The sequence below is a fragment of the Eschrichtius robustus genome, chromosome 13 (assembly GCF_028021215.1).
Source record: "Eschrichtius robustus isolate mEscRob2 chromosome 13, mEscRob2.pri, whole genome shotgun sequence".
NCBI classification, from domain to species: domain Eukaryota; kingdom Metazoa; phylum Chordata; class Mammalia; order Artiodactyla; family Eschrichtiidae; genus Eschrichtius; species Eschrichtius robustus.
This window is the reverse complement of record NC_090836.1, coordinates 89,825,482-90,113,839: the sequence shown is the minus strand read 5'-3', so window position 1 is coordinate 90,113,839 and position 288,358 is coordinate 89,825,482. Positions and strand designations below refer to the sequence as shown.

The 288,358-nt window shown below is 42.8% G+C and overlaps 2 long non-coding RNA genes across 2 annotated transcripts; both read right to left on the bottom strand.

Moving 5' to 3' along the window:
• Positions 1–14,644: 14,644 nt before the first annotated feature.
• LOC137775529 (uncharacterized) lies at positions 14,645–44,478 on the bottom strand. Its single transcript, XR_011076039.1, has 3 exons — positions 44,329–44,478; positions 18,511–18,558; positions 14,645–15,239 (listed from the first exon to the last, which is right to left on the bottom strand). It is a non-coding gene; the product is annotated as an uncharacterized lncRNA (long non-coding RNA).
• Positions 44,479–68,702: 24,224 nt separating this feature from the next.
• LOC137775530 (uncharacterized) lies at positions 68,703–202,705 on the bottom strand. The gene is made up of 3 exons (XR_011076040.1): positions 202,643–202,705; positions 162,385–162,589; positions 68,703–68,720 (listed from the first exon to the last, which is right to left on the bottom strand). It is a non-coding gene; the product is annotated as an uncharacterized lncRNA (long non-coding RNA).
• Between the last annotated feature and the right edge of the window lie 85,653 nt (positions 202,706–288,358).

Sequence of the window (288,358 nt, the reverse complement as noted above, 5' to 3'; positions counted from 1 at the left end):
TGCCAGTTTTTTGGAATCTAAAGATAAATAAGACCATTCTCGTAACTTCCAGTCTGACTGGGGACATATTTCCCTAATGAGCTCAACTAATACAATATAAAATGAGCTACATAGTTGGAGAATAGAGAAAGGGGCATCAGCTATTGACGGGCGAAGGCATACGTTTAAAATGTTTTGATTTTAAAGATTTGATAAACACATTCCCAGGAACACATTTATACTGCATTTATAATGCTTTGTCTCGCATGGTCTTGTCCACGGAAGCATCAAGTTTCCAGCTAATTGCAGGATAAATCCAAGCTTAAGGAGATTCCATCAACAATACTCCCTGTTGACTGAACGCGCTGCTCTCCCAGGCAGCTCCACCTCTCACCGCCTGCAGACACTCTGTGTACATCTGTGATTTCACCTTTACTCGTGACTGATTGACCTAGAAAACTCTGCTCTCCCCTATCCTTTTGGTCCTCGGGAAATATTTACAGATCATTCGATGGTGGCTCCTGGAAAAGAAAACAGATGGCTGGAAAACTCACCAGCAGGATTAGCAGATCTGAGTCACCAGTTTTTTTTCTACTCCTTGCATGTTTTCGAAAAAAACATTTCCCGATTCTTTCTGTTTAGCCAATGTGGTCACCATCACGTACGTCCCTGGTTAGATGGTCCTAGCCTTTAGAAGGCCCATGCCCTGAGCTCAGGTCTAAGTAAGGACACACAGGCTGGACTGAGGACCCTGGCTCATCCTGCCACAGGTTTGGGTGCTGTGGCACCCAAAGAGACCGTGCTGCACTGCCCTCCTGAATTACACAGTCCACCAGTTTTTTCCAAGCCTGGCTTCTTGTAAGATGTCCTTATTATCATACTTTGGGTCAGAGAGACTTGGCAGAGATGACTGGAAGCCAAGAGACAAAGGAATTTCAGCCCTCAATGTGGTCCAGATCCCAAAAGGCCGAGGTCAACAATGAGTGGGCAACAGGAGAGATGGGAGAGAGGTGCTGTCGGATTGAGGCTGGTGTCCATCCCAGGGCCCCCGCATCCACTCCTCTGCTGCTGACATGCCTCAGCTGCCTCCTTCTCCAGGGAGAGGGCCTCGCTAAACAGGTGACATCCACTCTGAAGATGAGGGTGGGGAGGGGAGGAGAGCCAGAACGTCGTGACTGCTGGGCACAGAGATGCGCGGGCTGTAAGTCCTGTTCCAGAGCTCCCGGCACCAGGCTGAAGCCAATCCCTTGCTCCAGCTTCCTTCCCCTGCCCTAACCTACTTACTCCTTCCTCCCAAGAACATTCCCTCAATACATTGCTTTCACAAGAATCCTTATCTTAGGATCCACTTCTAGAGAATTCTCACTACGACAGGCACCGAACAGCTAAGGACCAAATCTGGGGTCAAAGTGGAAGATACATTTTTAGGAAAATAATTTAATTGCAGGTGTCACGTGTGTCATGGAGCAAGAATTGCTAGAATTGCTAGTGTTTTTCTGGACTTTTCCTGACCACGGCATCAAGAGCCACTCTTCTGGGGCACAGGCTCAAAGGGCCAATGTGAGGTCTGCCCTGGGTTGATAAAATGTTTAAGTTGGACTGAACAAAGATGGAAACAAATTACAAGTGGCTCATTGTTCCATCATCCAAAACAAAACAAAACAAACTGCTATGAGCATTTTGGTGTATTTCTTTCGAGATTTTTACTGCACGCAATTTTAATTACATTCCACGTATAATTTACTGGTGATTTTTCACTTGATGTTAAATGTAAGCATTTTTACTAAGTTATTAAACTGTCTCATGCTCCCTATTTTAGTAGCTGCATACTATACTATCATTGTGGGTATCACAATTTACTTAAAGATTGCCTTATAATTGGCCAGTTATGCAGAAAGCTTTAACTGTATTTAGTATTACACCTTTAGAATAGATTCCCATAAGTGAAATTACTGGGTCAAAAACATGCATATTTTTAGGCTTATAAGACATATTTGGGCTTCCCTGGTGGCGCAGTGGTTGACAGTCTGCCTGCCGATGCAGGGGACGCAGGTTCGCGCCCTGGTCTGGGAGGATCCCACATGCCGCGGAGCAACTGGGCCCGTGAGCCACAACTACTGAGCCTGCGCGTCTGGAGCCTGTGCTCCGCAACAAGAGAGGCCGTGACGGTGAAAGGCCCGCGCACCGTGATGAAGAGTGGCCCCGCTTGCTGCAACCAGAGAAAGCCCTCGCACAGAAACAAAGACCCAACACAGCCAAAAAAAAAAAAAAAAAAAAGACATATTTATTTCCCCAAGGATTGTATATATTTACCATTCCACCAATAATACGTGTATTTATTACACCCTACTACCTCCCACTGTAAGTATAATTTAAATTTTGTTTTCTAATGTCATAGGAAAGTAACATTTCAGTGTCATTTAAATTTCTATTTCATTGTTTGCATATAAAGTTGGATATTTTCCCATGTTATGTTTACTTATAGGCATCTTTCTGTCAGTGTTTTAGTTGGGCCCTTCGGCTATCTAGCTTTTAGGATCAGACATTCTTCTTTTCAATGTAGATGAACTCTTTACGCTCCAAAGATAGTAACACTTTTGTCATATGTTTTACAAATATTTTCTCCCATTTCTCTTGTTCTTCATTTTCTAGTATTCCCTTTAAACATGTGGACATATTATACTTTTGTTCACTCAAATCTATTGATATTTTCCTTTGTGATTTATTGCTATTGTTTTTAAACTTAGTAACAAAACCATCTTGGGTTTTAAAAGATGATAGACACCAAAATGTGAACAGCTGTTGATTTTCTCAGGATTAAGGAATGGTTGACTGTTCTTTTTTCTCTCTCTCTTCTTATATTTTCTAAGTATTCTGTAATGAATTGATTTTTCTGTAATGAGGGAAACTTTCATGTATTTCCTAACATTTCTTTTTTTTAACATTAAGTTTATTTTAGGAAGAGCTTAATTTTTTGAATTCTCCGGAGATTTTGTCATTGGCAATGTTGAAATTAGCAATTGCTATGTGACAAATCAGACTAAAACCCAGTAGCTTAAAACCACAGTCACGTATTATTATACTTTGTGTGTCTGTGGGTCGTCTGGGGGTGGGACGATCTTGGCTGGGCTCTCTCATGTGTCTGCAGGTGGCCTGGCGGGCTCCGTGGAGCAGAGTTTGCTGCTAAGTTGGGGCAGCTCTGCTCCACATGTCTCTCATACCCCTCCTGGGACCCAGTCAGCTCAGGCATGTTCTTCACCTGGCAGTGGTAGAAGCTCAAGGGCTAATTTAAACACACAAGGCCTCTGAAGATGTAGGTCCACCTTCCCTTCTCCCTCATTCGTTTAACTGGGTCACCGGTGATAGAGAAATATACTCTGTCTTTATTGGAGCGGCTCCAAAGTCACACGAAGGAAGAATAAAGAATTGGACTCAATAATGCAATCAGTCTATTATAGGTAAGAATAGATTTTTATCTCTTTACTTATATTTACAAAGAGATGTCTGTTTACATCTGGCTTGGCTTATCAACAAAAAATTGTCTTTTTTCTTTCAAATGGTATATTACAAATTGATAGAGGATCTTCCCTAAATACTGCACAAAGGGAAACATCCAGTTCCAGACCAAGTAATTAAGGGAAAAAAAGCAGCTTCTTGTTCAGACATGAGACTCCAAGGACCTTGGTGAAGGCGCGAGATGGAAAAGCAAGCTGGGGGTCTCCAAATGCCCCATTTATGAATAAGCACCCACTGGGGCATCTCAGCACAGAAACAAATGGGCCCCAGGGAGAGGCTTTCTTTTGTGCCTTCAGACTCTGAACAGCCGTCAAGAGCCGTGGGCTCTGATCACAGCAAGTAAATTGGAATCGGCAGGTGCAGTGACAAAGGCAATTCCTATGAGAGGCCTATTTACACTGATGTCAGATGCCTGAGATGGCAGGTGTGCACAAAAGCGAGACACGCAGGAAGCTCCGCCCATGTCACCAGTGTCCTAGTTTGGACCAGGTTTAACGGAGACATTCTCTTTCTCATCCCCGTGGGGACCTGCTGGCTAGGGGACCATCATAAGAGTGGCTAAGATGGCAATGTTAATATTCCTGGACATTCACAAAGCACCTCATAGTTTCTAAAGGCCTTTCATAAGCTTCATTTCATGTAAGTCTTGCAATAACCATTCAAAAATATATAGTAATGTTTATTCTCTTTTATATTGAAGGAAGTGTAGTTTAACTACCATAAGCCAGATGAAAAAATAGTTTGAGTCACAATAGCTTAAATACTTTGTAAGTCCCTTTTGTGGTAAATAAAGAAGCAACGTGTCTGTGGTCCAAGAATTATCATCAAGCAAATGTAACTTCCTTGAGATACTGCCCGCAATGGACTTCAGGATGTGAAGTCAGATGAGGCCAGAGGCAGGAGGAGGGGGTCCCAAGAGAGCCCTAGGATCCCTACTTTTTCTGAGGGAGCATCTGGGGCCCACGCCTGGGGCCGAGGAGTGAGAGAACCAGACTGACCTGACTTCATGGCCTGGCCACTCTCTTCTCTTCAAAGCTCTCACTCAGACCTGAGGTCAAAGGTCTAATTGTATTTCTTGCTGATCCTTTCAGAATACTAATGGGCTACTTAAAGAGCTTGCTGGCTAAAAGCCCTACTGCTTTTAGAAAAGGGGAGCTTTTAAAGAAGAGGGTTTTGTTAAGTGGGCGCTCTGGAATTTTCCATTTATACGAAAAGGGTGTTTGATACTCAAGAGGGTATTTGTCATTTGGGGGAAAGGTTAAGTCAATTATTTTGTCTGGAGATGAAAAAGATGGCGCGTCAGCTTAATAACAGACTCCAGGTCTATGAGAAGCAGTTTTGGGGAAGATGGCGGCCACCTGTCTATCCTCTCCAAAGCGGAAGAAGAATCGGGCTTTCGTCGAGGGAAGAAGATCTAAGTGAGGCCAGTGGAAAAGCTGTTGGGCTGCAGCACTGAGCGCCCCTGCTTCTGTAGATTATCAGTAGAATCCCTCCAGTGGAAGCTCACGAAGAAGGGAGATTGGCTGGTGAGCCTTAGATGCTTTTCTTTGGTTTCCTGACTCTGAGATTTGCTGCTGGGAGATAAAATTGGGACAGTAAAAGCCAGGGAGTGCTGAGACCTAGATATAGGTCCTGATTCCTGTTTACTTCTTGAGTATAAGATACTTAATTTTCCTGGACCTCCACTTCCATCTGTATAATTGGATTCCCCTTATCCACACGACTCTCCGCTGGTAGCTTTATGAAGATGGACTCGGATAATGTATGTCAAAGTGCACTTCAAGCCACACGTCACTGAGCAAGTGAAAGATACTATTTTTCCTGGAATAAATGCTGATTATTTTTCAAGTCTAGTGAACACTTAAAATTTTCCTTCCTGCTTTGGAGAAAGTTGCCAGATGGTTTTGGACCCAACCTTGAATTAACGCGTCAATTATTTTCCTTTAGCTCTCAGGCCTCTTCCTGCATGCTCAGCCTTGAACGAGTCCTGTTTGCCACCAGCTGCTCACAGAGTTGTGCCTTTTAAGGGTGAGGAGGCCTCAAACAGCATCTTCTAAACCAGCTTCCAACCATGCTGGTTTCCCTTTTATGGGTGGTCCTTGCATGCCCCTGGGAATGGGGAAACTCACTATCTCATTCTTTTTTTTTTTTCCTTAAAGACACCAATTGTACTTGAACATTTGTTTGTTTGTTTGTTTTTAATTAATTAATTTATTTTTGGCTGTGCTGGGTCTTCATTTCTGTGCGAGGGCTTTCCCTAGTTGTGGCAAGCGGGGACCACTCTTCATCGCGGTGCGCGGGCCTCTCACCATCGCGGCCTCTCTTGTTGCGGAGCACAAGCTCCAGACGCGCAGGCTCAGTAGTTGTGGCTCACGGGCCTAGTTGCTCCGCGGCATGTGGGATCTTCCCAGACCAGGGCTCGAACCCGTGTCCCCTGCACTAGCAGGCAGAGTCTCAACCACTGCGCCACCAGGGAAGCCCACTATCTCATTCTTAAAGTTGTTCCACTTTAAAAATTTTCAGATAGTTAACAATCCATTTTTCTTTATATGAAGCCCAAATCTATTTCCCTGTAGCAGAGCTCAAAAACTGAGACACTTACAGAGGCAGGTAAGATAAATGAATGAGACGGGGCTGGTAAAGACAAGGGGTCATGGACGATGACAATTAACTGGAAAAGAGGTGCCCTTCAAAAGCAGATGGCTGCTCCTCCACACCAGTAGGTGATTTCTACTGGACCCTGCAGGAATGTGGGTCCAGACTTGCCAGACCTGGAGCTTCGTTTGGGGCTGGGGTAGCTTAACTCGTGTGGAGTGTCCAAAGCGTCCCACTGGAAGGGAGGCTGTACTTGTTAAATATCAAAACTACAAACTGAATTTGCATCTTAATGACTTTAATACATTTTCACTTCTCAGCAAAGAGGAGTAAGGTGTAGACATCTCCCCACATGGGGTGCCTCTCCTCCACCCCAAGTGCAGAACCTAGGGCGGCAGCCCCAAGTACTCACCCAAAGGATGGTATTTCCAGATCCCTTGAATTTTTAAGAGACGATGGAAATTTTATTTTTACGTTCATTTTCAAGGTTTTGAAGTTAGCTTTATGTTAAACATTTCATAAAGGCTGTATGAACCAGACAAGATATTCTTGGGCAGGTGAATGTGGCCCACGGACCACCAGCCTGCAACCTCTGCTGTCACAGAGCTGCCACCCTCCGTCTTAGTTCTACCCTTGGTGACCAGATGGAAACAGTCCATTCCCAGCTCTGTAAGACAGGCCTTCAGAGATTCAAAGTCATCTCTATAGCCTCTCTAGGTATTTTCATCACCAGAGTAAAAATCATCAGCAAATTTTTATTTCCCTTTTTGTCAAAATTTCCATCCACATCACCATCTCCTTGGACCCAGGATCCTTCAACCTAGACTATTAGAAGAAATTAGTAGTCATCCGCTTATGTCCATATTTGTAAGGTACCACTTGCTCAAGACCAGATTCAAATCACATGATCCAGTTGTTTGTTTGGCCTTAAATTACCCCTTCTGATTTGGGGGATGGGATCTCTGGACACATACCTTCAGGGCTTAATTTGCTTAACAATGTCATTGATGACAGAGCAGGAACATCAGTGGAGCAACTGATCTTTTAAAAAATGAGAATTAGAAAATGTTAGACCTGAAAGAGAATTTAAGCATCACAGAGTTAGCCCAAAGGTGGCAAATCAGTTTCACGTGAAGCCAACTCCAATGGCTAGCTAGGGACTCCCCGGAGTGATGCATTGAGAAAGCTTCTGAAGAATCCTAGAGAAAGACCAGGAAAAGGCAAGAGAAAAATGGTCACATGGGTGTCACTTATTTGCCATTCCTGTTATTTTGCAGGTTAGGAGACTGAGGCCAAGAGCAATAATTTGACGATGAAATTGAAGCCAAACTCCAGCTGGGACCCTCATCCCCTGATTCCTCGGTTCTCTGTCTCCTAGTGCAGTCATTTCTAGACTATGTTTCATGAAGCCCTATGGATGCTCTACAGTGAGGTGCCTCAGGGGTCTCTAGAGGGTGGAGGCTGGTCCACTTGGGCTCCTAGACTCCCATGTCCACTTCAGCCAACAAACAACTCCTCTTCCTCTCCTCCTTTCGAGCTTTTGCTTAAGAATTTGTTTGAAAAAAAGTTCATCGGTTAAAGAAACATTAAATGCATCAGTGCATTTTATTATGTGATTCCCCATCTTTTGTAATGGACTTATTAGTTAATTAATCAATTCAGTTGTCTTTTATTCAGCAATTACTACTTGGAAATCACTCTGCTAGGCAGTACTGGGAATTAAAGAAAGGAGTCCCCTCTTCAAGTGTTTACAATCTGATTGGAAGCCAGACATATGAATAATCATCTATTGTAAAATGATGGGAGAGTAAATTGTATAATTAGTTGCATTGAGAGAGCATAGAAAGAGCAGTTATAACCTGGTTGCTGGGAGTCAAGGAATGCTTCATGGAGGAGGCAGCCTTTGAACTTGGCCTTGAAGGATGAGTATCTTTGAAGGAATCTAAGGACCATAGGCTTGAGATGGAAGAAACCTTAAGGATCTTGACAATGCAACCTCTTATTTAATGGAGGAGTCCGCTGACATCCAGAGAGGAGAAATGATTTGTCTACATTGATTGTGGGCCTCCGGAGCCCAGTAAAATGGCACTTGCAGGATGGAGGAACTGCGTGAATAAAAGAGCGGAATGAAGGTAGCGAGGTGCACAGTGAGACTGGGTGATAGCACTATTGCACTGGAGTTTATGGAACCCGAGGACTTCCTGGAGCTCAGCTTTGATTCACAAGGTGGTATTTTCTCATGCCTGGCACACACTCTGCTTGAATTTGCCCTTACGACATGTTAATGCTATGGACCTATCTGTATTCTGAATTTACTTAGTAACTTAAAACCACCTCCACTAACAGGTTGGCCAATAAATCTTATCTTGTTAATAGGAATTCTTATAAGATACAGCCAAGTTTTATAAATAATAAAAACTGTGGCAGATGTTGTTAGTTGGCCCAAAGAGCCCTTCCTTACCACAATCGCTCCTGCTGTCTTCATCTAGAGAAATGGGCAAAGGTACATAGTCCCTTGACCAGCCTCTATGGTAGTTAGGGTTGACAACATGACCTAGTTCTGGCAAGTGGCACAGGAAGAGAAGTTGGCTAGGAGTTTCCACTTGAATTAAAATCATAAAGTCTAGCCCTTTGACTCTTTCTCTGCTGGTGCGATGATGTAAAGCCTGGAGCAGCAGTTACTATCTTGTGACCATGAGGCGAGAGCCACAAGATGAAAAGCAAAGAACTAAGGAACTATCTATCTTTAGATATTCTATTATTGAGAAAATGATATACTATTTGTTTAGGCCCCTGTATTTATCAGGACCGTGTATGCTATAAGTATAAATACAAATATAAACATAAATGCTGTAAAAACAACTCCGTAAATCTCAGTGTCTTAATACAATCATGGTTGATATCTTGCTCAAATGAAATCGAATGAGGCTCTTCCTAGTTGGGTTGTTCTTCAGTTGGTACCTCAGGAATTCAGGATCCTTCCAGCTTGGTATGCTACCACCTTCAGCTTGTGGCCTCCAAAGTCATTGCTGAAGGAGATGAGAATGTGGGTAAACCCTCCCTAACCTTCTTGGCTGGAAAGTGATACCCATCTTTCAGGTCATATTCCAATGGCTTATAGGTAGAAATATGGCTCCGCCTCAATGCAAGGCAACTGAGAAATGAAGTCCCTGTCTAGAAAGCTGCTTAACAACTCTTTACTATGGAAGGGAAATCCAAATCTTTAATGGTCAGCTAGCTCTCTCTGCCACAATTACTCTCAGTAGATTTTTCTATTACTTGCAGCCAAATCATTCCTAATGTAATAACAGAATATAGCATTTATTGCATTTACTCAGTCAACATTTATAGGGTCCAAACTTCTTCATTTAGAGCAGTTGGCTCAGAATTAGGTGGCCTTCATAGTAGATGGAAGCCACTTCCCTTACTCTTTTATTAGGGAGATAAAGAGTTATACAGGAACCAGTCATCTATGATTGTCAGCAATATTTTGAAAATGTACATAGTGGCATCTCATGTGGACTCGGTAACAATGTGGTTGTTAAGGGAATTCAAAGGAAGAGGAATCTCGATATGAATAAGCATTCTCCAGGGAAGGTTTCTTGGGAAGAGCCCATTAGAAAACAAGGGCAATACTTTGCACTTTCCATAAGACTTTGCTTTTTCAAAACAAATGTATCATTCCATACAATTATTCATCCCATACACATTATCATTCATTCCGTAGACAAGCATGATAGGGGTGGCAGATACTGGGTTAAGGATTATAGATATAAAACGAATTAAGTTATAATACCTGCCCTTGAAACACTCAAAGTATAAGATGAAAGACACATAAACCAAGAGTTTCTCTGCTTGCTAAAACCATGAGAGCACAGAAGACGGAGTGGGAGAGGGGAAGGTGTTTAAAAAAAAAAATAAAAGGAACTTGGTAAAATGGGCCTTGGAGGAAGTTTAGGAAATTTTCAGAGATGGAAGGAAGAGAAGGAATTTCAGAAAAAGGAAATGACATTAACAAAGGCACAGAGGTGTGCAGATTCATGGTAAGCTCAGGGAATTGTGAGTAGTCCACACTGGGAGTGTATTGGGGAAGGGTAGGAATGGTAGGAAGTCACATTTGAAAGGCAGCCTGGGCCATATGATGAGGACCTTAAATGTTGTGTTCAAGCTGCAAGTTTCAGCTGCAAGTTACAAGACACACGATGAAGGCATTTAAGTAACTTAAGGACTTAATTAAGGACTTAAGGACTTAATTAAGGACTTAAGGACTTAATTAAGGACTTGAGAAAGGTAACCTCAGAATTGGTTCAGCAGCTCAATGATGGTCATTAAGGTGTTCACATTATTTTGTTTTTTCTTTCTCAGAATGCCAGTGATGTGTCCTAGGGTGAGCAACTGTCCCAGTTATCCTGGGACTGAGGGGTTTCCCAGGAGATGGGACTTTTAGTGCTAAAAGTGGGAAAATCCCAGGCAACCTGGGATAAGTTAGTTATCTTAACATCTCTCCTCTCAGTCACAAGATGGCTGCCATAGCCCCAAGTGTCACACAGAAAATGGGCCATCTTTTCACACGATTCTCTCTGATCAAGAAGAAAATAGTCTTTCACTAAAGCCCCAGTCAACTTTCCTTTATATCTCCCTGACTAGAACTGGGTCACTTGCCTACTTTAGTCCAAAGAGAAATGAGATCACCATAGTTGTCTTAGAACAATCGTAGTTTATCCCCTTGGTTTAAATACATTGTAACCGGACCTCAAATTGGATTTTGCTGGTATGGAGGAGGAGAAGAATGGCTTGTGGGTGGGCAACTCACAGTGTATGCCATAAATGCCATGCTGAAGATTTTGGACTTCATCCTGAAAGCGGCAGGATATCATCAAACATTTTTAAGCAGAAAGCGATAGGCTATCACTTATATTTTAAACTTAGAAGCAATCTCATAACTGGATTAGAAGGCATTTGGGAACAAGACTGAGAGTAGAGAGACTTGTGAGCAGGTTACCTCAATAATCCAGAAGTGAGATGGTAAGATTTGAACGATTATAGATGTGCAAGCGAAGTGACGGATTTGAAAGAAGAGAGCAGACATTCATCTCACATGATGTGACTGAAAACTCTGCGTGATGCACAGGCCAGCTGTGATTGTTCTTGGTTGTGAATGAGAAAACAGTGGCACAGAGGTTAGAGGTGACATGTCCAAGTTGCTCTCAGATGCCAAACACTCCCCACCTAACGAAGCTAAACTCCTGTGCTACCGGAGTGGGGTTTCTCCCATTCCTTAGCTCTCAGACAGGATCAACACCAGCTGGCTGGCTCTCTTGGGGCCCCCGCATCTACCTGGTGCCAGGTGGGTGTCAGACTGGGCAGAAAGCCCTCATTCTTTGTAGTTAGACAGCTTCGTCGATGGTGACTGTAGCAGGATGTGTTGACTAATCAAATCTACCTCCGCTGAGATGAGCAGTCATGCAGCCTTGAGAGAACGAACACGAGGTTGGCAATGTCAGTTCCAAGATTGGCCTCCCACTCCCACGAATAGTCTTGCATTATCTTATGCATGGTTTGCATGTGAAATTAGCTCATTTCCCAAAGAAAACTAACCTATGGGAAATCTAGTTTTTTGGGGTGATGCATTCTCCCTGATAAGCCATTAAAAGGGCTGTGAGGGAGACCTTTGGTGAATGATGGCTTTCGTGGCATTGCTAAATAAAAAAAAGAGTTGTCTGTGTCATTAGCCCCCTAATACTCTCCTTAGGTCTTATCTAGTATGGCAATTATACATTCATAAATGTGATTTCTAAGTTTTTGTCTGACTGCCTATGAGGGTAAGGGCAATGCCTAATTTGTTCACCATGCTAAGTAGCACATGCTACTTGGCACATAGCATATGCTCAATAAATATTTGCTGAATTAATTTTTTTATTAAATGACTACTCCATGTCAGTTGCTTTGCGTACATCACCTCTTCGAAGCTTCCCCCAAATCCCCATAACATAGATAATGAAAATGAGATTATTTCTGTTTTCTAGATAATGAAACTGAGATTCAGTGAGTAAACTGAGGTCGTGTATTTAGAGAGTGGGAGAGCTGGGTCTCGAATCCTAGGCTGTCCCCAGATGCCATGCTCTTTTTTCTCTAAATGCTACTTGGATTTTCATTTCAGGTAATGTTTTCCTCAATACAGAGAAACTCAGTGTTGGTTTAGGTCCACCCCTCACTTTATACATGAGAGGCTGTAGGCCCAGAGAGGCCAAGCATCTTGGCCAAGTTAAATTAGTGCTCAAGTGAAATCTAGCTCACTGTTGTTTTCAATTGGACCTTGAAGTTCCTTTAAGATAAGGCAGCCACTAATTCAGAAAGAGCCAGAGCCTGTGGGTTGGATTTGACCTATCTCTATAGCCTTGCTGAATGTCTGCATAGCAGAAAGGCATGAAAATCTCATCAAGTACAAGTTTCAAAATCTACACGGTTGTTTTCTGGTTCTCAGCTTTAACTGGCACAGGCTGCTTTTTGACTGAAGGAAAGGCCAGCCTCAAGCTTTTGGAAAGCCACTGCAAGTTTGCTGTTGAAAACTTCCAGGTTTGGATGTAATCTACACTCTGGTAAAGTACTTAAGCTAATAAAGGTCTAACGCGTCTTGCAGACTCCTTCCAAGCGCCTCGCTGGCTCAGCGTGCACATGCCCACAGGAGAACACCGTGTCCTTAGCGGGGACAGCCTCAGACATGTGATTCTGTCTGGGGCACTGCACAGAAGCCAGGACCCTTTGCACTCACCCACCCCCGTCCCTTCCTGCCATCTTCCTCCCCAACACCCAAGTCTCTTCATCAAAATTTGATTGGCATGTCCCTGAATTTCAGCTGGGGATGTGTATTACCTGCACGAGATTAAGCTTGCAATTCAGCTGATGGCACCGGGAAAACCCTAGGTTCAGCCATCTATCTGCTCATTCTCTACCTCCTGAGCTGAGTCACGCCTCCATGCCAGGTGCTGGGCCAGGCCGACCGTGCCAGACAATGTGAGTGACACCCACCCAGCTCCCGCCCGCGGGGCCCTCACCACTGAGCCGGGGGAAGGAGTCACATCATTAGACCCAGCGTGGCCTTGGGTCATGTGTGACTCACTGGACTTTGTCCTTCTCTGTGGCCTGGTGCTGTCCTCCAGCTAGAAAGATGACTGCCCCAATCCACACGTGACAACTCCCAGGGGACAAGGGAGCGGCTCTCTCAGTAGCTCTCCCTTACAAGCAAAAGTTTTCCATTCCCAGAAGCCTCAACAAAATATGTCCTCAGATCTCATTGGCCCAACTTGGGACACGGTTTCATTTCTGAGCCAATCCCAGAGGCTGAGAGATAGTATAAGATGATTGACACAGACTTAATTTCCTAAAAAAAAGAAAAAAAATCTTTTCCTTGCAACCAAAAAAACCAGAACTTGCTAGTAAAAGCCATTTTCATTTTCAGATTTCTGCCAGGGCATTTATTCAATTGATCTTCCACCACCCCCACCTTCTTCTCCTCCTCCCCCCTCCCCTCCCTCTCCCTCTCCCCCTCCCCTTCCCCTTCCTCTCCCCCTCCTCCTCCTCCTTCTCCTTCTTCTTCCCCTTCTTCTTCTTCTCTTTCTCCTTCTCCTTCTCCTCCTTCTCCTTCTCCTTCTTCATCTGGAAGGTGGATGTTTTAAACAAATCAGTCATGAAGGAAAGAGAATCCATGACAACTGAGTGATAGATTTCTTGCTGCTAGAATTTCGAAATTTCTCATTTCCATTCCATTGTGGACTTCACCCTGAAGGCAGTGGGATGTCATCAAACATTTATAAACAGAAGGTGATATATAGGGTCTCACTTATATTCCAATGACTCATGTGGGTCAAATCTAACCCACATGAAGCCAGAGTAATGGAGACACCCTCAGGGGAGAGCAGTTTGAATCCACGTAAGAAGGATTGTCTTGAATAGGCCTGCCTGCCAGACCTGGATGTGTGGGCTGACCCAGGCTTGCCAAAAGGTGCCACCCTCTTGGCCAACCGCCCTCTCCCTGGGCCCAGCAGCCTCCTCTGATGGCACCATTAGAGACTCGCACAGTGCGATGGAAGGGATGGCCACAGGTAATGCTTCTGTGCCAAAAGGAAAGGGGATACTTCTCTTACACTTTTCAGGGGATTTTTAAGGAGCCAAGTAGGGTTTGACGATCTCTGGCCAGGGCAGGTCAGAGGCTGTGCAGGGGATTCAGACCCTTGGGAAAAACTTCTCCCTCATGTCCCTACCCCACCTCTCAGCCTGTTCTCTCCACACCCACATCTATCTCAGTGAGCTTCTGAGTGCTGTACTCATTATAGCAAACGTTCCTAATGAGAGGACTCGCCCAACTATGTTTTCTTAGCTAGGCCACCTGTCGGGATAAACAGAATTTGAAGAAATTATTTTGAAATATTCAGTTTTCTAGAGATCAATATGAGGTTCATATAAGCTCCTGGACCGACCACTTTAGGGCACTCAGCTCTGACCCAGAGGAGAGGGCTGGGTGTCAGAAGCCTTGAGTTTGTGTCGTGTTCCCCTACTTCCTAACTTTGGGACTTTAGGTAAGTTACTGTTACTTTCTAAGCCTTCAATTTCCTCAGCTGCAAAATGAAAACAAGACTCCTTCTCACTTCATGAATTCAATGAGGTACAATATCTAAAACCATGGTTCACGAGTTTTAGTCATCTGAGAGGCCTACTTTCTTCCTCTGTAAGTCTCTGTTTTCTTACTTGAGAAATGAAAATCGTATGCTCTCCCTGACTTTCTGTAGAGTAAACAAGATGAGGCATGTGGAAGTCTTTTGGAAATGGTAAAGCTTGGGGCCCTCCTGAGTACTTGGTCACCAGGATGACTCTTGGAGCGACCAATCCAAGGAGCCCCCATACCCCGGATGAGGCAGGGGATGAGGAATGTTCTCAAGGATCAGTCTCACCAAGAAGCCAGATGCTCTGCTTCCTCCCAATTTAAGCTGCAAAGATTCTCTTTCTAAAGTGAAATCTTGAGGGCCGTTGCCTTCCAGGCTGATTCAACTGCAGCTCAGGGGACTCAGCAAATGGCCCCCAAGGGCTCCCCTTCTCAGTCAGCTGAGGTTTGTTAATGGTGTTTTCTTTTCTGGGAATGCTTTTTTTCTTTTCTAAAAGAAAAAAAGAAACACAACTTAAAAAAATTCAAGACAAAGTTTCCCCTCCTCTCAAGACTTCCTATCCATAACTGAAGCCATCTTCCTAAAATTAGCAAAGCATTCCTTTTGCCGCAAAACAACAGTACCGTTAAAAAAAAAAAGGGCTATTTCCTTTCTGGCTGAGGATTTACGTACGAGAATCAGATGGGGAAAAGAGAGCTTCCATCCAGCTTCAGCAGTAGCTTCTGCGTTCGTCCAAACTCGGCCTGTTAATGGGATTATACTGCACTCATTCAGGCAAGGACAGCTCACAGGAGAAAACTTACAGCAGTTGAAACCAGATGCTTTAATTCAGTGACTCTCGAGCTTGAGCATCTGTCAAAATCTCCTGGAAGGCTTGTTAAAACACAGAGAGCTGGGTTCCAATCCCAGAGTTTCTGGTCAGTAGGTCTGAGGTGTTGCCTGCGAATTTTCATTTCTAACCTTTGCTGATGCAGCTGGTCCGGGGACCGTATGTGGAGACCACAGCTCTAAATCAACAGTCTTTGGTCCCCAATCATGTTTTGAGAGAAGAAGCCATCTTGGCCAGGATCGCTGTGACTGGTGGTTGACTTCCAGTGCCCCGGTCTTGGAGGGCCTAGCTGCACAAGTTGGGTGTTTGCAGGTGATTCTGGTGTGGCCTTTTCAGCCCACAAAGGGGATGCTTGTGTCATTTCTCTGGCTGCTCTCTCTGGCTGTCACTGTTTCTATTATGCTCCAGGGAATGCTCTGATCTTTTCCTTCAAGAGGTTGTGTGAGAATTGTAAGGGAAACAACACAATTTGGGGTATCAATCAGATGAACTTGGATGTGAAACCAGACTCCTTTGCTTACTAGTTATGTGATCTTGAGCGAGTGAAATAACTTTCCTGAGTCTGTTTACTTGTCATCAACTAGGAATAATAATAATACTCTATTGTAGTGGTTTACAAACCTGACTAACGTCCTTTTCCTCTCTCAAAGTTGTTTCCCCATGACAGTCCCCCTTCTTGGTAAATGACCTCTCTCCCAACTAGCTATCCAAAGACCCCTAGGAACAATTTTTGTCACCCCTCTCTTACTTCCTACGATCAAGCAATCACCAAGTCTTGTCCATCCTACTTCCAAAATGGACCTTGGTCCTAAATACTTCTCTCCATTTCCATCGCCCCTCCCAAGCCCACCGAGCCATCACTAACCCTCAACGCAACTACAAAAAAAAAACTAATGTTTGATGGATCTTAACAGTTTCTATTTCATGTAGAATAAAATATAAAATCCATAGCATGGGCTACACAGGGCCTACATAGTCTTCTGGCCCTGCCTATAATTCACTCACTATTCCTTTGCCTCTCTGAACTGCACCAAGAGGAGCTGTGGGGATCCTTGACTATGCCAAGTATTTTCCTGCCTCAGGGCCTTCACACAGGCTGCTCACCCTGCCTTGCATGCTCCCCCTCCCCCCACCCCCTTGTTTTTGCAGGCAATGCTCCTGTGTCAGGGTATTTCTCCAGGCATGCTGTTGATTCAGGGCACTTATACCTTTTGTTTCCCTGTATTTTTCTATCCCAGATCATTCAGTGGATCCCTCCCTCACTTTGTTTAGGCCTGCTCACATATTACTTTCTCAGTGAGGCCTTCCCTGACTATCCTATCTAAGAGATCACCCCCAATTCCATTGCTCTTAGCCCCCTGACCCTGCATAGTTTTTCATGGAGTCATTATCAGAAACTGACATATCATTTGCACGTTTGCTGATTGACTGTCTCTTAAATTAAAGGTAAGCTCCCTGAGAAAAGGGAACCTTCTGGCACTGTTTGTGGGAATATAAATTGATACAGCCACCATGGAGAACAGTATGGAGGTTCCTTAAAAAACTAAAAATAGAACTACCATACGACCCAGCAATCCCACTACTGGGCATATACCCTGAGAAAACCATAATTCAAAAAGAGTCATGTACCACAATGTTCATTGCAGCACTATTTACAATAACCAGGACATGGAAGCAACCTAAGCGTCCATTGACAGATGAATGGATAAAGATGTGGCACATATATGCAATGGAATATTACTCAGCCATAAAAAGAAACGAAACTGAGTTATTTGTACTGAGGTGGATGGACCTAGAGTCTGTCATACAGAGTGAAGTAAGTCAGAAAGAGAAAAACAAATACCGTATGCTAACACTTATATATGGAATCTAAAAAAAAAAAGGTTATGAAGAACCTAGGGGCAGGACAGGAATAAAGATGCAGATGTAGAGGATGGACTTGAGGACATGGGGAGGGGGAAGGGTAAGCTGGGACAAAGTGAGAGAGTGGCATGGACATATATACACTACCAAATGTAAAACAGATAGCTAGTGGGAAGCAGCCGCATAGCACAGGGAGATCAGCTCGGTGCTTTGTGACCACCTAGAGGGGTGGGATAGGGAGGGTGGGAGGGAGACGCAAGACGGAGGAGATATGGGGATATATGTATACATATAGCTGATTCACTTTGTTATAAAGCAGAAACTAACACACCATTGTAAAGCAATTATACTCCAATAAAGATGTTAAAAAAAAAAAAAGGTAAGCTCCACGACAGTAGAGATTTTGTCTGCCTTGTTAATTGCTATATCCTCAGGAACTAAAATAGCACCAAGCACATGGTTGACGCTCACCAATATTTGTTTAATCAATGATTGAATGGATGGATGGGTGCAGGCAGGTACATGACCATAATTGTTAGTGATATTGCCGGTAAAAGGCACATGGACAATGTCCCTAACCTTGGAATGCTTTCTTAGGTGCCCACTTCCTAGAAGAGATGCTCTAAGCATCATTTGGACACTTGGGCATTATTCCAAAACCCTTATCTGGGCTCATTTTATCATGTGAGCTGTAAGGACTACTTCTGCTTGCACAGGACATGTGGTATGCTTATGGATCCCAGTATGCCTGGTTCCCAGTTGGCTTTTGGTGGGAGGAGGTAACTCCCTCAGGTAGGAGAGGAGTCTCTAGCCCCTTCTGCCTCTACCTGCCAATTTGAGGATGACTCCCGTGACAAAGAAGCAATCCAAAGAGGAAAGTGCTTCAACGTAAGATCAAAAGCTATTGATCTTCCTGTTGGAACCACAGCCCAGTTTCACATCATAGACCCATGTCAGAATGTCTCCATTTCTGGGAAATCTGAGGTAACACTAAACAACCATGCCATGTATCTCAGGGCCTAGGCCCTGGCTGACCCCACGCAAAAGGTAACCAGGACAGAGACTTACCAGAAGCCCAGGAATGAGGTTGGCCAATCAGACTCTCACTCTTGGGAACTAGAATTGGAAAACACAGAGAAAATCAGGTTGGAAATGGAGCTGAAGCCAATGCAATAGCTAGCGTCTATGAGGTAGACTAGGAAGCATGAGAATTAATAACAAGCCGCATCTAAGGGGCATCTGACATGAAGATTGAGAAAGAGGAGGCAGAGAGTAGAGAAGAGGAAGAGGTAGTCAGTTTGCAGTGAGTGAAGCGAGACACACAACAGGAAGCAGAGATGGAGACTGTAGCTGAGTCACATCAGCTGATGAGCTCCAGGAGGAAGATCAAGAAACTTCTGCTACTAAGGTCCATCTCAAATGCTCTATTAATCAGGAGAGACATAATTCCCCAGATCTTGGCATGTTAACCGCACAAGGCTTGCTCTTCACTTACACCCGTCCACTGAGGGTCCAGGCCACTCTCCAGGGTGCTGTCCTTCACCTGACGTTGCAACGCTGCACAACCTGTCACCTGGGAAATGTGTCTTAGGGTGGGTGCCTAGAACCTGAGCCTGAGTTGTGGATTCTTGTGAAAGTGATTTATTGAGAGAGTTCTCTCTGGACAAGGGGAGCGAGGGAACAGGATAAGGCAGGGAAAGCAAATTAAACAAAGATATGGACTAGCTTCCACCTGGTCCCATGAGGAGCTCGTGAGTATGAACTGGTCATTCACAGCTGCCTGTCCCTCAGGGAGGAGAGACTGTGTAATCCCTCTGGGATTTAGGGCAATTCTCTGGAGAGGAAGGGAGCTGTAACTCAGTGATCAACACTTACAGCACCAGTCTCGTAAGAGAGAATGGGGCAGGGTATCGACCACATTCACTCTAGCATGGGAAGAGCACGTGGAGAATCACACACTGCCCATGAATACTTCCACATGGATGTGGCACATTTCATTCCTCTCACATTTCATTGGCCAAAGCAAGTCACGTGGTCATTGTCTAAACTCAAGAGGTAGAAAAGTACAGAAGTACAATCTACACAGAGTTCCTGCAAGGAGAAGAGCCATAGATATTGATAACCAGCTTTAATCTCGACCACAAGAGCTATCCTGAATCCAACTCTGGTCTCTAATTCCAACCATACTGTGGTCCCTGCTTTTCTGGATTCCCACCTGATTTTCAATTCTCTTTATCAATGCTCGCACCAAAACCCCATTACTTTAGTGCCTTGCAATTAGAGGAACTCAAAGAAAATATAGAATATTCATCTCTTGGAAGCTATCTAAAGATTCAATAACAAGATAAAATAAAGATAGTCCCATAAATCTAATATAATGCATACATTCAAAAAATCAAAATTTGAAGGAAATCTCTTGACATAGGGACATATTAAGTTAAAATATTAAAAGGATACAGGACTGAGTGTTCATTCAGCTACACATGTCCACCTCATGTATATGAAAATAGATAAGACTAGAAGGAAATAATTGAAAACAAAATGGTTATTCCTTGGTGATAGATAAAAAGCCATTTTTGTATTATTTTAATATAATTTTGTCTCCTTATTGGTTACAATGGATTTGTTTACTTTTATTCTCAAAAAAAATTAATATAATAAGAATGTAAAAAGAAATGGTGAAGATATAAGTTTCCTTCTTAGAACACTCGGCTAAATTTTTTAACTCAAGGAGAAATAGAAAAGCTTTGGCTTGTATTTCTCAGGGCAGGAAATAGTGGGGGGGTGAGACAGTCGATTCTGAGCTTAAGGTCTGAGTTGGTGGTTCTAAAATTTGGTTGTGACTTCTCCCCTTAGTTCAGTATTAAAATGGAATAGAGTAGGTCATTATCTTCTTTAGCAGAAGGCTGGAAGTGCAGATAATGATGTAACTTCTGATGTTCCTCTTGCTTCTGGCCACCAGCCTCTTGAAGACAACTGAGATCCAAGCATCAACCTTAGCTGATAATGTAAACTCCACTGTTAGTTCATCTTTTGATGAACTAGGACCATCTGCAGGTCCCCCCCCCCCTTCTCTCTCCATTTCCCTCTTTCCTTTCTCCCTTTTATCCCTTCATCTCTTCCTGCATATTCTTTGCCTCCCTTTCTTTTCCTCCTCTTGGTGACTCCCTTTCATGAGCTAAGATCATCCTCCCAGGAATTCAGCCTCCCAATGCACAGGGAACGATACCAGCAGACTTGTTAAAGTATTCTCTTTTGTTTAATATTTTATTCCTTTATTCTCTTTTTCCAGAGAAGATTTTAGTCCTGGATACATGAAATACATCAGGGGGAGGTAAAACTCATTGTATCCAAATAACAATATATTTGCTGAATACATTTTCTTTGTCGATAGTTATACAATAAAGTAAGCTGTTTTAAATTTAGTTTCATTTACGATCGCTGGATGGTTTACCATCATTCATTAAGAAATGAGAATGCATAAAATTAGTAGAAGTAAAAGCAAAAGGAAGGAAGGAAGGAAGGAAGGAAGGAAGGAAGGAAGGAAGGAAGGAAGGAAGGAAGGAAGGAAGGGGTTTGTAGTAAGGAAATAAAAGAGAATCAAGACTGACATTGAAGAAGTGTGTTATGAAAAGATCCTTCCGTTGCTATGAGTAGCTACAAGTTTACCTCCAATTTTTTATTGGCCAAAAAAAGGGGGAAATAAAGACAATTACACATTTTACCAAGTATATAATATAAAAACTGACCAGTTTCTCAGCAGTAGAACAATTCTCAGCATTGAACCAGACAGGACCCCAACTCTGGATGTAATGAACGAGGTCATCCACAGCAGCCTGACAGGGGACGTGATGGAAAATGTCATAAGCCTGTGGCTTCTTCATTATAGGCTGATGCCAGCACAGCACAGCTCAGGCCCTCATGGGCTGTAGCCCACGTTACCAGCATCCTGCTGATCTGGTTTCATTTGTCACAGATTTCAGAAGTGGAAGAACAAGTAGTGTTTAAATAGATCTCCCAGGTGATTTACGTTGCCTTAAGGCCTGAATTATGTGTTTATTTTTTCATTCACTAAAACTTATTGGGCGCCAACCATACATGTGACATCGTGCTAAGTGCTGTAGCAACTGAATCACTTCTTGGTGATCAACAACATAGGGGTTAGTAGTGACGTCTCAGTGAAAGAGAGGAAGGTCATTTGAGGCATCCCTTCATGTATGCATCTAACCATCCCACCAATTGTTTATGCTTTCTGCAAATACTTACTGAAATCCTGCAATATGCCAGGTCCTGTGCTAAGAGCTAGGGTCAGAAAGATGAATAAGACAAGGTTCTTGCCTTCAAAGAGTCACTGCCTAGCGATGGAGAAAGGACATGTTCAGCATGCTGCTGAATTGAAGCTATGTATCAAGTACTAGGGGTGCTCAGAGGAGAAAAATGGAGATATCAGCTATTTTTCCAGTAATTAATGCCCAGCGAAGGCACTTTTTTGGTAACTTTCATTAAGTAGTATGTGGATGGTGGTGAAAGAGAGATAAAGTGAACAAGAGTTTAGAAAGGAATGAGGGCAGCTTAGAGTGCAGGGTTTAATGGCATGAGCCCTGGAGGTGGATGAACTTGGGCTTGAGGACACCTCTGCCATTCAGTAAATATGGATATGGGACCGGAAGATGATCTAATGCTACCATATGGAGCCATGAGAGCCAAAGAGAGAATGCTTGTGTTTAACACAGCACCCAGTTCAAAGTATCTGCTCAGTACCCTCTACCTGTGCTTGTATTACCATTTCCTCATATCTACTTTGCACAGGAATGTATTATTTAAACATCAAATAGGATTTGGATACTAGATGCTCGTGCAGCGTCCATGAGGATAGAAATAGACTTGACCTTAGAAGGACCAGAATCTAGGTGATGAAAGATTGGTAAGGTGGGGATTGTGACCAGAGGGTCACCTGGCCTTTATGCATCTTGGGACTAACAGCACCAGCTATGGCAATGAGACTTAAATGCTAACTGTCCTCTGTCTAGACTGTTGGCAGCCTGTCTCGCTCAGAACAATGCTTTTTGTGCAGTGTGGGTGGTCTATAATCCTAAGACTTATTTTCAGCTGTACCCTCATCAATCTACTTTGCTGGTTTGTATCTCAAAAATTGATCTCCTTGAGAAAAATGAGTCAGCTCAGCATAATTTTTTTTGGTAATCATTGACCCTGATAAGTTTTGAAGAATGTTATTCCTCTTTACCGAGCTTTCTGGATTGTTTGAGAAAACGGTCCATCTATGTATATGTAATAGTAATAATAAATACCATTATTACACAATAGTATTCATATTGTTAATTATATGAAGTATAATTAATATAATAATAAAACTGTATGATATCATATATCATATATATATAGAAATAATAATAATATCTAACTTTTTGGGTACCTATTCTGTGCTGGGAAATATATTTATGTGCTTTGCATAAATTGTTCATTTAATTCTTGCAGTATCCTATGAGGGGGACTGAGGCCCAGGGATACTAAACCATTTGCTCAAGGTCACACAGTTGGTGAACTGTGGAGCTGGGATTAAATTTAGGCAATCTGGTTGAAGGCTCGCTCTTAATTTTTAGGTCTTCATGTACCTATGTCCTTTATATCTGTATCTATATCTATCTATATCTATCTATATATAATTAAATTAAGTGTTTGTGAAGCTTGGTATAGTGCCTGATACATGGAGGGAGCTAGCATCAGCAGTACTCTATATAGCTAGCTATGTCTATGATGGTGTTTATTCTCTAGCCATAGGTACCATAGCATGGTGGTTTAAGGAATGGACTTGGGAGCCAGAGCTACCTGAGTTCCAATGCCAGCTCTCCGGCTAATTATATATGTGTTCTTGGGTGAATTCCCTCAGTGCCCTCATCTTAAATTGCCTGTGTGGTTATTGCAGTGATCAAGAAGGACAGTGTCCACACTCATGTAAGTGTGGGCCAGCATTACTGTCATAATCAGCACTAATCCCAAAGTGTGGGAAGCAAGCTTCTAAAAGCAGGTCAAACAGATGCTCCTTCAGTGACCAGTGCAACTAGGGGGCAACTGGCTGGTTGTTTGATCTCGGGGAGGTGGGGGGGGGGATTTCACACATGCTCTGGCTCAAATTTGAAATAAAGGTGAATAAGTCATTTCAATCCCCTTGACCCCCACCACTCCATGGGAAAGAGATGTGTCAGGCCAGCCATGCAGGTCACTGGGTACAGATGCCCCCAGCCTTTGAAGACCTGAGCCAATGGAGGTTGAAAGGACGGGTGCCCCACTGGGCAGCAGTTCAGCTAAAAGTTCACGTTGCTGCACATTTGAGAACTTCCTGACCAGGCGCCCCGGTGTCAAAGGGATCTGAACCTCTCCTTGTCTCCAGCCCTGATATGGAATTGTGAGCAATTGCTTGCATGTACAAGACAGCACAAGGCATCAATGGGCTGATTATGTCAAGGCATCTGAAGACAAAGCAAAATGGAACTTCAAAAGACTTAGGAAGACCCAAATCCCCTAGCAAGTTCAGTTGTTGCTCAAATTCCCACACTGGGCTCACATTTTGGCTTTGAAATTGCAGCTCAGATGGCAAATAAAATTCTTTAATGTATTTAAACTTTTGAGGAAACTGTTTCATCCTCTAACTCTTCCTGAAAAAGGTATTTAACTTTCTCGTGGAGAAGGTCTCTCTTTTGAATGCCACTTCTACATTTACATTACAGCATTTAGTTGCTTTCATACGTACATGTGTGCATATTTATACACATATATTTTTCCCCTCTAAAATGGAAGGAAGGGGTGGGGGATTAGAAACCTTAATACATCTATTTTTTATTATATAGAGGATTGCATGTTTATTGGACTTTGAAAAGGAAGTACTTTCTAGCTATTTAGCTTGGCAAGTCTAGAAAAAAGGGTGCACAGACTCTTCTGAAAGGATTTTTTAAGGAAGGAAAGGATTTTGTGAAGTAGGTTCTAATAAAGGCACTTAGGGAAATCTAACTTGATCTAAAATATATTCTTAAACATATCCTCCCTGCCTGTTTATTCTTTTAAAAAATTTATAATGTATTTCATTTGTACACATAGAGATATGCAATTCACTGTTTGGGGGATGAGATCAAGAGGCTGTTCTGAAGTGAAACAGGTTTTTTAAAAAAACTTTTATTGTAAAATAAAACACAGATACAGAAACCCATACAAAACAAACATAGGGCTTAGTGAATTATAGGGCTAACACTCACTCAGATCAAGAAATAGAAATTTTCCAGATATTCCAGAAGCCCTTCACATGTGTCCCCTTCCTCTTTCCAAAAATAACCACTATCTTGACTTTTAGAGTAATCACTTCCCTATGTTTCTTTATGATTTTGTTACCCAAGTGTACATTCTTAGCACTATAGTTTATTCTCACTCACTCTCAAAAATTTAACAAGTTTTAACCTTTCTTTGAAACTGTTGGTTTTCCCTTCATCCCTTCCTTTTGTTTATAATTTATTTGTTAAAGATCCCTGGTGGTTAAGACCTATGGAATTTCCCTCTTCTCTGGATTTTGCTGATTGTGTATTCATGGTCCCATCCAACATGTTTCTCTGTCCTCTGCATTATCTACAAATCAGAAGCTGGATTCAGAGACGGATAAAACTTGAACTCAGTCATTTTGGCAAGACCATAGGAAGTGGCATGTTATTTCTTTAGATAGCATATGTTTGGTTGTCTCTCTTTTTGTAATGTCAACAGCCATGGAGGCTCATGGCCTAGACCCATAAATTAATTGGAGATTGAAAAATGGTGACATTCTAATTCTACATCTCATTTTACTTTTTAGTTGGAATAATTTATAAAGAGATGCTTCTCTCATCTATTATTTGGTTACCCAGTTGCATAGTTTGTATATAAAAGGACAAGTGCGTGATTCTTTCCTTTATTTACCTGTTTTAAAGATCATGAATTGGTTCTCTATGATCCTCTAAAAGTGACTGATTTGATTTAAAATATGTATATATATATATATATATATGTATATATATATATATGTATATATATATATAATTATGAAATCATTAATTTAAATGCAATGTATTTAAATGGATTTAAGTACATTGCATTTCTTATCTTTAAACTCAAGTTGTCCCATTTTTGGCCAGTGGAAATCTCCTAAGATTGGCAGCTGAGTCCTTTTGACATGACCCTATTAGTCTTTGACAGCATCCTTTCTATTTGGTGGGATAAGAGGGTCTAGGTTCATCTCGCATAGTTCCTACACCAAATTTCAATCAGCTATTTCTCTAAGAAACTATGGTTTCTTATGGTAGGAAATGATACTTGAAGATCACAATCTGGGCACTACAGATGCTTTCTGCAACTAGACAGTCACATTGCTAGACATTTTTGGTGAATGGAATTAGGAAATAAACATGTATTTAAATATAAAATATCTTATAAATTCATAATAGTGTTTCAAATTCAAATTCAGAGTTGCACGATTTTTACTTGATTCCTTCCATACCATGTATGTATGTCCTTTCTTCCATACCAAAAACCTTGGTTCTCAAGGACACAGTGAATGAGAGAATTAAAATATCCCATCATTATTCATTTGCTTTATCCCACAATATAAAATAACACACACAATGCTCAAAATAACAATACTAATACTGCCACTAATTAACTAAAAATCGTTTTTAAAAAATCGGAGCTTCCCTTTTACTTAGGATGTAGAAAGCCACAAGAGAATATCAAAACCATATAACTTATGAAATCTTATTCTCTTTAGTCCATCAGAGATCTGAGGTCTCAACACAACAGAAAAAAAAAAAAGAATTCCAAAGATTGACAAATCCCTCTGAGAAGATGTGGGACACACAACATGTTTTACCTTTGGCAGAATGTGGGAGGAAGAAGTGGTAGCCATAAAAGTGGGTAAGAACAACAAAAATTTTAACAACTTCTTACATATTAAGTGTGGGCTATTGTGACAGCGTAGGAGTCCCAGACACAAGGGAGCCCACACATACTCAACAGCTCTTTCCCATGGGCCTTCACTGAGTGCTTATGAAAAAGATCGAGGGCAGGAAAGGAGACCTGAGAGTGTTCTCCTCTACAGTGAGGGTAAACAGGCTTTGTCAAAGTTTGAAGGTAGAGCGGGACTTCTTGGAGTAGCCCATCCAACATTCTGAGCCCTCATTAGTGCCTGGCGGTGATTGGCTGCCACTGAGAGACAAACAGAAAGCTCTCCTGTGAGTCCTTCTCCCCTACTTCAAGGCAAAGGTTGCCTGCAACAGGAGAAGAGGTAGAAAACAAGCCCTCATTGGCTGTACTGAAATTAGGAAAACCTCTCTGCTGCTGGAGAAGGAGCAAGAGGCTCACTCTCATCCCAGACCCTCTGCCATCACAAGGCAGGGTTTGAATGCAACATGGCAGGGTGGGGGTGGGTGTGCTGCAGGAATACTGAAAAAGTTTAAACTTAAAAAGAAAGTTTTTTAGACCATTTACATTTAATGTAATTATAAAAATCATTGAATCTAAACTTACTATTTTAAATGTTATTCTATGTATTCTGCTATAAAATATGGCCCCAAATTCTGAAGGTAACAGAATTCTCTTTTCTTGTTAAGTTGTTAGTTGTTTTTGCCTGGATGCCTAAGGGATTTCATTCTTTTTCTTTTAAATCTAGTAATATTTCTTGTTATTGCTCGGTCTGTGTTCATATTTGCAGGTACACAATATGCTCTTTCAATATGAAGTTTCAAATGTTTAATTTCAGAAAAGTTTCTTGAATTAGTTTTTAGAATTTGTTCTGTTCTCTTGTTTTAGTTTTCTTCTCAGGGGACTCTAATTACTTATATATTGGATCTTCTTTACTATCTTCAAAATTACATACATATATAAAAAATATATATATTATATATGTAATATATAATATATGTAATAATATATATAAAGTATTCTCTTGAATGCTTTTCAGCTCATTTATTTTTGATTTAAAAAAATGTTTCTCCTTTCACCTCTATTACTCTTAAAGCATCATTTGTTGTGTTTATTTGTTCTGTGCTCCTTATAGTTTAGACCTCATTTCTAAAATGATTTATTCTTTCATTTTAAATTATTTCTTCAGTTTGGTTTCTGAGTTTTTTTCTAGTTATGATTTATTTTGTTCTTTCATATCTTATATCACTTTCTTAATGTCTTTTAGTCATTTTGAAATAATAAATTGAAATTTTGATCAGTTTTATGGCCATGTCTTTCTGGCATGGTTTCATTTTCCATAGGGATATTGCATATGTCTTTGTCTCCTTTTTCTTAACTTTTTATGGAACTTGACCTCCATAGTTTCCTACTGCTCATTTTTTTTTTTAAACATCTTTATTGGAGTATAATTGCTTTACAGTGTTGTGTTAGTTTCGGCTTTATATCAAAGTGAATCAGTTATACATATACATATGTTCCCATTCTACTGCTCATTTTTATGTGAAATTGGTTTCTGCTAATTTTTAGAAGAAGATGACTTTCTTCAGATAACATATTTAACTTCATAGAGCTCACTCTTCTGTGGTTTTTATGTAGTGTTAAAAACATAAAGGTTTTCTTCCTAAAATTTCCTGGTTTTTTTCCCTTTCTCCTCTCCTTTTATCTGAACCTTCTCTTTCCTCATCCCTATTGTCTCTGACCTGCTAAATTTGATTCCACTCCTACCATTTTTTTTCTTAGTGTGGGGTCTTATTCTGAAAAGGAGAAAAGGCTGTCAGTTTCAAGATTTCATAGGGGATAGACTGCCCCAGGATTTTCCATTCTTACTGTGACCTCAACCCTTTTCCAGTGAGCAAAATCCTACTGGAATCTCTGTTTTAGCTGCTGTTCTCAAATTACCTCTCTGTGCTTCTCGGTGAATACCTGTCGGCTATTTGGGGTTCTGCTCTCAGGTCCTTCAGTCATTCTCTTGCTTCCTTTGCTCTTCCAGCACAGATGTTGAGACAATGCAAATCTTATGGTTACTGGCATTTTTCCATCACCCACTATAGTTGCAGGTTTGAGGATACACTTTGTCACCCAGTTATGTTTGCAAATGTAGCCCATGGGTTTTGGTTCTTGTGTCTAGCTGCTTTGTGGAAATTTGAGATCTGAAAACTATACTTCCACTGCCACCACCTTTTTGTTAGAATTTCTTGCCTATTTATTCTTAAATAGCTGCTGAATAATTCCCTGAGAAACTTGTCTTTATTGAACATGTTTGATTGGATTACAAGGTCCTCTTTTTCCAACTAGTTCATGCTTCTGCGGGGATTCATTCATTCATTAAACTTTTCCGTGAGCATCTATCACTGTGCACTAGGCACTGGGGATGCAAAACTGAACATGACAAATTGAGATCTCAGTCTAGGGCTATAAAATAATGATCTGCTTGAAGGAAGGACCAAAGAAAGGAAGCCTTGGGTTATCACAGACCTATAGGCCTGGCTTTTCTGTGTAGTACAGAACAGGCTCTTACATTCTTCTTTTACTTATTTGTTTACCACCACCATTATCTTTACCATAATAATGTACATGTGCAGAGGAGTAATCAGCACAAAATGTGCTTTCATAGTCTTTCATTTGATCTCCACACTAGCCCTAGGACACAGTATTATTATAAGTGAGGAAAGAGAGGTTCAAAGAGAAGAACTGACTTCTCCAGGGCCATCCCTTTCAATAAGTGACAGAGCCAGGACATAAACTTTGGTGAGTCTGATTCCAAAGTTCTTCTTCTTTGCTCCATAGCCTGATATCTCTGTTGTTTTTCAGGGTTAGTTTGGGGAGATATGCAGTAGGCCTCAGCTCACAAACGCTTTTATGAAGTTCATGATGACAGACACTGGGGATTGGCTAATCTAACACCCATCTCTATCTCCTTCTCTCTTGTCTACCTCCACTACAGAGGTTGGAATAGGAAAACCTCACTTTCCCAGTCTCCCGTGCAGATAGAGGTGGCCCTATGACACCACAAGGTGTAAGTCTTTTCAGTGCTTCTGGGAAGTGTCTTGCTTTTCTGGACACATGTACATGTGGCTGGTTCTACTTCCTCACTCCTACCTCTTCAAGTGGATGTGGACTTGATGTCTGGTGTCAGGCCAGCCATCTTACAACCATGAGGAAAATAAAAGAATCATAGAGATACTGTCCCTGAACCAAGGTTGCTGTTTGAGAAAATATGAAACTAATGACAAAATACCCCTCTACGTGTTCAATCCTCCATTGGTTAAGTATTTGGATATCAACAACCAGAAGTGTTCTTGATACACTTATCTTTGATATAAATAAGGACATCACAGACTTTTAAAATTTTCCTCATTCTAAGCAGTAGGAAGTAGTTAAAAGCATTATCTTAACTATAAAAAGTGATGCAGATACAACTGGGGCTAGAGTTCTACTTTTGATGGAGACACTTTTTTAAAATCCTGCCATGTTTAACTTTATATTGAGCCTCGCTCAAGGCAGACTAGCGGCTACTGTATTCGAGGAGGCAACATGCATGCGGTTTCTGTTTACTAAAGCATTAGCAGAAACATATACTGAAATATATACCACCATATAATAGGTCCCAGATGTGTTATTATGATTTTCTAAAGAGAAAAAAAAGATAGTTGGAGAATAAGTAACCAAAAAGCATTTTATGTCAATTTGATTGGGCTTGGTGGTAACTCAGCAGAGTGGAAACAAACCAAACCTGGAGTGAAAATGCACTGGGATTAAGATCTGGGTTACTCTGTTTAAATTCAACAATCGGTCACTGAGTCTTCCTGAGAGCCAGATTACCTGTGTTATCACCTCTCAAGAAATCTTATGGCTTTCTGGTTCATCTCAATTTTAATGACAATTAAAAGAAGGTTAATGGACTGAGGGGTCTCTGGCCACAGAGAAGCGAAACTGGGATTCAATTCTGGCCTATTTTCCTCTGAAGTCCACATGATTGCTGCTTTCAAATATTTCAAAAGCAATTATGCTGTCTGTAAACTGAAGGGGAAAAAAGCATTATTTTTAAAAAGCAAAGACTCTTCTGTGGAAGGGAGAAAGCTTTCTCTGGATGGCTCCAGTAAGTGGACCAATGACATTTGGCAAGTGGACATCACCAAAAGGCAGGTTTTGACTCTACCATCATCATCCAGAAAGTCTTTATTTCCTGCCAGCTGTGCACTGGACAACATGGCAGGTGTGTCTCTAGATGACGTAAATAAAAATAAGATTCTTACCTATCCTGTAAGGAAACAAAACTCTCACGGGGGAACTAGAATACATATGGGTCAAGTGATTACACATCTATCTTTGTTTGGGGCCATGTTCTGAATGACTGAGGTTGCCAGGTAGTCTTTTTCTACATAATGGAGTGAGCAGAAGGAAAGGCAGCGTCCAGCCAGAGTTATCCCATTAACCATCCCTCAAACTCTGCCACAGTAGATGGTGTGGATTATGAGCCATAAGAACATGCCTGTGGGGCGGCCACAACAGGTTACCAGATAACCTCCAGGCCTGCTGCGGTCTTCCACATACCAGACAGAGGCAGATATATACGTGCTTTATTCCTTGGACAACTTTCTCTTTACAGAGATTCTTGCAGGACTCTTTGGATTTGGGATGTGAGTGTTACCCATCCTATGGACTTTGCTCCTGGGTCCTGTAAAAGGACGTGTTGAATAGGTAGCATAATAGATATTCCACGACGGCTCTGTATTTTAAGGCAAGAGAGTAGCTGCTGGCAGACTCTCCAGGTGTTGGACTGTGGTTAGTGCTTAAAATGTAATGCAAGTTGATACCCTCCCTGTACTCCACACCTGGAATAGCTAGATCCCACTAAGAAACCCCAGGAGCTAGAACGTTACTCCTTTACTCTCCATGAAATATTTAAAACACCCCATATAGCTCTCGGAAGGCTTGAAGAGCCTTGAAGAAGGAGTAGATGGAAGGAGGCTATAAATCACTTTCACCTGGATGGGCTTGGGCCCAAGACATCCTAAATTTTCAGCAACACCGGGATGGAGGAGACTAGAGGAAAATCCACCCCATAAATCCAGTGTGGAGTGGGGCTACTAACCCTACTACGAAAGGCCGACCTCTGGGGGATACTCAGGACTTGCGGATTACTACATAATGATCTCATCCAAGTTCTGGGGCTGTCATTGTGGATATCGCCCAACAGAAGGGTGAGGAAGTTGAAGTAAATCCCTGTTCTTTACTCAAGAGCCAGAGAGATGGGGCCTGAGACTCTCCACCTGAAATTATACTGAAAGACACTTACCAGAAGTGGGATCATCAAAGCAGAATCCAGCCCCCAGGGAAGGGGAGAGTAAGACAGCTGAGCAGAGCCCCTATGGAGGCCGCTGGGTAGCTGGAAACTAAGTAGCACAGAGGCTCAGTTTTAGTGAGGGTGTTTTGTGTTTTTTTAATTATTGGAGTAAAATTGCTTTACCATGCTGTGTTAGTTTCTGCTGCACAGTGAAGTGAATCAGCTATATGTATACCTATAACCCCTCCTTCTTGGACCTCCCTCTCACCCCCCCATCCCTCCCATCTAGGTCGTCACAGAGCACCGAGCTGAGCTCCCTGTGCTATACAGCAGGTTTTGATAGAAGAGAATCCTGTGGCCTGGGTCCACCTGGGGACCGGGACACACCCTGGAAACAACCAAGGTATTTCTGTAAGGTAAGTGATGAACATGCATGTGTAGCACCTCCCCGGTTACAGGCGCTATAAATATATGTCTACTAAGTTGTTCTCCCTCTGTGTCCTAAGCAGTAATTCTGAGCTGCCGTGATTGGTGGGCCAGGCATTGCAACACCTGTGCATCTCTTCAGGTGGATAGTGATTGTCTATCCTCAGTGGAGGTCCTGGAAAATAGGGCAGACACACCACTGTTTCATCCTGTACTGAAGGTGTTACAAAAATGTGAAGCCAGATATGGCCTGAGCCTGGTGAGATGGGGGATCAAACTCCTCATGAGGTTTTCTTGAGTTGGCTCTTGACAGAAGCCTTGGACATCTGTGACAAGATGACAAGAACCTTGGCTCTTTCCAGGGCCCGGTTTTCTGAACGATTTTGCCATATTCCTGTGGATGGGCATGGGAAGGATCATGAACCATAGAGCCTGTGCCACTGCCCCGACCGACCCATGTCCTCCATAATGGCCTCCTCACTGGAATCTGGTCTGCAGACACTCTATAAAAAGCCTTTCTGCTGCATTTCTGGGCTGCAGGAACTACTCTACAGGATTTATTTCCTACCAACTACTGGGAATCCATCTGTTCAGACTTAATTTTCCTAACTCACTGCCTCATAACCATGTCCTACCTCCCTCTTGGTCCTTTGGGTTGATCTTTCCCTTGGACCAGGGTCCTGGATGTGTGCTTCAGCCGCGCCTTATATGCTGCTCCTTAGCCAGTCCCACCGAAGCCCTGCAACCCACCCTGCCTGGGCCGGGGCTCAGGTCTCACCTGAGCAGGAGAATCCGATTAATGGCACAGCCCCTCCTGGGAGCAAGGCCACTTACGGAACCCAGAGCAAAGTGCTGCATAAGCACCACTTCATGTTATCCCACAGCAACACTATCAAATAAGCTGGGGTCCTTTTTCTCATTTTCAGATGAGGAAAAAAGGGTAAAGTAACCTGCCCAAGGCTATGTGACTATGAAGTAGCACAGCCAGGATTCAAGTTAATGTCTGTGTCAGAAGCTGGCAGGACCCACAGGTAAGGCTTTGGGAACCAGCTGCTCTAAAAGAAGACAATCTGCTTCCATCTCATAAAGACTGATGTTTCTTTTTCTGCTAATTATCGCAGCATGGAGATAAGAGAGAAGGATGGTCTCTCTCGCTTCTGGCTGTCAGAAAGTTTATAATAGATTTTGGGTATTTGTTCTCTATCCTCTGCTTCCTAGACCAAAGGAAATGAAAGGCTCTCCACTGGCTGGTATTTCGGGGTCCTAGACAATCCTTTTTGGCACAAGAACAAAGGTAGGCCGGAGTTAGAACAGAATGTTCTCAGCTCTCTCTCCTATTACACACACACACACACACACACACACACACACACACACACACACACCTCTTGACGTACTTGCTGATTACAGCTGCACGCGGGACATGAAAACTTGTCACCCGAGGAACATGGGAACATCCACTGGACTTCCTTCCTCCGCTGCACGTGTGAGCCTGCTTGCAGAGAGTGCGGGGAGGGGTAGGGAACAGCAGCCTTCCCCCTCTTTGCTGTCCACTCAGCCACAGGCTGGTCTCTGCAGAGGTGAACCAAGGAGCATTCTTATACCCGATGGCACTAACTTATGAGTTGACTTCCTGCTTCCTGGTGCCATTGGCAACCAGCCCACAAGCCCTTCCCGTAACCTACAAACATCCACATAAGATCCTGCAGGGAGATGAAGCAAACTGCTCCTAATGAAGCTCTGTGGTTCCCTTGGATCCTCGCAGTCATTTCTGAAAATTCTGGGGCAGCCCCAAAGTAGAAGCAATCCTAACCATGAACACAGCTTAGGCCTGCAGCACATGTCTTATGGCCTAGGCATTGTACCAGGGGGTTATTTTTATAACCTCCAGTTTTGCTTCGGGGACCAAGGCTTGAAACTAGCTACGGACTTAGATGAAACGAATTTGCAAGTCTCAGCTGAAATCTGGAAGCAGGTGATCTAACATCTGGAATACCTAACCGCTACAACAAACCAAGTGCTTTCTCATCCTCTTTAAAACCATGTTGTCAGCCTGAAAGAGGAAGAGGAAGCCAACTGAGTTTTGATGATGCTTACAAGTCAATTTCCTGCCTTCGTTCTCAAATAGTTCTGCTGACCTCTTAGGCTGCTGGTTTCAGAAGCTACACTGTAACTATGAACAGTGATAATAATACTTGGTATTATTATTATACTTGGTATAATTATTATTATAATGCTTGGTATTTACATCAGAGCCCCTCCTCAACGGCGATCACCATGTGCTTTCGGAATTGCCTGATCCGTTCTCCTGATGCTTGGGTTGGCCTACATATCCGCCATGCTGCAGGTCTTCTCTGCAGTGGCTTGAATTCCCCTTCGCCACATGGCAAGGGAAAACCACCTGGTCTGCTCTTTCAGCTTCTCCTTTTCTTATCCTCTCTTATCCTCTGCTCCCTCCACACGCCCAAGTTCAAAGTCGAGGACAGACAGGCGTAGTATAGGAGTTGTGGGGCAGTGATGGAAGGAGGACAGTGTGATCAGGGCAGTAAAGAAGAGAGGGTGCCTTTTCTCCCCCACTTAAGTCCTGATCAAAAGAGTCTTCAGAGTAATCAGGTCCCGATTGTCTGTCTTTAAAATAAGGAACTTGAACTTGAGGGTCTCTGAGGTTCCCACCAGCTCTGAGGAGATCATTCCATCAACATTCCACGACCCACTTTTGGATCATCAAGATGGAAATCTATTGCTTTTCCTCTGTCCCAAACGCTTCCCCCACCAAACCTGCTGTAAAATAAATGCTTTCCCTTCCCAAAATACCATGTTTTTTTCTATCATGAGAAATGGACACAAAAGCCACCTCTGCCATAATTCTACCCTGCTTTTTAGTCTGGAAATCTCTGGAGATGCTTTTGTTTTCACAATGATTGGGGGAGCCTACTGGCATTAAGGGAGTGGGAGGTCAGGGCCCCCCCCCCCCAAATCCTGCGAGGTTCAGGGTAGTGCCTGTGCCCGGCATATTCACAGATACTTAACAAGTCTGTGTATGGACTGAGCAGAAGCATGCCTGTAATTTCCCTTTCTAAGGCCTCCCTTCTTAGGGAGTAACTTTCAGGTGAGTCATGCGCACACACAAGTAGGGCGATATCCTCACATAGGAAGGACAATCTGGGTGCAAACCCTCATTCTCCGTCTCTAAATTGTAACCTCCTTGGGGGCAGGGACAATGGTCCATATGGGGTCATTAGGTCTGTTCACAAATATTTCCAGGTCTTTTTATTCTGGACATAGGCTAGGATTACATTTTCCCGCCCCTTTGACATTAGCCAGAATCAAGTGACTTGCTTTGGCCAATGAAATATGATTGGAGGTGATGTGTGTCATTTCTGGGGGATGCTTAAGAGCCAGTGTGCAAACCACCATGCTTGTTTCCTCGCACTGTGGTGACCATGGATCCTCATAATGAGAGGGGACCTCTGGGTGACTGAGTGGCTGGGTGGGTAGTCTCCCTGCAGAGCCGTGTTGAGCACGGAGACTCTAGTTTCACTGAGGCAGACGGGTAACAGAATGTGAGCAAGGAATAATCGATCGTTTTGTTCAGCTGCTGTGATTTGGAGGTTATTTGTTACCACAATATAAATTGGCTTATGCTGACTGCTATTGTCTAATCTGGATTTTTTGAGGAAGACCAATAAAAAGTATCCTTACTTCTTTACCTGATATCTGAACAAATTGAGAAATAAGATGAAAAGAAAGGCAGATGGAGGCCAAACTCTTAGCTTTGTTCCTCATTTAATCCAGAGAACACTGGAATGAAGCCATCCTCCCATGAAGGGTGTGATGGTGGGTTGGGTATGCCTGATCAGCCAAGGCTCACAGTTTTATCGGGACATGTGTTCTAGCCCAGTTCGAGGAGGTGGATTAGTTTGCTAGGACTTCTGTAACAAGTACCACAGACTGTGTGGCTTAAAAAAACCAAAAATTCTTTTCTCGCAGATCTGGAGCCCAGAAGTCCAAGATCAAAGGTGTCAGGAGGGTTAGTTTCCTCCGAAGCTTCTCTCCTTGGCTTGTAGATGGCGATCTACCTGTATGTTTATCTGGTCTTCCCTCTATGCATGGCTGTATCCTGATCTCCTCTTTTTATAAAGACACCAGTCATAATGAATTAGGGCTCACCCCAATGACCTCATTTAAACTTAGTTACTGCTCTAAAAGCCTCATCTCCAAATACAGTCACATTCCAAGATACTGGGAGTTAGGATTTCAACATATGATGCTGGGGGTGGGAGGCAGATGTGATTCAGCCCATTACAGCAGGCTTCTGAGTTGGCAATGCAACTCCAAACAGCCAAAAAGGAGGAGCTGAGACAAGCACGACCCATGAGAGTCTCGACAAGTGTACTAGTCACGTGGCACTCTTTCCAAATTGACTGATCACCGGCCCCTGCAACCTTTCCAAGGGTCACATGGATTGGGTTCACGGGGACATTCAGTAAGACAAATGGTCTCTTTCGTGACTTTTCTTACATTGTACTGGTTTTATTTTTGTATTTTTTTGGTTTGGTTACTACTATTGCGTCATGTTACTCTTTAGCCCATCTGTTTCTTTTCTGCCTACTCCATCCCAACTGTCTGCTCAGCTAGGAAAAAGGCTTTCCCAGTCTCCTGACTACACCCTGCATTGTCCCAGGCCCACAGCAACTGCCTGATGTGGGTGGCAAGTTGGGCTCTGGGTTTATTTTTGACTTTTGAGTTTCTCACACTGCAAACTGGCCTGAGAAATAAGAACATGGTATAGCAGATCCTGGCAAGGCAAATGGCAGGAGAACCCTTCAGGCACAGGGCTGCCAACTATCTCCCCAGGTTAAACCGAGCCATTGTGAAACCAGCCATTGGTCCCTGTGGTCCTAATGGGTATTGGGTGTGTCTGCCAAGTCCCACTGCCTTTGGGAAGGAAGACTCACATGGGGGGACCAAGCCAAATGTGCATGGCTCTGCCACAAGAAGCCAAAGTGGCCTCTGAAAGATTAATGGGGCATTTGGCTCTCTGTGTCTTAACAAGGGAGATGGGAAAAAGCTTTCTGAAAAATAGCAGCGGCTTCTGGCAGAGATTCCAGGGGACGGGGTTGAAGGCTGCAAGATGGCCCCTCCATACATTTTCTTTCTCAATCTTTGCTTTCCTTTTTCCCACAGTCTCTCACCATCCTGCTTCTCTTGCTTCCTCTTCTCATTTCTTCTTTGGTGTTTTGCCCTCCCCAAATGATTTCTGCCTTTCCTTTCATTTGCCCTGTCATCTTATCTTCTTACTGTCCTCATTTATCAGGGATGGGGGGAGAAGGGGGCATTTTGTATGGTGGAAAGACAGATTTGGAATGCAGCCTGGGCTTTCAGCTCAACCCTGCAGCTTTCTAAAATGAGTGCAATGGACATGGATTGTGTATTGTCCCCTCCCTTTGGGGATGGCACGCATAAATGCCACTCCCTGCTGAAGGTGATTCTGTCAATCAAGGGGCACCGCCAGCCCACCGCAGCTGTGGGCACATGATCAGAGCATGCAATTTCACTTGACTCAGTGGTTGGTCCAAGGCAACCAAGAAGGGCCAATCAGAATGCTTCCTAGGGGTCAATATGTGCTACAAGCTCGAAGGACCACGGAAACCTGTGACTTCTGGGAGTCACCTTCCCTCCCCATAGAAGAGAGGCTTTCTGACGGTAAAGCAACACAGAACAAAGCAGGGTCAAAGACAGGGCACAGATGGGGCACCTGAATCCAGGAAAAAAAAACCCTGCATCAACCCTTCCACCTTCCCTGTACTTTTCCATCACATGAGCCACTATGTTTTGTTTTTTTTTTTTTTTTGCCTTGAGCCAGTCTGAATTTGGTTTCTGTCTCTTATAACCAATGGAGCCCTAATGATCACACTGTGACTTTAGGCAACTTATTTAACTTCTTGGAATCTCACCTACAAACGGACTTTTTGACCGTTGTGCCCCCAGTTTAAGTGGGGTGCATCCAAAACAAAATATGCTCACCTATGAAACTCAGCACAGCTTCTTGTAATCATTTCTATAGTAGACTTTTCTCCCACTAGACTGAGAGCGCAGGGATTGTGTCCTATTCATCCAAGTATTTTTAGCACTCACCCTGGGAGCTCAATAGATGTTCATTCACTCCCATTTTCCCTCTTCCTTCTTTTCTTCTTTATAACCTCCTGCTTGTAGCTCTTACTTCTTTTCTTCTATTTTCTTTCTTTCCTGGGCCAAATTTCCAGCCAATTTCCCCTAGTCCTCCTGCAGTTAAGTTTCCATACCTGATACTTGTTGTACGTGCAAAAATTACTGTCACTAGTAATTGTGTGCCCAAGTGGTGCTGTAAAGAAGGTCTGTTTCATCTGTCCTTGCCAGGGAAGGGGCAACTGGCCAACTGTGCCCACAAGTGGCTAGTTGCTGCCAAGTATTGCAAAGCTTTAATAGCTAGAAATAATTGCTAGTGCAAGAATTAGGTCCAGCCAGAGGTAATTTTAGCTTGGTGTTAAAGTGACAGTTCATGAAATTAGTCACACGCAGATTCCCTTTCTTCCCTCGCCCACCCAAGTCTGGCCCTCTTCTTAACAAGGGACATTTCTGATATTGCATTCCTGCAACATTCCCACACAAACAGGCGGTTATCCCAAGGTGAGCATGGCGTCAAGCAAACTCCTCTCTCCTCTTTTTCTCCATTCCAGTCCCTTCTTCTGGTTTTCCCGTGTGGGTAAATGGCACCAACATTTTCCCAGGCACCAGGATCCCAAGCTGGTGATCATGTTATACTCCTTTCACTTTGTTCCCCAGTCATGAATATTCCATCTCAAATCCATCACCTCTTTGACTGCCATCACCCTAATGCAGGACCACTTACCTCTCACCTGTGTTAGTTTAGGAGCCCTCTCTTTGCTTCCTTCCTCTCTAGTACCTAATCAGCCCAGCTCTTTACTCACTCTAACACTTTCAGGGGCTCCCCACTGCCAAGTGAATCAAGCAAAACTTTTTCACTGCAGAATTCAAGATGCTCTGCAAAATCACTCAAGCCAAGTCTCTGGCCCCATTTCCACTTTGTTCCAGCCAAACTATTTCACATCCTTTTCCCTGCCTGATCTGTTCCTGAATTTGCTCTGCTGCTACTACTGCCTTGAATACCTTTTTCCTTCCTGTTAGAAACCCAACTATTTTCCCAGGACTAATTCAGACTCTGTAGAGATGGACTTCCTTCCAGCCACCTTGACACCATGGAAGGGACAGACCAAGGAGGAGAACATTCTTGCTGGTTTAAGTTGCCCCGTGTCTGGTGAGTTTGATGGCTGGTCCTGTTTCACCAGCTTTAACTCCAGGTGGCATCTTATTGTCTCCAAACGTTAATGTCATCCTCAAAAGGTAAGAATTTCCATCCCTGAGAGTCTTCCAGAATAATAGCTACTGATTAGTGAGCACTTCCTCTGTGCCAGGCTTAGCGCTTTCCACAAATTATCTCCCTAACTCCTCGCCGTTAGTTTATGAGATAGATGATTGTTACCTTCACTTGACAGCTGAGAAATGAGGCTTAGCGGGGTTAGCTTACTTACTCTGGGGACTGTCGCTAACAACAGGTAGTTCTTCAGATTCTAAGGCCCATACTTCCCACTCAAAACGTGCTACAATTATCATACAGAGCAAGGAATGAGAGCAGTTATCATAGCTGCTAACTGCCTGGAGGAATATCTTTGGTCAAAGCTCTTAGCCTCTGAGGATGATCACTTCCCTGAGGAAAACTCATGCCCTTTATATGTTTTGGGTATAAGTCAGTCTCATTACTTATGTGATGATCACATGTCATACAATCTTGTTTCCAAAAATTATTGTTTGTATTGCTGTTTAAATGTGAGATTTATGATCATGCCTAGGGAATCTCAGTTTTTCCTATACCATCCCTGGCTAAAGAAAATAAACTGAAACATTTTCCCTTTTACAATTTACCTGGAAACAAGTACCCAGGCTCGTAAGACAGACAATCATCTGCTTATCATTTTAGTGTTTAAACACAATTTCCCCAAATTAACGTGTTTTAGAAAGACCTAGAAATTATTGAAGCCTCTGACTCACGGATGCTTTCAAGTCCTTCAGCCTTTTGGGTCATGTTAGTTTTTAACGTAAAATCAAACAGCTTGAGGCCTCAACCTTTGAAAATAACAGAAACTGGCCAGCTGTCTGAAGCTTCCAGGAAAACAAAACGAAGCTTGAGGAGAAAATCTGAAAGCCTTTGTATATGTTAATTACAGACACTAAGGGTCAAAAACGGGAAAGGGGAACCCAAGACAGAATGAGAGGAACACTGAACATTAGTCAGGGTGATGCTAGGTTATGCTGCAGTTAACAAACCCCCAGATCTCAGTGACTTTCACATGGAAATGTATTTTGCTCACATAGAGTCCACTGCAAGACCCATGGTTCTCCAGAGAAACTCCCTTCCAAGTGGTGATCCAGGGAGCCAATATGCTTCTATCTTGAGATTCTACCATCTCAACACATGGCTTCTGGGGTCACTGAGTTGGAGAAAGAGAAAGCCAAAGAGTCATGAAGGAGTTGTTGATACTTCAGCCTCGAAATGATACATGAGACTTTAGTTTGTGGTCCATTGGCCAGATATAGTCATATGGCTTTGCCCCCAACTTGCAAGGCTGCTTCAATGTATGGAAGAGCTCATGCATATTAAGTAAGCAATCAGTGCTCTGAAATGAGGCCAGGGCTCAGGTCATTTCACGTACTTCTTCTTTTTAAAAAAATGTTATTGAAGTACAGTTGATTTACAATGTTGTATTAATTTCTGCTGTACAGCAAAGTGATTCAGTTATACATATATATATTCTTTTTCATATTCTTTTCCATTATGGTTTATCACAGGATATTGATTATAGTTCCCTGTGCTATACAGTAGAACCTTGTTGTTTATCCATCCTATATATAACAGTCGTTTAATGTACTTCTAATCATTTACTAGGCAAGCTCCTAAAGCGTATGAATCTTTCACCTTTAGACTCCCGTACTTTCTACAGTAGAAACTGAAGCAGAAGAAAGCGAGAGAAAAGAGGTAGCAAAGGAGAATAGCAATTTACTCTGATTTGAATTTAGTCTCTTCAGCAGACAATTTGAAATTTACATTCGTATCTCATTTTAGAGACTTTAATACCACAGAACAGTTTGGCAACCAATGTTCTAGTCCCAATGATGTCATTAACTAATCTGTGACCTTGAACGTCTAACTTTACGTCTCTGATTCTCAGTGCTCATCAGTACGTTGGGAATGATGAGTCACGCTTCACTGAGTTACTGTGAAGTTCACGTCACTTGTCTGAAATGCTTAGCAAAGTGCTCGGCTCATAGCAGGTGCTGAAGTGTTTGTTGACTGAATATCCATGAGCAAATTAACTGCTTCCTGTTTGATCTAAAAGAAGCTGCTAACATCATGAAATGAAACATAAATGGTGCAAAGGGCATAGGATCATTTTAGTCACTCAGAATGTCATGGTTGGTAAATTCATTCCTGGGGTGGGGGGGAATGTTTTAAAATAAAGGTAACTCAATCTACTCCACTGAGCTATTACGAAACTCAAAGTAGCTACCAGTGAAAAGGCTGTGTAAACTGTAAAGTGCCATGTAAATGTAAAGTATTGGTAATAATATCATGACCGGGATTGGCTTCATAGGTGTGTGACCTGTGCTGTAGCCATACACATCCCCACATGTAGAAGAGTCTCACACTTTGTTTAACAACCTTCGGACACCACTTTGAAATTTTTAATAATTTTTGAACAAGGGCCCCCCATTTTCACTTTATCCTGGGTCCCACAAATTATGAAGCTGATCCTGGTTGTGACTCAAAATGTTGCTTCTTTTTGTCAAAAGAAGGGAGTTAGGGTTAGAGATGCTTCTTCTGGTCCCTTGCAGCCCTAAAATTATGTGATTCTAAAAAATATTCCAAATGTACCATTTTTATTTTCGTGTTTTTTTTAAACTCTTTACCATTCTTCTATTTCGAATCCAACATTTTTTAACGTATCAGTTATTTCTCACAAGCTCTCAGTCTTTTAGTCCCCACTCCTGTGAAGCCCTGGGAAAAGGTTTCATTTTCCCCCCTAGATTCAGTCTACTTAGCGAAAATCCTTAGAGACAATTCCGACTTTGTGTTTTTATGAGGCCTCTTTCAAAGTATGTCGTGTGCACACTTCATGGTCTGGATTCTAGACTGAAGACTGGTATTGGTATTGAGTAATATGTTTCATGCTTTTGCCAAAGAACATATTTTTAAAACATCTACACTGGAAAGAGAACTTTGGAGTCATGTTGCTCTGCTTCTGAACCAGGGAAGCTGTGATGTAGCAGAACATGTAGGAGACGTGGCGTTTGTAGATTTCTGTTCACGTTCTTGTTCATCAATTACTGTGTATGTGAGCCAAACCAAGTGGCTTAAATCTCTCTGGGCCTTAGTTTCCTCATCTGTAAAGTGGGATGACAGAGGACAGGGACAGGTAGTATCTATTTCATAGGATTCTGAGGCGAAGATATGAAAATAATGTTCTTGAAATGAGTTTTAAGTTGTGATGTATCCACCGAAGGGACTAACATGTTATAGAGTTGTTTCCATTATAAAGAACTTCATCCCATGAATGACTTCATCAACCATGATAACCTAAAGAACTAAAATGACCCCCTGCACTATTTCTCTTTAATAGCATGGTGCTTAGCTCCACAGATTTCCCTGGGTTAAGTAGAAAACAGGTTATTTTGTTGATGGAGATTCATTTAACAAGTATCTTTTGAGCATCCACTGGGAGCTCAGCACTTTGCTAAGCACACACCAAGAATTCTGATATTAGCTCACAATCTAATATATCCTCAAAACCAAAACTACATAGCATTATACACTTGATCATAAATATTCCATTGGCAAATACTTAATGCATATCCACTATATGCCAGGTCTATACTATGTAACTTTTTAAAGAAGAGCTAGGAGGTGCTATGGGGATTATAGCAAAGAGATCAACCAAGTCTTTTTTTTTTTTAATGTGAAAAGGGGGGGAAAGAAAGTTGATGTAAAAACTGAAAGCAGAAATCCTCAGGGAATTAATAGCAAAATACCATGATGGGCCGTCCCTAATAGCAAAATACCATGATGGGCTGTCCCAGTTAAGAAGAGTTACCCTTGGGCCAGGGGTGGGATGAGTAGGCAAGAGAAGTAAAATATTAAATATTAATATAAAGTAAGAATTTATGTGCTGCTAGTGTACAATCAAGTAAGATTTATAACTGTTTCCAAAGACTCTCAAAAAGAAGAGAGTAAAGGGACCTAGAATAGAAGAAACCTGAGGGAGATTAAAGGAGGAAACAGGGTTGGGGGCAGGGGGTAGAGAGAGAGTGAGGCAGCAAGATGCAGAAAGACTTGGCACCAAGAAGAGTCCACTGGGATGCTCCCAATGGCAGGAATGGCTGTTGTTTCCAGCTGTGACAACTGTGCATTGCACGACTCTAGGAAGAGGTTATCAACCTCCCGTTCATATAGTTATAAAACAATTTCTCAGCAGATGGTAATAAAAGTCTGAAGGAAAAGGAGCTTGTTTTTCTAATTTACACATCATCTGGACCAGCAGGAGCATGCTGGCTGGGGGTATTTTGAAAAGAGCTGTTCGATTCTTATTGCTTCTGGGAATACAGTCCTTACTCTTGGGCATCGCCTCCAAATATTCATTTAAATTATACTATACGGAATCTCCTTGTATGGACGGGATTTTGAAAAACTCAAGGGAAAAGGTCAGTTGGTGGTGGTGGTTACAGAGGAACAGCTAGGCAGGGAGATATTGGCGAGAGGTCAGGAACTCAGCAGAAGCCCCAAGTCACCAGGTTTGTTTTGCCCCAAGGCACGCACAGCGAGCCAAAACACTGAGACGCCAGGTTTGCAGCAAAGAGAGGGCTTATTTGAAAGGCAGCCGAGCAAGGAAACGGAGAGAACAAATCTCATATCCGCCTCTGAGAAGGCAAGGGACTCAGGTATTTATGGGATAATGAATAAAGAAGCAGGGTGGCCTGAGGCGTGGGGAGCATGGGGACAGGTGTTTGGAAAAAGGTGCACTGATTGTAGTTCTGGGCAGGTGTAACTCAGCTACAGGCCTCCTCACCTTCTGAGGGTGGAGTTTTTGGTCCTCTCATTCCCAGAGGTCACCCAGCGGACACTCGTGCATGCCCAGTTGAAACACTGGTGGTCCTATCCAGTCTTAACTATCCACTCTTAACCCGCTCGGCTCGAACTAGGCTCAGCTGACTCCAAGTTCCTAGAAAACAACTTGGGCAAATATGTTACTGTTAAGGGTATGTGACGCGTGGAAGATGTGCAAGTCTTAGAACGACCTTGATTAGTGAAGGTAGGTGAAATGGATTTAACCCACTGTTGCACTAACCATGTTAAATGTGTCTTTCAGATGAAATCCCCTCCTGCCCAACAGATAATCAAGCCATTCTGTTGGTCCTTCATCTTTAAAAGCACACACAAAAATGGGGCTACTGGCTTTTAAACTCTGCCTGCCGGGTGTGGTCTGATGGGCAGATTTCTGGATAATGTTGCCAAGAAACTTGGAACCATCTCTCTTCCTCCTGAACCTATGTGACTTTAGGAAAAATCCCTTCACCTTCCTGAACTTCAGGTAAACACACCTGTCTTGCCTCTCCCATCAGTTGTGATTAAAACAAAACAAAGCAACACAAGGACAGCACCAGAAGTCTCCTTGGATGTAAGCAAGGGCTGTAGAAATGGAGGAAGTTATTCATGCAATGGTCCATGTTCTTGTCCCTGAACTCTGGGGGACCACATGCAGAACTGTAAGTGACCCTGGGCTAGGCCATTGTTTTCTGCAGGGGGAAGACGCAGGCTGATCTAAATGGTTTCAGCTGCTGGGAAGTGGTGCTCACTGGGCCCGGGAGATGTCCTAGCGTTCCACAGCAAAGGCTCTCATTTTACTTGAAAGCACAGATTTCTCCGCCCCTCACCACCCCCAGAATTGGTAATCTAGATGTGAAACGGCATCACTTTTTCCTGAGACTGTCAAACTTTTGCAGCTAATTATCAATTGGAGTCAGTGTAACAAAACCTGCGTTTCTATGCTGGGTTTCATTAAAATACCTCTGCTATCAGCAGGCGCTGTGGCAAACTTGCTGCTAGTACATGCAGTGGGGTTTTTCTTCTCCCTGTGAGGAAAGCTCCAGCAGGTTTTATGCATCAGTGCTATTAACTGGTTCTCCCTGTGAGGAAAGCTCCAGCAGGTTTTATACATCAGTGCTATTAACTGGAATGGCAGAGACTTATTGTAAGCACGATCACTTCCGCTTTTAAGAAACGATGAACTATTTCCTGGCTTTTCAATTAGGAAAGCTTTGGGAGGCTATGAAGGAAAAATGTAATGTATAATAAATATACTAAGGAACAAGCATGATTAATGGCAGTTTAGAAGGTTCTTTTAAGCTGATGCTTTATAGCCCAGGAATCTGCATTTACTGGCATCCTCTGAAAACCTAGCTTCCATGAATACAATGAATATTCAGAATCCAGAAAGCCCCTAAAAAACTCACTTTGAACTCTATGTACTTGGCTCAAGACTGAAATCTTCCTTGAAGGAAAGGCTGAAAGACTGAATGCCCTCAGTATCCTTTTATCATTTGCATTGGAAACTGCTGTGAGGACAAGGGGACAGGCCTGCCTAGGGTTCAGCTTCTCCCTGCAGGTGATTTGCTAGGGATGGAGGTGTGGGGGGAGGAGAGGGAGGGAGGGAACGCAGCCTAAGTCCTAGTACTTTCTTAGGTCTTCTGAGCCTCTTGACATAGAAAATTCTAGACAAGGTCATCAGACCTGAACATATCCCCCAAATCACTCTCATTTGTACTCACCCCTCTCTCCTCCCATCCCTGGCCACAGAGAACTAGGTTTCCCTTCTCTCTGACCCTGTGCTTTCCTCAGTTTTTCCAATATAGTGCTTCACTGCAGTCTCAGCTGTATCTGCATCTCAATCACTCTGGCTTCTTGTCTCCACAGACACGTTCACGTCCCCTTCACTGTAAGGGTGATTCCTTCTCTTTTCATCACAGTCGAATGCCAAAAACATGCTGCCCGCACACTCTTAACCTATCACCATTGCAATCTGGTTTCTTCCACCACCTCTCTCCCTGAGATTTCTAAGAATCACCACATATCTTTCTAAAAACCTCTCTTCAATAATTATTGTAATTTACCTTTCTGCTGCCTGTGATTATTTTCACACTGACCTTCTTTCTTTCTACCAGTTGTATGATGATGGTTTTTCCTTCTCCTGCTACTTCCAGTTGATCTTTTTCCAATGTCAGCAATTCAAATTGTCCTTTGAATGCAGGATCATCACAGAATACCAACCTCACTTTTCTGTAATGTGAGTTTCTTCATCTGTAAAGAGAGGGTGATGTTCGGAATGTGAAATGATGCAGCCACTTTGGAGTTACCATTTAACCCAAAATTTCCACTCCTAGTATTTACTCATATACCCAAGGGAAATAAAAAACAGATGTGAACACAAAATCTTGTATACAATTGTTCACAGCAACATGGTTCGTAATAGCTAAAAGGTGGAAACAACACAAATGCTATCAACTGAAGAATGAATAAACAAAGTGTGATATATCCATACAATGGAATATTACTCAGTGATAAAAAGAAATGCAGTACTAGTACATGCTATAGCTAAATGAACTTAAAAACGTACTACAGCATGAATGAACTTTGAAAACGTGCTATAGCATGAATGAAGTCACAAAAGACTACATATCATATAATTCCAATTACATGAAATGTCTGGCATTGAAAAATTTAGTGTCTTAAAAACAACAACAATTTACTACTTCTTACAATTCTATAGATCAACCATGTGGTTCTTCTGCCTCATGTAGCAATGCCTGGGGTACTGGGAGGGCTAGAAGGTCTAGATGTCTAACTCACATGGCTAGCAGTGGGTGACGGTCACTAGCTGGGAGCTCAGCTGAGACTATCATCCAGTGGCTTCGGTCTTCTCTACATGGGCCTCTCCACATGGCTGCTTGAGCTTCCTCATAATATGGTACCTGGTACCAAGAAAGAGCATTCCAAGTTGGCCAACCCAATGTGCAAGCACTTACCAAGCAACCACTTTTGCATCATGCTTGCCAATTTTCTATAGGCCAAAGCTAGTCATATGGCCAAGCCCAGAGTCATTGTTGAAAAGGCTGCCACAGAGACTTAAGTGCTGGGAGTCACGGTTTATTGAGGATCACCATAGTAACAGACTTTATGAAGACAAAATGACACATATTGTGCAAGTTTTTAGAGAACCAATGAAAATTTTTCTTCCTCTCTGACCAGCTAGTTATTATGGTAACTTCTCTATAGGACACTTATAAGCCGTAGAAGGTAAACATTCATCACACATAAGACTAAATGCCTGGCCTTTTGCTAGGTGCTAGAAATACTTTACAGAGATACGACTAAGTCTGAATTTAAGGAGCTTATGGTCGTGTCAGGGAGACAGGTGTGTAAATACACAACTATAAAACAGTGTGATGATATAATAAAAGTGTGTATCTTCAAGACAAAATGGGAGCCCAGAGGAGGGGGATCGTAAGCATGCTTGGGGATGAGAAGGAGGCATTTTCCAGCTAAACAAGGGCAGGGGAAGAACACAGTAGACAGGGTGAAATTGCATATACCATCATGACAGTCTTTGCTAGAATTACAGCGCAGCGTTCTGGGTGTTAAGGTGTGTGTGTGTGTGTGTGTGTGTGTGTGCGTGTGTGTGTGTGTGCGCGCGTGTGTGTGTATGTGTGTGTGTGTGTGTGTGTGTATTGTTACTTAGAAGGCATAGTTGAACAGGTATGTGGAGACCAGAGCAGGAAGGATCTTGTATGAAGCAGGGAGATTGGATTTGTCCATTATGCAAATTGGCTGATCTGCATCCTGCCTTGGTTTTTTGTTTGTTTGCTCCATGCCATTCTTGTAGCATAACTCAGTGCTTCCACACATTGCCCCCAAAGAACAATGCCCTCCACAAAACATTAGGGAGAAATATGGATTTTGTACGATGTAGAGATTTCTACATCTCTAAAACAGCTGAAGGTCTTATGTGTAAGACTGCAGAGGGAGTCACATTCAAGGGTGCACAAAACCTCACAATGTCCCCATCCCCCAGTCCCTCACTGGCTGCCAGCAGGGTCCCCATCTCTCTCGGGACCATTTTCCTGCAAAGCCTTTTGTTTCCTCTGACCCCAGGTCTTTACTGAAGAATCACACTCCCCTCCTCCTCTGTCTCACTCTCTCTTCCTCTTTCTCATGCACTGCCATCACCTCACTCAGCAAAAAAAGACTTGCCGACATCGATATCGTCATACACCTTGAGAGGCACCAGGGAATATTAATTATATAAGTAAAATGTCAGTGTCTATTTCTATTGTATCTTTAAAATCTGACTTTGGAAGAAGTATGAAGAATGGATTGAGTTGGGAACAGAGTGAGACTAAACACAGAGACCAATAAAGAAAGGATTGCATTAGTATAGAAAAAATAGTGGAGAGTATAGAAAAAATAGTAGAGAGTCTGAGACGGGTCTGTTGAGATGGAGGTAGAAGGGGCAGATAGGATAGCAATTAGGATGCAGAATCCAGTGGACCCACCATTAATCCGGTCCATAACATTCACTAAAAATAGTAGTGTTACTCCTTCAAAAAGAATAGGATTCATTAGGATTTAGGACCCTTTGTTGAACCAGACCTAGGAAGAGACGTAACAGTGTGATAGGAAATTAACTGGGCTGTGGCCATGGTGATCCTGTCAACTCCCCACATCCACCACACTGAAAGTACCAGAGATGACAATACAGAATGTGACTGATTTTTGAAAATACCAGATCTCACACATCCAAATAGGTGTTGGCCTCTAAGTCACCATGGGCCACTGTCACTTATTCCAACAATTGCTGCCATTGTTGAAATCCTCTCTGGGCTCCCCTTTTACATCTGCATTTGGAGCCAGGATATGAGACACCCAATAGTCTGGCCTCATTACCTCATGGTGACTTTTTAGTTTTCCTCTGGATAGCTTTAGCCACTGAGAATATCCAAATTGCTTTCCAGACACAAAGACTAAGCCTTTAACTTAGGAAAATAAATTGGGATCAGAGGACAGAAGAGCTTCAGCTGAGGCTCATGGCTGGGAAAACGGCCACAGCCAACAGACTTGTCATGAAGAGATGCTGGAGCCGGTCCTGCTCGCCTCCTCACCCCCAACTTCCTGAGCCCCACACGTCATCAGAATGTAATCCAGGCAACTTCCCCGGTGTGACACTTCATGGCTGCTATTGGAGAAGCAAAAGGGATTCAAACAGAACAGGAAAGGACACAGGAACCTGGAATCTGGAAGTAAGCTTTCCTCTGAAAGGGCTACTGCTGGTTGGCAACAGGATGAGGCTGAAAATGTACTTTTCTTTACTGGATTCATTGGTCATCACCAGGATCTGCCTGTACCAGGGAAAGGTGGGCATATTAGAGCCGCCCAGGCTCAGGGGGAAGTCCAGGTATGTTCAGTATGGGCTGAACAGACACTCTGCATTGTCAAAAAAGGAAGAGAAAAGAAAATATCAGCAACTGTAAGCTATTAATAAGTAAATGCACTTAATACATGAGAAGTGACAAACACAATGCCAAACAATAACATTTGCTCAGTGTTAAATAAATGATCAGGAAAATCACGGGGACTGGTTGTTTTTCTTGTTGTTTGTTTTTTAATGGAAAAACAGATAGTACACAAACTACCATATGCTGGCCACAGATCCTGCTGCTTCCACATAGCTGCCTTTTATTTACAACATAGATGTATGCGGCACTTACCATATTCCTGACACCGTTGTAAGCATCTTACAAATACTAATTCTTTTAATTCTGATACCAATCTTATGAGCGAGGCACTATTATTTTTACCTCTATTTTACAGATGAAAAAACTAGGGCCTAGAGAGGTTAAATAACTCTCCCAAGGTCACTCAGCTAGTAAATAGTAAGCATTGCAAGCAGCCTTTTTGTCCCTGGTACCACTGCCTGCATCCTGCAATCTTTTTTCACCCAGGGGTTTTCTGTAGTGGACCAAGGATAAACTGGCCCTCTGGGTCCCCTAGATAGGACAGGCAAAACAAAACTAAACTCAACTAATTGAAGACACCTCAGTGATCATTAGCCCAGGCATTGCCAAACATTTTTTTTTCTTTTAATAAACTTTATTATTACTATTATTATTTCTTGGCCACGCTGTGCGGCTTGCGGGATCTTGGTTCCCTGACCAGGGATCGAAACTGGGCCACGGCAGTGAAAGCGCTGAGTCCTAACCACTGGACAGCCAGGGAATTCCCTAAACCTTATTTTTAGAACAGTTTTAGGTTTACAGAAAAATTGTAAAAATGGTAGACAGTTCCCATATACCCCACAGCCAGTTCCCCCTATTTTTAACATATTAGTATGGTGCATTTGATACAATTAATGAAGCAATGCTCATAAATTATTAACGAAAGTACACTCTTTACTCAGATTTCCTTAGTTTTCATGTAAGTTCCTTTTTCTGTTCTAGGAGTGCATCCAGGATCCACATCACATTTCATAGGCAAGTCTCCTTAGATTCCTCCGGACTGTGAGAGTTTCTCAGACTTTTCCTCTTTTTGATGACCTTGAGAGTTTTGAAGAGGATTTTGTAGGGTATTTTGTAGAATGTCCCTCACTGTGGTTATATACAATGTTTCCCTCAGGTTAGACTGGAGCTACATGCTTTTGGGACGAGGACCACAGAGAAAAGCACCATTTTCATCACACTGTATCAAGGCGACATACTATCAACATGATTTACTATTGTTGATGTTGACCTTGATCATCTCTCTGATAATCCCCAAATCTGTGTTATATCTTAGTCTGGTTTTGATGTTTACTTTGACTATCCAGACTATGTTTTTCCTTGCCTTTTAGCATGCCTTGTAATTTTTTCTAGAAAGCTGGATATGATGTATCAGGCAATAGGAACTGAGGTAAACAGGGCTTTAGTCTGAGGATTCATGTTAATCTGGCTACAAATCGGGCAGTGTTTAGTGTTTGCTGGAGATGTCAGTGCCATAAGCTTCAAATTCCTCTGCTGGGGCTTCCCTGGTGGTGCAGTGGTTAAGAATCCACCTGCCAATGAAGGGGACACGGGTTCGAGCCCTGGTCCAGGAAGATCCCACATGCCGCGGGGCAACTAAGCCTGTGCGACACAACTACTGAGCCTGCGCTCGAAAGCCCGAGAGCCACAACTACTGAGCCTGCGCGCCTAGAGCCTGTGCTCCGCAACAAGAGAAGACACCGCAACGAAGAGTAGCCCCCATTCGCCACAACTAGAGAAAGCCCGCGCTCAGCAACGAAGACCCAATGCAGCCAAAAATAAATAAATAGAATAAATTTTTTTAAAAATGTAAAAATATTTAAAAAAAAAAATTCCTCTGCTGTCCTTGTTTTCTGTTCCCGTTGAAGCCTTGTTTGTGTTTCCCTCTGAACTCCCAGATTTTAGGGTGGTGGTTACCCCTGAAACCTCAACTCTCTGATGGGTCTAAGAAAAGTCGTCGATTTTCAGTTTATTCAGCTCTTTTCTTATTTGGAAAGATCAGAGTGCTGACTTCTAAGCCCCTTACTAGTTGAAGCTAAACCAGAAGTCTTCCAAACATTTTTGAGACTGGAAACCTTTCTCAAATGAACTCTTACGTAACTGGGTGGGTCTCATCACTGTGCAGCCCAATCCAAGTCCTAGCGCTGGAGTATTTTCCATCTGCACTTCCATGGTCTTGTTGGGTGTCTAGGGCACCCCTCCTCTCCCATGCTGTGTTTCAGGAGATTTACAAGTGTCCTAGGTCATTCAAAAGTGGGGTGTCCATATGGGGAAGTAAGTAAGTATGGGCCTCAGAAAGATTTTGGGTATGGGCAGGAATCTTTTCAGCTGGAAAGTCCAACAGAAATGGTCGGACAGGTGGTAGAAGGACCCCAGCAGACAGTAATGGGAAGAGGAGCTCCTGTGGCTTCTTCCATGTGATGGTGGGTCACGTTGCCCATGAGAGGGAGGCAGATGGTCCTCAGGCTCTGGTTGGCCCGCACAAAACTCCTTGGTGCTGGCCACTCTCTGGATATTGACCTCCAGTCCCATGTGCCCTCCACCCTCACTGTCAAGGTTTGGTCCCCTCGTCTGAAACTTCAAAGACATCCTTTAAGATCATGGTCTGTCCTCTTCCCTCAGCCCTACTCTAGCCCAGCTGACCCTCAGCCAGTCCCCCGAGGATGGTGGGATGAGAGCTCTGGGTCTTCCTCCGTCCTCTACAACTCACGTTCTTGCACAAAGTCTCCATCCTGCTCCCAACATCTTGATTATTAAGAATCCTTTTTTCTTTTGATAAAACTTGGAGTCACAAAGCAAAGGCTTTGACTTCCTAAATTAATATTTCTGACGTGGGCTTTGACATCCTAAAGTCAGACTGAACATTGACAGTTTCTCTAACTTTTAATTTCTGCTATAACATTCTCAGTATTCCACGAAGCAATTTGGATGCTTCTGACTAATTAGGGACAAAGTCATGGATTCATACAAAGAAGTATTGGATCAAAACACAAATATAATTAGTTTAAAATATTTTTTCTCTATATTCCTTTGGATGGTGAGTGTGCGTGTGTGCGTGTGTGTGTGTACAAGCTCTGGTTGGAGGGGATCTAGGAGTTCACAGCCTTGCACACCTAGCCTTCTCCACCACCCGTCCAGTCCTCTGAAACCACTCTTAAAAGGTCACCCGCACATCCCCACATCCAGTGGTCAGTTCTCAGTCCACCTCGTTCTCATCCTGTCAGCAGCCCTGGCCACAGCTCATTGCTCCCCGTTCCTTGAAAACTTTCCCCCTTAGCTTTCGGCATGCCACGTCCTTAGTCCTCCTTCCATCTGCTGGTTGCTCCTTCGGGCCTCCCTTACTGGCTTCTGCCTTTCTCGCCTGTCATTAAATGCTGACGTGCCCAGGGCCCCCATCCTTGTCCTCCACACACCTGCATTCCCTACCTGAGCTCATCCAGTGTCTCGTCTCTAAAGCCCATCTTTATACTCATCACTTGCTGATAAGTACCTCGAGCCCAGAAAGCTCCTCGTGGCTCTAGACTCTTAAACCCAGTGCCTTACACCTCGTCTCCGCTAGATACTGAACTTCACATGTTCAAACCAAACTCCTGCCCTTCCCCCCCAAACCTGCCCTTCTCCCCAGGATTCCACATCTCCATAAATGGCACTTCATTTTGCCAGCTTCTCAGGCCATCAGCCTTGGCCTGATTTTGGTCTCGCCCCACATTTACTCTATCAGCAAATCCTGTCAGTGTTATCCCACATCTGACTGCTTCTCTTTCACTGCTCCCATCCTGGTCCAGGTCACCACCAGCTATAACCTGGCTTTTGATCTCTCTACTGTCTCCTTGACATTCTATAGCCCATTCCCCTTACTTTAAGATGTAAGTCAGACTCCGTCCTTCCTTCTCTCCAACCCCCTGGTGACTTCTAGTATTCCCACCTAGGCCTGCAAGCCTCCCACGATTGTGTGCCCAGCTAAGTCTCCAACTCCACTTCCTGCCACGCTACAACTGATTCCTCCCCCCGGCCCTTTCTTGCAACTTGAATATGCCAAGCTCACTCCCACAGCGGGGTCTTCACGTTGGCTCTTCCGCCTTCCTGGAGAACTCTACCCCAAATATCCACCTGGCTCTCTTCCACACATCCTTCAGGCTCCTTTTTATTTATTACCCCATTGTGAGTCCTTCCCTGGCCACCCTGTGTAACACAGGGCCACTGTCTCCTTGTGTCCTTACTCCGTTTATTTTTCTTCTCAGCATTTACCATTAACTGAAATATCACATATTATTTGTTTACTGGCGCCTCAGCCAGAATAGGATCTTCATCTGGCTTTGCTTGCCACTCTCTCCCTGGTGCTTAGAACAATGCCTGGCACACAGCGGCAGCTCAATAAAGGATGAATGAATAAATCCTGTGAAGAGGCCCATGAAGTACTTCCCAGAAACCCTAAACCCCAGTTCTTCCATTTTACAGATCAGAACCCGAGGCCCAATGACAGAGAGGAGTCACTGGCCCAAGGTCACCCAGCGGTCAAAGACCGCTGGGTCCAGATTCTGGGTCTCCCATTTCATAGTCCTGGTCTCTCTCCATTCATGTCCCAATGACAGTGGAAGGAATGGATGTCACCTTCTGCCTATCAGGTGATATTGTGAAGGTCCTGCTTCAAAAGGTCACTAGGTCACCCCAATAAACTGAAAGCACAGAGGTCAGCCAGGAGGCCAAGTCTGTGGCACCATAGTAGCGACGTGAAGAGAACCCATCTCCCTAGTGACTGCGGAAGTCAAAAGGAAGGGCGAAGTCCGGGAGACTTTGTGAAAGATGCTTGTTGAATAGTTGAACGTGGTGCTTAAAGAGACAAGAGGAAAACAGTGAAGTGATTGCAGGTAGGACGGGCCATGTTTTATTTATCTTTGTACTTTCTGTAACAGTATTCAGCATATAAGATGATCCACATCAATATTATAAATTCATTAAGAAGCTAAATACTGTTAACCTTTTAAGTTAAAGACTGGGAGGTAAACCTCCCCTTAATGGTATGCCACAACTAGATACATCAACATGATTTATTATTATTATATCAATAATTCTAGTCCTATTATGTTCCAACCAAAAATTTCAAAATATATTTATTATTCAAACCCAGAGTTGATGTCTACCAAAACACAAAAACAACCAACCCCTTGAGAAACAAAATGAACGAAAATTTATTTGCCTCTTTCTTTACCCCAACGATAATAGGACCACAAATATTTATTGCCGGTCACAGTATCAGGAAGACCAGAAGGATGACAATTCATGGTTGCTCTAATGAGTCAGGCTCTCGGAGCATAAATGAACATGAACACTAATGTGGGGTCTGATAAACCTGGGCTAGGCCTCATCTTTCATATGTAGTAGCCCAGTGATACTGGGCAGAAAACTATTCTCTACAAACGTCAATTTCCCCATAAGTAAACTAAACAATATACAAGGGAGAGGAGGAGAGAGACAGAGAGAAAGGAGGAGGGACTGAATACAACTGTGTGTGTAATGTGCTTACTTAGCTCAACGCTTGGCCCATGTGACACCCTCAATAAATGCTCACCTTTAATTACTATCTCACAGGCTTCTGTCTGCTTTTGAAATCATGCGCTTTCACTTCTGGATCTGCACTGTTGAGTTCTCAGTAACTCTCTTCTCTTCTCAACGGGGTCTAGAGAAGAGAGAAAGGGCTCCTGTTATTGAACTTGGGATTGGTTCCCTACCTTTGAACATGGGGTTGATTTAGTGCTTTCTATCTGTTTAGCTGGCAGTGTTCTTATAAAGGCCTGGACACCCTTTTAAATGCACGAATCACACCAGCTCTACTGAACAGAGTCATAAGAACAGAGTAACTCAGAAGCCCAGATGTGAACTACAGACCAAGGCAGGTCGGCTACTAGTGCTTCCAATTGGTTACAACTTGCCCCCACTTCCATGTACACCTGTAACACTTTGTTAATATCTCACCTTTGACAATGGCATTGATTCCAGAGAAATAATAGTTTAATTCTCATTGCTGGGTTCAGGAGAGGTAGGAGGGCCTTGGGTATTCCAACTCAAGAACAAGAGGAAAGCTGTGTTTCTATCCTATACTTGCTCACAGAGGCAGCCCACATTTGCCTTTCACAGAATCTTGTGCTCTTCCCATCTGAGGCCTGCCAGCTTCAGAGGTTAAGTTTCCAAGACCAAAGAAAAGCAGGGACTGGGGGAATTTTGGAGAGAGTCCAGGGCTGCCTGGGCAAGCCAACCCAAATAATTCCAGCAAGCAAAAATTTGCTTGGACCTGAGCTGGATGTCTAGACGGTCACGATTGCACAGAGGTATGACCTTGTACTTCATTTGGCCTGTGTTGAACTTGTTTAAAGGAGTCTGTCAATGAGTGTCTCAGTTTGGATTCCCCCAGAAATGGCTTCAGAATGAAGGATTTCAGTGCAATTAATTCACTTAGGGAGTGATCCCAGGGTGTCCTGGCAGGGAAATGGAAGAGTGAGGCGGAGAAGGGAAAGAGGGTAACCAAGGGTGAGCTGTCCAGCTGTGACCACCGTAGGCAGCTGGAAATCAATCCTAGGAGCCTACTGAGTTCATTGTAAAAATGCCCCAGAATCACAGCCCAACAAGAGCATGTTCAGCCTGCTGGGAAGGCAGGACACTCTCCGTCCTCCTGGGCAGAGAGTCACAGGTGAGCTTGGCTTGCAGAGAGTATCTAGGCTGTGTGGGCAGCGCTTCGCCAATATTTGCAGCCAATGAGTCAAAACACAGAGCTCTCTAAATCTAAAGCATTGACCATCCAGACCTCATGCCACTCCTCTAGAGACTGTGGAATCACGGTCGTTGAGATACAGAAGTTAGGAAACTTGGCAGATGACTTCTCCCTCTGCCAGAAACCCCTTCTAAAGAACTACATCTATTAAGTGCTTACGATGTGCCAGGCACCTAAATCATCTCATTTCATTTTTACAACAACACTAGGAGGTGAGAACTATTAATATTTTCACTCACGTTGCATAGGTGAAGTCACTAAGGCTCACAGAGTCCAGGAACCTGCCCACACTGAGTATGGAGTGAAGCGAGGATTCGGCCCCGGGCCATCTGACTCAAGGGCTCACCCCTCCCTCTCAGTGCCCTCCGGCCGATGGCCCCTGTGTCAGGGCTCCCTCAGGACCAGGAAAGCTCGTTCTGCTCTTAGGACTGTTTGCTAACAAGCCTGTCGGTCCTTATGTTGAGGAGGGGTTTGCCTATTCACATCTTGCTCCTTTCAAGCTGGAGGAAAGATGGAAGGAAGCTAGCATTTGTAGATCTGCTGCCTCCCCAGCCAGCCCTCCTGCAATGCCCAGAGCAACCTGAGAGGTCGGGGTCAGGATCCTCCCACATTACAGATGAAGAACCCCAGGGAGGTGCAGAGGGAAAAAGTGACCTGTCCACACCCACCACTAGGGAGACAAAGGAGTGAGGTGGATGGAATGGGATGCAAGGTCAGCTGCCTGTCCAAATTCAAGTCAGGCCTCCCTCTTCCTGCCTAGCGTGGAAGGGGCCAGTCCCTCGATTCTGAACCACACACACGTTCTACCAAAGCACTTAGGATAGTTTCCTGCACACCATTGGTTTCCAAATACGTGTTCTCCCACTGCGAGTCCTCTGACAACCTCTGAAATGCCATTTTAAATCATTACATGTTGAACAAACCTATCAAAACAATAAATGAATAAATGCATGACCAGGACCTAGGTTCAGATCTTGGCACTGCCATTTCTCTCTTGAGGGCTTTTGGCTCAGAGGAGCCTGGATTCACCTGCCCTGGACTGTGCACTCCAGAGCCCCAGGCTGGTCCCTGCCTGGCTGAAGGGCCCGCCGGTCCCAGCCCGCCCGTCCCATGCCCACCCCCCTCTTGCTGCCCCATCAGTCAGCTCTCCCTTCCCCTCCATCACCACCTTTAAAGCACTTTGCCTTTTGTCTCATTCCCTCAAGGTCTAGAAAAGTGACTAAAGCTTCTCTGACCAATCTGTTCCTTCTGAAGTGTGGATGGCCAGCAAGAGCCCAGGGCACCACCTGTGCATGGGAATTTATATTTTAACAAGGAACTGCTAAACACTCAATGCCTTAGCTCAGCAGGATAACAAATATAGTAAATAACTAATAGTTACTTCACTGCTTCTCTCTGCCAGTCGCTGTTTTAAGTGTTTTGTAAGCTGAAACCTCACACTAATTTTATGAAGTTGTTAGAATAGATTCTCAACCTTCTATCAAACATCTTCCCACCAGCCTGTAACTGAAATCTTATAATCTGGTGGTTCTTCCATCAGTGAAGCCCCGCCACAGTGCCTGGCACTGAGCGGGTGTGTGGGTTCCCCAGAAGTGGACTCGGAGACAGGATTCTAGTGGAGGCGGTTCATCTGGGAGAAAAACATGGGGAGGAGCTGGGAAGGTGCACAGGGAAGGGAGGGCAGCCTACAAAGGGGTGTGTCACCAGAGAAGCTGAAGTTGAGGGCCGCTCAACCTCATGGGAACACTGGGAAATGGTGTAGGAAAGGTGCCTGAGTATTATCCACCCCAAGAGTGAGGGTGCAGAGGTATTTATAAGTAAACTCAGTCACGGGGGGGCACTGCTCCCAGGGAGCATTAACGCTTTATCCCTCCATCTTTCAGTGAGTACAGGCAGAGTGGCTTGGGAGAAATCCCTCAGGTAGAGGAGGGAGAGGTACCAGGAGGGGAAGCTGGCTGGAGGGCACCCAAGTGGTAAGGCTCAAAGGGCGTGGGCAGACACCAGCAGCATCTACGACAGTGTTTAGCAGACATATATTGAATGAACAGATGAATGAACGAATGGGACGATGGAGGTGAGGGGACGCAAAGATGCCCTGATTTCCGTTGGTTTGGTAGGACTCCTAGGCCTTCCACCATCTCAGTGAGATTCCACCATTCAGGAAAGTCTACCACAGGACAACCAGGGTGTCTGATCTTGTCCACAGTTAAGAGGAAGATGCTTTACAAGAGTCCCAGGAACATGGACAGAGTTCTGGTTTCAAATGGTTCACCCCCACGTGACATTTCCCATCATACATCTGAAGCTTTCATCACAGAATGCCAAGGCCTCTGCAGTAGCTACCAAGAAAGCAAAAAGACCTCAGAGGGCAGATGTCATCAATTTTTCACTTTCTCACTGTGAACCCAACCATAATTCTAACCTTAGTAACACAAGGCCAGTGGAAACTATGTGCAGCACATGTTTGGATTAAATTCTCTGTTGATTTCTCTTGATTTATAGGTTAAAATCCAGCCGGTGCAAGCCTTTCCCCCACCCTACCAATTTCCGTCTTGAACTAAGTGTTCAATATTTTGTCAAACCATACTTTTTGTTATTTTTAGCCTCATAAAAATGATTAAAACTTAAAAAGCCTTGCACAGGGCTGGAAAGTAGTTTTTCTGTTTTTGTTTCCAGAATTATTACACATTTCTGAATTTACATAGCTCCAGGTCCCAAGTATCACATGATCTCACTGCTCTTAAATACAGATTTTTCACATTAATTTTTTCATGATATGTCAAACCAGAAAATAGAGCTTCAGATCCACACGCAACACATATGGTGATGGCTTTAGGGTCAACGACAAGAAACAACTGTGATAAAATCCTCTCTGGGAAAACCTACCTTCCCTGAGAAAGATAACGTCTTTCTTTTTTCCTCTTTCTCCTTCTTCTCCTCTTCCTCCTCTTCCTTCTTTTTCTATCTTTACTTTCCAAGAGGAACTTTTCTGGGGAAAGATCTAATTTGCTTTGAATTCAAGGCTCATGTCTCAGAGAGAATTTAGAAGTTGCTCAAAAGGAGAGCCCAAGAAGATATCCGTTGCTTTGCTAAAACATGAGCAGGTTTTAGGTGCTCCTGACAGGGGATTGTCTATCAGGGACTAAAAATAGTTCTATTAACTACGAACTAAGACTGCTACAAGCCTACTTTGAAAACTTCATGCTAGGGAACCAACAAGCAAAGAAGGGGGTTACCATACTGGCCAGGGTGATTGACCTTCTCCAGGAGAAATGGAGTCGCTACTATGCTCTGAGGGCAGGGAAGAGGGTGTCTGGCATGCAGACAATCTTTGGGACATCACTTAGTAATACCATGCCCTGTGATTAAAATTAATGGCAAAAAATTAATGGAAAACTACAACTCAGTGAAGACAAGACTATTAGTAGAATTAGAGTTTGGATCATCCCACCAGACAAGGAACCTACCATCAGTTACAGGACTTTCTGAGGGCAAAGCAAATACAAAAAGGATAGTGGAAGGAAGAAATTATAAATACCAGCAATGATAACATGACCAGTTGCAGAAATGATGGTTCTAATAGTTAAGAGCATTTCTTCTTTTCTTTGATATATTTGTATCATATATATATATAAATATGTATATATTTGTGTATGTGGAGATATATATATATATATATATATATATATATATATATATATATATATATATATGTTTTACATATTCTTTTTCTTTCTTTTTCCGCTTATCCTATTCATTTTACTCTGTAATAAAAGATGTGGTAAAAGAGGTAAGCCTTATATCTTGACATTTAAGTTACAGAATATTAAAGGGGGCTATGATTCAGCTAGTAGTGAAAGTGAATGTAACCAAAAGATGAATAAATGTACACTGCCTTGGAGAAAGTTAGCCTGTTTTCATTTGTGTGAAGGACAGTTGTATTGTTAATAGAAAGCATGATTTTGCATTGTCTTTATTTGAAAGTTAAATATAGAAAAGAAAAGAGATGTATTAAGTTGATCAGGGTTGCACTGTTTTCAAGCACTCCACTGTCAACTTGGTTAAGCTGGAAACTTTCTCAAAATTCCCTTCTCTTCCTCTCCCTATTCTGCATGGTTCCAGGTTAGAGTTGGCCAAAAAAAGAACTTGCTCAATATCTGGAAGGTGGAAGTAAATCAGTGGCCATTGCTCTCAGTGGATGCAGAGTGTATCCTCAGACGCAGTGTTGGAGAGATGAAGGGTCCTCAGTGGGTCCCAGCTTGTTTTCGCTCTCCTGCCCTCCTGTGGCTAACACCTGTCGCCTTGCACTGCTAACCTGGGAGCCTCACTATTCTCCTTGTATTGGAAGATGACTCTTTTCGTGGCCATAACGTTCGTAACTCCATCTAGATTGCAGGTTGTATCAGTCAGGGTTCAATCAGGGATGCAGAGTAACAATTAATATTAGGGGAGTAAGGAGCTTATTATGGGAATTAGACCTTTCACAAGTGTGAGAGAGGCTGGGAAACAGAAGGTATGAAAAGAGGAATAAAAGGATCAAAGAAGGAGCTACTGACCAGGCCTCCTGAAGACCAGGTGCAGGTGAACAAGCTGGCATGTACGGGGAGCTGTGAGAAGCCAGGTAGGTCCAGCCTTTGCAGTGGCCAGCAAAGGGGCAGCTCTCGTAGGAGTCTATGGCAAGTTGATGCCCTTGTGCTACTGAATCTCTGTGCCCAGAACTGAGCAGTGGTCAGCAGGTCAGCAATCAAAAGCATGAGCTGAATGCAGAGCGAAGAAAAGTGAAGACAAGCTGATCAGAGTAGCTAGAAACAGACTGATCCCTCAAGTCTTGCATTAAAAAAGTATCAGTTCTCTCAAACATTATTATTTTCACTCAAGTTTTCTATTACTGTTCGTCTCCCACTGGCATTTGCCTTCTCACTGGCATTTTTCAGTATATTAAAACATGCCAATCATGGCCCGCATGTGCCAACAGAGACATGACTCAGTGGTGAAGCTGTGGACTTCAAAGCCAGGCATCCTGGAACGGGACCCAAAGGGAACACAGAAATGGAAGGTGAACGCAGGGCCACCTGAACCTGAAGACTTTCTCTGTCATTCCCATTGCAGCTGTGCCAGTATTTGACGATCGCATTCAGATTCCACCTTGTTCTAGATAACTCTGGAATTATAGTAGATTTTCATGCAGTTCCAAAGCTGTAAAATTCTCCTTCATTTCTGGCCACCTTTTAATTCTGTAGTAAAGGATTATCAACCTTTTTTTGTGGCATTTTCTACAAACCACTGCCAGAGAACTTGGGTTCCCCATGATAGAAATAAAAAGCTAACGTTCTTAGCAAAGACTTTGTAGGTATTAAAGTCTATATACCATTAAATATGGGTATTTCCAGGCATTCCATTACTATGTTGATCATTTATTATAAGTTTTCAGGGTGTAAATGTTTTAATAGTGACATTGGGAATACATTTTACATGGCTTTTAACACAAGGAAATAGAAATAGAAATTCTATGTATAGCTGGAAATAGTCTTGAAGACATAAATTTACTGCTGAGACTTAACCTTGTAATTAGTGTCATACTTGCAGAATGACATGGAGGTCAAGAGGCAATTAACTCTTAGTAATTTTTCTGAAATAGAAGCCTGCACCATACTGTATCCAACTGATTGTTTCAACACCCTGGTGTTCTTTTGAGAACCCTGGCCCACGTGAAGGGCTCGCACCCCCTAAGGGGTCTTTTGAGGCAGGTGGGCTGGAGGACAGACAGAAGCAGACACATCCTGAGCACCTAAAAGAAAGTGTATGATCTCACTTGGGGCTAATTCATCCCTTGGGGTTCTTTGATTGAAAGCATCTGAAACAAACTTCGTCCAAAGTAAAAGAGGAATTTGGGGGAAGACTAGGAAGCCCTTCAGAGAATAGAAGGTAAACCTGGAGAAGAGGCAGTGGGGCATCTGGCAGATGTGAATGGGCACCTCTGCAGAGAACCACTGTCTCCTTGACTGAACTGCAGTCACTCTAGTCTGGTGAGTCATGCTGCTCAGGACTCAGAGCCAGGGAGACGGGACTGGCCCTGTTGAAAGTTTCAGGCTCTCCATCCAGTCAAATGGTTGTCAGACCCTAAAGACCACACCTTGGGAGAGCAATTGTTTCCCCAAGAGAAATCAGGATGTTCTCACCAGATAATGAGGTCACTGTGTCATGAAAAGATGGGTCTTGTGGTATCTGCCCACAGACACTTTCTGTACAGGGAATTTGAGCACATCCAGGCTGAGAGATAGGGGTGACCCACGGATAAACCCCTCATCTCAGGGTTCCATCTCCTTCCATCTCCTCTTCCCCTACTCAGCATCCCTGAGCTCTGGGGGATGATCCAGACCCAGATGGTATTTGTATTTCCAAGAGCCCCAGACACTCAAAGCCTGACACATGCCACACTAAGAAAACTATGAAAGGGAAGCCAAATGACAACCGGGCAAATTTTTCCAGACGTTTCTCTCTATCTATCTAGATGCCAGTTACAAGGAGTCTGAAAAGTCCCATTATCTAGGCAGAGAAGTCACCCCAGGGAAGTTTTCTGAGACTGTTTAATATCTTCGCTGCCCAAGAACTGCTCAAATCTCAATCCCAAATCCCTTCCCTCCGGTCAACTGCATCTTTTGGCCCTAATTCCAAGCCCCCACTTACACAGCTCCTAATATCTGGAATAGCCTCAGAGCCAAGCCAATGAGTCAGTTTTCTGAGTCTCTTCAGATCCTCAGAGATTTACTTCCAGAAGCTTCCAACAACGCCCCTGGATGTATGACTACGTCTGAACGTCTAGTTAAATGTATGCTTGTGGGAGCATTCGTACATAGATTCATTTAGCCGCCTTTGTCCTGTCTCCCGCTTTAGATCAGGAGAGTCCCAAGGAGAAGGGTCACATCTGGTTTGCTCTTCGGTCTCTCCCTACGGCGTCTAGGAAAGTGCAGACATAGTGAGCATTGGTAACTAACTCACATAAATAACGTGGTGAAGAGGAGACGTGTTAGGAGGGAGAGAAGCATGCTCTGGCCCCAGTTTCACGATTCCCTTGCTGAGGGACCGTGGGCAAGCCATTCAAATCCCCAAACTTCTGTCCTCTCATCCTTGCAAAGGTAGCCATGATTCATTCCGTATTTATGCCTTAAGGCTGTTGTGCTCACACAAGCGGGCCAGTAGGAAAGTGGCTGATAGTCTCAGCTACAGACACTCCGCGTGGTTACTAGGTCACCCTGGCGTGCCAGAGACAATCCACACAAAAACTGGGAAAGTTCAGCCAGCCCTGGCGACGCTGGTGCCACAGGTCTCCCAGGATTGTGTCCCATGTCTACGGCTTTTAGGGGACACTTAAGCTACGAGGCCAAAGGGCAAAGACCCTGGCACTTTATTTCGAGCACAGCAGCAATGAAATGCTCTATCGGAGGACGTTAAGGAGCCAGGCCCTTCCTCTCCCAGCAGTGGCCCTCTCATGCCTCCTTTTCCATCTGTCCCTACCACGAAGACACTTGTTCACACATGGTCTGTTTCCTGCCTGGATCCCTGCCACCTCCTACTGCTTGACTTTCTATCTTTTGCCTCCTGACCCCACTTCAGGGCCAGACGGCTCAGGACGCCACTTCTCAATTCAATTTGGAACGACCTTTCGGTTCCTGCAGAACCTGCCTTTTCTGTCTAGAGGACTAGAGATCTTCTTTCATTGCCTTGCAGTCACTCTAGTGTTTCCTATCTTCCTTTCTTCCCCAACTTTGGATCTTGCTTGCTTTTCTTCCTAAAATTGCCTACTACACGCAAAAGCACAAAGTGACTGCTTTACCTCCTGTTTTGTTTTTCCTTTTTGTTGTGTTTCACATAAATCAATATCTCTTTCTCTAGAAACTAAAAGCAACATAGAACCAAACCCCCAGCACTGCAAGATGATTTTGAAGGGTTGGCAGAAAGTCCTAGGAGATTAACATGAAAAGGAACTCCTGTCTCAGAAACATTCGCTGGAGAACCCCGTCATTCAGTAACGCTCCCGCCACTGCTGCATATTCTGATCTCTTGGTCAAAAAGAGAGAGTTTTGCTCTCAGCTTTTCTCCTCCTCAACCTAGACCCAAATTCCTTTCTTTCTGACCATCTGGTCTCCTCATTTAACTTGGCCAAGCACAGCTTGACAGCTTTCCCCCACTGTGATGGCACAAAGGGAAGCAAAGGAGACCTGAAATCAGCCTGATACAGTCTCAGACTTCAATTCCATGCTACTTAAGGTGAAATAAACCATCAAAGTGATATATTAGGCAACTATGTGCAGCAAAGCCATGTTCATTCAAAACTAAAGGCAGGGAAGAAATGGATTTAGAATAAATAGTTCTGGTGCTTTGGGAAGAAATGACTGGAAATTCTATCCCACTGTGCCTTACTTCAAAATAATAATTGCCAACAGCATTTGCGTTAATCTTCGCAGTCAACAGAGTGCTTTTACAAGTGGAAGGACATCAAAGAGAAGCATAGTACCAATTTATATTTGCCTCTTTCTATTTTCAAAGCCCTTTTAGATTGGATACCTCACTTCATTCTCTCCTAAATTTTGGGAGATGGATAAAGCAGGATTTATTCAATCAATCACTCATCCATTCAACTCATGTTTATTGGATGTCTACAGTGGATGCCTGGCACTATTCCAGGTCTGTAAGATACAAAGCATTGACTAAAACAGATCAAGTTCCTGATCTTATTGAGCTTCTGAGAAAAGAGAAGAGAAAAAGACAATAAGCAAATGTGAACAAATATAGAATATATCAGGTGGGATAGGTGGAGATAAAAGAAGAAAACAAAAGTAAGGCAAGGTAAGAGAGACAGACAGTCATTGGGGAGGGGTATACTGTTTTCTATAGGGCGGTCTCTGATGAAGGGATATTTGAGCATGACCCGAGGAACTGAGATCCGAGATGAGCGCATGCCTGGCGAGAGAGGCTTCCAAGGGCTCAGAAGAAATATTTAGGCAGGAATGTGACTGGCTTGTTAGAAAACCAGCAAGGAGGCCAATGTGGCTATAGCAGAACAAGCAAGGCAGAGAGCAGAAGGAAATGAGGTCAGAGAGATAAGAGCGACAAGACATGTAAGGCTCTGTTGGGCACTGCAAAGGCTTGGGCGTCTTGCCTGAGTGAGTGGGAAGTCTTTCCACAATTTTCAGCAGAGTAACATGACCTGACTTACATTTCGAAAGGGTTACTCTGTCTGAGACTGCGCCCTGCTCCCAGTATCCATTCCCTCTTTCTTGCATAATGGCTTGCAAATTTCTAGCAGGCCACGTGGCATCCCAGAATAAAGACTATATTTTCTAGCTTCCCCTTCAGGTAGGTATAGCCACATGACTAAGTCTGTGGGTGGTATGCAGAAGTATGGTATGGTGCTTCAAAAAATCATGCCTAGGGCTTCCCTGGTGGCGCAGTGGTTAAGCATCTGCCTGCCAATGCAGGGGACACGGGTTCGAGCCCTGGTCTGGGAAGATCCCACATGCCGCGGAGCAACTAGGCCCGTGAGCCACAACTACTGAGCCTGCGCGTCTGGAGCCTGTGCTCCGCAACAAGAGAGGCCGCGATAGTGAGAGGCCCGCACACCGCGCTGTAGAGTGGCCCCCGCTTGCCGCAACTAGAGAAAGCCCTCGCACAGAAACGAAGACCCAACACAGCCAAAAATAAACAAATAAAATTTTTTAAAAACCCCAAAAAACAATGATTAAAAAAACAAAATCATGCCTAAAAGACAGGCAATTTGTACCTTTTGACCCTTTTTTCTCTGTCCTTCATCCTCTGCCTGGAATGCAGATGTAATGGCTGGAGCTCTAGCTGCGACATTGGACTGTGAAGACAAGGCCCACCCCTCTGGATGGGATAGCAGTGAGTTGGAAGAAGGTTAAGTCCCCAAGGACTCTATGGAGCAGACTCATACCTGCCCATACAGGCCACCTCCAGACATTTATTTTGTGTCTCTGTTTCTGGCAGTTGAGCCTAGTCCTCAATGGTATAATTTTACCCAGCCACGGTGTAGACAGTGAACTATAAGGGGGACAAGGGCAAAAACAAGGACACTCTCTTTTCCTGAGTGAGAACCCGGAGGCTTGAAGAAGTGAAGTGAAGCACATTAGGACTGTGGTTAAAAGCACGGGCTTTTAAAGTAAACAAACCCACCTGTATCTAAACCCTGCCTCCAGCACTTCGGAGCCCTGTTACCTTGGACAGGTTCCTTGGCCTCTCCAAGCCCTTGATTTCCTCACCTGTAGTATGGGGATGATAATGATACCTACCTCAGACTGTGATTGTGACGATTACATGAAATAAATGATGTGAAAAGACTTAACACGGCTGGGCACAGAGCTGGACTCCTCACCTGCTGGTTCCCTGTCCCTTCTCCTCTTCCATCTTCCCACACCTCCCGCGCATGCCCAGGAAATTGCGCTCCTTCCAAATGAGTGTACATCCCACACAAGTAAGAGGAAACGCTTTGTTAGTAAGGGAGGAGGAGGAGAGAGAGAGGAGAAAAAGACGCCTTAGCACACAGAGATGATGGACTTTCAGGCCCTCAGGAGCTCTTGGTTCCCAGGAGGAAATGTCAGTCGTGGCCCTGGCGGTGCTGAAAGATCTAAGGAAAGGAGGCCGCGGTTCAGCCTTCAGCCTGGGGTCTGGCGATGTTTTCAATGCTCCACGCTGTTCCTTTTCTGAGCCCCTTCTTTTCTGTCCCTTTCTCTCTCACCTCTTCTCCTTCCTCTTCCAAAATACAAATAGGAATAGTGGAAAGCTTGATAGATCATCTGGTTCTCCGGCTGTGTTTCCTCGGAGTGACTGGATTTTTCACTGGCCGGACAGGGGCAGGATGTTTTGAAACGGTGTGGAGAGCAATCTCTGGGTGTTTTCTTCATCTGAGTACTGGGGTTTGGAATGCAAAGCAGCAATTACATGTTTCCTTTTTGGTAGCAGATTCTCTTCCTAATTATGTTTTGCTCAGACTAATATTAAAATGAATTGGCTTCCTCTGACCACAATACGTGTAATAATAACAGGAAATGTCCCCAAATCACACAATAATAAAAACAGAGCTGGAGGGGAAGCAACAAGACTCTTGAGAATATTTTGCTGCTATGCTTTTGCAGCCTATCTCATCCCATCCCATCCCATCCCATCTTATCCATGTATCCATCTATTCATGAATTCAGAAAACTGTTATAACTAGTGAAACTAATGGAGAGCTTGAAAAATTCAACTTTTCTTCTTATATTAGAAATTTCTGAAATATCAAATACCAAAAATTGGAAAAAAGATAGGCATGTCAGGTTCTGTATAATGACTTACCAGTGTTGGCCTAATACAACTCTTTGGAAGAAAGGTTGAGTGGAAATAATACACTTCCATTAATTATAATTTACACTGAAGGCTCTGGTAAGTCCTGTAGAAAAAGCAACCTGTCTAGATTTGTCTAACCTAGTGAGGCCCAAATTTATTTGACCATGGAAATTTCTTTTCCTTTTTTAATGACTACTTGATGAATTTTGGAATTAGGATTACAGAATACAAATTTTTCAAGGTTTTGGTTCTCAAGGGAGTGCTCTACTTGTGTCCTGAATGCTGCCTCCCGGGCATCTGGCCTTAATTTAATATTCCTTAATTCTGTTAACTGGTTGTTTAGGCCTCCATAAAGAGGCTATTCTCTTAACAATAGTATATTTTATTCATCAATATATTTAATTCAACCAGAAATTTGACAGGTAAAATGTCTTTGCCTTTGCAAGCTGATAACCATCATCTTGACCATACCTGATCAGGTATACATTCAGAAGGAGGTAAAAGGGATATCTAAGCTCCAAGGCACTTGCTTCCCTTCCCTCCCAGCATAGAAAGTCCTTGGTCTCAATTCTACCACAGGATGGAAACTCAGGCCAGTTCACTTCACACTACACATAGCCCCTCTTTGTCAAAGAGAGAGATAAGAACCAGTAATGATCTCTTCACTTACCTACATCTGGGGAGTGGAGGATCCATTGTAAATCCACCGAGGACTCACAGAGTGAATGCACGGATGACGAGTCTAACCTGTATGTGTATTAAATGAGGTGACAGAAGACAAGGCGTAGGTCAGAGTTCAGGGAAAACCAGGCTGAGCATGCTCAGTGGGTCCAGGTTTATCCAAGATGCTTGGTACTCACCAAGCAACCATCACTGAGCATGTCTGATTAATGACAATTGCCAAGAGGAATCACTCACAGTACCAAAGCCCAGCTAAGCCCAAAAGGGGTCAGCCCTTGGACACAAAGGTTTTTTATTACATGATACATCTGTTCCAATCTCTGTTGCCAATTACGTTGTCATTAGACTCAGCCAACACTTATTGATAGCAGAGATGCCATTGAGAGGAGACATTAACACCTTTACCACTAACAGTAAATCAGGGGCCACTCCAGTTGTCTGTGAGCATCTGCAAAAACACCTCCGTCTGGCTTTCCCAGCTCGGGGTTCTCTCTACCCCTCTGCTCCTGGAGTAATGCACATCCGGAGTGGCTGTCTAAATACCCAGGTGCCGTGGGATCAGTGAGAGCCTCCAGGGCAAAGATAATGAGCTCCAGGGAAAGTTTGATACTGAAACATTTATTTTTTTTTCCTTTCTAAAACAATACATACATTGAGTAGAAAATCTAGAAAACTACAGATAATCAAAGGGAAGGGAATAAAGATCACCTAGAATGTCATAATCCTAATATATCTCTTGCTAACCTTTTTTATCTGCATTTGCTTTTCATTTCTATAGAGTTGAAATTATGCTGTTCCTGTAAAAAAAAAAAAAAAAAAGAGAAAAAAAGCCTTTGTTTTCTTCCACTCTGGCCACACTGCCCGGAGTGTATTTCCCCAGACAGGCTGAAATAATTGCTTCGCTCTGTCATTCTTCTATTCCCGTGTTCTGCTTTATTCTCCTTCAATGCACTACATTACCTGATGTCCTATTACAGAGTCATTTGTTTATTATGGGTGCTCCCCACTGCAATTTAAACTCCAAGAAGACAGCTTGTGTGACCAGGAAGTCTTCTTGGAGGAAGGGACATTTGAGCAGTAAACCAAAGAAGGCAAGGGAGGTAGTCATCAGAGTATCTGGAGGAAGAACATTTTTTCATTCACTACTGAATTTCCACAACCTGGAACAAAGCCTGGCCCATAATAGGTGCTCAATACATATTGGTTAAATGAGTGAATACATATTTTTTGGTAACCTGCATTTTTTCCCTTTAACAATATTGTACAGAGCCTTCAGGGTCACTAAATATTCTTCAGCATATCACTCTTTAAGACTACATCATATTCCACACTATGGCTCTATTATAATGGATTTATCCAACCCTCTATGATTGAACATTTAGGTTGAGTTCCCCCATGCCCTCTCCCCATTTTTAAACATATGTAGGGCACTGAAAGTATTGAAATGATTTATCTATGCTGGGCAAAATTTGACCTTGAAAACTCAGTTGGAGGCTTGAACTGGGGGAAACAGTCATTACTAAGCCCTCGACCAAACAAGGAATTTAAGTTCCTCTGATGGAAAAGGTGGAGAAGGTGAGGACACCTGCCTTACCAGCTGGATGGGCCACATCAGCCTTGGTCAGTGATGTGACAGTCACCTCACAAGTACTTAGGACTTACAGAAAAGAAGTACATAGAGTATGGATGTGTAACAGGCTGAACTGTGTCCCCCCGAAGTTCATATGTTGAAGCCCCAGCCCTCAGTAGCTCAGAATGTGACTATATTTGGAGATAGGGTCTCTAAAGAGGTGTCAATAATTAAGATAAAAAGAGGTCATGGGGGGGGTCCTAATCCAATCTGACTGCTGTCCTTATAGGAAGAGGAAATTTGGACACAAAAAGAAACACCAGGGATGTACACAGAGGGAAAACCATATGAGGACACAGGAGAAGGTGGCCATCTACAAGCCAAGGAGAGAGGCCGCAAAAGAAACCAAACCTGCTGAAAACTTGACCTTGAACTTCTAGCCTCTAGAACTGTGAGAAAAGAAGTTTTTGTTGGTTAAGCCACCCAGTCTATAGTATTTTGTTACAGCAGCCCTAGAAATTAATATAATAGATAAGTGCAATGATGTTACAGTGCCCCTGAAAACACATACTTAGACTTCCTAAGTATACATTTTGTTGCATATCAAAGGTCAAAATTTTCTATGTAAACTTCTCTGAAATTAAAATAGAACTCATTAGGGGCATATGAATCAATAGATGAACATCTACTTTACATGCAACTTTTTCTTGAGTGTTTCATCTTTAAAAAAGTAAACAACAAAAATTAATGTATAGGTCTCAAAGAAATGGATGTGAATTTCAAACAACTGGTCATTTTTGTGCCCCTCAAGGGTATACTTCATTTCCCATATTCTATATCCGCCTATTTAGTTCTTAATTAATTAATTTGACTAATATTTAGCAAGTACATAGTATGGGCCAGTTCCTGGGGGTCTGACAGTGAGTGAGACAGATACCTCCCTGCTATCATGGAACTTAATCTACTGAGGGAAAGAGTTATGATAACAAGCAATTAAAACAGGACACCTCCTACTGACAGAGGAAGGCTTCATCTCCTAAGTAAGAGGTAGGCAAACTTTTTCTGTGAAGGGCCAGGAAGTAGATAGTTTCAGTTTTGTGGGTCACATGGTCTCTATCTTAACTTCTCAACTTGTAGAGTGAAAGCATCCATAGACGATATATAAACAGTGAACAGAGCTGTGTTCCAATAAAACTTTATTTATAAAAAGAGGATGCAAGCCAGATTTGACCCAGGGACCATAGTTTTCCCACACCTACCCTTTGTTCTACACTGGACGATGGCTTGACCACTTTTTCAGGCCAACATAGAACATCTGTGCATAAATGTCCTGTCAAGTGAGGTGTGTCCAGGAAAGTGTGGATAGATCCTTGGGTGTTGTATACAGAGAACACACGATCCTGTAGGATCTGTCTGAGACCCCTAAATACACAGAACATGAAATCATATATCCCAGATGGCTCTGCCAAAAATACAAGGTCTTTTCATCCAAGCTTACGGTGCGGTCCCTCCTTCCCCCATCTCTTTAGAACACAGGGCACCACCCTTTCATATAATTCAAGCAGCAATGCCTGGCAGTCGTACCTAATGTTTGGGGCTAGGCTGGCAGCCTCTGAGTATAACTGTCCTCCATTAGAACTTATTCATGCTTCCTATCCAAGTTTCCAGAACCTTCACTCTCGAAACAGTCCTTCTTAGAAACCATGGTTTGTGGCCTAAACTGCAAGTACCACACCCTGAGGTAAAACTTCCAGGCCACATTAAAACATGGGTGTGCCCAACTTCCAGAAATTTCTGTGGAGAGTTGACCCACCTGTCTATAGATGTGGCACATGGCCTTCAATCTTATAATTACAGGCTCTCTGAAACACTCATGTTCTGGTATAAGAAAGAACACAGTTCAGAATCACAGGGAGCTGGGTTACAATCATGAGTGAACTTATGAACGTCATTCCACATAAAAAAATTGCCAAAGTAGAAAAAAGAACAAGGTGTAAAACACAGAGGACAAATGGCTCTTTATGACTGAGGAAGACATTCACATATTCAACAAATATTTATCCACTGCTTGCTATGAGGCAGGCACTGCTCTAGGTGCCGGATGAGAAAAAAATCACTGCCCTCGTGGAGATGACACTCTATATCCAGAAAAGCTTCCCAGTAGAGGAGACATCCGAGCTGGGAGGGGCCTCTGTATTGCACATTCACACCACAGTCTATGTCAACGGCACCCCCGGAGGTATGAAATGGAACAACCTGTGGGGTCTTACCTGGTGACCGTGTCTTGGGTCTCGAAGGACTAGGATTTGGGTAGGTACGGAAGAGGAAGGAGGGCAGTCCAGGTAGAGGGAAAGAGTACATGCAAAGGTATCAAGAATCATTTATTTAGTGCCCACTGTGCACATGACTCTAAGCCCTTGGGGCTACGAAGAGGTAAATTCCTGTGACCTGCATTATAAAACTGCATCACTCCTTCAGTCATAGAATTAAAAATAGTTACTGAGCACTTACCATGATCCAGCCTCTGCCTCTAAAACATGGGGATGTAGCCGTGAACAAATCAGAAACGGTGTCCTACCTCATAGAATTCACAATCCAAAGACATGTTGAATAATTACAAGAATGATGAGCATTGCAAAAGTAAGGTGCAGGATCTTAGGAGTGCTTATAACTGGGAGAACAGACTTAATTTGGGTAGTTAAGAGATTTTGTGATGGGAGAGACGTGACTGTTCTCTTGCTAATCGGTCTCCATGAGAATGGGTGGGGGGGGATGGGGAGGGGGTAGAGCTGACCTCAGTGTGTATTCTGTGGACAGAATACCTATTTCTCCAAATGACAGTGTGAACATCAGTGTAAGAACTACTGCACACTAAGGAAACAGATTTAGGAGGAGCAGTGGGCCACGACTTCACCCCCAAACAGATGAACATAAACCATTCCAGAGAGTCTTGCCTCTTCTCTTGGAAATATCCCACAAACAACCTCTGTAAGGAGGGGAAGGGTGGTCCATTGATAAACTTGGGAGCTGGAGAGAGGATGTGACGTGCTAATGCAGAAATTATGGACTGGGGCTGATTTTTGAGGTCAGACTTCTCTGAAGATGTCTGACATATGATCCAAAAACCCAGCAGAATGCACCACATTTTATTTATCTGGGCAAATTAACCTCAAAGTACAGCGTCCCTCAGGAGGTTTGGGGAAGATGTTCTACAGTCAACACAAACACAGCAACAGTGGCTTGGGTTCAAAGCAGAAGTCCAAACATCTTAGAGCAGTTCCCAAACCCTAGCACACACCAGAATGGCCAGGAGGGCTTGTGAAAACCCAGGTTGCTGGGCCCACCCCCAGAGCTCCTGAATCAGGAAGTCTGGGGTGGAGGCCGAGAATTTGCATTTCTTACAAGTTCCCAGTTGGTGCTGATACTGCTAGACCGCATTTTCATAACCACTCTTCCTGCATGTATTGTGAGACTTTTCAGGACCTGGCCCCAAGTCTCTCGCTCACACTTCTTTGCCACAGTTAGGTTCCCCATCATGCACCTGCCCAGCCCAAAAAATGGAGATTTTTTTTCTATGCGCCCAGAACATAAATGAGTCTCTTCTATATATTTGTTTATTCTGTTCCCTCCGCCCATGAAATCCGTCAAAGATTAGTGTAAATACTGCTTTCTCCATCAAGCTTTTTCTGATCTCTAAACAACAAAATTAAATTTTTAAATTGATCTAGTGTTCTGTGCACTAATCTGTATGGTTGATTATGATCTCCCTAATGGTATCTTGTCATTCAGGTGTTCATTCAATAAACATGTATGAGGTACCAATTGGGTGCATGTGCCTGGGCCCAGCTGGGGGCTAAGGTTGTAACAGGGAAAGATGTAAACTCTACACTTTCCAGGAGCTTATTTCATGAGTAGAAAGAGAAGTAAATTGATAACTACAATACAGAGTGATCAGTACTAAACTTAGTTATGGGAGCACTTGGGAAAGACACTCAACCCAGTGTTGGCTGGTTCAGAAAAGATTTTCCAGAAGAAATGATTCCTTTCTGACGCGGGAAGGATGAGTGGGATTTAATGACAAAAGGTGTAGGAAGAGAAAAGCAGGGAAAGAGTGACCCAAGCCAGAGATGAGAGAGGGTTTAAGACTGAAGAATCAACTCTGAGAAAAGGAGGGATAAGAGAGGAAAGCTGGGGGAAAGTCTGGGGCTAGTTTGTGAAATCCTTAAACACCTTGGGTAGCAGTTTTGATCCAATCAGGAGGTAGAAATCACACAGTCGGTTAAACAGGGGAAATCACAGGCCATAAACTGATAACTGACATACCATGTCAGAAAATTTTAAATGAACTCCATCACTTTCTCTTCTCAATACAAGCCCAAGAAGGAAAAGTAGCTCTTCACATAAATAATTACTTTTTGTTCTTAATTTTCTATGGAGTCTGCTGTACACAACAACAAACCACCACCTCACCTAGCACTGAGTTTAGAGCATATTTTCCACCTAAAACCACGTTCCAGATTCAGGACTGGGCAAAGAGCAACTGGATGTCCCTCAAGCCAAGCCTCAAGGAAATTCGTCCAACATTCCCAATTGCAACAAAACCTCAAATCTAAAAAAGGCAATTTGTGCAATGTCCATTATGGAAGTTTCTGTACAGCTGCGGTCAGCTCCTCCCAGTGCTTGTGAAGTGATGAGTCACAAAAAATGAGGGAGCTTCCATTATTCCAGAAGACTGACCATACGATATATTTATACCTCAGACCATTTGTAGTGAACATATATTAAATTTAGACATATATATATACATTTGTATATGGAAGGTTTTGTGGAATAGTGAATAACCTCTCACTGTGTATGTTCTAAACGCTTAAAAGAAAATAGAAATTATCTCTATTCTGCCCCTTTATAATACTTGTTTTGGTTATCATAGGAATCTAGTGATTTTTTAAAAATGAGATCAGAAAATTCAGCACATAGTTTGGGTCCCTTATTTAAAACCAAAGGATAAGGGAAAGTAATGGAGAAGGAAAGTAGGAGATTGAGAGTAGAGGGAATTAATCATAAAATGCCTATGGTTAGAACCATTAAAGTTTCTATAGGACCTTTTGCTGTTTGAAAGATGACTTCTGACAACACTTCCTCTCGCCCTTTGGATCCTCCTCCAGCCTCCTGAGGACTCTACTCATTCCCCTTATCCTGCACTCACTCCCTGTTTGTGGCATAGCCTAAAGTTCCAGCATTGTCTTATCATTCAATACCCTCTCTTCTGTATGCTGTCAAACACACAGGGGCTTCAGCTACCAAACATGAATTCCCAGCTTTTGAACACTCATCCCATATTTTCAGCTGCCCATTTACTGTAACTGAGTTATTCTTCCCCATCTTTTACCTCCTCTCAGTTAAAGAACAACACACCTGAATCCTTTGCCAGGTAACTATGCAGGACATCCCACTAGAGTGGGTAGAGTACAATTCCCCACCACTTTGATGTTAGGCTTTGTCATGTGACTTGCTTTGGCCAATGCAATGTTAGTAGTCATGAAACAAGGAAAAGTTTTCAATGTATCTGCATGATTTGGCTTGGCCTCTTGGGCTTCTGTCATCACAGGGGAAGGAGTACACCTTACGTGACTGCTGGTCCCAGAATGAGACATCTGGAGCAGACTTAAACCTTACCTGCAGCCTGAGGCCAGGTGTGGCTGGAGGGAGAGATTACACAGGTGCATGAGAGAACTTCCGGGGGTGAATGATATGTTCATTACCGTGATTATAGTGATGGTTTCACAGATATATTCATATGTCCAAACATCAAACTTTACAGTTTAACTATCTGCAGTTTATTGTAGGTCAAATGATACTGCAATAATTGTTCAAAATATGTCTCAGTTTTTAAGTGATCAGATGTTATATGAAATTTCAAAATTAATAATAAGGTTTTGTCCTATTAATGAGGGATTCATTTCCAATTTTTCTTCATCTGTGGTAAGTTTCACATTCAGTTGGTTTCTTTTTATTATTTTACTTACAAAATTAGAATAGTCTAAATTTTTGTCCCTATTGACTTGAAGAGTTACCCATGATAAATTCTTGAGTAATAAAAAGCAAGTTGCAGAGTAAAATGTATGGTAAAATGTCATCCTTTTGTTAATAAAAAGAATGAGAAGGAAGAGAACATATATGTGTCTATTCATATATTAATTTACATGTTTGTTTGAACATAGAGAAAGGTGGTCAGGGCTGGCAGCGAGCATTTAGTCGTTTTGGATATCACGTTAATAAGTTTATCTTATTCAAATGTTGGAAATTGCCTTTTTCAACTTGGGAGATCTTTACTGGTCAGTGAATTCCTAATGCACCCGCTTTGTTGTCTTCTGCTCTCAAAAGTATTTCTTCGTGGTATGTTGGAACGTTTGGATGGGTTTTAAAATATGACCAGTAATACATCATCAGTGATTATCTTCAGTAAGTGAAGAAAATCATCAAGCACTGGGAATGAATCAGATTCCCAGCAATGGAAGTGTCTGTACCAGTTTGATTTTTGTAAGTAATCCTAATACATTATCTAATCCTTGATATTAAACGTCGTGGCATTTTGGAACCGACATGGAGTTTATGTTGTTGAGATGGTCCACTTGAGCAAGCTACTTGAAACAATATTTTTAAAAGGGTATTTTAGTATCGTGGGTTTTTTCCTCATCCTTCATTTGAAAAAAGAATTGTGAGAACACATTCCCCCACAAGAGCCAGCACACGCTAGTGCCAAAATGCAGACTGTGTACAGCTCAGTTAATTAACAAAGACCCAGAAAAGACATACACTCATTAGACGTGGTTTGCTAGGACTTGGAATTTTCTCCATTTCTTTCAACCCTGACTTAGGAACGGGTGGTATGGCAACAGGGCTACCTCACTGCACAACTTCGGCTGATAACACTGCCATTGTCTTCCTCAAGCACAATGTCAGTACTGTTTCTTGGAGCTGTTTCAGCCAATTCCCTTTGAATCAAGCAGTGTGTGAACCAGCATTGGGTGAGAGCTCCTTTATTTGCGGAGCACTGCCATCATTACCGATTCTAGCCACCTTTTGCAGGCTGCAAGTGAATCACAAAATAACTGTTAGCTGCATGGAAAATGAAATGTCTTCTCCTGTGTCAGGGACTTGAGCAATTAAATAGAACAAGATGTTGTCTTGCACTTGCCCCTCATATGTGTCCTGCAAAAGGCTAAGAGCTCATTCATACTCTGAACATCAATAGAGTCAACCAACAAAAAAGCAACAGCAATCTCTCCGTTGTGCACTACCATGAATAAGAAATCAAAAGTGTCACTGGATGTGGGAATCTTGCCAAAGCCTCATTCTGATTTCTTCCAGGGCATATTTTTTAACTTGAGGCTGGTCTTATAATGGTCTTGGCCACAGTGTAACGAAGATGTTTTGCTTCAAGGAGTAGGAATTTGGATGATACTTCAAGAGCTTTGGTTGCTTCACTGCCTTAATTAAATCACCAATTTTGTATTGGAAAGCATTATTTTGTCCTTGTTCTGGACAAACTCAAGGGCTTAACAGTTATACCACTAGGCTTCGTTTAAAAATTAAATGAAAATGTTGTTGACTTTATGTTCCTACTCTACAAAATTCCAAAATTGATAATACACTGCATGTTAGAGAGTAATACAATCTAACTTTCATGTATTCACTCACTCACTCATTCATGCATTCATTCATTCATTTTGAAAGTCAGGATTCTTTAGGTGTAATTTGCTTATAGTAAAGTGTACCCTCAGATATTCATTTTGATTCTTCCTGTGCATACAATTTAGGGGAGAGGCTATCAAAAACATGTCACATTGGCACACATAGTCACTTTGTCCCAACATACACATATTTACAGATACACTTGAGTCCTATTCCTTTATAACATTATTTTGGGCTGTAGTAATGAAACACCTATTTTCATCGCTAACTTTATGCTCAGCAAATCACTTTTGAACAGCTAAAAAAAAATGGAGGCTGGTTTTCCTGACATGACGCAAAGTCCACAGGTAGGTTGTGACTGAGGTTGGTGCAGTGGGTCCACAATGCTGGGGTTGACTGCCCTGTAACTCTCTTGGCCTCAAGGTTACAACATGGTTGCTGCCCCTGGAAACAAACATCATGTTTAATAATGGATATGAGCAGATGGGGAATGGGGGAATGCCAGCTGCACCTGTCCATTTTTTAAAGAAATCAAGAGCTTCCCCAGGCCCCCACTTGCAGCCTCTCTGCTGACTTCCTCTTCTAACTCCCTGCCTCAGACTGGGTCACATGTCCAGCCTTGATGATGCAAAGGATACTGGGAAGTGAGGTGCTTAGGTTTCCAGTCTCTTAGGAGGGGAAGGGTTGGGGAGAAGGTGCCTGGCGATGGATGTCTGAAGAGTCAAACTACAATGTCTACCATGATGTTGACATACCACAATTATGCTGTTTGAAGAACAGAGGAAAGGAAAGGGGAGGGGAGGGGAGAAAACGTGGGCTACAGATGGTCTGAAGTTTAGTCCCAGCTCTGCCACTTCCTAGCTATGGGAAAGCTAGGACTTTAGGAAAGTTATTTAGTGTATCTATGCCTAGTTTTCTCACACAAGAAGATAGTGATAATAACTATCCCATAGAAAAGTTGACAAACTAAAATATGATTTATGCAGAGAGCTAAGCCCAACACCTGGCACATAGTAATCACTCAAGGTCACTACCACCACCCCACTGCTATCACTACTACAACTACTACTGGTAATCATTATTATTACTATATGTGAAAATATTTCCAGTTAGGTAAGGCACTCTATAAACAATCCAATTTACAGAATTTTATAAATTCCCTTCCTTCTATCTCTTCCCTTTTAATTATTTGGCAACAGGATATTATTGAAAATATTTAAAAAATTATCCTTGGGATTTGATTCACTCACTTGATCAACAAAGATTTACTGAACACCTGCCATATGCCAGGCACTCTGCAGAATACTGAGGATGTGATGGTGACTGTAACATGTGCAACTTAATTGGTGAGACAGACATTAAATGAAAAATCATAAACATGAAAGCCTAATTAAAACTGTGGTTAATTATAAAATACTGGGGTTTTCCCTTTTAAGAACATGAAAGCTTTTAAAAAGTCCAGAAGTTGAGTAATTTTTAGACATCTAGAAAAGTCACTCCAAAACTCTGAAACAAGTTGAAACTCTTTGCCTGCTTTTGCATTAAGGACATTTTGAAAATTAATTCCTGTACCTTGTTAGGAATGTATTTCTTTGTATGAGAACTATATTTCCTGCAACTGAAAATTAATGTAAGATGTTGGCTGTCCTGGAATGGAACAACCAACCGTATGAAATCATTGTGTGGTTTGATACTTCATTATTAGCCAGAGGAGTCTGCACACACCCACAGTCCCCAACTTTATGCCACTGCAAATAGCAATTAGTTCAAGTAGAAAAGATTACAGCCAGGTGCACTGTTTGAAGTCTGGGGGCTTTCCTTCTCCTTTAGTTGTGGTGGGGTGGGAGTGCAGGGGGTGTCAGGGAGGAGAAACCTCTTTTGTTAAGTATTTGCAGTCTGTGGGCATCCTGGTAATTCAACAGGCATCTGTGGAATCTTGGGGCATTGGGACCTTTTGTGTTTAACCATCAAGCTCTAACCTCAAGGGCGTTTGCTGTGGGTTGAAATGGGAGTTGTGAGGCTTATTCACTGATGTGCAAAATGACATGATCCTCTTAACAGAATGAGTTTCATTAGATGAAAGGCAAGAACACAGTTGAGCTTAGTGTCTTATAAAGGAATCCAAGAGATATTTATTAGAAATTGAGTTATCTTTTTATAGATACATAAGATGTGGCAGATAAAGTCCAGATAAAGTATGTTTGCATGATTGCTCTTTTACATCCCTAAAAAGCAAATGAACAAATACTTGGAATCTCTTTACTGGGTTTTGTTTTGTTTTGAGAGTTCTTTAGAATTCCTGGTAGAAAAATGTACATAAGTTTGAAAATTGGAATTGAATGGAAATAGATATATTGAGAGAGTGATATTAGACACGTTTCTCTGTTGTTCTAAAATTTCTCCAGGGTATTATTTACTACATTGTTTCCCCCAAACTCCCCAGGCAGGACAGAGCGGCCTCAAATACTGAATCCCCGGTACAAATAAAAAGCGGTCAGCAGCCTCCAACTGGCTCTGCTCAGAGCTAACCCTGGGAGCCTCAATCTTCTTACTCATTAAACAATGGAAACGTCGGCAGTCCTGCCCCGGTCTCAGAGTGTAACAAGGAAGAGCTAAATCGGACTTCATGTTTGATCTGTTTCTTTGAATTTAACCTTTGCTTTTCGTTGCTTTTGTTATTATAATCATACATAATGGCCTGCCTCAGGGAACCCTGCCCTCTGCCTGAACGGTTCAGCTCACAGGGAGACAATCTGACCCCGCCCACCTGTGGATGGTTGCGAGAAAGAAGAAATTAACACATCCCCTCCCCGAGGCCGGCCATTCCAGGGGACATTTGCAAAACTTATGGCCTTTTCACTTTACTTCCTCATCTCCTCCCCCTCTCTGTGCTATAAAAGAAACTGGCATCCTCACCCCCATAAGATGGTTCATCGGAGACACTAGTCCGCCACCTTCTCGGTCTGCCGCTTTCTGAATAGAGTCGTACTCCTTGCCGCAACACCTCGTCTCTGATTCACTGGCCTGTCGTGTGGCAAGCAGAGCGAGCTTCGACTCGGTAACAAGAATCACGAGGACGAAACAGGACAAGGAAGTGTCAGCATTTCTCTAAAGCAAAACACCTGCTATACAGACACCAGGAGAGCGATAGGACATCCCCTCTGGTTGAGGGGCTATCATTAGGCCTTCTTTTCTGGGCTAAAATTTCTAGGGACAAGGTCTTTCTGGTTTCTTGTCCAATTATAAATCTTGATCACATGAAACATGCTTAAAAGAAGGTACAAGGAAGAATGACCTAAAGAAATGTTTAGAAAAGTATAAAATCCACAATTCCCCAGTGGGTGGAAAAGCATAAACTCATTTAAAACAAAGGATCATCCTTATATTATAGCAGGGTCTGGAGCCAGGCAGTCCATGGGTTCAAACTCAACTCTGCCACCTCAACTTCCTCATCTATAAAGTGGGGACAACCACAGCTAACTCACAGGGATATTGTGAAGGTTAATTGAAATAGTCTCTGTAAAACACCTAAACTCATCAGGAACAGGTTTAGCTGCCTGCAACAGAAAATCCAAAATAAGAACATCTTCACTGCACAAGGATTCATTTCCACATGTAAAAGAGGTCGGGAGACAGCTGACTACAGCTAATATGTTGGTCCCATGAAGTCACAGGGAGCTAGGAGTTTGATATCTTTTGGCTCTGTCATCTTAGAGATAGACTGAATCTTCAGGGTAATCTCATGGCCCAAAATGGCTCCATTGCAAGTGTCAGGAATGCGGAAAAGGGCTTTCCTCAAACGTCTGTCCACCTTTTAAGAAGCCCTGCTGGCAGTCACTTCCAACATCTTTGTTCCAGATCATTGGCTAGAACTGGGTCACGTAGCCACACCCACACCAAGGGGGACTGGAAAATATAGACTTACACCTCATTACCTCAATAAAATAAGGGTTCTGTTAGTAAGGAAGAGAGTCTGGGTGTTAGTAGGCAACTAACAGTCTCTGCCACTGGTGCAAGAAGCAAGTGCCCAGTTAAGGTTAGTTGCTGTCGCTGTTGCCGTTGTTGTTAAGAGACATGTCAACAAAAATGGGTCTTTAAAACACACTCCCATTCTTCCCTATGAACAACAGGATAATACAGCTGATTTCAGACACCCACATGTCAGCACTCATATGTACCTGCCCAAGTTGTTGCCAGCAGAGAATACAGATCAACTGTTTTGATGCTGCTTTAAAAAAAAAAAAAAAAAAAGTTGTTTCAATCCTTAGAGCAGACTATTATTCAATTATTAAACAAATATGTATTTACACCTAAGCCCTATGCTAAGTGATGGGGATATAAAAACGCAGGTCCCAATTCTCTAAGAGCTCACAGACAAGTCGTAGAAGCAGCCAATAGAGCATCACGTCACAGTGCAGACAGAGGTAAACACCAGAGGTCCAGGAGCACACAGGAAGGATGGCAGGGACGACCTGTCCTTGGAGGGCAAAGGACACGTTCCAGGGGAAGAGAAAGCTGAGCTGGTTCCGAGAGGGAAGTTGTGTGAATCTAGGTGGGAGGGAGGAAGAGCCCCAGGGGTGGAAGATGCAGTCTCCCCAGAGGCACAGAGGCCAGAGAAGACCATGCTGTCTCAGGGGAGACGTCAGTACAGTGGTTCCACATGGCTTTCAAAACCTGCAGCACATCATCTTACATATTCTCAGTGGAAAAAATGTCCCTCCTTTGAGCACCGATTTGACTTTCTGAAGCAGCCATAATCATTGGGAGCTAAGTCATGTGAACAAATTGGGCCATTGAGATGGGTGTTTCTATCCTAAGGCCAACATGGGGGGCGGCAAAATAATGGGACTTACATTCTTGTGCAATTCATAGCCTGACTTAAAAAATTACTTTCTCCTAAAAGAACAGAAAGGTTTGCACCAACAGTGGGCAGCAACATGACAGTAAGTCTCTAAACAAACTCCCACGGTGACTGCTTGAGAGAGGACATGTTGGAATGGACTGTTTGTTAGAATGTCACATTATCTTATGCTGTGCTTATTTGTGGTACACAGAGTCGATAAAAAGGTCACTACAGTTCCAATCCCTGGTATATATTTCAATTCTGGATCCAATGTAAAAAGAAATTTCTTCACTCTCTCCTCTAAAACTCTATTTTTCTGTGGAAAAATTTTTTAATGGTTCATTAATCTACATATACTGGTCCTTTAAGGAAATATGGATTTGTTGAATTTTTTGTACTTCCCAGACTTCAGAATATTCAGAAAAGGGGAACTACTTTAATATTCTCCTTCGCCTCTTACATCTAATAAGTTGCTATTTTTAACTCCCTGCCCCTAAATATTTCTCAAAATAAGCTCTCCTCTTTATCCTCTCTGCCATTGTCGTGATCCAAGCCTTCATAATCCTTTACCTAACTCAGCAATTAACTTTCTAATTGTTTTCCCTGTTCTTCTCTCCCCTTTTCTGTAATGCACCCAAACACTGCCACAAGAGAGGTCTTTCCAAAAGGAAAGTGGAATGAGTTTTCTCCTTTGCTTAAGAACAAAATAATGCCATTTGCAGCAACATGGATGGAACTAGAGATTGTCACACTGAGTGAAGTAAGTCGGACACAGAAAGACAAATATCATATGATAGCGCTTATATGTGGAATCTAAAAAAAAAAAGGGTACAAAAGAACTTATTTACAAAACAGAAGAAGAGTCATGGATGTAGAAAACAAACCTATGGTTACCCAGGGATAAGGAGGGGAGGGATAAATTGGGAGGTTGGGACTGACATATACACACTACTATACATAAAATGGATAATTAATAAGAACCTGCTGTATAACACAGGGAACTCTACTCAATAATCTGTAATGGCCTATATGGGAAAGGAATCAAAAAAAAAAAAGAATGGATATATGTATAACTGACTCACTTTGCTGTACATCTGAACCTAAGACAACATTGTAAATCAACTATACTCCAATAAAAATTTTTTTTAAAAAACATACTTCCCAAGGTATCCCCTAGGAGATCCTTTAGGACCCGAAGTTCCACTAAACATCTCAAATCCTTCCATTGGAAGAAAAATGAAGTCCTACGCACTTTCCCCACCTCATCTCTCCTCACCACCAACCTTACATTCGTGGTTCCACTAACAGTTGCCTCTCTTGCTTCCAGCGCCAGCATGCGATTCATCAGCCAGCCTTGCCCCTTGGCCTTCAGACCATTTCCTCGTTCCATCCACTTTCGCCACTCAGCTGCTGCTGCCTTATCTAAACCGCCATCCGCTCTAGCCTGGAAGACTGTGGTAGCACCTTCTCTGGTCTTTCAGCTTCCTTTTTGCCCCCTATAGTCCAGGTTCCACACAGCTATAAATAAGATCACATCATTTCTCTGATTTCCCATCTTATTCAGAAGCCAAAGTCCTTACACGGGGGTGACAGGACCCCACACGCTCTGTCCCCTGGTTCTCTCTGCAAGCTTCTCTAACCCACTTCTCTATGGTCAGATCGATTTCCCTGGTGGTCCTTTAACACGGCCGAGAAAACTTCTCTTCACAACCTTTGCATATGCTGTTCCCTTTGCCAAGAATCCTCTTCCTGCCTTTCCCACTAGAATATAAGCATCAAAAAGGCACTGTCTGGGTTCATCTCTTTACCCCTCATACATAGAACACTGTCTACCACACAGTAGATGCTCAATAAAGATTTGAAGAACTAATGAGTGAGTTGTATGTTTTGCTGTTTTTGTTCGATGCCTTTATCCTAGGCGCTATGGGAAAAGTTGGACCTGATGAATTTGAATCCCTGACTGTCTTTAACACGGTGACCCTGGGTAAGTCACCTCTGAGCCCTGTTTCTTTATTTGTAAAATGGTGAATCTGTAAAATACTCAGAATTTTTGTGAGATTAAATAATATGGTGTTAGTTTTTTCCTCTACGAAATCTGAGCTGATGCAAAGACAGTCAGGTGATCCTCGTGGCAACATTCTGCAGTGTCCTAAACAGAGAAATGTGACTTCTCGGTTGGGCCAGACAGAAACTTCTGGTTGTTAAAGCTACAGAGCTGGCTTCAAAATGATACAGTTGAGGTTTCTCATTCTTTAAGATACACTCTTTTTGAGGAATATACAAATTTACTTTTAAATCAAATTTTTTTCTTCCAATTTATCCCAACTTTGAAACAAAAATACATGATGAACAACACATGGGTAGGAAAACTGTATATTTTTAATACCCTTCCTTGTGTCTTTACCTGACTTTTGCCCCCATGCCTGATGCCCCTCAATGGGAAGGAAGACAGCGCTCACAGACTTTGTTCCTCCGTCGAATGTACTTCACTCATGTACTCCCTTCTGACTGACACACACTCAGAAGTTTCTGCAAAGGGTTGGACTATGGCCGCAGTGACCATATGGGCCAGCTTACACCTGCTGTCCCACTGGAATCATTTATAGTGGGCCTTTCACTCTCAAGCACATCCTGGTTTGGACAATAAATTATGCTGTCACCCTACTAAGAGTCCATGTCTAAAGGCTCATTTTGACAAGAATAAACTTCTGAGGCCCATTACATTTTCCTTTTTTTTCCTCTTGTCATCTTACTTAGATGTGACTATAGTCTTGAAACCCTCTGTATAACTGCTGCTTTGCTTATATCACACCCTGTGTTCTCCCAAATCCTTTCCCCAATATAATTTTTCTGATTACCTTATTATGTACATATAGCAACATCAGATAGAAATAAGCCTCCTTCAGACAAATGTGTCTGAATTTTTCCTACTCTGGGTAATCAAATCTGGACTCTCCAAATCCAGTGTGGTCCAGTGGGCCATGAACAATGCACAGAGAAATTCTCGGACTCTGAGGAACTGACAAAGAAGGTGATGTATGTAGAAGGCATACGTCATGTGTCAGTTTTAATATTAATACCTTTATTTCAATAAGAATATATAAAGTCAGCTTTAGAATGATAGGCACACAGACTGCCCAAGCTCAGAGAAGTGTTGTCTATCAGTGTGTTCCATCTCACCATCTTAAAATCAAAGGGAAAAGATGTTTACTTAAACACAAACAAATATGCTCTAATGAAAGATTACAGAGTAGGATGGCAAATGGTGTTCTACTTGAGCACAACTCCATTCCGTTGACTGCTTAGGTGATGTGTTAAAAGAAGCCGTTGAGGCTGAGCCTAGGCTCAGTCAGAAAGAGGGGTATGATTGATTACTGATGTCTGCCTTGAGCACAGGAAGGGAAAGTGGCTGCATCAAGGTCCGTGAGTTAGCGAACCCTGTTCTAGGGCAAGGGGTTCAGCAGAGAGGTTAATGACATAATAATTGGTGCTAGAACAACAAGAACAACTCTCCGTTTTATCAGTGGCACAGATATGGCCCCAAAAGAAGAAGCAACTTTCCTAAAGTTATCCAGCCCAATCAGTTAGTTGCACCACCATTAGTAGCCGAGGATCTGGTCCACTGGATGTTGGTCCATTAAAAGAGCAAAAAAGGTACAAAGAGAAAGAGTGGTGAAGGCACACTTCCCCTCCTTCCCAATTTTGCTCCAGGTTACCCATATATATAAGAAAGTGAAAACAAAACAAGGCAAAGCAACAAACAAAAGATGAATGAGGCCGATCTGTAATGGGCCACATAGATTTCTAAGTTCAGAAGCCTTGGGCAACAAATAGTCCCTTAACGAGGGAAGTTTAACTAGAACAGCTTGGTGACAGCTTTGTCATTGAATACAATCAAGTTTTTTCTCCGCGGATGAACACCTAAACCATAAAAGTCAAGGCAGTACAGGGGAATATGTCTTGTGTTTGGAATTTTCCAGGAGGGGCTGGAATGAACGGTAACAGCTGTGAGCGGCTTTCAGAGAAGTCCCTGCGCTCATGCTGCTGAATTCAGTGTGTAACCTGAGTCACTGAATGTATGTTAAAAACAGCTTGGTGCTAGCTTTACCATTGAATGCAATTAGCTTCATTCATGAATTTATTTTTGCCCTGTCTCCTGCTTCCTGGAAATAAACCAGCTTGGGTTACATGCGAATGATGGAGGTGGGGGGCAGGCAGGAATGAATGCCTTCATTGTCACTTCTGCCACCCTCAAGTCTCATGTTTCCCAATGCTAACCATGGCAAGCACAAGATAGCTTAAGAAGAAAAGGGCTCCTGTGATAAAGCATCATGTACACTGCCTGACTCACAATAGAAAGCCCCAGATGCCCGAGAGCCCATTTGAGACCCACACTTAACTGGAATTCAAGAGTCATCTTCCACCAGGTTCAAACACCAATGCAATTTTTTAATCTGGGTCAGAAATCCACAGGCACTTAAATCTCTACACATCAAAGTGCTGCTTATATCTGAAGCTGGACTTACTAGCCTCTGCTTCTCTGAATATCCCCAACCCCATGGTACTTCATCCAAAGAAATTCTTCTTCAACGGTGGAATTTCAGAATCAATGAGATTTCCTTACCTTTTTCTAATCGTATCAGGTAACTGCTTATTCTGCCCTCATATAGGACAAATTACTCTTATTTATAGAGATAAGAAAAATTATCCTCCCTCTCATCATTAGGCCATGATCTGAAGTAGTTTCTTAGACTGGAATGTACTGGCGTGTACAGACTACAAAACATACAGGGGCCAGAAGGTTAACCAAAATGGGTAACTAGGATGAGTACTAAGGCTATGGGGATTAGTGGAGCCTGAGAAACTGGATAGTACCTGCTCCTCTAAAGTCATTTAAATTTGTTTTTTAAGATGCTGATTATCAAGAAAATACCCCAGTTTGCAATCCTTGAACTTCAAGATCCAGGAATAAACCTAACATTTATTAGGCATTTCCTAAATGCCAGGCATTCCCCTGGGGGGTCACTTAATCATCACAAAATCCCTAAAATAGTTACCATTATTCTCTGTTTTATAGAAAATGAAACTGAGACGCAGAAAATAAAATCAATCATGCAGTCGGTAAGTGGCAGAGCCAAGATTTGAACCCAAAGGTCTCTGGCTCCGGAGCCCATGTGTTTTAACTAAGAACAAGAACTAAAGTTGGCTTTGTCACCTCTTGCCAAGAGATTTTGAACCTAAATGCAAATGTAATGATCCTTTGTAGGTGTCTTCTGTGCCCTACCTGGTAATACTAAATCTTAAAAGAGTTCCAATCTACTCACTTGCCTAGCCAGCATCTATATGTTGATAGTTAATTCCAAACTAAAGCTCCACTTAAATACTAGAGGTGCCTTTTCAATTATTCAGACACTATATGATGACCTTCCCTCAATTATGCTATTGTTTGAGTGGTGCTTTGCTCTAGTGACGATATACCTCGCTCCAGGCATGGCAATTGATGCTGCTTAATGTCTTTTGAAAGACACACAGGACTGATGTATTTTTATAGGTCACCCCCAAAGTCAGAGAAACAGGTAGTAACAGGTAGTTATAGGAACACACTTGCATTGATCGTCCAACCTTCTCCCCACCATTTCCACCCAGATGCTCCACAGGCACCTAAAACTCAGCCTGGTTCAAACTGAGCTATTTATCTCTTCCCTTACACCCAAACCTGTTCTTCCTGAAATGTTTTCTCTGCAGATTAACAATTCTGCCATTTTACTAAGTCTACTGAACTTGAACTATTTTTTTTTAAAATTGGGGTATAGTTGTTTCACAATGTTGTGTTAGTTTCTGCTTTACAGCGAAGTGGAGTTCCCCATGCTATACAGTGGGTTCCCATTAGTTATCTCTTTTATACATATTAGTGTATATATGTCAATCCCAATCTCCCAGTTCATCCCACCCCCCTCCCCACCTTGGTATCCATATGTTTGTTCTCTACATCTGTGTCTCTATTTCTGCCTTGCAAACCAGTAAACTTGATCTTAAACTTCTCCCTCTCTCTCAAGCCCCACAGCTAATCGATCATCAAGTCTTGTTGATTCTTCCTCTGAAACAGCTCTCAAATTTAACTCCTCCCTTTTCTGCTATCACTGCCTTGTGTAGATCCTGTTTTTTCCTCATCTGAGCTACTGAAGTTGCTTCTTCATTGTTTTCCCTAGCTCCTCTCTCTGTCCTGCCCATGATTTCTCACTCTGGTCTGAATGACTTTCCCAAAATGCAAACACCCTTAAATTTATTTTATCTATACTTCCACTGATACTTACACTGATTTCTTATAGTCTAATGTTCTGAGCAAGACCTTTCACCTCAACCTGCCACCCATTCATCATCATGCCCATCCTCCCAACCCAACACAACTCCAGAACTCTACAGACCTGCACCCAGCTACTGCACGCCTTCAGGCATTTGCATATACTTTTCTTCTGTTTGGGATGTTTCTACACTTGGAAAACTCCCATTTGTCTTTCATGACACAGTTCAAATATTTCATTCTCTGTGAAGTCTCTATAAATTCCTCTAGGCAGATTTATTTGGTCTCTCCTTTGGATCCCAAGATCTATGGTAATCTCCATGTTACACTCTTGAAATTAAGAGCTTTCAAGTTCGTTTTCTCCACTAGATGGTGAGATCCTAACTATAAAGGGCAATATTTAATGTACATTCACATGCCCAGTGAATGACACATTCAGCGTTGTTGAATAAATCTATCCAATATTTATCATTCAACAAATATTTATCGAGTGCTTGCCAATTTGACAAGTGCTGGACTAAACACCTGAGACATGATGGTGAGCAAAACCAGATATGACCTCTGTCCTCACGAAGCTAGCAGTCAATTGCAGAAACCAATTATTCATCAAGCAAGTACAAAGATACCTGTGAACCTAAAACTGCACTAAGTGTCCTGAAGGAAGATGCAGGGGTGTTTTTAGAATGGGGTTTGACGTAGCTAGGGAAATCAGGCAAGCATCTGAGCTGAGTTATGCACTGTAAATAGCAGTTACTTGAATGAAGAAGTGAGGGAAGATCAAGCAGATGGAGAAGTCTGTGCAAAGACCCTGTGGCAGAAGGGAGTCTGGAAAATACCGGACACTGAAAGAAGGCTATGGTGGCTGGTGCAGAGAGAACCGGGTGAGCTTGCTGGAGGATGACGCTGGAGAAGTGGGCAGGGTCCATACCACACAGGCCCCTACGGTTCATGTTGAGAAGCTTTATCTATCTTAAAAGCAACAGGAAACTAGACAGCATTTAAGCTCAAGAGAGAGATGATCGTTTTGCATTTTGAGATCACTCTGATCATGGGATGGAGAACAGATGGGATGTGGGAACACCGAGCAGGAAATTAGGACAAACACCTAAGTGAGAAAAGACGGTAATCTGGCCGAGCTAGGTAAGTGGTAGTGGAGAGGGAGAAAGGTGGATGGCTTTGTGAGACTTTTAGGAGTTGAAAGTAGAAGGAGTTGTGATAGATTAGGTATATATGAAAAGACAAATAAGAATCTAAGGCAGGATATGTTTGAGTTGTTAACTGGGCAGTATGAACTCAATATTTTCAACACCATGCTGCGGACTTGCAAACCATTTACATTTTCTACTGCAGATCTCAGGAATGTGGGAAGAAAAGGCAGGGAGGGGATTAGGATTCTAGCTCCAAGCAGTACCTCTAAGGTGAGGGGTGGGGGGATGGGCAGAGCCAAAAGGCAATAAAGATTTGCCTGGCCAATGTGAGGACTGGTTTGGAAGAGCTGCTAGACACAAAGAAGACTAGACTTGGAAGACCAAAAGAGAAGGTGAGAATAATTAGGGTGGGCTTCCACTGAGGCCTGAGCTGAGCCTTGGAGGATGAGTAGGTTTCAGACAAGAACAGAGGTGGAGAAAGGATCCCTGGCAGGAGAACGCGTTACCTGGGTGATGACAAGTGAAGGAAAAAGCTGTAGAGGTGCCTCCTCTAATTCCCCTTCATTTCCTCTAAGCTAGGAAGCAAGATAAGCAAGCTTGTTACAGATACTACTTAAATGATCATCTAAAAATCTATGGCTGAGGACATGAATTAGTGCAAAGATGCAAGAACTGGCCTCTTTGGAGATCAGATAATGTTGACATTTGTCTTCAGAGTTCCAGGTTGTGCCCTGAAGATCCAAGATTTTAAATCACAGCTGAACCTTTGGTTCCATGAGATGCGTGAATACATTCTGAGAGTCTCCTGCATGGCAGGCAGTGCATTAAGTTCTGGAATTAGAAAGATGTTAAAGTGTGGCCTCTACCTAGTGTGTCTTAGAATCTATAAAATGTTATCAAATAAGTTCAGCTATAATATTAATAATACACCTATGCCTTTGAGTGTATAAAATAGTCAAAATAAAAATGGAAACCTTCTAATTGGACAAAAATGAATATATATGAGATCAGTGTCATAAAGTGCAATCTCCCTGGCCTAAAGGCATATGAATCATTGTGGAGTGCCTGCTAAAATACAGATTTTTGCACCCAACTCAGCTTACAGAATCAAACACTCTGAGGGTTGGAGTCTGAGAATCAACATTTAAAACAAGTTCCCAGTGATTTTAATGCCCAGTAAAAGCACCACTTTGTTAAACCAGGAGTGAATCTGGATATTAGAAAACTTAAACCTTTCTTTTATTCTTTGGCCCTTTTTTGGAAAAATACATAAATATTAAAGGCAACCCAAACAAAAAACCTCATGTATCCAGCTCTAAGATTAGGATCCTAAATAGTCAATAAACAGGGAATCCCAAGGTTAAAATTCTTTCCACCCTCCCTTGCCTATACATACATAGTCTGTGTTCTCGTTAGCCAATGCTAATTGTGCGCCTTCAGATGTGATTATTTACATTGCCAAGTATATCACATAAAATATAAGGCATAAGTTACTCTATGTGTGGCTTCTTATCAGTTTGGAGTATGTACATTTCAATGTGAAATCAGCCTTGAGGTTGCTTTCATATGGCATCTGTTACATGCACAAGTTGTAAAGAAACCTGTCACTTTTGGCTAAGAGAAGATATCAATGTTATTTTGCTTTGTTGTTCATGTATGTCCTTTTTGCTTTTCGCCTTAGCCACATTACATTTTTTTAAAAAGGCAAACCCATTTCATAAGGAAGAGTTCACTCAAATTTTAAATAAGAAGCCAAATTAAACCTGGTGGAGACAGCCTTGTCCTATGTAGCCCGTAATAGGTATGTGCAGGAAGAAAGCCAGAGTTGGGCTTTAATATGGACAAGGAAAGAGGCCCAAAGAAAAAGAAAGAGAAGTCAGAACTTTCGATGCTTACCTGCCTCATCTACTTCCTGCCTATAATACGCATTGTGGGTTAATTCCTGGGAGGTAGGAAAAAGACTCACTTTGCACTAAAGTTAAACCTTGTAGAGAATAAGTAAAATTCCAAACAAATCCCAAAGCAATGTGCATGGAAAGAGCAGAGGCCCCCTAAAGATGCTGCACACAGATGCTGGACTCCCAGAACCTTGGAGCTCAAAAGATCCAGCGAGAGAAATTGCCTAGTACAGAGGAAGAGCATGAACCCCAGAGCAGCCCCTGCCAAACACCCACAGCAAGTCAGCGGCAGAGCTGGTCCCCAAACTGCACCCCTGATTTTCAGCACCCCTCTCTCCAGCTGCCTCTGCGCTGCCAATCCAAGCTTTAGATGATTTTGCCCACTACGGGGTCCCAACCGAACACTTTATGGACAATGAATGACCCAAAAAGACTTTCTCATCACTGTTCCCCAAGTGACCTGGTGGCCTTATCCTCACGAAGCAACAAAGTCATTATACTCTGTATCTCCTACGTATAAAAACCCACCAGCCTCTAAGATGACAACACATCCCCTGGTCTATTTCTTTCAGCCAGCCTTTCAAAGCTCAAGGCCTGGCTCTGGGGCAAGAGGGTCCGTGTGCGTGCATATGGGTGTGTGCACGTGTGTGTCCGAGGGAGTGGGGGTGAGAGGAAAGCCATCTCGTGCACCTGGAACATGGCTTCGATCGGCATCTTCCACTGCCCAGTAAAACAGCTTGTAACACTTCCATCAGTGCATCTGGAGCCCTGCTCCCTGATCCAGCCTCCAAAGGCCCCTTTTTTCCGATGACCAAGTATCTTCACAATGAGACCACTGCACTGCCCTGAGCGGGGAGGTCCCTTCATTACTCACCTGCTGTCGTTCCTTTGGTAGGGAGGAGGCGGAGGCCCAGGACACTCCAAGGAGCTTTAACTGCAGGCTCTGACTGGACCCTTCAGCCTCTTGGCAAGGCTTTCCCAGGTGAATAGGGGGCAAATACGGTTTTCCATTTATGTTTCTTATCATGGGTCTACGGGGAGGGAATAACAAGGACCCAGGAGCCCATTAAAAGCTTGCACTGAAGGCGGGGAGGGGAGGGGAGAAAAAGCTGGGAAAGTGGGGAATAAAAATAATACCCAGTACTTTATTCAACTATTTTATAACAAGTTAAAATCAGACTTCTTCCAGATCTAAATGGATCTGCAAGTCCCATAATTAAATGGGGAAAATGAAGCTGTTTCATGCCTTTTGCTCCCTTTGATCTTTATTATTTTTGTGACTAACGTGTAATCGGAGCTGCTCTTTCTGGGGCGTGAGCCTCTGCGGCAGCTGCCGAGAGAGCCCTGTGAGGCTGACACAGGGTGGGAGCCTGACCCGCCCCCGCAAAAGCAGACCCCGAGAGATGCGCCTGCACCGACAAGCCTTCCTCCGTCTGCCTTTTCTTCTGGCGCTTTTTCCCCTGTGCTCCCTCCTCCTCAAGGACTCTGGGAACTGGTATTTTTTTCCCTCGAAGGGAAGGGATGGGAGCATTTTAATGGCAGTAAAGAAAACTGTCTCTCAAATCACAAGGAAGCTGACCTCTGAGGGCTCATTATTTTAATTTTCTTTCCCTATGGTTCCTCATCAATTTCATTCCTCTCTACTCCTCACCGCTCCATGTGTGCAGCGCACACACGTGCACACCCACGCGCTGAGCACAGGCATGCAAGCACGCACAGGTGGAAGCTCTGTGGATCTTTCTAGGCTGAGGAGGCTCAGTCACACTAAAAGGTGAAATCTCTTCCTCCTCCTCCTCCTTTCCTCTGGAATCCGCTCCTGGTGATTCGCTAGAGCGCCCTCAGGTGGCTCTCTGTTGTAATACCATGCAAGACTGTGGAAGGCTCTAAGAATACGTCTAAGCAGTGCCGCTGCAATTCAAACTATCACTTTTCTCTCTCCACCTTTACTTCTTGAGTGGGCCTATGAAGCTGAGAACTACTGCATGAGGTCTTGACATAGCACAGGTCATCCCCCCAAATGTGTGTCTGGACAAAACCTGGTCAGTCTCCAGGATGAGGGCTGAGTTCAAGTTCTGGCTTAGGGCCTTGAAGGTTCCCTCTCAGCCATGAGCTGAGAACACAGCTCTGAACGGCACAGAGACCAAGTCAGGGGGGAGCAGCTGGGTACCTCTCCTCTGCCTCGTAAGAGACACGGCCAGGATCGCCTGAGCTCACCTTCGGGCCGAGAGGCTGATGAACTAATGAAAGCCAGAGATTTCATGTTAACACAGTGCTTCTCCAAGTGAGGTGCAGGGAACTCCACCACAGAATCACCAGAAGAGTCTGCTAAAATCCCAGGTTTCCAGGCCCCACTCTGTACCTATTGAATCAGAACCTTTGCTACGGGGACCGAAGAATCTGCATGTTCAGCAAGTTTTCCAGTTGAGTTTTAGGGGCAGTGCGTTTCAGCAACCTCCCTTATCCTTTCACCCACCACCCCTCAGATGAGAGATTTATATTTGAACAAAAGCCTTTCGTTCCACAAACCAATAGGATGACTTTGGATACTGTGGCAGCGCAGCAGAGGAGGTCCTTTAAGTGAGTGGGGTAAGAGAGGTTTCCAGCGCTTCTCAGTTCTTCCCAGACAGGCAGCTGCACGTGCAGCTAAAACAAGGGTCAGCCTTCTCTATTCTGCCCCTATGAGTGCACCTCACAGGTAGAGCACTTAGAGACTGGCGGGGGCTGGATTCTGCAGTAAAGAACTCTACCTGGAAACTTGGGTATCCCGTTGGGAGGGAGAAGGGCCCACAGAGAGTCAGCTCACCTCCCGAGGGCACCAAGCCAGCTGAGCGGAGTGTGAGCTTCCTGCCTCTCCTGCCTCATCACTTTCTAGCTGGGACATCTTGTGCAAGTGGCCCCTCTGTGCCTCAGTTTTCTCTGTGGAGAATGGGAACTAATATTTGTGCCTGCCTCGATAAATATTATTATTAATAATAATAATTTCTAAGGATCCTGAGATTGGTGGGAAGAGCCTGTCCTCAGAGACGGGTGTTGCGAGTAGTGGATATGAAGTTACACAAAAGTATTCCATGAGATGGGTCTGAATAAGGGAAAAAGTATATCTGCTGTTATTAAATATATTAAATTAAATATGTTAAATGAGCTCTGAGTTTCCCTGTTCTCCACCTTAGCCCCCACTATTCTTTTCCTCTGTTCCATCATAGGAGGCTTCTTTCTGGGTGTTTCCAGGTCAGGAAGATGATATGTAGCCTCCTTCCTCTGCTGTGGGCACAGAGCATTGAAGTCATTCTCTCTCCCATCCTGGGCAAGACGGGATGGGGATGAAATGAGGGAGAGGGGAGAAGGAAGCTTCCCTTCCAGCAGATGCTCATGAAGGCCCAAGAGAGGCCATGAATGGAGCAAAGAGAGACTTGCTCAACTCTGGTCAGGCTGACTGGGTTTATAGCCAACTCGGCTACTTACTAGTTTTAAGACCTTAGTTAATATTCTTAAACTGTAAGCCTTAGTTTTTTTCATCTGTAAAATGACTCTAAGTAATAATATCTACTTCATAATTGTTATAAAGATGAACAGAGATCTTTGGAGGCCATACTCCTTAGCCCATGGCTTTAAGCCCTGTGCAAGGCCTCTCTCTTGTTTTATTTTATATTTCACCATTTATCCCACAACCTCACTCCCACTCCCCTCCTTTCTCCTCCTTCCTGGGATTTCATGTATGTCTTTATATTTGTGTGTTATCTTTGAAAAACATGTAGCTTCGATTAATGTGTATGTTAAATTTTAATATCCTTAAGTGGTATTGTGTTATAAATCATTTTCCACCTTTTGCACTCAACACTGAGAATTTTAGAGCTATCCATATTACAGTTTGCCAGTGGCTCTCAACTTTACTACATAACAAAATCACCTGGGGAGCTCTTGAAGAATACCAATATCTAGACCTTAATTCCAGTGATTCTGATTTAATTTGTCTAGAGTGTGAGCCAAGCCTCAGGTCATTCTAAAGTGCAGCCAGGAGTGAGAACCACTGCTGTCTGCAGCTCCCTGGACAGGACTTACCAGGTGGTATAGGTAAAGTCCCTCCTTTTTCTAGCCTAAGCAAGTCTCTGCAGCAAAATCAAGTTATAATAACCCTAAGGGCAGTGGTAAAAAGGAAAAGAGGGAGAGGGCAACTTGCAGCCTAAAAGGTATGTAAGGAAGGGCAGAAATCAGTCCTACCCTTCCGCCCCCTTTGTAAGAGTCATGGAGAATTATGCTGTTGATTCGCCTGTCTGACCATTGAATCATCAGCATTTACTAAACACGTCTGTGTGCCAGGCGCTCTGCCAGGTTCAGGGGACACAGCAGTGAACAGGATGGGCACTCAGTAGCTTTCAAACATGTTAAATGCAGCTTCCCAGCGTGCCCTCCCCCACCCCACCCCCATTCCCAGAGCTTCTGAGCAGTCGGTACAGGGCTTGGCTCAGGAATCTGCATCTTGAACAACTGCAAGAGGTGACACTGATACCCAAGGGCCTCGTCATCCTTTGAAGAAAATTGGTTCAACCAGTTTATAAGAATCAGATCATTTTAAACATATTTGGTAAATTTAACCTAGGTCCCCCTCTAGAATTTTCTGAGAAAGCAGAACCTCCATTTCCCATATGTCTCCACAAACAGTTACAGCCTTGGCTGATACACCAGAACCCTCTTCCTCCTGCCAGACCTCCCTACACATATAGCACCACCAGCAATAATTCATTTGTGGTAAATCTGCATTACACAGTTGCTGTAGCGACATCAGCACATTCAACCCCTACCAAAACTCTGTAAGGTAGGTCTCACCTTTCATGTGAAAGAACTGGACTCATATCGGTTAAATGACCTTCCCAAGGTCATGCATCTCCAGAATTTAATGCCATATCCCTCTGGTTGGAATAACCATCCATTAGTGCTTTCCAAAAAAAAATAGGTTGAGAAAAACTGTCCTGGTGCTCTGGGGTCGGGGGCACATGCTTCACGACAGTGAGGAGCCCAGCTGTTGAGGTACTGTGTTGCATGCAGCCCCCTAGAACACCAGGACACTCTTCACTTTTCCTATTTTCTCTTGGAAAGCCCAACGGCACTAACAGATGGTTATTCTGATCATAATCATTGAACCAACTCTTTGCGGGGTGCTACATTCTTCCCATACACAAAGTACACAGAGGATGCCCTCTTATCTGGCATTAATTGGCACTAGTCATTGGTTGGCTCATCGGAAAAACATGGCTAAAGCTGGGAATCATTAAAAGGTGATGTATACACACATTAAGCATTTTATTTTAACCTAAAACATATCAATGTACATTCGTGAACCAGACTTTTGATGTAGAGCCAAGGCATTTTCTTTGACTTTTAAGTTCCCTGATTAGAGTTTTAATATTATCTCTAAAATAAATTACACCCATAACATACATTTTAGGATTTGTAGTTTCTATTTTCTTAAAATAGAGCAGAACTTAACTGCCCTTCTAATGAAGTCTAGGTGCAAAATTCCATTTAAAAAACATATTCCAGAAATTTCTTATTGAAATTTAAAATAGACAAGTTGAAAGAGTGGTATAATAAGCACCAAAATATCCACTGCCTAAATTGAACAACTTGTACCTATTGACATATTTGCCTTATTTCTCATAATATATATAGACCAACGTCTACATTCATTCATCATCTATCTACACTTATGTTTGCTAAATATTTGAAAATAAGTTGCAGACACCATAATATGTTCCCCTAAATACACAGCATGTACCTCCTGAGGATAAAAGCATACTTCTATATTTTTTCACACAATGACAAATAATGATGACTTCATAATAACATCTGATATCTAGCCTTCACATTTCCCCAGCTGTCACAAGATTGCCATGTAGATTGTTTTTTCTTAACCAACATCCAGTCCAGGTTCATGCATTCCATTAGGTGTTTTATTTTTTGACTCACCTTTGCTTTGTTTTGTTTCCTCCTTGATAGTGACTTTTTACAGAGTTCAGGCCATTTTGTGCAGTATCTAACGTTCTGGATTTATCTGAGTGTTTTATTGTAGTTATCATGGTTCCTCTTTACCCTGAATTCACTGTAAACTGGACATTAGGTTTAAAAGCTTAAATAGATTTGGGTTAAATATTTTGGGCAAAATTCTTCACTGGCAATGCTGTGTATTTCATATGGCATCACATCTTCTACAGGCATTTTTATGAAGAGATGTAAGCATTTATCTTGGGTACATACCTGGAAGTAGAATTGCTGGGTAACAGGGGACACAAATGTTCACTTTTTCCAAATGGTTGTATCAATTTACACTCCTACCCACAGTATATGAATTCCAATGGGGCACCACAGCTTCATCGACATTAGAAATTGTCATTCTAGTAGGTCTGTAATGGTATCAGATTGTGATTTTAATTTGCCTTCTCCAGATGATCTTAAGCACATTCTTAAGTAATTATTGATCATTTAGACGTGAAATGCTTCATTATTTTGCCCATTTTTAAGTTGGTTTGTCCGTCTTTTCAAAAAATTGATTTGTGGGGGGAAAGGGGAGGGATAAATTGGGAGACTGGAATTGACATACACCCACTACTATATATAAAACAGATAACTAATAAGGACCTACTGTATAGCACAGGGAACTCTACTCAATAGTCTGTAATGACCTACATGGGAAAAGAATCTAAAAAAGACTGGATACATGTGTATGTATAACTGTTTCACTTTGCTGTACAGCAGAAACTCACACAACACTGTAAATCAACTATACTCTAATAAAAATTTAAAAATAAATAAATAAAAAAAATTGATTTCTAACAGTGAATATGAGTCCTTTGTTGATTATATATATTCAAAACATCTCCCACTGTGTGATCTGCATTTTCACTCACTGAAAGGTGCCCTCTGAGGAACATAAGTTCTTAATTTTAATATATTCCAGTTAATCAACCAATTCCATTATGCTTGGTAATTTTATATCCTATTTAAAAAATCTTTATCTACCCCAAGATCATGAAGATATTCTCTATATTATCTTCCAGAAACTCCACTGTTTTTTCTTTCACATTGAGATGCACAGTCCATCTGGAATTAATTTTTTTTAGTATGATGTGAGACAGAGGTCAATATCATTTTTCCACTTGACCAGAACATATTATTAAAAAGACCGTCCTCTCTCCAGTGCCTTACTATGCTCCATTTGTCATAAATTAAGTGTTCATGTATGTTTGGTTCTCTACCTGGACTTTATTTTGCTCCATTAGTTTATTTGTCTATTCTTGTGTCAATAATACCATGCTCTTTTAATTACTGTAGCTATTTAATTCTTAATAGCCAGTAGTATATGAGGTCCAAACTTGTTCTTCCTCATCAAGGTTGCCTTTTTCATTTCTGTATAAATTTTAAAATCAGCTTGATAATTTCCAATAAAACTACTGGATTTTGATTAAAACTGCAGTAAATCTATAGATCAATTTGGGGAGAAACCATGGTATCTTTCTCTCTTTCTTTAGATCTTGCTTAATTTCCCTTAATAATATTGTGTAGTTTTGCTTAAATGACTTACTAATTCTAATGTATTATTTGTAGATTATTTTGGATTTTCTAGGTACATGATCATATTATATGTGAGTAATGGTAATTTCTACATTTCAATTCTTATGCATTTCATTCCGTTTTCTTGCCTTATTGCAAATGCTAGGCCCTCCAATACAATGTTGAATAAAAGCAATAAAATGGTGCTATACAATGATGAGCTCCAGCATTTCTTCCTAAACCTCAATCTCAAGAAAGAACTTTTTAATAGTTCATCATTAAATATAAAGTTTCCTGTAACATTTTATAAATATTTATCAAATTAAGGAAGTTCTATTTCTAGTTTGCCATGATTATTTTAAGTCATGTACAGATGTTGAATTTTATCAAGTATTTTTCTACATCTATGAACATGATTACCTGATTTCTCTTCTCTTTTCTATTAATGTACTGAATAATAGTGGTGATTTTCTACTGTGAAATCAACTCTGCTTTGTCGGGGAAAAAACATGACTTGATCATGATGTGTACTTTTTCTGTATATCTTGTTTACATACATATTTTGTTTAAAATATCATCATGTGTATTCATGAGAAAGATTTAATTCTTTCTTGTAATAGCCTTGTCAGGTAACAAGGTTTGTAGACCTAATAAAAGCTGAGGAGTATCCTTTCTGTTACTATTCGCTGAGAAAGTTGATCTAAGGTTAGTGTTATTTCTTCCTTAAATGTTTGGAAGAATTCATCAGTGAAAACATCTGGACTGGATTTTTCTTCATAGGAAGATTTAAATTATGAATTTACTGTTTTTAATAGATATAGAATTATTTAAATGTTTATATCTTCTTGTGTTTTTCTAGGAATTTATCCATTTTATCTCAGTTGACAAGTTTATTCATAAAAAGTGTTTATAATAACCTATAATTATCTCTTTAATGTCTGTTCTTTTGTTTGTACTGGTTATTTGTGCTTTCTCTTTTTTTTCCTTTTAATTATTTTTTCCTGGGGTTATCAATTTTATTAGTCTTTTCAAGGAAACAAGTTTTGGTTTTGCTGATTATTTTCTTTCCAATGTTTATTTTTTATTTCACTAATTTCTGCCCTTATCTTTATTATTTCCTTCTTCTACTTTCTTTGGATTTAATTTGCTGTTCTTTTGCCAACCTTTTTGATAGATAGTTAACCATTGATTTCTGACCTTTCTTCTTTTATAATAAATGTATTTAAGGCTCTAACTTTTCTGTCTTCTCTGCTTTAGCAGCATCCACATTTTTTTTTCCTTAGAGAGAAGGGTGAGGAGTGTTTTTATGGTGGAAATGTTCTCAGAGCTCTGCTTCACCAGGCCTCATAGCCCCTAAGGCCCTACTGCAGAGTTCCACCAGTCCTCTCTATTCCTTCCCCGAAATTCTGAGGAGAGGGGGGTTCATGAAAATTTGTTTTCTGGATCTAGTTGGTGCAGTCCTTTCCTGGGTTTAAGATATTGCAAGTCAGTAAGGGAAACATTCAGTCAACAAATAAGGGGCAGGTGGACATCCCATACATTATTATTCAATTTAAAAAATTTGCAATTTCCAGCCTGATTTTTAAAAATTTGACCCATGGATTATTTTGAAGTACACATAGGACTGATTTTCTGGGTACCTTTAAGTTTCTGACTTAAATCTACTGTGGTCAGAAAATGCTCTCTGGATAATTGGAATTCTTTCAAATTTGTTAAGCCATGCTTTATAGCTCAGCAAATGGTAATTATTCCATGTGCATCTGAAAAGAAAGTATGTTCTCTGGTTCTGAAGTACAGTATCCTGTATCTGATGTTTGTTAATCAAGTTCAAATTTTCTATTTCTTGCTGATTTTTTGTTTTGGTCTTCTTTCACTTACTATGAGAGATGTTAAAATCTCTAACTAGAATTGTGAGTTCATCTATTTCTCCTTCTAGTTCTGAGAATTTTTGTTTTATTTTTTGATACTCTTATTAAATACACTCAAAATTAGAATTATTACATATTTCAGGGAAATGGACCTTTTGTTATTACAAAATGTTCCTTTTTACATCTAGTAATGCTTTTTGCCTTAAGGTCTATTTTAGGTTAGTGTTCAGATGCTATATATTTTTCTATCCTTTTACTTTCACAATTTCTGTATTCTTGCAGCAGTCTGACAATTTCTTTGTGTTTTAATTGGAGTAGTCTACTTACATTTTATATGATTACTGATGTCATTTCATTTTTATTTCTCACAACAATATTCCTTTTCATTGCCTTCTTTGACTTCTTTTGCATTAATCAATTATGCATTAATTATTGCAGTTTTCCTGTATTAACTTCCTCTTTTTAAGATTTTTCTATTTAAATTTACTGATTCCCTAATTACAATCTCAGCAAGAAAGAAACTATTGAGGACCAGCAGGGGTTGTTGAGAAGCAATTACCTGGCATTGTTTTGTTTGGTTTTTTTTTTAACGTATCTATCAGCTCACATAGTTACTGTGTGTGTGTGTGTGTGTGTGTGTGTGTGTGTGTGTGTGTGTTTGTATCTACTCTATTAGCAAATTTCAGGTATACAGTACACTATTATTAACTGTAGTTACTTTGCTGTACATTAGGTCTCCAGAACTTAATCATCTTGCAACTAAAAGTTTGTACCTTTTGATCAATAGCTCCCTTTCCCCCACAACTACCAGCCTCTGAATAACCACCATTCAATTCTGTTATTATGAATTTAACTTTTTTTTTTTTATAGAGTCCACATATAGGTGAGCTCATGCAGTATTTGTCTTTCTGTGTCTGGCTTATTTCACTTAGTGTAATGTCCTCCAGGTTCATCCATTTTGTTGCAAATGGCAGGATTTCCTTCGTTTTTAAGGCTGAATAATATTCCCTTGGATTGAATAATATACCATATTCTCTTTATTCATTCATCTGTCAACACTGAGGTTGTTTCCATGTCTTGGCTACTGTGAATAATACTGCAATGAACATGGGAGCGTAGATAGCTCTTCAAGATAGTGACTTTCTTTTGACTATATACCCAGAAGCAGAATTGCTAGATTATATGGTAATTCTATTTTCAACTTTTTGAAGATTCATACTGTTTTCCATAATGACTGTACCAATTGACATTTCCAACAACTGTGTCCAAGGGTTCTCTTTTCTCTACATTTTTACCATTACTTGTTACCTTTTAATAATAGTCATCTTGTTACCTTTTTGATAATAGTCATCCTAACAAGTGTGAGGTGATATTTCATTGTGGTTTTGATTTGCATTCCCCCAACAATTATGATGTTGAGCATCTTTTCATATGCCTGTTGGCCATTTGTAGATCTTTTCTGGAAAAATATCCATTCAGATCCTTTGCTCATTTTTTAGTTGGGTTATTCTTTTTTTTGTTTTTGTTTTTTTTGATACTGAGTGGTACCAGTTCCTTATACACTCTGGACATTAATCTCTTAACAATTATATGGTTTGCAAATACAGTCATCTCCCTGTATCCATGGGTTCTGCATGCACAGATCCAAGAGCCCATCAAAATTTGATCAGAGGTTGGTTGAATCCACAGATGAAAAACCCACAGTTCTAGAGGGGTGATTGTACTACATCATTTTATAAGAGACTTGAGCTTCCATGGGTTTTGGTATTTGGGGCACGTCCTGGAACAAATCCCCCACAAATACCAAGGGATGAGATACAACTGTATTTTCTCTCATTCTGAAGGTTGCCTTTTCATTGTGTTGTTTCCTTTGCTGTGCAGAAATGTTTTAGTTTGATGCTTTTGTTGCCTGTGCTTTTGATGCCAAATTCAAAAAATTACTGCCAGGAACAATGTCAAGGAGATTTTCCCTTATGTTTTCTCTTGGGAGTTTCAGGTAGTACGTTTAAGTCTTTAATCCATTTTGAGTTGCTTTTTGTGTATGGTGTTAAAAAAAAGGGTTCAATTTCATTCTTCTGCATGTGGCTGTCCAGTTTTCCCAAGACCATTTATTGAAGAGACAGCCCTTTCACCACTGTGTATTCCTGGCACCTCTGTCAAAAATTAGTTGACCATATATGCATAGGTTTATTTTTGGGCCCTCCATTCTGTTGCATTGGTCTATTTGTCTGTTTTTATGCCAGTTCCATACTCTTCTGATTACTATAGCTTTGTAATATAATTTGAAATGGGAAATATGATGCCTCCAGCTTTGTTCTTCTTGCTCAAGATTGCTTTAACTATTTGGGGTCTTTTGTGATTCTATATGAATTTTAATACTGTTTTCTCTATGTCTGTGAAAAATGCCATTGGAATGCTAAAGATGAGTTCAGTGGCAAGGAACTGGGGCATGCAGTGGTGGTGGTCAGTGCTGGCAGTGTGCATGCAACGAGCTTGCAAGGGCTGGAGCTGGCTGCAGGCACACATGTGGTGGCTGTGTTGCCAAGACCAGGGCTCCTGCAGTGGTGCTGGCTGAGGTGGTTCTGAAACCTGTGGGGGGTCTGAGGCAACTGCACTGGCTGTTGGTTTCTTCAGAAGTCAAAGTTCCTTGGGCCCTCTGCAGGGTATGCTGCTGGTGTCTGCAATGGTGAACATGGCAGGGTTCTCAGAGGTTAAAGCTGCAGTGAGGGTAGGTGTACATGGCTACCATGAGGTCCACTGAGGTCCTCAGCAATGAAGGCTGCTGAGGTCTTCTGCATATCAGACCACTGGGTACCATGGTTGCTCCTGCCGTTAGGCTGATACTGATAGCTCCTGCCCTTTTTCTTTGTTCCTAGCCATCTCCACATATCTCAGCTATGCTGGTCTCCCCAGCCATCTGGCTGGCATAGAACTGAAGCAGATCCTTTGGTCAGTGACCCAAAAGGCTGTGAAATCTGGTCACTCACCCTGCTTTCCTCTTTTTTGCTAGGGAAAGTCTCAGGCTGGAGAGTTCCCTCTTGGTGCTCAGCAGTGCCAGCCTGGGCAATGGGATGATGTAGGCAAAATGAAACTATTCTTCCTACTCTTTTTGTGCAGTTATTCTCAGGTTTTTTGCTCCTCTACGTTTCTGAAACTTCTTAAGTAGGCTCCTGAGCTCTCCCAGAGGTATTTTTGTTCAAGGATAGCTGTCTAATTGTTTTTTGTGGGGGGAATGAAGGGAACAGAGGCTGGGATATCTACTCTGCCATCTTGCTGACATTCCTCTATTAAATTCTTACTTATCTATTATTTCACTATTCTTTTAGTGATTACCCTAGCGATTATAATATGCATCTTTAACCTATCAAAGTCAAATATAAATTTGTGTTTTTACTACTTAGATTTTTCAAGACCTAAGAATACTCTAATTCCATTATACCACTTTATTTTATATTATTGTTGTTAGGCATTTTATCTCTAAATACATTTTAAATTCTACAAAACATTTGTTTTTTTTAAAAAATAATAAGTAATATTTAATTTTTCTTACATAGTTACCATTTCCACTGTTCTTCATCCAGACCTGAATCTACATGCTTCCATCTGGAATCATCTTCCTTCTACCTAAAGTATTCCCTAAAGTATTTCTTTAGTGCAGGACTGGTTGTAACAAATTCACTCTGCTTATTTTTATTTGTCTGAAAAAGTCTTTGTCCTTATTTCACCTGCATGTATAAAGATTTTTTTTCATTGTGTATCAAATTCGAGGTTGGCTTTCTTTTGCCTGATTGTTTGTTTGTTTTTAGAAGACGCAGACAAGGAATTTGATTTCTGTTATTTCTATTAAGAGGCCAGCTGTCAGGCGTATTTTTGCTCCTTTGATGGCAATGTGTCTTTTTCTCTCATGTATTTTAAGGTTTCATCTTTGTCTTTTATTTTCATCAGTTTTAATATTCTTCACTTGGGTTGGTTTTCCTTGTATTGATCCATCTTAAATCCATGCATTCTCTTCACACTCATTCTTTTTTTTAATGCTGTGGGGAAAAACATATTTCTTCTGATCCATCTTTTTTCCCCTTCCTTCCCTTCTTAGAATCCATTGTAAATATGTTAAGTCCATTTACTGTGTCCCATGTTTCTTATGCTTGTTTTTGTATTTTGCATCTTTTTTTAATCCACTCTTTACTCTGATCATTTTCTTCTGATGCATCTTTTAGTTTACTAATTCTCTCTTCAGCAGAGTCTAATTTTCTACTAAACCCAATGTTCAATTTGTTAATGTCACCTATTGCTTTTTTAAGATGTAAAATTATAAATTTATATTTTATAAATTTCACATGCAATAAAAATGTCCTCATTGTTCTCTATTCTCTTGAATCTATTAATCACAGTTATTTTAACAGAATCTCCTGTGGGTTTACGTGTAGAGTCTGTTTTTATTGGTTTGGTCTCTCAATCAGTTAATTTAATCTCCTTGTGTACCTAATAATTATTTACTGAATGCCAGACTTCACACATGAAAAACTTGAGATGTAATATAAGGCTCTGGGTACTATTATAGTCTTCAAGAGAGGATTTACTTTTTCTTCTATCAGGCAGTTAAGATAAAGGTGGATCACAATACAGTTTAGGACTGAGCTAAACTGAAGTTGCATTTGAGTGTTTGGGAGCATTGATTTATTTCTAATTAAGCCTTACTCCTAGAGTGTAGCCTTTCAGAGGACCCAAACCAAAAAACTGTGCTTTTAATCAGGGATCTTCCTCTTTAGTGAGTCCTGAGCTATATTTGTCTCTCCAGTTCTGTGAGTCGGCCAGTAGCTTTGTCAGTTACTCAGGCTCATAGCTACTTATCTTGTTGGCTACTAATCTCAGAACAGCAAATTCCTTAAAGGGAAAAGCAACTCGGAATATAGGCCTCACTTCTTTGTGCTTCCCTTTCCTTCCCTCTGTGATCCTGGCTGCCTAAGTCCTTGCTGCCATGGTTCCTGTCAGTTAAATAGAGAAAACTTCCTTGGATTTTGCTTGTTTGTTAATTACTTATAATGTATTTCATTATCAGATTGTCACAAGCACATGGAATTGTTTTTCTGATAATATTAATAATAAAGGTTAGGAAATATTTAACAAGCAAATTTAAGAAAATTTTAGCTGCTATTCATGAGAAAAAGATGATTGGGTTTATAAATTAAGTTTGACAGTATATGGCTGCAGTCTTTAAAGATCACTTCAATATTCTTCATCTGTGGTTCTGTGATAGACAACATTCAATGAAATTTTGAATAAAAGCCAACATTTAAGTTGGTTCTCAAGCTTTGGAATAATCAAGAATCATGTGGGAATCATGCAGAATCATGATTCCTTTCTTCAGAATTTCTACTTATAATTTGGGGGAGTGACCCAGAAATCTCCATGTTAAAAAATAATCCCACAAATTGATTCTAATTCAATTGTTTCACAGATTAGACTTTGAAAAATCCTCATATAAGAGTTTGTAATTCTGGCAGGTAAAGCTTCAATGAAAAAAAGAGCTTTCATCAGTATTTAGCCCACACCAATCTTCCTAAGGCTGTGTAATTGCTAATGATGTTCATTTCTATCATAGGCAATTAATTTGAAATCTGTACTTTTTACTGGAGTGTGCATTTTTATTGTTTAGGGTTGGTTCAATTACAAGAAAGAGAAAATCCAATTTAGCTGTTGCTTAAACACAAAAGGCCTTATTTCCTTATGCAGTCATTCTGGATCAACTGTCCAGAGCTGGTATTGCAATTTTGTGAATCTATCAGAGAACCAGGCTTCTTCCACTCACTCTGAAATTCCTACAGTGCGTTTCTCCTTATTCTAGATGGCTGTTGGAGCACTAGTCATTATGTCCAAATTTCATTCAACAGGAAAGAAGAAGAAAGAAGAAGGTGATGCTCTTTTCTTTTGAGGAATACTCATGGGAAGGTGCACACATCTCTTCTACTTACATCCCATTGGCCATGCTTAGTCACAAGAGACATTGGGAACTTTATTGTTTATTCTGGGTAGCTCAGCTCAAATTTGAAATACATATTTCTTAGAAAAGCAGAGAGAATAGATATTGGATGACAACTAGCAGTGTCTACTAATAATTTTCTTGTTGGAATCAAGATTCCTGTTGGATTCCACAATAACTACTAATCCTGCCCTTGCTCCAGTGTTTTAGCATTTATACTTCATTATGTCCTTAGATTTCTACAATAACTCTGGGAAGTATAGGAGGTATTGTGATACCCGTAGAGGAACAAGGGGACTCAACTTCAGCACATTCAAGGAGCCAGGTGACTAACCCAGGGTGCATCTGGCATCTTCTAGCACTTGCTCCATTACCCAACAGCCCTTTGTAGGCAGTGGGTATCCTGGGTGTGCAAAGGAGAGACTGAGGCTCAGAGTCCTACCCATGGTCTAATGCACAGAAGAAGTCCTCAGTAAATAGGTAGATCCAAACCAGTTTGTCATGAGACAAAAAGGAAAGGCATTCCCAGGACAGGAAGGCAGGTCATTGTGGAGTCAGTGCACATTGACTCTGAGAAACAGTGCTAGCAACTCTCTCTGGTGTTCCTTTGGAGCAAAGAAAATAGTGGATTAGGTATAGCAATAGAGGAATTCCACTCAGGCTGTAACAAGGTTCTTAACACCTCCACCAGGGTGGTTTCAGAGAAGGCCAAATAGGAAGCCAAGATTTGTATCACTGCCAGAGTCCTTCTCCCTTCTCCCCTTCAACACAGGGAGGGAAATGAGCTTCTACTCTTACCTGGAGGCAACAAGGATCCCATCCCCTACTCATAGGGTTGGTATCAGAGGGGGTCTAGTGGAGAGTCAGGACTTTAACCACTGCTCAGGGTTAATGAGCCAATAACTACATTAAATATAAATGGTCTAAATACACCAATTAAAAAACAGAGATTGGCAGAATTGATTAAAAAACATGATCTAATCATGTTCCGTCTACAAGAAACTTACTTCAAATATAATGATGAAGGTAGATTGAAAGTAAAAGGTAGACTGAAAGTAAAAGGAGGGGAAAAGATACACCATGCGAACATTAATCAAAAGAAAGTAGGAATGGCTATATTAATACCAAATAAAATAGACTCTGGAGCAAAGAAAATGACCAGGGACAGAGAGGGACATTACAAAGTGCTAAAAGGGTTACTCCACAAAGAAGACACAGCTATCCTAACTGCATACCCAGCCAACTTATTTTTGACAAAGGTACAAAAACTATTCAATGGAGGAAAGATAGTCTTTTCAACATACGGTGCGATTGGACATAGGCAAAAAATGAAGCTCAACCTAAGCCTCACAGGTTATAGAAAAATGAACTCAAAATGGATCATAGATTTAAATGTAAAACATAAAACTATAAAACTTTTAGAAGAATACATAGGAAAAAATCTTCAGGGCTTACAGCTTGGTGAAAAGATCTTAGACATGACACCAAAAGCATGATCCGTAAAAGAAAAAAGCTGATAATAAGGACTTCATCAAAATTTAAAACATTTGCTCTAAGAAAGACCCCACAGAGGATGCTGAATAACTCAGCACAGGTCCACAAAAATGGATCAACATGAGGTGTAGACTAGTAATGGATGCTGATGGAGCTCAGAATACAATACAGGTAAAGAATGATGTATAATAAAGAGGACCCAGATAAAGCCCAGATTAGGTATCTCTTTTAGCTGCCATGACCAGAAATTCATCGATTCCTTGGTACAGATTGACATTAAGAAACAAGAGAATTAAAGAAAGTGAGAAAGGGAATTATATCATTGAATATCATTTCAAGGACCCAAAGTGACTGTAAGGTTTCAGCGCAGGAAAAAAGAGGCACAAAATTCCATTTGGCTTTTGAAACATAAGCACAGCCACACGCAAACATTCCTGCCCCCAAACCTCTGCCTGTAATGTAGGGTCCAGGAAGGAACTGGGTCCTTAGAGGATGTCTTAGATGAATCATTTAAATAGAAACCTTTCAGAAGTCGACTTTGTTAAAACCAGTTCAGAAGGTTGTGGGGAGAAAGTAAATATAGTTATAGTTAGCTCTTCTGTAGAAACTCACTCTCCCTTTTCTCTGTAACTATGAGTTGCCATATTTATACATTTGTAATTAAGTTACACTTTAATCTTAAACTCACTCACTGTATAAAAACTATTTAACTAGACCACTTCTTTACACAAAACAAGTGTCCAACAGAATGTATAAATTGATTTGAGGAAGGGATGGGGGGTGCAGCAGAGAAAGGAAGAGATAGATGGTATGGTACAAGAAATAAAAGATTGTGGCAAGACCTATAGTAACTCTAATTTTGAATCCACCCCTCCCTCCCTCCCTCCCTCCCTCTTTGCTTCCTTCCTTCTTTTTACCCCTCCTTTCCTTCCTCAACTAAAAAATCAGTTATTCACGATATAAAGATGTATATTGTATATTTCTTATCAAAAGAATGTGAACACTTTTCCATTCAGTATTATGTACTCTAAAAAAAAAAAAAATTGACTCCTATGGTCAAGAATAATAATCATCATTTGCTTAATATTTGTTACATGCCAGGTAAAGTCCTGGGCCCTTTCATTTAATCATCCTGTAGCGCACACAAGTTAAAAATCATTCTCCCTGTCTTACAGAAAAGGAAATGGCAATTCAGGAAGGCAAAGCACCCTACCCCAAATTTGAAACCTAGATTGGCCTGAATGCAAAGCCCGTATAAAGGGATCCTGCCTTGAGCATTCTGACAACAAACCTAAAAAAACTGGTACCGTTTCACCCAATTTGCAGTAGAAAACTAAGGCTCAAGAAGGTGAAGCAATAAGCTGGAGGTCCCACGCCAGCAAGTGGCAGAACAAGAATGGAAGTCAGGTCTGTCACCTGAGCCTGGCATTCAAACCACTTGAATATCTTACTTCCCTATGTGTAGAGATTATTCTGGAGCTGGATGTTGCCCAAGTGCCTGAGACCTGGCTAATCTGCAAGGAACCAGAGACCATGGCATCTTCCTTGACATATCGGTTGGTTGGTTGGTTGGTTGGTAGCTTGGATGGTTGGTTTGTAGGTCCTGGTGTGGGGTCCTAGTGTCTGGCTATGCCCCAGCAATCAGGGAAGAGGGCCACTCGTTTGGCTCAGCACGGCATGTGGTCCATGACCGTCCCTTTTTCACTATGTTTAGATCGTATACGTTGACCCTTTAATTAATCTGAAAGGCAGTCCGGGTTAGTGGAAAGTACACAGGATTTGGAGTTAGTCACTCAAAATTAAGAACACTGCTGTGTTTCTTTTACTCACTGCTGTAGAGCATGGTAGATGCAACCTTAGACTTTAGAGCCAGAATGCCTAGGTTCAAACCTCATTCACAACATATCCCTGTGCCACTTTAACCTGTCTGTGGCTCAGTTTCTTCATCTGTCAAAAAGGGAATGATGACAATTGTGTGCTTATCTCCTGGCTGTGAAAATGTAAGGAAATCATGTGCGCCAAACTCTTGGAACAATCCCGGCCCAGGGGGAATGTTTGCACTGATTTCACCTCCAGCCTTTGTATGGCACCTGGAAACTAGTACTGGCTAGTAGGTATTTCAAAAATGCAGGAATTAGCTGGAGCCTATTTCTTCATCTGCAAAAGGGCAGCTAAGTCTAAGTACCTCCTGCCACTGGCTTTTGAGAATTGCTTCAATTCACAGGTGCAAAAGCACCTGCTACCTTAGCCAGCACATAGTGGGCACCCAACAAGCATTATTACTATGCACTTCATGATTTGAGCCTCAGCTGACTTTTCAGCAAAGTGGGTAGCCTCGGAAGCCCCCTGGTATTACAACGTAGGTCGCAGTGCTGTGTGTCCCGTGAAATGCTGTGCAGCCGTGAGTCGCTACCACCACCCACCGCTGTCTCCTTCACCAGTACCACTCCCCTCCCCGTGGGCCTCCTCAGGCTCCAGCCACTCCGCCCTCCCCCCGCTCGTTGGAAGCTGCCTCCTCTTCCCCTCTGCTTCCGGGTTTCTCCCATCCCTGCTATTTCCCAGCTGCCCCGGGACCCCGCTCCTTCCCCTGGCACATCCTCTCCCTGCACACATCTGCCCCACCCTCCCGGCCCAACCAGCCTTCCTGCTCCTCCCCCCTGCCCACTGGGCTGCTGGCAGGAAGCCCTTCCCTCCTCTCTCCACCCTGTTCCCTTCCGTAACACCCTGTACACATGGGGATTATTTCTCTTGGCAACAGGTGTCCAGCTGTCAAAGAGACAGATCAGACTTAGCCAAAGGAGACGGGAAGGGAGATGGAGAAACAGGACCTCAATGGAAAAGGGCCCCCACCAGGAACTCTAAGAAATGGGGAGGGTGTGCATAGAAGCCGCTGAGCCTGGAAGGGTGCAAGTAAGCAAATCACAGACCTTAATCAGAGGATCTGGACTCCCCCACCCCCCACTTCTTACCCAGACAAGTGCCATCAAGCGCCTCTGAAGCACAAGCAGGATGCCAGGAAGGAGCTGAAGGAAGGGAAGATGCCAGGGTGAACGTTCACCTGCTCTGAAGACTCATTTCTAATTACTTTCACTTTTGCACTCACCACCTTCAAAGTCTAGCACAGGACTGTCACGAAGATTAAATTAGTTAATACCTGTAAGTACCAGAACAGTGCCAGGCACATAGTAAGCACTACGTATATACTGAGTAATTGTACCGTATTATCATCAGCAATGGTAAGAATGCATCAAAAGTTCCGGGAATGGAGATCATGGATTTTGGAGTCAGAGACCTGGTCTCAGACTCCACCTTGGATACTTCCTGACTGTGAGACAACTTCTTTGAGCCTCAGCTCCCTAACGTGTGAAATGACAGCAGTGTTGTCTCCCTTGCTGCTGTGGACTGAACTGTATCTCCCCAAAATTCATGTTGAAGCACTAACCTTCAATATGACTATATTTGAAGATGGGGCTTTTAGGAGGTAATTAAAGTTACATGAGGTCATAAAGGTAAGGCCCTGATCTGATAGGACTGGTGGCCTCATAAGAAGATGAAGAGAGAGATCCCACCAAGAAAAGTCCATGTGAGGACACAGCAAGATGGCAGCAGTCTGCAAGCCAGGAAGACCTTCGCCAGAACCCAACCCTGCCGGCACTCAGATCTCAAACTTCCAGCCTCCAGAACTGTGAGAAAACAAACGTCTGTTGCATAAACCACCCAACCTATGACATTTTGTTACGGCAGCCTGAGCAGACTAATACACTTTGCCTTGCCTTGAATGGCAGCTGAGAGGTATATCCTCTCTCTCTAAGTTGAGAGACAAGAGCAGGTGATGTAACCTTCTACAGTGATATGCCTTCCAGTAACTTAGAGTTTACAAGAGCCCATGGTGGCTTCCGGGGCATCAGCCATCTTTCGCTAGCAGAGGGAGTGAGCAGAGAAAGAAGGTGAGCAGTCAGAGAGGCAGGTAAAATCGGGGAAGTGTTGCCTCGGATTCTGGAAAGACCACCAGCTTTGGAGTCAAATCCAGCCCTGCCATTTACCACTTGTGTGACTTTGAGCATATTATTTCATCTCCTTGAGAATCTGCATTTGGGGAGGAATCAAATGAGGGAGTATATATGAGCCTGGAGAAGTAGTCAAGACTCTTCTGTTTCAAAAGGACAGAAACAGACTCAAAGCAGATTAAACCAAAGAAGGGACCACTTTAGAACAAACAACACTCTGAGTTCCCAAAGCGCAGGCTCTCTCTCCACCCCGTCGACTGCCCCTTTCCTCTCGGCTCTAACTTCTTTCCTTTTCCCACCACACTGAGTTCATTCTCCTTCAACCCTTTTCCCACTTCAGCCCTCAGTTGTTGCCTTTACAGAGTTTACTGGATTTCCTTTCACCTGTTTACTTTTGAAAATGCCTGTTTTCATTCCATTCCCCCCTCCCCATACACTTGTTTCCACGGAAAAGACGAACCACAGAAACAAAACTTCATAACCCTCTTGACCACTACTTTGACAGGCTCACGTAGATGTTTTGAACCCTAACCTCCAGATATTTCCGAAGTTTATTCTTCCAGAAGGTCAAGCTACCTACAGTGAATGCATATTTTGAGTCCAAATTCCTGAGGACACCAACGACTAACATTTAAACATCACCTTCTTGAGAAGTTTCAGGAAACAGAATCAGATCCAGGCTAAAAGGGCTGACATTCCACTTCGGACCCCAGATTACACTCTGGAAACTCAACCTCTGTCTCCCTATTCACTTTTACTTCCTATTCCATGCCTGACTCCACTCCCAACCCCAAAAACACATTCATGCAAAGAAATTCGGTGTTTACAGCTATACAGAACTATTCTGGGTTCCCAGCCCCAAACACCCCATGCTCTCTCTTCCCCTTCCCCAGGGGAAAACTCGGATTCATCCTTCAAGTCCTGGTTCAAGCACAGGGTCTCCAGGAAAGATGTCCCTTTTCTCTTGTGTCATGACACTTTGCCTTAACATATCTTACTGTGGGCATTTGTCTGCTTTTCTTTCTGATGTGAATGCTTTAAGGTCAGAAATTATCTTAGTCACCTAGTTCCCCCAGCACATGGCACATAATAGGTGTTCAACAAATGTGTGAAAAATGAAACAGTGGAACATCTGGGAGGTTATTACACGTGAATGAGCCTCATACCTCATTTAAGATCTGCTGATGGAGCCACCTGATTCCACTAATCTACTGCTACATAACAAAAATCTTCAACATACAGTAGTTTAAAAACAATAATCACTGTAATACCTCTCACAGTGTCTGTGTGTTAGGACTTCAGGAAATAACTTGGCTGGCAAGCTCTGGCTCAGGGTCTCTCACTTGATTGCAGTCTGATAGTGATTAAAGCTGGAACAGTATGGGGCTGGAGCAGCTGGGAACTAAGAGGCTGGAGTGTGGCTGGGTATCTTTCTCCATGTAGTCTCAAGGCCTCTCTGTGTGGTCTCTCTAAGTGGGTCAGTTTGGGCTTCCTCCCAACATGGCAGCTCAGGGCAGTTGACTGCTTATGTGGAGATTGGAGGCTTCAAGATGAATCACTACTTATGGTGTAGACTTGGAAAGTTAGGTATTGTCACTTCCACTGTACTCTATCAGCCAAAATTGTCACCAAAGCCTATCCAGTTTCAAGGCAAAGGGACATAGACCTCACTTTCCAAGAGGAAGGCATCAAAAAAATTGCAAACGCATTTTAAAAACACCACACTTAAATGGAACGTGGCTAGAAAAAGGACATCAGTGGAAAAACTGGTGAAACTGAATAAAGTCCAGTTCAGTTAATAGTAATATACCAAAGCTAATTTCTTAGTTTTGACAAATGTAGCATGGCAATGTGAGATATTAGGGGAAACTGGATGATGGGTGTATAAAGATTCTCTGTACTATCCTTGCAACTTTTCTATAAACCTAAAATTATTCAAAAATAAAAAGCTGAATTAAACAGGAATGCTACACACCTCCTTCTCCCCACTCTAAAAGCTGACAGAAAGTAGTCTTAAACAAAGAAGCTCATGTGCATGCAGTTACTACGTACTGGTCAAGCAGGATTTGCCATGCCCTCTCCAATTACACTATTCACGATGTTCTGTAATCATCCAGTAAATATGCATCTCCCTTATTGGATGTTATGTTCTCTGAAGGACCTTTTCTTACTGTTCTTTTTATCCTCAGTGCCCAGCACAGTGTTAAAGTAATATAGTAGTTGGAAGCATATGAAAATGCCAGTTTCGTAGCTCAAAAACAGTTGAATAGTGGCAATTAATCCGCAAACAAAAATGGAATGAAATGGATTCTCCTTATTTTATGCCACGCTTTTGCTCAAAGGGAATAACAGAGTCCAACATTCCTAAAGGAAGAACTCTTTCAGAAACAGGAGTATTGATCCACATTTTTCACTGGGAGCTCCTCTAAGACCTTGGAATTCCTTACCCATCAGCTTCTCAAGTCCTCTCTAACTGCTTGCCTCCAGAGCCAACGCCTTTGCTGGGCTGGGAAAGTCTGTCTTGCTCTAGTAGGACAGCAGCCAGAGGCCGAGGGGCCTCCAGATGCAGACACGAACGTGCAGGGTGGGGTCCCCGATAGAAGAGTAGCCAGGCCCAGCTGGAAGGCAGCCATGGGCGCTGCTGGAGCAGGAGGCGGCAGGATGTGGGGGAAGGAAGAAGCTCTCTTGTTGGTAAGCCCCACCGCTCTTCCACTGCCCAGGAGGTCAAGCAGATGTCATCAGAGGAATTTTTCCAGACTTGAATGGAAGCTCTAATAGGATTCTAACAGGAGACGGTGGGGAGGTCACCGTTTTGCCACTTTCTTTAGTCCTTTTTCTCTCTTTTAACCCAAATTTAGGAGCACCAGCAGCTGCCCTCGTTTCGTGTTAGGTTGTGCATCCCTCTGCAAGGCCCAGATCAGCAAGAAATGGTCAGCAAAAGGGCCAAGGCAACTTGCTGAACAGTGCTGTGCACGCTGCTTGACTTGGTCCTGAACGGGACTGACATGGCTTCAGCCCATCTGAGGGGAGAAGGTAGGGAGTTCTGCCCCCATCACGGCTTCCAAGAAGCTGCTGAGCCAGATCCAAAAAATGTGTTGCCTGTTTCTGTGTTTATGAATTATCCTTCCCCGAACAGAACAGCTGGGGCATTTTGTTCTTCATTCTTTGACTACGGCTGGGCTTTCCAGCTTCTTGTTCTCCATAGTTTAACACACACAGCAATAAAACAGAGAGCCGTTTTCTGTGGTATTTAGCTAACAATGCAGTATCTGGCAGCCTCTCCTCCTTCACCAAAGCCATCCTTGGGAAAAGTTCTCATTCAAACACTCTAGGAGTTGTTTTTAACCAGCAAGTCCCAAGGCTTAGCCATTTTGGGGGCAATCTGGTTCTTATTTTAGCTGAAACTAGTTTATTCTCCTCAGAACAAAAGAATGCCAATAATTCAGCAGTCCTTTACACTCTACATCCCCAGCCAGAGTCTTCCTGAGCTCTGAGAAACAGCACAGTGTGGCTTAGGGAGATTAGAAATAGAGAGAGGACCTGGTGGTTGGCGAGGCATCTGGTTTTAATTGGTCTCGTTCTTTATTCTATGGGACCATGCAGCCAGGAGTGCGCCGAGGACCAAGTGAACCTCATGACCTAGAGCCTGTGGGGCCAGACGTGACCACAAAGGTGCGAGTCACACTCCAATGAGAACTGGGCTAGCAGGGAAGAGGGCTTTTTCTGTTAAAGACCAGGAATGCAATGCTGGATCAAGGCCTACGTGCAAAGGAGTCTTCCAGCAGAGCATCCCTATAGTCTGTTTTCCTTAGGAGACCACAGGCACCAAAGAGGATTGGTAATACCACACTCAGTGATTAACCTGATAACCGCCTGTAACAGAGCAGGATACCCCAAGACTCCTGGATCCCATCACAAACCCAAATATGCCTGCCGTTTATAATTATATCTCAGTCTTTTGGAGGCTTTGGAAAGTCCTTATTTTTCTAGATGGAAGAATTTTTATTGTTTTAAGATGACTCTAGAAAAGGTGACCCACGTGAGTCATTTTAGTTAGCCTCATCGTAACTCTCTCCAACTTTTTTCCTCCCCTCTTCTTCCCACCCTTCTTTTCTTCTTTCCCTTATTCAATTGGTCAACATATAATCACTGAGTATTTAGTCATGTACCTGGTTATCCTGGGGCACTGGAGAATACAGCAATGTATCTGTCAGAATGGGCTCTGTTATGCTGCAGTAACAAACAATCCCAAGAACATAATGTCTTAAAACAACAAAGACTTATTCTCCCCATGCTTCTTATCCACCGTGGATTGCAAAATGATTATCCGAAAGCAGGAAAATAAAGGGGATGTCTTGATTATATCCTATATACCAATAAAATATCAGCTCGTCTGCCCACACTATCTCATTTAATTTCTACAACAGCCATACAAGATGGGAAACTGAGCTCAGAGAAAAATTAGTAATGAACTCAAGTTGACACCTGCCCTATAGTAGATGCTCTATAAACATTAGCTGCTTTTATTGTCATTGTTAGTATTATTATTATTACTGAAAAGGAGGGAGAGCGGTTGGGGGCAGTATATTCCACACAGAATTCCAGGTGGAAAAGTATGTTCAAATCAGGGAGGAAAAGTTAGGAGTGCTCTAAAAATAGGAAAGAGCTCTCCTCTGGCAGAGAGCCTTGAACTCTTAGGAGGTCTGGGACTGCTTTGAGACTAATGAATATTATGGACCCACTCCCCCCAAAACATGTACACACACACAGAGTTTGCACAAAAGCACACCCATGGATTCCAGAATAATAAATAATAATGGTGACCATATAATGCTGGCGCAGTTGTGTTCCAGGCTCTAGCCTAAGAACTTCACACAACTTATCTCATTTAATCCTTATAGCAACCCTAAGAGGTAGCTACTACTATTATTTCCTCCTTTATAAACAAGGAAGCTGAGAGTGAGGAGTTAAATAACTTGCCAGAGGTCACACTGAAGTGTGAGAGTAAAGTGACATTGCTGAGATTCAAACCAAGCTGGCTCTAGAGAAAGTACAGCCACTTACCACACCCTGCTGCCTCTCAAGACCCCGCCTCCTGGAGGGATACTGAACTCCCCACCTGCATCCAGAGGAGACACTTGCTCTTACAAGAGCAGACCCTTTGGCCAATCAGTCAAGAGCAGGGGCCGCTTGTTCCTCTACCTGACGCCTGCAGCCCAAGCCCTTTTCCCAGCGTGACCACCAGAGTAAAAACCACTTGGGTCTACAGCCAACCTGGTTGAGAAATAACCAGTTCCAGAGGTGTTACTGAGACCCAGGTAAACCCTTTGAAATAATGAGCTGCCTCACTCAGGCAGAAACTCCCTCCCCACTCATCTCCTCACCCCCTTTCCTGAGGAGTAGGCCAAAATTCCTTTTCCACCTCCGAGTATCAGCTGTATTGGTGGATTAAGCTCTTAGCTGCACTACTCCTTCAGGGATGCTACCAATCCTTCTCCATTAAGCCCAGCAGTGTAACAGTGTAACAGAGAGGAGAGGCCAAAAGCTGTGGGAAGGTCTCAACTAGCAGAGACAGGTAGCACACCCACAATTAATTACACACATTTACTGGAGAGCTGGTAAGCAATCAATGTCATCGATGATTTATTCCCTAATTTGCTTTGAGTATGCACCTCATAAATCCATAATAGAAAATGGCATTAAAGCACTGGTGTTAACTGTCAGCAAAAGGCAGGGTACCGATCCTTTTCATTAAAAGAGTGTGTGTGGTGAATACGTCCATGTGTTATATTAGATACAGTACATTTTTAAATTGCTTTTTCACATCAAGAGAAATGCTAGGAGTTTGGAAGAGGAAGAACTGTAAATTCACAGTGAGCGGCAAGAGTCCTGGCATACCTGGGTAACTCATGGAAATCTGACATGCAGCCTCATCCACGAGCATTCTGGGAATGGAGATAATGTTCTCTGGTTCCAGGCCAGGCTAAATGAAGCCAGGAAAAGAGCCATTGCTGACACTCCATCAGAAAGACATGGAACACAGTGAGATGTGGTATTGTATCTTTTTGGGTACCAGATCAAATTTATTCTATCTTTCCTAAGGAGGTATACACGGACTATGGAAATTAAGTGTTTATCCAAAATTAAGACAGTCAAGGTTAGTAATGCTTTCTCCCTCCTCCAAAGTTCTGAGGATCAGATAACGTTTTTAGATAAGAAATCAACAAAAAATAATATTAAAACTCTATTTACTGGGCTTCCCTAGTGGCGCAGTGGTTGAGAATCTGCCTGCCAATGCAGGGGACACGGGTTCGAGCCCCGGTCTGGGAAGATCCCACATGCCGCGGAGCAGCTAGGCCCGTGAGCCACAACTACTGAGCCTGCGCGTCCGGAGCCTGTGCTCTGCAACAAGAGAGGCGGCGACAGTGAGAGGCCCGCGCACCGCGATGAAGAGTGGCCCCCACTTGCCGCAACTAGAGAAAGCCCTCGCACAGAAACAAAGACCCAACACAGCCATAAATAAATAATTAATTAAAACAAACAAACAAACAAACTCTATTTAATACAGATTAAATAATTCAATCTATTAAATATATTAAATCTAATTGCTATTTGCCTGGGTGAGGAAGAGAAGAAGCCATTACACCGTAGCATGAATTTCAATTTCAGTCTTGGCTGAAAACACCAGTTGTTAACAATGAATGGCACACAGAGAAAACACACTTACACTTGGTCTTAGCCAAATGGCCAAGAAACTATAGGAAATACACTTACAAGAGAGGAAACTGTTCCTTGTGTGTAGGGACACCCATGTCTCAAGGAGAATACAGACTGTTAGGCTTCTAGCCTAAAAGCCATGAGGCTCCCATGAGGTAGAAGCTGTGGGTGAGAGGCATCGAGGGTGACTAGACAGGAGTACAGGCTCTGAGTCAGGCAGGAAGTGTTGAAATCCTGGCTCCACTAAATGCCTGCTTTGTGAGCTGGAGAAGAGCACTTCAGTCTCCTAGTGTCTCTGTTTTTGCATCTATAAAAAGGGTAGAAGAATTCCTATAACTTACAGGAGGGTTGTAGGATTACAAAAGATGATGCATGTAAATCAATTAGCAGAGTCCCTTGGCCCATGGTAATGCTTCATAAATGGTCAAGAACAAAATAAAACACAGCAAAACACACAAAAACCAACGTTGGGGGGCAGGGTAGGGAGAACAGATGTACATTACAGAGCCCTGCAGTGAGGTAATGAATGGGTGCGTGGGCCTGAGGGTAGAGAAATTTACTAAAGCAGTGGGGTTGGAAGAAGGGAGAAAGAGGCTGGGGGAGGGAATGGAATTCCTGAGTAAAGGGCTGCATGATTTTGGGATGGTCACTTCCCATCTTGAGCTTCAATTCATAGGCAGTAAAATGGGAGCTTTGGGCTGGATGACCTCTGGGTCCCTTGTCGGGATAGATGCTGCGTTTGGTTTCTTTGCTGCTCAGTGGTTGTAAAATGGAGGCCCTAGGGAGTATTGAACAACTAGCTACAGTTCTGTGTGTGCCCACGTGCCTGCAAGTGCACGTGTGCTGTTCAGAATGTCAGGAAGAAATAGGCAAGGCAGGAGAAAGGGCTGGCAAGGTCTTTAACACCCACTCTGCCTCTGCTGACTCCTTATTCCTCTCCGCCTGCAAAGCCCTTTTTACCCTTGATCTCTCTCTCCCTGCAGAAATTCTTCCATATCTCTTTCAGGGTCTGAAGGAAAGGGCACCCTCCCCGGGAAGTCATTTATGTTTCTCTCAGATAGATGCAGTCTCTCCCTCAAGTCCCCCTGCAGCCTGCTGTGCTTCTCTGGTGCCATTCACTGGATTTTGTGTTACAGCCCCTGCCCAGATGCCTCCTCATGGGTACAGGCTTATTCAGCCAACCGCCCGCTCCATGACAAACCTGGGGCTCATGACCTCTCCCTGAAAAGTAGTGTGGTTAAGAGCTCTGGATGGGCTTCCCTGGCGGCGCAGTGGTTAAGAATCAGCCTGCTAATGCAGGGGACATGGGTTCGAGCCCTGGTCCGGGAAGATCCCACATGCCACGGGGCAACTAAGCCCGTGTGCCACAACTACTGAGCCTGCGCTCTAGAGCCCACAGGCCACAACCACTGAAGCCCACGTGCCACAACTACTGAAGCCCGTGCACCTAGAGCCTGTGCTCCGCAACAAGAGAGGCCACCGCAATGAGAAGCCCACGCACCTCAACAAAGAGTAGCCCCCGCTCGCCGCAACTAGAGAAAAACCCGTGCGCAGCAACGAAGACCCAACACAACCAAAAATAAATAAATAAATAAATATTTTTTAAAAAAAGAGCTCTGGATAAGACAACCTGGCTCCATCACACCTACCTGGGTGATCTTGGGCAAGTTACTCAATTCCTCAGGTGGCTCCTCACCTATAAAATGGAGATAATAATCCTCCCAATTTGGATCAGATCCCTGTCAATGATCTTGTGGTAGCCTGTCCTTCTTTCCTTTATGGCACACACTACCAACGCAGTTAGGTCATTGGTTAGGTAATACATGCTTGAATATATGTCTTCTCTGTTAGAATACAAGCTCCACTGAGGCGGAGTCCACATCTGCATCATTCACTGCTTTATTTCAAGTTTCTAGAAGTTGGCTGAATGAGTGAAGGGATGAATGAACAAATGAACACATGTACGAAAGAATTATATACTTGTCATATTCTTCTACTAGATAGTTCATCCCTTGAGGAAAGCTTGCATTTTTCTCAACTTCATATCCCTCACAGTACCAAACATGAAATAGGTGTTGAACGTGAAGCTGAACTGAACTGAAGGGCCTGCTTTATGGAGGGGCGGGTACTCTCTGGGGAGCAGTGAGAACTCTCCCCATAAATTCTCAGTGTCCTTCTGAAGTAGACCAGTTTCTTCCTGCTGCTTTTGTTTCAGCTTCTCCACCTGTGAAAGCAGAGTAATTGGCCCATGACATGCAAACACTACATCACCAGACCTCAGGCTGTCAGCTTGGAACCCAGGGCAAACCTTATCCAGTTCCCATGACCTCATCAAACAAAATCATGGGGCAGGGTGGACCCCACCCTCACTCTAGCTCACTGGCATGAACACGCAGCAGACATCAGGGCAGGACCGTCCTTGCTTATTCAGTGGAATTGCAAGTCTCAGCCATGCTGATAGGGTTTTATAAAAGATATTTGTGTTGACTTACACGCCATTGCTTCAAGTAAACCCACTTTAGACACACTGACTCTGAGAATCTGCACTTAAAGTACATGGATTTAAAAAATTTCTTTTTAAAATTTTGGATCTGCCATATCCAAACATTTGCAAGTAAGGTGGTATTTATTATCCTCTCATATAATTGTATAAAGCATTGAACCCGAGACCTGCAAAAAATCTAAAAGATCGTACACATACAAAACTATAAATATATGCTTGTAGATTACATTTCCATTGAGATACGCATTCACTGTCCACTCTATATCAAACACGGTGCTATGTGTGCCAAGGAGTACAAATACAAACATAAACCTGAGACAGACGCAGCTCCCAGTGATGCTACTGATAAGCAGTGGAAGTGGTGACAAATAACAGATTAAAGCGTCTTTGGATGCAAATAATAGGAAATGCTAATTCATACTGCCTTCAATAATTTGGAAACGCAGCAGCAAGTCCAAAGGCGGGACAGGTTTTAGAATTGGGTGACAATTTTGAATTTGTGGTTGACAATTACATCAAGTACCAAGATCCTTTCCACTTCTCTGCTCTGCACTTTCAATATTGCCTTCTTCCTCAGTTTAGGGAGTTACTTAATTCTTCTGTGCCAGTTCCAGATGTGACACCTGGACATGACAATTTCCAGAGGCAAAAATGAGGCTATCTCTTCTGTTGTCTTATTTGCAGAAGAAAGGATACCTTTCCCATAAAACCTCTCTCCCATCTCATTGTCCAGACCCAGGTGACGTTCCCATCCCTACCCCAACCACTGGCAAATGGATCTGGGACCACCACGGTAAGGATTTATTCCTGAGGCTATCGATGTGGTCACTGTTCTCAGAAACATGAAACATGTGGGAGAGGCAGACACCAAAACATAACTGAGACTCTGGAACTCAGGAGAAACAGGATAGACGGCAGGAGGGCAACCAGCAACATCTGCTAGAATATTTAACGTTAACTTGGCATTTGATGGTATTCGAATCCTTTTCATACACATGATCACTTGAATATAAACTCCATGAGCTCAGGGATCTCTTGTATGTTTTGTTCGAGAATGTATCACAAGCACATAGAAACCTGGCATACAGAAAATACTTAAGAAATATCTGTTGAATGAATGAAATATTGACCGCATTACTGCACCCTCATTTTTCAAATGCAGAAACAACTTGAGAGTGGTTGTGTGGATCATCCAGTTACCTACCCAGCAAATGTCAAAAAGAAGGATTTGAACTTGCATTTGCTAGACTTTAAATCCAGTGTTTATTTGAATCACTTTGGCTTAACTGCCTTATTTATTAGAGAGGCACAGAAAACGTGTTCTGGAATTTCCAAGGACATAGGTATTAATTCCTACTGGGAAAGTTAGGAGACTTCATGGAGAAAGCACATATAATTTCTATACAGAGTTCTAAATACACACATTCATACAGGTAATAACAAATACTTTTCTAGCTGGGAGCAAGTCCAGAAGTCTAACTTTTCATGCAATAGTTACAAGCACATAATCTGTATATGATCATTAAAAAACCCACATTTTTTCTTTTGAAGTCTTTGTGCTGTTTTCAGCTACTGTGTTTAATAGCAACCCTCTGGGTTTTTATCAGCTTCTACCTTGATATGTCAACATTTACTCTAAGTTATAAAGTGAGATTGGAGAATGAAGCAGTGGAAAGGAATAGAGGCCGGGGGGTGGGGGAAGAAGAGGATGCTTTTTTATACACAATAGAGACAGCCTCTCGGCTAATGTGATACTTGAGCAGACCTGAGTGAAACGAGAGTGTGAACCCAGCAGTCATCAGGGTGAAGAACATTCCAGAATGAGAGAACAGGAAGCACAAAATCCCTGAGACAGGGGAATGCTTAATATGTTTGAGGGACCGTGAGGAGGTCAATGAGAGCAGAACAGAAGGAGTGAGGGGTTAGAAGGGTAGCGGGATGTGAGGTCAGAAGTGTCCGGAGCGTGTTGATGAGGTCCGTAGGCTCGGCAGGCACGGCCGTGGCAGGGGTGGTGGAGGAGTATGATGGCCCCTCCGACCAGCCTCTCTGAACTCCATCTGGTGAGAGGACACATCAGCAAAGGCCGTCACATAACGTCCACAGGCACAGATGCTCGGCATCTGAGAGAAGCCGTGTGATGGAGCAGTTACGAGGCTGGACCGGGGAGTCAGAAGGCCTGTGATAGAACCCAGGCTCTGTCAGGTACTCACCGTCACACACTTTGTCCATGGGCAAATGATGTAAGCTCTCGGAGTCTCAATTTTTTCATCTTGAAACGTGATTGTCGTACCTACTACATATTGCCGTGAGGACTAAGAGAAATGATGCATGCAATGCAATTAAAACAGTGTCTGCTACAAAACGCAAAACAGATAGCTAGTGGGAAGCAGCCGCATAGCCCAGGGAGATCAGTTCGGTGCTTTGTGACCACCTAGAGGGGTGGGACAGGGAGGGTGGGAGGGAGGGAGACGCAAGAGGGAAGAGATATGGGGACATATGTATATGTACAACTGATTCACTTTGTTATAAAGCAGAAACTAACACACCATTGTAAAGCAATTATACTCCAATAAAGATGTTTTAAAAAAACAAAACAAAACGGTGTCTGGCATGCAGCAGGTGTTCAATTAAAGCTCACCTTTGCTATTACCACCGTTACTCCTGGTACTATTCACTGGTGTCCATGCAGCATGGCAGAAATACTCACTAGGTTAGGCTCTTCCCAAGTCAGGCTAACTATTCAAAACTGAAAGGAGGCTTCCAGAAACACAAGCCACTTGCACCTGCAGAAACAGCAATGCTGTCCCATAGTGAAAGGCAGGCAGCCGCAGTGCGGCTGAGAAGCTGGCATCCCTCCATGTGAGTGAGGCTGGGGGGCAGGGGAGGAAGAACAAAGCACCCTCTTTGACAGCCCTACGACACGCCCTGGGATTCCACACCTAATAAGCTCTTCAGGGCGCTCTCTCAGCTTCTCGGGCGCCAGCTGTTTCCCCTGCGTGTTCTCTGAAGAGCCAGATCTGACTCATCCAGACCGCACACCTGGGCCTGTGGTTTGGGCCGTGGCAGAGGGCAAAGGAGAAGGGCGCTACCGTAGGGCCAGGGATGCACGCGGTAAACCCTGGTGTGGGAGACCCTGCTTTGCAGGCAGGCAGCCTTGCCTCCCTACACTGTCTCCAGTAACACGAAGGGGCCCGTTTGTCTTTCTTAAACTGGGTCCAAAGAGCTTCACCTGGGATGAGGGAAGATGGCTGTGTGCTGGAGCCACTGGGGTGTTAGGCCGGAGGGAAGGGAGGATGGGGCAGGCATGGAAAACACACGGAGGTGCTGAAGGGTGGCTGTTTCGTGTTGGGGCAACACCGAGGCAGAGAAAGGCATCTCGTTCTACTTGCTGGTCTCAGGCACTTCCTTTCTGACCAAAACAAGGGAAAGCAACATATTTTATTGCTGTTGCATGATACAGTCTAAAAACACATCTCTTGGGCAGTCTTTTATTAAAACTTTATTGTGCATCTCCCCAGCCAGGACTCCTGCTCTTGCTAAAAAAGGCTCAGCCCTGCCCTGGTCCCAAGCCAACCCTGACTTCCGGCGGCTTCCTTTTAATGCATTTAAAGAAATATGTGAGATCTCCTGCGACCAGCTGGCACAGGGCTGGGCAGCAGAGTGCAAAGGTGCAGAAGACGGCCTCCACTTCCACATCTCGCAGTCCAGCCCCACTCCCCACATACACATACCCCCCCGCCCCAGGCCAGTGGGCTTCTTCTTTTTTTTTTTTTTTTTTGATAATTATGTAATTTAATTAAGGTTATAGAGTTAGTAAATGGTAGAGCTGTAATATGAACAAAGTAGCCTGGCTTCAGAGTCTTTTTTTTTTTTTTTTTTTTTCACACACACACACTCTATTTTATTTTTACAAGAGATAAATAGACTGACACCAAGCATTGTACATGGATGACCACAACAAAAGCAACAATGATTGCAATTACCAAACATGAAACACACTCATACTATGTCATAATATTGACATTCAGTCCAGTAATCCTCCACTGTAACAGCTCCTTTACTTTGCAGTGAAAATTGATTTGTATATTCTTTGCCTCTGAGTCCTTGTGGGATTTTTTTTTTTTAGTTCAGACAGAAAGTCACAAAAATTATACTCATCCTCATCAGTTCACTCAGTCCCATGTAATTAAATTTTTTTTTATCTTGATCTTTTGTTAGCACTTTTATGAGTTCATCAGTTTTTCATTAGAGTTCTGAAAATGCTTATTCATTCAGTTCAGCAGTACAGTCAGTTACCAGAAACCTGTACTTGTCAGAGTCTTTTCCATGAATTTCTTAAAGATGAAACCCTTTTATAGGAACATATTTGCAAAAGCATCAGAGTACACACAGAACTGTCTGTAAATGACAAAAGACTTAAAAGTGACCACAGTTAAAAATTTGATGAAAGTTCATAATAATGCAGTTGACAAGAAAATTAGTTATTTCTGAGATATACATTTTAAGGTAATAACTAGGATTATGACTTATAACATTATACCAGAACATATAAGATTTTTAGAAATTTCATGTAATGTCTGAAACATTTATATTAACATATTTCCATACAAATAACCCAATGAAAGTTTAGTATTAGTTGTTTTGTTTGCTTTTTTTTTTATACTGCAGGTTCTTATTAGGCATCAATTTTATACACATCAGTGTATACATGTCAATCCCAATCGCCCAATTCAGCACAACACCATACCCACCCCACCGCAGTTTTCCCCCCTTGGTGTCCATATATCCGTTCTCTACATCTGTGTCTCAACCTCTGCCCTGCAAACTGGCTCATCTGTACCATTTTTCTAGGTTCCACATACATGCGTTAATATACGATATTTGTTTTTCTCTTTCTGACTTACTTCACTCTGTATGACAGTCTCTAGATCCATCCACGTCTCAACAAATGACTCAATTTCGTTCCTTTTTATGGCTGAGTAATATTCCATTGTATATATGTACCACCTCTTCTTTATCCATTCGTCTGTTGATGGGCATTTAGGTTGCTTCCATGACCTGGCTATTGTAAATAGTGCTGCAATGAACATTCGGGTGCATGTGTCTTTTTGAATTACGGTTTTCTCTGGGTATATGCCCAGTAGTGGGATTGCTGGGTCATATGGTAATTCTATGTTTAGTTTTTTAAGGAACATCCATATTGTTCTCCATAGTGGCTGTATCAATTTACATTCCCACCAACAGTGCAAGAGGGTTCCCTTTTCTCCACACCCTCTCCAGCATTTGTTGTTTGTAGATTTTCTGATGATGCCCATTCTAACTGGTGTGAGGTGATACCTCATTGTAGTTTTGATTTGCATTTCTCTAATAATTAGTGATGTTGAGCATCTTTTCATGTGCTTCGTGGCCGTCTGTATGTCTTCTTTGGAGAAATGTCTATTTAGGTCTTCTGCCCATTTTTGGATTGGGGTGTTTGTTTCTTTAATATTGAGCTGAATGAGCTGTTTATATATTTTGGAGATTAATCCTTTGTCCGTTGATTCGTTTGCAAATATTTTCTCCCATTCTGAGGGTTGCCTTTTCGTCTTGTTTATGGTTTCCTTTGCTGTGCAAAAGCTTTGAAGTTTCATTAGGTCCCATTTGTTTATTTTTGTTTTTATTTCCATTACTCTAGGAGGTGGATCAAAAAAGATCTTGCTGTGATTTATGTCAAAGAGTGTTCTTCCTATGTTTTCCTCTAAGAGTTTTATAGTGTCCAGTCTTAGATTTAGGTCTCGAATCCATTTTGAGTTTATTTTTGTGTATGGTGTTAGGGAGTATTCTAATTTCATTCTTTTACATGTAGTTGTCCAGTTTTCCCAGCACCACTTATTGAAGAGACTGTCTTTTCTCCATTGTATATCTTTGCCTCCTTTGTCATAGATTAGTTGACCATAGGTGCGTGGGTTTATCTCTGGGCTTTCTATCTTGTTCCATTGATCTATGTTTCTGTTTTTGTGCCAGTACCATATTGTCTTGATTACTGTAGCTTTGTAGTATAGTCTGAAGTCAGGGAGTCTGATTCCTCCAGCTCCGTTTTTTTCCCTCAAGACTGCTTTGGCTATTCGGGGTCTTTTGTGTCTCCATACAAATTTTAAGATGATTTGTTCTAGTTCCGTAAAAAATGCCATTGGTAATTTGATAGGGATTGCATTGAATCTGTAGATTGCTTTGGGTAGTATAGTCATTTTCACAATGTTGATTCTTCCAATCCAAGAGCATGGTATATCTCTCCATCTGTTGGTATCATCTTTAATTTCTTTCATCAGTGTCTTATAGTTTTCTGCATACAGGTCTTTTGTCTCCCTAGGTAGGTTTATTCCTAGGTATTTTATTCTTTTTGTTGCAATGGTAAATGGGAGTGTTTCCATAATTTCTCTTTCAGATTTTTCATCATTAGTGTATAGGAATGCAAGAGATTTCTGTGCATTAATTTTGTATCCTGCAACTTTACCATATTCATTAATTAGCTCTAGCAGTTTTCTGGTGGCAGTTTTAGGATTCTCTATGTATAGTAACATGTCATCCGCAAACAGTGACAGTTTTACTTCTTCTTTTCCAATTTGTATTCCTTTTATTTCTTTTTCTTCTCTGATTGCCGTGGCTAGGACTTCCAGAACTATGTTGAATAATAGTGGTGAGAGTGGACATCCTTGTCTCGTTCCTGATCTTAGAGGAAATGCTTTCAGTTTTTCACCATTGAGAATGATGTTTGCTGTGGGTTTGTCATATATGGCCTTTATTATGTTGAGGTAGGTTCCCTCTATGCCCACTTTCTGGAGAGTTTTTATCATAAATGGGTGTTGAATTTTGTCAAAAGCTTTTTCTGCATCTATTGAGATGATCATATGGTTTTTATTCTTCAATTTGTTAATATGGTGTATCACATTGATTGATTTGCGTATATTGAAGAATCCTTGCATCCCTGGGATAAATCCCACTTGATCGTGGTGTATGATCCTTTTAATGTGTTGTTGGATTCTGTTTGCCAGTATTTTGTTGAGGATTTTTGCATCTATATTCATCAGTGATATCGGTCTGTAATTTTCTTTCTTTGTAGTGTCTTTGTCTGGTTTTGGTATCAGGGTGATGGTGGCCTCATAGAATGAGTTTGGGAGTGTTCCTTCCTCTGCAATTTTTTGGAAGAGTTTGAGAAGGATAGGTGTTAGCTCTTCTCTAAATGTTTGATAGAATTCACCTGTGAAGCCATCTGGTCCTGGACTTTGGTTTGTTGGAAGATTTTTAATCACAGTTTCAATTTCATTGCTTGTGATTGGTCTGTTCATATTTTCTGTTTCTTCCTGGGTCAGTCTTGGAAGGTTATACCTTTCTAAGAATTTGTCCATTTCTTCCAGGTTGTCCATTTTATTGGCATAGAGTTGCTTGTAGTAGTCTCTTAGGATGCTTTGTATTTCTGCAGTGTCTGTTGTAACTTCTCCTTTTTCATTTCTGATTTTATTGATTTGAGTCCTCTCCCTCTTTTTCTTGATGAGTCTGGCTAATGGCTTATCGATTTTGTTTATCTTCTCAAAGAACCAGCTTTTAGTTTTATTGATCTTTGCTATTGTTTTCTTTGTTTCTATTTCATTTATTTCTGCTCTGATCTTTATGATTTCTTTCCTTCTGCTAACTTTGGGTTTTGTTTGTTCTTCTTTCTCTAGTTTCTTTAGGTGTAAGGTTAGATTGTTTACTTGAGATTTTTCTTGTTTCTTTAGGTAGGCTTGTATAGCTATAAACTTCCCTCTTAGAACTGCTTTTGCTGCATCCCATAGGTTTTGGGTTGTCGTGTTTTCATTGTCATTTGACTCTAGGTATTTTTTGATTTCTTCTTTGATTTCTTCAGTGATCTCTTGGTTATTTAGTAACGTATTGTTTAGTCTCCATGTGTTTGTCTTTTTTACGTTTTTTTCCCTGTAATTCATTTCTAGTCTCATAGCATTGTGGTCAGAAAAGATGCTTGATATGATTTCAATTTTCTTAAATTTACTGAGGCTTGATTTGTGACCCAAGATGTGATCTATCCTGGAGAATGTTCTGTGCGCACTTGAGAAGAATGTGTAATCTGCTGTTTTTGGATGGAATGTCCTATAAATATCAATTAAATCTATCTGGTCTATTGCGTCATTTAAAGCTTCTGTTTCCTTATTTATTTTCATTTTGGATGATCTGTCCATTGGTGTAAGTGAGGTGTTAAAGTCCCCCACTATTATTGTGTTACTGTCAATTTCCTCTTTTATGGCTGTTAGCAGTTGCCTTATGTATTGAGGTGCTCCTATGTTGGGTGCATATATATTTATAATTGTTATATCTTCTTCTTGGATTGATCCCTTGATCATTATGTAGTGTCCTTCTTTGTCTCTTGTAACATTCTTTACTTTAAAGTCTATTTTATCTGATATGAGTATAGCTACTCCAGCTTTCTTTTGATTTCCATTTGCATGGAATATCTTTTTCCATCCCCTCACTTTCAGTCTGTATGTGTCCCTAGGTCTAAAGTGGGTCTCTTGTAGACAGCATATATATGGGTCTTGTTTTTGTATCCATTCAGCAAGCCTGTGTCTTTTGGTTGGAGCATTTAATCCATTCACGTTTAAGGTAATTATCGATATGTATGTTCCTATGACCATTTTCTTAATTGTTTTGGGTTTGTTTTTGTAGGTCCTTTTCTTTTCTTGTGTTTCCCACTTAGAGAGGTTCCTTTAGCATTTGTTGTAGAGCTGGTTTGGTGGTGCTGAATTCTCTTAGCTTTTGCTTGTCTGTAAAGCTTTTGATTTCTCCATCAAATCTAAATGAGATCCTTGCCAGGTAGAGTAATCTTGGTTGTAGGTTCTTCCCTTTCATCACTTTAAGTATATCATGCCACTCCCTTCTGGCTTGTAGAGTTTCTGCTGAGAAATCAGCTGTTAACCTTATGGGAGTTCCCTTGTATGTTATTTGTCGTTTTTCCCTTGCTGCTTTCAATAATTTTTCTTTGTCTTTAATTTTTGCCATTTTGATTACTATGTGTCTCGGCGTGTTTCTCCTTGGGTTTATCCTGTATGGGACTCTCTGCGCTTCCTGGACTTGGGTGGCTATTTCCTTTCCCACGTTAGGGAAGTTTTCGACTATAATCTCTTCAAATATTTTCTCTGGCCCTTTCTCTCTCTCTTCTCCTTCTGGGACCCCTATAATGCGAATGTTGTTGCGTTTAATGTTGTCCCAGAGGTCTCTTAGGCTGTCTTCATTTCTTTTCATTCTTTTTTCTTTAGTCTGTTCCGCAGCAGTGAATTCCACCATTCTGTCTTCCAGGTCACTTATCCGTTCTTCTGCCTCCGTTATTCTGCTAGTGATTCCTTCTAGTGTAGTTTTCATTTCAGTTATTGTATTGGTCATCTCTGTTTGTTTGTTCTTTAATTCTTCTAGGTCTTTGTTAATCATTTCTTGCATCTTCTCAATCTTTGCCTCCATTCTTATTCCGAGGTCCTGGATCATCTTCACTATCATTATTCTGAATTCTTTTTCTGGAAGGTTGCCTATCTTCACTTCATTTAGTTGTTTTTCTGGGGTTTTTTCTTGTTCCTTCATCTGATATATAGCCCTCTGCCTTTTCATCTTGTCTATCTTTCTGTACCTGTGGGTTTTGGTCCACAGGCTGCAGGATTGTAGTTTTTCTTGCTTCTGCTGTCTGCCCTCTGGTGGTTGAGGCTATCTAAGAGGCTTGATGGGAGGCTCTGGTGGTGGGTAGAGCTGACTGTTGCTGTGGCGGACAGAGCTCTAATCCACTTTAATCCACTTGACTGTTGATGGGTGGGGCTGGGTTCCCTCCCTGTTAGTTGTTTTGCCTGAGGCAACTCAACACTGGAGCCTACCTGGGCTCTTTGATGGGGTTAATGGCAGACTCTGGGAGGGCTCATGCCAAGGAGCACTTCCCAGAACCTCCGCCGCCAGTGTCCTTGTCCCCACGGTGAAACAGAGCCACCTCCCGCCTCTGCAGGAGACCCCCCAACACCAGCAGGTAGGCCTGGTTCAGTCTCCCCCAGGGTCACTGCTCCTTCCCCCGGGTCCCGATGCGCACACTACTTTGTGTGTGCCCTCCAAGAGTGGGGTCTCTGTTTCCCCCAGTCCTGTCAAAGTCCTGCAATCAATTCCCACTAGGCTTCAAAGTCTGATTCTCTAGGAATTCCTCCTCCCGTTGCCGGACCCCCAGGTTGGGAAGCCTGACGTGGGGCTCAGAAGCTTCACTCCAATGGGTGGACTTCTGTGGTATAAGTGTTCGCCAGTCTGTGAGTCACCCACCCAGCAGTTATGGGATTTGATTGTACTCTGATTGCGCCCCTCCTACCGTCTCACTGTGGCTTCTCCTCTGTCCTTGGACGTGGGGTATCCTCCTTGGTGAGTTCCAGTGTCTTCCTGTCAATGATTGTCCAGCAGCCAGTTGTGATTCTGGTGCTCTCGCAAGAGGGAGTGAGAGCACGTCCTTCTACTCCGCCATCTTGGTTAATCCAGTGGGCTTCTTCTTAAGCTCTGGGTTCAACCTCAGCACTACGGCTCGCCAGCTGTGTGACCTCAGGCAGGAAATGTATTCTCTTAGAAACTGCTTTCTCATTTGCAAAATGGGAATAATCACTCCCGTCCTGCCCACCTCATCATGGTAGCTGTGTAGCCTTGAAACAACAGTCACAGAAGACTTGGAAGAAATGAAACATTATATAAAATGTGGACACCGAAAAGGGCTTAAAACTCCTCAACTGGCATAAATAGCAAACATGCGGGGCTTCAGGCGTGACACGATGCCTCCCACAAGGCATCAATGGTGGAGGCTCTATAAGCCTGCAGGGTCCTTATCAGCTTTATTCCAATGCTGATGAAATTCCCTGGCCACATGTAAGGGTCTAAGAGACCATCCAGAACCAAAGCAAGTAGACCCAAACACCTACACAGCTTCCTTCCTGGCTCTCCTCGAGTGACTTGTTTTTACTGGAACCTAGTTTCCTCTTCCTGTCTGGGAAACTCTGTTTACAACATCTAGCTCTGTAAGGAAAGCAAAGAAGAAAGCTCTTTCCACCAAACAGCCTTGGAATTTCACCAGGTTTACCCTTCTAACCTGAACCAAAATAGGCCATGACTCATCACTTGTGCTTGGGGGACCCCATTTCCCATTTATCTTCCCAGGAGATCACATCCTGCATGATTATCAGTAAAAAGCAAGCTGCAGGGACGCCTCCGTGGGAAAAAAAAATAGGAAAAAAATTCACTTTTGGAAACTCCATCCTCACCACACTCCCTTACAATATCCAAGCTCCCTGCAGGCAATTCTCCATCATCTTATCCTTGTCTAGCCCTTTAGCACTCTCCTATCAACTGAAAAAAATGCACTTGAGAGTTGTGAATTTTTTATTTGGGGCAAATGAGGACTATAGCCCAGGAGACAGCATTTCAGATAGCTCTGAGAAATTGCTCCAAAGAGGTAGGGGGGAAGGTCAGTATATATGTGATTTTGGTGAAGGGGGAGTACATGTAATCAAGCACATATTTTTTTCAGAAGGTTTCTGCTAGTCTCATGAAGGTTACTGCTAGTCACGAGGAGCAGACGTCACCTTGAAGGATATTAGTGCTTTTCTAGATACAAGGAGGTGCAAGAATTGGGCTCATAAAATCTTCTCCTGAAAATATCTGAAGACCCGTTCTGCCAGTTTTTCCCAGAGCACAGAGGGCCTCATTCCTGATCTGCACCCTGAACTCCTTTCAGGGGGTGTTGATGGTCAGCAGCTGCAGCGGCTCATGATTTGATCCTTGTAGAGGTAGATAGCAAGTGCCAATTTGTGGGTGACACTCCCCACTGCTGTCTGCTCATCCAAGTCTAATTGTCCTTCAACGCTTACCCCTTCACCTCAAGTCGACAAATTCTTGGCTGCTTGACCCTGGACACAGCTCTTCAAATTTTAGTTTCCTGACCTGTAATAATGGCAGGAATAGATGACAGTGAGAGAGCACTTTGTATTTGCCACAGATTAGTTCATTTCATCCTCCAAAGAAGCCTGTGAGGAGGAAGCTATTACTATCTTCATTCTGCAGATGAGGACACTGAGTCACAAGAAGGTAAGTGATTTGCCCAAGGTTAACACACAAGGGTCAGAGCCAGGATCTAAATACAGGCGGTCTGGCCCATGTTTTTAACCAATACACTGTAGCCACCTACCCAATTTGTCAGCATGTTTTGAGGGCCATAAGAGATAGCTGGAAAATAGTAGGCATTTAATAAAATACTGTTACATTATTGGATGAAAACACATGTCAAAGTACCCGTCTTAGTACCTGGTCCATAACAGGCCTTCCAATTGTGTTAGTTCGCTTCCCTTCCTCCCTCTTCCAAAGCAACTCTCCTGACCGTGATCTTCCCCTCGGAAGCCCAGACGTGCCGTTCGAAGGTTACTCCAGAGGGAGTTACAGTGCTTGACAAACTCTTCCAGGAAACAGAGTCTTCTGAATAATGTGAATCACTGAAGTGGGATCTGCCATGTTCTAGTTTGTGCTTTCAATCAAAGGCATTCAGCCATGGGCACAAGCGCCATGAGCACAACACAGAGTTTCTATAACCGTTTCCAAGAAACCATGATTCTCGGTGAGAAAGCAGGGCTGTTATTTTCCATGAGGGGACTCTCAGTGGAGTAAGATTCCTGCCCTTCCCCGTCATGCTCTCCTGTCTCACTTCGCACCAAGGAGGAGGACAGGTCTACCTAACGATGAGCCTGAGAGAAGAAACTGGGCGTGCTCCTCTCAGCCTCTTAGGATTCTCTTTTCTGATCTGCCTGCAGAGAGAATACATTCTGGTCTCCTTGGCATCCTGGGGAAAGAAGGCTGTGGTTGTCCAACTATACCAGTGACTACTGGTAAGTATCTAATTCAGGGGGAGTACTGAGTTCCTGCTGTGTCTCTATATCTAGGCAGAGCCAGTCCAAGTTGATCAGTAATAAAAATGTATGTTGATCTCCGTGGTAGACATTAATGCTGTTTGCCAAATAGTTTCTCTTCTCCCCCTTCTGGGCAGAGGCTTGGAGGACACGTCAAGGATCTCTTGTCATAGGCTGGGTCACGTGACTGGATGTGGCCAATATTTTGGCAGTGAAAGTGACATGTGTCAGGTGTGGGATAAGTATTTAAAAGTCAGTATAGACTTCTGGTTTCTGGTCTGGTGTGTAAGGAACTTAGAAGTCTTCCGTCCATCAATAACAACCAATAAACACCTGAACAAACTTAAACAATCAACAACTCTTAGATCTGTCAGAGAAGGGAAGTCACAGGGTAAACTGCTGCTTCCAAAATTAGAGACAGACAGGTTGATACAGAGAATCACAATTTGCTGGAGCAGAAACTTCCATGGGCAACAGTGTGAACACTCGAACTGTAACTGAGGAACTGCTGGAGGCTCAGTACAGGCCACCCCGAGAGGAGGAAACTGCAGGGGAATTCAGTCATAGAAGCACCCTCGCCCTTCTGTGAGTTTTACCTCCAGGAACTCTGCTTGGTCCTCCCAGAGAATACTGGAGAAAATGTCATGCTTCCAGCAGGGGGAGGAAAAAAGGAACCATTGTGAATACGCCAGAACATTTGTTGTTCTTAACAAGGTCTGCCCTCAGGAAAAACTATTTACCGTCGCCTCACCGGCTATGGTTATAGCAAAGCCTAGCCTACCTGGGGCGAGGGAATACTCAACTCCAGCCCCCTCCTTCCCTCTGGTCCCACCTAAGGAGGAAACACTGAGAAGCACTGGTGAGATTCACAGTCCAGTGGCACAAGCTCACCAAACGACTGAGACTTAATCAGCGGGCTATAGAATGATCACCCTCTCTCCTCTCTCCATGCCCTACCGCTACATCATTAAATGCGCTACCTACCGCATTTACCATAGTTCCTTCCACCTAGTACATCATGTCTGCATTTCTTCAACAGAAAATTATAAGACATTCTAAAAGGCATCAAAATGAGCCACAAAAAAAAAAAGCAAAACACACAGTTTGAAGAGACTGACCAAGCATCAGAACCAGAGTCAAATAGGTCATGGGTGCCGGAATTATCAGACCAGGAATTTGAAACAATTATGATTAATATGCTAAAAGGTATAACGGATAAAGTACCTGTTAGTCCATCATGACCAGAGGTAGAAGTTCTACCACTGCTATTTCACTTCTTTTGTCACACAATTAGCAGCTGGGCTGCCCTCACTACAAACAGGCTACTTTTGGTGTGAGAGTCACAGCTATGAACCACATGGGGACCCTGGTTTCTCATGTACCATCAACAATTCACATTTCACATGTGCTTGGACACGTGTGTCATGGCAGAAGCTGCAGGCCAAATGCACTGATAGCAAGACACCCTGTAATAACTAGGGGTTACGAAATATTTTCAGGTCTGACACAGTTTGCTCACAGCATGTGTATTTAGCCTTTGCTTCTATTACATCAGTGGCTCCGTGTGTGTGTGTGTGTGTGTGTGTGTGTGTGTGTGTGTGTGTGTGTACACGTGCATATAAGGGCTTTGAGGTGAGTGGCAGGAAGTCAATGTACACTACCTACCATTTTGTAACCTACTTTGTGACATGTGCCAAATAACTTAAAATACATGATGACTGCTAATTTCGACAATGACCGTGAAAAAGAAATGCAATTCTCATGCTTCTTTTACAGAAACTGAGTTCAAGGGCAAGTTCCTCAAGGCCATGCAGTGGATCTGTGATGAAGCCGAGTTTTGAGCACATATCTGTCCCTCTTCAAAGCTGCGTGTACTTAACCACCATGTTCTTCTGGCTTTTAATATTTCACTTCCTGCTCTGCCTGGAAAGATGGTCAACACATGGTTGGGCCTCAATAAATAATTTTGCATTAACTGAATCTTAAGATAGATTACTATCAAAACTAGCTGTGTCCCCAGCACTTACCTCCATCGTAGTGCCTAGCACATAGTAAATGTTTAATAAATAATTTTTGCTTTAATATGCATTATTACATCTAAATAGGTCATAGTGCTATAGAGTGTGATGACTCACGTTTAATAATGGGTAGCATTTTATATGTCTATTTGCAAGCCTTATTTGTCTATTTTAATATAGTGTGATGTTTTCATAAGGAAAGATAAAGCACAGCTGAATGGAAAAGAATACTTCCTTTGACCAATTCTTTCTTCTGAACCGCGGAAGCCTAATTACTCAGCCCAGGAGGCGCTAACTTCAGTAATACTACTACCTCCTTGCACAGATAGAACATACAAACATTTTGAGAAAACAAACAGCCTAGGGCAAGGAGAAGGGAGAGGAAGGAGAATCTTGTTTTTCCAACTTCAGTGTCTACTGACTTTATCCTGTAAAGAACATTTGGATGGGGGGCTTCCCTGGTGGCACAGTGGTTGAGAATCTGCCTGCCAATGCAGGGGACACGGGTTCGAGCCCTGGTCTGGGAAGATCCCACATGCCGCGGAGCAACTAGGCCCGTGAGCCACAACTACTGAGCCTGCGCGTCTGGAGTCTGTGCTCTGCAACGAGAGGCCGCGATAGTGAGAGGCCCGCGAACCGCGATGAAGAATGGCCCCCGCTTGCCGCAACTAGAGAAAGCCCTCGCACAGAAATGAAGACCCAACACAGCCAAATAATTAATTAATTAATTAATTAATTTTAAAAAAAGAACATTTGGATGGTTTTATGGCGAATTAACCCTGTCCCACTCTCAATCTATACGTTCCTGGAGGTTTGCCCCATCCTCACTCACCACCACCCCCAAGTTCCAGGAGTGGGCATATGACCTCCACCTGACCTTCTGATCTACTACCCAGCTTTATGGCACAGTGATGTTTTCTGTACCTAATTTGTTCTGTTTTATGTTTTATCAGAGCTAGCTCAGTGTGGTTTAATTCAAGGACCTTCAATGGAAACATTGAGAAAGAAAAGTTTTCTTTTTTCTGGACTAGAACCTTGTGGGAGAAGCCTGGAGATGCTGACAGCCATCTCATCACACCAGGAGGGAAATGGACTGAGAATGTCACTGATGCAGAAGAAAGCTGTCATTTCTAATGATAACACTTAGGCCTGTAGAACCAGCCTCTCTTGAACCAAAATCTACTCAGAATCATACAGGTAGCCAGACAAATTCCCTTTTACGCTCAAGCCAGTTTGAGTTTCTATCATTTGCAACCCAAGAATTCTAAGAGGAAGGGGACCAAACAGGTTCTGTGTCCCACTTGCCTGGGGAGGGAGTATCACTCCACTTAATTGCAGGAGGTATGTATTAGTCTTCCCCATGTGATAAATAGGCAAACTAAGACCCAGAGAAGTTAAGAAACTAGGCACACACGACTAGGAAGTAGTTGAACTTGGATCTACTCCTATCGCTCTCTACCTCTAAAAACCTAGGTCCTAGGAAAGGACCTAGGTTTTTAGAGGTAGAGAGAGATACAACTGAATACAACAATTCAGAGATACAACTGAATACAACAAGAGCAAATTTCTATGAAAAATTACCCTTTCTGGTGGGATGTGTAGAAAGCACACTAAACAAGAGAGACCGATTCCTAGCTTTTTTTTGTTTTTCTGGGGAGCCTGGCTCACCATACCTTTCCTATGACTTGGAGCAATTTTCCTCTCTAAATCTCAGGAAGTTTTTTGTTTTTGTTTTTTGGTCTATAAAACCATGGGGTTTAGATAACCACGGGCCTAGATACTCATGATCCAAGTTCTTTCCATCCCTAAAAATGTAAAATGTCAATTCTTGACTGTTTTCTTAAAATTCCCAAGTTAGGTGATAGAAGAACCAGACATTGAAGCAAGCCAATAGGCGAAGGTTCCCTCTGTGAACCTTTTCTCCTAATTTGGGCAAATGGCTGAGGTATGTGTAATTAAAACTGCAGAAATAACAAGCTTCCGGCCAAGTTCTGCCCTCACTTAACCATACTCTCGGGGGTTGATTCGGGGGAGGGGGCAGCGGATGTTGAACCCAGGGTGGAATTTGGCTTGATATGTGGATTCTTATAATTTCCAAATGATGTCAGTGCACTTATTTGAGAGACTGAGAAAGTGCTGAGTTTAGTCTATTTACCTCCATAAAGAAAAACTGAAAACCGCTGGGCTAGGGCCAGTGTCGACCAATGTTATAAAGCTAAGAACACTCTTGGCACGGCAAAGTCATTCGGGGACGATCGTACCCAATTCATGTCGATTTATGGTTGCAGCCTTTCTTTCTGATTATAGTGTGTTCTAAGATAGGGAATACCAGCCCTGTTCTTGTCAACTGGCTCAGAGAAAATGAATCTGCTAAAAAGTTTTGTCATCCGTTGATTCCAGAACCACTGAGGTTATAAAAATTTCAACAGCAGCTAAGAGAGGCCAGAGTTAAGTACTCATTCAAAAGAAAGACAGCAAGCTATTGAAAAGATCTGTCTAGTTAATGCAACTCTATTATAGAGTTTTGGTTCTAATTAGCCAGATAATGTCTTTGCATTCCTGTGTCCTTTCACCTTTGAGTTGCCCTCTATTAGGAGCTCTAGGCAGATCTTGGATGATATTAAGATGGTATATATCCAGGGGACCCAAGAATTCCAACATTCTATCTTGCTCACCCATCCCGTCCCCCAGGGATTTCCTAAGATAATAAAGTATGGTCAGGGTAGAGTGGGATGAATGAGGTAGGTGGCCTAGGTTTAAATCTTGCTCACTCACCAGTGAGGAAACCTCAGGAAATTTTTTCACCTAGGAAAAAAAATGGATAATAATAGTACCTTCTCACAGGGTTGTTACGAAAATAAAATGAATTACTTTATTCAAAACACTCACTGTTTGGCACCTAGTATACACTCAATAAAGGCTAGCTATTAGTCCTGAAGGTGCTATACACATAGGAAACAAGACCAAATGTATTCAAGGTAAAACTTCATTTTTATTGGGATCAATATCTGATATTCCAACATGTGGCACTCTGGTAAGCAAACAGGTCTAATTGCTTACAAAGGCTCCTACCTCCCAACAGCAACTCTTGGGTATTAATCACCTTCTGGATGGGCCAGATGATCCAGGGGACCAGAGTTTTCATGACAACTTTTAGGAAGGCATGCAAAGAAAACGAAAGACAGGATTCAGTAGTCAGACACTGAGGGATCTTGGCTCAGCTTAGGGATATCACATCAAAACAGCAGCAAGAAGCAGCAAAGAGAGGAGAAAACTACTTGACATTTTAAAATATAATGATCAGGTTCATCAGTAAACATAGCCTGGGTAATGTCCCAGAATTTGGCCCATCAGATATGCAGCTCCTCATCTGGAGGAGAGTGGGGGAGAGGCAGGAAAGGAAACAGAAGGGGACTTAGACAGCCTTCCCCCACTCCCAACCCCCTTACTTCAGTGACTCTCAAAATGCAGTGGGTGAACCATCACATCAGACTCACCTGGGATGTTTGCTAAATGCAGATTCCTGGACTCCAGGCAAATATACTGTGATGGTTAATTTTATATGTCAACTTGACTGGGCCATGGGATGCCCAGATATCTGGTTAAACATTATTTCTGGGTATGTTTTGTGAGGATGTTTCTAGAAGAAATTAGCGTTTGAATCAGCAGACTGAGTAAAGCCGATGGCCCTCCCCAATATTGGAGGGGGGCATCATCCAATCCACTGAGGCCCTGAATTGAACAAAAAGGTGGAGGAAGGGAGAATTCTCTTTCTCTGCCTGACTGAAACATCTCTCTGTGCTGGAACATCAGACTGGGACTTAACACTCTTGGCACCCCTGGTTCTTAGGCCTTCAGAGTTAAGACTGGAACTGAAATACCAGCTTCCTGGGGCGCCAGCAGGTAGATGGTAAATTGTGGGACCTCTCAGCCTCCATAATCATGTGAGTCAGTTCCTCATAGTATCTCTCTTTATATAGAGATAGATACATAAATAGCTATACAAATCTCTCTGTTTTTTCTATCTGTCTACGTCTATATCTATATCTCATCAGTTATATTTCTCTGGAGAACCCTGACTAATACACATACTAAAACTGAATCTTTTGGGGTGAGGATCAAAACTCTGCATTTGACAAGTTTCCCAGATGAACTGAAGTTTAAGAAACAATTATCTGTTTCACTGTGAAGTCATCAAAGAGTGGAGGTGGTATTGTAAAATGCTTTTAAGTGGTCCTATTTTTGCAGGAGGGATACTTTATTATGAGGGAGGAGCCATAAGGCCTGGCAGCCACTCCCTACACTCAGGATGGAAACAGCACTTGGCCAGCTGGTTTGGGTTCTGGTCTCCATCAAGAGCTCAGCCATTCGAGAATCTGGACTCATCATAGGGCTTGCCTGCATCTCTCTTTCCTTCTCTGTCAATATAAGAAAGGAGCTCTCCCTTGCTTTCTTCATAGGGTTCTTGTAAACACTGAAGAAGCTGATGTGTGAAAACCTTTTAAAACTTATATAACCCAAGGAATTATGTATTCCTGTGAACTCAGAAATAACCACCCTTCCCGCTTCCCCGACAGTTATGGGGAATCAGAGGTTTGTGTTTTCCTCCACAAAGATCATGTTCACCAGATAATTACAGACTTCATTTTATTCAACTTGCGGATTCAGTCACAGAATGGATGCCTGTAACTCATGGCAAAGTACCCCGCTATTTCGGGCAAAAACTTTAAAAAAAATCTATCTTCTCTCACTAATATCATTAAACAGATACCGCATTGGAACTCTACTGACGGCTCCCTTGAGCCCCAGGTCTGGATGCCCAGCTGTGCCCTTGGTCTCTCCATCTGGATATGCCTCTGCTAAACCCACCGCGCCTCTGTGTCCCAGACTGAACTTCTCACTTTCCATCCTGAATAGATTCCTCCTCTAGACTTTCTCATTCCCATTCATGGCTTCGCTGTCCTCCCAGCACCTCCAACTGAAGGGCCCGGAGTCTACTTGGACCTCTCCACCACCGGTCACTCTCCATCTGGATAGAGTTTCTTGCTCACCAATTTCTTTCTCGAAACCCCCTATCCCTGCCCTCATTCTGGCCCCCATCTATCACCACTTTGGCTCAGACTCATGGCTGTGTAGTAGTAAAACTGTTGTAAAATAAAGTGTAGAGAGTCAGCCCAGAGCAGTCATTCTTAAATAAGTGAGCATGACAAAAAGACAAAAGACATCACTTATGTTGACACATATGTGTTCGTTGGTTGACAAGACCCAGGGGAAGATTTTGGAGGTTTTGCCCCTATGGAACCTCTGCTTTCGAACATATTTAGAGAAGCTTCTAGCTGAAACGAGAGCAGCATCTCTCCTGGGAACACTGAGATACACAGAGTGCTTCTGCTTGTTTAATCTCACCATTGTTGGATCCTTTCCTGAAAATAAACTGCATTCCATGGAGATTTGGGGGTTATATTTTTGTCCCACGACAACAACCCCCTAAGGATGCAGGGCAGGAAGCTGGAAGGAGCTGGTTCACAATGGAATCCCTGAACCACTATGATGGGCCTGGCCTGCCGCCCTCTGGACTTCTGGTTGTGTAAGATGAATAACTCCCTTCAAGCCATCACTGGTCAACTTTTCTGTTGTTTGTGATCAAATGTAAGAGTGAAAAGACAGAGCTGGAACCTAAGCCTGAGTCTATCTGAGGCCAACACCTGTTCTCTTAATCGCTACTCTCTACTGTGGTTTGTCCAAGGCAAGAGCTTGTACAAATGGAGAAGAAATGAGATGTCCTAACATGGCCAGAGAAGGCTTAGCTGACAGCTGGTATCCTGTTTCAAGATTCCAATCTGGATGACCATTCTGAGAGGTACCATCCATAGCTAGCCCACTCCAACTTTAGAGCCATGTTGAGCATGCTAGGAGCTAATTTGGTCGTGTCTTAGGGATGGGGTTGGAGTATGACACCGATTTGGTTTTCAAAACTTTGCCAGGGGCTATTCCTTTCCTTTGACTGTTCCCCAGGCCTTCAAACCTGCACCTCCGCCTCAGGAAATTTTATGAAATCAGGATCTCAGTAACTGAAGGCATGGCCTCCATCAACATTTGAATCAGATGGTCCTTCCACTCTGGGTGATAGAAAGAATTCTCTTTGCTTTGTGTCGTAGGAAATAAGAGGCCCTCATCTAATTTGATCTGTATCTGAATCCTGCAGCCTGGCACCAAACAGGAAACATGGATGAAAATAAAAAATTATGGTGGGCAGTTTCATGCTAATCAGAGTCTGGCTTCCAGGGCGTGCCTAAGGAGTCAGAATGAAAGAAAATATCATGGCAGAAAAAAGGAGGCTGGGAGAGCTGGAGAGAGGAGCCAGATGACTGATGGCAAAGGAATGCAGCATCAGCTTTTATCAGGTTTGACATGGCATCCGTCCTCGCTGCAGGTCCCATTCTCCAGTGTTTACATTTGTCACATCTCTTTTCCTTCCAAACAAAAGATGCTTGACAGTCTGAATGGGTAATTTGTAAGGTGCCAGAGTTCCTCAGCCATCCGTGCATATACATTTTGGGTTGAGAAGAGGGCAAGTGGAGGGCAGCAGCTACATTTTGGAAGCAATGAGGCCATGATACCACTGAAACCTGCCTAGCGCAAGAATAACATATTGGGAGCCATTCTCCCCATCGTGCAAAACTTAATTAATGACCCTCTCACGCACTACAGAGACCAGTGTGCACCAAGCCTAAGACTTCAAGAATGAGGGGTAAAGCAGATCTGTAGGAAAATTTAGTGATTTTGACTTTCTGCCCAGGCTAATAAACTTCTTCATGTTTGCAAAACTCTCATTTCAGTTTTGGTTGTCCTGGCCTTACCTATTGCATGAAAAATAGGTTGACATTTCTCCCCTCAGGTGTTTAGAGCAATTAGGGATTTGTCTCCATTTCTGCAACAGAACTAAGAGGGGGTATGTGTGTGGGCGGTGTGAGCATGGGGTAGAAGGCTCCACTGAACCTTGCAGTCTTGATTGGAGTTTTGGCCACAACAGCTGGACCTGACCCAATTTATTTCAGCTTTGCAAATAACCTCAAAGGGTTGATCAGCTACTTGTTTGTTTTAATCACACTCACCATCAGAACACCAAACCCCCTCAGCTCAGCCAATCAGCATATTTATTGGAGTTACTGTTCCGAGCAGACACAAGACATGACTAAGACAGGACCCAGGTCTTCAAGGGATGACAGTAGAGATAAGGAGAAAAACAGGAATGCAGTTTTCTGTGTAAGTGCATGTGTGAATTTTTCTTGGAAACGACTCTAACTCATACCAGATTCACAAAAGGATCTGGGATACAGTAAAATGTTATAAGAGAGAGCACTGCTAGGAGGCTCTGGAGACACCTGGGGTACTTGGGCCAGGGAGTGACTCTCCATGAACCTTGGTTTCCTCATTTGTGAAATGGAAATGACATCGTGGGCTTGGTATGAGGATTAACTAAAATAATATATAAGAGCATTTCGCATGATGCCTGGCACACAGCAGGGCATCGATACATGTTAGCTATCATGAGGAAGGAGAAGGAGGAGGAGGAGGAAGAGGAGGGGGAGAAGAGGAAGAAAAAGAAAGAGAAGAATGAGAAAAAGAAGGGAAAAAGAAAGCAATGGTGTAGGGAATTTTCTAAGAAAGTACCACGCTTTGTGAGCCCCAAGAGCTCTGGGGCTGGAGAAATCAAGGAACGCTGCTTAGAAAATGGAAGACAGTATTTGGCCCTTGAAGAGCAAAAAGTTTCAAACTGAGAGAATTGGTGAGTGTTAGGGTTAGAGCCAGGGTGGCTCTAAAAGTTTAAGGAAGAGGACAGAAATAGGGTTGAGGGTAAGTTAAGGTTCTGTCTTAATGTTAAATATCTAGGCTGAGGAAACTGTAATACTGTAGGCACAGAGAATTAGCCGAGTTCAGCCCAGGAGACGGTGGCAAGGAGAACTGGCCAGGCCAGATGGCCCGTGTTGCCTGAAAGTGGATGACAAGTTAGGCAGAGAGAGAGTCTTGGAGCAAAGCAAGCAGTTTCTCTGGAGTGTTGTTACAGCAGCTCCAGAAGTCCACCTGCCTTTTTACACAGGTCTGCACGAGCCCATCCAGGTGAATGCCATGAGCTCATCAACAAGGGCCATGTTGCATGCATCTCAGGCTCCCCAGCTCTCACCCCAGTGTTCCACACATAGCAGCTGCCAATAAATACTTGCCCAAAATCCAAGCTAAAGAAAAGTCTCCTAGAAACACAGAAGGGGAAAAAATGTCACTCTACAGCCACAGCCCGTCCAGTTCTCCTGCACGTGTCACCCTCTGTTCCTCCATAACGCCAGATTCGCCATTGCTCTTGACTTTGCTTTGTGACATTTTCACCCATAGAAGAGAAGACAGGTCAAGGGTATGCCATCTCTTCTAAATCTTCTACTTCCGCTGCTAAAAACCACTTTTGAGACAGGTTGATATAGTCAAAGGAACAAAGAAATGATCACCTTTCGAATACAAGCTGTGCTATCTCGGCAGGTATGACGTATGGTTAAGTATTTAAAACTCTAAGCCAGGGTTTCCTCATGGGTAAACGTTGTGTTAATGACGACTTTATCAGGCTGCAGTGAATTTCAGACAGTTACGATTTCTGGTGGTTTTCATCCATTCCTAAAGACCTGCATCCTTTTCTTTTCTTCCTGGGAATCCTTTTCCTTCAGACTGAAGAATTTCATTTTGCATTTCTTGTGATGCAGGTCTGGTGGCAGTGACTTTGCTTAGCTTATCTTTATCTGGAACTGTCTTTATTCTGCTTACATTATTCTGAAGGATATATTTGCTGGATATAGAATTCTAGATTGACAGATCTTTTTTCTTTTAGCACAGTAAAAATGTTCTTGCACTGTCTTCTGGCTGCCACAGTTTCTGATGAGAAGGCAGCAGTCACATGAAACATTTTCTCACCTGTGTAACATGTCAGGTTTTTTTTCTCTGACTGATTTTAAGATTTCTTCTTTATCTTTGCTTTTCGATTGTTTGACAGTAATGTTAGCTAGATGCAGTGTTCATTGTTTTTATCCTGTTTCAGTTTGCTGAGCTTCTTCCCAAAATGTAAGGTACATCAGGGCAGGGATCTTGTCTGTTATTTTCATTGTTGCATCCCTAGTGCCTAGAAAAAAGCCTGGTTTTGCATCATGAGGTTCAGAGAGGTGTACCTTTCCCAAGCTGAGCAGCCATTAGGTTTCAGGAGTCAGAATTTGGAGCCACTTCCCTTTGACTCGCTGCTTGTATTTCTACTCTACACGAAGGCAGGCCAATCACACATTGTGTTTCTCATATTAGTAGATGTGTCCTCTCCACAGCCGATATTTTCCAGTCAGGAAGTTTGCACCATTCTCTCCCTTAGCCTACTTCCCTTGGAAACAGGACCTGACTTCAAAGTATTTAATGTGCATTGAATTAACAGTAGCCTTAAAATGAGATGTGCTATCTGCTCTCTACATGAAAATATTAGATCCTGTAGAAGGGACCTAGCACGAAAGAAATTCTAGTCTAATGGAACTTCACTATGAAAACCAGCAGAGCAAAAAGTTTTAAAACCGTGTTAAAATTTATTTCTTCAGTTACCAAAAGGTAAAACAAACCTATATAGAGCCATTTTTATTTGTATCAGAATGCACTTAATAAACACCAATTTATATATAACAATTCTCCAGATAAATCAAATGAGCCCACCTCTGAGATCTTTCACACGAAAACACCAAGTACAAAGAGGTCACTGAAACAAACTCATGGAATAATACATTTCTAAAACCCTGCACAAATTTTCCAAATGCACTCACATGCATTGTTTCATTTGATCTTCTGACATATTTTGTGAGGAATATGTGCTATCTATTATTATTATTAAATCTACCTTTTACATTTAAAGCTTGGGGAAGTTATTACTAGTACATGGAAGAGCTAAGATTTAGATTCAGATCAAATCCTATTTTCTTAGAGTTGACCAGGCTGCTTGAAGCAGTTGTACACAGATAAGGTAAAATATTTACTTCAGCTAAGACTAGAGTGAGTAATTTGAGTATCATATGGGGGTAGTGCTATTTACATAAGATGAGATTGAATTGATTGGGAATGTGTGTGTGTGCGCAGTGTTTATATATGATATATATACACATACTGATGCATATATTTATATATATATACACATACATACACTATATATACACACATATATATATATATATATATATATAGTTAGGAAAATCTTAAGCATGAAAATATCATAAGCCAATTGAATGGAGAAGAGATGAGTGGGAAGACTTTGGGAGAAGAATCAGAGAGCAAAAAAGGAAAGATTAGAAGAAGTAAGAACGGAGAAATGGTCCCTGCTACCAGTCAGTCCATTCAACGGGGATGTAAAAGGTCCAGCACTCAAGGCAACCATTACTTCCACACCGATGGCTGACCTCACTCACTGATCATGGCACTCTTTCCACTGAGCTTGGATACAACCGCAGTTCTCCCCAAAACTGTGCTCCAAGCAACCATCGCCAATAGATCAGAGTCAGCACCAACACTGCCTTAGGAAATATTGCCTGACTTTACTCTCTGCAGTATTTTTAACTCAACACAGTGAACTGTGAGGACCTCCCGCTTAGATTCATCCATTCCATCAATCACTGAGTAGTCAGTACGCTCTCCTGCAGCTAGTTCCTCCTTCTTGGGGTCTTAACTTAGATGCTGTCCTCAGGGAAACTTCCTCATGGACCCTATATATAATACAGTAAAATATATAATATGATATATTCTCATTTCTTTATCTCAGCACCCTGTTTGCTTCCTTCATAGCATTTATTTATTTGGTCACCGTGCTTTCCGTCTCCATCACTATACTGAAAAGGAGGGCATGTCTGCTGCGTTCTCCCTCGTATCTCTAGCACAGTGTACTTGTGTAAGAAGTACTGACTCAATGATTGCGAATGAACAAATGAATGTCTACTTCGTGCCTGACCTCAGTGGGCTCACAGTCTAGGGCGGGAAATAACACTATCGTACTGTACACAAGCTCAAACAAAGTGCCAGGAGAGCACAAAGGAAGGGTAACCGGGACACCCCCCAAAAAGACCATCCTTAAGGGGTGGGTAGGGATTGCCAAATCAAAGAAGTGAAAAAGGATATTCAAGTTCAAAGGCAAATTTTAAATGATAGCACTGAGGATGAACCTGAGCTTGACTGAAGCTGAAACCAAGGGAGGCGTCACCGGGGTGGGATGGATGAGTGGCCAGCGGGGGCCACATCCATCAGGGCTCCCAGCAGCTGGCTTCTTCTGTCCTCTCCTCCCCTGCTCCCCCACCCTCCCCTCAGACCGCCTGGCCAGGAATGCTGTTCATTTTTACAATGGACTGACTTCTCTTTGGTAGACAGTCTAAGCCCAGAAATGGGGTAAGATTATCTTTGGTTTATTTTAGTCTCACTTTAAGGATCTTATCTCTAGCAAATCCACCGTCATGGTTTACCACAGCAGGACACGATAGGAAGAGCCGCTCTCCCCCCAAAAAAGGGCGATCATTTTCTCCAACCCCATCAAACTGTCAAGAAGTTATTTCTTATTTACAAACGCAGATACATTGCTTACAGTCCACAGGCCCTCAGCGAGGAGGGCAGAGATGAAATCCTGAGGTCGACGATAGTTTTGGTGTCTGGACTTTGGGGAAAATTTTTCAGGGTTTTATGGAGAATTAGCTTTCATACTAAACTTTACTAAATTCTGTCCCTGAATTCTTTCCCCTTTGGAAGGACTCTTCAGTCATTAAGCCTGGAGAACAGCCCACATCGGATGAATTCCAAATAAAATGTAGTGGAGGGTCTGGAATCCTCTGAGCACAGAAAACAGAAGTCCCATTAAACGTGTAGAGACGCTCACAACGAAGCCCGACTCACTTACACCCCAAGAACGGAGAGACCGACTGGGGTGAGGCCTGGTCAGGGGGTCTCACGGGCAAGCGCAAAGACGGCAAACACCATTCTCCCTCGTGACATTTTCTTTGGCCAATTGCGAAGGGAAAATCACTTGGAAATGCTGATTAGCCTCACTTCTTTTTGCCCGTTTTAATTCCTTTTCCCTTATCAAATCAAGATCTGTGACAGCTTAATCCCAACTCAAATGCTGGGTCAAATATTTAGAAGCTAAAAATGGTTTAAAAAAAAAGACTGAGTGAAACCCTAGCCTGGACCCCAAGTATTTAATTTACCTTGATGTAATAACTGCATTGGTAATACCTTGAAAAAAAGAAAATGACATTCTTGGACAAAAAGAGCAGAGCTCCCCCACTTTCACCCCTATACTCTTTCCAGGAAGCAGAAATAATCAATCCTTAGCTGCCAGCAATAGAGGACGAATTGGGGGCTTTTTTTTTTTCTTTTGGTCCTATTTTCAAAAACTGTTTTTTCCTTAAAGAATAGCGAATTTTACACAGTGAATACACAAACCCTGTATGCTCTTTGCAGGCCCAACCAGCTTGGAAAAAATATATTCTGCAAAGTTTGATTTTAGCACAAGAGAACAATCTAGAAAGTCATCTACAGAGGGGCAGGACTACATGTTTCAGAGCTCCTTGGAGGCAGAATGAAGCAAGAAAAGATTCTTCCGCTAAATCAGTACTGAGCCCTTGGTTCACATAAATAGTACCTGTTAGGATGTGCCATCAACACTCAGACCTACAACTTTTTCACATTTCAATGTTTCTGGAATTACAATGTGTCTTACAATTACAATGTTCATTTACTTAGTGTAGTAGTGTTTCTTTTCTTCCTGAAAAGCTGTTATTAAACTGAAAGTGAGTCTTGTAATAAGTGACCCTTGAAGATTGAAGAAATTATTTTCTACTATTATTATTAACTAAAGTGAAATGACACAGAAACACATCACACAGAAAAGGACTCTGACTAATGGATTAGTAAATGGACAAATAAGTGTCCAGACCATGAAGGCCTTTGAGAGCAATTCTTAGGAATTTGTCTACAATACTTAATGTCTTTGGAGCCAAGGAGTGGCACACCTGGAGACATATATAACAGTGATATGGAAGGGAAACAGGAGGAATGAGAGGCTAGAGGAAGGGTGAATAAAGGCAACTGGAAATGTGCTGATGGGAGCCAAGAGAATCTGAGCTAGAGCCATGTCAGTGTCCAGATGGAGAGAGACGGCAAGATTTGAGGGATATTTGGAATGTAGAATTGTCACAATTTGGTCACCCACTGATTGTGGACAACCTGCTTTGATTTCCATTTCACACAGACATGGATATTGAGCTTCCTCAGTTAGCATGCAGACTGAAATGGAAAGAGCCAACTAGGCCTCCAGGCCATGAATCTAGGACATCCTTTGGAAGCCCTGTGCTCTGCAACACACACTAAATCTTTCAGCCATTTAGCCTGGGATGCCTAGAGCACAACAGGTATACCAACACATGCCAACACAGGTATACCAACACATGAAGACAGAGAAAAATGGATGCCCATGCAGCAGAGACAAATCTTAAAGGTAGAACTGTTTGTAACACAGGGAGAAGATACATAGAATGATATCCAAACTTCACCAAGGGCACCATCACGTTTGAAGTTCAAGAGGGTTTTAGCTTTCAAGGAATTGATTATATAGGTCTAAACCACAGTAGGAAAACTGATCACTCCATAGATTTTGATGCATTTCAAATAAAATTCAAATTCCTTAGCTCCATATCCAACCACCTTTCTACCTTCCACTGCTTTTTGCACCTGTACCAATAATTGTTAATGACTATCACTTACTGAGCATATACTATATGCCAGACATTTTGCTAAGTACTTTACATTATTTCATTTAATCTTCAGACTAACTTTATATGAATTATTATCATCATCATTATCATCCTCCTCCTCATTTTATATAATACATGAGGATGCTAAAAGTCTCAGAGATTAACCAAATTGTCTAAAGTCAAGATGTTAGTAAGTGGCAGATCTGAGAATCAAATTCAAGTCTAGCCTATAACATAGCCAAGTCGCTTCTACAGGACCAACCCTCTCACAGAATACAACTAAAAAACTCTGGGAAATGTTTTAAAACAAATATTTGAAGGCAGTACAGAGTAATTAAAAGCAAAAAGAGTCAACACTTTGGACAGGCTAAAAGTCCAGCAGAAAGCCCAGTCTTACTAGCTTAAAGAACCAAAGAATAGAGTTTGGGGTGATCCCAGCCACTGCAAAGTGTGGGGCACAATTCCAGGAAAGAGAGATCCAGAGAGAGGGAACCCTAAATTCTATATATAAACCATGCGCAAATCTCTGGCTGAACCCTGCATCATGAATACATGAAGCAGACCCCAGGCAGACCGGCAAAGAATAAAATATTCAACTGGGATTGGAGCTGCCACCCCGTACAGGGGAAGCAATGTCTGCAGTCAGAGTCCAGCCAAGTTAAGTGCCCACTAGAAAAATATTCACAGGGTCCAGGACACAATCCAAAATTGATAAACAAAGAAACAGGAAAAAGTGATATATTTTCAAGAGAAAAGGAACTAATGGGGGTCTCTCTCCTTGGTTTATAGATGGCCATTTTCATCCCTGTGTTTTTCACATGGTTTTTCTTCTGTATCCATTTGTGTCCTAACTTCCTTTTCTTATAATGACATCAGTCATATTGGACTAAGGTCCACCCTAATTACCTCATTTAACCTTAATCATTGTTTTAAAAACCCTATCCTCAAATAGAGTCACATTCTGAGGTTAGGACTTCAGCATGTGGCTAAGACTTCAACATAAGAGTTTGAAGGGACATACAATGTAGCCCATTACAAAAAGTCTAAAGTCAATGACTCAATGTTCCAACTGAAAAAGAAAAATGTAAGACTAAAGTAAACTTAGAGAGAAGTTAAGGAAAAAATAAAACTAAGAAAAAAGAAAAAAAAACCCAAACAACTGAGAAAATAAACAAAGCCAAAATTGGAGTTTTCAACAAAAAATTGATAAACTCCTAGCAAGACTGGTTGGAAAAAAAAAGAAAGAAAACACCAAGTACTAACATTAGAAATACAAGAGGGATTATCATTATAGATCTTATAGACTTAAAAATGATAGTAATAGAATTTTATAAGCAACATTATCTCAACAAATTTGGCAACTTAAATGAAATGGACAAATTTCTTTACAACTTAACAAAACTGACACAAGAAAAAAACAGAAAATCTGCAGTCACAGACCTATTGAAGAATTAAATTCATCTTCAGAGAACTTCCAACAAACAAAACTCCAGGTCCCTTGTTTCAGTAATGCAATACATTAAACATTTATGGGAAAAAAACCCCACTAATCTTATACAAAGCTTTTTCATAAAATCGAGGAAGAAGGCATACTTCTCAGTTCATTTCATGAGGCCAGCCTCACTGTAATGTAAAACCTAACAAAGATATTACAGAAAAGAATATTATAGACCGAATTCCTTTGACTACAGATGCAAAATTCTTAACAAAATATTATCAAATTGAATCTAACAATGTACATAAAAAGAATATTTCATGTCCAAGTGGAATTTATCTCAGAACTGCAAGATGTTTCAGTATTTAAAAAGTAATCAATGCAATTCAACATACAAAGAGAACAGAAGAGAAAAAAACATTTTTAATAGATTCAGACAAAGCATTTGAGAAAATTCAATCCCTCATGATAAAAATTCTCAGCAAACTAGGAGAAGAAGAGACTTTTTTCAATCTCATAAAGGGCATTTATAAAAAATTGATAGGTTAATTCACACTTGTATCACTGAATAGTGAAACAGTAAAAACTTGTCCTCTGAGATTCAGAAATGGTTCATTTCTATTGAGCCATTGTACTAGAGGTCCTAGCCATTGTATACAGTTAAGAAAAAAAAATAAAATGCATAAAGTTCAGATAGCAAGAGGTAAACTGTATCTATTTACAGATGGTGTTACTGTATATGTAGAAAAGTGCAAGGCATCTACAAATAACTCTTAAAACAATAATCACAGGACAGATTATTACATAAAAATCAAATGTATTTGTATATACTAGTAGCAAACAGTTATAAAAAGAAATTAAAATAAAAACAGTTAAATTTGCAAAAGTGTAAAGAACATAAAATACTTCAGCATAAGTTCAACAAAGGACAAACAAGACCTCTACACTGAAAACTACAAAATGCTGCTGAGAGAAATTAAAGACGACCTAAATAAATGAAGACCTATATCATGTTCAGGGATTGAAAGTCCCAATAGTGTTAAGATATCAGCCATCGCCAAGTTGATTCACAGAATCAAGGCAATCACAATAATAATCCCTTCAGTGCTTTGTTTTACAGAAATTGACCAGCTCATTCTAAATTCATATCGAACTGAAGCTTGGAAAAAAATACAAAGTTAGAAGAAATGATACACAACTTTGTAAAAAAAATAAAGGTCTGCTAGTTTCTTAACCACTAAACATATACCTACAAAAACTGTGACGTGTCGAAGATTTTACTATACTTCAATCTAATAAGTTAGTCTGCCACGGCTTCTTAGATGCTGGCAGAAGTTATGGGACTTGAGTTAGAGAAAAAGAACAGTTTATTAGTCACAGTTATGGCAGTAGTCAGAGTATCAGCCAGTGTCAGTCCCCACGCCCTAATCACAGGGTGACATGAAGAGGACCAGGTGACATCTGCACATATGGTAGGCTGGATTCCAGGGGAGGAACCCTTTAGGAAAGACCTTAGGGAACCCAAATCTTTTCCAAAGGAAAGTAAGCCTGCCTGCCCCTTGCCCTGGAAGAAGACATTACACTAGACAGTAAACAAAGTTACCTCTTGTCCTAGAGGGAGACACCATATCTTCCAAGACTGTTCACAAATACAAACATTCTTGACGAAATAGCCTGGAATGAATGCAGTTGGTGCCCCTGCTCGTCAGATCTACAGAAATGTGAGAAATCATGTTGTCTCTCAACATCACCTACCTTACAGACCCAACAATTCTACTCCTAGGCATTTACCCAAGTGAAACAAGAACCTATTCCCTCTAAAACACTTGTACAAGAATGTTCATAGCAGCTTTATTTGTAATAGTCAAAAACTGGAAACAGCTGAGGTGTCCATCAATAGGACAATGGAGATGCAAACTGTGGTACATGGCACAAAAGGGGACTCCTTGGCAATAAAAATGGAATGAAGTACCATGCATGCGATAATATGGGTAAGTCTCAAAAGCACTGTACTGAGTGAAAGAAACCTTACACAAAAATGTGCAAACTGTACAACTCCATTCATAAACATTCTAGAACAGGCAAAACTAATTTATAGTGGAAAAAGATCCGAACAATGGTTGCCTCTGGGGGTGTGGGAGCAGGGAATGGTTGGGAAGAGTCATGAGGGAATTTTCTAGGGTGACAGAAATGTTTTATATCTTGATAGAGCATTGGGTTACACATATATCAAAACTCACTGAATGGGACACTTAAGATTTGTGCATTTCATTGTATGTAAATTTCATCTCGAAAGGAAAAATTTTTAAAGAACCACAAATATTAAACTCTAGTTAATGGCATGCATCCAAAGGATTTAGGCGAGACGGGACTGACGTCTGCAATTTACTGTGAAACGCATTAAAAAAAATAGATTGATGGGTGGATAGACAGATAAATGGTAAAACAACTATAGTAAACTGTGAATTGTAGAATCTAGTGATGTGTTCACTGTAAAATTATTTAACCTTTTCTGTATGCTTGAAATTTTTCATAATAAATTCCTGGGGAAAAAAATAAAACATCAGAAACCAAGAGAGAGGGGAAAAAAAAAGACCTCAAGTCTGTTTGACTCCATAACCCAATCTCTCAACTATTACATGTTGTTTCTTCCTTATGAATTAAACTAAGCCAAGCTGCTCTTCTTACCCCATCAACCCCACATTTTCTCACCTCCTTGCCTGTGTCTATGCTGTTTCCCTACCTGTGAAACTCATTACCACTAATTTTTCATGAGCGATCCCTACTAAATTTATTAGCAGAAAATCCATTCTCTTCTTCCTTTCAGCAATTCCTTCCTTTACATTGTCCAAGAACCTCAGGAACTTTTATAGTCCAGAAGGGTGTCAATCTGATTTCCCACCCAAGCAGACAGAGAACTAGGGACTGATCAGTCTTCTATGACCATGTTGCCATTGAAGACTGGTCCTACAGGTCCAACGCTTGGCTGCTATGGCAACTCACTGTGGTCACTGAAGTCCTTTGGAGCAGGATGATCTTAGTTACTCAGGATTAAGCTCTGAAATGCTTAGGTTTGCAAGATGGAACTCAGAGCCTGAGTTTTTAGGCTTATTTGAAGTCTAATCCTCCCAGCAGCACTGAGTCAGGATGGCTTATGATACCTGCCAGCTCTTGGCCCCAGAACTGCTGTCTATTTTCTGTCAAGGGTGATAGCAGTTTTCCTATACACCTTCAAAACACAAAGAATCTGATTACACTCTTTTCCCCAAACTGTGGGTCTATATATCATACTTCTAAGTGAGTAATAATAACCACAGTACTACTACTAGTATTAATAATAATAATAATAGTAATAATGGTTCTTGGTGACTCAAAAGTGATTTACTCTTCCAGAGAAACTTTCCAAGTGATTTTGAGATTCTCATACCCACCCCAAGTAGGGGGAATTGGAGGGACAGGGAGAACGGAGGTGTGTGGGACGTACTACCTTCAAGGATTCTAAAAGCAATATTATTCACTTCTCAGGCTGAAAAGTAAATTTAAAACACAATGTTAGTCTCTGATGGCGTATTCCACTACTTATACGTATAAGTACTTTCACACGTTGATGTTACGGTGATTAGTAAAATATAAATTAATTTAAAGGCATTGCTAATTTACAGTGACTTTTGTCATTTCCTATTTCTCAATAAATGGGTATCAAAAGGCCAGCAACTGTCATGCATGTGTGTGGAGGTGAGGAGGAGGGATAACGATGCAAATTTTAGGATATTAGGATAGTGTTTACACTCAAAACGTTTGTGCCATTCACCAAATAGGATTCCTCTTATTTCACCTCATACTGTTATCTCATTATTTTTTGAGCCTCTTCCATGTGCCAGGCAGTGTACTTAGGTGCTCTACCTACTGTGATGAGAAAGACACTTCCCCTGACTTCAAGAATCCCAAAGGCCAGCTGGGGCAGCCACGAATTAGCCATCACAGTATGAGAGGTTAGCGCCACTGTAGGGAAGGACAGAGTGCTAAGGGTACCTAACTAACCAAAGGAGCCTCCAGCAAGACTTCGCAAAGAGGGCTATGTTTAAGTTCAGGCTTGAAGGATACGCATGAGTTAGCCAAGCAAAGAAGAGAGGAAAGTATGTTCTGTAGTAGACCGAGGGCAGGGCTTGGGTTATGGCTAGAGACAAGAGGAGGAAAGGAAAGTTGAAAGAGCTGAAAGCAGCCCTATCAAGCTCGGGTGTAGCATCCTATCTGAGGGAAGGGGGGACAGATGAAGTTGGAGAGGTGGACCATAGTCCGATAACAAGGTGCTTTCAGAGCTGCATTAAATTTGAGAAAACTAAGCTGCAGAGACGTACCAAGAAACTTACTCAACGGTATAGAGTAAATGTGGCACAGAAACCAGCCTGCACTCCTGCCTTTCAGGTTTTAAACCCAAAGCTGCCCACTGACTTCCCCAAGACAGGTATAAGGGCACATTTCCCCAGAATGAGGGTGACATGCAGGGGACCCAAACCCAAGCCCGTATCATTGACTAAGCACAAAGAGTAGGCAAGAACGTGTTGGTCCTTATCACCCACCCGGGACCCTCGGGGCTAATTAATCATGCTGACAGCTCCCTGGATGTAGTCAGAGGATTATTTTTTTCCTGAATGCTGCTAGTTTAACCTGAGGCAAGACTTTCCTTCATGACACCAGGACGAAGCCTTGTTGAACATGATGAATGTATTTTGGAAAAGAATAACATTTTGATAAAGGCCCTTGCAATCAGCCTCCAGGTTAGAACAGTGTGGTTTTCCTTGCTTGTTTTCACAGTCATCTTACAAGAAAGCCAGCTTTATCTCTGGGCTCTGAATCAACTAACCTAGAGAGGGCTTTATGATTAAAAATCAAGTAAATACCTTGCCCTGGTCTCTGACTTTTCATAAATAATTATGGCTGGAGCTGCCATTTAGATTCCAACTTTCTTCCAAAGCCCAGTGTGTATCTCACTATTCCAGTTTCTGACTCCCCAGCAGCCCCTGAGGATCACGATTTGGGTTTCAACTACAAAGAGGGCTTCTCCATTGCCCAGAAAACAGATGTTATACGAGCTTTGGAGGCTTTTTGCTGCATGTTGTTATTTTAATCCCAATTTTTTGGCATTAAATGTGACCTTTTTCTCATTCATATAATTCTCCATTTTCTTATTTGAAAAATGCTTCCACATGAAGAGGAAGAAGAGGAAGAGGAAGAATCAAGAAACAGCCATGGAGGGAAGGAGGAAGAAGGTGACTTTCAGGAAGCATTTGGAAACCTACTCATGGGAAGAGGAAGAGTCTCCTTTTGGCTGCATACCAGTGGAAGGGCTGCCCACCCCAGATCTGTGATCTTCCAGGGACCCCCCCGTAGCCTGGATGCCCCTTAGTGGGAGTAGGAGGAGGGGGACCAGGAAGAAGCCCAGTTGGGCAGGTCCCATGAAAGCCAACGTTGGCAGAAGGCGATCTTCATCTCCAGCCCAAACTCTGGGCTCCTAACTGGCTTGCCAACTCTACTGCAAATGCAGATTCCAAGGCAGAACAAAAACAGATGTCGGAAGCCAGGGTATGGGGTAGGGTTCTGCAAATCAGCTAGGAAAATAAGGACAAAATGGTGGGTCAAGACTATGAAAGGAGATTACTTAGAACAGGGACTGCTAGCTTGTTGGTCTACATGAGGGAATCAGCAGGACGTATACTGTATATGCTCACAAGCACATGCCCACACACGTGCACACACACACACAGGTGTAGATAATAGTCCCTAAAATACAACAACCAGCTAATATACACCATGATTAACTAAGGATTGGGTTGAGCCTCTCTTTAATTGTATCTGCCTCCTTTGCCACTTCCGTTTACAAACAATGTACTTATATCAGAGACTATTGCTACTAGTCATTATTAGCACACCTAGATGCATTATGTTTAAGCTTTGAAAGCTAAAAGGGAAACAAGGCCTTATACAGGTATATATTCTTTATCCCAATAATTCCACTTTATACTAAAAATTTATACTAAGGATATAACTGAACATACCCAAAGATTTATCTACAAGAGTATTGCTATAGACTAAACGTTTGTGTTCTCTCAAAACTCTTATGTTGAAACCTAATCCCCAGTGTACGGTATTTGGAGGTTGAGGCCTTTGGGGGGTGATCAGGTCATGAGAGTGGAGCCCTCCTGATGGGATTAGTCCTATAAAAGAGGCCTGAGAGTGCCCTTGCCCCTTACAACATGTGAGGTCGCAAGGAGAAATCAGCAATCTGAAACCCAGAAGAGAGTTCTCATCAGAACCCAACCATACAGGCACCCAGATCTTGAAGTTCCAGCCTCCAGAACTAGGAGAAATAAAGTTCTGTTGTTTATAAGCCACCCAGTCTATGGCATTCTGTTATAGCCATTCAAATGGACTAAGACAAAAATTGATGACAAAGTAATTTGTAATAGAAATATCCAACAATACAGGATTAGTTAAATCACGGTACATCATAAAAGTCAAATCTCAAGCTATTAAAAATTACATTGGGGCTTCCCTGGTGGCGCAGTGGTTGAGAATCTGCCTGCCAGTGCAGGGGACACGGGTTCGAGCCCTGGTCTGGGAAGATCCCACAGGCCGCGGAGCAACTGGGCCCGTGAGCCACAACTACTGAGCCTGTGCATCTGGAGCCTGTGCTCCGCAACAAGAGAGGCCGCGATAATGAGACGCCCACGCACCGCGATGAAGAGTGGCCCCCACTTGCCGCAACTAGAGAAAGCCCTCGCACAGAAACGAAGACCCAACACAGCCATAAATAATAAATTAATTAATTTTTTAAAAAATTACATTGTTGGAAAATATTAATTCATTTAAGCAGATGAGAAGTATTTATTTGGCACCAACAATATATGAAATATGATAAAGTAGAAAAAACCAGCAGGTTATAAAATGGTAGTCATAATACGCTTACATTTTCTTAAAAATTTATAAATACATGTATAAAAATGTCTGAAAGATAGACAGCAAAATGTTAGTCAATGTTAGATTGGTGGGGCTATAGATCACTTTTCTTTTAATTTATAATGAACATATATAAATTATGTAGCCAGAAAAAAATAATACAATTTTTTTCAAGTCAATTGTTTTGTTTAACCATACATAATAGACCTGATATGAAAGCCTATAAAGATTTTGACATTTAATGCTGAAGTGTTCTCCAGACAGACTGTCCCAGCTCGCCCAATTCCCCATAACCTTAAACCAGAGGTATCATTATTATTTTTAAATCTGTACCAATTTGATGGGGAGCAAATGAATAGTCACCCCAGTCTTTTAATCTGCCCTTCCTTGATTTTCTCATGAGGTTGAACATGTGTTCATATGACTGTCGACCATGGGTAGGTTCTTTTGTTAGCGACAGGTCTGTTCTTTAAGGTTACAGAAACCTCCCCAAACTCAGGCATGCTTAGATTCTGAGCAGCTGAGCCCAAGCATCCAGCCCTCCGGTGCTACCTCCCAGCTTCTCCCAGGCGTTCGTTAGATCAATGACTTTCAGCCTTGCCTACATATCACAATGACCCGGGGAGCTTTAAAAAGACTGAAGCCCGGCTCTTACCTCCAGAGTTGCTGATGTAACTGATCTAGGTGCAGCCTAGGCAACAGGATTTTTTAAAGCTCCCCAGGTCATTCTTTTTGTTGTTGTTGAAGTATAGCTGATTTACAATGTTGTGTTAGTTTCAGGTGTACAGCAAAGTGATTCCATTATATAGATATAGATAAATATAAAAGTTATACATATATACACACATATGTATATATTCTTTTTCAGATTCTTTTCCATTATAGGTTATTACAAGATATTAAATATAATTCCCCAGGTCATTCTAATGTGCACGAGGCTGAGAACCACAGCTTCACAGAGGCTCTGCTAATGGCGTTCTAATGAGCATACTGAGATGCTGGAAAATGCCTTCCATTAGCATCTACACCTGCAGTGAAGAGCAGGACGATGAAGATGCATACAAAAGACAGAGACAAGGAGGGAAACAAATAGATTCATCTCCAGCGTCATCTCATTCTTTTAACATATTGGCTCAATAAATATTTGAGCATCTACTAGGACAGTAATAACGGTGCACATTTATTGAACATTTATTATGGGTCAGGCTTTCTTCTAAGCCCTTTACATATATGCCTTCAATAATCCTAGGAGGCAAGTACTCATCTTATATAGGTGAGGAAACTGAGGCACAGAGAGGTTAAGTTACTTGCTTACAGTCACATAGCGATTAAGGAGTAGAGGCAGGATTCGAACACAAACAAGTTAGCTCTGACGTTCATGTCATAACACCACATACCAGATGCTGCAAAGGCAGCTGGTACATCATAGTACAAAACAAAACAGTTAACAGTTCCTGTTATATGTCTTAAAGTTTACTGGAGGATTAGAGAGTAAATGAATAAACACACAAGATCTGAAGGAAAAGCACAAAACGCTATAAAAGAATATAACCGTATACTCACGTTCAAAGCAGCATCATTCACAATAACAAATGTAATATAAAAGATGGAAGCAACCCAAGTGTCCATCCACAGATGAATGGATAAAGAAAATGTGGTATACACATACAAAGGAACATTATTCAGCCTTAAAAATGGAAGGAAATACTGACACGTGGTACAACACGGATGAATCTCGAAGACACTATGCTAAGTGAAAAAAGCCAGTCACAAAAGGACAAATACTGTATGATTCCACTTATATGAGGAATAGAGTAGTCAAATTCTTAGAGACAGAAAGTATAACGGTGGTTACCAGGTGCTTGAGAGAAGGGAATGGTGAGTTTTTGTTTAATAAGTACAGAGATTCCATTTTGGAAGATGAAAAAAAGTTCTGGAGATGGATGGTGACAACAGTTCCTCCAGAATGTGAATGTACTTAATGCCACTGAACTATACACTTAAAAACAGTTAAGATGGTAAATGTTTATGTTCTGTATCTTTTACCACAATTTTTAAAAATAAAAGTAAAATTTTTTAATTATAAAGACTATAACCAGAGACACCAAATTTGGTTGGGGAGGGGAGTCAAGGAAAGTCTGTTTCAGGAGGTAACATTTAAAGTGAGACTTGGGGATCAAAGGATCAGTTACTAGAAGAGTAGAGAGAGGTTATTCTGAACAGAAGGAACAGTATATGCAAGGGCCCTGGGGCAGTAAGAATGGTGGGGGGAACCTAGTGAGTGAGGGCAGCAAGGTGTGAGGTGAGGCCATGCAGGGCTTCTCAGACCACAACAAAGAGCTTGGAATTTATTCTAAATACTTTGGGAAGTCAGAGATGGATACTGAACAGGGCCATGGCACAATTTAACAAGATTTGGGTTTTTTTTTTTTTTCTTTTCAGTTTAAATAAATTGTGTTAAAAAGAATCTACCGATTGTTAAAAAAATAAAAAAGGTAAAAATTTTTTTAATAAATTTTTTAAGGCTTGCTTTATGTTCTTTAAAGCTCTAGCCATCTGCCCTAGGAGAGTGACTTGGAGGAAGACAAGTTAGAAAGCAATCACCACAGTATCAGTGTAGATGATGTCACATTTGGACTGAGAAAAGTGAGGTTCAGAGAGGTTAAGTAACTTCCCAGAGTCACACAGCTCTCAGAACTCAGAACCAAGGTCTCCAACTCCAACACGTGCATTGTTTACACTTTGCACATTTTAAAAAAGGAAAGAAATCAGAATACACAAGAAAGAAGATACATCATAGTTCAGACCCTCTTGAGAGAGAAGCACCATTCCATTCCACTGCTCCTCCACAGATATTTCGTACTTATAGATGCAAAACCAAGCAATCTGACCATAAAATGGGGTGGAGAAGGAGAGAGACACACAGAGAGATGGAAAAGCAGAAAATGAGAAAGGAAAACTTTGACACTTACTCCTCTGGTTGATGTCCTCTCTGAGCCAGACAGCCGCACCTTTACTAGACTCACCTGGGGTGCCATCAGCCAGTTAAGATCCGAGAGCCAGAGTCCAGAGGCTGCCCAAGGAGCCATTTGAGGCTATGCACGTGCTGGGGCAAACTAACCCAGGAAGAGTTCTGAGGCCCACTGGCAGCTTCTCCGTGGAGAACAGCAGGCAGCAGGGCAAACTTTGAAAACTTGGGGGGTCTTCGGGGTGCTGGGGCTTCATTAATTGCTTGAAAAACAAGAATAACAAAAAGGATTAGTGAATACATCTCTGGAAAAAAAAAAAAAAAAATCCCTGGCAGTGCTGAGTCCCCTGTCCTGGGATGAGGTCATGTACCAACAAACACAGAGCAAAACCTCAACTTACTGCAACCCAACGGTCAGAAACCCTTGATCACTGGGCTCATTTGCCATCCTCTACATGAAGGAGAAAAGGCAAATCCTTTAAAATATAATAATTTGGGTTAGAAATTTATCTCAAACAACTTCCAGGGGCTCTACTTAGCTAAAGGTCCAACATAGAATCAGAGAGGTTACAGCTGAAAGAGACTCCAGCAAGGGTCCCTGTACAACTCCTTCATCTCAGAGGCAAGAAACTGCAGCATGGGGAAAGGAAGTGACTTGTCCAAGGTCACATCATTTCCTACTGCCCAGGCCATCCAGGGCTCCTTCTAACACTCTCTATGCCACTCCACTCCACCCCTGCATCTGACCCGTAGTCCTATGAAACAGCAAAAACACTGACCTACACCTGAAACCAAGGTAATCATCGGGTAGATCCATTAAACCTGTAACCGGCCTTCTCTGATCCAGCTTGCTTTGTTTTTACAAAATCCTGCTCGTCCTCCAAGCCTCACATGGCCTAAACAAGATGTTTGCCCAAGTTGTTTTACAGAAATTCGGAGTCAGCGGCGTCCAGTTCCAACTCGAGCTGGTTAAAACGAGTGGAGACGCCCAACCCACCAACTGGGCATGCGCGAATGTCTGTCAGGTGACCTTTTGACGTCAGAGGGCCCAAAACTCTGCCCTAAGAGCGTGGACTCTGTCCCAGGAAGAAGCGTGTAGCTTAGTTGCGCCTGTGCAGAACCACAGACGACCGTAACTTTACTTCTGATCAGCTTTCCCCACGCTCCCCACGCCTCAGCTCTATCCATAAATACCCCTTAAATCTACCGCCGCCTTCCTGCAGGTGCGCTGGAGATCTGTGCTCCCGTCTCCTCGCTTGGCTGCCCGGTGAACTGAGCCCTTTCTGTGTTGCAAAGCTCAGCATCTCTGCGTTAGGCTTGCTGCGTGGGGGGCAAATGAACCGAGTTCCGTAACGTGCCCATGCAGCTCCCCACTGTATAAGATATTCTCTTCGTTTATTTTTCTTAGCTCTCTTGTAGAGGCAGCGGGGCTGATAGGACAGGATTGTGCCCTCACTTGTCTTGGCGGGAGTTCTATTGGGTTGGCCAAGAAGTTCGCTGGGTTTTTCTGTAAGATGGCTCTAATAGTGCTTTGTCTTGAACTTCATTCGAAACAATTTTACTAGATTGTATTGTGACAGGTGTCATATAAGCATGCATTTAAAAAAAAAAAAACTTATCAGCTTACCGAGTGACCTTTGGAGGTTTGGGCTCTGTTCTGCTGAGAAAAGGAGGAATATTGCAGTGGAAGATATTTGGGCTGCAGTGGTGGATACTGAGATAATGCCCTGATTATCAGTCTGCTTGCCACAGCATAGGTGGCCCATAAGTAATAGGAAGGGCAGGAAAACTTTCCACAAGGATGGCTGAAAATATTTCTGATTAACCCCTAATCAGGAAAAAAATTGGATCAGGAGAACGCCCTTTGGGTTATCTGAGATTGTGCTGTAAATACGAGATTTTCACTCATTTCGGGTTGTGGGTGGGGAACCAAGGAAGATACAACCCTTCTGTGGCCCAAGCTGACACACTGAACACTTTCAAGCATGAGAAAAGTTGGAATTCAGCAAGGGCATTTTGACAGCACTGAAATTTATGTCTGCCTGGGAGGAGATAGTACCCCACATTTTTAAACAGTTTTGGTCAGGGGAGAAAAATGTAAAATTGGTCGCTAGCTAATGAGGCCTGATCATCCTTTTATGGTGCCCTAGTATGCAATTAAGGTTAGCTTCGTGTAAACTGCCAGCACACTCAGACTTTTAACAGCCTTATGTATGTCAGGAAGGAAAATAAATAGTCAGCTGTTTGTCTTTATGTGGGGAAATTATTGAGATAAACAGCTTGGGCCTGACAGGTGTGACTTCTTGCGGCTTAATGTGATGGATTTGCCAGTGGCAGCTGGAGCTGATAGCACCAAACTGTTGATAGAAGAAAAACACTGTGAAGATTCTGACAATTATATAAGTGCCAGAGCCAGGCAGGGTCTGGTGTTTGACTGTGAAGCACTCAGACTTTCAGGGTTTGGGAGTGGGGAAGGAACAAGAATGCAGAGATAGACTTGTTCTGCAGAGTAGGTGGAATCCTCGAACTCCAGAGGAACTTAAGCCTCTAGGACAGGGAGGCTTAGAAAAGTCTAGTGACTACCCAGCTGTTCAGAATTGGGCCCGGAGTCTCCCGGCCCCTGCTACTTGTTACCAAACTTGGGTCATTTGCAAGCAGTGAAGTTAATTTACTGACACCGGGTTGTGGTGAAGGAAAGTGCAGCGTTCATTGCAGGGCACCAAGCAAGGAGTCCAGGCAGCCAGTGCTTAAAAGACACCAACTCCCAGATGGCTTTCAGAGAAAGGGTTTTAAAGACAAGGTGAGGGAGGGGAGTGGTGCAGTGTGTGATCAGCTCGTGAACATTCTTCTGATTGGTTCCTCATGCGGTAATTGGGAGTCAACATCATCAACCTTCTGGTTGCAACCCATCTGGGGTCTACTTGCTTGTGGGCAGCAAACAGTTAACTTCTTCCACCTGGTGGGGATTTCAGTATCTGTGAAACAGCTCATAGGACGTGGCTCAGAATATTATCTGTAGCCCTTAAGGAGGAGCTAAATGTCCTTGACTTTAATGGCTAAATTATTATTTTTTCTTGCTTGACTCTTTTCCTGTGTTTCTGCATTTTCTTGCTTCTGATTAAATTTATTTGTTGGAACTCAGAAGGTCTAGGAGGCTAAAATTTTACTACAAACAAGAGGCACACAGACATGGGGGGGTGGCTCTGTCCTGGGAAGGCCCCATAGGGTCTTGCTCGGTTACATTTCCACTATTCCAAACTGCTAAGAACCCTGCAGCATCATGAACTGATGGATTCAGACTTAAACTTGGATTTGGTCCTGCTTTTGCCACTATCTCCTTGCCTGTGGTCACCCCCTCTGTCACCTCATTGTAATTCATATTCTTCACCACCCCTGGAATTTCCTAAAATGCAGATCTGAGCCAGTCTCACCCCCTGTCCCCAGTTTAAAACCCTGTAATAACTCCCCTCTGCTATCAGGATAAATGTGTAACACAGCTCACAAGGACCTTCACAAACCTGGCCTATGCTTTCGTCCCCAGCTTCATAATCCCCATTTCCACCCACCCAAACTCTATAGGCCAGTCATCCTGAATAATCTGCTCTTTCTGCAAACAGAGGATTGTCAGATAAAATGCACAATGCCGGGTTAAGTGTAAATATCAGAGCGACAATGAGTAATCTTTATAAAGTATGTACCATGGAATATTTGGGATATCTGACATTCAAATTGACTGGAAGCTCTCTCTTTTTATTTGCTAAATCTGGCAGTTTTGCTTCAATTGGACCCTGATTTTTCCTCACCTCTGGGCTTTTTAAAAATGCACCAACCTTTTGCTAGAACACCAAGCCTTTCCTCTGTCATAGCTTGGCTAATTTCTTGAGTCAGGGACACCAAAGCTCCATGTTCACCTTCCATAGTGTAAAGTTGTCACTGGGCTGTGGCTACCAAGTCAGCAACTGTATTTCTAAGCCCCCTGCATCCAGGTGGGGCCATGTGACTAGATCTCACCAGTGGAATGTGAGTTTAAGCATGCCTGTCACTTCTGGGCCAAAGTGGTTAAGAAGCAGGTATGTCTTCTCCCTATATCCTCATCTGAAAACCACACGTAAGGACTCCAACGTCTTAGGGGATGGTGGAACTATAATAAGATGAAAGGAGCTGGAACCCTGAATCACTGTAAGAAAGACCACCCACAGACCAATCACATTGTCAGTTACACGAGTGAGAAGGAAACGTCTATCATGTCACTGAAATGTGAGGGTTTGCTTGTTGCACAGCTAGCGTTCTCTTAGCTAATACATGCATTCTTTGGGTGTTTGACATTTCTTCCTCATAGAGGGTCCCTCAAATTGGGTTAGTGACCCCCTCATATGTGCTCCCATAACACACCCATTCTTTTCTCAGTGACATGTACCATGCTGTTATAATAGACTCTTGTCTATCTTTTTTCCTACCGACAAAGTGTTTCTTGGAGGTAGGGACTAGGATTGTCTTGGCCACAATTATATCTGCAAAACATAGCATTGTTGAATGAATAAGTAGTTTATTCAATTCTGTTCTGTTTCCTTATTTTTTTATTTTTACTTTTTTATAAATTTATTTATTTATTTATTTATTTTTGGCTGCTTTGGGTCTTCGTTGCTGTGCACGGGCTTCTCATTGCAGTGGCTTCTCTTGTTGCGGAGCACAGGCTCTAGGCATGCGGGCTTCAGTAGTTGTGGCACGTGGGCTCAGTAGCTGTGGCTCGTGGGCTCTAGAGCGCAGGCTCAGTAGTTGTGGTGCATGGGCTTAGTTGCTCCGTGACATGTGGGATCTTCCCAGACCAGGGCTCGAACCCGTGTGCCCTGCATTGGCAGGCAGACTCTCAACCACTGCGCCACCAGGGAAGCCCTGATGTCCACTTTTAAATGTCCTCTTCTCTCACCACATGTGAATTAAGTGAGGCTTCTTTCATTGTCAGCCTCAAACCCCAACACTGTCTAATTGAAGAAAAACATTCTGGAAAAATATGTTGGGAAGCTCCTAGGATTGGAGGAATAGACAATCCAGAATTTAAAAAGCAGAAACAAGCACATTCCCTGAAATACAGAAGCACATGTTTATGTTCCTTCTCATTTGGGTGGACTCTTCATGTGACCCAGTGCCCCGATTTTTAGTCTCTGTCTCTCTGTTCAAGCTTCATATTCCAGGTGGGAAGAAGCTGATTCCTCCAGCTTGTAAGGTATTTCTACTCCTGGACCAGTTGTCTGTGCTGGGGACAGAGAGTGGCAGCGACGTGGTGGCCGGTACATTGTAGAAAACCTGGCAGCTGCTCCACGTGGTTTCCCTACAGCAAATCAGAAATTTTGTTTAGAAACTATCTTCCTCCAGTATTGTGAGAAAATAAGAGCAAGTGCCTACTGACAAGGATTCTTCAAATCTTTAAAATTATATTATTTAGCTATTCTTTAGGTTGCCTCTTACAGAATGAAACTAAATTTTAAAAAGTACTTCTAAGTTCATTCACTTTTAAAGTGAATAGTGCAGGCACACGCTTTGTGTTAAATACTAAGACACCTGTTGTATCTCTTGTTATCTCATCCTAATCAATAAAGTTTATTTTATACGTATCCAGGCAAAACAGTGTGTGGTTCTGGATATATTTTATTTTAAACTCAAAGACTACTATTTATACATTATTCATAACTTCTTTGGATGTAAGTACAGAATCTAAGGTTTGGTTTAAGCCAAATCAGGGTTTGTTGGCTCACATGAAAAGTTCAGAGGTGGTTGGCTTTAGGCACAGCTTGATCCAGGAACTTAGAAAATATTATTGGAGATCTTCTTTTTCTTCACTTCTTGCTGATATTTTTCTGTGTTAGCTTCATTTTGTAGATACACTCTCTCTAATAAATGAGCAGATCTCCACTAAGAGGCCATCATATACATTATTCTACCATAAGAACCCCTGACCAATTACTGTTGTAAGAGGGTGAAACGGTAGGTTCTAGCTTGGGGCTCCTGCCCATTTCTGTGGTGGGGAAAGTTGAGGGGGTGGGTGCCATGAATCAACGATTTCCAGCCCATCAGAACCACATGCAGTGGAAGGAGTGTCATTCCCTGATGGAAAATATGGTTCTGGGAAGTCAAAAATGGCAGGTTTTCACTTTGCTATATTCATAACTCCTGAATTACAGATTTGGGGGGAATCTTAAAAATCATGTGTCTGCCACATCAATTTTAAAAATAAGGAAACAGGGGCTTCCCTGGTGGCGCAGTGGTTGAGAATCTGCCCGCTGATGCAGGGGACACGGGTTCGAGCCCTGGTCCGGGAAGATCCCACATGCCGTGGAGCAACTGGGCCCGTGAGCCACAATTACTGAGCCTGCGCGTCTGGAGCCTGTGCTCCGCAACAAGAGAGGCCGCGATAGTGAGAGGCCCGCGCACCGTGATGAAGAGTGGCCCCCGCTTGCCACAACTAGAGAAAGCCCTCGCACAAAAACGAAGACCCAACACAGTCATAAATTAATTAATTAATTAATTAATTAATTAATTAATTTTTAAAAAAGTGGACATCAGATATCATTGCTCCTGGGGTCCATCACCCGTGCCCTCCCACCAGCAACCTGCTTGAGACTGAAGCGCTCCTCTGCCCTCTGCCATGTTGAGGGCCAGCCCACCTCCCACCATCACCAGTGTCCTGGAATCCAAGCCCCCAACTCCCCTCAGACATGTAATACTTTCCAGAGTTGCAATTTGTTATATTATGATACATTGTCATGCAAAGTAGTTGAGCTATTCTGTCTCAAACTTCACTGTAGACTAGCAGTTTAACTTGACCTTGTGTACGCCAGTATGTTATGTTTTTCACAAAATAAAAGACCAGCCTTACTCCAAAGATGAATTCTGCTTCTATCCGTACAGGGAAAATAACCTGTGGCAGCTTTAGAATATCAGTTTGTTCCTGCTTCCAGCCTAAAGATTTCAGAGCTATTGGAGGTCAGACTCAGTACCCGCTTTGCATAGAAAAGCCCGGTTCACTTCCCTATCCTGGAACACCGAATGGCATCCAGGGAGACACACCCGGACGTCTTGCTTCCTAATTTTCTCACAAAGTTGTTTCCCTCCCTTGAGAATTTGGTGCCCCCTGTGATGCTTCCGGCTTTTACTGGTCCCGTGACACCGGGCATCACCCTGAGCTCTTTTTGTTCTCTCCAAGCTCCATCAGTAGTTCAGAGCCAAGGAGAATAAACGCTTCTCCCTGTCTCCAGACTCCTTCCAGGCATCCGGTGATCCTCACGTGGCTGAGGTGGACAGGCCGCACGGCGACAAGCGAATGAGAAACCGGCCTCTGTTCGGGGGATCTGCTGCCCGGTGTCCCTTGCAGGCCAAGGAGCAAGAATAGCTGTCCAGCAAGGAGGCCAGTGCATGCCCAGTGCAGACAGCGACAAAGCAGCCCTCCCTGCTCACCACGCCTTCTGCCCTCTGCATCACTCAACCACTGCCAACAAGGAGGAGGGACTGTCTTTCTTCACCGAGTAGGTCACATCGAGTTGGCCCACAAAAACCACCCGAAGGCCGTGTCCACACTTGGACAGTCATCGTGGCACAGGGGCCAGTCAATCTGAAAACAGGGACTCTCACTCAGGCGTCCTGGGGTTTGGAGAAGGAAAGGAACCAGTGAATGTCTGATTGGCTGCCAGAGTGTGCCTCAGAGCCATAGTGTAGAAGAGGTAGGGGCTGCAGCTCCTCTGCTCTACCAAGTGTTTGGAAATCACTTCATATTTGAAGCTACTTTCCTGACTGTAAATTGAGCTGGTTGGACCAGATCTTGGAATCGCAGAATATTAGAGAATGACTGGTGAGCTAAACCAACTCCTTTATACCACAGACGAGTAAACTGAGGCCGATTTCATATATTTCGCATATATTTCTTGAGCCTTACTATGTGTCAGGTGAAGTGTTAGATGCTAGGGATAAACCAGTGAGTGAAAATACATACAGCCCCTTCCCTCAAGGTGCTTGCAGTAGAGTGGGGATGAGAGAGACATTGAATAATCACATGTATGAATATCTAACACAAGCTGGGCTCTGTGAAGAGGGACTCGGGATACCAAGAACATATTTTAGATCTAAGACCTGAAGGACTGATAGGCTTTAACTAGATAAGGGAGTGGTGGGTAGGGAGGAAAAGCAGAGAGAAAGCGTGTGCAAAGGCCTTGAGGCAGGAGAGAACAAGGGACTTTCAGGACCCTGAGAGCAGCCAGGGTGTGAGAAGCTAGAACAGAGAAAGATAGGCAAAGAGTGGAGCAAGATGAGGCCCAAGAGGGAAGCAGAGACACACATCCAGGCCAGGGTGTGAAGGGGTTACCATCACAACAGGTAAAAGTCTAAAATGGTTCTTAAGATTCCAATGCCCTGTGATCCCTCCCTTTGAGTATAGGCAGGCAGGACCTGTGAATATGATGGAATGTTACTCCTGCCATCGTGTTGCATTAAATAGCAAAAGGCTTTTGCAGCTGTAACTAAGATTACTGATCAGTGGCCTTGGAACAAAATCAAAGGGCAGTTATCATGGGAAGGCCTGATCTAATCCAGTGAGCCCTTAAAAGAGACGAGAAGCAGTACAGACACTCCTGCTGGCCTGGAAGAAAGGAACTGGCCATGCTGTGAGCTGCCTATGGAGGGTGCCATGTGGCTAGGTCCTGAGGGAAGCCTCTAGGAGCTGAGTAAGCCTTGGGCAACAGCCAGCAAGAAAATGGAAACCTCTGTCCTATAGCCTCAAGCAAATGAATTCTGCCAACAAACTGAATGAGTTTGGAAGGGGATCCTGGGCTCCAGGTGAGACCACAGCCTCAGCCAACACCTGGATTTCAACCTTGTGAGACCCTAAGCAGAGAACTTGGCGACCCTATGCACAGACTTCTGACGTATAGAAACTGGGAGATAACAAGTGGGTGTTTTAAGTCCCTACGTGTGTGGTCATTAGTTGTGTGGCAATAGAAACTAATACAGCTGTTTAAAGATTTGGGTACTTACCTTTAGAACATTAGGAAGTCATTGGAGAATTTTAAAGAGGGGCTGGGAGGGGGTAACATAATCACACTGGATTTCTGAAGATTTCTTAGGATCCTATATGAAGAATGAACTTGAAAGCAAGAGTCCAGTGAGGAGGCAAGAGACAGTGGTGGCTCTCATGGTGGAGCCGGTCACAGAGGCAGGCAGGAAAGATAGACGGTAACAAAGGAAAACCCTCAGAGTCTTATCTTTTAGAAATATATACTGAAATATTTGCTTCAAAATAATCCAGAAGTTTGGTGGGAGAATAGATGAAACAAAATTTGCCATGTTTTAATAATTTTTCAAGCTAATAGTTGCATCAGATTTATTATACTAGTATCTATTTTGTATGTATATAAATATATTGATTTTTAGTTAAAATATATACACACTGAAACACAGATCTCAAGAGTACAGGTTGAGGGCTTCCCTGGTGGCACAGTGGTTGAGAGTCTGCCTGCCAATGCAGGGGTCACGGGTTCGAGCCCTGGTCTGGGAAGATTCCACGTGCCGTGGAGCAACTAGGCCCGTGAGCCACAATTACTGAGCCTGCACGTCTGGAGCCTGTGCTCTGCAAAAAGAGAGGCCACGATAATGAGAGGCCCGCGCACCGCGATGAAGAGTGGCCCCCACTTGCCGCAACTAGAGAAAGCCCTCGCACAGAAACAAAGACCCAACACAGCCATAAATAAATAAATAAATAAATAAAAATTAAAAAAAAAAAAGTACAGGTTGATAAATTTTGATGAGCGCATATACTTATACTTACATGACCCACACTCTCTATCACCCCCGAAAACTCCCTCCAACCCCTACCCAGCTAATCTCAGCCCTCTATCCAGAGGCAGCTACTGTTGTTCTGATTTCTATCATCATAGATTAGTGTTACCTATTTGAGAACTCATAAATTGAATCACGTGACATGTTCTCTTTTGTGTTTCGCTTTTTTCACTGAATATAATGCCTTTGAGACTTATGTTGTTGAATCTATTTCTAGTTAATTATTACTTATTCCATTGTATGAATGTTAGTTTTAATTCTATTGATGGACAGACATATGGATTATTTCCCTATTTTAGCAATTCTGAATAAAGCAGGTATGGAGTGTACTTGTGCAAGTCTTTTATAAGTTTTAATTTCTCTTCAGTAGATTTTCTGGGTAACTGGTAAATGTATGTTTAGTTTTATAAGAGACTGTCATACAAGTTTCCAAAGTGGAGGAAACTTTTTACACTCTCACTAGCAGTGTATGAGAGTTCCAGCTGCTTCTGCTAAAGTAACAGGAAGAAATCAGAAGGGAGGAGAGGGCTTTCCTTTGGCATGGCCTCTACTTTCACAATCAAATAGATCCTAATGTCTTTCGTTGAGCGTAAAGGGAGAAATGGGCATGTGAAGGGTTGTCAGAAGTATGAGGAGAGGGATGGTTTGCAATAATCATTTTAAAAAAAAATGGAAAGGTGAACTGACTTATTAGGATTACTGGGGACACTGCAGAGACCCATTTGTTGTTGGTAACGATGAATTCAGTGATGCCACTTGATTCACTCTTTTTCCAGCAGTACACACAGTCACTTGAAATTTGGATTCATCCAAGGTCTGGGTGGGATATATAGATAAGATGAGAAACAGATGAAAGGAGACCTTCAAGATGGCAGAGGAGTAAGACGTGGAGATCACCTTCCTCCCCACAAATACATCAGAAATACATCTACATGTGGAACAACTCCTACAAAACACCTACTGAACGCTGGCAGACCTCAGACTTCCCAAAAGGCAAGAAACTCCCCACGTACCTGGGTAGGGTGAAAGAAAAAAGAAAAAACACAGACAAAAGAATAGGGACGGGACCTGCACCAGAGGGAGGGAGCTGTGAAGGAGGAAAGGTTTCCACACACTAGGAAGCCCCTTCACTGGCGGAGACTGCGGGTGGCGGAAGGGGGAAGCTTCGGAGCCACGGAGGAGAGCGCAGCACAGGGTGCGGAGGGCAAAGTGGAGAGATTCCCGCACAGAGGATGGGCGCCGACCAGCACTCACCAGCCCGAAAGGCTTGTCTGCTCACCTGCCGGGGCGGGTGGGGCCTGGGAACTGAGGCTTGGGCTTCGGAGCTCGGATCTCAGAGAGAGGACTGGGGTTGGCTGCGTGAACACAGCCTGATGGGGGCTAGTGTGCCACAGCTAGCCGGGAGGGAGTCCGGGAAAAAGACTGGAACTGCCTGAGAGGCGAGAGACAATTGTTTCGGGGTGCATGAGGAGAGGGGCTTCAGAGCACCGCCTAAATGAGCTCCAGAGACGGGCGTGAGCCGTGGCTATCAGCACGGACCCCAGAGATGGGCATGAGATGCTAAGGCTGCTGCTGCGGCCACCAAGAATCCTGTGTGCAAGCACAGGTCACTCTCCACACCTCCCCGCCTGGGAGCCTGTGCAGCCCGCCCCTGCCATGGTCCCGTGATCCAGGGACAACTTCCCCAGGAGAACGCACGGCACGCCTCAGGCTGGTGCAACGTCACGCTGGACTCTGCCGCCTCAAGCTCGCCCCGCATCCGTACCCCTCCCTCCCACCGGCCTGAGTGACCCAGAGCCCCCTAATCAGCTGCTTCTTTAACCTCGTCCTGTCTGGGAGGGAACAGACGCCCTCAGGCGACCTACACACAGAGGTGGGGCCAAATCGAAAACTGAACCCCAGGAGTTGTGCGAACAAAGAAGAGAAAGGGAAATCTCTCCCAGCAGCCTCAGGAGCAGTGGATTAAATCTCCACAATCCACTTGATGTACCCTGCATCTGTAGAATACCTGAATAGACAACAAATCATCCCAAAATTGAGGCAGTGGACTTTGGGAGCAACTGTAGACTTGGGGTTTGCTTTCTGCATCTAATTTGTTTCCGGTTTTATGTTTATCTTAGTTTAGTATTTAAAGTTTATTATCACTGGTAGGTTTGTTTATTGATTTGGTTGCTCTCTTCATTTTTTTAAATATATATATAGATATATATGTTTTCTCCTTTTTCTCTTTTTGTGAGTGTGTATGTGTGATTTTGTCTGTATAGATTTGCTTTTACCATTTGTCCTAGAGTTCTGCCTGTCCTTTTTTTTTTTTTTTACTATTGTTTTTAGCGCTTGTTATCATTGGTGGATTTGTTTTTTGGTTGGTTGCTCCCTTCTTTCTTTCTTTCTATTAATTTTTAATTTTTTTCATTTTTAATAATTTTTAATATTTTTTTATTTTAATAACTTTATTTTATTTTATTTTATTTTATTTATTTTTAATTTCTTTCTTTCTTTTTTTTCTCCCCTTTCTTCTGAGCTCTGTGGCTGACAGGGCCTTGGTGCTCCAGCTGGGTGTCAGGCCTGTACCTCTGAGGTGGGAGAGCCAAGTTCAGGACATTGGTCCACCAGAGACCTCCAAGCGCTACGTAGTATCAAATGGCGAAAGCCCTCCCAGAGATCTCCATTTCAACGCTAAGACCCAGCTCCACTCAACAACCAACAAGCTACAGTACTGGACACCCTATGCCAAACAACCAGGAAGAAAGGAACACAGCCCCACCCATTAGGAGAGAGGCTGCCTAAAATCATAATAAGGTCACAGGCACCCCAAAACACACCACCGGACGTGGTCCTGCACACCAGAAAGACAAGATCCAGCCTCATCCACCAGAACACAGGCACTAGTCCCCTCCACCAGGAAGCCTACACAACCCACTGAACCAACCGTAGCCACTGGGGGCAGACACCAAAACAAGGAACTACGAACCTGCAAACTGTGAAAAGGTGACCCCAAACACAGTAAGTTAAGCAAAATGAGAAGACAGAGAAACACACAGCAGATGAAGGAGCAAGGTAAAAACCCACCAGACCAAATAAATGAAGAGGAAATAGGAAGTCTACCTGAAAAAGAATACAGAGTAATGACAGTAAAGATGATCCAAAATCTTGGAAATAGAATGGAGAAAATACAAGAAACTTTTAACAAGGACCTAGAAGAACTGAAGAGCAAACAAACAATGATGTACAACACAGTAAACAAAATTAAAAATTCTCTAGAAGGAATCAATAGCAGAATAACTGAGGCAGAAGAACAGATAAGTGACCTGGAAGATAAAATAGTGGAAATAACTACCGCAGGGCAGAATAAAGAAAAAAGATTGAAAAGAATTCAGGACAGGCTCAGAGACCTCTGGGACATTAAACACACCAATATTCGAATTATAGGAGTCCCAGAAGGAGAAGAGAAAAAGAAAGGGACTGAGAAAATATTTGAAGAGATCATAGTTGAAAACTTCCCTAATAGGAAGAAAAGGAAAGGAAATAGTCAAGTCCAGGAAGCACAGAGAGTCCCATACAGGATAAATCCAAGGAGAAACACGCCAAGACACATAATAATCAAGCTATCAGAAATTAAATACAAGGAAAAAATATTAAAAGCAGCAAGGGGAAAACGACAACTAACATACAAGGGACTCCCCATAAGGTTAAAAGCTGATCTTTCAGCAGAAACTGCAAGTCAGAAGGGAGTGGCAGGACATATTTAAAGTGATGAAAGGGAAAAACCTACAACCAATATTACTCTACCCAGCAAGGATCTCATTCAGATTTGATGGAGAAATTAATACCTTTACAGACAAGCAAAAGCTAAGAGAATTCAGGACCACCAAGCCAGCTTTTCAACAAATGCTAAAGGAACTTCTCTAGGCAGGAAACACAAGAGAAGGAAAAGACCTACAACAACAAACCCAAAACAATTAAGAAAATGGGAATAGGAACATACATATCGATAATTTCCTTAAATGTAAATGGATTAAATGCTCCAACCAAAAGACATAGACTGGCTGAATGGATACAAAAACAAGACCTGTATATATGCTGTCTACAAGAGACTCAGACCTAGGGAAACATACACTGAGAGTGAGGGGATGGAAAAAAGATATTCCATGCAAATGGAAATCAAAAGAAAGCTGGAGTAGCAGTTCGCATATCAGAAAAAATAGACTTTAAAATAAAGAGTATTATAAGAGACAAAGAAGGACACTACATAATGATCAAGGGATCAATCCAAGGAGAAGATATAACAATTGTAAATATTTATGCACCCAACATGGGAGCACCTCAATACATAAGGTAAATGCTAACAGCCATAAAAGGGGAAATCGACAGTAACACAGTCATAGTAGGGGAGTTTCACACCCCACTTTCACCAATGGGCAGATCATCCAAAATGAAAGTAAATAAGGAAACACAAGCTTTAAATGATACATTAAACAAGATAGACTTAATTGATATTTATAGGACATTCCATCCAAAAACAACAGAATACACTTTCTTCTCAAGTGCTCATGGAACATTCTCCAGGATAGATCATATCTTGGGTCACAAATCAAGCCTTGCTAAATTTAAGAAAATTGAATTTGTATCAAGTATCTTTTATGACCACAACACTATGAGACTAGATATCAATTACAGGAAAAAATCTGTAAAAAATACAAACACACAGAGGCAAAACAATACACTGCTAAATAATCAAGAGATCACTGAAGAAATCAAAGAGGAAATCAAAAAATACCTAGAAACAATTGATAATGAAAACACGACGACCCAAAACCTATGGGATGCAATGAAAGCAGTTCTCAGAGGGAAGTTTATAGCAATACAATCCTACCACAAGAAACAAGAAACATCTCAAATAAACAACCTAACCTTACACCTAAAGCAATTAGAGAAAGAAGAACAAAAAACCCCCAAAGTTAGCAGAAGGAAAGAAATCATAAAAATCAGATCAGAAATAAATGAAGGAAGTGATAACAAAGATCAATAAAACTAAAAGCTGGTTCTTTGAGAAGATAAACAAAATTGATAAACCATTAGCCAGACTCATCAAGAAAAAAAGGGAGAAGACTCAAATCAATAGAATTAGAAATGAAAAAGGAGAAGTAACAACTGACACTGCATAAATACAAAGGATCCTGAGAGATTACTACAGGCAACTATATGCCAATAAAATGGACAACCTGAAAGAAATGGACAAATTTGTAGAAAAGCACAACCTTCTGAGACTGAACCAGGAAGAAATAGAAAATATGAACAGACCAACCACAAGCACTGAAATTGAGATTGTGATTGAAAATTTTCCAACAAACAAAAGCCCAGGACCAGATGGCTTCACAGGTGAATTCCATCAAACATTTAGAGAAGAGCTAACACCTATCCTTCTCAAACTCTTCCAAAATATAGCAGAGGGAGGAACACTCCCAAACTCATTCTATGAGGCCACCATCACCCTGATACCAAAACCAGACAAAGATGTCACAAGGAAAGAAAACTACAGGCCAATATCACTGATGAACATAGATGCAAAAATCCTCAACAAAATACTAGCAAACAGAATCCAACAGCACATTAAGAGGATAGGAGAAAAACCATATGATCATCTCAATAGATGCAGAAAATGCTTTCAACAAAATTCAACACTGATTTATGATAAAAACCCTCCAAAAAGCAGGCATAGAGGGAACTTACCTCAACATAATAAGGCCATATATGACAAACCCACAGCCAACATTGTTCTCAATGGTGAAAAACTGAAACCATTTCCTCTAAGATCAGGAACAAGACAAGGCTGTCCACTCTCATGACTATTATTCAACATAGTTTTTGAAGTATTAGCCACAGCAATCAGAGAAGAAAAAGAAATGAAAGGAATCCAAATCAGAAAAGAAGAAGTAAAGCTGTCACTGTTTGCAGATGACATGATACTATACATAAAGAATCCTAAAGATGCTACCAGAAAACTACTAGAGCTAATCAATGAATTTGGTAAAGTAGCAGGATACAAAGTTGATGCACAGAAATCTCTTGCATTCCTATACACTAATGATGAAAACTCTGAAAGAGAAATTAAGGAAACATTCCCATTTACCATTGCAACAAAAAGAATAATATACCTAGGAATAAACCTACAAAAGGAGACAAAAGACCTGTATGCAGAAAACTATAAGACACTGATGAAAGAAATTAAATATGATATGAACAGATGGAGAGTTATACCATGTTCTTGGACTGGAAGAATCAACATTGTGAAAATGACTATACTGCCCAAAGCAATCTACAGATTCAGTTCAATCCCTATCAAACTACCAATGGCATTTTTCAGAGAACTAGAACAAAAAATTTCACAATTTGTATGGAAGCACAAAAGAACCTGAATAGCCAAAGCAATCTTGAGAATGAAATACGGAGCTGGAGGAATCAGGCTCCTGGACTTCAGACTATACTACAAAGCTACAGTAATCAAGACAGTATGGTACTAACACAAAAACAGAAATATAGATCAATGGAACAGGATAGAAAGCCCAGAGATAAACCCACACACATATGGTCACCTTATTTTTGATAAAGGAGGCAAGAATATACAATGGAGAAAAGACAAACTCTTCAATAAGTGGTGCTGGGAAAACTGGACAGCTACATGTAAAAGAATGAAATTAGAACTCTCCCTAACACCATACACAAAAATAAACGCAAAATGGATTAAAGACCTAAATGTAAGGCCAGACACTATCATATTCTTAGAGAAAAACATAGGCAGAACACTCTATGACATAAATCACAGCAAGATCCTTTTTGACCCACCTCCTAGAGAAATGGAAATAACAAAAATAAACAAATGGGACCTAATGAAACTTAAAGCTTTTGCACAGCAAAGCAAACCTTAAACAAGATGAAAAGACAACCCTCAGACTGGGAGAAAATATTTGCAAATGAAGCAACTAACAAAGGATTAATCTCCAAAATTTACAAACAGCTCATGCAGCTCAATATCAAAAAAACAAACAACCCAATCCAAAAATGGGCAGAAGACCTAAATAGACATTTCTCCAAAGAAGATACACAGATTGCCAACAAACACATGAAAGGATGCTCAACATCATTAATCCTTAGCAAAATGCAAATCAAAGCTACAATGAGGTATCACCTCACACCACTCAGAATGGCCATCATCAAAAAATCTACAAACAATAAATGCTGGAGAGGGTGTGGAGAGAAGGGGACCCTCTTCCACTGTTGGTGGGAATGTAAATTGATACAGCCACTATGGAGAACAGTATGGAGGTTCCTTAAAAAGCTAAAAACAGAACTACCATATAACCCAGCAATCCCACTACTGGGCATATACCCTGAGAAAACCATAATTCAAAAAGAGTCATGTACCACAAGGTTCATTGCAGCTCTATTTACAATAGTCAGGACATGGAAGCAACCTAAGTGTTCATCGACAGATGAATGGATAAAGAAGATGTGGCACATACATACAATGGAATATTAGTCAGCCATAAAAAGAAACAAAATTGAACTTTTTGTAGTGATGTGGATGGACCTAGAGTCTGTCATACAGAGTGAAGTAAGTCAAAAAGAGAAAAACAAATACCATATGCTAACACATATATATGGAATATAAAAAAAAATTTAAAAATTCGTTCTGAAGAACCTAGGGGCAGGACAGGAATAAAGACGCAGACGTAGAGAATGGACTTGAGGACACGGCGGGGAGGGGGAAGGGTAAGCTGGGACGAAGTGAGAGAGTGGCATGGACATATATACACTACCAAATGTGAAACAGATAGCTAGTGGGAAGCAGCTGCATAGCACAGAGAGATCAGCTTGGTGCTTTGTGACCACCTAGAGGGGTGGGACAGGGAGGATGGGAGGGAGATGCAAGAGGGAGGAGATATGGGGTATATGTATATGTATAGCTGATTCACTTTGTTATACAGCAGAAACTAACAACAATAACAAAAAACAGATGAAAGAGTTATGGAAATGAGCTAAGGCATATATGCTGACCTAGGTTGTGTATTAGTAAGGAATTACCTTTGATTGTGGGTAAAAAATGATGGAAATAACAGTGGGTTAAGATAGAAGTTTGTTTCTGACTCACACAAAAGAAGTTGGGAGTAAATATTGCAGAATTTGTATCTTTGCTGTGCATCACCACTATGAAAAGGAACATACATTAGTAAATACTTTCTGAGGGGCAGAATTTACCTCAACATAATAAAGGTCATATATGAAAAGTTCATAACTAACATCATACTCAATGGTGAAAAACTAAAATTTTTTCTCTAAGATCAAAAACAAGACAAAGAGACCCCCTCTTGCCACTTCTATTCAACATGTTACTGGAAGTCTTAGCCAGAACAGTTAGACAAGAAGAAGAAAAGTCATCCAGATCAGAAAGGAAGAGAAGTTCTCTCTCTTTGTAGATGATACAATCTTATATGTAGAAAACCTAAAGGCACCAAGAAAACTGTTAGAACTAATAAATTCAGTAAAATTGAGGGATACAAAATCAACATATAAAAATTAGTTGCATTTCTATACACTAATAACAAACTATCCAAAGAGGAAATTGAGAAAACAATTTCATTTACAATATCATGAAAAAGAAAAAACTTCTTGGAGGCAGCAGGCGAGGAGGCCAGTGATGGGAGGTTCAGGCCACAGCCCAGGACAGGAGGGTCGTGAGTTTGAGGCAGGGGCCAAGCAGTGCAGATCGATAGGAGCCTCCCCAGCCAGGCCCCCTCTTACTCACCCTCGCCTAAAAAAAAAAAAGAAAAAACTTCTTGGGACTTCCCTGATGGTGTAGTGGTTAGAATCCACCTGCCAATCAGGGCACATGGGTTCGATCCCTGGTCCGGGAAGATCCCACATACTGCAGAGCAAGTAAGCCCGCGCACCACAACTACTGAGCCTGCGCTCTAGAGCCCGCGAGCCACAACTACTGAAGCCCGCATGCCTAGAGCCCGTGCTCCGCAACAAGAGAAGCCACCGCAATGAGAAGCCCGCACACCACAACAAAGAGTAGACCCCGCTTGCCACAACTAGAGAAAACCTGCACACAACAACGAAGACTCAACAAAGCCAAAAATAAATTAATTAATTAATTAATTAATTAAAAAAAAGAATAAACTTCTTAGGAATAAACTTGACTAAAGAGGTAAAACTCTTGTACACTGAAACCTACAAAACATTGAAAGAAATTAGATACAAATAAATGGAAATACATCCTGTGTTCATGGATTAGAAGATTTAACACTTAAAATGTTTATACTACCCAAAGTGCTTTACAGAATCAATGCAATACCCATTACGTATCAAAATTTTAAATTCATTTTTTGAACTTTTCCCATAAAGATAATCACAAAGCACATAAAGATGTATGATCATCACAATGTTTTAGAATGGGGAGAAATTAAAAACAATCTGTGTCCATCACAATGGTACAATGGAATAGTGTGTAGTCATGAATGTGTTTATGAAGTTCTACATTAACATATTAAAATGTTCACAGCAAACTATTGGGTGAAGCAGCAATTACAGAGCATAATGTACAGTACATTTCCACTTATGTAAATTTGTGACTCTCTAGGAATATTTGCATGTCCATCCAATTCCTGAAAATCTGGGTGAGGGGATTTGTGATCTCTTCTTTAGAATTTTCCCTGATTTCTGTACTTTTTTGATAATGAGCAAGAATATGTTTTGTAATCAGATGCAAAAAATTGATTTTATTTGGGAGTGAGCAAGTGAGTAAGAGGAAATGACAAAGGCAAGAAGCATAACTGGAATGTGAATCCCAGCAAGAATGGTCCTGCAAAGTAATGGTGCATGAGCCTTGTCATGTGTGCTAAGGAGAGTACTACTGTTAAGACTGGCCAGACCTTGAACCTGCCTGTTCTCCAGCTCCACTCACCTCTGCCCTAGTTCAGCCTCAGAATCCTCATTTGTAAAACAAAGTTTTAGTAGCTTGCCTGTAATCATGGAGATAACAGGTGGAAAAACCCTGAACTTGAACCCAGGTAGCTGACCCAAAGGCTATGCATAACCATCCCCTTGAACAACCCTGACTCTGCCCAGGAGAGCTGACCAGCCCCACCTTGGCTCTCTCTCTCCACAGCTTACAGATTCCTATCACTGCCCCTGAAGACTTGCATGAAACCCTTACTTTATCATTAGTCATTCACTTTAGACTTGTGCTGTCACATGTGGCTGTTTACAGTGAAACTAATCAAAATGAAATAACATTTTAAAATTCATTTCTTCAGCTGCGCTTGGCACTTCTCAAGCACTCAGAAGCCACACGTAGCTAGTGGATACTATGTTGGAGAACACAAACATAGGCTATTCCCAGAACAGAAAGTTCTGAACTCAAAGAGGCCAGGAATGGTGCCTAGCTCACCACTGGGTTCTCAGCAGCCAGCTGAGTATCTAATACCCAGAAGACCCTCACTGAATGAGTGAGGAATTAATGGTTCAATCCAACAAATCCAAGCAAGTTGATGCTAGGTGGGAAAGGTATTTAGCAGGAGCTAACTTTTCAGCCAAGTCCCAAATGTAATTATATAAATGGGTGGGTCGAGAGGAGGGTAGAGCATTCCGGATGGGGAAAAGACATTGATTTAGTGAGAAATGTGAAGGGAATTGGCACCATCAGGCTATTGTTCTCAAGCTCTTTTTCGCTGCCAATTAAAAATCATCTTAGGCGGTGTTCTCTTATCAGACTTCCTCCCTGATTTAGTATTATTGTAAGGTCTGCCCTGACTAATTGGGCTCTTGGCAGTTGCACAGTCAGGTAATTTTTTTAAGTCTTTATTTTTTTTTTCATTTTTGATTGGGGGTGAAAGCATACACCCCAGAGAACTACAAGAAGTTTTCCAAGAAACTTTCAACCCAAGTGCCCACTAGTTCAAATGTTCATATAGCCACCGTCGAAATGGATGTGTCCTAAATGGCCCTGGAGTGTAGTAGGGAGACAGCGGAATTCCATGGAGAAGCTTTGTTCAATCCCCAGGCAAGAGATTTTTGAGCCAGTTACTGCTGGAGGCATAAAAACAGAGTTTTTCCAAACTAATTCTAAGAATCACCTTTTTTTTTTTTTTTTTAGGGGGAGGTGCAGGGGGGTGGGGTGTGTAGGGGAGGGGGAGGTGCAGGCTAAGAATCACCTTTTTTTATTCCAAATCTAATATTAATCCAGACTACCCAGGTGGCGGGGCCGGGGGTGTGGCGAGAGTACGAATCCAGCTCTACCACTTACTAGCTGTGTGACATTTCTGAGCCTCAGTTCCCTCTTCTGTAAAATGGGAATAGAAGTGTTAGGAGTAGTAAATAAGCTAACGTATGTAAAGTGCTTAGTACCGTGCCAGGTACATAGTAAGCACTACATAGGAGTTTACTAACTTTATAAACAATAACTAATGTGCATGTTTTGCCATATCTCCAAATATGTTTTTGCAATTGCCTAGTGTTAAGAATGAAAGCAATAATCTTAACCATATCATTTGTTAAGCTCCTACTAAACACAAATCTTTACAACAACCTGGAAATCCACCACCCCACCTCACCACTGCCCTGATCCAAACCACCATCACTCCATGCTTGCACTGACTAAGTGCAGAAGCCACTTACCTAGTCCCCTGGTGTCCACTCTGACTCCCCATATGGGAGTCAGGAGTATTTTTTTAAGCGGTGAATAGATTTCATCACCTCTCTATTTAACCCACCAGTGGCTACCCCTCTAACAGGGCGGCAGAGTGGGGATTCAAATTTGTCATCAATAACAACTTGTTTAGATATTCACTACTTCCAAAACATCCTGTGTTTTACCCAGCTGACCTTTTTTTTTAAAATAAATTTATTTATTTGTTTTTATTTTTGGCTGTGTTGGGTCTTCGTTGCTGTGCGCGGGCTGTCTGTAGTTGCAGCGAGCGGGGGCTACTCTTCGTTGCCGTGCGCAGGGTTCTCATTGTCATGGCTTCTCTTGTTGCAGAGCACGGGCTCTAGGCATGCGGGCTTCAGTAGTTGTGGCACGTGGGCTCAGTAGTTGTGGCTCATGGGCTCAGTAGTTGTGGCATGCGGGCTCAGTAGTTGTGGCGCACAGGCTTGGTTGCTCCGCAGCACGTGGGATCTTCCCAGGCCAGGGCTCGAACCCGTGTCCCCTGCATTGGCAGGCGGATTCTTAACCACTGCACCACCAGGGAAGCCCTACCCAGCTGACCCTTGAACAATAGGGATTTGAACTGCACGCGTCCCCTCACAGGCAGATTTTTTTTTCCACTAGATACATACTTCAGTACTACACCATCCACGGTTGGTTGAATCACAGATTGCATATGAAGGGCCTACTGTAAAGTTAAATGAGGATTTTTGATTGCACCCTTTACCCCTTCATTGTTCAAGGGTCAACTGTACCTCAGTTATCCTTTCAGCAGGGTGAGGAAACAGGTTCAGAGAGAATAAATCACTTGCCAAAGGCTGCCCAACAAGTTAGTGGCAGAAGTGGGATTTGAACGCTGAATCCACACCTCTTGCTCTTAATCTCGGTGTTGGATGGGTGGCCTGTAATCACTGAACTGTAGAGCATAAGGACTCATAACTCAGGGGCCCTCTGCCCATTCCCAGGCTGGGAGCCTAGGAAAGTTCAATGTTAATCTTTTGATTTCCTTGTCCCTTGAAAATACCTTTCACAGAGCGGAGAAGTGGTATGGGGTATTCTTTTCTGTCACGGTCTCCTGTTCCTAAGACTCAGTCCCTGTAGAGCTCTTCCGCAAGCCCCTACCCCTTCTAAGCCTGATGTTCCCACTGCCCTGCCTTTGTGCTCCTCCCCAAGAATGCTCTTAGGCTTGACACAAAGGAAATGCCTACACCTTGGCTAACATCTACCCGAAATATCTAACATGCTGTGTCCAGTAACTTAGCAGGAGGGGCTCTGAGACATGGACACACCACTGATCTGTTTATATTGTCCTTGCAGACAGACCAACTTAAACCTAAACTATACCAACCTCCAATGTATGGCTTCTACCAACATTGATTAGTAATTAACTTCTCAGGCTGACATTACATCTTCTTCATTCCTGAATATTACCAGTAACTTCATTCCACGATATGCATGGTTGCACATGTAGGTAATTTTCTACTTAAATATTTATAGAGTCATATAAAGTTTTATATATTGTGTTATCATATGCTTTCATGTCTATGCCTGTAACTTCAGTTACTAGCTAAATGCTGAGAACTCCCAAATTTTCATCCCCATTCCAGACACTGCTTCTAAGTTCCAGACCCATATATCCAGCAGCCCACTCAACATCCCCACTTTCATGTCTCACAGACGCACAAGCTCAGCAAGCCCCAAACTAAACTCCTGATTGTCCTTCCTGAGAACGTTCATCCTCCCATGCTCCTTATCTAAGGAAATGGCAGGAACCATCCAACCAGGTGTTCAAGCCAAAAACCTGGAAGCCATCCTTGACACCATCTCTCCCTACCTACCAAATCCATTCATCCCACGTCCGGACAGCTCTACCTCTTAGTCATTCATCAATCCACTCATCTATTTTACAATTGCTTATTCTTCAGCACTGTATGAAAAATGGGTGATACAATGGTGAACAAGATGGATACGTCCCTTCCTTCTCAAAATAGTCAGAAACCACAACTGCACATTTTATTGAACGAATGAATAATATGCACACAGGAAGATAGTCTTATACAGGACAGAAAATTTATATAATTTCACTATTGTGCAATTGCATATTTTCTGCTAGATCTTGTCACGGACTGTCTATAGAGAGGTAGTGTGTAGGGGCTGAAGGCATGGACTTTAAAGTCACAGACAGAATCATTTGGTCAATCAGTTGGTGAATACTTATTACACACCTGTTGTCTTAGTCTGCTCAGGCTGCTATAACAGAATACCATAGACTGGGTGGCTTAAGCAACAGACATTTATTTCTCACAGTTCTGGAGTCTGGAAAGTCCAAGATCAAGGTGCTGGCTGATTCGGCTCTCAGTGAGAGCCCTCTTCTTGGTCAGCAGATGGCTGCCTTCTTGCTGTGTCCTCACATGGCAGAGAAAGAGCCGTGGTGTCTCCTCCTCTTATACAAGCACAGATCCCATCATGGGTGCCCCACCCTCATGACTTCATCTAAACCTATTTACCTCCCAAAGGTCCTTTCAAAAATGCCATCACATTCGGGGGTGGGGGGTGGGGGTGGTGTTACGGCTTCAACATATGAATTTGGGGAGGACACAAACATTTAGTCCACAACATCTACTATGTCCAAGCACTGTCCTAGGCATTGGGAATTCAGCTAAGAATGAGCAAAATCTCTGCACCCCCAGCATCTCGGAACACTTCCCTGTTTGGGAAATACCTCACCTTGATGGGAAGAAGAAATGTCTTCCCTCTACAGAAGCCATATACTCACTTTTTCCAACTCCCTTGCAGATAAGTTGCAGGTATGTAACCTGGGCTCAGGCTATCAGAGGCCTCTGCAAACTGTATGATGCGAGGAAGGTGGCACCAGGGAGAAGCTGTTTAAACAAGAGTAGTGGCAGCTACGTCCAGCTCCCAGAGAGAGTAATGGGAGAAGTTCTAGCATGAGCAACCTAATGGTGACATTAGCAGTATAAGCTGCTGAATTTGGGATAATGTTCCATGCCTGCTTCTTTAGGGCCAATCAATATTATTTTTTTCTTAAAAAAACAGGCTTTATTTTTTAGAACAGTTTTAGATTCATAGGCAGATTGAGAAGACAGCACAGAAGGTTCTCATATACACCATGCCCAGATTTCCCTATTATTAACATCTCACATTAGCATGGTACACTTACTGCAGTTAATGAACCAATATTGATATGTTCTCGTTAAAGTTGATTCAGCTTTCCTTAGTTTTCACCAATATCTTTTATGAAATTAACTCCTTGTTTAAACTAACCAATATTGGGTTCTGTTTCCAACTAAGAATCCAAGGTGATTTTCCTAGGTTGAATCTCATACCCTGAATATCCTAGCTGGGTATCTCTGGGCAAATTATTTAACTTCTTTCAGCTTGTTTCCTCATCTACCAAATGAAAGCCATTCGGTGCAATAGCTCACGGGCTTCTTGGGAAAACTGGTTGTGATTTTCATTAGGGCTTTCCAGCTTTGATATCTCCATGTGCTCTTATGGAATAATCAGCATTCAAAGAACTCAAGAACTGGGCTTCCATTTCCCCTCCTTCTATGGTTCCTCCCACTTCTTGCCTGGGCAGAAATCTCCTTCCTGAGCTTCTAGTTAATTCATCTGGTTTTGGGAATGAGAACGAGGCCTCCTGGAAAGAAGGTAGAATTTAGAGTCAGACAGACCTGGGTGTAAATCCCGACTCTGCCACATACCAGTGTATAGCCTCAGGGGACTCCCTCAGCATTTTCTGTCCCTGAGCTTTGGACACCTTAATTGCAGAATGAGATCTTTCATGCCCCTGTGCACATCATCACACTCCAGACAACGAATGACCCATATTATAGATGTTTACCAGTGGTTTATCAGATAATAGGGGAAAATATTCAGACCATCTGCTCCTTTGATATAGCATTTAACCATTTGCTATGTATTCATATTATTATATTTGATCTTCACAACAGCCTTGAGAAAGATATGCAGGATAGTTATTTTAATTCCCATTTCATAGACGAAGAAACTGAGGGTCAGAGAAGTTGAGACTCAGTGCTTTTTCTGCTACAGCTAAGTTTTAGGGGTGGGCAGGGCATTTCGCTCATGCCCTTTGTCTATTGAACCAAAAGTTGTGACAGTAAATTAAAGCTGCCTAGTTTTTGAGCATACCAGACGTTAATCTTTAAACCACCTTCCTACTTTTGGAGAAACTCCCTACTATGTGATCCCACAAGGAAAGCCAAAGAGGACTCTCCCTGCTCTCTGGAAACAGGCACATGACCTAGGATCAGTCACTGGGTTGTTCCAACTCAGGCCTGTGAATATTGAGCAAGCAATCCAATGACACAGAGATAATTGAGGATTTTTATCCAGTGACATCAAGGTTCAGTGCTAGAAACCTCAGGGTCCAGCAGTAGCAGCAGTGGTGACGTAGTGGCAGGATGTTAACAAGGGACTTCAGTTGTGGCCTAACCTCCCGGGAATACACACATTTCCTAAACTTGGTTCTCTGGTCCTCCATCAATTTTGGAAGCTACTCAATATCTTCTCAATACATTATCTGTTCAAATCTGTTGCTTGCACCCAATAACCCTGAGTGATACCCTTAGAGAAACATCCACAGGACATACTGAGATGTTCTCTCTAACACATTTGGCCTCAAAGAAGGATTTATGGTTAGACTGATCCAGCTTGTGTTCCATCCATCTCTAAAATGTGGAAGAACAAAGAGGCTTTGAGTCATCTACAGAGTAGGTCCATAACAGAGGCCACAGTACATGGGCCGGCCAGGTTCCCGAGTCCTTTGCACTTCTGCCCACACTATAAATCCCATGGCTATGTATAGGCAACCTCAATACAATAGAAATTCATTACAAACCAAGGCCAGTCTAGTAAGGGAATGGCTGAAAAGATACTGTGAGAGGGTGTTTTACAAAATGACCTTAATGAGGAGCTACCACCAAGAAGAAAACAGGCACAGACTTTGAGCAAAAGAAAGATTAATTCATTAGAAATCCTAATGAAGACTCCTTAAGAAGAACTTCCTTATGCAGAGCAAATGCTGCCTGATTTGTACGATTTCAGAGTCTTCAAGAAGAAGAGACCCATAAAACTCTGCAACTAGCCTGCAATGGAATCTTCCCAAAATGTTAAAAACCTATCTACCATGTGTCTTGCAGGCATGCTTCATGCATTGAATCACTTACTTTTCAAAACTGTTCTGTAAGATTACTATTATCTTCTTTGTGTTGTTTATTTTGCAGATGAGGAAACCGAAAAGTCAAAGAGGTTAAGTGATTTGCCCAGGGTTACCCAGGTATTAAGTGGCAGAGCTGGAGGAGAGCCCAGGGTCTGCCTGGCCCCAAAAGCCACATTCTTTCCACTAGCCCTCCGCCTTGTTTTCCTTCCCAAGGCGTTTGTCAAGATCCTTTGCCAAAAATGCTAACAGCTAATGTCTCTGACAGTGGAATGAACAGGAAGTCTCTCGGTGGCCCTGGTGACACGTGGGAGTGGCTGCCCATGAGATATGGGTTTGTAGGGCTGGGCTGGGCTGTCAGAGAGGCGGCGTGATTTCTGACTTGGTTGTTTTTCTCAGGATGTCCTGGGGGGGTTATTAATTCAGGAAGGGTGAGGAAGAGAGAGAGAGGTTGAGGGGTAGGGAAGGAGAAAAAATGGGGGAGAGGAAGAAGGAGAGAGAGAGGGAAAGAGAGAGGCTTTGCCCTCGTGCATAACCACATTCCTGCCTTGAATGGAGTTCCCCCGCCCCAAATCCAAGACAGCACCTCCTCTCTGGAAGCAGCTGGAGCCCCTTCAACAAGCCCCTCACAGCACCAACTCTCTCCCCGACCTCAGAGGCTCTGCACAAGGGCTCAGTCCTGACAGATCCCCTTCATCACTCTTGTTTCTCCACTGGACAGGAACCTCTTTGGAGCTGTATTAGGCAACATAGCTAGACAGAATTTGGGATAAGAAGTAAGAAATGGAATAACTTTTTAGCCTTGACCAGAATGTCAGTGGAGGTGAGTTAATTAACATAGGGTTTGCTTCATCTCAGACCCTTCTGAGGGCTAAGTTGACCCTGCACCAGCAGCCCAAGAAGAACACCAGAGGAGCAGAGATCATATGGGAAGGGCAGCCTCTTGAAGGGGGAGATAAAGGGACTCATCTCCCCTGAGGGGACAGCCCCACCCCTCCCTGACTATGGGTTGACTATGACAAAAACACGGGAACATTCAGGGGAGACAAGTTTTCCCCAGTCTAGATGTTCACTGCAATGGGACAGGGGGGTCCCCTGACCACACCTAGCCTCTTGTCCTGCCTCTCATTACTCCCTTGGGAGGCGATGAGTTACCTGGTGGGCGAACAAGAGCCCGCTGTCTGTTTCTTGAATGGGTGGTGCTCATCTATCAAGAATTAGCGAAGATTAATTGGTCTCTCTTCCGCATCCTCTTTTCCCTAGCCAAGTGTGCAGCTTTGCAGACTGCAACGTGCTCTCAGGTTGGTTCCTCTGAAGTCCAGCCTGGATATGGGGAGTCCACAAGCCCACGTGGGCTGTCACTCAAAAGTGCTCCAGTCATAAAGGCGACAATTCGGCCCCATCCACCTCACGCCTTTGTCTTGTCCCAGAAACAGAAGGAAGAGGAGATATTAATTTTGCCCCCTCAAAACCCCAGCTAACAAAAATGAGAGCTGCGATGATTAATATCATCAATTCCTTGTTTCTGAGACAAATTTACCAACACCAAAAACTTAGGATTTCCATCTTCACTGGTTGATTCAGAGACGTCCCAATACCCCTGCAAATGGCCTCAAGATCAGCACCTGTGCCCTCACTCCAACTCCTCTGCACTCTCACCCACAAACACCCCATCCATCACTCCACACCCACATATCTTCCTGTCTTCTTAGCACATAAACTCTCTCCTCAGTAAGAGGGTACTTACAATCCAAGGTCACTTACAATACAAAAGAGGCTGCCATAAATAATGTTGAGATCTTCATTGTCCCACTGTCTTGGGCCAGGGCCTTGTTAGGTCAGCTTTGCAAAAGCCTGCCAAGCATTTAGGAGGAGGAAGGGTCTTACCCACGAGTCTGTTCAGTCCCTGGAGTGTTTGCAGACATTCCTATCCAATGATGTAAGGGAACTGGACAACAATATGGTGTCACAGGGTATAAGGGACTGTGTGTGCATGCACACGAGTGCATGCGTGTCTGCACGGGCCCAGGCACCTGCGTCTGTCTGTGCCCAGGTCTCTGACAAGCCCAGTGTCCTTCAGTTTCCAACTAGGAACCGACTGTTGGCAACTTGTAAATTAGCAAAGAAAGGGAGGGAGGAAATGTTTGCTACAGAATGTCTAACATCATGCTTGAGAGGCAACCTGCAGATGGGATGTCGGGGGACTACATAACACTTTACATAACATTAAGGAAGAGGCGATTGTACAAAATGGGCAAGAATGGTGGTTCCCATTTACACAGGCAAACTTTGAGTGACACGATATAATTGCCTTGGATAGTGTCCCCTTGGCAGGGGCAATGCCAGGGGCCAATGTGGCACTGGGAAGCTTTAGGTTCCCCCGTCATCTCCAAGTTTGCCTGTGTAAATGAGAACCACCATTCTTGCCCATTTCTCTTTATTGGGTATGTCTCTGTCTGTGCTCTCTTCCTTCTCTCAACTTTTACCATTTTGTTTGTGCCATTCGTATAGAACTTAGGGACTGGTGACATTTTCAAGGGCAGGGATGGGTCTAAGTGAGTCACTTTGTACCCCAGCACCCAGCAGAGCCTGGCACAGGATAGGTGCTCGGGAAACGTGGATTGCAGGAGAGAAGCATCTTGCTATCTAGAATGTGCAGACTCTCTCCTAACCAAAAACACAACAATTCAGATTCTCCCGAGTGGCTCCACAGTGTGAGTCATCTGATATACAGCTCCTGTCGAAAGCCTAGCTGAACTATTGATACTCCAGAGAGAGAAAAAAATTGACCAAGATTTCTCCAAAGTTTCCACCATAACAAAGAAGAGAGGAGGTGAAATTGTGTTCCATTTGGGAGTTTTCAGATATAACCTAAAAAGCAGTCCCTACCACACTGCCCCCTAGAATCACTACTTGAAGATTCTAGAGGAGTTGACATCTCATTTCACCCTTGGTTTTGTTGAGAGCCAATAAAACAACCAATAATGTGTGGAATGTCTCCGTCTTAAAAGAAATAATTGCTATCGTGGACATCATCCATTACGATGTCCAGTGTCCCTTTTCTCTTGCTTTAGGCAAACTCATAAAGAGATGAAGTGAATCCACATGGTGTGGGATGGAAGGGCGACTCACGTGTTCAACCGAGCAGAAGTCAAGAGGTACCTGTTGATGGGAGAGCTTGCTCTTAATAGCGAGGAAGGATTTCAAGTAAACAGGTGGTGACAAAACATATTCAGAAAGGGATAGGTAGCTACAGAAACATGTGAGAGGACCACCCACCCAGACAAAGGAAGGAGGGTTTCCTGGAGAAAGTGACAGCTGGGCAAAGAACATGAGGATCAGGTAGGAGTTGAAAAGAGTGGGGGTGGGGTAAAAGTTCCTTAACAGAAAGAATAGCAGGAGAAAAGACAAGAGCATGGTTCATTTGGAGAAAAGGAAAGCAGTTCATCATGTCTGGAATAGATGAGGTGAAAGATGAGATAGGAAGTGTAAACAGGGGTTCTCAGAATGATCAGAAACATTTAAAGAGTTTTTTCCAAGGGCAAAATGGTGACGTTAAAGAGTTTCAATAAGGGGAATTACTTAACCAGATAGAGATTTCCCTGGCTGCAATGTGGACCATGGATGCATGGATGATGGGTGGGGTGGAGAGGATGTGGAGAGATGTAGAAAGATGCAGTTGCTGTACTGGAAGTGAGGTGATAGTGGTCTGGACCAGGAGGGTGGCAGATGGGATACAGAGAAGCAGATGGATCTGAAAGATATTTTAGAAATAAGAGTTGATGGGACTTGGTAACTAGTTGGGTACCAGAGTGAAAGAGAAAGGAGTCAGGGTTGGCTCCCAGCTTGTGATACTTGTGACGAAGCATTCCCTGGGTCATGATTTCCTGCAGACAGGGTCACTGCACCTGCTCAAGGACAGGACGGATGTCAGACGTTCTCCTGCACTTCCTACACCCTAGGCTGAGCCTAATCCATCTCCTTCTCTCTATTCCAGCATCACCATATCAGCCACTAGATGGATACAAAAACGGGCTTCTTTTACAGATCTACTTTGGCTTTGGGTGGAGGCAATAGGAAGCCCGCTTAGGTTTCCAGGCTTCCTTGTGCCCCAGCACAGCCCCAGAAAGCCCTACAACAGCACCAGGGATGGGGGGCAGTATACAGAAGAACGGGGTATAGGGTACGTGCCCAACTATTACTGGAGCAGGATTTTGTTTCCCTCCAGTTCTTGTCCCCGGGGAGTTCCAGGCTCTCGGTGGGGAAGCCAAAAGGCACAGATGAGAGAATGGTGAGGTTCAGGTACCTAAGCCTTACTCCAAACTCCCATCATTATTCGTCTTTGTAACCCTAACACGAGCATTAGAAGGAGCAATGGAGGGAATGAGAAGGGAGCAAGGAAAGGGGAGAGGTAAATAAAGCCATCCTCAAACCACAGCAGCAAGGTCTTCCCCCGTTTTCCCACCCAATCCTAAGAGGTCCCACCCAGGCCCTTGGGAGCAGAGTCCTTCCAGCCTTGTAGTGAACATCTGACTCCATGGCTCCCCTGCGTCTGTCTCCACAGCAGGATTCCTGATGAAATCCCCCCAGAGTACATCCTTTGGATCCAATCCTAGCTCTTAAGGATATTGGCACTTAGTCCAAGTACTTGAAAACTAGGAAGACGGGTTGGGGGGGGGGGGAGTACAAAGAGTTGACAGCTGTGCTACACATCCCGAGGGCACCACTGACCTATCTTTGTGAGCAGAGCCCTTTGGAGTTGTGCGGTGCTGCCAGCCAGCTTGGGAGTCGAGACACCCAGTCCCATTCCTGCGTGGTTGACTTGTCTGCATCACTCTCCCATCCCATCCCATCCCATCCCCACACCACACACCACAAAGCCTCAAGCCTTGCCTCTAAGAGTCCCAGTATTGGGTTCCTACCACAGGTCCCATGTACCCATAACACTCTATGCCCCAAATGCAACAGTGTTTCCCAAGGCTTCAATTCACTACACTTACTTGTAACGAGAGGAAAAATCCAAAAGGGAAAACAAATGTCAAAACTGAAGAGCCCAGGCTTGACAAAGGAGCCAGGGAAAACCAGCCCAATGGCTGAGGAGAAGCTTCCCTGAGCCACAAAAGCACTCTTCTCTCTACCACTTGCTTGTGAACTCTGCCAGACCCAGGGTTTGGATGGCTCACCCCACCCCTCCCATAGTTTAATGAATGTGTCCTCTGCTGAGCTTGCCAGCCCTCCACTCCCTCCACCACCAGGGCTCCTTAAGGGCTGCACGGTTGACATTTCTCTCTGGGCCACTCAATGACATGATTATCGGAGAAGCAAAGGAAGCACATTTGTAATAAATCCTGAACCAAAATGAAGTCATTAAAAAGCTGGGTTTCTCCCCAGTGCCTTTGGCAGAAGGGAGCAAAGAGAAAGAGGTATTTGCTCATTGGTTTTAGTATCTTCACTTTGCCCCCCACTTTTCCTCCCTGCTAGGGACTGTTTGTGTCCTCTTCAAAACTCATATGTTGAAGTCTAACCCCCAGTGTGATGGTATTTGGAGGTGGGGTCTTTGGGAGGTCATTAGGTCATGACGGTGGAGCTTCATAAATGGGATTAGTGCCCTTCAAAGAAGAGACACAAGCTAGCTGATCTCTCTCTGCCACGTGAGGACATAAGGGCAGGCTCTCACCATTTATAAATCTGCCAGCACCTTGACCTTGGACTTCCCAGCCTCCAGAACTGTGAGAAACAAATGTTTGCCGTTTAAGCCACCCAGTCTATGGTATTTTGTTATGGCAGCTTGCTGGCCCATGGGCCTGAAGACTGCCCCCTTCTCCCAGACTCCCAGGAGTTCTATCTGAAGGACCCTAAGGCAACAGAGCTTTGATGCAAGGTTCAGGGGGAGTAAATAAGGAAAACAATCAAAAGAAAAGGTTGGAGTGGAGATGTTACATAGCTTCTAGTGCAATTAACAGGGCTGGGCACCACTAGATGTCATTTCCGCAGCAGGATGTTCATTCTGAGAGGACAAGAACCCATTTGCCATCTCATTCCCTGTAAAACCCCATTGTCCAGTGTCTAGTACATAGTAGTTGCTCAATAACTATTTGTTAAATGAATGAGTTAATGAATCTCTTTCAGTCTCTATGGCAGCCTTATGGGGGATCATCATACAGATTTGACAGATGAGAGAACTGACTCTAAGAGGTCAAATACCCTATCCCATGTATAAAGTTGCAGACTTTGAACACAGATTTGAGTCTGTAGACACATAGAGAACATGCAGAGAGGTGATACGAATCCAAGGCCCTGATCCATCAAATAGAAAGCTCTTCCTCACCAAAATGCTCAGAAGAGCACTTTGAGCTTGCTTTGTCTATATTACACTTCAAATATTTACTCCATTATACTTATAGCAACATGCATCTATCACTCTTTTCTTTGTCCCAACATTACACATGAGATGTAGCACAATTATGGCATTTATTATGCGTTATTGCAATTGTTTTCTAACAGCTCATTAGACCATGAACTCCTGACAGCATCTTGTTTACTAGGTGCTGGGGATGCTGAGATAAAGTCTTCACAAAGATTCATGGCATAAACGAATGACTGGATGAATGATTTTGTATAAACCTTCTGTTTCAAAAAACACTTTTGTTTACATTGTCTCACGTAATCTTCATGTGACTTGGTGAGTTGTTACTATTATGAACATCAAGTACAAAAATGCCACTTGGATGTATAACAGTTTTTTTGTGGGAAAACACTTCAAGGTGGTGGAGGTTGGTGAGAACCACGAAGGCAGAGGTATTGACCCAGACAACAGAGGAGAGCAAAGAATCTTGACCTTGGGCAAGAGGTAAGGCGGTGAATATGCTGAGGTCAGTTACAAGAAGAGAAGACAGTTGATAGGAAGAAAGGACCCAAAGAGAGGGAAGGACTTAAACTAGCAGTGAGGTGAGGAGCCAGTGAGACTCCCTCGTCAGGGGGAGGGCAGCTGAGGGACACTTTATGGATGGTATAATGCCTACCACCCTTTTGAAGTTGATGAAATTTCTGCCATGTAAACCCCTCAACTCTCTTTCCCCTGCCGAAACCAAAACCAAAATGAAAACAAAACAAAAATAAGACACTCTGGTCAGTGTTACTCATCTTACTCTTCCTAGTCTGTAAGTGGGCTGTTCTGGAACTCCCAGGAAGGACCAGGCTTCATGCTGGGTCCACATGGTACAGAACAGAGACTGCATATGAGGAAGCTGGAGCCCAGAATTCAGACGTTTGGGAGATTTTTATGAGCTGTGGTAGGAGTGGGGAGAGGTTTAAGCCTCCTTTTCCACCGTCTCACTGACAGAATGGCCCTAGTTTCCAGCTGTGCTCTATTCTGTGAAGAAACCGAGGCCCAGAGAGGTTAAGACCTTGCCCAAAGTCACACAGGTAGCAGGTAGTAGAAAGAGAATCCAATTAAATGCAGGATATATACATGACCTTCAATCTCTTGTTTCCCTTGTATCTTGATGCTACGGCACAAAGAATAGTGTTAGCATCGACAGGGCAGAAGATGGGCCTGGGGCCTGACTTGTGGACAGTGTGGGCCAGAGCACATGATCCACTCCCTGATTCCCTCACACAGGAGACACTGTTGCAGTTTACCCTATTGCTGACCCTAGAGGACAGCAGTAACATTCCCCCCACCATTCCCTCGATACAAGCACCCTGCTCCCCAGAGACCTCCAGTTCGAGCTCTCTCCTGTCTCTCCTCAGAGATGGGAAGGAGGGGTGCAGGAGGGCTTCTCCTGGGGCTCTGCAGACAACACCCCCAGTGGGCCAAAGCAGAACGAGGGGAGCCAACTTGGCAAGCGGAGGCCCCAGTACATCTGTTAGAGGCCCTCACACACACACACGCTGGGTTTATTAGGAACAGGCTCGGGCACTGAGCAGGCCGGACACCATAGTGGAATGTTTACCCGCCCGTCTGCCTGTCCTCTCAACACCCTGGCCTCACACCAGGCAAGGCACTGGCCATGTCTCAGGAGTGGCCAAGCCACTGCAAGCGCCCACCTGCCTTCGGCTAGCCGTCATCACCATGGCAACAATCAGCTGACTAGGCCTCAGGAGGCCTGAACGGCTGCTACTCGGCCCGGATTCCAGCAGGGTCTTCCCCGTGTTCCTCTGGCTCCAGCACTGCACTAATAGACACCACGCTCAGCCATTTCTTTGAAAGACTGTTCAGTGAATGAGTCCATCCAGCTCCAACCAGGAGCGATTCGAGGAATTCTCATTCCCTCCCATCCAATCCTTTCTCCAACAGATGCTGAAATGCTATGAATCCTCATTAAAACTTAAATATCTCCTAACTGGGGAAACACTTAAAATTTTTTTTAATCAAATGACATTTAATCTTTATTAGGCACCTAATATGTCCCAAACACTTTATGTACATCTTCTCTATTCCTCACTATAGCCTTACAAAGTGGGTATTATAAATGTAGCTACCAAGGCTCAGAGGGTTAGTCATACAGCTAATAGACTGGGAGGGAAGTATTTGAACCTGTGGACCTCCTGGCCCAGACACCTGTGTTTGGCCTACCATACCGTGTAGTCGCTAAGGGCAGGTTTTAATGTGGGCTAAGAGGAGGGGGATCTGGGTTTGCTGTGGGCTTGCAGGGTGTCAGGTGGTGGGTAGGGGGCTGGGGGTGGGAGCCAGCAAGAAAGGAAAAAGATGAAGAGCTAGACTCCAGAGTGAGGTCATGAACTTTCAAAGGATCTGTGGACAGATTTCAGGGGGACCATGATCTTGAGGGAAATTTTCATCTTTATTTCTACTCATTCTAACTGAAATGTGTTCAGTTATGAATGTGGACCACAAACCATGGGAGTATAAGCAGTTCCTGTGACGCTGCATGAATGGAGATCACAGATTTTTTCATCACTTTACAGTCGTCACAGCTTTTCAAAATATGATTTTAGACTCATCACTACCTTGAAATTACAGTAGTTACCAGACTCACTGTTGATCCTTGTACGTAGTGTGTCAATAAGGAAACACTTATAGCACTAAATTTAGAAGTTTGGGTTTTTTAATATTCTTATTGTGTATTTCAATATAATTGGCTTGCTCTGTAATCCTATGTATTCTGTTTTACTCAGTTAGGAACTATATTCTATTCTGAGGGAGGGTCTATAGGCTTCAACAAATTGCCGAAAGATCAATGGCACAGAAAAATTAAGAACTCCTAGCTGGGGAAGTCCAAGACATGGTTTTCCTATTTTAAAATTTTACCTACCCCACTCCTCCAATCTGGGTTTCATTAAGTACACTCTTTGGCCATGAATTAATTACCTGGGCGGTTTGTTAAACTGTAGATTTCCAGGACATACACCCAAAGTACAAAAGTAGAATCTGAGGCTTGGAACCTGGGAATCTACTTCAACCCACTCACCAGTAGAGGTGCCCTGTACAGTGCCCCTGAGTGGATGTGGCCCCGTGAGCAGCATGGCTTAGGGTGGGCTGGACCCCCTTGGCCAGGTGGGAACTGTCTACACAGCTTCACCTGGGGGACCTGATCCTCCAGGTGATTTTTCAATACTCATTAATGTCTCTCAGTGAAGGAAGAAGGGATAAATCACTATTTTTGGTTTTGGTTTGGGGTTTTGTTTGTTTGTTTTGTCTTTATGTGGGGGGTTTTGGGGGTTTTTTTTTGCATTGTTTTTGTTTGTTTGTTTATTTGCTTGTTTGCATTTTAGGGGATGTATTTGTTTCTTAGGGCTGCCATAAGAAATTATCACAAACTAATTTAAAACAACAGAAATTTATTTATTTATTCTCTCACAGTTCTGGAGGCTCCAAGTCCAAAACTGAGGTGTCAGCAGGATTGGTTCCCACTGGGGGTTTTGAGGGAGACTCTGTACCATGCTTCTCTCCGAGTTTCTGGTGGTTTCTGCCAGTCCTTGGTCTTCCTTAGCTCAACAAAGGAAAGGAGGGAAGTCCAGATGGGAAACTGCAGATGCAGGACTGAAGCTTCCACAAGCTTCTGGACTCACCCTACACCACCTGCTGCTTTGCCACAGGCCACTCCACGCTCATCTGGGTCTCAAGTAAATGAAGTTGCATCTAGAGACCAGCCATCAAGAAATTGGAACCCCCAAGCAGGTTCCGATGGCCCTTTGATGTCTCCTTTTTATCCCTGAGGACCAGGCCAACTTCTCCACCAGTCAGGGAGGCACAGTGCCTAGGGCCCTCCACACTTTCAGGGACCCACAAAAATATTTTCATTCCTTTAAAATTCAAGCCAAAAAAATAGGAACTTGTAAGGATGAATAAAATGTTTTCATTTGTTTCCCACATGAGAAAAAAATCCTCTTTAGAGCCCCTGAACATCCATTAAATTATTTTCGTACGTTTTTATGGAGGAAGGAACCCAAAAAAGGCAAGAGTGGCTCACGCTCACAGAAGTCAAAATGCGGCCCTGAAAATGCGGCCCTTAGCAGTGGAGGGGAGAGGCCAGTGTCCCTTGGATCAGCTGCTGAGATTTCATGCATGCCGAGCAAGGGGCTGGAGGCCTCCTGAGGTCCCCTCCTCCAGAGAGTTCCAAGGGTCTCCACCACTGAGGTGCTCTAGTCCTACCTCTCCCATGGGTCCCCTGGATTCTTCTCTTCCCACTGGGAATGGAGGAAGCAACCATCAAAGAAGAAAGGCAGAGACACGAGTGGAGAAAAGAGATTCAGAAACCCTGGGGGATTCTCAGAAACAGGGCCAGCCTAACCCATCAGTTTACTATCAGCAATGCACAGGTTCTCAGTGTCCAAAATGGAAGACCTAAGGGAAGAAGAATGCAGAGTTTAAGCTATAGCCATAAAACTGGAAAGAAGATGGGAGAAAAGGCAGGCCTTCCCCTACGTGAGGGTCACCTGCTTTGTAACAGAATGACGAGATCTCAAGACTGACATTGCAGGAGATGGGGATGGGGTGGGGAGCAAAGAAATGAAAAGGACCAAAGCTCAGTCAAGAAAGGGGAGGCATTGGAGTCTCTGGGTTACGCCCGGAAGGACAATGCCTGCAAAACACAGGCCACCATGTAAGTAAGCATCCCAAGTAGACAGGACAGAGGAGCCACCTCAGCTACTTGTGTCCTTGTGGTGCCTGCACGTTGTCCATTGATCACCCAGAAGAAAGTCACCTGCCTGTGACCTGAGATTTACCTGAGCCCCATCAAATTTTCCTTGTAGCGTACTCCCATTTTTTCAACAATCTGGGACACTTGTAAACCCCACTGAAGCCAAGGGTACGTGGAAGGGAGAGCACCAGAAGTGAGCCTTAGGAAAAGTTGGGCAATGGGGAAAGATACTCTTGTTAAATATAGCATATGTCCCAAATGAGTACAGTCCCCTGACCTATTCCAGTCAAGATGTTAGTAACCAGAGTCAGAGGACCCAACCCGCAGTTCCCTTGTGTGGTTCTGTCTTGCCGTCACTGTGTCACACATCACACACACCCAAGATGCATATGTGTGTGTACTGTGGACGTGCAACAGGAATGCCAGTTGTTTGGGGTTGGTAAAGGAAGCTTGTCTCTCTCAGCCCCTCCTAAATCCTGCTGTTTACAACCATTCACTTAATCAAACATTTGTGCATGCCTCCTGGGTGCCGGGTATGGCCCAATTGCCAAGGATACTGAGATCAGCGAACTACAGCCCCTGGCCTCCAGGATTGGGAAGCCCCAGGCGCCATCACAGAGCTCACCGTCTTCCAGCAACAGCCATGCTTTGAGAGCCAACTCCATGCCAAGTTCTACACTAAATGCCTGACTTATGTCACTTAATCCTCACAATATCCCTGCTACAAGGAGCCATGTATCCCACCTTTTAAAATAGAAACTGAGCCTCAGAGTTTAGGTAACTTGCCCAAGATCACCGAGCTGTAGTGTGACAAACTCATGGAGAAGTGGCTCTATCTTGTTCTTGCTAGAAGACTCAAAGAATGAAAAGGTCATTTTTTCTCCTTGTCTGAACAAATAGCCAAGGGGAAAAAAATCTAACAATTTCTGTTTGTTTACTTTGGTTTGGTTTTCTGCTTTTCTGGCAGGTAGGTTGGTTGGTTTGTTTGTCTTTTAAGAAAGGCTTAAAGAACTTATGGTTACCAAAGGGGAAAAGTGGGGAGGGATAAATTAGGAGGTAGGGATTAACATATACACACTACTATACATAAAATAGACAATCAACAAGGACCTACTGTATAGCACAGGGGATTCTACTCGATATGCTGTAATAACCTATATGGGAAAAGAATCTGAAAAAGAATGGATATCTGTATATGTATAACTGAATCACTTTGCTGTACACCTGAAACTAACACAACATTGTAAATCAGCTATACTCCAATATAAAATGAAAATTAAATTATAAACATTTTTAAAATTAATTATTAACTAATTTACTTATTTTTGGCCGCATTGGGCCTTCATTGCTGCGTGCGGGCTTTCTCTAGTTGTGGTGAGCAGGGGCTACTCTTCTTGCGGTGCGTGGGCTTCTCATTGCAGTGGCTTCTCTTGTTGCAGACACCAGTTCGAGCCCTGGTCCGGGAAGATCCCGCATGCCGTGGAGCAACTGAGCCTGTGCACCACAACTACTGAGCCTGTGTTCTAGAGCCTGAGAGCCACAACTACTGAGCCCGTGCACCACAACTACTGAGCCCGCATGCCACAACTACTGAAGCCTGCGTGCCTAGAGCCTGTGCTCCGCAAAAAATATTTTTTTAATTAAAAAAAGAAAAGAAAGGCTTAAAGAGATGAGAGAACCGTGCTGTCTGAGAGGGGAACTGTTTTAAGGGTAGGAAGACAGAGGAGAGGTGGCTCAGCCTGAGGGATTTGCGTCTTCTCTGAGACTGGGAAAGAGACAATGGTTTGCAAGTCCCTGAGGGTGGAGACCTGCAGCCCGGGATGGGGGCATGACTGAGGGGGTGCACCCAGGGAAAACGTGAGGCCACGTGCCTCGGGAGCCTCTGCCGAGACCCCCGACCAGGCTTGGGATGGAGGAAGATAGGAGGCTCCCTTCGAAATGGTGCTTGCAGACCATGAGCCAGAATTTCTCAACTGTGGACCCAACACGGCAAACTTGCTCCTCAATCTTGCTGAACACTTGCCAGGGTTTCCTTACGTTCCCAAGGAGGAGAGAAAGAATCCTTCACCACTTCTCCCCCCCAGAAAGACATTAACTAAGAATGGGTTTCCTGCCAGCCCTGGCAGGTGGGGGACCAAGCCAGATTTATTTGCTTTAGAAAAATAAAGAAAACGTGTGGCTGCTCACGCCCAAGGGTCTCAGAGCAAATCCACACGGGTTCCAGCTGCCTAGCGGCAGTGCTGGGCATCCCACCTGCCCCATCCTCCCGCAAAAGAGCCAAAGGCCTCCGGGGCCTCTGCCCAACAGAGAACCGATCCTTCCCCGCTCAAACCATCACTTCTGGCTCGGTGTTAGGAAGGCACAATGCAGCTGCTGAAAGGGCAGTAATTAAGTCGAGCACGCCTGGAAGATGATGACAATAATTTCTATTTCTCTGCTCCTGCATCCCCCCACAAGCTTTCCAGATTTTACAGCCGTGACTCACCTCCGCTACTGCGCAGGGTAGCTCCGAGGGAGCGCGCACGCTCACAGCACGCTGAATTTAGGCAGAAGCTGAAAAAAAACGCACACCCCGATTAATTACAAGAGGAACACTCCCTGTCACGCGCCGTCCAGCTGACTTCATGCCTGGGCGGCAGAAATGCGATAAAACTCCCAAGTTGGTCCTTATAATTTGGAGAGTCAGATGGCTCAGCCATGATCTCACAGCGTGCACCCCAGCCAGTGGCCCTGAGCCAGGCTTTGAAATATGACCCAAGAGGGGGCTGGTGACGGAGGGGCCGCTTCTGGCACGGTTCATCCTAAATCAATTTTCCTATGAGGTCTCATCCTTCTCGGGCTGCCCAGCGAGGCCGCCCCACTGGCAGCTGCTGGCTCGATCCAGTGGCGAGGCCACCTGACAGCCCCATGGCAGCGCCAGTAGTTAAGCAGGAGGTCCATTCTATTCCTACAGCGATCCTCTCCGTACTGGGCACTTGGCACTCAACCAGCCACGGTCCCTTAGTACTATTCAACCCAGTTCAGTCAGCAAACGTCTACCTGGAGGCACGATAGCATAGTTGCTGAGAACGCCGTGTTTGGATTAAGAAATACTGTGGGTTTGTATTCCACCTCTCTCCATTAGGACCTGCATGAACTTGGGCAAGTGATTTAATCTGAGCCTCATTAGTCACCAGAGGAAATCTCACGTATCCCATGTGGGGTGTAATACAGGGATCAATACCTGACAGTAGGGAAGGATACACCCCACCAACAACTGTGCTACTTCCTCAGTAGCACAAAAGTGCACGAATTCCTGGAGCAGCCGCAGGATATGAGTGTCCTACGAAAGGTGTGAGATAAGGGGTATGAATATGCGGGGTGAGGGCGAATTCCCGACCAGTCATGGCATCAGGGGCTATGTCTGAACCTGGCTTTGAAGGACCGGGCAAATGTGGCAGTCTCGACAGCGGGAGCTGCAGGAACAAACGCTCAGAGGCAGGGGAAATACGGCATTTGTTTGGGGAGCAGTGAGTGGGCAAGGTTGGCTCTTTGGGTACTGAGGTGGGAGAGTAGAGGCAGTCATGGAGGAGAGAGCTCCAGACGCCAGCATGAGGAGTAGGAACTCTTTTTCTTTTAGGGAGTGGGATCTCCAAGTGTGACTCATGGACCGTAATGAGTAGAAACGGTGGTGGGAGATACCCAAGAGGAAGTTACACCAGCCACCAGAAATGTGAAAGGAGGATCCGGGGCTGGAAGCACGGCAAGGGCAAAGGAAACGAAGTGAAGGGAGTTGGGGAAAATGAACCACAGGATGTGGGAGACTCGCATTCTGAGTAGAGGAGTAGGATGAGAGAAAGAAAAAAAACCAGGATGAAACTGGGATTTCAAGCCTAAGGAAGGAGCAATATAGGGACAGCTGGAGGGTATCAGTTTGAGGAGAGAAAAGATGAGCTCCGGGTCTGGGGCAGTGGGAAGGCTAGGGGAGAGACCCCTTCTCCTGCCATTTACCTCTCCACTCCCTAAAAACCGATCCTCAGGACCTCAATCAAGCACAAAAGCAATGGCCAAGACCGCCTCAAAGCTATCCAGGCTGCAAGAGCCTGGATCCCCTGTTCTTTCTGGCTCCTCCTGAGGCTGGTCCCACCGGTGGTGCTGAATGAAGACTTGACCCATCATCCAACACCATCCCTTGAGGGAGCACTTCCTGCTGATGGTCTCATTCTGCCCTCCATAACCCTGTGAAAGTGGGCACACTCACCTCCCCTGTCTCACACAGAAGGAACTGAGGTTGTGAACGTCAAGATGCATTGTAGGTCCCACACCAGTGAGCAACTCGAGACTCCAGCGCAAGCGCTTGGAGGCCACATCTGACCCAATGCACACAAATCAGGGGGAGAAACCCAAGGGCAAAAGGATTGAAACCCAAGTCTGGTCTGAAGGCAAAAAGCCCAAGTGTAGTCCAGAAATGAACACGTGTGTGGTGACTTCTTATGAGTGAGGCGCTGGGTCCCACATCTTGGAGGAAGCAAAGTATCATCTGAGACCTCCTCCCTCAAACACCTGCAGCTCCACAGGGCAGACAAGACTCCCAGCCAAAACAAACACCCACATCATCCTCTCCTTGTGTTTACTTCATGGCACTTAGCTCTAGCTGAATTTACCCTCTGCAGCTGACTGCATGTTTACTGGGTGTCTTCCCACACTGGCCATGACTAAGGACAGCTGTTTCTGGTGACTTCCCAGATCTAGAAAAGTGCCTGACGCCTGGTGGGCACTTTGTAAATATTTGTTGAATGAACACCAAGAATTTGGGCAGGGAGGAAAGTGGGAGTGAAGCTGAGAGAAGTGAAAGGTGGGCTAAGACTTCACAGTGAGGAGGGGTAGGAAGGACATGAAGTCCAAGAAGTAAGACAAAGGAGAGAGAGATGTAGGTAAATGTGGGTCTTGGGGAGGAGAGCAGCAATTCTCTTCACCTTTGTCTGCTCATCCTAACACACCTACCCCTCGATCCCTTCTCACCCACCCCATCTCCACCCCCTCCCTTCTTACCCCTGAAAGAGGTGAAACAGAGCTTTCGCTGGGCCTGCCTAAAAGCTCAGGACCAAACAGTGGGGTCTTTTCTGCATCTCCCTTGCTTCTACACTTGCAGGGACCTAAGGACCACCGTGCTCCATCTCTCAGCAGCTGGTTAGGAACCCGAGCTCAACCACCCATCTCTTTCTCTTGGATACCCTCCAACCCATTTGGGAATACTTTCTCTCTTGATCCTGCCAGTGGGGGCTGATACAGGCCTGCCACTCCCTCCACCGTCCCAGTCCCAACAAGCCTGTGTCAAGCCGTCTAGACCAGTTCTGCTCTGGCACCGGGGCAAGCATCTGTACTATGGTCTCCCCGCTTCTCCCCATGAGTGTGACCGTCCCTCGCCCTGACACGGTAAGACCCCAGATTCAGGTGTGGGCATTGATGGGGTAAACCTTTTGCCAATGTGGTGTGGTAATCTGCTTTATATCTGGTTCCCTGGAAGCAGAGCCTGAGACAAGGATTTGGGCACACGTGACTTACTGAGGAAGTGAGGAAAGCAGGATCAGGAGGGGAGGACTTAAGCCAGGATACGGTCTCAGCTGGGATCTTGCTGAAGCCTGACCCCACAGGGAGCTCTGGAGTGTGAACTGTACCTCAGAGTTGATCCCACTTTGAAATGGGGGCTGGCCTCTTATATCCCCTGGTGGTTACTCATTGGATGCAGGCTACAGGAGGTGAATGAGGGAGCTTGTATCCTCCCAAGTAAAGAAACTCCGGGAATGAAGGCAAACTTCTAGAGAAGGGGAAGCTGGGAGCCCTTAGCAGGCAGCACCCAGAGCAGCTGGGACCTGGGTGCACCAGCCTGGTAACAGGGATCAGGGTGGGAACATGAACAGCAACCCCTCTAGACTCCTTGGTGCCACTTTTTAAAAAAATTTTTTGAAGTATAGTTGATTTACAGTGTTGTGTTAGTTTCTTCTGTTCAGCAAAGTGATTCAGTTATATATATTCTTTTTCATATTCTTTTCCATTATGGTTTGTCACAGGATATTGAATATAGTTCCCTGTGCTATACAGCAGGACCTTGTTGTTTATCCATCCTATGTATAATAGTTTGCCTCTGCTAATCCCAAATTACATTCCTTCCCTCCCCCACATCGCCTCCCCCTTGGCAACCACAAGTCTGTTCTCTATGTCTGTGAGCCTGTTTTTGTTTCGTAAATACGTTGATTTGTATCGTATTTTAGATTCAATGCTTGGTGCCCCTTAAGAAAAGGAAGTCTTCACAGGAGCCTGGGTCTACTGAGGTTTGTAACAAGGTTTGGAGTCAGGGTCTTAGCAAATAATTCAGGGTTGCTTTGCCTTGTTCTATTCTGTTCACATTTGTTTCCATAGAAACCTATCCTGGAAGGGGTCAGTATGGGTGACCCTTAGTCTCAAGTCCACTCGTGGCACCATTAGAAGCATCTCATGGTGACATCACTTCTCTGAGAGTGAATCCTAAAGAAGACAAAAGAACAAGATCTCCTGCCCGCTCCGTGAAATCGATGTCCACAAGGCTTCAATAGAAGCAGTACTCACTCCACAGGCATTCCTCAGGAAGCCCTTTCCAGAACAGTCTCTGTGCCCAGGGGCATGTGGAGACCTAACTACAATGGAAAAAAGCACCAAAAATTGTTTTCATTCAGGGAAGTTGATTTTTAAGTGGAAAATTCTTAAACTTTCAGCTAAATGACATAAATTGATTGCAAATGCCCCATTCAAAAAGGAAGGAAAAGAAAATCTGTGGAGAACTAAGTACATATTTCTATCCCCAGTATGCTGCTTCAGCGACCCTGTCAGGTCACACTGGACCAAATAAGGAGAAAAAGACACACAGTGTCTTTGAAGAGAAAGCTGAGAAGGCGAAGGGGGCCTGGGGCCAACGGCTGAGGTGGAGGGAGAAAACTGGGGAAGATTGGAAGTGACAGAAGTTTCCAAAGAAAGAGATTAAGATCACAGAAGTCCATGCCAGGGCCGGTGTGACAGCAAAGGAGGGGACAGGCTGAGGTGGCAACGCTGATGAGCAGGAAACAGACCCCTGGGGAGGGAAGGGGTCCCCTCCTGGAGGGAGGACACGCTGATAAAGGGAACTCCAGCTGCTCCAAGGATTACAAATAAATGACAAGGTGTGAAGAGTAAGTGAGGGAAAATGAGGTATCGGGGGCTCTGTTTTATGTTTAATACCCAGGAGTAAAAGGATGTCGGAAATGTGGTGACCAGATGCACAGGGGACTGTGAAATCCCCACCAGGAGAGGGGAAGTTGAATGTCAGCCTTGGTTGGCCGTGCTTTTCCCTAATCTGTGAGTCAGATTTCTAGCTCGGGTTTATCCCAGTCCCCTTGGAGGGTGGGGCTTTTTCCCCTTGGCCATCTGGAAGGCCAATCTGCAGATCCCCTGGCAATCTAGAACGAAATCAGAGACCACGCAATGGGGATGGTGATGGCCAAACGGACCAGCAGACACCGGCTTTTCCTCATGCACCTGACACCGGGCCACTGCGCCAGCAGGACCGGCTCCAGAGCCCACCTGCCTGGACACTTGGCCTGGCCTGGCCTGGCCTGGCCTGGCAGGGCAGGACATCTAGGTGAACCGTCCCCAGTGCCAGCCCCTGAGCTGGAAGAAAGGATCTACAACGATGCACAGACCATCCCATCCTGACTGTACTTCTCAACCTGTTACCCTCAAATGTCACCTCCTTCATTCATCCATTCACTTTATTCATTCAACAAACAGAGCAGAACTACTTCACATTTCAGGCTTCAGAGCCAGGGAAAGCTGGGTGTGTCCTGTAGTCCTCCCACCTCCTAGCTCTGTGTCCTGGGCAAGTTACACAACCCTCTCAGTCTGTTTTCTCATCAGCCCTTCTTCCTCACTCAAGACCATTCCTTCCACGTGGGGGAGGTCCCACTCCACTCCTGGTTTCTCTCTGTCCCCTCATTCACTGACCCCCAGGGGAGAAAGAGTGATATTTTTATTTTAAGTTTGGGGCTCAGTAGCAAGAAATTTACCCGTCCATAGAACACACGGATATAAGCTTACATTTCCCACTTCATCAGTAACAAAGATGGTGCTGTATTTCAGTCTCCAGCTGCCAAGACTTTTGTTTTACTTCTCAACCAGTTCATAACTCCAGTGGAAAAGAGAGGTGCTATTTATGGGGTGACCCTCAAATCCCAACAATTAGAAATAATTATTTGCATACACATAACTGAGATTCAACTGCATCGGTTCAATGAAACAGTTCAAAAGGAACAGTGAATTCCAATCCACGGACTTTTTTCTTCCCTTGAATCTCACTGGCATCCCCATCAACATTCCAGATATTTGATGACCCTGTGATTTCTAACAGAAATTTACACTTTCACTATATAAAAGACAAAAATAGAGCTCCTTGCCCATCTACTCTTCTTAACCCAGTTCCCTCCTGGGGCCAAGGTTAGCAGTTTTCATGACCACTGCTTACTTTTTGTTAAGATCATCCTTCCCTGCTGAATTCCAGATCCTTATCCAGGCCCTGGTGAAGGAGAGGACTTCTTTCATGCGGTTTCTCTTTATGGGCATCTAGGGCTGAGCTACCTTCGGTAACTAAGAGCATCTTTGGCTCCCCCGTGACCACGAGGGTTTCATTTGCAGAGGCTGACTCTTGTTTGGAAATGGTGATTACACGAAACAGAGAGATGCTGAGATTAGGGGGGCCAGAGCATTCCAGCTCAATAAATCAATCCCTTTTTAATTGTGTCCTTGTCAGTCATCATTCTTCTAAAGACTGGAGGGCAAGGAGCTTGTTAGCTGAGTGGTTCCTCACTGCCCTTTGTGTGCTGAACTGATTGTCAATCACATTAAGCCAGAGCGAGCAGAGGCCATGCAGGGGCTACCACGTCTGTCCCCATCACAAGAAAAAAGCCGAAAAGATCATCTATATGCTTGGCTCTTGTCCGGAGCTTCTGAGAAAATGTAAACCTGGGTTTTCTTCTCTGTGTAGACAGCCAAGTTCTAACCCCATTTGGCAAAACTGACCAGCTCACTTGCAGATTTCTAATGCCTTTACCTTAAAGATCATTAAATCATTGGTTACATTTTCAAAGTAGCTTCCAAAGACTGTTAGACAATACAGCTTCTATCTGGCATCTAAATGTATCTTTCCTCACAGGCATTTCTGCCTCTTATTCTCGCAGCAATATGCTGACAGTCGGTTTACACGGGTACCTGCAGGATGAATGCAAAGCTTAACCATGATATGATTTGCTATATTACTCACAAAAGCTAAAAATTTGAGGATATTGAACAGTGTTTGGATCTTTGTCTTGTTTTGCTTCTCATATTTTTACATGCATGACAATCACTTGAGAGGCTTGGGAAAATGAAGGTTCTGATTCAGTAGGTTGGGGTAGGGATGGAAGCCAACATCCTGCATTTTGATTTTTATTTTATTTTTTTAATTTTTATTGGAGTATAGTTGATTTACATTGTTGTGTTAGTTTCAGTGTACAGCAAAGTGAGTCTATTATATATATACGTATATCCACTCCTTTTTAGATTCTTTTCCCATATAGGCCATTACGGAGTGTTGAGTAGAGTTCCCTGTGCTATACAGTAGGTCCTTGTCGATTATCTATTTTATATATAGTAGTGTGTATATGTGAATCTCAATCTTACAGTTTATCCCTTCCCCCCTCTCCCCCCCAGTAACCGTAAGTTTATTTTCTACATCTGTAACTCTATTTCTGTTTTGCAACATCCTGCATTTTGAATGAGCTCCCATTTGATATCAAGGCTGCTGGTCCACGGACCAGACTTTGAGTAGTAAGGATCTAGACTTATACTTTCATCTGGATCATGTTCCAAAATCCTTGACATCATCTTCTTAGTCTGGGCTCTGCAGTCTGGCAGACTTGGACAGGTTACTTAAACCCAGTGAGCCAACTTTTCTCACAGGTATCTCAGGAGATAGAGCATGAAGGTACTTTGAACAGCCTAGCACAGAGGATGCATTTAATAAATGGTACCATTTATCAGCATCAGCATCTATTTCAGGGTGGGGCAAACTACAGCCCACAGCCAAATCTGTCCTGCCACCTGCTTTTAGAAATAGTTTGATGAAAACACAACCATGCTCATTTATTTCTATAGATCCATGGCTGCTTCTGCACTACAACAGAAGAGTTGAGAAGGTACAGCAGAACTTAAAACCCAACATATTTTGTGTATAGAACACAAAACCCAACATAGAGGCTATGAGGCCCTTCACAGTAAAGGTACGGCAACCTCTGATTTGTATCACTTTTTCAAAAATAACAATGTACTGAGCACCTATTCTGTACCGGGAGGTGGCAGGGTAATAAAAAGTTTCTTCCCCTAAAAGGTTTCAACATCTAAGAAATATTTAATTAATCCCTGTGATATCCCAGACACACTCTCACCTCCAGTCCCTCATCTTTAAAATGGAGATCATAACAGCACCAACTTCAGAGTGTTTGCTGTGTGGACTTCCAGAGTTAATGCATGTTAAAGTCTTAGAATACTGCCTGCAACATATTAAGTGTTCATAAATATTAACCATTATTTATCTTTATCCTTGTAGGTGTTTTCATTTAAATTTTACACCCAAGCAAGAGGATAGAAATTGCTCTTTTATAGACGTAGAAAGCATGAGCGGTCAAGATCCTTGGTCTTAGTCATCTAACGCCTCCCAAAGTAGTTGGAACACAATCACCTCCCCATCATCCTGTCCCCAGGCCTCTCCTACAGTCTGGCCCAGGACAGCCCTCAAACGCAATACAATAATGATGATAAAAATATCACCAATAGCTAACGTTTACTGAGAGCTCCTTACAGGCACCATGCCAAGTTCCTGATCACAACCAAGCACCAGCTATGACATAGACTCACCTCTTCTCCACTGACTTACATTTTCATTTAGACCCAATTCTACTTCCATTGCTGATTTTTATTCAATCAGCAAATCCTTACTGAGCACCTACTATGTGCCTGGCACTGTTCTCAGTGCTGAGGATACAGAATCAAACAAAGCAGACAGCAGGCTTCTCCCATGGAGTTGACATTCCCGTTGGGGAAAGACAGACCACAAACGTAACTTCCCATTGTGGTTTGCACTCTGAGGAAAATAAAGCAGTGTTGTGTGGCAGCAACTGGGGGGTAGGAGAGGAGTTGGCTCTAGATTGTGTGGTCATGGGGACTCTGAATAAGGGGAGAAACAAGACATGGCAAGATAGGAGAGAGCATTTCAGGCCAGCGGAATGGCCAGTGCGAAGACCGTGGGGTGGGGAAGAACTCCGTCTGTTCCAGCAACACAGAGACGTGATGGGGGAGTGGAAGGTGTTTGGACCAGAGAGGGCTAGAATGAGAGGTGGCGACCTGGCCTCAAGAACCACTGGGGCTGTGGGAAGGAGTGCAGATCTTTTTCCAAGTGTAACCAGAAGCCATATAAGTGTTTAAAGTTGGAGAGGGCTGTGATGGATTTGACTGTTAGCACAATCTCTTTGGTTGTATGCAAACAGTGGGCTAGAAGGGGCCGAATGCAAGCAGCAAGACCAGTTAGGAGGCTACTACAGCTGCCGGGGAGGGGAGACAGTGGTGGGGACGGGAGTGGGAGTGGTGGCAACCCAGAGGCAGACAGGGTTGGGATATATTTTAAAAGTCGTTACGGTTCCGACATAGCCCTCTCTCTTCCTTTCAGCTACGATCAGGCTACTTACCACAGCACAGGCTGGCATTCACACCCAAGAACTGTAGTTATTAGTTTGTAAAATTTCCACCCCAATGTGGAGATCATCTCCCATCCCTCTGGAAACTCCTCTTCATTCATGGAAGGCTTTGGCACACGGTGCTGATTCCTTCATCCCCCTAAGCCCTTCCACCCTCATGGTGATTGTCACGTGGATAATCTATTCCATTCCTTGACCTTCGTCTCCACCTACAACCACTGCATTCCAGCTCCGATCATGCATTCCTGTGTCTGCACCTGAACCTCGGCTTCAGAAGGGATGGCCCCACCCCTGAAATCTAAAACTCAGACAACTCACTTTCTGCCCAAAGCCTCACATTTCAGAAATTATCCAAGGGTGGTGGTGCACAGACCCCTTGAATGAGAACTTCTTGGGGTGCCTGTTAAATATGTAGATCCCAGACCCCACCTCGGACCTACTGGTTTAGAATCACTAAGAGAGGTACTCAGAAATCTACACTTTTAACAAGTTGCCTAGATGACGCTCATGCACAGCTGAGTATAAGAACCACTACCTGTCAGTCCAGCCCTGGCATTACTCTCACCACAGCTGTCCTTCAAAGCCACAGAGCTCTCTGATCCTTGTTTCCTCCGCGTTCACTCTACCAGCCCTTCCTACCTTCACTTTCTTCCCGTCCAGCACACGCCCCATCATCCACCACTTCAACCCTCTTGGCAATTTCAGTTTCCTTGCCCAGATGGGCTAGTTTTGTCCAGCAAAACCCTGGCCCTAGAACAGTTCAACTACTCACCTTTTCCACTGGGACTCATTGATTTGTTTATGATTTCACTAAAATTTTGCTCAATGCCCAAAGTATTCCAGTCACTATATAAAAGAGTTTGTTTTGTTTTTTTAAATCCATGATCATTTGCCCTTGAGGATCTCACAGCTGAGTGGGGAGAGCCATAAAATGCTAAGTTCAGTGAAAGAAGTAAGCACAGGGCATTATGGATGCGTGAAGGAGAAGATCCCAACCCAGTCTGGGGTGGAGCAAGATTAGGAAATCCTTCTTGGAGGAGATATTGAAGAATGGTGAAAAGGAGGTAGACAGATGAAGAGGAGGAGGAGGCATTCCAGGCAGAGGGCTCTGCATAAGCAAAGGCAGGGAAGTGAGAACAGTAGAGCAGGTGTGGGACGTGGGAAGCCAGTCAGTGTTGCTGAAGCGTGAAGTTCATGGCATGGAGGGGTGATAATATTTTCCAAACAAAAACTCAGGATATATGGTCCCAGTGAGGCGGAATGTTCCAAATCAGGAATGTCTCAGAAAATACCAGAGATGATGTCACCAACATACTAGGTATTTAGGGCTCAATCTACCGCTTCTGCTGTATACTCCTGCCCCTACATGCAGCTCAACTCCTTACTCAAGACCACCAGAAAATAAAACTCGCTGTGCAAGATTCTTGGAGACCCTTCTCACATCAACCCTAGTAGTATGTATAATAGTGAAAAATAAAAAAATTATCTAACTATCCATCAATAGGAGAGAGGCTAAATCAATTGTAGTACATTCAAATATACCACGCCATCATATTAGACTTTATTTAGTAATAACATGAGAAAATACTCACCACATAATATTATTTTAAATAAAGCAAGTATATTCAGTATATTCAGAGTGACTTCTATTTTTAAGTCTACACATGTATGGTAATGTATAATATCATCATAGAACAAATAAATAGAAATAAATGGTTAGGTTCCAATTTTTTTTTCTAGTCCTACTCCAATCTATTCTCCATGCATAGTCAGATTGATATTTCTAAAATGCAAATCTTATCTATCCTGCCTAAAATCCTTCAAAGTCCAAACTACATTATCATGGAGCCCAAAAGCCAATGTCATCTGGCCCCTCTCCAACCCCTGCCCCCACTTGCCATCTCTCACCTTCAGGTCTTTGCACATGCTGTTCCTTCTCCTGAAATGCCCTTCCCCATTTCTTTTGCCAGCTTGACTAACTCTGCTCATCCTTCAAGATGCAACTTAGATGTTACTGGCTGTAGGTAGCCCCCTCCCCCAGTGGCCATCACCCTCAAGCCATATCCAGTACCCCTTCTATATACTCCCATCACACCCTGTGCTATCCCCATAGCACTTTTCATACTGCAATATAGTTGTTAGCTTTCTTATTTTTATGCTTCACTAGAATTTAAACTCCATGATGGCAGAAACCTTGTCTGTCTTGTACATGAAAAAAAAAATCCATATTAGTAATCATTGCATATCTAATTACATAATGCATATCAAATTACCCCCAAAATTTGGTGGCTTAAAACAACCAACATTTATTATCTAATGCAGTTTCCAAGAATCAGGAAACCAGGAGCACATTAACTGTGTGATTCTAGCTCAGGGTCTCTCATGAGGTTATGGTCCAGATGTTGGCATGGGCTGCAGTCATCTGAAGGCTTGAGTGGGGCTGGAGGACCCACCTCCAAGTTGGTTCACTCGCATGGCTGTTGACAGGAGGCCTCCACCATATGCACGTGTTCGTTAGGTTGCTTGAGTGTTTTCATGACATTTCAGCTAGCTTCTCCCAGGGAGAGCAAACCAAGAGAGAAAACAGGGACATAACAAAGATTCAACGTCTGTATTAATCCCCATTTTACATATAAGGAAACACAGAGAAGCCAGGTAAATATGTCCAGGGTCTCACACCTAATTAGTGTCAGAGGTAAGATTTGAACCAGGCAGCCTGGCTCCAGAGCTCTTGCTACTATCCTGCCTCTCTAGGCCAATCAGTAAATATTTACCGGATAAAAGAAACTACTATTCGCTAGGAACTGTGTGTGATATATGCTCCCCTAAATTAGCTCGATTTTGGTCCATTCATACTATGTGCCAAGCACTGGGCTAGACACTTAAGGAGACATTTCAGCCACGCACACATCACACCCTCCTGAAAAAAATCCCAAGATTCTGGGGCATTCATGGCTTGGAAGAAGAGAAGCCAAAGTTCTTGGGCCTCAGAAAGCTGGTCTCATGATCCAGTTACATGGGAAGGGCCAGGTTTCTCTGGAAGGTCATATGAGCTAAGTTACCTCAGGCCTCTTGGGCCAGGAGGCCAGTGTCACAGATGCTGACTAAGGCAACCTGCTTGTCCTTCAGTACCTCTACCCCAGGAGATGAGGCTGGGACCTGGGTGTGCAGGGTGAGGCTGACAGCTGCTGTTTGAACCCAGTGATTTCACTGAAGAACCATTCTACAGCTGCCTTGCCCGGGCTGCAAGAAATCTTGGAGGGAGACGGCCCAGCAGTGAAATCACCAGTGAGGCGCCAGGTACAATGGCACCCTCGTAGGATATAGCTCGTGATCTCATGGGTCCAGAAACACAGAGCCAATATCCCTGCCTCAGCCCAGCCCTACCCAGGTGCAGCCCAGGGCAGCCTGCACTGTCCATAAGCTGGTATTAATCTTCTCCTCCAAACCAAAGCTTAGAATAAATAAGAAGAAACCAACAATGTTCCCTGGAGAAGAATTTTCTCAACTCTCTCCTCATGTTTAATATCAATAAGAGGAGAACTTGAATGTCCCTCCACTGAATTATTATTCACCCTAATTTGAATATAGAGGTTATTCACATTTCAGTGCACCATACATACTAAAGGACAATTCTTTATTCTTTTATAAAGCATTTTCCCCACCTTATACAGAGATGATTTAGGATTTAGACACGCACAATGCAGCAAGAAGACATGAATTATGTCAGCGTGAAAGAAGAGAAATCAAGATTAGAACATTAAATGGAACTAGGAACAAGGGGGGAACAAATACAGAAAATGCATACTGTGGAGTCCTTTATACCTGGTATGGATGGTTGTACTTTGGCTCTGAGATTCCTAGCAAACAAAGTGAAGAATGAAATCTGATCAAATTTAAAAATCAGTGTTCAGCATATTTTTTGCCATTATATTTGACTTCAATAAATTCTTTTTACAAATCATAGTGTTCATGAGATTAAAGCCAGACAGTTACTCAAGAAAAACACAATACCAGAAAGAAATTCATTCCAAGACTTATCATAAAAAGAATGCTAGATGAAGTAGTGAATAATATTCTTATTAAAAAGATCTCTTGGTGAAGGTCACCAATATTACTCTAAAAATCAGGGCTCATCAGACTACAAAACTGGCCCTCAGCTTGTTTTTGTAAATAAAGTTTTATTGGAACATAGGTATGCTCATTTGTTTACATATTGTCTATGGCTGCTTCTGCACTACACAGGCAGAGTTTAACAGATGTTACAAAGTCAAGACACCCAAAGATGACACCCCCCCACCCCCCGCAATGAGTCATACCTTGTACAGTCCCCTCCCCTTGAGTGTGGGTAGAACCTGTGATTTGCTTCCAACCAATAGGTTACAGCAAAGGTGATGGGATGCCACTCCCTTGATTGGATTACATTATAAGACCAAAGTGATGGGATATTGCTCCCTTGGTTATGTTACTTTGTGTAAGACTCTGTCTAAACAGACTGGAGAGAGAGAGAGAGACTCTCTTACTGGCCTTGAAGAAGCAAACAGCAATGATGTGAATTGCTTATGGAGAGGGCCACATGTTAGGAACTGCAGGTGGTCTTAGGACCTTAGGACCTTAGGTCTTAGGACCTTAGGACCTTAGGACCTTAGGACCTTAGGACCTTAGGACCTTAGGACCTTAGGACCTTAGGACCTTAGGACCTTAGGTCTTAGGACCTTAGGACCTTCGTCCTACAACCACAAGGAACTTAATTCTGCCAACAACCACGTGAAGTTGGGTGTAGCTTCTTCCCAAGTTGAGCTCCCAGATGAGAATGCAGCTCAACCTCTCACTTGACTACAGCCTTATGAGACCCTCAGCAGAGGATCCAGCTAAGCCATGCCCAGAGCCTGGTCAACTGAAACCGTGAGATAATAAATGTGTGTTGTTTAAAGCTGCTACGTTTGTGATAAGTTATTACGCAGCATAGAAAACTAAAACACCATCTACCTCTCACAAACTCAAATATGTACTATCTGGCCCTTTGCAGAAAAATTTTGCTAATCCTTGCAATAAAGCACAATTCAGAAAAAGAAAATACCCTATGAGGAGTGTATGGGATTTTCAAAACATGTGGAGAGAAGTAATAAGAATGTCTAGAGACCCTACTCTGGGTCAGCATTGTCAGAGCCATTGACCTTGACACCAGGAAGTATCTGAGGAGGGCCCACGAGGGCAGCTGAAGTAATTAGAGGTCATTGGTGGCAAGCAACAAAAGTTGACTGTGGCTAGCTTACACAAGAAAGGAAGTTCTTTGAAGTTTATCAGATAATTCACAAAATCAAAGGAAAACCTGGCAATTTATTCTCAATCACAGAGACCAGGAGAGTTCTGTGGGTCTAAATAGCAGAAAGGGCTCACAGCCTCAGCAGGACTCTGCCACTGGTATGAATGCTCCCCAACTGCTGCGTTATAGTTTTTGCATCACTGAGTTCAAAATTCAAAGTCCCGAGAGAGAGGAACTGAGTGGCTGAGGAGGGGCAGGCACTTTGATTTAACTCACCACGACTGCACAAGGGTGGGGAGAGATTCTTCCCCTAAAGGGAAGCAGGATGCTAGACTGGAAAAGGGAGAAAAGGGTGCTGAGCTGGCCCCAACTGCTGCCTCGCCTCCATTCCTGCATCCCCTGCATTCCCTTGCACTCAGCCCACCCACCCAAACCCTCCTGGGAGCGTTCTCACCACATTTATCCTCACGTAGTGATGTCCACCTGGATGGAGTGTAAGCTGCCTGGGGAAGAGATGGAGCTCACTTCGTTCCCCACGGTAACAGGAGTGCTTAGCATGTGCCCGGCACATAGTGGGTGCCCAAGGAAGATGTGTCAAGTGGGTGAACAAGGGAACAAATGAATGAAAGCTCAGACACACTCATCTCTTAACCACTCCACCAAATCCCTATCTGGACATTCCTGTATCCTTCCCCACTCTCCCCACCACCCACTTCCCATCCCTCCCCTCTGAGAGATGGGAGAAGCGCCTTGCATCTCTCGCTTCCTCAAATCTTTCTCAGCAGCCCCACCCTTTCGCCAGCTGCAGAGGAGCCCAGCAGACCAGCTCTTCCCACAACTAGCCCCTTGTAAGTGGTATGAGGAAAATAAATAACCATGGTAGAGATGTGGCTGTGTAGTTCTCCCCGTAAAACGGTTTGTGAAATGCTATAAATATCGCTGCACTAGTTCTTGCTGCCTCAAACAGATGATGGTTTGAGGCTGGAGGGTGGAAAGGAGGAGGAGCCGCTACAAGGGGGCCCTTTTGGGCACAAGGTGCTTTCTGTGCTTCCAGAAAGTCAGGAGCCTTGCTCTGGCCAACGATGAACACAGAAAGCCTCACTCAGTGAGAAACCAAGCCTCAGACTGAGGCACGGAAGGTCATGCCAAAGTCAGTACCATATTCCTTCACTCATGCATGTGTTCATCCATTGCATATTTATTTAACTCTTTGTGTTTGCCATGCACCTTTCTGAGGTGCTGGGAATACCACAGTGAAGCAACTAGTTATGGTCTCTACTCACAGAGCTCCAGGTTAATGGTAAACACAGACAAGCAGCCAGACTGTGATAGTCCTACATGGTTAAGTGCCAGAGGAGAGGACACCTACACTGCTATGGGAGCACAGAAGCAGGGGATTTCACTGGACTCAGGTAACCAAGGAAGGATTCCTGGAAGATGTGACAATAACGCTTAGATTTAGAGGAAGAGTATACGTAAAAACAGACATTCCATATCTCACAATAAACTAATGCAGGATTGGGTATCAATGGCAAATACACATGCCACACATACTGCCACTCCCATTCTTGCCCCCACAGCAGACATAACAAATCAATCACAGCACTCTTTGCCACATGGCCTCAGAATCCTTCTTAGCACAGAACTCTAGGCAGCCACTTCCAGTCTCTCAGAAATGGCATGGGAGAGCCAACCAGTGAGCCCTTGCTTGGTGTAGGGGAGAGAGAGTTGGAACTAGAGTCACAGAACCAAGACTGTAGGTGACCCTGTGGGGCTGTGGCCCATGTGAGCTACACCAAGGGGCTCCTCTGTGGAGCCAGGTGGGGAGAAGCCAGGGAGGAGGGGAAATGCTGCTGCCAGGCAAGTGGGGGTCAACATCAGCATCTCAGAGTGAAGAGAGACAGAGATGAGACAACAGTAACCAGATGATTGCCAGGATGCCAGGCGATAGGTAAGGGCTCAGGTGTAAGGCTGTGATCAGGGGTTCTGCCATTATGCTAGGCTGGCCTAATAGCAGCTTTGTGGGGAGGTGTGGGGTTGTCTCAATGGCATAAAGAAACTATGCCAGACAAGACAGCCAGCTCTACCGCAAGTCAGCTGTGTGAACTTGAGCAAGATACTTCCCCTCTCTGAGCCTCAGGTGCCTCACGCATATAATGATGGAGACTATTTACCTCATCAGGCTGCTGTGAGTACCAGTCAAGACAAGATTTTAACTGTGATATGCTGTAGAAAGACTATCACAGTTATCGCCTAGCTGTGGAACCCTGGGAAAGCTCCTTAACCTCTCAGCACCTCGGTTAATTCATTTTAAAAATGAGAGTGATAATACTAACACTCCTATTGCATTCTCTCTGTGTCAGACATTCAGGCATTGTTCTAAAGACTTCCGTGAGTTAATTCATTTGTTCCTCATGACAACCCTCTGAGGTAGATGCTCTCATTATCCGTAGGGCACTGAGGCACAAAGAGGGGAAGTAACTTGCAAAAGATCACACAGCCAGTACATGGCAGAGTCAGGACTCACAGGCAGAACACGTGACTCCAGGGCTGGCATGTACAACCAGCCTCTGACATGGGCACTCGTAGGGCTGCTGTGTGGGGCAAACGGATTCATATACAGAAAGCACTTGAAACAATGCCTGGTACATGGTGAGAGCCCAATAATGCTAGCTGTTAGCAGTATTCCTAACTGGAAAGTAAAAGACACGCTTTATTTTGGGGACAGGTTGTCATCGTGGGGCTTTTGGCAGAGTTTCTGGAGGTGAGGTATTTCAGGAAGCTTGACCCATTGGAGGAAGGTGAAGGAAGGTGAGACTGGTCTTCCAGGAAGAGTGCCGCCTGTGTCTACAGGCGGGCTGGATGGCCCTGCGGCCCTGAGCACAGCCATGAGTCTCTGGTCAGCTGTGGTTAGCGGAGGTGGTGCTGCTGATCTGGGCTGGACTCGCACGTGTTCTGGAAGCAGCTGGCCGTCGACTGGTCTAGAACGGCTTCAACTTGGACAAATGAGCTCTTCTCCACGTGGACTCTCATCCCTTGGCAGATGAGGCCAAGCCGCTTCACACCACAGAAGCGGGGCTCTAAGAAAGAGAAGGGCTGTGCACACACAGCCTCTTGAGGCCTGGGCTCCCAACGGGTACAGCCTCCCTCCCCTCCTCATCTTCTGTCGGCCAAAGCAAGTCACAGGTCAGCCCAGGTCCAAGCAAGCAGGCTCCGCCTCGTGGTGCAAGCGTGGCAAAGTCTTAACGTTTGTGTCCCGCCCCCTCCCCGGCCCAAATTCACACGTTGAAACCTAGCCCCCAAGGTGATGGTTTTAGGCAATGGGGCCTAGGTCATGAGGGTAGAGCCCTCATGAATGGGATTCACACTCTTATAGAAAAAGGCCCCACAGACCTCCTAGCCCCTTCTGCCCATGAACCAGGAAGAGTGACCTCACCAGACACCCAACCTGAAGCATCATGACCTTGGTCTCCCAGCCTCCAGAACTGAAAGAGAGAAATGTTTGTTGTTTACAAGCCACTCAAGTCATGGCATTTCTGTTACTGCAGCCCGAACAGGCTAAGACGATCATTTTGTAAAGGGCACAGGCGCAGAGAAATCATGAATTGAGACCGCGGAAGCAGTGACCAGTCCTGGCCACCAGAGCCCCTCCCAGAGCCTCCCCCAGCCTTGCACCACATGGGAGCCCACTCCTGCGAGGCTGTGAGCTCCCACGGGCAGAGGCCTTGCCTGTTGTGCCCCCTGCTCTCTCTCTCACACCTGGCACACGCAGGGGCTGGATGTTTGAATGTGTTCATCCATTAAAGCAAACAGCTATGGGGAGAAAGTGCATCCCTCTCCTCGGACTGTCTCTACAAGGACCACGTGCAGCAGGGTGGCTCACAGATGCTTCTGCGGGACGATGATTTGAAAAATTCCTCAAACTTAATATCACCATGGACTCTGGGATCTGAAAGACTCTCCCCACCCTCCAAGAGGAGAAAGAAAGTCTCTCACCACCAGGCCCCCCCTTTTGTTGCTGGAGTGGTAATGTTTGGGGAGAGCAGAGCAAGGCAGACAGAGAACTTCACCTTTCTTTCCATGACATAGAGCGTCTAAGAATGTGAGGTTGCCCCAGCCGGGGTGACACGTGAGCTGAGCTCGCGGCTGGGAGGTCAGCCCCCGGCACATGCTTCTCAGGCTGCAGCAAGGGCTGCAGTCGAGGTGGAGGGGGGGTCTCACATGCACAAGGAGAGGAGGCTCCAAGCTTCCCCACCCGACTGAGAATGTGGGTCAGCTAAGATGTCTTTAGATGGACAAGCGCCTTGCCATGGTCTCCAACTACAGACATACACACATGCACACGCACACACATTGCCTGAAATCAGCAAGTCTGCAGTGCCACACAGACCCTCCTCCTTTGTCCCCTCTTTCATGAGCCCAGCCCATATTCCTCCAGTCAGGTGACCCTGCTGACACTTTGACAGTAAGGACCCAGCCTGAAGAACCCACTGGACTCCATGTTGGATGCTGAGTTCCTACATCTTGTTCTCTGGTTTTGCATCCGCTGTGACCCGCCCCCATCCACACCCAGCTCTGGTTCATCCCCAGTTTCTCCTTCGGACCCTGATCTCAGTCTCCTGACACCCCAATCAGAACTTCATTCCAGGGGCTCAGTTATATGTTGGGCACCAGCCACTCCATCCTCAACCGTCCCTCCCCCAGGGCCTCTCATCTGGAAGAAAGAGATCTATCCCCACAGTCAAACGTTCAGGACCCACTAATGTGGCCATCTCAGGGGGCATTTGCACTGTTAAATGCAGACCCTTCCATGGGCTTGGGGAGGGGTCTGTCTGTGCTGGGACCCCAGGGCACTTTTCAGAGAGATGGAAATGCTCTGTATTTCAATGATGGTGGTGGTTATACAATTGTCTATATTTGTCATAATTCATCACCCTATAGGTCCAAAAAGGGTACTGGTCCCATTGTACTGGGTATATAGTATAACTCAATAAATCAGAATTTAAAATTTTTAATTATTAAAAGAAATTGCCAATGTTAGTTCTCTGACTCTCCTACCCATTCCAGCCAATCCTCAAGTTTGGTGGGGAGGAGTGTTTTAGGATAATAATGAATCAAAGTAGTGCTTTAGGGGCAGAAATCTGCTTGAATAGGAGATCCTTAAGCCTTTTTCTCATGTCTTCTTGGAAGTAGTGAGAGCCTGGGGAAAAGGTCCTTACCTACTGAGATGGTTAATTTTATGTCTCAACTTGACTGAGTCAGGGATGCCCAGATAGCTGGTAAAATTATTTCTCTGGTGTGTCTATGAGGGTATTTCTGGAGGAGATTAAGCATCTGGATCTGTAGACTGAGTAACGAGATCTGCCCTCAATAATGAGACATCATCCAATCTGCTGGGGCCCAGAATGTAACAAAAAGGTGAAGGAAGAGCAAATTCCCTATCTCTCTTCTTGAGCTGAATAGAAGGTCCATCTTTTCCTGTCTTCAGACATCGGAGCTCCTGGTTATCAGGCTTCTGACCTTGGACTAGGAGTTACCCCATCTGCTCCCCTGTTTCTCAGGCCTTCAGACTCAGACTAAATCATATCACCAGCTTTCCCTGTTCTCCAGCTTGCAGACAGTAGATTGTGGGACTTCCTGGTCTCCATAACTGCATGAGCCAATTCCTACAGTAATCTCCTCTTAAACACACACACACACACACACACACACACACACACTCTCTCTCTCTCTCTCTCTCTCTCTCGGTTCTGTTTCTCTGAAGGACCCTAACTAGTACACCAACATGAGTGGGGCGGGTGAGGAAGGAGGCAGAGGATGCTGAAAATGTTACTTCCAGCCTGAGATGCCCAACATAAAGGCAGGATCCCAGAAGAGGGGTGGAACCGAGAGGAGAGAGGAAAAGTAAAGGAGAAGGGACTGCAGACACCTAGGAAAGGGAGATTCGGCATTGCCTAAAAAAGCCATCTGAGAAGGGGAGAAATGTTTGCTGCCTCCTCTGGACCCTGAGTGTGTCCCCAAGCTGTTAGGATCCACATGCTCTGGTGCTAGTGACACCTTTTCAGCCAGGGCTGGGTGTGTTAGCAGGGCTGCTGCTTAACCAAAGGGGAGAGAAGACAGAGTGGAGTTTGTCACTGTCACCCCGGAGGGGGACATAGGCTGGAGCACATAGCTCTTTCTGCCACTACTCAAATCCTGTTTCTGAATCAGCCCGGTCCCCCCCACTAGCCCTCAGTCATACATAACGATCAGCCCCCTTACGAATGGTTCTATCACCTTCTAACCCTACTGATCTGAGTGTAGCAGGGTCTGGGGAGAACCTTCAGCCCTGGGAGACAAATGATGGAGAGGTTTGCAAACTCATCCCTGGAACCCATTCCCTCCAGAAAGTGAGAACGGACAGAAAGGCAGGGGCCCAAGAAGGGGAGGAGGGGGGTAGATGGGTGGAGGAGGCTGGACAGGTCCCAGCCCGGAAGACTTTTCAGGGCTGAGATCAGCAATTCTCAGCGGGGCACCAGCAAAGAGACCTTGCACCTCTGGATACCCCTCTCCCTGTAAATTCCTTCCAAGCTTTGTGACAGCCAATTTGTATCCATCCATCTTTGTGAATTTTCGCGGTCCATAAACACTTAGTGAAAAAGAGACTAAAGTCAAGTCCGGAACTCTGGCAGAATCCTCATCACGAATAGAGGTGAGGGCTCCTCCAATACTACATTAATTCTTGCATTTTTTAAAATTTGGCAGCTATGTATTTGACAAAACATATGATAAACATATGGGAAAACATATGTTTTGTCAAATCCATTGTTGCCAAATTGCTGCAGTGGCCACAATAGCACTCCTGGTTACATACCCAGGAGAAATCAGTGCGTATGTCTGCCAGAGGACAGGCAAAAGAATGTTCATAGCAGCATGGTTATACCCCCAAACCGGCAACAACCCAGCTGTCTATCAATAGCACAATGGATAAATAAATTTTGGTATATTCAGACAATAGATTGTAATACAGCAATGAAAAGGGTTTAGGACACACGTGACATGGATGAATCTCACACTCATACTTTTGAGCAAAAGAAGCCAGATTTAAGAGTACATGCCTACAACTTCACTTCTACAAAGCTCAAAAACAGGCAAAGGTAATCCACAATGATAAGAGTGCAAAGAGTAATTGCCTTGACCAGAAGGCAATGACCAGAAGGGACAGAAGAGAGACTACTGGGTGTTCATAATGTTCTGTTTCTTGACTTGGGTGCTGGTAACATGAGAGCGTCTATTTGTAAAAATGTATCAAGTTGTACATTTTAAGTTTGTGAACTTTATATTGTATTTTAATAAGAAATATCCATCTATATCCATCCATCTACACATACATACATATATAGATACTTAGAAAGAGAGAGAGAACCAGTCACTAGGGGTTTAACACTTTAAAAATAGCACTATCCTTGCCCTTGTGGAACTCATGAGTGAGTGGAGGGAGAGACATTAAGCAAATAATTACCCAAAGAAAGAAAGAACAACAAACTTCGATCAATACAATAAAAAAAAGTGGGGGAGATTGTAACATGAGTTCTGATTGAAACCTGGCATCAGAGAAGATTTCTCTAAGGAAGTGACACTTCACTCAATTCTGCATAAGTTAGCCTCCTTCAGGCAGAGGGAGGGGACAGCAAAGTTCTGAGCAAGATGGGCTTGGCCCTTGGGAGGGATTGAGAGATGGGGGAGAAGAGCAAATCAGCAGCACGGGTACGCAGACCAGAAATGTGGCATATGGGGGGAGGTTCTGTGGACCAGGTGAAGGATTTGGGGTTTTCTCCTGAAAGCAGTGGGGACCCATTGGATGCTTTCCCCCAGAGAGCAACATAATCCAGTTTGCATTTATCAGAGGTGTCTGTCACTGGTGCATAACAAAGATGGCCAAAAGCCAAAAGAATACATGGGGAGACCAGCTAAGAGGTGACTGTAAGAGGCCCAGCATGGACAAAGGGCCGGTGAATGGAGAATGATTTACAGATTTCAGTTATTGACAATGTAATTTAACATCAGCTCTGGTGAAAAAAAAGAGACACTACATTAAGTGTAAGCAAAAAACAATAACAACAAATAGAATGTTTCGTGGCTGACAACAGCACACATTTATCCATATACTTCAATACTCCTTGCTTCATCAATATCACATTCAAAATTAGCCCCGAAGGCCTCCTTAAATTCAGAATCTAAATATTCTTCTGAATTATTTTTGGCCGTGGATAGTCAGGCACAACATCGGGTGTAGTATCGGGAATGATGTGCTGCTTATCCTAATAGCTAACATTTGCCAAACATCCTTCCTCGTGTTCATGTTGACTAACTCATTTACTCCTCATGGCAACTCTGTTAGGTCAGGGCTGTTATTATCCCCATGTACAGCTGAGAACATAGAGGCAGAGAGAAGTGCCCCCAACTCCCTAGCTATTGAAAGACAGAGCAAAGGTTTAAACCCAGGCAGTGTGGGCTAGATCTGCATTTTAACAAATAGGCTGTAATTTCTCACAATCAAATCTTTGATCTTGACCTTCTGGGAAACCTTTCGACTAACAGAGTAACTTCCAGGCATATCAAAGAACACTGAAGTTTGTATGCATTTCCGATTTGGTTAAATGAATTGTTCTGTTTTTTCCTTAATTGCAGTTTACCTTCCTGGAAGTTCAATAGCTTCTCTTGAAAGTCAGCCAGAAGCTTTTGACAGCTAGATGTTGGGTGCTCCGTGTCCTTCATGACACATGAATCAGTCACACCAATTGCTGTTGTCTTTGAAAAGTCTATTCTGCGTCCCAAAATATTTGGCAGTTTCATCTGCATTAATGGCATTTTCTGACATATGAAGGAAAACCTGTGAATTCAGCAAGTTTGTGTTTCAATGCTTAATCCTAATGTAACTTTTTTGAAGGAGCTTCATGAAGTAGGCAACAGAAAATAATAGTCCTCCTTATAAGGTGCTACCAAAACCAATAACCAACTGAAGTGACAATCAGATGAGTAGAGGCAGGTTGCACACGTGCTGAGATGACAGCTTTGTTAGAGCTGATCCCAGTGCCGGGGCGTTGGCAAGTTTCTTTTGACATCTATTGTAAGGTGCATCCCCTTTTCATAAGAACAGACAACATATGAAATAGCAAATTTCAGATTGAGGGAAACAGGGTTTTTGAAACTAGAATCTCCCTTTTCTCTAGGCAATAAGTCAATCCCCCACAGGGCAGGAGCCTGCCCCTTCACCCTTCCAGTCTGGCTTTCCTGCACTCCATTCCAGACTTCCAAACAGTCCCACCTGCCTCAATTACCCTCATGTCCCTCTAACCCAAGTATATCAACTATAAGGTAAATACATTCTATCTTTTGAAGACTATGTAAGGGAGTGGCCCCTGGTATCAGGTAGCATTGTCCCATATTTTATTATGATCATTCATTAGCCTTGTGAGTATGAGCAGGTTACTCTGAGTTCAGTGTTCTGCTCCAAAGAATAAGGATAATAGCACCTACCTCCAGGGTTCTTAAGGGAATAAAATGAGAGAGCACATAGAAATAATTTAACATAGAGTCTTACACCTAGTGACTTATCAATGGATGTTAAGCTGTTATTGTTACTATTAATATCATCATCATAGTAGTAGATCTCTTATTAATCAAAAGCCTTAGTCAATTGGTAAAATCAAAAAGTCAGATCATGAGAAGTTAATAATAATAAAAAAGATACCTTCAAATGTCTAATTCTACTTATATTGAGTAGCTTGCAGGAGATCAACATTTATGCCAAGAAAAAGTAGAAAAGCCCATTAAAATACAAAAATAAATCTGTTTGAAGGCATCAGAGAGTTACTGAGGCAGCCAGTACATGATAAATCAAGATCCTGGAGAGAAAGGAGCCCCAGGGAGGTGAGCCAACATTCTCCTCTTTTTTCCCCTAGTGGCATCTGCAAGGTATCCAGGCAGAGGACAATTGTTAAGGGCAGAGATGCCAGGAAAGCTTTCAAGAATCTCACAGAGCTGGGGAGATAAAAACTGCATTTTAGGGCTTCCAAGGCATCCAAGAATTTAAGGACTAAGATCCCTTAGAGAAAAGAAGCATGGAGAAGGGAGCCCAGCACTCTTCTCCCCTCAAAGCATTTGCCCAGGGCAAAAGGTTAAGAAGCCAAACAGAAATGTGCTGCAGATTTTAACCCTGGAATGACTTGCCTCTTGACTGTTTGGAATTCTAATACTAAAGCTGAGTAAACAAGGATTTTTGTTTTGTTTGCATTTACAATTCATTTTTAAAGAGGATCAGAAGAGTGCCAGAGGTCATGTTCTTAGCCACTAAGCTGTATGGACTGGGTGACCTATGCATTAATCTTGATACCTTTAGAGCATTTTTGTTTAACTGTGTATTTTCAGGAATATCAAAGAATCCTGGAGTTTGCCTGAAATAGTACTATATCTAATTTAAAAATTAAATCTGTAATCTAAAACCTTCCCGAAGAAATTTCCAGGTCCAGATGACTTCACTGATGAATTCTTCTAAATATTTAAAGAAGAAATAACACTAATCTTAAACAATCTCTTCCAAATGCAAGCAAAAGAGAAAACACTTCCCAACTTATAATGCCAGAATAACCTTGAAAACTAAACCTGATGAGGACATTATAAGAGTTGAAAATTACAGGTCAATCTCTCTCATAAATATAGGTGGAAAAAATGGTAACCAAATATTACCTAACCATATATAAAAAGAATAATATATGACAACCAAGTTGGGTTTATTCCAGTAATGCAACGTTAGTTTTACATTCAAAATTAATCAGTCAATGTAATTCACCACATCAGTATAATATAGGAGAAAATGAATAAAAGGCTTTTATAAAGCCTACATCCATTTGTGATTTTTTAAAAATCTTAGCAGGCTAGGCCTGTAATGGAATTTTTAAAATCTGATACGTATATATATTTTAAAAGTTACAAAAGTACTTAACAATGGAATGTTTAAAGTTTCTCCCTGAGATCAAAAATGAGAAAAGAATGTCTACTATCAGCATTTTAGTTAACATTGTATTGGAAGTCATAGCCAGTGTAAAAAGGAAAGAGAAATAAATAAAAGGTATAGGGACTGAAAAGGAACAAAAAACACCGCCCTTATTGACAAGATAACATAATTTTGTACATAGAAAAGCCAAAAGATTCTCCAGACAAATAATAAATTAATAAGGGAAGCTAGAAATAGTAGATATAACATCAATATATTTTTAAAATAATACTTTGATACACTATCAGTAAACAATTTCAAATTAAAATGTTAAAGTTACCTATACAATATCAAAAATATTAACTACTTAAATTAAAACAAAATATGTATAAGACTTTTACACAAAAACTGAAAAGCATTATTGGGAGAAATCTTACAAGACCTAAATAAATAAAGGCATCTATTTTTATAGGGGTGTGTGTGTTTGTGTGTGTGTGTGATGATTAATTTGCTGTTCTAATATTTGTATGGAAAAAGAAGAACCAAGAATAGCCAAGATAATCTTGAAGGATAAGAAGAAAATGGAGAATTTACAGTACTAGATACCAAGACTTACAGCAATGGTAATTAAGAGAGCGTGGTACTGGTAAAAGGATAGACAAATAGACTCACAGAATTCAACAGAGATTCAAAAAAAAAAGAAAGAAAGAAAGAAAGAAAAAGAAAATGTCTGGAGTGAGGAAAGGATGGTCTTCTCAATAAATGGGGGTTGGTCAATTGTATGTCCACATGGAAAACAATAAAACACCTTGACCCTACCTCACACTACACAAAAAAATCAATTCCAGGTGTATTATAGATCGGAATATGAAAGGTAAATCAATAAAGATTTTAGAAGATAACATAGAAGAATATTCTTACAATCATAAACAGACCAATACTTATATCAGAAAAAATAGACTTCAAAACAAAGACTGTAATAAGAGACAAAAAAGGACATTACATAATCAAGGGATCAATCCAAGAAGAAGATATAACAGTTGTAAATATCCAACATAGGAGTACCTAAATACATAAAGCAATTAATAACAGACATGAAAGGAAAAATTGATGGTAACACAATAATAGTAGAGGACTTAAACACCCCATTTACATCAAGGGACAGAGCATCCAGACAGAAAATCAATAAGAAACAATGGCCTTAGACGTTACATGAAATTTCTAAAAAAAAAAAAAAGAAACAATGGCCTTAAGTGACACATTAGAGCAAATGGACTTGACAGATAAATATAGAACATTCCATTCAAAAGCAGCAGAATACACATTCTTTTCAACTACACAAGGAACATTCTCCAGGACAGATCACATGCTAGGACACAAAACATGTCTCAGTAAATTTAAGAAAATTGAAATCATATCAAACATCTTTTCCAACCACAACACTATGAGACTAGAAATAAACTACAAGAAAAAAAACTGCAAAGAACATACATGTGAAGGCTAAACAATACACTAATAAACAAGCAATGGATCATTGAAGAAGTCAAACAAGAAATCAAAAAATACCTGGAGACAAATAAAAACGAAAACATAATGATCCAAAAATTTATGGGATGCATCAAAAGCAGTTCTAAGAGGGAAGTTTATAGGGATACAAGCCTAACTAAGGAAACGAGAATAATATCAAATAAACAACCTGACCTTATACCTGAAGGAACTAGGAAAAGAAGAAGAAACAAAACTCGAAGTTAGTACAGGGAAAGAAATAATTAAGAACAGAGCAGAAATAAATGAAATAGAGGCTAAAAAAATAGAAAAGATCAATGAAATTAAAGGGTGGTTCTTTGAAAAGATAAACAAAATTGATAAACATTTAGCCAGATTCATCAAGTAAAAAGAAAGAGGGCCCAAATAAAATCAGAAATGAAAAAGAAGTTACAACTGACACCACAGAAATACAGAGGATCATAAGAGATTACTAAAATAATTATATGCCAGTAAAATGGAAACCTAGAAAAAGTGGACAAATTCCTAGAAATGTACTCTCCCAAGACTGACTCAACAAGAAATAGAAAATATGAATAGACCAATCACCAGTAATGAAGTTGAAGCTGTAATAAAACAACTCCCAACAAACAAAAGTCCAGAATCAAATGGCTTCACAGGTTAATTCTATGAAACATTTAAAGAAGAGTTAACACCTATCCTTCTCAAACTATTCCAAAAAACTGCAGAGGAAGGAACATTTCTGAACTCATTTTACAAAGCCAGCATCACCGGGATGCCAAAACCAGACAAAGACACCATAAAAAAGAAAGAGAAAATTACAGGCCAATATCACTGATGAACATAGATGCAAACCTTCTCAACAAAATATTAGCAAACAATTCAATAATACATTAAAAGGATCATACATCATGATCAAGAGGGATTTACCTCAGGAATGCAAGGATGCTTCAATATTCACAAGTCAGTCAATGTGATACACATATTAACAAATTGAAGAAGAAAAAATCATATGATCATCTTAATAACTGCAGAGAAACTTTCAATGAAATTCAACATCCATTTATGATAAAGTGGGTATAGAGGGAACAACACTTCAACACAATAAAGGCCAGCCATACGTGACAAACCTACAGTAAATATCATACTCAATGATGAAAAACTGAAAGCATTTCCTCTAAGATCAGGAACAAGACAAGGATGCCCACTCTCACCACTTTATTCAACATAGTATTGAAAGTCCTAGCCACAGTAATCAGACAAGAAAAAGAAACAAAAGGAATCCATATTGGCAAAGAAGAAGTAAAACTGTCACTGTTTGCAGACAACATGAGACTATATACAAAATTCCAGAGATGCCACCAAAAACTATTAGAACTCATTGATAAATTCAGCAAAGTTTTAGGATACAAAATTAATATACAGGAATCTGTTATGTTTCTATACACTAACAATGAGCTATCTGAAAGAGAAGAGTTAAGAAACCTATCCCATTTTCAGTTGCATCAAAAAGAATAAAATACCAAGGAATAAATCTAACTACGGAGATAAAAGACCTGTACTCAGAAAACTATAAGACACTAATGAAAGAAATTGAAGACAATACAAACATGTGGAAAGCTATATCATGCTCATGGATTGCAAGAATTAATACTGTTAAAATCACCACACTACCCAAGGCAATCTACAGATTCAATGCAATCCCTATCAAAATACCAATGGCATTTTTCCCAGAACTAGAACAAATAATCCTAAAATTTGTATGGAAACACAGAAGACACCAAGTAGCTAAAGCAATCTTGAGAAAGAACAAAGTTAGAGGAGTCATGCTCCCTGGTTTCAAACTATACTACAAAGCAGTATGGTACTGGCACAAAATCAAACACATGGTTCAATGGAACAGAACAGAGAGCCCAAATAATTGACCAATTGTGTGGTCAATTAATCTCTGACAAAGGAGGCAAGAATATACAATGGGGAGAAGATAGTCTCTTCAATAAGTGGTGCTGGGAAAACTGGACAGCTATATGCAAAGGAATCCTACTGGACTACTTTCTCACACCATAGACAAAAATAAACTCAAATGGATTAAAGACTTAAATGTAAGATGCAAAACCATAAAACTTCTAGAAGAAAACGTAGGTAGTACACTATTTGACTTAGCAATCAACATTTTTTTTGGATATGTCTCCTCAGGCAAGTGAAACAAAAGCAAAAATAAACAAATGGGACTGCATCAAACTAAAAAGCCTTTGCACAGTGAAGGAAACTATCAACAAAACAAAAAGGCCACCTACTGAATGGGAGAAGATATTTGCAAATGATATGTCTGATAATGGGTTTATATTCAAAATATATCAATATAAGCAGTTCATACAAGTTGAAGTCCAAAAGAACAAACAACCTAATTAAAAGATGGACAGAGGACCTGAATAGAGATTTTTCCAAAGCACCATTTGAACTCAGATGATCAACAGCTATCCAGGTGTTCTATTTTGCTAGCAGTCACTTACATCTTTTTTCAGCTGACATTTTTGAGTGCCTACTGTGTACCACTACATAGCTCATAGAATGTTATACAACAAGACTGACCAAATTACTGCTATGCTAAACAACATGGATGGATTTCACAAACATAATGCCAAACAAAAGAAATCAAGCCCCAAACAGAAAACAAAAACATTCTGCTTGATTTATATGATAGGCACAAGTAATCAATGCTTATAGAAGTCAGGGCAGTGGTCCCATTTGAGGTGGGAGTAAGTAATGATTGGGATAAGCCATGAGGAAAGATTCTGGGGTACTGGAAAATTCTATTTCCTGATCTGGTTGCTGGATACACTGGGTGTTCACTTTGTAAAAATACATCCCACTTACTCCTAGATCTGTGCACTTTTCTTTAGGTATGTTATGCTTCAATAAAAACGTTTCTTAAAGCTAAAAATGATCCGTAATACTTCAAACCTGTTTATTTTTAACTTAAAGCATATAAATGCACATTCATTCACCATTCTTTTGATCTGGAGCCAAGACTTTTCTTTGCTAACGGGTCAGCTCACTGGAGCTTCTTGTCATCTTTCTTACATAAACCACACCCATAATGCATCATCTGCAATTCCCAGCGTCAGTTTCTTTGAAGTAGAGAGAGAGACCTTAAAGACCCTTGTAAAGCAGTCTGAGTGCAGAATCTTGCTAGAATTTTATGATTTTCCCAGTCCTTTCATTGTCTCAACCACACCCAATTCCATAGCAATTTTTTTTTTTAGCAATTCTCTTAAGTCTTTTCAAAGCTTTCAACCCAGCATTGATAGAAACATTTCTCCTTTTTACACACTTTTTTTGGGCCAATGTTTCATTAAGTAATTAACAACTAAGCCTGGCATAAATAGATTTGGTACCAAACACAAATGATCCTTGGTAGACGTACAATTCGACTGATGGGCACAGGCATGAGTGAGTGGGTGTCCTGGAGTGCAGCCCACATCCGCAAGCACTTCCGGTGCTGAGGGCATGTATTCATCTATGTGTTTTGCAGGCTGTGTTTGTCAAGTGAAAAGGTCTTTCATGTTGTTACGTATGCCCCTAAACTCCCAGCTTCTACCATGGGTCATGTTGGAATCATCTTTCACCTGGGCAACTACAGAGGCCCCTAAATAATTTTCCATACAGGTACTTTTTTTTTTTCTAAAAGCATGCACCTGTTTCCTGCTTAAAACTTTTTAAATAGAGTGTCTGGTGTAAAGTGGGTGCTCGATAAATATATGTTGAATAAACGAATAATTAAACTAATGGATACAGGAGTTTTCAGTTCCTCCAGGTCGAAGTTCCAGCTCTTTGGTCTGTCCTACAAGACCCTTCCAGGTCAGACCCTTCTCACCTTCAGCCATCTCGTCTTACATATCTTCAGTACACCCTGCACTGCAGCCCCACTGAGAGACCCGTGATTGCCAGCTATGCGGCCCCACACGCACTGGTCCTCTGCTGGAAGCGCCCCTTCCCCATTGTCATCCACGGAGGTGCCACGTAAGACTCAACCGTTCCCTCCTCAATGCTGTCCCTGACGCATCCCAGCGGTGTTCATCAGTAGCTCTGATCTCCTGCTTTACAAATCCTGTTATCATTCCTTGTCATATGCCTGTTTCTCCCATAGACAGTGCAACCCAGAGAATTGAGTACTGAGATTCAGTCCCTTTATTCAGTTTCATGAGGCCTAACATCCAGCTCAGCCTTGGCCTAGAGTTGGCTCTCAACATAGCCATGAAGGGAGGAGTTGGCTGGCCTGAGTTCAAATCCTGACCCTGCCACTTGATAGCTGTGGAGCCTTGGGCAGATTCCTTCTCCAACATTTAGTTTCCTGTCAAATAGGAGAAATGATACCCACCTCTCCATGTCCCTGTAAAGACTGAATGAGATCTTCTATGTAAAGAGTCTGGCACTCAATGAACAATCTAAAAACTCATGGGAGTGCCCACTCTCAAGGTCTAGACAACATCCATCTACCTCCACCCAGATCAAATGAAAGTCCGGATGTGATGAGAACCCCAGTATCTGCATGCAGTAGACACTCGAATATTCATTGAACTAGTGAATGATGCTCTTCCGTCCCTCATGCCCTCCTCTGTCCTGCTCCACTCTTTGCCCTTACCATCATTCTCCACATGCAGGCCCCACCAACTCTGTGGGTAATTTGAAATTAAAATCCCAAAGTTATTTTTCATAAGCAAGAACAATCACTCTTGGGTCTGCTGGCACGGCATCCCGACAGGGGCTGGCAGCAGCCAGTTCACAGTGAGCGCTGCCAGGGGGGCTGTGTGTACGCTTCTAAGAATAACTCAGTGTCCAAGAATTCCGCCTGTTCTATCGCAAGCTGGGGCCGGCCAGCAGCTGGTTTGCATTAGCGTCGAGAGCGATGGGATTCCGCTTTACTATACTGAGGCTGATGTACCTCCTCTCCTTCCTCTGCTCTCACTCTGGGCTGCCACTAAGCAAGTAGAGTCCTCATTTAACAGTCTTGAAAGCACCAGGAAGGGATCTGGTTAGAGGTAAACTACAGACTAGATGAAGTCTGCCTTCCGGGTGATTTCATCTCACTCCTGGGTCATACATCACACTTCCACTTGGGTATCATTCTGAGGCCCCTGTGATCTCAGTACTCCGAGGCCACAGGAACATCCCATTCAAACCTGCCCTCATTAGAGCAGCCAGTACTTGGGATCATTCCTGACCGTCTCTTCTTTGTACATTCATTCATTTGTTTCTACACAGAATTATTGAATAGTGAAGCTAAAGGGATCTAGGAAATCACTTTGGGAGGCAGCTTGGTCTATAGTGGCTCTTAGAGTAGATGGGACAGTACACACTCTTAAGGACATTTGGAAATGTCTGAGAGCACTTATCTTTGGGCGTCACAAAGAGAAAGGGCACTGCTGGCATTTAGTGGGCAAGCACTAAGGATATAAAATATCCTGCAATGCACAGAACATTCCCACATAATGAAGAATTATCCAGCCAAAAAATGTTCCTGGCGTCCCTCCAGAGAAACCCTGCTGGAGCAGAGTGTGTCACCCTATACCCATCCTGTACCCTCCTACTCCACAGTACATTAGTTATGAGCACAGGCTTCCTCATTCCTGGCCTTGACATAGCTTGTCTTCACATTTTATGGTGGAGGAAAAAAGATCATGGCCGTGGAGTCAAAAATACCAGGACCAAGTTCTGTTTCTGCCATTCCAGCTGTGGAAGCTTGAGCAGAGGTAATGATTCCTAGAGCCTCAGACTCCTCATCTGTGTAATGGTGCTCACAATGTCTATATTATAAGACAATTATGAGTATGGCCATCATATTGCACAATTCCTAAAACTGAGTAACAAAGTCCAGCAGTGAGAATTAAATAAGAGAACTTATGTAGAATATTGGATGCATGGTTGGCATTGAGTATACTGTAGATGTTACGTGTGAAGTGCCTTGTTCTATGCCTGGCACGTAACAGAGGCTCTATAAATGTCAATCCCATTCCCTCCCTCCTCCTCCCATAGATGTCATGTGACTTGCTGAAGGTCATCTAGGATTCCTTGAATAAGGACTCATAAAAGCGATGTGGTCTCTGCTCTCATAGAATTTAAAAATTAGGGGTTCTGATAAGATTTGCAGTCTACCTCTTCTGCACCCTACTTCCCATTATCCCTGAAAGAATGATCTTTTGATCATTTGGTCCATTACCAGGTCTTTGTCATGCTGACAGAGAGAGTAGACCGAAGGATGGTAGAGGCCAAATTGCTCTAAATAAGACAGGATGAGGCCAAAGAGGGGAGAGAGGAGGAAGGAGACATTCTCAGAAAGTGAGAAAGAATGAGGGGGAAAAAATAAGTGGCTTCTTAAAGGAGAAGAACCTTGGGACAAGAGATTCCTGTACAGGTGGTTTGGGGATTATCAAGTTGTTGGGATGATTCACTGTACAGAGACTGTAATCAGTGGAGTCCCAATGTGAGCCCTGGAGATATGGTCATGATTGGGTAGAACTCCTCAAAGATTCTTCCCAAAGATTTCTACAGAGTCATGGTGTAGTCACTGGGTCCAGTTTCTTGCTTCCCTTTACCCATACTTTCACGTCAACCCAATATAAAACTCAGCTCTTTCTTCCATTTCCTCCAAAACCTGCTCACTCAAAGCTCTTATGAGAATGGCAGACTTTTCTAAAGATTTGGAGGAAGCCGAGGAAAGGGATTACAACAACACAGCACAAACAACATTAGGAGGAACACAAGATACACCCCTTTTTAAAAAGCCCTTGTCACCTGCCACAAGGAAGCTGCTCTTCCTCGCTCAAAGGTGCCACCTTTACTGATCTCACAGGTTCCTCCCTCTCTCCCCCATTCCTTCCCATCACCTCTCATCTTTTCTCTAACCACACCACCTCTCAGAAGCAGAAAACAAATGCCTCTCTTTTATTCTCATGCAGAGCATCTGAGCCATCTTTCTATCTGCCTGTGAGCCCGCCAAAACCCATGCCTTTGGGGCCTGCCAATCCGCTTAATGGACAAATGAAGGTGTTTTTAGCCAAAGCTGTTCCCTCTCGAAAGGAATGGAGTTAGATCATAGACATTTCACCTCATTTTTCCTGTCTGCGATTTAGATAACAAATCCAAATTGTTGAGAGAAACAAAGCATTATGGAAATCCAGTGGGCTGGTCTGGGAGGATTTCCTTGACTTTAAGTAGACCCTTGAAGGATAGATGGGATTTGGAGAGAACTAGAGAAGGAATCCAGTGGTATCACAACATAAATAAAAATGTGGAGGCTGAATTGGCACAGAATATACAAGGGAGAGTGGAGAACTTGTTCAAGCTGAAGCCAACAATACATTGGCTAGCAGTGAAGGAGAAAAATGTGAGAATTAAGGTGGAATCATGAGTGGAGGACTCTGAATGTGTCAGGTTATGAATCTGCCCAGTATCTGATCTCTCCTTTGGGATTGGCTAATCCATTTTTTTGGGGGTGTTGTCTGTGGTTTCTTTTTCTTTTTTTTTTTTTTTATAAAACCATATCAATGATGCTTTTAGATATGCAAAAGTAATGCAAGAACATCTTGGAGAAAGATAGGAATCCGATAAATACATCTAATTTAGACAAGTGAGCTGAATAGCCTGTTTGCTTATGCCCAGAGCCTCCAAGAGCAAAATCTCTGTGAACGCCATTGCCTTTGGGGGTAGAAAAGTTTCTTTTCTATACGGATGTGTCTACCATACAGCTGAACATGTTTTTATTCTTTCGGGGTTGGGTGTTTTTTCCTTCAAACAGTTGTTTGCTGTAGGATCAGTTCAAATGGACGAGTCCTTGGAAGGAACTGGCAAATGTGCCCTTCCGTCCCCCTCACAGAGGACTAGCGACAGAGAAAAGGATTTGAATTACATTTGATGCAGCTCAAGATAGATCTCACATGAGGCTCGTCAAAACATTGTTCTCACAGCCTGACTTCACAGTGCTTACTGTGATGACGTTGACCTTGCAAAACAAATTCAACCTAAGAAAATACTGCTGAATTCATTTATTTTAATATTTGAAGTATCCTCATAGAAATTGCTTTATTAATCTTTCGATAAAAAGATTCCTATAGTCTACAACTATGATTTTCCCTACCTAGCATTCTTTCCCTCTGATTCTGGAAATAGCACTCCAGTTTTTCCGGAGAAGCTAGCACTCTCTCTCTCTGTCTATCTCTCTCTCTCTCTCTGGCACTTGGTTTGGATGGGAATGCTGCCCTATCTCCATGATACAGGGGGCAACACCATATTACCAATCAGGTGCCACTTGGCGATGGTGATTGGTGGCCTGTCCTCGCCACCCAATCTGAAGTAGAAACCCAATCACTTTTAATCATATCTCCCTATTTTAATTTTCTACACAGCTCTTATCTGATGTCTTTTCATACTGTTTATTCATTTTTCTGTGGTGTGTGTGTGTGTGTGTGTGTGTGTATCTCCCACATCTGGAATGAATGCAGGGATCTTGTATGTCTTTTTAATGCTATATCCCCAGTACCTTAAAATGCTGCTGCAACATGGAAAGCAGTCAATGTATTTTGGTTGAATAGTTTAGCAAACGATGAACCAAAGAAATAGCTCAACAGTGGAAATGTAACACAAGTGTGTCCAATAGGAGCTAATCCTAGAAATGTTGCTGGCGTGATCAAGGAAGAGTCATTCAATTGTGAATCTATAAATCTAGAGCTGCCAGGCATCACCTCAAGAGTAAAGCCCCCCAACCTAAGAAAGAAGTCAATACCAAGAAAGAGACAGAGATGTAGAGAAGTCACTTCCTGATAAAAATCACGTGCACACCTGGCTCCAGCTATGCCTGAACTCAGTAACTCTGGACTTTTTAGTATTGGATGTGCATCATGAGGGCTCTCGGCTTTCAGACTACAGGTGTGATTGCTGACCTCTGCAACATAGCCAGAATCAGCTCTACAGAGCACTACAGGCCTGAGCCTGGGAGATACTGTCCCTCTAGGAAGAATAGTATGGTACTATTCCCACCTTTCCTGAAAAGAGGGAAAACATAGCAGGAAACATTAACATGTACATTGTTTCCTGGGGGACTGAGAGAACATCTCAAAGCTCATGGAACAAGTACAGACACAACAGATGCCATGGCCCTATACCCACAATCTATTCCATTTTCCTCTACAGGAAAACTGCCTGAAGAAGGAAACCAGGTATCGCCTTTTATAAAGAGTGCACAGTACTTCTTCAGTATTTCTTTTTTGTGGCCCAGTATAGATGGGAAGAAAGAGCACTGATCACATTGCCAAAGGACCTGGGTCCTAGTTCCTGCTCTGTCTTGCTCTCTGGACTAAGACCACAGATCCTTTAGTTTGTCCAATCAGCACTTACCACGCATAGTCCTGGGAGGGCTGTGCTCCTATGAGTCTTCTTCTTTAAGACAAATGACCAAAATTCAGGTGAACTAGTTTAAGCCAAAGAGGGGACAAGGGTATTTATGAACTCTGGGAATCTTAGGAAAAGTTTCAGGAAGTCCAAATTGAATTAAGTCCAAGACTCGCATAGTGGAGGGAATGCCCGAGTCATTCCCTAAAAATCTGGAGGGCTTCAGAGAATGAGGGTTCTCTAGCTATGGCTTTAAACATCAAGAGATGAACAGCTCTTAATATGACAGCATATCTTATTGCCACAAGCCCTCTTAACTACCTCTTTCTTCTGTGTCTTGGGCTGCATTGTCTCTGCAGGCTAGACTGGGAAGGAAGAGGACAGAGACCTGTTTGAACATAACGTGGCCCAAGAGATGTGGTCCAACCTACTATAGGAAATAAATTTGGAATACAATGTTGGAGTCAGATTGTTAAGGAAATTTGCATTCATTCTATTGAAAATAGGTAATTATTTAACACAGACAACACTTATTTATTCTACAATATTTATTAAGCACATAGTATATACAAGGCCCTCTACTAAAGAAATAACAAATAAGACACAGCCCCTGATCTCAAGAGAAATGCCATCTAATATGGCAGTAGAATAAAGAATCTAGAAACATCTAGAAGAGCACAGTCCAATAGAAATATAATGGGAGCTACAAATGTAACTTTAAATTTTCTAGTTGCTATACTAGAAAAATAAAAACAAACAGGTGAATTTCATTTTAATATATTTTATTTAACCCAATATATTCAAAATTATTTCAACATGTAAACAATATAAGGAAATTATAAATAAGATTTTTTCTAACCAAGTCTTAAACTCAATGTATATTTTATATCTCAGTTTGAACTAGCTCCATCCAAAGTGTTCAATAGCCATACGTGATTAATAGCTTTCATACTGGACAACACAAACCGCAACAATGTTTGTGGGAAAATCATCACGGTTCTTACACTTCCATTGAGGGAGAGTAAAGTGGACATCCGTCTTTTCCATTTTTATTATTTTCCTTGAATGGTACCCTAATAGTCCTCTCTATAGCCACCTGTCCCCCATTTAGCTCATATGCATTTAGGATGGAGTTGATGCCATGCCAGATCCAGAGGTGGCTATTCAGGTCATTATATGGCTCTGGGCATAGTGATTGGTTTAGGAGTGGACATAAGACCCAATCAGAGTAATTGAAATACAATGATTCTTTTGTTGGGACTTCCAAGAAAGAAACACATCCTCTTTTCTGCAGGACTTAAATCTGGGACTATGTGAGCCTAGAGTGCCAAAGGCCTCCACGAAGAGCCTGAGATTGAATCCATCATGCTGAAAGTAGAGAGATGAAGAGAAATTCAGTTCTCATGGCGTCAACCAAGCTCCTAGAGAATTCTTGAGCTTTTCAGTTACCTGGATTGACAAAATCTTTGCTCAAGCCAGTTTGAGTTTGGAGATTTTCTAAAAAGAGTTTTGAAATATGAGGGAACTTCAGTATAGAGTGATTTCATCCAGTTTCTCTCACCACTCTTGTATTATCTACCTGAGAAGAGAAGTAACTGGTGACACCAGTGAATCCTGACATCCATTGTGCTGCATGTATCAGGAGATAAGATGGCCACACTGAAATAGCAATAGGGCTTGTCTCACATCTCCACTTGTCTCTTGCTCTCTTGGACACAGACCCAGCCAGGAATCTGCTCTCGCTATTCCAGCTTCTCCCCCTGAAACTGAGTAGTTGAGTCAGGTCAGTTCTGTGGAGGTTTGATTCTTTTGATTCTTGCCCCACAGTGGTGCCTGATTCATACTGGCAACACATTTACAATTATGGGATATTGTCTCAGTTTCCCCAACATGATTATGCATTAGTGATAAACAATGCATTTTTATTAAAAGGTTATGAAGTAAATGTCGTATCAGAAAAACTTTCTATCCTTCTGAGTCATGCCTTTATGGAAAATTCTCAACAAGTTTCATTAAATTATTTAGTTCTTAAACTTCACTTATTCATCAAACATTAAGATAATACCTATAAGGCATGGTAATAGCCACTGGGGGTACAAAGATGAACATGCCACTGAACTCAAGGAGACAATGTCTATTTTATAAAAATGTTTTTAAAATGTAATAAGAGAGACAAGAATGGGGTGGGGGAGAACATTGAGAAATGACACTTTAAAAGGTCAGGGGTAGTAGTTACATTAAATTTAAATGGACAACAGAATCCAATAAAAAGTCAGAGGTGGCAGAATGGATGGGGCAAAGTTATCTAATTATATGAGAGACACATTTTAGATACAACAACACAAATAGGTTGATGTAAAATGATGGAAAAAGAAATACCGTGCAATCAGTATCCAAAACAAAGCTGGAGTATTTATGTTCTATCGGACAAAATAGACTCAAAGACAAAAATTTTTACTAGGGACAAAGAGAAACATTTTATAATGATTAAAGGGACAATCCACTAGAAAGATAAAACAATTATAAACATATGAGCATCTAACAAGAGAACCTTAAAATACACGAGGCAAAAACAGAATTGAAGGGAGAAATTGACAACTCAACAATAATAATTGGAGACTTTAATATCCCCCTTTTATATAATGGATAAGGTATCCATTTTTGGTGGATCCATTTCAATAATGGGCAGAATACTAACAAATAGAAGATTTGAACAATACTAAAAACCAACTAGACCTAATAGACATCTATTGAACACTCTAGCCAACAGCAAAATACATACATTTTTTTTTCAGTGCACATGGAATATTCTCCAGGATAAGCTATATGTTAGGCCACAAAACAAGCTTCAATAAATTTTAAAAATTGAAATTATATGAAGTATGCTATCTAACCACAATAGACAGAAATTAGAAATCAACAAGAGAAGTAAATTTGGGAAATTGACAAATATGTGGTTGTGGAACAATGTATTCCTAGCCAAAACTTGGCTCAAATAAGAAAGCAAAGGGAAATTAGAAAATACTCTGAAATGAATAAAAACAAAACACAATATATCAAAATTTATGGAATGCAGACAAAACAATGCTGAGAGGGAAACGTATAGCTATCAATATGTATGTTAAAAAGAAGAGGAAAGATCTTAAATCAATAACCTAACTTTCCACCTTATGAAACTAGCAAAGGAAGAGCCAACAAAACCCAAAACAAGCAGAAGAAAAATAATAATAAAAATTAGAGTGGAAATAACTGAAATAGAGAATAGAAAACAATAGAGAAAACCAGTGAAACCAAAAGTTGTTTCTTTGAAAAGATCAACAGAAATGATTGACCTTTAACTAGACTGACCAAGACAGAGAGGGAATAGTCAAATTACTGAAGTCAGGAATGAAAGAGGAGACATCATTACCTACCTTACAGAAATAAAAGGAATTCTAAGGTAATAACATAAACAATTGTTTGCCAGCAAATTAAATAACATAAATGAAATGGAAAAATCCCTAGAAAGACACAACTACAGAAACTGACTCAAGAAGAAATAGAAAACCTGAATTTACATATAACAGGAGATTATGTTAATCATCAAAAAGTCTCACAGTGAAAAGTCCAGGCACAGATAGCATGACAGGAGAATTCTACCAAACTTGTGAGGAATTAATACCATTCCTTCACAAACTCTTTCAAAAAATAGTAGAGAACATGGTATATCTCTCCATCTATTTATATCATCTTTAATTTCTTTCATCAGTGTCATAATTTTCTGCATACAGGTCTTTTGTCTCCTTATGTAGGTTTATTCCTAGATATTTTATTCTTTTTGTTGCAATGGTAAATGGGAGTGTTTTCTTAATTTCACTTCCAGATTTTTCATCATTAGTGTATAGGAATGCAAGAGATTTCTGTGCATTAATTTTGTATCCTGCTACTTTACCAAATTCATTGATTAGCTCGACTAGTTTTCTGGTAGCATATTTAGGATTCTCTACGTATAGTATCATGTCATCTGCAAACAGTGACAGCTTTACTTCTTCTTTTCCAATTTGGATTCCTTTTATTTCTTTTTCTTCTCTGATTGCTGTGGCTAAAACTTCCAAAACTATGTTGAATAATAGTAGTGAGAGTGGGCAACCTTGTCTTGTTCCTGATCTTGATGGAAATGGTTTCAGTTTTTCACCACTGACGACGATGGTGACTGAGTTATTTGTAGTGAGGTGGATGGACCTAGAGACTGTCATTCAGAGAGAAGTAAGTCAGAAAGAGAAAAACAAATACCATATGCTAATACATATATATGGAATCTAAAACAAAAAACAAACAAAAAAATGGTCATGAAGAACCTAGGGGCAAGATGGGAATAAAGATGCAGACCTACTAGAGAATGGACTTGAGGATACAGGGAGGGGGAAGGGTAAACTGGGACAAAGTGAGAGAGTGGCATGGACATATATACACTACCAAACATAAAATAGATAGCTAGTGGGAAGCAGTCGCATAGCACAGGGAGATCAGCTCCGTGCTTTGTGACCACCTAGAGGGGTGGGATAGGGAGGGTGGGAGGGAGGGAGACGCAAGAGGGAAGAGATATGGGGACATATGTATATGTATAACTGATTCACTTTGTTATAAAGCAGAAACTAACACACCATTGTAAAGCAATTATACTCCAATAAAGATGTTAAAAAAAATAGTACAGAATATGTTTTAAATCACAATTCAACAATAAAATGATTATTCAATTTAAAAATGGGCAAAGAATTTGAAGAGGCATTTCTCCAAAGAAGATATACAAATAAACAATAAGCATACAAAAAGATGCTCAAAATTATTAGTCATCAGGGAAATGCAAATCAAAACCACAATGAGATACCACTTCACACCCGCTAGGATGGATATAACAACAAAAAAAAGAAATACAATAACAAATATTGGCAAAGATGTGGAAAAATTGGAACTCTCATGTTGCTGGCAGGAAAATATAGTGCAGCCACTTTGGAAAACAGTTTGGCAGTTACTCAAAAAGTTAAACACTGAGTAATCATAAGACCTAGCAATTCCACTCCTGGGTATATGTCCAAAAGAATTGAAAACATGTCCACACAAAACTAGTACATGAATGTACATAGAAGAATTATCCATAATAACCAAAAAGCAGAAGCACCCCCAAATGTTCATCAACTGATGAATGAATAATCAAAATGTGGTATATCCATACAATGGAATGTTATTCAGCTATGAAAAGGAATGAGGTACTGCTACCTGGATAAACCCTGAAAACATGGTAAATGAAAGAAGCCCGTCACAAAAGACCACATATTGTATGATTCCATTTATATGAAATGTCCACAATAGGCAAATCTATAGAAACAAAAATAAAGTGGTGGTTGCCCAGACCTGCAAGGGGAGGTAAAGGGCATGGAGAAGTGAGTGGTAATGGGTACAGGGTTTCTAATTGGGTTGATGAAATATTTTGGAATTAGATAGTGGTAATGGATGTACAACTCTGTGCATATACTAAAAACCACTGAAATGTACACTTTGAAATGGCAAACTTTATGGAATGTGAATTATATCTTAAACTGTTATTTTAAAAAATGACTTTAAGAGCTCAAGGATGATTTCCCAAAACAGACACCCCAAAATTATCTTAAAAGAGAAAAAGAAAGTTTATTATAATCAACCAAAGCACATTTAGTAAGGAATTTTAAATGTTTAAGCTTACAAAGCAATAAAGTTAAATATTATAGAAATCCCCCAAATTAATATATACACACTCTAGAAGCTTACAGTCTAGCTGAAGATACACTGGCAGGAAATAAGAAAATATGTTACTCAGCGTTTGCTAAGTTCTAGTATACTAGGCTTTTTTTCACCTGTATATTATATTTTAACTTATATCTCACAACATCCTACTTTTGAAAACTGAAAGTAATGAAACTCAGAAAGGTTGGTTGGATATACTTGGCCACACCCCTGTACAAATGACTCGTTTCTTCTTGAATATAGTTGTTTGCTCTTGTATAGCTACAACTTTTGTGTTCCCAGCAGAGACGTCCTGCCTTTGGATCCTGATCCCATTTCAGTTGTGAGTCAAGGGATCCTGGTTGGTGCTCAGTACACCAAACAGTAACCAAAATAAATATCCTGGAAGCCAGAATCCTAAGGTTGTCTCCCACTCGGGAGGTTGTGGGGTTTCCGTTGTCAGTGTATGTTTCCCTTCCAAGACAAGGCAAGCTATGTATGTGCTAAGTAGGAATGTTACATGATCCACCCCCCCACCGGTGCTAAAAGGAAAATACGGGTGGAATAGAAGAGGGAAAAATGGCGCCAGAAAGAAAGAAGAGCCAAACTAAATTTGGCATTTCACCTTTCATTTCCCCCCAAACGCTGCCTACCCACAAACCCAACTCAGTGTCAGATGTTTCAAATGTTTTCATTGTTCCTTCCCCCAGCCCAGCTCCAAATCCCAGAAAGAAAGTAGGAAAAAAAAAAAAATCAATGCCATACAGATGTGTTTATCCCCTCTTGCCTGGATAAAAGACTTCTTTCAAGTACTGTGCATATCTTCCAGGCCGAATCTGTGCACGCTTAGGAATGCCACATGGCAGTCAGGTCAGGGCTGCTCTTTTGCTGTCCTTTTCATGTCAAACCCAAGCTTTTGTTCTCTGTTAAGGTTGACAGATGTGTTCTCAGGCAACCAGCACACTGAAAACACATGGCAGACTGAAGCCCCTGGTCTCCTTGGCCAAAGCACGGCCAATGACATGAGCGAAACAATTCTGCAGTTTCCCAAGAGGCTCCAGGACCCCACTGGGGTGGAGGTTGGGTGAGATGAGAATGATGTAGAATTAAGACCACGCTCAGGAAACTGGAAATGGAAGAGAAACAGCAGTGAGTCCTCACTTCTTCCTGGGACCTGAAGGTGTGAACATTAGAGCTGGTGTATTGGAAAATACACCAAAGTAGAAGTAGACTTTCTACCAAAGCAGAAGTCTTGGGCGGGGGAGGGCTGGGTTTTTATCTTAAGTGATAGCAGAGGCTCACAGTACCTTGTCTACTCAACACTGTTTTCTGATGTGCACACACAGGTAAACACACCTCTCTCCCTTCCTTCCCTCTTTCCTTCCTTCCGTTTTTTTCTGCTTTCTCTTTCCTTCTTTCTTTCCCTCTCTCCTTCTTCTCTCCCTTTTTATTTCCTTCCTTCCTTCTTTCTTTCTATCCATCCGTCTTTCTTTTATATCCTCTCTCACACACCCTTTTTTCTATCCTCCCTCATACTTTCCTCTCTCATACTCACTCTCCCATCTTTATTTCTGCTTCCCCTCCCCATGTCTATCCCTTTACTCTCCACACACACACATTTCTTCCTCCCCCGCCCCACACACACACACGCACGCTCTCACCCCTCTCTCTCACTCTCATGTCCTTATCAAGTCTCAGTGACCCAAACAAATTGAAGGCTCCACATTTCTACCCTTTATTAACTCTGGGTCCAGATCCTCTTCATATGGCTTTTCCCAGAGTTCTGGGCTGTTGTTTTAAGAGACTGGGACAGCTCCTGCTGCCTGCTGAATTTGGAGCCACTTACCGACCTTAGCAGTAAATCATTTTACATTTACAGAATAGATGGCATTTTTACAAGTGTCTGATCTTCCCAGAAGTTCTTGTCCTTTTCTCCCAGCACTGTATTATCTCATTTCTCCCTGTTGCAGTATGGCGCCTCTGCCATGCTCCAAGTGCAGACAAGGGTCTCCTCGAGATGAGGGACCCGGTCAGACAGAAGACATTTGTATCACTTCTGCCCGGGTTCTGTCCCCCACTTTGTTCTCACCCACTCTCTGTCTGTACTCTTGCCAGCCCGTCTGAGTCTGGAACTTGCCAACTGCTGCCCCTTGTGACCAGAATTTTTCAGGAAATTTTATTAAGAACCTAAGAGAAATGTAATCTAAATTTGTGCTGCTATGGAGAGAACACGGGTTGAGGGGGGCAACGCATCTGTATTTCAACATTACAGGAAAGTAGGTGTGCTACCTTAGTGTGACAGAGCCTGCTGGTTGTCCCCAGAGATGCATTCTCCCTTTATTCCTCCACAATAGAATCCCCCAAATATTGTCTGGGTACATAGCCACCAGAATAAATACTACACTCCCCCAAGCCCACTTGCAGCTAGATACAGACATAAGACAAAGTTTAACCAATGGGCTGTAAGTGAATATGACTCGTGTGATCCTTATGTATATAAATTCTTATATGTATAAATCATTATGTATGTATGATATGACTTGTATAACTTCCATGATGTATACTTAAGTGGAATGTTTGTGCCATTCTTTTTCCTTTTCCTTTTCCTTTTCCCTGGGGTTTGGATTAAAGTTGTGATAGCTGGAGCTGGAGCAGCCATCTTGGACCACAAAGTAGAAGTCTTGTATTGAGGATGAGAGAGTAACAAGCTTGAAGGAGCCTAGTTTCACTGATTATCATGAGCTACATTTCAGCCCTGGGCTACTGATACTTATGTGAAAACAAACAAACTTCTATCTTATTTAAACCACTGTTTTTCAGTAGGGGAGGAGGGATGTTCTGTCACTCATTTCTCCCAACTCCAAAAAGAGGAGATCAGAGTATATGATCATTTAGTCTGTTCCAGATCTGAAATACCAATGGTTCTAGTTAAAAGTCATGGATGCATTTACAGAGCTCAAATTTCTAAGTTTAACGTCAAATTCAGCTATAGGTCGGAATGACTGGCACAGCTTAAAAGAAACCCACAGCTTTGATTCCTTTTCTCCCCATCATTCTGTCTACTTAGTGCCCGCCAAGTCCCCAGTGACAGGCAGAGTAGAGCTGAAACAAAAGTAAAAACAGCTAACATTTTTTTAAAATATAAATTTATTCATTTATTTATTTTAGGCTGCATTGGATCTTCGTTGCTGCACGCGGGCTTTCTCTAGTTGTGGCGAGCGGGGTCTACTCTTTGCTGCGGTGCGCGGGCTTCTTATTGTGGTGGCTTCTCTTGTTGCGGAGCACAGGCTCTAGGCATGCGGGCTTCAGTATTTGTGGCACGTGGGTTCAGTAGCTGTGGCGCACGGGCTTAGTGGTTCCGAGGCATGTGGGATCTTCCCAGACCAGGGCTCGAACCCATGTCCCCTGCACTGGCAGGCAGATTCTTAACCACTGCGTTGCCAGGGAAGCCCCTTAACAGCTAACATTTATTGAGCCCTTGTCTTGTACTAGGCCTCATTTAATCATCACAACAGCCCTAGAAGGCAAGTACTATCATTATCCTTTTTTACAGTTGAGGAAACTGAGGCTCAGAAAGAAAGTCAGTCACAGGCAGGATGCAACCAGGGTGTGTCTGACTCCAGAGCTAGTCATCTTCCAAGATGACATCTCAGTATGGGGAATCCAGAGAAGAAACCCTACCAGCGTAAGCCAGTGTACATGCACAGGTGGAAGGCGGAAGAGGCAGGGACAAAGTGGCCCCTTCAGGTGAGGCCAAAGAAGAAAAACCAGCCCACCCCAAATCCTTCCCCATGATCAAAGCCAGAGACACTGTGCACTATGTGCTTTCACTTGAGCATGACCCACTTGGAGTAGCAGGAGATGACACAGTCCTCTGAACTGAGGGGTGATATTCTTGGGTGAAAAAACACTGGCTAATGGGAGATGATGGGGCTGGGAAACGTACCCTACCCACCTCCAGCAAAGGAGAAACATACCCTGGTTGTTCAGAGAAAGCCAGATTGCCTTTTTTCTATCCTCTTGAAATCAGTTTAACCCCAATTCCATGTCTGGCAGAAAAAAATAAGGCAGGGTCCTATTCTCAAGGATGATGTAATACTATGGGCTCACCATTATGGTTGAGGTATGCACGGATCCTCTGTAGGAAAGGGTTTATTTATTCTCATCCTACAGACCAGGAAGCCGATGCTCACAGAGATAGAGTGACTTGCAGAAAACTCATGGTAGAGCCAGGATTTGAATCTTGGTCCAAAGGTTCCAAAGCCTGAAAACATTATGCTGGACATTAACCCCCTAAATGAGATCAGGGTCCTAACCTCAAAGCCAAAGTCTCCTTCATTGGCTATAAGGAGCCAGGCCTATAAAGAAAGGACAGTAATTTTTTCCAGCTCTTGATCAGAGAGGAGACATTATTCTAGAACCACCAACTCTCATGGTTAGAAGTCACCTTAAAGAATATCTAAACCAACTGTGCATCCTTAAAGTCAAGGAGTCTGAGTCCTAGGGAAGTGGCATCCTTACCATGGGTCTCCCAGCTGTCTATGGCAGAGCTACCTTCCAACTCAGTGCCCTGACTCCTGTCCTGCACCTATTGGCTATTTTTATGTTGGAAGGAGGCTACAAAAACTAGTGGTTCAGCCTGTGAGTTCTGGAATCCAACAGTCTTGGGCACAAATCTCAGCCACACTACATCTAAGCCGTGTAACATCACATAGTTTCTTTAACCTCCCTATATCCTACTCTCTTTATGTGCGCTTGGAGATAATAATATTACCTGTTATGACGAGCAAAGGAGGTGATGCAGGTACAGCAATCAGCACGGTCTTGACACACAGTAACTCCCTGGCAAATACCACTGTCTCATTATCATCCAAGCACAAGCCACTAACCTCTCAACGGATATGTCTTAAACAAGGGAGGCCGAGGCATCAGAAAAGAGGGATAAAATTTAAATCAGCAGAGGGAACACAAGCATTTTCCCCCATCTCGAGCTGACAGTGATAAATAGAACCTGGAGATCATATCGTATCTCAGAGAAAGAATTCTAAACAAGGAGACAGTGGAGCACAGAGCACGGAGTCTCCCACCCCTGGGTTCACTTTCTTATCTGCTAAGGCATCATGTAGCATGTGTCTTCACGAATCCCCCAGAAGGGTAATAATCAGGTTCCAGTCTTCTCTCCTAAGTGAGAAATTCCTCATTCCACAAGTGTTAGGATTTCCAGGGATTAGTGTGAAAGGCACTTAAGCATCTAAATCCCTCGGAATGAACAGTCGGGAAAGTCCCACTCATTCCCCCACCCGGGCCCCTTTTTCCCCCCTCACATGACCTCACCCTCCACACTCTCCCCCTGCCCTGAACCTCTCCAGCAGCTGGTCACTGGGAAGGGGGCACGGTAAGGGGAGAGGAGAGAGACTGTTAAAGGCAACCACAAAGCCCACAGCCATAGGGATGGGTGGGTACGTATATCTTACACAAGCTGGAGAACAAGTCCTAAGCAACCCAACCTCTTACAGATTTCAGATTGCTTGGAATACGTGTGCAAGCTGGGTAGGGGTTCCTATTTTTAAAAGAACGTTAGAATCAGCCCTAGTTTAGTCTCTGTCGGTAACATCCACTGCTGCCTTCACAGAGCGAAGGACCAAGAAGGAACACAAGGCAGTGAGACAAGCACAGGTGTTGCAGGTAGAGAGGCTGTGGATTCAAACCTGGCTCCCCAGTCACTGGGAGGGTGGCCTTCAGGTCACCCGCAGGACTTCTGATCAACCAAATAACATCAGGCTTTTCTCTGAAGGAAGTTGCACTGTATAACCAACTTTCTCTTTCCAAATGGTTGTTAGAAAGTTAAGTGCCCAAATCGTGGCCCCTGAAATACAAGGTTTTTGTGCTTGCCTTTTCAGCCTTTTTTTGCTGGCTTCATTTTAGTCTACGTTCTTATTTGTTTTGTACCTAATTTTTAAACCAATCCCGTTTTATGTAATACAAATATAAGCCTGTAAATCCTTTCTGAATCAAAGTGAAAATCGATCATACCAAACAATGCCAGCTGGATTGTTTTTAGAATTATCAGTAATGTATGAGAACTTTCTGGATTTATCACTGAGTAGATGCTGAATAAATAGTCATTGTTATTATTATTCCTGTGACCTTTCACACACATTATCGCGTTTATTCTGTATAATCATGCCTAGGTGGTTGAGATCAGATTGAACACGAAGAAACAGAAACGTAGATGTTCAACAAGAAAGCCAATCCCCAAGCACATTCTCCCAAAGCGACAGCTTTCCGGTCATTTTTTCGAGTAATATCTTGTGGATATGAATGACTGTAATCAATGGCATAAGTTAGTAACAACAGATGATCATCGAGAATATGACTTTAAGATGTAGTTGGAAATCGAGATCACAAAATCCATAGCAAAATTAGATAAAGGTTGAAGTTTGCTATCCCACTAATCAATGATGCAGGTGGACCGCCAGCACCAGCCAATCTCTGTCATACCATCATCACCTCCACCCTCATCACCACAGCCTCCAACACCACTCTGGCCTGGTGCCACTCCCTCACTTCCACTCAGGATAAAAAGTGTAGCCATGCCATTAAATACAGCCAAAATGAAAAGAGCACTTTCGGTAGAACAGAAGACCCGGGAACTCTTTTAGCATAATATCAACATAAATGATACAAATGCCTATCAAATGCTCTGCCTGTAAATGCTTTGCTCAGCATTTCAGAACTTGGCATGGAGCTTCTTGCACTGTCATCCTCAAAAGCCTTTAATTCTATTTCGCTTATCAGAGGAAGAGGCCTTGCTAACAGCGCCAAGTCCTGTGGCTCCCTTCCCTGCTGTGGTACCCCCAGTCTGTCCAGGCGGCCCCCTCAGTTGGGTGGGGAGGAGGGCGTGGCAGATAAGTGATGCAGAAAATCACGTGAGGTTCTTTGCCTCTCATCTAGGTTAGCAACTAGCAACCTGGTGAGAATTTCTTCCATCAGGGAAGGACAGACGCTACAGCCAGACAACCTGAGGTCAACTCCCAGGTCAGCTATTTACTACTGTGTGACCTTGGGCAAGTGATTTCCCCTCTCTGTGCCTTGGTTCCGGATCTATAAATAGAGGCAAAAATGATACCTACTTCATAGGATTGTTGTAAAGATTTAATGACTTCGTATTAGCTGAGCGCTCAGACTCCTGCCTGGCACTCTTCTCTGAGCTGTTCGCTGTTCTTTTTCTCTTTCTCCTTCATTTAAATGGCTCAAAAGATACTTATTGAGGTACTCTGTTGGCGGCTGAGGGTTTAGAGGGGAGCAGACCCAGTCCCTGCCCTCAAAAGGCATACGAATTAAGAAAGAGGCAGCTGCCACCTAGGGGAATGAGAGCAGAGATGGGGAGCAGGAAGCCCCTAAGGGCTCACAGAAGAGCCCGCTGACAAAAATACAAAGCTTATCATGTTACTCCGCTGCTTTATGTTCTGCAGTAGCTCCCAATCTCTTTCAGGTCTGTCCAAACTCCCTAAACTGGTTTATACACCCTCTGTGATGGGGCCTGTCCTCACCTCGGCCTCATTTGCTCCACAGTCCCCTCTGCTCAGGCCCTGCTCTTCCTTTGCTGCCCTTTTTTCACTTCTCAGAACAAGTCCTGCTTGGTCTCATGTCCAGGATTTTGCACATGTGTCCCCTAGTCTGTTTCAATTGTCATCGAGATCACATCTTCAATATCACTACCTCTGAGAAAGCTTCCCCCACCTTTCAGGTCTCAGCAGGTGTCCTTAGCACCTATGCTTCTCCCATTGTGGCATTTATCACCCTGTTTTCTAATTGCTGGTCTGCTTATTTGTTTTCCTCCGCTAACCTTGGTCCCTTAACCCCAGGGACCAGATCTGTCTCATTCACTCTTGTAACTGAAGCACCTAGCAGGAGCCCAATACATATTTGCTCTCTGAAACTCCCAGAGAGCAGCTTCTGGTGTAGATCCGGGTTCTCAGCAACAGCCAGCCTGCTCCTAAAGTAGACCAATTCCGTATTTTCCATCTTAAATATTTTAAAAATAATAGAACTCAAGATAAAGCTTGACAGTGGTGGCTTCCTGAGCAAAAGGAAACAATATCTTTTTAGAGAAAGCCACAGATTTTCAGTAGCATAAGCCAAGGGCTCATGTAATCTGACAAAGAACCCTCAGAGATGCGGCTGGCCATTTTTACAGCAAGGAAACAGAGTCTCCGAAGAGTTGAGTAACTGCCCAGACTCAACTGCTAGCCCAAAAGATAAGCTTCCCATTTTCATGACTCTGTCTTGGTGGAAATGGCCATGTCCACAAGATACCCTTGCCTGGGGGAGAAGAGTAGCCTCAGTGAGGTAACATCCTCGATGTCTGGCCCTTTAAAACAGTTTTGAGATGATTTCCCTCCATAGTTTCTTTAGGGAAGGGGAGGAAAACACCGAGCAAATTGAAGCGTGGCAGCGGGGCTCTAAAAGTCAAATTTCTGCCATTCCTGCTTTGGGGTTTGTACAATCCCTGGAGACCTGTAGCAGATCACATGCATTCCAGTGCATGTGTAATGAAAACAGCCTGCTCTATAGATGTCGGTCTGCAAGAGTGCGGGGCTCTCTCGAAAGTCAAGAGTTATGTTATTTCTCAGCCCCTCGCAGAAGGGCAAATCAGGCTGCCTCCGGAAAAAGCGAGGGGCCACCATGGAGGGCGCCTTTCTTCTGGGCCAAATTCCCATCCCACGAAACTCCATGTGAGATAGCCTTGGGAATCATTCACTGTATGGAATTTAAATATCTCATACTTTTCCTAGACGCAGAGGAAGTATTTTTTAGGTATGCCAAGAATCAACCAGCAAGGGCATCCTTTTAATTGTATTTGAAACAGAAGCTAATGTTGTTAGCACACCGACCGACCACGTTTACCGAGAGCCTGAGGAGGAGAAGGGCAATGGGCGGGGTGGGGGGGGATTATAAAAAATATGTGAGAATAGAACCAGCTCTGAGCAGATCTGGGGAAAATGGCTAAAAGTGTGAAAATGGCCATTGTTTCGCTGAATTCATCTTTTCGTTAGCAACGAAAGAAAACTACTTTCTGTCTACATTCATTGTGTTGTTGGGACATCTTTGATCTCTCAAATCAGCAAGAATCCCAAAGGGAAGCTCGCAGTGTTTTTGATTATTATCTTTAAAGTCTAAAATTCCTTAGGTGAAATTCAGTATGAAACGCATCCGTGCAATGGGGAAGGTGAGTAACTCTGTCAACATCTGGGCCTTATTAAGGCGCAGCTATTTTCACGAGGCAGTGAACTGGAGAAACCAAATTCCTTGATAAAGCTCGAAATTTCCAGGAACTGCTTGTAAAAGGCATTTCTTCTGTCTGGTTATTTTGCATGACACACAGCACTGTGGGTTCCTGCCCAGCCAGGCCATGGGGATAAAAGGCATTATCTGTTTGTCAAATCGTCTCTAAAGCTTTAATGCTCTGGTTCACTGTTTGGTTTTGACCTTTGTGGAACACTGTGCAATTCACAATGCCTTCCACAGACCTCCTGCCTTTTGATCTGCATAGCAGCCCTGTGAGGGAGCAGACACAGATGCTGTCCTCATTTTACAGCTGGAGAAACTGAGGCTGAGAAAAATCCTGTGGGATCTTTTTTGGGCCGAGCTGATAAGACAGTGATTTGATGTCAGGCAACAAGCAGGCGAATTATCTAGAGATGTAGGTAAAATAAAGATTCTGTTTGGGATTGACATGTACACACTGCTATATTTAACATGGATAACCAACAAGGACCTAACTGTATAGCACAGGGAACTCTGCTCAATATTCTGTAACCACCTAATTGGGAAAAGAATTTGAAAAAATATACGTACATGTATATGTATAACTGAATCACTTTGTTGTACACCTGAAACTAACACAACATTGTTAATCAACTGTACTCCAATATAAAATTAAAAGTTTAGAAAAAGAAAAAGATTCTGACCCAGGAGGTCTAGAGTGGGGCCCACATTCTGCATTTCTCTCAGCTCCCAGGTGATGCAGATGTTGCTTCTCCATGGACCACACTTTGAGTAGCCAGGAGATCAGAGGCAGATTTGGGACTCAAAATGGAGTCTTAGGTTTTCAAGTCCAAGATTACTGGACTAAATCATGTTGTTTATGATTAAGTTAAAAGTATAAAAGTTCCAGAGCCTGACTCTGGGGGTTCAAATCCCACCTCTGACACCTGGTAGCCTTGCACCGTCTTCTTACTCTCTCCATGCATCAATTTTATCATCTGCAAAAGGGGATTAAACGGTACCAACATTCACAGGGTTATTTTTTAGAATTAAAGGAAATGATGCATTGAAAAAGCTAGAAGAGTACCTGCCACCTAGTAGGAACTTAGGAAATGTGAGATATTTTTATTACTTATTGAACAGGTTGGAGTCCAGCCCTCACGGCAGAGCCCCCTTCAGAGCCTGTAGGTTGCTAACCTACAAAATGGGAGCAACACAAGTTAACCGCAAGGGTTGTTGTGAAGAACAAAAGAGATAATGAATATAAATGAGTTGCATCACCAAAAGGAAAAAATAACTGTTTTTCTTGAGACTGCTCAGGCCCTGGCAGCCCAGGGACCCTCAGATGCTACTCGCAGGCCAGGTTTGTGAGGTTCACTGAAATTGCTAGCAACTGTACATGGCCTGTTGCCCCACAAAGACCTGCAGTTCCTTGAAGAGTCTTCTGCCTCTCTGCAACCATTATCCTTAGCATAATGCGTGGTATGGAGCAGGGGCTCAGAAATGTTTTGTTTGATTGATTTAAAGTAGTTGCCCATTTCCCCAAATCTACCATTGGGCCTGAGGGAGGAGCTTTCATTTAGTCAATCCTCTTGGCAACAAAAACAGCTTTAAGGCTTTATTCTTTTAAAGCTAAATGAAGTCCTTTGGATTCTTTTATTAACAATTCCCAACCTAATCTCAGATCCTTCAGACACAAATGAGAAGAGAGCTTTCCTAGTACCCTACTAGAGGCACTTCCCCGCTTTGCTCCATCAGCACGTGGATATGGCCTCGAGGGAAGGAAACAACCTGCTGACCTTGTTGGAAATCTCAGAATGCAAAAAGGGTTGGAAGAATGATTCTCAACCAAGTGGAAACAGAGCTGCCATCAAAATACTAAAACCAGCAGGATTCCTCAGCAGATTAGCCCTTTGTAAAATGAGGAGGACCACTAAACTGAGATATGGATATTTGAGATCTAGCTTGCAAATCTGACATCATGACACATATTTAGGACTGGGCATAAGACAAGAGATCCTGGTATACTTAACTCAGTATTAATCATTTGCCGTATCAGAAGAATCATGGTCAATTCATGCATCCATTCATTTGACAATTATTGAGTGAACACTATGCTAGATGAACAAGACAGATTTGTTGCCTGAATTCTCAAGACTTATAGTCCATGGGAGAAATAGACACAAATTAGGCCATTATAATATACTGTGTCAGTACAGTAGGGAAGGGCAGACTTCTACTAAGTCGGATTAACCAGTGTGATATAATAATACTAAACTTGTATACATTTAAAAAAATAACCTCAAATTATAGAGATCAAAAGTTAATGACACTACAGGGACAAATTGACAAATCCACCCTTACAGTGATTCATTGATCAAGCAAACAAAAAAGTAAAAAAATGCAGATTTGAATAATTCATTGACAAGCTTGGTTTAAGCACATATTTTAAAACCTGCTTCCAATAATTAGAAAATGTGTGTTTCAAAAACATGGAACATTGGGCTTCCCTGGTGGCGCAGTGGTTGAGAGTCTGCCTGCTAATGCGGGGGACACGGGCTCGAGCCCTGGTCTGGGAGGATCCCACATGCCGCGGAGCAACTGGGCCCGTGAGTCACGATTGCTGAGCCTGCGCGTTTGGAGCCTGTGCTCCGCAACGAAAGGCCACGATAGTGAGGCCCGCGCACCACGATGAGGAGTGGCCCCCACTTGCCGCAGCTGGAGAAAGCCCTTGCACAGAAACGAAGACCCAACACAGCCAAAAATAAATAAATAAATAAATAAATAAATAATTTAAAAAAAAAAAAAAAAGGTGGGGTTTAAAAAAAAAAAAACATGGAACATTTCTTTTTTAATTGCCATACAGTATGTTAAAGAATAAGTCTCCACAAATTCCAAATGAGTGTTATATAGAAGATATTCTCTAATTACAAAGCAATTAAGTTAGGCATCAATAACAGAAAGATAATTTTTAAAACACACTGGGAATTCTAAAATAAATGTATAAATTACCCATGGGGAAAAGAGAAACAAAAATGAAAATTTAAAAACACATAGAATTAAATCATAACAGTAACATTGCATATCAAAATTTATGGGGTAAAGTGAAAGCAATGCTTCAAGGGAAATTTATAGTACCCTTAAACACTTGTATAAGGAAAGGTGAAAAGCTTAAAATTAATGAGCTGAGCAACCAGCTGAAAAAGTTATAAGGAGAACAAAAGTCTAAAGACAACATAGTATAAACAAGAGCATTGTAGAGAGGATCAACAAAGCTGAAAGTTTGCTCTTTGAAAAGACGAAAGACACAGATAAACCAGTAGTGAGACTAATCAAAAATATAAAAAATAAAAATAAGCAATATTTGGAATGAAGGGGGATATAACACTACCACAGAGACTTAAAATGATGAGTGTAAATTTAATATTAATAAATTTAAATTAAATTGAAGTTTAATGTTAATAAATTTGAAAGCATAGATTAAAAATGTAAATTCCTAGGAAAAGGTGACCAAAACTGACTCAAAGAGAACTAGAAATCCTCTATAATCTTATAACCATTAAGGAAATTTAATCAACAATATAAAACCTTCTGAAAAGAAACACCAGGCCCAGACGACTTTACAGGTGCATTTTACAAACTTTCAAAGAACAGACCATTCATACCTTCAAATATCTTTACCATGGAACACAAAAAGTGAACACTCTACAACCCATTTTATGATGTCAATATAATACTGATAGCAAAAGCAGACAAGGAGAGTTTAGAAAAATATATATACACACCAATCTTACTCATGAATACAGATGTGAAATTTCTAGATGAAATGGTAGCAAACTGACGCCAGCAGTATTTATTTTTAAAAAAAGAAACACTTTGTGACCAGGCTAGTCTATCCAAAGAAATGCACGGTAATTTAACATCAGAAACTTTATAAGTGTAATTCAACATGTGAATAGACTAAAGGAGAAAGACCACATCCTTAACCTGAATTCCCTTGAAATAAAGGCTAAAGTGTCAGTACTCGTCTGAGGTGTGGGATCAGGAGAGAGGGACAAGAAAGGAAAGCCGGAAGGGAGGGAAAACCAACACAGATGAGTTATCAAGCTGGTTCCGGCATGGGCGACTTAATCCCACGGAGCTGCCTCTGTCATGTGAATTGCCACATGAAATGCATCTCGGTACTGTCCAGACAGGGGAAGAACAAATCTTTTTTCTTGATGAACAAATCTTAGTAAGTGCCAAGTGGTTCCCATACTGGTTCCCACTGAGGCATCAACAGAGAAGGGATGAGGCATGTAGTGGGACCCGGAGGTGAGGTGCTGTCAGGATGCACTTGCAGGAGGCTGCTTGGACCTCACACAAAATTGGTCACTGCCATGGTGACTATGGTAAGACAATGTCAAGGCTGAGAGCATCTGAGTGGTGCACAAGGAGTGTCCAGAGCACCATACAATCGTTTCAGTATAAACAGAAGGAGCCTCCGGTAAAATTCAATTATTCATAATTTTTTAAAACTCTTAGCAAAAGAGGATAAAAAGAGAGGAAACTTTCATAGCCTCATAGAGTATACCTATTCAACCTACAATAAGCTGAAGTATTAGAATCATTCCCATTAAAATCAGGAAAAAGACAAAGTTGTCACCCCACGAAATATCACCACAAAGGTATTTTCTACACTAAACTGAAAGACATGGTGTAATAAGACAGAAAAAATAAATAAAATGCACATGTATGAGAAAGAAACAAAACTGTACTAGCAGATGATATGATTGTCTATGTAGAAGACCCAGTTGAATCTATAGACACATCACTATAAATAATAGAGATGAGAGAATAATAGAGAGAGAATTGCAAGGTTACTAGATTTTATGTCAATTTCAAAAAAAAACCATTTGCATTCCTACATACTAGCAACGAACAGTTTAAAATGTAAATTTAAATGTATGACATGTACAGATGAAATAACATAACTGGGCAGATTTTCTTTAAAATAATCCTGAGGTAGGAGGAATAGGTGAGGTTATATTAATACATGAAACAAGACTGGTCATGTATTCATAATTGCTGAAACTGAGTGATAAGTGCACTGGATTTATTTTACTATTTTATCTACTTTTGCTTACTTCTTGCTTAACTAATATCAAGAAAAATCTAAAGTATCTAAGGTATACCTCACAAAAATATGGAGCTTATTGTGGAAAAAATGTTTTAAGTTTATTGAAATAGGCTTAAATACATGGAGATAAACATACTTATGGAGTAAAAGACTCAAATTTTTCAAACGTCAATTTGCTCCAAGTGAACTATAGACTATATTTAATTCCAATCAAAATTCCACACAATGTTTTTTTAATTTGATATACTTGATTCAAAAATTTATACAGAAGACTAATGGGCCAAGAATAGAGTAGAAGATAAAGTAGGAAACTTTTCTTATCTAATTTTAGCACTCACTTAGCTCTCTGATATTAAGACTTATACAGCTGCAGTAATTAAGATATTGGCACAGGGATAGACAAATTGAACAATGGGACAGTATAGAAAGCCCAGAAACAGACCCACACTTATATGGAATAGAGTGGCATTGTTAATTAGTGGGTAAAGATGAACTGTTTAATAAATTGTGGCGGGATAATCGTTTATCCATACACAAAAATTCTATCCCTACCTCGCATCATAGAGAAAAGTCAGTTCAAGATGGATTAAGGACTTAGATGTGAAAGGGAAGACTTTGATATTTTTACAAGAAAATATAGACAACTATCTTTTAAAATTTATTTATTTATTGAAGTATGGTTGATTTACAATGTTTCAGGTATACAGCAAAGTGATTCAGTTGTACATATATATTCTTTTTCAGATTCTTTTCCATTATAGGTTATTACAAGATATTGAATATAGTTCCCTGTGCTATACAGTAGGTCCTTGTTATTTCTTTTATATGTAGCAGTGTGTTATAGATGACTATCTTCATAAGCAGAAGTAGGGAAGGACTTCCTAAATAAGAAACAAACCATAAAGATGGATTCTGCTTTATTAAATTAAGAACTTCAGAACATCAAAAGACATCCTAAAGAAAATAAAATGACAATCTATAATTTAGCAGAAAATCATGTTCAGAATAAATAAATGTTAAACCAATTTTTTAAAAGACAAAAAAAAATCACAGGAGAAAATATGGGCAAAAGCTCTGAACAGGCATTTCACTGAGGAGGAAATTATCATGGATAATAAAAACATGGGGAAATGTTTAAACACACTGGTAATCAGAAAAATGTAAACTCAACAATGAGTTACTGTTTCACACCCATGAGACCTTTGAAAAACACTTAGAGAAAAATCTTAAAAACAAGCATATGAAGGATGGACAAGAAAGTGCCCACCAGTATTGTTCACAATACAGAAAAAAACTTGAGGAAACAATCCAAATGCAGCTGTATTAATCAGGGTTCTCCAGAGAAACAGAATCAATAGGATGTACAGCTGACCCCACTTGATCATGGTGTATGACCCTTTTAATGTGCTGTTGGATTCTGTTTGTTAGTATTTTGTTGAGGATTTTTGCATCTATGTTCATCAGTGATATTGGCCTGTAGTTTTCTTTTTTTGTGACATCTTTATCTGGTTTTGGTATCAGGGTGATGGTGGCCTCGTAGAATGAGTTTGGGAGTGTTCCTCCCTCTGCTTTATTTTGGAAGAGTTTGAGAAGGATAGGTGTTAGCTCTTCTCTAAATGCTTGTTAGAATTCACCTGTGAAGCCATTTGGTCCTGAGCTTTTGTTTGTTGGAAAATTTTTAATCACAGTCTCAATTTCAGTGCTTGTGATTGGTCTGTTTATATTTTCTACTTCTTCCTGGTTCAGTCTCAGAAGGTTGTGCTTTTCTAAGAATTTGTCCATTTCTTCCAGGTTGTCCATTTTATTGGCATAGAGTTGCTTGTAGTAATCTCTCATGATCCTTTGTATTTATGCAGTGTCAGTTGTTACTTCTCCTTTTTCATTTCTAATTCTGTTGATTTGAGTCTTCTCCCTTCTTTTCTTGATGAATCTGGCTAATGGTTTAACAATTTTGTTTATCTTCTCAAAGAACCAGCTTTTAGTTTTACTGATTTTGCTATCGTTTCCTTCATTTCTTTTTCATTTATTTCTGATCTGATCTTTATGATTTCTTTCCTTCTGCTAACTTTGGGAGTTTTTTGTTCTTATTTCTCTAATTGCTTTAGGTGTAAGGTTAAGTTGTTTATTTGAGATGTTTCTTGTTTCTTGAGGTAGGATTGTATTGCTATAAACTTCCCTCTGAGAACTGCTTTTGTTGCATCCCGTAGGTTTTGGGTCATCGTGTTTTCATTATCAATTTTTTCTAGGTATCTTTTGATTTCCTCTTTGATTTCTTCAGTGATCTCTTGATTATTTAGTAGTGTATTGTTTAGCCTCCATGTGTTTGTATTTTTTACAGATTTTTTTCCTGTAATTGATATCTAGTCTCATAGCGTGTGGTCGGAAAAGATACTTGACACAAATTCAATTTTCTTAAATTTACCAAGGCTTGATTTGTGTCCCAAGATATGATCTCTCCTGGAGAATGTTCCATGAGCACTTGAGAAGAAAGTGTATTCTGTTGTTTTTGGATAGGATGTCCTATAAATATCAATTAAGTCTATCTTGTTTAATGTATCATTTAAAGCTTGTGTTTCCTTATTTATTTTCATTTTGGATGATCTGCCCATTGGTGAAAATGGGGTGTTAAAGTGCCCTACTATGATTGTGTTATTGTCGATTTCCCCTTTTATGGCTGTTAGCATTAGCCTTATGTATTGAGGTGCTCCTATGTTGGGTGCATAAATATTTACAATTGTTATATCTTCTTCTTGGATCAATCCCTTGATCATTATGTAGTGTCCTTCTTTGTCTCTTGTAATAGTCTTTATTTTAAAGTCTATTTTTTCTGTTATGAGAACTGCTACTCCAGCTTTCTTTTGATTTCCATTTGCATGCAATATCTTTTTCCATCCCCTCACTTTCAGTCTGTATATTTCCCTAGGTCTGAGGTGAGTCTCTTGTAGACAGCATATATACGGGTCTTGTTTTTGTATCCATTCAGCCAGTCTACGTCTTTTGGTTGGAGCATTTAATCCATTTACATTTAAGGAAATTATCGATATGTATGTTCCTATTACCATTTTCTTAATTGTTTTGGGTTTGTTATTGTAGGTCTTTTCCTTCTCTTGTGTTTCCTGCCTAGAGAAGTTCCTATAGCATTTGTTGTAAAGCTGGTTTGGTGGTGCTGAATTCTCTTAGCTTTTGCTTGTCTGTAAAGGTATTAATTTCTCTGTCGAATCTGAATGAGATCCTTGCTGGGTAGAATAATCTTGGTTGTAGGTTTTTCCCTTTCATCACTTTAAAAATGTCCTGCCACTCTCTTCTGGCTTGCAGTTTCTGCTGAAAGATCAGCTGTTAACCTTATGGGGATTCCCTTGTATGTTAGTTGTTGTTTTTCCCTTGCTGCTTTTAATATTTTTTCCTTGTATTTAATTTCTGATAGCTTGATTATTATGTGTCTTGGCGTGTTTCTCCTTGGATTTATCCTGTATGGGACTCTCTGTGCTTCCTGGACTTGATTGACTACTTCCTTTCCCATATTAGGGAAGTTTTCAACTATAATCTCCTCAAATATTTTCTCAGTCCCTTTCTTTTTCTCTTCTCCTTCTGGGACCCCTATAATTTGACTATTGGTGCGTTTAATGTTGTCCCAGAGATCTCAGAAACTGTCCTCAATTCTTTTCATTCTTTTTTCTTTATTCTGCTCTGTGGTAATTATTTCCACTATTTTATCTTCCAGGTCACTTATCCGTTCTTCTGCCTCAGTTATTCTGCTATTGATTCCTTCTAGAGAATTTTTAATTTCATTTATTGTGCTGTTCATCATTGTTTGTTTGCTCTTTAGTTCTTTTAGGTCCTTGTTAAACGTTTCTTGTATTTTCTTCATTCTATTTCCAAGATTTTGGATATCTTTACTCTCATTACTCTGAATTCTTTTTCAGGTAGGCTGTCTGTTCTCTTTTCATTTGTTTGGTCTGGTGGGTTTTTACCTTTCTCCTTCATCTGCTGTGTGTTTCTCTGTCTTCTCATTTTGCTTAACTTACTGTGTTTGGGGTCTCCTTTTCACAGGCTGCTGGTTCATAGTTCCCGTTGTTTTTGGTGTCTGCCCCCAGTGGCTAAGGTTGGTTCAGTGGGTTGTGTAGGCTTCCTGGTGGAGGGGACTGGTGCCTGTGTTCTGGTGGATGAGGCTGGATCTTATCTTTCTGGTGGGCAGGACTGTGTCCAGTGGTGTGTTTTGGGGTGCCTGTGACCATATTATGATTTTAGGCAGCCTCTCTGCTAATGGGTGGGGTTGTGTTCCTGTCTTGCTAGATGTTTGGCATGGGTTGTCCAGCACTGTAGCTTGCCGGTTGTTGAGTGGAGCTGGGTCTTAGCATTGAGATGGAGATCTCTGGGAGAGCTTTTGCTGTTTGATATTATGTGGAGCCGGGAGATCTCTGGTGGACCAATGTCCTGAACTCAACTCTCCCACCTCAGAGGCTCAGGCTTGACACCCAGCCAGAGCACCAAGACCCTGTCACCCACACAGCTCAGAAGAAACGGGAGAAAAAGAAAGAAAGAAAGAAAGAAAAAAATAATAAAATAAAAAGTTATTAAAATAAAAAAATTTTTAATTATTAAAAATAAAAAAGTAATTAAAAAAGAAAGAAAGAGAAAGCATTCAAAGAAAAAAACAAATCCACCAATGATAACAAGCACTTAAAATTATACTAAAAAAAAAAAAAAAAAAAAAAACACAGACAGACAGAACCCTAGGACAAAAGGTAAAAGCAAAGCTATACAGACAAAATCACACAAAGAAGCATACACATACACACTCACAAAAAGAGAAAAAGGAAAAATATATATATATATAAATAATATTTTTTAAAAAGGAAGAGGGAACCAAATCAATAAACAAACCTACCAGTGATAATAAGCTCTAAATACTAAACTAAGATAAACATAAAACCAGAAACAAATTAGATGCAGAAAGCAAACCCCAAGTCTACAGTTGCCCCCAAAGTCCACCGCCTCAATTTTGGGATGATTCGTTGTCTATTCAGGTATTCCACAGATGCAGGTACATCAAGTGGATTGTGGAGATTTAATCCGCTGCTCCTGAGGTTGCTGGGAGAGATTTCCCTTTCTCTTCTTTGTTTGCACAGCTCCTGGGGTTCAGCTTTGGATCTGGCCCCCGCCTCTGCATGTAGGTCACCTGAGGGCGTCTGTTCTTCGCTCATACAGGATGGGGTTAAAGGAGCAGCTGATTTGGGGGTTCTGGCTCACTCAGGCCGGGGTCGGGGGGGAAGGAGAGGTACAGATGCGGGGCGATCCTGCGGCTGCAGAGGCCAGCCTGACGTTGCACCAGCCTGAGGCACCGTGTGTTCTTGGGGGAAGTTGTCCCTGGATCACGGGACCCTGGTAGTGGCGGGCTGCACAGGCTCCTGGGAGGGCAGGTGTGGATAGTGACCTGTGCTTGCACACAGGCTTCTTGGTGGCTGCAGCAACAGCCTTAGTGTCTCAGGCCCGTCTCTGGTGTCCGCACTGATAGCCACGGCTCATGCCCATCTCTAAAGCTCGTTTAGGCAGTGCTCTGAATCCCCTCTCCTTGCGCATCCCAAAACAATGGTCTCTCGCCTCTTAGGCAGGTCCAGACTTTTTCCCGGACTCCCTCCTGGCTAGCTGTGGCTCAGTAGCCCCCTTCAGGCTGTGTTCACGCAGCCAACCCCAGTCCTCTCCCTGGGATCCGACCTCTGAAGCCCGAGCCTCAGCTCCCAGCCCCCACCCGTCCCGGTGGGTGAGCAGACAAGCCTCTCCAGCTGATGAGTGCTGGTCGGCACTGATCCTCTGTGCGGGAATCTCTCTGCTTTGCCCTCTGCACCCCTGTTGCTGTGCTCTCCTCTGTGGCTCCAAAGCTTCCCCCCCGCCACCCCCCATCTCTGCCAGTAAAGGGGCTTCCTAGTGTGTGGAAACCTTTCCTCCTTCACAGCTCCCTCCCAGAGGTGCAGGTCCCATCCCTATTCTTTTGTCTCTGATTTTTCTTTTTTCTTTTGCCCTACCCAGGTAGGTGGGGAGTTTCTTGCCTTTTGGGAAGTCTGAGGTCTTCTGCCAGCATTCAGTAGGTGCTCTGTAGGAGATGTTCCACATGTAGATGTATTTCTGATGTATTTGTGGGGAGGAAGGTGATCTCCACGTCTTACTCTTCTGCCATCTTGAAGGTCCCTCTGCCAATTTAAATGTTAATCTCACCCAAAACACCCTCACAGAAACATCCAGAATAATGTTTGACCACATATCTGGGCACTGTCACCTAGTCACATTGACACAAAATTGTGAACCATCACAATAACCTTTCTCATCTTAGTAAATAACATTTCATTCTCCCAGTTCCTACAAATATCCATCAATAGGAAAACAGATCAGTGAATCATGGAATAGTAGACTTGAGCGAATATTACACAGAGTACAAATGAACTATAACACAAACTATAGCTACGTACATCACCTTGTATGACTCTTAGGAACACTGAGTAAAAAAATCAAATGGAAGAAGACTACCTATAGTCTGATCCCATTTGAAGCAGTTCAAAATCAAGTAAAACTAAACAATATATCAGTTAGGGTTACATATGTATGTGGTAAATATATATAAATAGGCAAGGCTATGATAAAAAATAATTTCTGTAATCTGTTTACCTGAAGTAAGAAAACAGGGGGCTGTGATCAGGGGTAAGCACACATGTTGCTTCAATAGAATCCTTTTTGAGGTTGAGTAGTGGATTCATGGGTGTTCATTTTACCTTTTCACTTCATAACTTATAGCAGCAGAGCGAATACTAGGGTTCGCCAAACATATTCCTCCCATGACATACAGCTAAACTACATTTCCCAGCCACTTGGCTGTGTTCTGGCCACTGGGATACGGGCTTATTACAACTCACACATGTAATCCTATGTTTTTTCCTTCCCTTCTGCAGCTATCTTTAAGGACACACACTGAAGAGAGCTGCATCCTAAAACTGGAGGAGGATGGGGCCCTGAATGGCTGCGTGGAGTAGAGCACCCCCACCAGCCCTGCTCCTGGCCAATCATATTCCTCTGGGACATGAGACAGCAATGTATCCAGCCTTTTAAGCTACTGAAATTTTGGAGCTCGTGTGTTACTGCAGCATAGCTTAGCCTAACTTAACTAATACTGTACTTATAAATAAGTTATTTTGATTCATATATTCTTTTGCATATACGTAACAGTACACATACAAACATTTTTAAGAATGAATGAGAGATAAAGAAGTGAAGGTAACAAGTATGGGCCTCTTTAAAGAAATCGTTCTCTAACAGGGACCAGAGAAATGGCGTGGTAGCTGAAGGGGGTTGCCAGGTAAAGTGAACGCCTCTTTAAAGCTGGGAGACACTAGAGCATGTCAGATCCTGATAGGAATGATGAGAGAGAGAGAGACAGATAGTGAATGAGGATGCAGGAAAGAACAAAACTGTAGGAGGAAGGTCCTTGAGAAGGGGGGCAGGGCACTGCCAAATGTAAGCAATTTTTAACCAGAACTGGGATGCCACTTCGCACACCTACTAAACGCCAGGCGCTCTGCTAGGAAATGTCCATATGATTGTTCCTTCTCCCTCAGACTAACCTCGCTGGGGATGATGGAGCTGCTGTAGGGAAAGAGCAATGCGTGCCTCTGGACAGCACCCCAGTGCATCTGTACGCAGTGGGATAGCCCCTGCCTCTCACCTTTATGCTTTCTAGTTTCAGGTTTAAGCTCAGTGCAAAGATTCCTTTGCACACAGGACACCATTGAGGCTGAACTGGCACAGGCCCAGCCAGGAGGCAGCCCATGAATGAGCGCAGTTTATCTTCTGTGCCCACCCACTTACATGGCTGGGAAATGCGCCGACATCCTGGCTGTCTTCAGAGCACTAGTTCTGTTCATCCTCTTGGCATTAGCTGATAGTTGAGGCGCTAGCTGATAACCAAGGTGTTAGCTGATAACTACGATGTTCTCAGATAATAATTGAAGGTGTTCTATCTACCCAGAGAAGTAGGGAAGGAGAAAACGTGGGGGCAGACAAGGAAAGGGGGGGAAGGCAGTGGTAGCTGGAGGCAATATGGGTTCAAGTTCTGATTCTGCCCCCTTATATTTGTGATGGTGAATAAGCCCCTTAACCTCTCTGGTGATAATGGTGAGGGAGCCCCTGCATCATAATGCAAGAAAAAGACCTAACAGGTATCAAATACGCACCCCAATACCTTCCCCTAATAGGGCTACTTCCAAAAGTCTCAAGGAGAAGTCCAGTAAACGACAAAGAGACTGTGCCGCTGGCGTGCACACCATGAGCAGGCCATTGGAGAACTGTCTTCTCACATCATCGCAAAACCCGGAAAATCCGCCTTTTCTGCCTCCACCCAATGCTGTCCCGGACTTTAAGAGCAAGATCGGTGGGGAGAACATGAGATGAAGGCTCTTTCAGGGCTCTGCCCAGGAGTGTTCGGAGGCCCAGTGATGCCTTAGCTTCTCTGGAGTGAATTGTATTGCAGTTAGAACCATACCGCTATCACTTATCAAGTACCAGTTTGAGGGCAGGCACCGGGCTGAACTTGACGTGTGTTGATTTCATGTCGTTCTCACAGCAGCCTCTATAATATGTGTTATTTTTAGCCCCATTTAAAAATAAGGAGGCCACGGCTTGGGCAGCTCAGGTAAGTTGACAAAGTCACCCAGCTGAGAAGTGGGAGAATCAGAGTCCATTGTGATGCCCCAGAGCTGAGGCCCCATGTCCCTCATCTGTACAATCATTCCTACCAGCAACATCATCATCACCACACTGCCACCATCAACAGCTCTACTATCACAACGTCACCATTATCACCACCATGAGCACACTACCACGACCACCATCACCACCACCACCAAGAGTTAGGTGTCCCCAAAGCCCATTACACACCTTTTTCACATTGTTTTATAATCACCCAGGCACATGTTTGTCTCTTCCCCTGAGTGGTGGCCTCCTCAAGAGCAAGGACAAGGGTTCACGCATTTATGCATCTCCTGCACCTTGCACAGCACTCGGCACATACAAAGTGCTAAATCAGTATCAGCTGAGTAAAGGAATGAATGAATGCCCCTGGAAATAACAATCACTAACAATCAGGGACATGATTTCGCTTAAGCCTCATGATAATCCTATGAAGAGGGTATTTTTACCATCCCTATTGTAACCGTGAAGAATCTGAGGTTAAGTAACTCGGCCAAGGTCACATGGTTAGGAAACGGCTGAGCCAGTACCTGAGCCCATGTCATCTGACTCCAGGGCCATCCTGACCGATTACAATCTAAGGTTTTGCCCTGGATCTTCCTCACCTGTGAAATGGGATTATAGAGGGAAAGCACTCATTAGGGAACTTCAAAATCTTCAGAATGTGGAGAATTATTTTTTCAGCCCAGCATCGCCTGCCACCTGACCCGGCAGCTTAGCTCCTCTGAGCTGGGCCGTCTCTCTGAACATGACCCCCTTAAGACCTATCCCCTGTTCTCAGGGGAACTCTAAATTAAAGGGTGATTGTTTGTGCTTGTTTCTAATGAGCTTCCTATCTTAGAAGGGGAAAACAAAGGCTATCTAATAAACACAGCTGACTAGCAACGCCCAAAAGATTCCAAACTCCTAAGAGAGGAAAGCCAATTGTGTGTGAGGGTGTGTAAACTCACACAGGGCAGTATAATTGAAGGAAGCCCTCAAGGGGTCGGAGTATTTCAGAGGAATGCATCATCTGCCACAAAGCTGGGCTCCTGGCCCACCTACCCCGGCATTCGCCCTGACACTGGCCTTGGTTTAGCTGCAGGAAACCCACCGCTCGAGAATGGATGTGACAGTGAGTGGTGACACATTCAAAACATCCTTTCCTCATTCCAGGCACTGCTGAAGAGGGGGTGCGTGTGTATGTGGCGTGTGTCTACAAGAAGCACCTGACTTGTTAAGAAATCTCGACGACTTCAAGCCAAGAAATGCTACCAAGGCCCCACAATGACCTGGCCCACCAGCACAGCATTGTTTCCTGAGCGGGATTCGTGGAAGGTCATGTTCCTCAGTGCTCTCCCCACTCAGAGACTCTACCGTTGCCCAGCAGGCTACAAAAGCCATGGCCAAGAGCATCTTGGTATTCGTTAGCATTTACTGAGTGTTCATTGTGTCCCATGCACGGCACTATTCTCCTGCATCATCTCCACTGATACTCGTGACAACCCAATCAGCCAGGTAGCATTGGCATCCCTATTTTATAGACAAGTTACTGAGGCTGGAGGACTAGATACTCCACCAGAGGTCATATGTCATCAGTGGTGGAACCCAGATTTCAGCCCAGCCCTTCAGACTCCAGAGACTGTCTCTAAACCTTGGGTTATGCTGCCTCCTCAAAGACTAATCATAGGTTAGTCTTCAAGGGAGAACTCTTCAAGGGAGAGCTCCAGGTACACGTGAGAAGGGAACTCTGGAGGCCTCTGCTGTTCTGATTTGAGCAGGAAAGCATGCACACATTAAACAGAGCTGCAAACTATACAAGTAGCTCCTACGCATTTCGTGAAAGGTTGTTCTGTGCGTGTGGCATTTCTCCTCAGGGGGCCATAAGCTCTGTAAGGGCTGAAGCTGTGTGTGATTTTTTTGTGTGCATCTCGCACACCTAGCAAAGTGCCTGGCATCTAGCAGGTGATATGGAAATGTGTTTCAAAGAGGGCAGTGAGGGGCTTCCCTGGTGGCGCAGTGGTTGAGAATCTGCCTGCCAATGCAGGGGACACGGGTTCGAGCCCTGGTCTGGGAAGATCCCACATGCCGCGGAGCGACTAAGCCCGTGAGCCACAATTACTGAGCCTGCGCATCTGGAGCCTGTGCTCCGCAACAAGAGAGGCCGCAATAGTGAGAGGCCCGCGCACCGCGATGAAGAGTGGCCCCCACTTGCCGCAGCTAGAGAAAGCCCTCGCACAGAAACGAAGACCCAACACAGCCATAAATAAATAAATATATATATATATATATATATATATATATATATATTTAAAAAAAAAAAAAGAGGGCAGTGAGGATAATGGTCTTAAGGTTGCTGCATTCTGGGTGCAGTTGAGCTTTCCAGGCTGGCCTTCTCTCCCAGTCCCCAAGACACCCCAGCATTTTCACATCTCTGTGCCTTTGCCCATGATGTGGGCCCCACCTGGAGTGCTCTCCTCTGTTCTCCCATGCCTCCCTCAAGGCCCATCTCAAATGCCACCTCCCCAGTGAGGCCTCTTTGGGTCTCTCTCTCAGCTAGAAATCATCTCCCCTCTCTACTTCCTTCCCTTCCTTCCTCTCCTTCATCGCAGAGGGAGGCTCAGTGTGATGCCAAAGTGAGAGAATGTTCTAGAAAGTTCTTTGTGAGCCAGGAGGCACAATCCAAACATGAGGGCTTATGAAGGCTCAGAGCTCACTGATTAAGGAATACAATTGTCAATGGCATCGAATTCAGCTTTGCCCAGTACAGGCCCTCCCACACCCAAGGCACAAGGAGCATTTGCTGAAAACCTGTCTGCAGACTTCTTTCTTCTTTCCCTCTTCCTTGGAGCCATGGTTATGCGCTTCTAATCGGCTGAGGGGATTTCCATCAGGTCAAAGTTAAGTCTTGTTAGGAATGGATTGGAAAACCATGGGAAAGGAAAAATGAGAGTAACCACTGAACACCTCCCCCTAAGGATTTGCACATACCATGACGATTCTCAACTCTATCAGATCCAAAGTCCTCTTTTAGTAACAAATATTTTGTAACTTTCCCTTTCCTATCCAACAATGAAATCTGTAGGTAATGTATCAGTAGATGGCGGTGATTGGCTACCTGCTCACCAAACAGGTCGTTCCCCCTCCTGGGTGACTAAACTGGATTTCCCAGCCACTCTGGCAATGAGGTGCTGCCACATGACTGAGTTTCAGCCAGTGGATTGAGAGCACCACTTCTAGGCCTGGGCCCATGAAGCCTCCCTCTAGCAAAATCTAGATCTTTCCAGATGACCTTAGAAGCCATGGTTTAAAGATGACAGAATCCAGCTGTGTGGATTCCAGCAGCTGAAAGGACTTAACGTGACAGAGGGATCAACTTCTATTGTTTAAGCTACTGAGATTTGGCGGCTTCTTCCCTATGGCCACTAACATTGCCCTAATACACCCTAACATATTCCCATATATCTATGGCTCCCAATCTTGAATAGATGCTGTATATTAGTGGCCGTAAAGAAGATGTGAGTAGAAGAAGTCTGGACCCGGGATCAAGAGACTTGGGTTCTAATCTGGGCTCTGCCACTAAATAGCTGAGGGATAGGAGTCAAGTTCATTCACCCTCCCTGGGCCTCAGTTTCTATGACGGTGAAATAAAGGGTTGAAGAGATTATCTTTAAGGTTCCATCCAGCTCTAGTATTCCGAGACGCCACTGTCAGCTGCATGGGGACAGGGGTCACATCTGCCTTGGTCCCGCTGTCTGCTCAGCATTGAATACAGTACCTGGGACATACATGTACTCAAAACACTCCTTTATTTATGAGTGAACGATTCATGACCTTGTACCTTACCCGCTTACAATTGCCAAATAGCAACAAATCACATGAACTGTCAACTCCTCTCTTCTTGTGTAACAGGGATCATTGGTGGTATCTTCCCCTCTGCTTCTCCCCCTCCCTCCAGCACACCCCCGCACACAAACCCCTCCCGCTAAATAGACCCCAGACCCAGGACCTTCTGCAAACTTCCGTTTTTCTGCCCGTACGCATTCTGTCCCCACACCCTCTGGTCACTGCTAGCCGCCAACCTCTGTGCGTCCCCCAGCTCCGCTCCGTCATTCCTCTCTCCAAGTACTAAAATGCTAAGTATTTTTATTTTAAGATGGAAGAAAATTAGAGCCTGCAATTAGCACATTTTTCCAACACATTGCCTAAACCACTGCTATGTAGTGGAGCCAAGAACAAGTGCTAGTAAAGTTAACACGATTTATTAAATAGGAGAAGCCATCCAGAGCTGAGCTAATAGAGCAACCACATGTAAGGTCCACTTCCTCCCTGGGACAGCTCCATCAAGCAAGCTTTAATGAGGAATGGCACTCGCTTCCCAAAGCCAAACTACAGATCACAAACAGAGAGAAGGGCAGATAGCTGGATTTCAGCTTTAAGATCTATGCACTGTGTGACCTTGAGTTAGTCAAACAACCTCTCTGAGTCTCAGTTTCCCAACCATAAAATAACGACAACTTGTCTGATATGCCTCACAAGACTGCCAGGATCACACACAGATATACAGGATCTAATGTGCCAACATGTGTAAAAGCATTTTCTAAATCGGAAGAGCTCTGTCCTTTTAGGTTACTGTTTGACATTTTTCTCCTTCCCTCTTCTCTTTCTCCCTTTCTCTTTCTTTTCTTTTTCTCTTTCTTCCTCTTTTCCTTCCTTTTCTTAGTTTATAGAAGAAGGCAAAGCCCTGTCCTAATCCCTGTGGGCAAAAGAATGTATAGGACGTGGTCCCTCCCTCACAAGAGCTCAAGGTCCAGCTGGGGATGCAGGCATTAAACAGAGCTGCCGTGCCATAGGCCACTGCATAATGCTGTGCAGATGGCGGGGAAGGTGTCCCAGTGACTCTCATGCACTCCTGTCACCAAGCCCTTGGTGTAGGACTGTGTTGGCCAAGTACAAGGTCAACTTTGTCTTGTTTGAACAAAAGTGATGCTGGTCTAGACATCAGCCTTCTAAGCACGGTTCATGTGAGTCAGCCCTCGAAAGTCACGCCTACGGTGCTGAAAACTCAGGTCTCTGAATCTACAAAGCTGAAGGTCAGATAGCAGAATGTGGCAAATCCATAAAGGTAAATGCTTCTCTATGATGCCTGTAGTAGAGAAGTAGCCGCCTTCCCTGGCAAAAGCCCTCCTCCACCAAATACCTTGTATTTAAACTAGCGCAAAGATACCTAGGCCGCCTTGCAGGGCAACTCTCACCAAAATGGAATTATGAATATTCTTTCCTGAAATACATGTTAATAACAAAAAAAATAAGTAGCTTTCAAACCCAAATTTATCCTTAAAATGGTGGTTTTCTGAGTTCTTCATATATATTGGTGTTTCTTACAAATTATTAAAAAAAAAATGGGTCAACTGTCAAAATGAAAAAACTTTGGAAACTTCTGCTCTAGAATAATCTATTCCATTTCAATTCAGATCCCTCCAGAACTATGATGGTGCCAGTGATGTAGAACAATAATGTTAGGTGTCTGTGACACTTTGGGGGTTCAAGCAACCTTGCCAGAGGGTTCTCTTCTTCCTTTTTAACCAAGCATAGCACGGAAAGAGCATCTCCTCACATAGTGAAAGGGGCACTGTCGGGCCTAGAATTTTATAAGCTCATAAGTTAGCATGTTACTGTTTCATGGATGCTGGCAGAAGACACAAGACTCCTGGGTCAGAGACAAAGGATGTTATTTCTCTCAGCACAGCAAGCATGAGTAGCAGCATGTTTGCATCAGTTCCTCTGGTACCCAAGCTCCACGTGGCAATGTAATAAGGCCCAGATGGAGGCTTCACATCCAGTGAGTCTGTATCGCAGCTGAGGGACACTGAGCTTCGGGGAATCTACCACTTTTATAGCAAGTGGTAAGCCCACCTGCCGTTTATCCTAGAGGGAGATGTTACTTCCTCCCTCAAGGGTGCGCACTGCAAACACAACTCTGAGATTTGTCCCAGGTAAAGAGAAGTCAGGCTTGCGTTCTTGGCACACCCAGCAAGACATATAGGAGTGTAATGACTCCCAGATATTTTTGTCCAGAGGAACAAACAGCATGGAGTTTAGAAAATGCATTAAACGTTGCTCTTCAAATTAAAAAGTCAGTTTCTCCTGGATGTCACCCCTGACCCTCCCAACTGGATTTGGATCTGCCTTCTCAGAGAACAGAACACTTTATCTCCTGCCTGAGCTATAACAGTCCATCTACTTACCCCTCTTCGGCACCACCTACCCACAACACACTCAGCACCAAGAGGGTGTGGGCCATGTCTTTGAGTCTACTGTGCTTCAGAGCACCTAACACAATGTCAGGGCTATACTACGTGCCTCTTCATTGTTGAAAGAATTAGTGATTTAGAGTATCTTATTTGAACAGAGCTTGGCAAACCCTACTCCTTCAATTATATCAGAATTTAGCAAACTACCTTCGCTGGCACCCCTATACAGATCTATAAGGAGACCAGGGCTGGAAGGATGTAGCATGCATTTGGAGACCACTTGAAGGCTTTTTAACCCTCCCTCAAAAGCCACCCCACTAACCAAATGCACACTGTTGGCCAGTGCACACCACCCACTCTGCTGATCTTTGCTGATTGTGCCAGATTTAAAAGATGACTGGAAACAAAGGAAGACATCTTGGGCAGAGAGGAAAACCAGCTACTGAATCCTTGTCTCCAACACCGGACATTTCCAACTGACCTAGGAGTTTCAGGAAAGCCTACTTGGAGGATCTGGTTTCTTATGCATATAAAGGATCATCTGGTATTTTTCCAGAGGGAAAAAAGGAAATTTTAAGCTGGACTAAAGGACCTCATTTCCAGCAGAGTCCCTTTCTATGCAACTATACCGTTTCAGCCTTGGGAATCCTATGTTATCAAATGCCCAGAGAACATTTCCAGAGGAAGAGGATTGTTTAACGCTGGCCCTCTTGCTCTCCACAGCCAGTCATTCTCCCAGGACATTATCCGCAGCCCTTTCCCCTCCCAGCAATATCTGCCCTTCCAATCTCACTAGGAAATCCAGGCCAGCTGGTGATTTCAAGCTCCTTTATCTGCTGTGATAAGGAGTATCCCGTCATGCCATGGGGCCCCACTGCCAACTCCTAGGTTGCAATGCCGAGTGGAATCATAAATTGCCATGTGGGGCTGTCCCAACACTCCCTAAAGGAAGAGCAAACAATGGCTTACCAACAATATTCATGTGCTTTCACTTGAGATGTCTCATTCCCAGGCCAGGCTCCCAGATATACACAATTCCCACTCCTTTCAAGAGACGTGACGTTAGGTGAATGGTCTTTCGGGCCAAGCCCTTAATTGTTGCTTTGCTATCAGTATTTTATTTTTATAATTCTGATGAATCTGATGTCAACTCATTGTGATAGGAGGGGACCGACTAGCTAGAAAATAAAAGGCATGGACTTAGAATCAAAAGGCAATGGGTTTCAATCTCCTTTTCCATTCCTATCAGTGGAGGGGCTTTGACCAAGGTACATTAATGTTTCTGAGCTTCAGTTTAATTATTGTAAAATGGGACCAATAACATGTACTATCAGCCTATTGTGGGAATTAAAATGAATAACTCATGAAAGGTACTTAATAAATGTTTGTTCCATTCTCTAATGTTCTCTGACTTGACAAGGATCAGAACTACCAGAGCCTAGACAGTGTTGCAAAAACTAGAAGATCAATAATAGAGTTAAATTAAGAATGTGAAATGATGACCCACAGTATGGGAGAAAATATTTGCAAATCATGATAAGGAACTAGTGTCGGGAATATATTAAGTACTCTTACAACTCAACAAGAAAAAGACAACACAATTAAAAACTGGGCAAAGGCTATGAATAGACATTTCTCCAAAGAAGATCTACCAATGGCCAATAAGCACATGAAAAGACGCTCAACATCATTACTCATCATGGAAAAGTAACTCAGAACCATGAGACACCACTTTACAACCACTAGGATGGCTATAGTCAAGAAGACAGATGATAAACGTTGGTGAGGATATAGAGAAACAGAAACCCTCATATATTGCCGGTGGGAGTATAAAATGGAGCAGCTGCTATGCAAAAGAGTTTGGTAGCTCCTCAGAAATCACCTAGCAATTGCACTCCTAGATATGTATCCAAGAGAAATGGAAACATATGTTATACACTCAAAACCTTGTTCACAGATGATCAGAACAGCATTATTCATAACAGCCAAAAAGTAGAAACAACCCAGATGTCCTTCAATTGACGAATGAGTAAATAAAATGTGGTATATCCATACAATGGAATATTATTCGGCCATAAAAAGGAATGAAGTATTGATACATGCTACAACACGGATGAACCTTGAAAACATTATGCAAAATGAAAGAAGTCAGTCACAGAAGACCACATATTGAATGATTTCATTTATATGAAATGTCCACAATAGGCAAAGCTATGGAGACAGAAAATAGATTAGTGGTTGCCTAGGGCTGCAGGGGGCAGGAGGAGAAAGGGAAGTGACTTCTAGTGGATACAGCATCTTCTGGGGGGGTGATAAAAATATTCTAAAATTAGATAGTGGTAATGGATGCACAATTTTGTGAATATGCTGATACTAAAATTCACTGAAATGTATATTTTAAATATATTAGCTTTATGATATGTAAATTATGTCTCAATAAAGTTGTTAAAAACAGTAGAACTCACCCAATGGGACCAGGACCTGGTTCTCCCCAGCAGAAAGACCAGAACCACTGGCCAGAAAAAGATTTGCCATTCCTGAAACTCAGGAAAGTAACCTTGGTTCTCTCTGTTTGATCCCAAGGCAGCAACTAGGTCCTGGACCCAAACCCACATTTGTTAAAAAAATTAAAAAAAAAAAAAAAAAAAGGAGAGAGAGAGAGGCATCTATAGACCAATAGAAGGTGAGGGAGGGGAATGCATCCTGCCGATCGGCTCACATGGGTCAATCACACGTGATCCCGAACAGTTCACTGCCAAGGTGGAGGCAGAAAGCACTGACCCTGTGGGATTTTCAGGCGCTCAGTGGCTACAGGGAAACACGATCATACCATAATAATTTTTATTTTGTCATTTTTGAAGGTATATTGCCAAGGCAGGAGGAACGAAGTAATTTTATTTAAAAGTTTTCAAGCTTGATTAAACCATTTAAATGTTTGGGGACCTCCATTTTGTACTCTTGCCCCTGTTCCTGAAAATATTAGGGCAGATCTGTCTACTATTCGTGGCTGAGCTAGGACTAAAACTAGGGATGTGAATCCCATTTGCCACTGCCCCGTGCAAGCTATGCCCTAGATCAAGTCACCACGCTCTTCTCATACCTGGATTCTAGCAACAACTTCCACACCGGTCTTTCTGCTTCCTCCTTCCTGCCCCCCACCTTGCCCACACCCCCAGTCTATTCTCTACCAGCACCTAAAAGTGATCCTTTTAAAACATGTCAGATATGGCTCTCTGCTCAAAGCCCTGCAATGGCCAAAGCCAGTGTCCTCACAGTGGTGTCAGAAGGCAGTACCTAGCCTTCCACGAGTCCTCCCGTGACCTGCTCTCCTCCACACTCCTGCTCACTCCATCCCTCCCTCCCTCTATACCAGCCTCCCCGATGGTCCTCAAACATTCTGGGCAGATGCCTCCTCAGAGCCTTTGTACTTGCTATTCCCTCTGCTTTTCATGCTCTTCCCCGAAATACCTACATGGTTCACTGCCTCCCTGATTCCAAGTCCTCACGTAAATATCTTCCTACTGAGAACTTCCCTGACCACCTGTTTAGAATCAAACGCTAGCACCTCTCCTCTTTTCCTGCTTTATTTTTCTTCCTATTGCCTATCATCATCCATCACACCCTATAATTTACCGATTTACTTTATTATCTGTCTCCCCCTTTAGCATGGAAGCCCCATGAGAGCGGGTAGTTTCGTGAGGTCCTGTCTGTTCATTGTTGTATCCACAGCACCTAGAACAGTGCCTGACACAGAGTAGGTGTTCAAGGAATCTTGTTGAATGGATGGATCAATGAATGAATGAATGATACTTTGCCTCAAAGGTAGCAGTTGCAACCTTTAAGGGTCAGGCAGAGATTAAAGAACCAGCCAAACTGTCCGATCTTGAAATCAAGAACTAATCTGTCTTGTTCATTGCTGGATCCCAATAACTGTGCCCAGGACATGGTACATGCTCAATAAGTATTTGTAGATAAAGGTTTAAGGAAGGGAAAGAGGGCAGAAGGGAAGAATGAATGGAAAAAGAGGGTGAGGGAAAATGAGAACAGTCCTCCCAGGAGTGCATGTTAATATTAAAGAAGAAGGAGGTGTTGCTTTGGACTGTGAAACCCTGCCTCCTGTGGGTCCATTTTCCATGAAAACACAACCCAGAGACCATCTCCTCCCTTACCTACCCCCAGAGGAAAGACAGTATCTCCCATCTGACTCACAGAAACTGCACTCTCCCCCCACACCACCACCATTTTTCCAACTTATCAATCAAATCAGATGAGCACCAGAGGCCAGCCAATCACACAACTTGACCTTGCCCATCCCTATGGGATTCCCACCTAGAGTCAGACTCAATTGCTTCAGAATTTCTGGGGACAGAGCCTGGCATCAGTATTTCTTAAAGTTCATCAGTTGACTCCAATGTACAGCCAAGAAGCCAAGATTGAGAATGAGAGCCCTTTGTCCAGAGCACAGAGAACTCTTGATAAATACACACACACACACACACACACACACACACACACACACACAAACTACTCAAAATCTAGTTCTTAGAGCCTTTAGAGAAGATTGTAGTTCCACGTAACCTGAATTCCTCTTAGCATCTCTTAGCTGTCTGTCTTCTCCACATTTTAATTTTCATTAGGTTTGTATTTGTCATCTCTTCTGTCTGGTTATAAATTCCTGGAGGGAAGGATTCACTCTTCCTCAACTCTCGAGCCCCCAAGAGCACCTGGCACGTGTCAACGCTCCATCAGCTGCTGACGGCACAGCAAGCTCCCAGGCAGCAGCCCTCCGAAAAGGCACGTTGACTGGAGGAGCTGGTCTTGCAGTAAATCCTGAGAGAATGTTTCCTACATGGCCTCTGCTTCTCTCTTCTGACTCCTTCTTTTCCTCTGCTCTGGCTCTGGACATTCCTAGCCATTTCCTGGCTCTCTAGCAAAGTGGGGAGATCCTGGCCGAGAACACAATTTCTCAGCACTGGGCTGTGTCCACCCTGTGGAGAGGCTGCTGCTTTAAATAAACGCATCTGGGCACTTCAGCCTTGCCGTGAGGACCCACCTCAATCCTTATGATGGCTTCAGATCATTTGAACTGGCTCAAGAGGGAACGCAAAGGCCCAGACTCTGACAGAGAGGCAGCTAATAAGCTGAAGGGAAAGGAGATTGTCTCACCGAATGGGGGGCGACAGGGATTTTGGCCAAAATTCCCCATCGAAGACACAAAAATCTATTTTGAATGGATTTGGACAGACAGTCCTGCCAGGACATTCCAGTGGCGTCTAAATACCCGCGGCAGACAAGGAGAATACGTGTTCTGCGTGATCACCGTGGGCCGCCAGGGCTGCCAGGGAACTGGATCCCTCCAGCTTGGTCTGCCGGTCCCAGCCTCTGACCCCCTTCCTCCTCCTCCTCCAGGACCCTCTGGCTGCCTGCGTCCCCGTAATGCATCACTTATTCCTTCCTCCCCAAAGAGCGTGCGTGTCTACTGCTACCCTAAGGGTAGTTACTTCTTGCACTTTGTGTTTCCTATTCAGCAGGAAAAGTGAATGGAGATGCTACAGTCAGGCCCAGAACAGGTAAGCTTTTGGCCTTAAAGCTAAATTCACATGAAACCTAAGAAAACAGGTTTTTTTTAACCTTCCTCCCCAGTTTCCACGTCTTGTTAGCTACAGGCAGCTGAAGAACTGCTCCTATTCCCACCCTCCTGCATGAACACAGAAGCATCAATATGCAAGGGATGGCAAATGTGTTTGCTCTCCAGTGCAAACTGCAATAGATTGATAATGTCTGCTGGGGTGCAGCCCTCCCCGAGGCTCAGTGGAAAATCTGTTGATTAGTGATGTCTGCCACTTGCCTAGAAAGGAGAAGTGTAGAGTGTTCACCTTGTTTTTATCAACCTCTAGGGGAAGGTCAACGCTCCCCACTAAGGGGGAAGGAAGTCTCACCCAGATCAAACACACGATGATTGACACTGGGGCTACTGAAGTAGGTGTAGTGTGGCTTGGGTAAGAGGTCAAAGCAGAAATGATTCTGATTCTCTTCCATGGGATGGGCTCTTCCTCTCTTTCCTTAGAGACTGAGGAAATGAGATAACCCCCTTAGTGGAGGGCATCCTGCATCTCAGAGGACAGGACATCTCAGAGGACAGATGGGAGGAGGAAGAAGACAAGGCTTGGGTGGCTCTGGGAAAATGAGCAAAGGGAATTCTCTAGACTCACATCTCAGCTGCCTGGTCAGAAAGAAGCCAAAGAAGAACAAGGGCCAGAGCTCTGATGAGAAAGAACTGGCCACACTTTATCCTGCACAGACATCCTTAGATTTCTCAGAGCAGGATGGGGCCGGGGCAGTTGGATTGCGAGAACTGTAGTGCTTGTCATCTCCCCTCTGGGAGGGTCTTTTTTTTTTTTCCTTTTTAAATTTTTATTGGAATACAGTTGCTTTATAATGTTGTGTTAGTTTCTGCTGTACAGCAAAGTGAATCAGCTATACATATACATATATCCCCTCTTTTTAGGATTTCCTTCCCACTTAGGTCACCACAGAGCATTGAGAACAGTTCCCTGTGCTATACAGTAGGTTCTCATTAGTTATCTAATGAGTAGTGTATATATGTCAATTCCAATCTCCCAATTCATTCCACTCCCCCCCTTCCCCCCTTGGTATCCATATGTTTATTCTCTATGTCTGTGTCTCTATTTCTGCTTTGCAAATGAGTTCATCTGTATCATTTTTCTAGATTCCCCATATAGCGATATTGTACAATATTTGTTTTTCTCTTTCTGGCTTACTTCACTCTGTATGACAGTCTCTTCAAATGGCACAATTTCGCTCCTTTCTGTGGCTGAGTAGTATTCCATTGTATATGTGCCACATCTTCTTTATCCACTCATCTGTTGATGAACACTTAGGTGGCTTCCATGTCTTGACTGTTGTAAATAGTGCTGCTGTGAATATCGGGGTGCACGTATCTTTTCAAATTAAAGTTTTCATCTTTTCCAGATATATGACCAGGATTGGAATCACTGGATCGTATGGTAACTCTATTGTTAGTTTTTTAAGGGACCTCCATAATGTTCTCCGCAGTGGCTGTATCAATTTACATTGGGAGGGTCTTATTGCAAAGGAGATGGAAAGAAATGGGCATCTTATCACTGCTGTGAGGGAGGGGAGAATATTTTAAACACATTTTTCTCATTTATGCAAATCATCTAGAAAAACGGGATGTACAACCTACAGGCCAGAGAAAGCCTTGTTATGTAAGAGTCCAATGGGGGAAAAAAAATTCCAGAACCACAACGAACCATAAAGTGGACCTAAATTTGCAAAACAGCTTCTGTTTTATTTATTGGTTGGCTTGTCCTTTGCTTTTTTAAAGCAAAAACAATAACAAGAAGGCTGAAATGCTGCTAACTTTGATGCTATCTAATAGTGTTGGCCCTGCTCCTACAAGCTCCCCACTTGTCTGTGTCTGAGTAAAAATAAAATGCAAGTATGTTATCTGGGGTAAGGAGAGAGACAGGCATTCCCATTATCACATTAGCAGATTAGCCAGACTCCACAAGCAGGCCCCGAGGAAACGGAGACAGGATGGCCACATTTCAACTGGGAGGGAAGACGGTCAGAAGGGTCCTGAGTAGGAGGAAAGAGTCGGGTACCTCAGTGTCAGGGCTTCTCAAAACAAGGGCCAATAAGGGGACAATGGATGGTAGGCCGAGTGAGGAAGCGGCAAAACTGGCCAAGAGTTCTGAAAGGGGACATCCAAACATGCCAATGGGCGGCACCTGTGTCTCCATCTCACTTAGAAGCAGCCCTAAAAGCCCAGTTCCTCAGCCTGTCACTACCACATCCCCACAAAGTCCATTACTATTGAAAGTAACCACTCTTGGGGAGGCCTGTTTAAAAGATGTTAACTTGTTGCTTTCCTTATTACACACTTATTACACACACACACACACACACACACACACACCAGCGGAATCGGACCCAGTGAGACCCCATAGAAAGACCTCTTTGCGTAGTTAGAGTTTCAACCTGGGGCCTTTGGGCTTCAACAGACTCCTGGGAGTTCTGAGGAGAGCTTTGATGAGAATTTTCTTAAGGTTTTGGCAAGATTCTGTTTTCCATTGGGTATTTCCTACCTTACGAAAGGAAAAATTCTTAACTTCTGTATTTAGAAACTTAATACCAAAAAAAACAAAAACAAAAGCAAGGCCTTTTGCATGTGGAAGACAGAAAAACCCAGAAAACCATCCTCAGGAGGCCCCTCAGCCCCCCGACCAGTCAGTCAGCAACGTCTGTTGCCCACATGGCTCAATGCACCACACTGAGTGGGACACACACAGAGCAGCCAAGGGCTCGGCCCCTGAGGGGGACTAGAAGGTTCCCTTCATTTAACAGAAATGCAGAATCCTTCCTAGAAGCAGGCTTTGTGCTGTTCTCAGACAAGGGTCCTATTTTCAGAAATAGACACAAATAATTATAGGAAATGGAAGAAGGTGGTAGGAGCTATAAGAGGGGCTTAGACAAAGTACTCAGGACGATGAGTTAAAAGGGAACGAGCTTCCAGCTGAGGTAACCAGAAAAGACCCCATAAAGGAGATGGCAGCTGAGTTAGGGATGGACCAGGAGGTTCCTAGGCGTAGGTTTCTCTCAGAAATGAGGCAGTAGGTGAGGTGGTGAATATCATGAGCTGTAGAGCCAGGATGCCTGGCTTCCAACACAGGCTTTGCTGCTAACCAACTGCGTGAGGCCCTCGAACAAGCTCACTTATATTTCTGAGCCTCAGTTTTCCTCATCTGTGAATTGGGGCCAACAATATCTACCTCTTAGGGAGAGCTGAAAGGATTAAATGAGGCAATTAGTGAAAAATTCTTGCCACAGAAAGTACTCGTGAGATGTTACCCCATAATTTGTTTTTTAAAAGATGGGGATTGTGAGGACGGGAAAGGATGGCCAACAGGAAGTCTTTACTGTACAGTGGGGAACACAATGCTCAGAGGTATAAGATAAGAAGTTTTGATTTGCTGCCAAACGTACCATCTTGAATGAGATAACACAGAGGGACCAGCTGACAGAATCCAAGTCAAACGCCATTGTCAAGGCAAGCAGAGCCTCTCACAGGGCAAACGAGAAGTTTCTTTGGCCCAAACTCCATTGTCAAAAAGGTCTCAAGTTTAAATTCTTGACATTACTCCAACTGAGTTTATACATAGAAATACAGAGAGCCACTACCATCCAATGTGAACTTATGTAAACATTTAATTCCACCAATATTGGCGGATTTCTTCCTTTTTAATATACCAGGTATTTCAAAATAAGGAAATGGCTCAGGCTCCGCTTGACCTCTAAGGTCCTGAAAGGCAGGCTTAGGTAGTCTGAGGTCTCCGATCAAGTCCAACCAATGCTGCTGCTTTTAAACAGCAGCCATATGCAGTGTCTGACCTAATGCAGCCAGGCTCTTAAGCCACTTTATTGTATTTGGACCTGTGGAAATGAGACCAACAGGTTCACCTGCACACCCAACAGCACGAGCAAGTGCACAGAAGCAAGAAAGCCAGGTGCAAGCAGAAGAGAGCAAGTCATGAAGACTGGGAGAGTGTGGAGTCCATGAAAGGAGGAACAGGTCCTGGGGCTGGAAACGCAAGTTGGAACAATTTCGTGGAGGAGATAATCACTAAAAATTCATGCCAGCTTTTAACGGTACTTGCCAATCTACACAACTAACAGTTAAGCCATATGGAGTCACACCTCTGTTCCTGATCAAGGGCAATTCTGTGGAAAAGAGTATAGCAGTGGGCCACGAGCAGCCAATACTCAGAGCAGCTGAGTGCAGATGGGTGCACCCGGCCAAGGAGGAGATCAATTTCATCCACTTAGGTTGGAAGGGAAATCTAGGCAGGAGGAACAGCATGAGCAAAGGCCACTCAAGCCACGTACGCCCAAGCTGGCTGGTGTGTGGTTTGGGAGGTGATGTAAGCATTCCTTACCAGATCACAGAACATAAAGCAGAGAAGGGGGAAGATAAGGCAAGAGGAATAGGCAGAACCAGATCACAGATGATTTTTCTCTGCCATGCTACAAAGTTCAGAGTCCATTCTGTATTCATAATAATGATACCAACATGAATAACAACAGTCTATGATTTATGTCATGGTGAGTGTAGGCCAATGTCCGAGAGCTTTACGTTTGTTTTCTTTTTAATCCTTATGACATCACTGTGAGACCAGTAGTATGATTAGCCCCACTTTACAGATGAGGAAGCAGAGGGTGAAGAAATTAAGTAATTTGTCTGAGAGCAGACGACTAATAAAGCTGAGATTAGAACCCACTGCCTGAACATATGTTCACTCCGCCATAATGCATGTGGTTTTTAAGCAAAGGAGTGATGCATTTTAAATATTGCACCGGGGTGCCTCCGTCCTCCCCTTGCTGACTTCCCTCTGACACACACCTCTGGGTGCTTCTGCCCCTCATTTTTCAGCTAAAAAAAATCTTGAATCTTGGGTATCTAGATACCACTCCCAGCTGCTGAGGCCTCTCCCGCTGACACCCCACCTTTCCCTTTCTTCTCCCTCCTCCAGGCTCCCTTGACAAATTTTCCCCTCACGTCTCAGGAGAACCAAGCTGGAATCCCACCCTCCCACTCACCCACCCCAGGCAGATCTGACCCTGAGCTGCGCCCAGCACTGCCTGTCTAGCTGGGCCAGCCTACACCTTGGCCTCCTCTACCCAAGGGCAGAGCAGAACAAGGGGTTCAGGGGTCCTAGGTGGAGAGGACAGACTTCCGAATGGACAGTCAGACAATACATAATGGTCAGGGCTCTGATTGGCTGCTCTTGGAAATTCAGCAAATGGAACGGCCTACAGGCATATACTCTAGGGCTACAAAGTAGTTCTTCCAATGAAGGGAGGCCAGGGGATGGGATGCGGAAGGACCACAGAGGTGGGTGTAAGCTGCTGTCAGTGTTCTATTCCCCAGTCTTACAGTCTTATTTAAAATAAATTAATACCTTAATAAAAAGAGGGCCTTGCCCACGGGTCAAACAATGAACGTGTGTCATGGACCAAGGATTAGAATGGATCTAGTCTGTGCTCCAAGGTCAGGTATGCATATATCTCCACAAGGCGAAAATTATTACATGATGAATGAGTTCCCACAAGGAAAATTGCTCTCAAGTTATGGCCTGAGGGAGTCACAAGAAGCAGGGAGGGTTCCCTACCGTGCTGACCATGTTCTTATTCTTCATCTGGGTGCTGGTTACTTGGATGGATTCACTTTACGAAAATTCAGCGAACTATATACACTTACGATATATTTGTATGTATCCATTGTTTCAAGGATAGAAAAGAAGCATTTTTAAAAATTTTAATTGCTCTACTTGTATTTAAGATCTGGCAGACCCAATATCCACATGTAAGAGCAGTAAATATTCCAACACAAGACTGGGAGTACACATCAAATACTGTCTTTTGGTGAACTCCTTCAGGAAATAGGCTAGTAGCCTGTGTCAAGCTGAGCCGTACTGAAGCCCAAGGGAAAAAGTTGGTAATACTGATCCTGTCTTTGCTTACATTTTTGATATTTTGTTCATCATGGATTTTTTTGCATTAATTTTTATTTCTTTTTAACATTGTACAAAGATGTTTTTATCTTGATGACTGAGCTTCTTGGTGCCCCCCCTTTTCTATAATTACATTTATTTATTTTTATTTTTATTTATTTATTTTTTGGCCGTGCCATGCGGCATGTGGGATCTGTTCCCTGACCAGGGATCAAACCCGTGCCCCCTGCAGTGGAACTGCAGAGCCTTAACCACTGGACCGCCAGAGAAGTCCCTTCTTGGCGCCCCTTTAAATTTTGTACCACCCAAGTCCCAGCCCTGGTGGTCACCAAAAAGAGCTCATCGTTGACTCAGCTCATCCAAAACCTAAATTCCATCTTCCCTGAGGAAATTCCCATGCTACCCAGAGCCAAAGGATGACTCTGATAATGAGACTTTCAAGCTCCTTAGCAATAATGTTGACCTGCATTTATAAAGTGCTTCCACATAATCTCATTTGTCCTCACAGTAAACTTGGTGACAGCATGAGTATTATCTCATTTTGCAGGTAAAATATGAGGCTTTGCCTTGGTAGGAAATTAACCTTTCCAAGACAACTTTGAGCAGGGACAGTGTGTAATTAATCTCTGTAACACACATTGTCTAGCACAAATTTTGCAGTTCATGAGTCAGACTGCATGCCTGCAAATCCTGGATCCACCGTCTCCTGGATGGCTCTTGACCTGGGGCAAATTATTGAATTTCTTTAAGCCTCCATTTTCTCATCTGCAAACTAGAGATAAGAATAATTGATTTGCTGCTGAAGAGGGTGTGGAGAAAAGAGAACCCTCCTACACTCTTGGTGGGAATGTAAACTGGTGCAGCCACTATGGAGAACAGTATGGAGGATTCTTAAAAAACTAAAAATAGAGCTACCATATGATCCAGCAATCCCACTCCCAGGCAGATATCCAGAGAAAACCATAATTTGAAAAGATACCCACACCCCAATGTTTATTGCAGCACTATTTACAATCGCCATGACATGGAAGCAACCTAAATGTCCATCAACAGATGACTGGATAAAGAAGATGTGGTACATATACACAATGGATTATTACTCAGCCATAAAAAAGAATGAAATAATGCCATTTGCAGCAACATGGATGGACCTAGAGGTTATCATACTAAGTGAAGTTAAGTCAAAGACAAATATCATATGATATCACTTATATGTGGAATCTTAAAGAATGATACAAATGAACTTATTTACAAAACAGAAATAGACTCACAGACATAGAAAACAAACTTGTGGTTACCAAAGGGGAAAGGTGGCGGGGGGAGGGATAAATTAGGAGTTTGGGATTAACAGATACACACTACTACATATAAAATAGATAACCAATAAGGACCTACTATATAGCACAGGGAACTCTACTCAATACTCTGTAATAACCTATATGGGAAAAGAATCTGAAAAAGAATGTATATATGTATATGTATAACTAAATCACTTTGCTTGTACCCCTGAAACTAACACAACACTGTAAATCAACTATACTCCAGTATAAAATTAAATTTTTTTAAAAAAGAATAATTGATTTATTGTGAGGATTAAATAAGGTTATCCATATAAAGCGCTTAGCAGCGTGTTCGGCACAGAGTAGGTACTTAATAAATATTAACTATTATATTGCACATAGTATAGGCTTGAAATCTTCACAGAGAAGAATGGGATGCCACAGCAGGCTGTCAGGATAAACTTTGGTACGGGTCCCTTTCAACTACCATCAAATTACCCTGAGCAGGGAGCTTTCATCAGAATCCATTATCAGAAAAATTATCTGATTGCTGGAAATAGACAAAAGAGATTATTGAGCACTCTTTCAGGACAGTGCTGGTCTTGAGTTTCTATTTCCTGGGCTATTTTACAACTCTGTAAGGGCAGAGGTTGACTTGTAGAATTTTGTCTGGTAAAGATGCAAATATTTAAGTCTGGGGGAGCAGATACTCCATAGATTATGACATATGACCCTGTTGGACTTAAACCCAGCAATCTATTAAATTAGCTATATATACAATTACATATAATGTAATACATAGTTATATTATATTATATATAACTATATAATTGCCCATATGTATATAACTACATATAATTATACACATATTAATTAATATTATATATTATATATAATTAATGTATGCATGTGTATAGCCCTAGCTTCTAAAATGCTCTTTGGACAGGTTTCAACATATTACTGATTCTCTAATTAATTAATGCATGGAATAAAATCTTTGACATGTATTCCTTTTATGTTTGCATGAGTACTTTTTAGGTTTTTAGAATAATGCTTTTTTAGCCTTTTTTTTTTTTAATATTTCTTCACAAAACATCAAGTCATGTTTTTTTAATGATTTTTTTTCCTCCATATTTTAAATTTATTTATTTATTTATTTATTTTTGGCTGTGTTGGGTCTTCGTTTCTGTGCGAGGGCTTTCTCTAGTTGCGGCAAGTGGGGGCCACTCTTCATCGCAGTGCGCGGGCCTCTCACTATCGTGGCCTCTCTTGTTGCGGAGCACAGGCTCCAGACGCGCAGGCTCAGTAGTTGTGGCTCACGGGCCTAGTTGCTCCGCGGCATGTGGGATCTTCCCAGACCAGGTCTC